Source organism: Daucus carota, chromosome 1 (genome assembly GCF_001625215.2).
Source record: "Daucus carota subsp. sativus chromosome 1, DH1 v3.0, whole genome shotgun sequence".
Taxonomy (NCBI): Eukaryota; Viridiplantae; Streptophyta; class Magnoliopsida; order Apiales; family Apiaceae; genus Daucus; species Daucus carota.
In genome coordinates this window covers 55,704,529-55,972,101 of record NC_030381.2, presented here as the reverse complement: position 1 = coordinate 55,972,101, position 267,573 = coordinate 55,704,529, and the positions used below count along the sequence as shown (strand labels likewise).

General features: G+C 34.3%; 36 protein-coding genes and 1 long non-coding RNA gene across 76 annotated transcripts; 24 read left to right on the top strand and 13 right to left on the bottom strand.

The window, feature by feature from the left end:
• Positions 1–1,823: 1,823 nt before the first annotated feature.
• Positions 1,824–4,090, top strand: LOC108210980 (uncharacterized). The gene is made up of 2 exons (XR_010288307.1): positions 1,824–2,439; positions 3,615–4,090. It is a non-coding gene; the product is annotated as an uncharacterized LOC108210980 (long non-coding RNA).
• Positions 4,091–12,564: 8,474 nt separating this feature from the next.
• Positions 12,565–18,347, bottom strand: LOC108205406 (protein PEP-RELATED DEVELOPMENT ARRESTED 1, chloroplastic). 2 transcript variants are annotated; one of them, XR_001803963.2, is made up of 10 exons: positions 17,990–18,347; positions 17,256–17,411; positions 17,065–17,133; positions 16,795–16,965; positions 14,689–14,832; positions 14,345–14,503; positions 14,200–14,265; positions 13,868–13,927; positions 13,421–13,549; positions 12,565–12,876 (listed from the first exon to the last, which is right to left on the bottom strand). XR_001803963.2 is itself a non-coding variant. In XM_017375351.2 (9 exons), exons 1-9 carry the CDS (start codon positions 18,311–18,313, stop codon positions 13,505–13,507), a joined length of 1,194 nt encoding a protein of 397 aa, XP_017230840.1. In that variant the 5' UTR covers positions 18,314–18,347; the 3' UTR covers positions 12,982–13,504. The 2 variants fall into 2 exon arrangements, 1 of the variants encoding a protein (XP_017230840.1); XM_017375351.2 differs by lacking the exon at positions 12,565–12,876 and having other exon boundaries at positions 12,982–13,549.
• A 486-nt stretch (positions 18,348–18,833) lies between these two features.
• On the top strand, positions 18,834–20,866 carry LOC108215098 (uncharacterized protein At5g48480). The gene is made up of 2 exons (XM_017387444.2): positions 18,834–19,213; positions 20,405–20,866. The coding sequence occupies exons 1-2, from the start codon at positions 18,942–18,944 to the stop codon at positions 20,634–20,636; spliced, it is 504 nt and encodes a 167-aa protein (XP_017242933.1). The 5' UTR covers positions 18,834–18,941; the 3' UTR covers positions 20,637–20,866.
• Positions 20,867–25,818: 4,952 nt separating this feature from the next.
• Positions 25,819–27,127, top strand: LOC108196824 (uncharacterized). 2 transcript variants are annotated; one of them, XM_017364283.2, is made up of 4 exons: positions 25,819–25,955; positions 26,040–26,264; positions 26,422–26,622; positions 26,832–27,127. In XM_017364283.2, exons 1-4 carry the CDS (start codon positions 25,947–25,949, stop codon positions 26,883–26,885), a joined length of 489 nt encoding a protein of 162 aa, XP_017219772.1. In that variant the 5' UTR covers positions 25,819–25,946; the 3' UTR covers positions 26,886–27,127. The 2 variants fall into 2 exon arrangements, with proteins under 2 accessions (XP_017219772.1, XP_017219764.1); XM_017364275.2 differs by having other exon boundaries at positions 26,419–26,622.
• A 1,821-nt stretch (positions 27,128–28,948) lies between these two features.
• Positions 28,949–32,812, top strand: LOC108204735 (uncharacterized). Its single transcript, XM_017374317.2, has 8 exons — positions 28,949–29,200; positions 30,061–30,217; positions 30,461–30,546; positions 30,746–30,858; positions 31,138–31,203; positions 31,642–31,751; positions 31,869–31,934; positions 32,081–32,812. The coding sequence occupies exons 1-8, from the start codon at positions 29,106–29,108 to the stop codon at positions 32,495–32,497; spliced, it is 1,110 nt and encodes a 369-aa protein (XP_017229806.1). The 5' UTR covers positions 28,949–29,105; the 3' UTR covers positions 32,498–32,812.
• Positions 32,813–33,560: 748 nt separating this feature from the next.
• Positions 33,561–36,435, top strand: LOC108204734 (asparagine--tRNA ligase, cytoplasmic 2). The gene is made up of 8 exons (XM_017374316.2): positions 33,561–34,189; positions 34,283–34,519; positions 34,622–35,212; positions 35,313–35,498; positions 35,590–35,654; positions 35,765–35,894; positions 35,978–36,036; positions 36,140–36,435. The coding sequence occupies exons 1-8, from the start codon at positions 33,743–33,745 to the stop codon at positions 36,321–36,323; spliced, it is 1,899 nt and encodes a 632-aa protein (XP_017229805.1). The 5' UTR covers positions 33,561–33,742; the 3' UTR covers positions 36,324–36,435.
• Positions 36,377–37,256, bottom strand: LOC108204736 (cysteine-rich repeat secretory protein 55). Its single transcript, XM_017374318.2, has one exon. The coding sequence runs from the start codon at positions 37,222–37,224 to the stop codon at positions 36,445–36,447; it is 780 nt and encodes a 259-aa protein (XP_017229807.1). The 5' UTR covers positions 37,225–37,256; the 3' UTR covers positions 36,377–36,444.
• Positions 37,257–39,181: 1,925 nt separating this feature from the next.
• Positions 39,182–41,057, top strand: LOC108204737 (ras-related protein RABA5b). Its single transcript, XM_017374319.2, has 2 exons — positions 39,182–39,667; positions 40,562–41,057. Exons 1-2 carry the CDS (start codon positions 39,337–39,339, stop codon positions 40,873–40,875), a joined length of 645 nt encoding a protein of 214 aa, XP_017229808.1. The 5' UTR covers positions 39,182–39,336; the 3' UTR covers positions 40,876–41,057.
• A 4,289-nt stretch (positions 41,058–45,346) lies between these two features.
• Positions 45,347–54,871, bottom strand: LOC108204471 (uncharacterized). 3 transcript variants are annotated; one of them, XM_064086212.1, is made up of 15 exons: positions 54,729–54,871; positions 54,288–54,557; positions 53,098–53,207; positions 52,598–52,660; positions 52,328–52,508; positions 52,086–52,190; positions 51,877–52,007; positions 51,203–51,782; positions 50,911–50,976; positions 50,662–50,738; positions 49,253–49,534; positions 47,487–47,829; positions 47,244–47,393; positions 46,317–46,850; positions 45,347–45,902 (listed from the first exon to the last, which is right to left on the bottom strand). In XM_064086212.1, the coding sequence occupies exons 2-15, from the start codon at positions 54,543–54,545 to the stop codon at positions 45,714–45,716; spliced, it is 3,069 nt and encodes a 1,022-aa protein (XP_063942282.1). In that variant the 5' UTR covers positions 54,546–54,557; positions 54,729–54,871; the 3' UTR covers positions 45,347–45,713. The 3 variants fall into 3 exon arrangements, with proteins under 3 accessions (XP_063942282.1, XP_017229421.1, XP_063942283.1); XM_017373932.2 differs by having other exon boundaries at positions 54,724–54,870; XM_064086213.1 differs by lacking the exons at positions 54,288–54,557; positions 54,729–54,871 and having other exon boundaries at positions 53,068–53,176.
• Positions 54,872–55,971: 1,100 nt separating this feature from the next.
• LOC108204344 (protein WHAT'S THIS FACTOR 1 homolog, chloroplastic) lies at positions 55,972–61,987 on the top strand. Of its 2 annotated transcripts, none has more exons than XM_017373729.2 (7): positions 55,972–56,116; positions 56,587–58,084; positions 58,279–58,351; positions 58,456–58,596; positions 58,699–58,776; positions 61,238–61,492; positions 61,611–61,987. In XM_017373729.2, exon 2 carries the CDS (start codon positions 56,717–56,719, stop codon positions 58,052–58,054), a length of 1,338 nt encoding a protein of 445 aa, XP_017229218.1. In that variant the 5' UTR covers positions 55,972–56,116; positions 56,587–56,716; the 3' UTR covers positions 58,055–58,084; positions 58,279–58,351; positions 58,456–58,596; positions 58,699–58,776; positions 61,238–61,492; positions 61,611–61,987. The 2 variants fall into 2 exon arrangements, with proteins under 2 accessions (XP_017229218.1, XP_063942281.1); XM_064086211.1 differs by lacking the exon at positions 55,972–56,116 and adding an exon at positions 56,156–56,278.
• A 1,531-nt stretch (positions 61,988–63,518) lies between these two features.
• On the top strand, positions 63,519–66,160 carry LOC108204345 (cytochrome b561 and DOMON domain-containing protein At3g25290). Its single transcript, XM_017373730.2, has 3 exons — positions 63,519–64,288; positions 65,042–65,296; positions 65,607–66,160. The coding sequence occupies exons 1-3, from the start codon at positions 63,683–63,685 to the stop codon at positions 65,916–65,918; spliced, it is 1,173 nt and encodes a 390-aa protein (XP_017229219.1). The 5' UTR covers positions 63,519–63,682; the 3' UTR covers positions 65,919–66,160.
• A 2,666-nt stretch (positions 66,161–68,826) lies between these two features.
• LOC108210323 (cytochrome b561 and DOMON domain-containing protein At4g12980) lies at positions 68,827–69,537 on the bottom strand. Its single transcript, XM_017381617.2, has one exon. The coding sequence runs from the start codon at positions 69,535–69,537 to the stop codon at positions 68,827–68,829; it is 711 nt and encodes a 236-aa protein (XP_017237106.1).
• A 3,029-nt stretch (positions 69,538–72,566) lies between these two features.
• Positions 72,567–77,249, top strand: LOC108210988 (adenylylsulfatase HINT3). Its single transcript, XM_017382463.2, has 7 exons — positions 72,567–72,881; positions 73,835–73,890; positions 74,489–74,546; positions 75,690–75,756; positions 76,455–76,510; positions 76,653–76,706; positions 76,800–77,249. Exons 1-7 carry the CDS (start codon positions 72,693–72,695, stop codon positions 76,947–76,949), a joined length of 630 nt encoding a protein of 209 aa, XP_017237952.1. The 5' UTR covers positions 72,567–72,692; the 3' UTR covers positions 76,950–77,249.
• An 867-nt stretch (positions 77,250–78,116) lies between these two features.
• Positions 78,117–83,082, top strand: LOC108205095 (E3 ubiquitin-protein ligase CHIP). The gene is made up of 8 exons (XM_017374886.2): positions 78,117–78,414; positions 78,558–78,625; positions 78,741–78,804; positions 80,071–80,142; positions 81,680–81,813; positions 82,022–82,175; positions 82,466–82,576; positions 82,651–83,082. The coding sequence occupies exons 1-8, from the start codon at positions 78,301–78,303 to the stop codon at positions 82,774–82,776; spliced, it is 843 nt and encodes a 280-aa protein (XP_017230375.1). The 5' UTR covers positions 78,117–78,300; the 3' UTR covers positions 82,777–83,082.
• Positions 83,083–83,980: 898 nt separating this feature from the next.
• On the bottom strand, positions 83,981–86,135 carry LOC108204899 (U-box domain-containing protein 9). The gene is made up of 2 exons (XM_017374575.2): positions 85,562–86,135; positions 83,981–85,313 (listed from the first exon to the last, which is right to left on the bottom strand). Exons 1-2 carry the CDS (start codon positions 85,859–85,861, stop codon positions 84,231–84,233), a joined length of 1,383 nt encoding a protein of 460 aa, XP_017230064.1. The 5' UTR covers positions 85,862–86,135; the 3' UTR covers positions 83,981–84,230.
• A 4,229-nt stretch (positions 86,136–90,364) lies between these two features.
• LOC108194185 (uncharacterized) lies at positions 90,365–91,938 on the top strand. Its single transcript, XM_017361105.2, has 2 exons — positions 90,365–90,541; positions 90,921–91,938. The coding sequence occupies exons 1-2, from the start codon at positions 90,539–90,541 to the stop codon at positions 91,764–91,766; spliced, it is 849 nt and encodes a 282-aa protein (XP_017216594.1). The 5' UTR covers positions 90,365–90,538; the 3' UTR covers positions 91,767–91,938.
• Positions 91,939–97,209: 5,271 nt separating this feature from the next.
• On the bottom strand, positions 97,210–102,527 carry LOC108204675 (importin subunit alpha-2-like). Of its 5 annotated transcripts, none has more exons than XM_017374229.2 (11): positions 102,405–102,527; positions 102,019–102,200; positions 100,351–100,459; positions 100,181–100,266; positions 99,944–100,087; positions 99,668–99,844; positions 99,381–99,547; positions 99,219–99,300; positions 98,094–98,222; positions 97,778–97,920; positions 97,210–97,663 (listed from the first exon to the last, which is right to left on the bottom strand). In XM_017374229.2, the coding sequence occupies exons 2-11, from the start codon at positions 102,151–102,153 to the stop codon at positions 97,291–97,293; spliced, it is 1,545 nt and encodes a 514-aa protein (XP_017229718.1). In that variant the 5' UTR covers positions 102,154–102,200; positions 102,405–102,527; the 3' UTR covers positions 97,210–97,290. The 5 variants fall into 5 exon arrangements, with proteins under 5 accessions (XP_017229718.1, XP_017229721.1, XP_017229719.1 ...); XM_017374232.2 differs by having other exon boundaries at positions 102,409–102,513; XM_017374230.2 differs by having other exon boundaries at positions 102,019–102,211; positions 102,405–102,509.
• Positions 102,528–105,833: 3,306 nt separating this feature from the next.
• On the top strand, positions 105,834–107,426 carry LOC108204676 (uncharacterized). The gene is made up of 3 exons (XM_017374238.2): positions 105,834–105,956; positions 106,396–106,600; positions 106,919–107,426. Exons 1-3 carry the CDS (start codon positions 105,954–105,956, stop codon positions 107,245–107,247), a joined length of 537 nt encoding a protein of 178 aa, XP_017229727.1. The 5' UTR covers positions 105,834–105,953; the 3' UTR covers positions 107,248–107,426.
• An 8,029-nt stretch (positions 107,427–115,455) lies between these two features.
• LOC108209306 (importin subunit alpha-2-like) lies at positions 115,456–119,459 on the bottom strand. 2 transcript variants are annotated; one of them, XM_064086209.1, is made up of 11 exons: positions 119,298–119,459; positions 118,948–119,105; positions 118,302–118,410; positions 118,130–118,215; positions 117,896–118,039; positions 117,612–117,788; positions 117,356–117,522; positions 117,194–117,275; positions 116,386–116,514; positions 116,037–116,179; positions 115,456–115,922 (listed from the first exon to the last, which is right to left on the bottom strand). In XM_064086209.1, the coding sequence occupies exons 2-11, from the start codon at positions 119,074–119,076 to the stop codon at positions 115,550–115,552; spliced, it is 1,539 nt and encodes a 512-aa protein (XP_063942279.1). In that variant the 5' UTR covers positions 119,077–119,105; positions 119,298–119,459; the 3' UTR covers positions 115,456–115,549. The 2 variants fall into 2 exon arrangements, with proteins under 2 accessions (XP_063942279.1, XP_063942280.1); XM_064086210.1 differs by having other exon boundaries at positions 117,612–117,725.
• A 627-nt stretch (positions 119,460–120,086) lies between these two features.
• LOC108204709 (protein ROOT HAIR DEFECTIVE 3-like) lies at positions 120,087–133,549 on the bottom strand. Of its 22 annotated transcripts, none has more exons than XR_010288299.1 (21): positions 133,381–133,549; positions 130,767–131,691; positions 130,180–130,288; positions 129,436–129,521; positions 129,052–129,137; positions 127,723–127,940; positions 127,510–127,607; positions 127,108–127,167; positions 126,911–127,024; positions 125,653–125,797; positions 125,247–125,380; positions 124,978–125,047; positions 124,708–124,822; positions 124,497–124,571; positions 124,367–124,429; positions 124,219–124,275; positions 123,431–123,539; positions 122,393–122,624; positions 121,696–121,838; positions 121,143–121,234; positions 120,087–120,902 (listed from the first exon to the last, which is right to left on the bottom strand). XR_010288299.1 is itself a non-coding variant. In XM_064086204.1 (20 exons), exons 13-17 carry the CDS (start codon positions 124,768–124,770, stop codon positions 122,514–122,516), a joined length of 369 nt encoding a protein of 122 aa, XP_063942274.1. In that variant the 5' UTR covers positions 124,771–124,773; positions 124,854–124,885; positions 124,978–125,047; positions 125,247–125,380; positions 125,653–125,797; positions 126,911–127,024; positions 127,510–127,607; positions 127,723–127,940; positions 129,052–129,137; positions 129,436–129,521; positions 130,180–130,288; positions 130,767–131,691; positions 133,381–133,549; the 3' UTR covers positions 120,087–120,902; positions 121,143–121,234; positions 121,696–121,838; positions 122,393–122,513. The 22 variants fall into 22 exon arrangements, 11 of the variants coding, with proteins under 11 accessions (XP_063942274.1, XP_063942277.1, XP_063942275.1 ...); XR_010288302.1 differs by having other exon boundaries at positions 127,510–127,601; XR_010288296.1 differs by lacking the exon at positions 127,108–127,167 and having other exon boundaries at positions 130,755–131,691.
• A 9,799-nt stretch (positions 133,550–143,348) lies between these two features.
• On the top strand, positions 143,349–145,948 carry LOC108204708 (transcription factor bHLH78). Its single transcript, XM_017374272.2, has 8 exons — positions 143,349–144,453; positions 144,536–144,748; positions 144,848–144,913; positions 145,018–145,086; positions 145,179–145,250; positions 145,330–145,509; positions 145,614–145,665; positions 145,754–145,948. Exons 1-8 carry the CDS (start codon positions 143,677–143,679, stop codon positions 145,789–145,791), a joined length of 1,467 nt encoding a protein of 488 aa, XP_017229761.1. The 5' UTR covers positions 143,349–143,676; the 3' UTR covers positions 145,792–145,948.
• A 3,770-nt stretch (positions 145,949–149,718) lies between these two features.
• Positions 149,719–152,926, top strand: LOC108225387 (probable xyloglucan glycosyltransferase 6). The gene is made up of 5 exons (XM_017400239.2): positions 149,719–150,589; positions 151,066–151,374; positions 151,452–151,742; positions 151,820–151,933; positions 152,018–152,926. Exons 1-5 carry the CDS (start codon positions 149,882–149,884, stop codon positions 152,648–152,650), a joined length of 2,055 nt encoding a protein of 684 aa, XP_017255728.1. The 5' UTR covers positions 149,719–149,881; the 3' UTR covers positions 152,651–152,926.
• A 420-nt stretch (positions 152,927–153,346) lies between these two features.
• Positions 153,347–154,790, bottom strand: LOC108225380 (70 kDa peptidyl-prolyl isomerase). The gene is made up of 5 exons (XM_017400228.2): positions 154,739–154,790; positions 154,251–154,279; positions 153,976–154,103; positions 153,736–153,856; positions 153,347–153,642 (listed from the first exon to the last, which is right to left on the bottom strand). The coding sequence occupies exons 1-5, from the start codon at positions 154,788–154,790 to the stop codon at positions 153,592–153,594; spliced, it is 381 nt and encodes a 126-aa protein (XP_017255717.1). The 3' UTR covers positions 153,347–153,591.
• Positions 154,791–168,689: 13,899 nt separating this feature from the next.
• On the bottom strand, positions 168,690–173,015 carry LOC108196442 (peptidyl-prolyl cis-trans isomerase FKBP62). Its single transcript, XM_017363734.2, has 13 exons — positions 172,595–173,015; positions 172,380–172,466; positions 171,154–171,414; positions 170,971–171,045; positions 170,803–170,883; positions 170,529–170,723; positions 170,344–170,433; positions 170,081–170,256; positions 169,819–169,941; positions 169,583–169,729; positions 169,319–169,446; positions 169,079–169,199; positions 168,690–168,985 (listed from the first exon to the last, which is right to left on the bottom strand). The coding sequence occupies exons 1-13, from the start codon at positions 172,794–172,796 to the stop codon at positions 168,935–168,937; spliced, it is 1,737 nt and encodes a 578-aa protein (XP_017219223.1). The 5' UTR covers positions 172,797–173,015; the 3' UTR covers positions 168,690–168,934.
• A 4,701-nt stretch (positions 173,016–177,716) lies between these two features.
• LOC108196448 (probable glucan endo-1,3-beta-glucosidase A6) lies at positions 177,717–180,791 on the top strand. Its single transcript, XM_017363747.2, has 3 exons — positions 177,717–177,915; positions 178,135–179,436; positions 180,304–180,791. Exons 1-3 carry the CDS (start codon positions 177,795–177,797, stop codon positions 180,339–180,341), a joined length of 1,461 nt encoding a protein of 486 aa, XP_017219236.1. The 5' UTR covers positions 177,717–177,794; the 3' UTR covers positions 180,342–180,791.
• Positions 180,792–183,981: 3,190 nt separating this feature from the next.
• LOC108196458 (UV-B-induced protein At3g17800, chloroplastic) lies at positions 183,982–187,055 on the top strand. Of its 3 annotated transcripts, XM_017363766.2 has the most exons (3): positions 184,366–184,530; positions 185,877–185,955; positions 186,080–187,055. In XM_017363766.2, the coding sequence occupies exons 1-3, from the start codon at positions 184,515–184,517 to the stop codon at positions 186,876–186,878; spliced, it is 894 nt and encodes a 297-aa protein (XP_017219255.1). In that variant the 5' UTR covers positions 184,366–184,514; the 3' UTR covers positions 186,879–187,055. The 3 variants fall into 3 exon arrangements, with proteins under 3 accessions (XP_017219247.1, XP_017219255.1, XP_063942267.1); XM_017363758.2 differs by lacking the exon at positions 185,877–185,955 and having other exon boundaries at positions 183,982–184,530; XM_064086197.1 differs by having other exon boundaries at positions 184,391–184,530; positions 185,807–187,055.
• Positions 187,056–187,729: 674 nt separating this feature from the next.
• LOC108196475 (quinone-oxidoreductase QR1, chloroplastic) lies at positions 187,730–189,922 on the top strand. Its single transcript, XM_017363777.2, has 4 exons — positions 187,730–188,011; positions 188,603–188,744; positions 188,883–188,974; positions 189,111–189,922. Exons 1-4 carry the CDS (start codon positions 187,967–187,969, stop codon positions 189,795–189,797), a joined length of 966 nt encoding a protein of 321 aa, XP_017219266.1. The 5' UTR covers positions 187,730–187,966; the 3' UTR covers positions 189,798–189,922.
• Positions 189,923–192,792: 2,870 nt separating this feature from the next.
• LOC108204529 (chloroplast envelope quinone oxidoreductase homolog) lies at positions 192,793–196,196 on the top strand. 2 transcript variants are annotated; one of them, XM_017374019.2, is made up of 5 exons: positions 192,793–192,988; positions 193,094–193,180; positions 194,242–194,383; positions 194,592–194,683; positions 195,363–196,196. In XM_017374019.2, exons 2-5 carry the CDS (start codon positions 193,106–193,108, stop codon positions 196,053–196,055), a joined length of 1,002 nt encoding a protein of 333 aa, XP_017229508.1. In that variant the 5' UTR covers positions 192,793–192,988; positions 193,094–193,105; the 3' UTR covers positions 196,056–196,196. The 2 variants fall into 2 exon arrangements, with proteins under 2 accessions (XP_017229508.1, XP_017229509.1); XM_017374020.2 differs by having other exon boundaries at positions 192,834–192,988; positions 193,071–193,180.
• Positions 196,197–196,561: 365 nt separating this feature from the next.
• LOC108210386 (chloroplast envelope quinone oxidoreductase homolog) lies at positions 196,562–199,031 on the top strand. The gene is made up of 4 exons (XM_017381647.2): positions 196,562–196,761; positions 197,317–197,458; positions 197,879–197,970; positions 198,217–199,031. Exons 1-4 carry the CDS (start codon positions 196,696–196,698, stop codon positions 198,907–198,909), a joined length of 993 nt encoding a protein of 330 aa, XP_017237136.1. The 5' UTR covers positions 196,562–196,695; the 3' UTR covers positions 198,910–199,031.
• Positions 199,032–202,092: 3,061 nt separating this feature from the next.
• On the top strand, positions 202,093–208,712 carry LOC108205218 (uncharacterized). The gene is made up of 4 exons (XM_017375078.2): positions 202,093–202,257; positions 202,977–203,410; positions 205,744–206,620; positions 206,956–208,712. Exons 2-4 carry the CDS (start codon positions 203,333–203,335, stop codon positions 208,008–208,010), a joined length of 2,010 nt encoding a protein of 669 aa, XP_017230567.1. The 5' UTR covers positions 202,093–202,257; positions 202,977–203,332; the 3' UTR covers positions 208,011–208,712.
• Positions 208,713–218,176: 9,464 nt separating this feature from the next.
• LOC108207752 (chaperone protein dnaJ 20, chloroplastic) lies at positions 218,177–219,369 on the top strand. The gene is made up of 2 exons (XM_017378186.2): positions 218,177–218,803; positions 219,044–219,369. Exons 1-2 carry the CDS (start codon positions 218,312–218,314, stop codon positions 219,179–219,181), a joined length of 630 nt encoding a protein of 209 aa, XP_017233675.1. The 5' UTR covers positions 218,177–218,311; the 3' UTR covers positions 219,182–219,369.
• Positions 219,370–232,473: 13,104 nt separating this feature from the next.
• LOC108204993 (GTP cyclohydrolase 1) lies at positions 232,474–238,345 on the top strand. Its single transcript, XM_017374727.2, has 3 exons — positions 232,474–232,621; positions 234,448–234,698; positions 236,805–238,345. Exons 1-3 carry the CDS (start codon positions 232,569–232,571, stop codon positions 237,956–237,958), a joined length of 1,458 nt encoding a protein of 485 aa, XP_017230216.2. The 5' UTR covers positions 232,474–232,568; the 3' UTR covers positions 237,959–238,345.
• A 160-nt stretch (positions 238,346–238,505) lies between these two features.
• LOC108201691 (galacturonosyltransferase 8) lies at positions 238,506–241,056 on the bottom strand. The gene is made up of 3 exons (XM_017370010.2): positions 240,763–241,056; positions 239,224–240,474; positions 238,506–239,066 (listed from the first exon to the last, which is right to left on the bottom strand). The coding sequence occupies exons 1-3, from the start codon at positions 240,907–240,909 to the stop codon at positions 238,791–238,793; spliced, it is 1,674 nt and encodes a 557-aa protein (XP_017225499.1). The 5' UTR covers positions 240,910–241,056; the 3' UTR covers positions 238,506–238,790.
• Positions 241,057–241,565: 509 nt separating this feature from the next.
• On the bottom strand, positions 241,566–242,759 carry LOC108225353 (uncharacterized). The gene has a single exon (XM_017400199.1). It carries the CDS (start codon positions 242,757–242,759, stop codon positions 241,566–241,568), a length of 1,194 nt encoding a protein of 397 aa, XP_017255688.1.
• A 2,900-nt stretch (positions 242,760–245,659) lies between these two features.
• LOC108204474 (dolichol-phosphate mannose synthase subunit 3-like) lies at positions 245,660–248,676 on the top strand. The gene is made up of 4 exons (XM_017373939.2): positions 245,660–245,777; positions 247,581–247,687; positions 247,815–247,922; positions 248,334–248,676. The coding sequence occupies exons 2-4, from the start codon at positions 247,586–247,588 to the stop codon at positions 248,391–248,393; spliced, it is 270 nt and encodes an 89-aa protein (XP_017229428.1). The 5' UTR covers positions 245,660–245,777; positions 247,581–247,585; the 3' UTR covers positions 248,394–248,676.
• A 518-nt stretch (positions 248,677–249,194) lies between these two features.
• LOC108225343 (hypothetical protein) lies at positions 249,195–256,725 on the top strand. Of its 4 annotated transcripts, none has more exons than XR_010288295.1 (4): positions 249,195–249,940; positions 250,995–252,402; positions 253,663–253,940; positions 256,341–256,725. XR_010288295.1 is itself a non-coding variant. In XM_064086196.1 (3 exons), the coding sequence occupies exons 1-2, from the start codon at positions 249,687–249,689 to the stop codon at positions 252,382–252,384; spliced, it is 1,644 nt and encodes a 547-aa protein (XP_063942266.1). In that variant the 5' UTR covers positions 249,195–249,686; the 3' UTR covers positions 252,385–252,402; positions 256,341–256,725. The 4 variants fall into 4 exon arrangements, 2 of the variants coding, with proteins under 2 accessions (XP_063942266.1, XP_017255678.2); XR_010288294.1 differs by having other exon boundaries at positions 253,618–253,940; XM_064086196.1 differs by lacking the exon at positions 253,663–253,940.
• Positions 256,726–257,206: 481 nt separating this feature from the next.
• LOC108205314 (membrane protein of ER body-like protein) lies at positions 257,207–265,453 on the bottom strand. 3 transcript variants are annotated; one of them, XM_064086195.1, is made up of 9 exons: positions 265,007–265,453; positions 264,696–264,773; positions 263,930–264,352; positions 263,710–263,835; positions 263,479–263,601; positions 263,103–263,393; positions 262,801–263,004; positions 262,669–262,730; positions 257,207–257,677 (listed from the first exon to the last, which is right to left on the bottom strand). In XM_064086195.1, the coding sequence occupies exons 1-9, from the start codon at positions 265,254–265,256 to the stop codon at positions 257,222–257,224; spliced, it is 2,013 nt and encodes a 670-aa protein (XP_063942265.1). In that variant the 5' UTR covers positions 265,257–265,453; the 3' UTR covers positions 257,207–257,221. The 3 variants fall into 3 exon arrangements, with proteins under 3 accessions (XP_063942265.1, XP_063942264.1, XP_017230718.1); XM_064086194.1 differs by lacking the exon at positions 257,207–257,677 and adding an exon at positions 261,997–262,565 and having other exon boundaries at positions 265,007–265,447; XM_017375229.2 differs by lacking the exons at positions 257,207–257,677; positions 264,696–264,773 and adding an exon at positions 261,997–262,565 and having other exon boundaries at positions 265,007–265,445.
• Positions 265,454–267,573: the final 2,120 nt, after the last annotated feature.

Below are 267,573 nucleotides of genomic sequence, written 5' to 3'. Positions count from 1 at the left end.
TTATTGTAATCAAGTCATTCATTTTCTCGTATGTATCATGCCAAAGTATTAAATTCTTTCTATCAAATTTTAATAAAATTTTGAGTTGAATATGTGAGGCCAACTTTTATTAGAATATATTTATAAATGTATTTTATATCAAAATTATTATAATGTGATTTAAATATTTTTCTAACTTATGGTTCTAGATTAAAATTGATAAACATAATTTGTTTTGAATTAAGAAAAGGAATCATAAACATGCAATAAGAAGGTAGAATCTGTTTTGGATTAAGAAAAAGTTTTTGTATTCGTTTCTCAAATAAATCCGGATTATTAATTTTAAAATGTATTATATAAAAATTGTGACGGTGCGATTTATATACATATATTTTTTGAGACAGATGATGCGATTTATATGATTCTACAAATAAAACTGGTGGCAAATATTTATTTTATATTAAAAAAAAATCATAAACACATGAAAAACATAATTTGTTTTGGATTCAGAAAAGAAATCATAAACATCCAAATAGCTATCAGTTACCTTATAGAAAAGAAGTTAATTTTGTTCTAATCTAATGGTGCTTATTTGTTCAATATACGATCCAACGGATGATAAGCTTTTAGACCATAGAACCATGCGACCAAATTATCTCCCTTACATGCAAGGCACGAGAACTTTTTAATTATTTATAAACTTTTTAAATATATTGTAAGCTCTGTTCTAAAAGTCGGTGATTAATCACGATTAATCACCGATTAATCCCTGTTCCGTAGCTTACCGAACTAATTAAATATCCGATTAATCACCGATCAATCCGATTAATCTCTGATCAATTTAATTAATCTCCGATTAATCCTTGTTTCGTGACTTCACCAATTAAGTCCGATTCCCGCTTTTTACAACACTGATTGTAAGTGGTGTGAAAGAATTTAATTATAAATAATAAATTAAAATTTTCATTTAAATAAAATTTGAAATTATGATTTGTTTGTAATTTAGAACTATTGTAAAAATATATAGGTTCTACTTGTTTCTGTAAAAAAAAACTGGTTATACATGTTGGATCATCCGATGATGCGGTGTAAAATACACCGTCACACTCATTAATGGCTTCAAGTAAACTATTATAATCAAGCCATTACTTTTCTCTTATGTATCATGCCAAAGTATTATATTTTTTCTATCAAATTTTAATATATATTGAGAAGAATATGTGACATCAACTTCCATTAGATTATATTTATAAATGTATTTTATATAAGAATTATTATAATATGATTTAAATTTGGCTTACTAATTTTAAAATATATTTGATAAAAATAATTTTGTGACAGTGCGATTTATATGATTCTACAATTAAAACTGGTAGGAAATATTTATTTTGAATTAAAATATCAGGCTTATTAATTTGAAAATATATTAGATAAAAATAATTTTGTGACGGTGCAATTTATATGATTCTACAATTAAAGCTGATAGAAAATATTTATCTTGGATTAAAAAAATCATAAACATGTGAAACACATAATTTGTTTTGGATTCAGAATAGAAATTATAAACATGCATATCAGTTGCCTTATAGAAATAGAAGTTAATTTTGTTCTAATCTAACGGTACTTATTTGTTCAATATACGATCCAACGGATAATAAGCTTTTGGACCATGTGACCATGCGACCAAATTATCTCCCTTACGCTTATTATATATAAGTATATAATATAATATAAATATATAATTTATACAAAAATTCGGCTCAACCCAGCGAGTGTCTGTCCAATTTATATTTACAATATAAATAAAATATTTAATAAAACGAAGTCCTGGTGTTAAAATTTATAAGCAGATACTTTGTTTTTTCCTTTTCTCCTCTCTGTCACTACACTCATCACTGCCTAGTCTTTCTCCTGCTTCAACTATCTACTCTACTCTTAAACCCTAATCCCAATTGAAGGGGAAAAAAACACACCATGAATTACCTTCATTTCTGCATTTTACTCCTCTCAGCTCTCTCATTCTCAACCCAATTACGCATTACACACTCCTTTGAATCAGTAACAATCTATGATCTTCTCAAAGCGTACAATTTACCCAGAGGCTTATTCCCCAAGGGCGTCAAAGACTTCAGCTTCGATGATTCTGGAAGTTTCCAGGTTTATCTAGACCAGCCCTGTAATTCTATGTACGAGAATGAATTACACTATGATCGAAACATTTCGGGGGTTTTGTCTCTGGGTCAAATTGATCAGCTTTCGGGTATTTCCGCTAAAGATTTGTTCTTGTGGTTCCAGGTCAAGGAAATTCGGGTCGATATTCCCAGTTCTGGCTTGATTTATTTTGATGTTGGTGTTGTTTCTAAGCAATTCTCTTTGTCTTCTTTCGAAACTCCTAAAGAGTGTTTGGCTGTTCAGTTTTCCGATTCTCGAGTAATTGTCCAACAACCTCCTGCTGCTAAGGTCTATGCTCATTGATTTTTGGATTTATCTAATTATATAAGTTGCAATGATCTTTGATTAAATGTATATCACTTGGCTTCTAAACTTCTTGGTTTGCAGTTTGTGTTGTTTTTAGTTAGAAATGTTTGATTATTGAAAAACGAATTTACTACTTTAGGCTGGTTTTTGTGTGTCAGGAAATTCATGGTCTTTCTGTTTAGTTGTCTGAGCTTCAGGGTTTGCGTTTACTATTGAATTTGAGGCCTCTCATCTTGCTATTGATGTTGTTAATGCAGTCAGTAATTGTATGTTATACATTGGAAATTGAAGGTTATATTATGTATTTGGACCTCCTACGTGATTTTATATGCGGCAAATTTGTTACTATCATGCCACTTCTTCATTTTTGTCGTATCTGCTTTGGGTGATAATGTGAAATAAGAAGATCAAGTACTTTGGAGCTTGAATTTTAGGCCTGTCGTCTTGCTATTGATGATGAATAATTTGAGAATGTCTCAATGCAGACAGTTATGGTATGTGATACATTACATTGAAGATTAAAAATTATATGTATACATATATATATATTCAGATATCAGACATGAGTTGATCTATGGCGCGGTTGATACGTTCATGCCCAAATTCATAAATGTGGTCGTATATTTGGGTAACCACTAACCAATGTGAAATAAGAGTCAAGTGATGACCTTGGAGCCTACTTTTATAATCTTTTTATTTGTTGTGATAAAGTAACCGATCGTTCTTCTTATTAGGTTAATATTTTTAAAATCTTTTGGTCTTTCCATGTAGGGCTTCCACACAGTGCTCATTATACAGTGATAATTTGCGGAAAAAAGTGAATCACGTATTGTTTTAGATGAAAGTTGGGAAATATGCAATAAATATGTAGCTTATTGCGCACGGGCTAAATTTAGTTCATTAAATAGCAATTGGCGGATGGCTGCGCTGAAAGAAATATAGACACGTGTTTGGTTTGTGTCTTCCCTTGTTTGAAAACCTAAATTACTATGCCCTTTATAAGAAATTATGAGCCATTTGAACTATCTACATTTTCAGTATGTATTTGCATAGGTGAATGCTGCACGTTGTCATGTTTATTACACAGCATATGTGCGACTAATTGATCATCATTAGAAGAAATTGAGCTGATGACTGATCTATCTATCTGTTTGCAGAGTTCAAAAGCAAATTTTGGATATCAACTTCGTCACAAAGATTTGGCAAGGGCCGTTTTCTAAGATGTCCAGAGTGGCAGTGAATTAAATTTTGAAACTGTTCAATCAAGACCATGGGTATTTCATTCCTTGTACATGCATCTTTAAAGAATTCTGGTAGCATGTGGTTCTCGTGTCTCATTAAAGTGTGTTGCTTGCGGATTTTGGTATATAGAATTAGGAGGCTGCAAGGCATCAAGCTAGTTCATGTTCCTTAGCGATTAGTGCTGAAATTTGCAGCAGTGTCTTTAGATAAAAATGTCTCCTCCAAAGGTTTAGAGGACATATAAATGGCGAGAAGGTTTTCTTTTGATGTTAAAATTTGTTAGAAGTATTTGTAACTATTTACTGTGAACAAGTCAAGTTTGCTTCTTTCTTTTGGTTGTTGTGTGAATGATAGTTTCTTTGGTTTTAAAAAATATACAGTAGTCTTTATATATGGGTGCAAAAACTGTTTACATGAATAGTCTAAATGAAAATAGCCCTTAGGGAAAAGTGCCAAGACTGTTTCTTCTCTGCTTGGTCATTTAGGTGTGGACGTGTGGTCATCTACCATGTAAATAAGCAAGCTTTGCTTGATACAGTATGGGTATGGTGCAGGGGAGGCTTTCTCTTATAGTATGCTTCCTTTAGTCATTGTCTTCTATTGAGATATATATCATATATATCCTACTAATGTCTACATTCTTAGCTATTGGGTGGTCAGAGATGTAATCCCTCCGAGGTGTCTTGCTAATTTCCTGCTTCCGGATGCATTTGGAGGGTTCATTGATAGTTGTTTTTGGGATACTTTAAATGAAACTTATTTCCACTGCCCTGCAGAGGGAATATAAATCAAGGTCTTGAAAACTGATATGAGAGGCACCCTGACACCTAGGAGGTGCCATTGTAAATATGTTAAGAATGGTGCATTGGTGCTTCATGTATATTATTTCGCTGCATTGGGATATCTCCTTTTGCAGAAGAGAAATGAAAAGAGGGGTGACCATTTGAGCTTACATTCCTAGCTGTGGGAGTGGGTAACTCAGGTGTGTACATTATGATTAAACATAAGACTAACATATAGACTGAGCATATGAGCTGGCAGGTTAGTTCTGTCTTGGGCCATTAATAGATTATTATTGGGGTACATATAATCCATGGACTATTCTTTCACATACCATCTTACCACCAATTGGCAATTGTAGCCTCAAGGCTAGTTCAAGGTGGGGGTTCAGATTAATGGGGCCGTGTAGGTGAGCTTAAAATAAGTGCTTCTTGCTTAAAGTAAAAAAGTGAAGTGGAAGTTAGAAGGTAGTTAAGACTATAAGTGGTTACAGTGTTTGGGAAAAAAGTAGAAGTCATGAAACAAAAGTCAGGAATCCTAGTTTTTTATAGGTGCTTCTCAACTTTTTACACAAACGGTACAAATAAGTGCTTCTAACTTAAAACTCCATAAGTGGGGCTTAAAAGCCCCACCCAAACACCCCCAATATATTCTTCTCAACTTTTCAAATAAATACAAAAGAATAATGTGGCAACGCAAGGAAGCCGAAATTCAAAAATCTCTGACTCTGAGTGAAGTTCACAACAGGCTGGTACAACTTTGAAAATAAGAGCTAAGGATAAAAAAAAATCCTCTGAGTGATTCTTTTCCTTTTTTTTTATCTCACTCAGTTGCGGTGAATTTCTCTTTCTCTCTCAAATGACACACCACTTGCTAACATCAACTATTTTTTTGTTACTATCTTTGCCTCTCAAAAGTCTTTAGTCAATATCATTGTTTTACACTCGAAGTCCCTTAAAAAAAGGGCTAATTTCAATCGTCATTTCCGTCAAAAATAACTATTTTTGACATTCGACAGTTAATGATCGAAAATAATTATTTTCAAACGGAACTGGGGTGGTCGAATATAAGTTAGTCCAATTTGAAATATTTTGGAAAATAGCTATTCTCGACCGCATATTTTGATCGGACTATTTCGACTAAATTCAAATGGTCGAAAATTCCTGCCTACAATTTTCACCTCAAATTTCAAACTTCATCAATTTTTTTTTTTAAATTTCACTTTTGGTCGAAAATATAAATTCGACCGTAATTTTAAATTCCCACAAAAGGTTTTAATTTCGATTTCCATAAAAAGATTTTCTACCGTATTTATTTTCGATCATAACCAATCGAAATTAGTTACTAACCGAAAATTACCGTCGAAATTAGCTGTGTTTTTTTATAGTAAGTGCCGCTGATATTTTACTACTATATATTTTACTGGGATTGACTATTGTTTTGTTCTAATTTCTTGTTTGGTTGGTATATTAGTTAGGGTTAAAAATGGGGCGGGTTCGGAGCGGGGACTTCACTTCTCAACCCCGCCTCATATATATTTTTCCTGCGATGTCCCTGCCCCATTCTCCGCGGGGATTTATTTTTAATCCTCATCCCCGCCCCATCGGGGATTTAATATAATTTCGTCCCGTCCCGCCCCGCTGTTATAATATTACATTTTAAATAATTACTTTAAAATTTAGTAATTTTTTCTTCAGAATTTAATAAAAATATACGAGACATGTATATTAAAAGCAAAAAACTAAATATAATAGAAATCAAATAGACATGTTATACATTGTAAAATTATAGTTTTGTGTATTATAAAATAATAATATTAAATATAATAAATATATTATATTAAATATAATAAATATATTATATTAAATATAATTATTTATTTATATTAAATATATGCGGGGCGGGGCGGGGAATCCCCGCGGGGATTCAACAAATACCATAGTTGCCCCGTATTTTGGCGGGGCGGGAAATCATTCCCCGTCACTATCCCATTCCCCATATTAGCGGGGCGGATCTGCCCCATTCGGGGCGGGTTTTAACCCTAATATTAGTGCACTACTCTCACTCTGTTACAGTTCAATTTAGCAACATGTTCATAGATTCGTAATGGTGTATTATGTTTGTTTGATTGAGTATTTTTATTAAGATTGTTTAGATGGAAATTCCTCTTTTATTGCGTATGATGCAAATCCGGTAATCGAATAATTCACAGGTCACAGTACCCCGAAAAATTTGGATTTTCAGCCTATATATCTTATATCATACAATTCCCATAACAAGCGGAAAAATTTGGATTTTTGGCTTATATATCAACCGACTAGTATTTTATCCACAGAAATAATTTTAAAAATAATACCCGCGGATGATGCATTTTTTGATTTTGACAATGTCTTAAGAATCTAATTTCAAATTTGACAAATATTAAGGGAGATGATTGAATCAGAAATAAAATATGTTATTATATTGTTTTAATTAAGGAAAAATGTCAAAATACAATTTAGTTTCGCACTTGCAATCATATTATTCATTTTTCTCATCAATCATAAACATTTCTTATATAAGTATTCTTTTCTTATTCCTCTTTACGCTTTTTTGACAAAAAAATTAGGCTCGATATTCATTCATCAGGGTCATTTAAGAAAATATAATTTTCTTCAGACGAACTTGTATTTTTTGTCAAAAAAGAATAGTGGAATAGGTATCATGGCAGATATAGTGAAATACGAATCACTAAATACTTATATCTCAAAACCGTACGAGAGAGGTAGCTCTTGAAAAACAAAAGTAAAAGAATAATCCGAAAGCAAACTTGTTGAGCAACGGGCGAGATAGATAGCAACGACGCGTTGTGTGTAATTGCCAGCGAACAAGCAAGCATATGCTTTCACACCAACCTAGCTAGGTCCTAGCTAGCTACAAACAAAACCACGGATACAGTGCTACTAGTGCAGTAGTTATGGAGACGAGTGACTACTTGTTGTTCAAAAAAGCAAAAACCAGATAACCTTGATATATAAATCAAAATTATGCACAAGTAGAGATAGATATGGAATCATCATATAGTATATATACAATAGGAAATTCCATTGTAATGAAAAATAAAACCCAAATTAGCTAGGGTAAACATTTCCCACAATAACGGCTTCACATTTTCTGCCCATATCGTTGATCGTAATTCATCGACTCCGAACACCGATCAATATACATATATACAACCTTCATAACAGTGTACTATTTGGAGATATATATGATTTTTACATTCATGATTAACTTGTTCCACCGGCGCCCTTGAATGAAGTATAATCAACAATATTTCATTAATAATAATAATAATATATTTATTATTACAGTCACGCTCCATTGGGGACTCATGTGTATCCACTTAATTAATTACGAGAAGAAGAAGATAAATAATAATATATATATATATACATAAATATGTTGGGTATATAGAATAAGTGTGGATGGAAGGAAGGAAGATGGATCAGGAGGAGGAGGAGTAAAGACGAAGAATATCGTTCATAACCTGAACCTGGGTAGTAAGGCACTTGATGTAATGGGCTGTTTCGTCCAGTAAGCTCCTGGTATCCAGATCTTCACCTCCGGGAACTATTTCCCTCAGCTCTCCTGTCCAGCATGTTTCATTTATGGAACATCTCCTTCTTCTTCTTCGCCTGCGAATCTTGGAAAGCATGGCCCGGCTCCATGCCCTTCTTCCCCCCACCGTAGCGGCCATGCACATATTAGCAGCATGTTTGATCTCAAGGGATCTTCTTCTTCTACTCGACCAGCTGGATGATGATCTGCCAGCTGTTATGCTGTTGACTTGTTTTAGGGTTCGGAGAAACCTGTAGGTGAACCTTCTTCTGATATTGGAGGAGGAGTTATTATAATTTCTAGGGTTTGAGGATGCTGGATTCATGGTGTGGCGTATAACCTAGCTAGCTAATTATGTGTGTATGTAGTTGTGGAGCAATATATACATATTTAGGGTTTCTGACACAAGAATAAAAGATTTTCTTCTGACACAAAGGGGGCCTTTAAACACTCCCAGGACAAAAGGGATTCACTGCACCTCTCTCCGTTTCTGACACAACATCTGTACATGCGTGTGTGTTTATTTATAATGTTTTTTCGTAATATCATACACTATAACATAGTTTAGCCATCACATAAAATGGGTTTTCCCCTCGTATTATGCGGAATATATTATTTAGAATAATTACCACAAGAAATGAAAGCGAATAATATTCTATAAAGATAAAATATGTGGTGAATAACAACTCAAATTATAGGATGAAGGGGTGTAAAAAGAAATAAAAATGAAAAAGAAAGAGGAGCTGCTAGAGAGGGATTAGATATGGGAGGTGGGAAAATGGTGGAGGGGCTTAAGCATCAAGCTCCTCTTTAATCATGTAGATAAGATAATTAAATAGTGGTTATGATAATTTCATATTAATAAATTATGGTAAGCAGTATGTATATATATGTTGGGATCTATCATTTTCAAGAAATGTGGATTTATAGGGTCTAGAAGTGGGGCTTGAAAGACCCAACCACCATATGATCGCACATGCTTCCGCTACCCACTTGCTTTATGTGGTGCTCCTATTTCTCCTTTTTTGTTTCTCCAAAAAAATAAGAATAATAGTCAAGTATTGCAATTAATTAATCTGGTCTTGTCAATAATTAATAATATTTTATTATAACATTTTTCAACCATAAATTAGAATTTATAAAATTTCTTTCCATAAATATTATAAGCTACATTTATACTAAAAAGTGTAATTTAATAATATAATGAACTTAGATAGCGGCAAGGCAAGGCAACAACAATCGTCTACATGAAACGAGTGCTGTGTGCAGGAGAATGACAATAAGTTGGAAGGGGTGTTTTGTTGTCTTAATATGGTTGATTGAAAGATGACAAGAGCTAGCTTAGCTAGCACTGGTGTTTGATTATATATAACAAATAGCAGTCGTTTTGGCCGGCTAGGTTATAAGGATTAATGTAGATATATTATTTATTGTTGTTTTTGTGTTCCATCTCTCTGGTATGCTATGTAGACAACAAGTAACAATTATATTATATATAGATGTATAATAATTGTATATATAAGTCACAGGCAACATTTTTAACACAACACAAAAAAAAAACAGACTGACTTCTTTCCGATGTGTTATTTACATTCCGCGTTGGAATGCTATAAAGTTTACATAATTTCTAAAGTTATTTTTTTCTATGTTAGATAGTATTACTTTACCCATCAAATCATAAATTTATAATTTAAATCATTGTCTTTTCATTCTAAAATATTAACTACGGAGTCTTTTCCTGCAACTAATAATTAATTATACACTAATATATATATGACATTTTTTTCCTTGATAAATATATATATATATATATATATATATATATATATATATATATGTATGTATGCATAGTCTTAAAATTATAAATATAAGTTTATATATAATACAATTTAGTGTAATAAAATATGTGTCTTGAATAGAGTACTCGTCAGCTAATAATAATAATCGAATATGACGGAACATATTATTTATAACTAGTATTTCATTTCACTAAACTCAACTTTTTTTTTTCATTTCACTAAACTCAACTTTTAACCATAATGCATACGATTCATAGAAAAAGTATGTATGGTGATATCACATTAACGGAATCCCACTTAAGAAGTTAATTGCGTTCTCTTAACGCGTAAATCTCCCCACTTTATTTCCATAATCTTTAATCTTATCTCTCGTCTCCGTGTTACTTTGTTTTGTTTTGCTTTATATATAGCCAACTTGCCCATAGTCGTCTTCTGTATTTTGGAATCAAGAATCGAGGAATAAATGTTTTCATTAAGTGGAATATTATCAATGTATGTTATCTTTTCAAGATTTAGGTCATATAAATGCGAATATGTTCGAGCAAGTTGAGCTTTATCATTACCCATGATTTTCAGGACCACGCAGTTAATTATCTGCGACCAACCTCTGGATTGGAAGTCCAGCCTAGATTTTCTATATTTAAACTTCCATAATTTAGGTTTATGTTTTTATATATTAATATTTAAACTAATTTTAAATATTCTCTGCCTCTTTTTTTCTTGCCGCTTATCAAAATCATTCTATTCAATTGTACGTCAAAACTAGTTCTTTAGGACATTAACAAATATAACATATAATTTATCAAATTAATTTAATATCATGAACAATCTTTTTTGTTAAAAAAATTTAAGAAAAGAGAGAAAATAGGGACCGAAGGAGTATTCAAATTATGAATTCAGAAATTATGTACAAGGCATGGATTGAATTTTATATAAATCCATCATCTGCTTTGGTTATCCATTTTGTGTGTATTGTCAGTTTTTTATCGGTCACATGAAAAGTACGAGAATTATACCTTTAATTTGTATGTATTGTTAGTTTTTTATCAATCTGAAAAGTAGGAGAAAAATAGTTTAATAAATATGAATAATATTTTTAATAACAAATATTATCTGCATACATAATATTCATGTCAGCGATTTATCTATATTTAATTATAACAACGGACGATTACTCCATTTTCCAATTAATTTGATTAATTATTTATTTTGACCGGTGCAAATTACATATGTGAAAATTGTTATATATATCTTATTAACCGTAAATGCATAATTAAAAACTACTGCAATTACCAGGGTTTTGCATTAAACCTAGTTGGCAACCACTCAAGTCACAGAGATGTCACTACGATTACCTGTGTAATCAAGCATTATCTTATTTAAGCATCAATAGTCTTGCCTCACCTAACATAATTATGAAGGGAGATTATTGGCAAAGTAATTAATCTGATGAATACACAGACATAGACCAACTAACAGCAAATAAAAGAAATAAATAAACTCGAAGATAATGCATGCATGTGAATGCGAATACTCTTCTGATACTGATTTGACATTGCATTTTCCTGAGGACTGATTGGCCTCTAGCTAGCTAGCTAGCTAGCTTCATACAGCAGTCCTAGAGTTTACCTAATCACAAATTTCATGTAATTAATCAATCAGTTTAGTGCCGTTAAATAAAATGCCACACATCTAGAGCACATGCTTGAGTTTCAGTACAAGTCGACCATGAGAACGACCCTACTAGGCTCTAGCTAATAACTGTGCAATTCTTGTCCTAATATATATGGTAATTTCAGGGCCACGTTGTTTTTTCTTTTCTTTTTTCATTTATATTATTATCCATTAATCCTAATAACGAAACAAAAGGTGGGTTAGTCAGCATTCGTATATGAATATGACAAGGTGGACAGGGATGATAATGTTTGCATAATTAGATAACTGAAAAGGAGAAGAAAGCAGAATGAATTAATTATTATATATGGATCAGGAAAACGCACGCCCGGGTTTGATTATTCCGCAACTTAATTGGTCTTCTTGGATAGAACATGGTAGGTCCTGTTTTGTCTATAAATTTGCATACAATCATATAATTAAGTTTCAACTATACTTTTAACCATCATGATTAATATTTTTTTTTAATTATTTCTTTTAGAAAGCAATCTTATAATCTTAAAAATCAACATCCTTTCGACCATCATGATCAATACATTTTCTTTAATTATTTCTTTTAGAAAGCAACCTATGATCTTGAAAATCAGAATCCGTTCTTAATAAAAAGGGACTTTTTTTTATGTTTTAAGAAAAATTGTATTTACCGGATAGTTGTAAATTTCAATTTAAATTAGGAAGACTCGGTCTCAGTAATAATCAAAATAGATCCCATATATATGATACTCCCTCCGTCCCATAATAAACGTCCTAATCTTTTTCCAGTTTTTTTCACGCATTTCCAAGCTTATAAAAAACATAATTATACATATTATTTTCTCGTATTTTTTGTTTTGTGTTAAAATTTGAACTTCCTATTTTTATACAAAACAAAAAACACGAAAAAATAATATCTAAAAGTATGTTTTTTATAAGTTTGGAAATGCGTGAAAAAAACTTGAAAAACATTAGGACGTTTATTATGGGAGAGAGCGGAGTACTTGATAGTATCTGGTAATGAACCAGTTAAAGCCGTGTCTTACGTGTCCAATCTGCTTATCATTATAACACAAAATTTTGACAACGTATGGGAGGTGAAAAAAATTACAAGATGGAAATCACATTATGAGCTTTTTGCATCTATATAAAAGGTAAATTCACTTCTGGGTGAACAGATAACAAAGCTGTGTGAATGGCAGCTTGCTCACCCTTCTGGGTCTGCTGAGGTGTACATTGAGTGGATGAAACAAGGTCTGTCGAAGTGCGAGTAGTATATATCTGCATCAATGGCAGCTTGCTTACTGTTCTGGGCTATCCACCGAGGAATCCATTGAGGGGATGATGATACAAGCTGTGTCAAAATGCGCAAGGAATTTTAATCGTTTCGTTTTCTTTCATGTTATTTTGTTTGGGTTGCGGTTGATTACAGAACTTTGAATAGTCACACACAATTGCATCTGTTGAAGATGAACCCTTGATTTCTTGTTACCCAGAGAAGAAAGATACCCACTAGGCCAAAATTACAAAGCTACAAATAAGGAATGCTCATTGGCAAGTTCCTCTTTAGATCCTTCATAACTAAATTTTTTGATAAGAATCAAGAACATCGATACTGAAATTATTAGTTTATTGAACTGTGAACTTGACTAAATCTAGAGAATTGAGATTTTAAACGCCATATACATGCAGAATCACAGCTCCCTGACCAAAACCCAGGCCTAGGTTTATCAAAGGGTATCTTAACATAAATTAGCAGGACAAAACTACTAATAGCCCCATTAAGACTATCACGATTTCTCACTCGTCTTGCGTCTATAAGTACATTCTTCGGTTGGGTTTTTAACGAGTGAGAGCATATATGCACTATAGATATTTAAGTTGGGTCTTGAAATTACCTATCTTGCTTACAAGTAATCCCATGATCAAGGACTGCGGTCAAAATTGTATGGGTAAATGGATGTAATGCCTGCCATGCATAGCTAGAAAGCTATTTCCTGAAGAACTTGAAGAGTATTCTGGTGAACCTGCACAAAAGTTCACATATTTTAGAGATGCTGAAACTTTCATTGTTATGAGCAGAACCAAGGTTTACAAAGATGAGAAAGAAGAAATAATCCTGTGCAGCCAAACTCTAAATACACAAATTTTCAGAAACCACAGGCTATATTCAAGGGACTGCAGTTGGAAAATTAAATCTGCAGGAGAAGATAATATTGGAAAACGAAGCAAGTATTCAAATAAATTATTAAAAACATGTTATCCCTGAAAACAAGACTTTTCGAAGTTCTCGTGTTGTGTTATATGTATTGCCCTTGTGTGTGCATAAAGACAAAAACGTTTACCCATTCAAGATGTTGTGCTGTGATACCAGGGACATTTCCTGCATATATACCACCTAGCACCTATATCAGACAAGAGAAGTATCAAAAGAGGATCAATTATACTCATGCATTATGTGTCTAAGATGCACTTTTAGGTTATAAATTATGTTAGTCAAAATCAATGTATAAATAATGCATAGATAAACATTGTGAAATTTAGGCAAGCTGCAAGCTCGTGCTTTAATAATGACCATGATGGAATTAAGTTAATGTTATTTGTTTATAAATTTTCTCTTTGACACATCTCCAGCGCAGGAGTTATTCCAATATCAGTTAATGGAGTTGTATGCTACCTTGGTTACGGTCTCCAAAAACATGCCTGGACGCACAGGCAATGGCTTCACCCCAGTAACAGTAGCCTGGATAATGTCAAGAGGGTCATGCACACAGAAAACTAGCACACTTTACTGGAAATATCATATCTATCTAATATCTCACCCTTCCAGCAATTCTACTTGAAACTCTTTTTCTATTTTTACTTGCTTCTTCATCATCAGATTCCTCTGCACCTTCATCTTTTCCTTGCATCACATTTTTGATCATCTCACGCACAGTTTTCCCAGGTTTCAGAGCAACAAGTTTAGTTAAAAAGTACACCTGTAGTTACATAATTAAAACCAATATTGGTAAGTAGAATAGCATGCATAATTGTCGAAATGAGAGAATTTTGAAGTCAACATATAAGGATTTCAGAAATAATTATGTGTGTCAACAAAATTAAACTAACCAGTAACCCCGCTGTACAAAAACTTTGGTGACTAAATATGCGGACAAATAAATACCTCTGGTTCAGGGAGTGTACTTAAACCACGGTCATTTCTCTCATCTAGTATTCCACCTCCCATCATATTACGGGCCTCTTCTCTTATCAAAACAAGTCTGGCAAGCAACTTCCGGTCAGGAACAACAGGCCGCGTTTCCATTGTCTGCAAAGATATGATCAGCTAGCAGAGATAATGCTTATTATGAAGTAAATGGGAGTGAGTTCGGGCAGGGGAGTTGTACTTAATAAGGAGAGAGAGACTAAGGTCTAACTAACTTGCACCTTATATTAACCACATGAAATCAGTATTCTAATTTCTAACCATTAGTTTCAGTACAAAAGTTATGCTTATACTCAGTGCCGAAGGCAGCAACTCGGATCAGCGTACTCCAAGATACAGACCCCCAAAAATAAACAAAAAAAAAAAGTTGCCAGGAGCAATTTGAACACTTGACCGCCTTGTAAAACAATCAGCATTAACTAGAGCCCGCTATCTTGTCTTGTACATGACATGAAAATTTAGTGTGGGCTTGAAAATTTTGTACATGAACACGAAAATTCACTAGGACAGTGAACACGAACAAAAGTACATAAAACATATAAAATTATTATATAAAGGAATACTGTTTGCATCATGAAATCAATATTATAATATTAAAAATGACGGATATTATAACTTATAAAAACTATAACACCAAAAGTGTATTAAAACCTTTAAAAAGTAATAATATAATATTGATAGTGGTGTGTTTATAATATTATAACATTTGGTTTTATCATTCATATATGACATGGAAACACGACACTTTCATTTGGTCTCGTGTATGGGTTTGACATTTCTTACATGAGACGATTGCCAGGTTTAGCTTTAACCAATTTGGGGTCTCAGCTCGGTGATACATAGTATAATGTATAATCAATATATCTAAAATTACAGGAGGTACTATAAACATTAATAATTTTGTTGTGTGTGGCATTTGAACCCTCTATACTAACTCATGATCAGCTCGGATATGAAGGGTTACTGACTATGTTCTACATAACTAATATAACTTCAAATTCCAGGGTATGCAAGACATTTCTTGGTTCTAACACAGAGCCTCCTGATTATACTAGCAAAAACATTTCAACATAGCGAGCTCTGCTAAAGTGAGAAGCAACATTACTTCAAGAAGAAGTTCAGTTTAATAATGCATCACATAAGCAAAGAAATTAGAAGACTTAATTTACATATCGGATACTTGCAATTGTACTTTACACTCTCAACTAATATCCTTGACATTTTAGGACAAATATACACTAGTCAAGTGATTCTGGAGTAGAACAAGTAGCAATTTATCAAGAATATGCTCCTACAAAGTTGGTCGATACTGAGCCTTTCGCTCTTTTTATATAAGTGAAATTTGTTTTCATTTATAAACTAAAATTATTCGCAAAAACATTGAACGAAACATTGCTAAGCAATTCTTCCTTCCAATCCTCTTCCATATTTCTCCTAATTTATTTGAAATCCATTTCTTTTAAATTATAAGAGGCCAAACTTGCTATCATGGTCGGATAACAGAAAATAATACAGGCAATACAAATCACTTGCGATAGGAGTATGATACAAATAGCGACTGGTAAACTCCCTTTAAGCTTCCACAGTCCATACTATTACTGTCTATGGTTGTAGAACAATGTATATATATTGATCATTAAATATTACCCATCCAATTTAGATTTATCATCATGTTAATGATATAGATTTTTGTATTAACATATAGAAGCAGCATCGAGGCCGAGAATTATAAATATCTAAGATATAATAATCCTCTCAAACATTTGCATTTTAGAGGTGAAGGCCTTTTCCTTCAGGAGAGTAAAACTTAAATGTATGGACTACATGAAGGATACTGCATGGTCTAGGAAGGATACATTTATATTCAAAGTGGTAACCAGTGCCTTCTAAATGTCTCTTTTGGCCAAAGATTGTTATCTTATGAAAAAACTAAAGGCAGCTGTGGAGACATCTTAAAATTAACCGTATGTTATCCACAATTCACAGATTACTATTTAAATGCTCTATGCATGATCAGGAATTCAGAGATATGCAAGCATGATGCCACTGAACTTAGGTTGATACCTCTAGTAAATCATCAGCCTGGTTAGCTATGTCGTTTAGGTTTGCTCCTGGAAGATGAACTTTTGTGCCATCCGCACTTTTAAAAGCACCACCACCTGCAGCAACTCGCCTAAGTAACTCACTTCTGCTATCTTTCTGAGGAGTTCTACACAAAAGTCCAATCACTTGAACCTGGATAATGAATAAGAGATATCTATTCAGCATGGAGGGCAAAGTTGATACACTTTCACAAACGATTATAATATTCATTTGGTTAAGGCATGTTCTTACATGTGGAGGGCATTTCTTTGTAAGATGTGACAAGACGGTTTCTTTAATCACCTCCAAAAGTGCCTTGCGCTGGAGCCATAATTTAAAGATGATGAGGCCATACATAGTTATGAAATTCAGTCAAAGAAATGCAAAACGTTGGAGCATTGGACAGGTAAGTAGTTGCTGTAAATATAGTCAAAACAAGATACCTTATCATCCTGGTCATTCTGAGCAGATTGTATCATGTAATCTAGGGCCATCATAAATCCTGACTCCATCTCATCAACTCTCTTCCCAATCACTCCTTGTGCAGCCAACTGCACGGCCATCTCCTCGGATGCTTCATCCATGTTATCGTCTTCCAACTGTATCAGTCCACAAATATGAAACAAACTCAGCCACCAAAATGTAAACAATATAAAGATATCCAAGACTATATAACATTCAGAGAATTACATTGTAAGAACTGACAAAGAAGAAGCAGGATAATACAGATCATTAATTGCACATCTGCATAAGTGGTACTCCAGAGAATGGTGGAGCTACAAACAACGTGTTTACCAATTAAGACAACCAAAGAGTGAGGGTACCTAGTTGACTAAAGAGTGAGGCTATCTAGTCTGAAACTTGGATTATTTGCCAATAAAGCATAGCTTCACTATCTCCAAATGTTAGAGTACTCGACTAAACCCAAAGAGTGTTGTGTGGTTTAGGAATTTAGCACAGGGTTTACAATGCTCATAGACCTCTCCAGCCTCGCTTGACAATTATTAAAATTGACAATTAACTAAAATTTATAAAATAATAAAACTAATATCACATTTCCACTTACTAACCCTGAAACAGGACTAAGATATCCTTAATAACAAGCATAGGTAGAGCGAGAGAGGGGGGGGGGGGGGGGGAGAGAAGGAGAGAGGGAGGGAGAGAGAGAGAGAGAGACCAGCTTCGCAATCTCTTCAAGAACAGAGGTGACTTGATCTCCACCTTTGAGGATAGCTTGATACTGAGCAGAAGAATCAACAGATGGCTCCTCTTTCCCCTGCTGCTTTCTTCTTGTGCTGTCTCTAGCATTCAATTCCTCTTGTGAATAACCTCCACCAACTTCATAACTGGCACTACACTTATTCACCTTCTGCCTGTTAGTTTGCTTATCAAACTTAATAAATGATGAATTTGAATAATCATACCACCGATTTGTCACTAAAGAAGCAGGGGGAAAATATACGGAGAATTTACAAGAGGGAGATAACATAGAAGACCCCATGGCAAGTGTCCCTCTGAGTTTTGTGACGTCTACCCGATAACACTCCAGGATATACACATGACTTGCCAAAGCCCAATAGTAAAAAGTCCTGGGCTCAACATTCATGGGCCTGTTCTGTTGATCCACACTTCCCCTGCCGTTACTGCATCAGTGCATCTAAAGTTTCTAAACTCGAAATTTTCCCGTATATTTCGACAAAAACTAATTATAAATACAGTCTCAAAATAAAAGAGTTAATATTTATATATGATATATAATAAAATTCGATAACTAATCTTCATAAATTGATAAATTTTATTTTATACCACATAATCCATTAATCACAAAATTAAAATTTCATTATTATTATTATACTCAAATATATGACGTAACTAAATAAATATCTAAAAAATCAGAAGAAGGGAAAAGAAATCGAAAACGAAGGGAGATTGAGTAAATACAATTGGGCGGAAAAGTCGGGAATACCAAATGTACCCTGAGAACCAAAACTGGGCCAAACGGTTCCGCTTCTCCGCAGGCTATAAATGCATACCCCCACCATTTTATCATCTCCGATTTCTCTCTCTGCTTTTACCATTTCTTCTTCTTCTTCACTGTCTCTCTCTCTCTCTCTTGATAACAGTTAGCTATGGCGGAAGAGGCGGTCAAGAACGGAGATGCTCACGACGTGAGCAAGACGGTGTCGTTCTCGGCATTTAAGCCTCAGATGTTTGTAGAGGAAGGGAAAGTAGGTGATGCCGTACACTTCTATAAGGCCGCGTTTGGTGCTCAGGAGGTTAATCACGTCACTCAGACCAAGAGGAAGGCTGATCAAGAGCTCCCACTCGTTGTCTCTGCTGAGCTCAAACTCGGTTCCACCATTTTTCTTGTCTCTGACCTCTCAGATCACTCATCTGCAATGTTAGCCTTCATCTCTCTCTCTCTCTCTCTCACTTTCACGCTCCCCCTCCCTCTCTCCCTCCTCTCTCTGTCTTTGATAGAAGTATATTTACTTATTCATGTTTTTGCTCGCATGATCTGTTGAATAGAAGAATATTTACAACTATTTGGGTATGTCTGCATCTTTTCTTCACCGTTCATATTATTTTTCATAATTGCTGGTATATAAGCTGTATGTTATAGGTCTTGTTTCTGAATTTTTCAAGTCCTACATTGATACATGCATATGAATGGTATAAAACTGCTTGAATAAAAATGGTGTAAATCATATATTAATGGTAGTTATTCTTTATTACAAACTTATAGAACTGGAAATCAGTTTCACTCCGGTTGATTCCTTGAAATCCTAGTAATTGGATGAATTTCTGGGTACTCATTTCAACATTTGGGTCCTCTTTAATCTCAACATGACTCGGTTTACCTCCAATTGCATTGCTGAGTTCTCTGTCAAGTCAACCAATTTATTTATTCCACTAATATTTTTGTTTTGGAAAATGTTAGGTATTTTTTTTACCAAATTCTGGTTGTAATGTTTGATTGGTTTTAACATTAATGGGACCCTCTATACACATAAGCAATCCATTTCAAATAAGCCATTTGTTTGTCACATTATTTGATAAAAAAATTGGAACAATTAGGATTGGATACTTAACATTACTTTGTGTATGTACCATTTTTGTCCAATTTGTCCATTGTAACTCATGTCACTTCTTACACTTAACACAAAATTTCAATTTCAATTCCTATAATAAATTAGAATTTAGATTCTAAATTTTTATATGATATAAATTTTAAAAGAATAATTATGTTTAGATGCTGTTTTTTTAAAACCTTAAAATTTGTGCAATGGAGTTATATGTTTTAAATTAGTAGTCCATTTCTGATTTTTTTTTAAAAATTGTTTTTATAGTCAAATTGACAAATATTTGTCAGGAACTTACAATTAATCTCTTATAATTATGAAAAATTAAAACATACATTTTTAAAGAGATTGCATATCTCAATCCACTGCATTGTTGTCAACAGTTTACTAGTATCATTTGTATATTTGTCCTAAATACAGTAAATAAGAGAAAGTAAATTATCAGCGTCATTGTTTATGTGAGCAATTTTGGAAATGAGGGTCTGATCGAGTGTGTAATATATGGTTAGGAACAAAACTGGGAGCAATGGACTATGGTTCCTCCTGGAGACGGATGACATTGAAGGCGCCATAGCCAATGCTGTCAAGGCCGGTGCTGTTTCCGAGGGTGAAATCGAAGAGGGTGAAGGGGCATCGCCAGTGGGGAAAGTCAAGGACCCGTATGGCGTGATCTGGGCCATAACCTCTCCAACAATTGTCAAGAAGATGAAGAAGAGCGAGGAGGAGGTGCAAGCAGCTTAAAGCCTCCTCCCTCAGATTTGAAGTTTTCTGTTTCTTAATATGCAATTTACTATAATGTCTCTCAGGACTGAGTAGATGATCATGATGGATAGTGTTTTGTTTGCCTGGTTTATGGGGAAGATTTAAGTAAGTTATTAGTACTCGTAATTTCAGTTTGATGACTGATTGACAGCAATGCAGGTGTATGACCTCTCCTCTTTTACTTTTGTTGCATCATTGCTTTATTTACAGTGTTTTAGTTGGCCTAACTGTGTCCTATTACCTTGTTTATTAGAGTATATAACAATCTGAATTTAGTGTTGACAAAATATGAATTGTATCAACTGCATGGATGTCCCAAGCCCAACATTCAAAGAATCACAGTCCTACTTTTCTTTTTTGAGTCGGCAGATGTCCAAATGAATTATAGGTCCATGGCCACATCGACCTCGCACATTCCATCCTCTAAATCTGTATAGCAGCACGAGCATACATAGAGGATGAGAGTCCACTTGGAAATTCCTCAAGAAATAGTAATTTGAAATCTAACTGGACGTTTTTGTGACATTTTACATACATAGAAATGTTGGTCACAAAGTCGTTGATACACCATTTGCCATCTATCTTTTTTTACCTGTCTCTTTTTTGTAAAAAAAAATTCATAATAAACTGTTTTTTAATATTTTGACGGCATTTTTAAAAAATAGTATATATTAAAAATACGAGTTAAGTTCTATGGAGTACATAAAATATTGGAGTATTGGAGTACAAATCATAATTTTTTAGTTTGATCCTATATAATATCTTTGATTATCCAAATTTTGATATAATCTATCATTTATAAGTTGTCTTGCACATAATTGTCAATTAATCATTAATATCTTTCAACTTTAACAAGTATTAAGATTATTGTTCTGCTTATTAGTCATATTGCAGAACATAGAGTCCTATAATTTATAAAAATAATTATTCTACCATTTGATCACGATGTTTATGTTGCAGAACATAATATGCAGGTTGTCAAATATTTACAAATATTATTGAACAAAAAAAATTGAAATTTAGATGATTAGATTACATTTTATCAAACTTTGTACTCCAATACTCCAATTTTTTTTGTACTCCATTGAACTTAACTATTAAAAATACCCTTAAATTACACTGATTCATACTCCCTCCGTCCCATTTAATTGTATACGTTTCTTTTCAACTGTTCGACACGCATTTCAATGCTCTTATAAAATATAGTTCCGTAACTTATTTTTGAGATTTTCTTTTTCTGAATAAAAATATAACATCCAAATTTTAATTCAGAAAAAAAAAATTTTAAAAATAAATTACACAACTATACTTTATAGGAGCATTAAAGTCCGTGCCGCGTCCCCGTCCCCCAATGTATACTACTCAGGGGGACGGAGGGAGTACTTGTTTATAAGTCTTCATCAAGTCTCTCAAAAGCAAACATGAATATCATGATTCATGATTCTAAGTCTTTATTTTATGCAGAAGTGTGGTATAAATGAATGAAAATCAGTGTCCACGGACAGGGTCACGTCGCGTATCATTTACTGCAATCACAGAATCAACGAGAGTGAAAATTTTAAATGCAGATAAAAACAATCAATGGAGTTACCCTGGTTTAACTAAATAAGCGTTGAGGGAAATCATGGCATTCACCAATCACCATTACCATCAATAAATAATTCTGTACCTGGCTCGGCGAATGGTACAACTTCATCAGAATTGTTTCATACAGGAGGACTATAGGAGTAATTGTTTCATGTGTTCATTACGTTTTCACCATAAATAGTTACACTTGTTATCAATAGGATTCCCAACAGCGGAGTAACTTGCTACTCCCTCCGTCCCATTTTAACTGCTTTTGACTTGGTGTTAAAAAAATCACATCTAAATATAATTATTCTTTATAAAATTTATATCAAATAAAAGTTTAGAAACTAAACTTTTATTTGATATAAGAATTGAATTTTTTTATTAAGCGTAGACATTGTCTTTTTACACCTCAATATACGTGTTAAAAAGTCAAACATCAATTAAAATGGGACAGAGGGAGTATTAAATTTTGAATTAGGCTTGTTATTAACTTGGACCGTGGTGATCAAATAAGTTTGGACACGGGAGTCCTAAATCTCACGGTAAGCAGAACATATCGATGAAGTAAAAATGATAAATAAAATTAATTTACAAAAGACTGTTAGAAAAATTGTGGTTAGGGGTTTGATCCTGGTAAATGACATACATATTTTGAATTCTATGTTAAAATGATGGAACTTGTTAATTACAAACCGCCTCAATGCAACTATATATTCACAAATGAAATTTTCTATTTCACTCTTCTTTAATCTTTTATACATGCACAAATGTTTAAAATTATTATAATAAAATAAAATTGGTATATAAATTAATGCGAAAATCTCACAATTCCGCATCTCTTTATTTTCACATTAAAATATCCTTGTCTGTTTTTACATCTATCAAATCCGTGCCTGATATGAAGTGGCGAATCTGGGGACTTTATATTTGGTCCCCTCGTATATCCACAAGTTCACAACTCAATCCCAAGTTCCGGCCTTTTAAACCCAATTATACAGTAAATCAAGTGTCCCAGTACAAGATTTGTCACTGTTAAAAGTGTTGAAAGCTACTGCTGTGCAAACACAAACCCTGGCTTATTATTAGTCAACTCACAAGATCTTGTTTTGTATGTGAGATGTAGAAAGGAACAGTTGTTTGGATGGAGCATGCAGCAGCAGACCAAATCCACAGTACGCTACAAAAACTGCACAGATGGTATTGCCTAAACCAACTCTTGACTTTTCACCCTTCCCATACTCTCATGCCCATTTCAACTTCTTTTGTCCTCGCAATTTACGAGGACGTTTGGTTGAGATTAAAATAAGTACTTTTTGTTTAAAGTAAAAAAGTTAAATAGAAGTTAAAAACAAGTTAAGACTTGTAAGTGATTAAAATGTTTGGGAAAGAAGTAGAAGTCAAGAAACAAAAACTAGTATTCTTTGCTTCTTGATTTTTTACACAAACGATACGAATAAATGTTTCTAGCTTTTAACTTATACTCCCTCCGTCCCAGCAGGAAGCTTACGTTCACTGTTTGCACGCATTTTGAGACTCTTATAAAGTATAGTTCATTAACGTTTTTTTAAATTATTTTTTTTCTGAATAAAAGTTTAAACGTCAAACTTTTTTTCAGGATTTTTTTCCAGAAAAAACACATTATAGAACTATATTTTATCGGAGTCTCAAAATGCGTGCCAAAAAATAACGTAAAGAACCTGGTGGGACGGAGGGAGTAACTCTAGAAGCCGCGCTTAAAAGCGCTGCCCAAACACCCCTGTGTATCTTAATGGGGTGCGAACGATTGATGAAGCCATTTTCAGTAGGGTTTTTAATTCTTGCATGATAATAATCATTATATTTCATGATAGATGTTAGAAGGACACGTTAGCTGCACAAGTCCAGTAATTTAACTTGTTTGACAAATAAAAACAGAGGCATATAGGCGGTAAAAGAATGTACACTCTTGTACAGAGTTGGACAAGGCACTGCAGAAGAGTTTTGTTGAATAAAGCCAGCAACCTTTTTAAGTAAAAACCACTACATCACACCACCCGCATCCCCCTCTTCTGTTTTCACTCTGTTTTGTTGAGCTACTAGTAATAGTGCGTGTCATCTCTGTCACGCCCCGGTGAGGATTTAGGATCCGATTTTGAGAGTATTAAACAATTTTCGAAAAACTCTTTTTTATTATTTAAATTTTGTGAGACATATCTATAATTTTATAAAATTTAGAATGATTAAAATATATAAAAACTAATAAATATAAGGAGAACATGAGTACCGCATGCCTCCTCCTAAATTCGTCTTTGATCACACTCTGGTAGTATATTTTAATGTGAATGTACATTTCTGCTTCACAAATCTATGAATTTTTTATATTTTTTTTTTTTGTTAAACCGGTGTTCAAGCCAGCTTGCGTGCACCTCAACTAATCCGATTAGGTTATTAGCACACTTATATCCCCGAGCATGATAGCCCGCTTACTTCTCAAGTGTCTAAGAATTGAACTCGTGATCTCAAGGAGCAAGTTTTAAGCGTCATTGTCCAACCATATGGGACACTAAGAGGAAATCATGAAATTTTAACTTCAACTAAAAACACGATATCAGATTCTAAGACGGTATAAGCAGCTAGCAACAGTGACCACTGTCGAACTGTTTATTTACTCCCATAGTCCCAACTCCCATGCACATAAAAGAGTTGATCTGGCTATTAGTTTGAAATGGGCCCCGTTTTTAGTAGTACTGTAACAAACAAGATGGGCCCCGCAGTAATAAAATGCGACATTGGATGTATTGTTGGTTTTAGATTAGATTGACATTCATTGCATCTGACATCAACTGTTTGACAATCTGTAAGCACATTTCAAACTTCAAACTCACCAGTCACCAGCACATCTCTTGTGCTTATTCAACCAGAGTGCGTAAGATTTGTTGCATTTTATAAATGGAGCATTCATTAACACTAGTCCTCCCATCACTGTTTAAAGAATAAGAATTCCATGGCTTTCTCTTTTTTTAAAATAAATTGTCAATTATTTTTCAAAATGATTATCATCATTTACATTTTTAATACGATTTTTCTATAAATGAATAATAATAAGTAATTAGATATGGAAAAGGTACATAAACTGTGAAATCTGTAGAATTATAATCCAAATTAAATGATTAGAACAATATAATAAAATATTATATTATTATAATATAATTTGTATACGTTTTTCATAATAAATATTGGATTCTTAAGGATATTAAGATAGGAAAAAGAGTGGGTTGCTGGATAATAATTTCTAAATCAAAATCTAATGGATTCTTCTCCAATGTATCTAACCATGCTCTCAAACTCACATTAACTTTCAGAAAATCTCCATTCATTTTCCCAAAATCTCCATTGATACTAGAGATTAGCTTAGAATTTTAAATAGAATCCATATTTGTAAATACATTGCTATAGACTTAATTCATAAGTAATTTATTCTGCATAGAGTTTATCTCCCATTTTGGTAGTTGTTGAGTTTTGTCCCTATATAATTAAACTTGAAACTTATCCAATCATATAGAATTATAATTTTACCTTTTACTCAAAAACTCTGATAAATTAAATATGTGTAGTTGCATAGTTGCAGTTGTTCTATAAAAGCCCCTCAATACAGAGAGGCACAATCACAATTTCACAGCCTCCTGAAAGGTCTATTTTCAATATTCATTCTCTCTGAGCTAACAACTACTGCAACACATGGATGCTGTAAGTTTATCTACATGTCCAAATACTCTTCAGTACTAGTATTTATGTGTGAAATTATTTATTTATTTTTGAAATATTTTGCAGGAAATGAAGAGGGGGAGTCAAGTGCCTGCATTCGGGAGCTGGGATTGTAACGATGAGGATCTAGAGTTCACTCAGTGTTTCGAAACAGCGGCGAGGACTACTTCAGGGGGGCTGCTTCGCTATAGCTACACCGGTGGTGAGTGTGATGATCTCTATCTCTCCGGGGACTTGTACCAGAACCATATCGTAACCCCGGCCATGATCATTGTTCCACGCCGCCACAAAGTAAGCGCCTTGTTTGGCTTCGCAACTTAATATTTGTTTCTGCGGCTTTGAAATATTGGTTTATACTGGAAAAAATGTTTGTTTTTTTTTGACAAACGAAAAAATGTTTTTTTTAAAATGCATGTAATGTAATGATATGATGATTGTTGAATAGCAGGAAAAGGGCGGATACAAAAATGTGAAACAGGGGAAGAAGGAGAAAGAGGAGTATGGTGGGTATCAAGTGAGAGAGGCAACAAGCCGTCAGGGACCACCACCACCGCCTGCCAGGAGAAACAAGGCACCACCACCACCTAAGCCGGTGGATGAGGACCTGTACAAAATTTCACCAGATCTCCTCTATGCCCGAACCAAAAAAGTAATAAATGATATCGATTATCAAAATCTCGTTGTGGAAAACCATGTATTAAATGTGTTGCATTTCCGACTGTAACTAAAAATGTCAGCCCTTGAATTTCGAGATACAGAGGCGCGGTGTCTGATGTTTTGCTTTAATATCACTGAATTTTATCATTATATATTATCCTGCTAATCATTCTTTATTAAACTGATCTCATTTGGTTGCAGAAGAGGGGATTTGGACTATTTTCATGCTGCATGAGCCCAAGTGGTGGCTTCTGAACAAGGATGGAGCAGAAAACAAAGCTAAGACCAGAAGATACATATACCTAATATAGTAGCGGTCATAGAGTAAATAGGTAGCTAGGAAGATGAAAGCAAAAGCTGTACCATTATAAAATGATGACGGATGATGATTAGTCATCATTTTGTAAAGGATGATGATATGTAAAATAAATAATAACTAGTGCTGTTGTTGATGTATGCTTTTGAATATCAAATCTTCTTCTGGCATTTCGTGTTTATGATTTCTCATGTCTTGTAACTTTCGAAGCCACAGTAGTAGAGTGGTATTTATGTGTTGGGGCGCCTGCTCTTCCTAAAGGCTTCTGGACAAAAGCAAACATGCATGTTTCTTGTTCATCACCATCCGTGCTCTCTCAGAGTTTCACTCACTCTTCATTTTCTATACACATTACACCCTTCTGTTGTTTTGCAGGCTGCAGCCATCTATTATTTGAATCATGAGATTTCAACCCGTGAGTGAGAGTGAAATTTATTCTCGGCGAACAGGTCCCAGATCTCACGAAAAATGGCACATTAAGGGTGGTTTTGTTCAAAAGGACCAAATACTCAAATACCCAAGTCGGTGAAACACTTTAGTAACAAACAAAGAATCAGTGTATCTACTTTGTTAAACAATGATTTAGCCTGATTACTATAGACAATCTTTTCTTTAATCTCATAAATTTTGTGAAACAATGATTTAGCCTGATACAGACTCTTTTCGATTATATATCGAATGATAATGATCATATATTTTCATGGATCTCAGCTCATTGATTGTCGGATGACTTTGAATAAAATTTAGGAAGATGTATTGAACTCTAATTTCAGAATTAATAATAATTAATATATTTTGATATATCCAAGTTATTTTGATTTTACAAGAGTCATGAGTCATTTTACGTCAAACATGTACACACGTACATTATTATATGGTTTTGAGCGTGGGCTATTCAGAATGGTTTAAGAGTGTAAGAGATAACAAAAATGTGTATGCTGTGTTGAATTTATGATAACACCATAGCAAATTATATATTGAATGTTACTTTTCCACGCATGGAGGGATGTTTATATTGTGTCAGGAATCATGGATCGTACTGTATACATATATTTCGCACAATATTTTATCAATTGTTAGCTTCTCTATTCTTCAGAATAAAGCATGCTCTGTATACATTTTACACTCCGCTCTAAGTGAAAATAAATTTATCATTTATAATATTTAAAAAAATTTCACAAATACATCATTTTAAAATAATCGCGGGTGAATATTATCAAAATTTTAAGAATAATTTAAATTGTAATTAAATAACATATTATTTTAGATACATTATCTAAAAACTGAATTGAATACTCTAGTTTTTAAAATATTTTTCTAATTCATATTAAATACATGATATTTATTTTTAAGAATCTGGATTAATGACAAATGATAATTTTAATAAAATAGAATATATAAGTGCAAATTAAATTAAACTCACTTATTAGTACCGGACACCGTCATGATTGCAAAAACCGAACACAGGATTTAATCGATGGAGGTGCCGATTAGAGATTAATTAGATTGAAAAGATTTATTAAGTTAGAAATAAGATGTTTTATAATATTAAAATTATATTTGATATATTAATTTAATTTATTAGCGACTCAACTAAAAAAATGTATATGATGACTAATCTAATATTAAAATTCGAATAGGAAGACACCTTACAGGATTAATCGATATTACTGGAGCGAATTGGGAACCATTTGTCTTGTATTAATAATAAATAATATTCCATCTATTTTAGCAGATTTTTTTTTGACACGTATTTTAAGATTTTTATAGAATATAATTTTTTAAATAATTTTTTATATAAAATTTTGATATTTAAATTTTCTGTAAAATAAGTTAACAATTATTTATAAAAATATTAAAATATGTGAAAACAGTGAAGTGAAGGTAAGTACAAAGTGGAGTAGCATTAACCAGTTGAAGTTGAAGGTTTGCAGAGCTGAAAGCCCAATCCAAGCAGCAGGTGGGTTGGCATTTTATTAACCAGCCCATTAAGGCCGAACTAAACACGTATCTATTGGGACACACGTGGAATATCTCGGGAGAGTCGGCGGTTTGTCTGTCTCGGGTTCCCCACAAAAACCCCATCGCTTTCCGTTACTCGCATTCCCGCCTTTTTGAACCTTCTTTTTTCAGCAGCAGAAGAAGAGACAGAGAAAGATATGTGCGGAAGAGCACGTTGCACACTTAGCGTAGATGATATTCCCAGGGCTTGTCATCTCAACTCTCGTCCACTTCGTTCAATCGACACCAATCGGTAACACCCGCTCATCTGCTTCTATCACTCCTCTACTTCTTATCTGCCTTTTCTTTTCCAATTTAACTCACCGCATACTCAATTACTTTGCTCCTTCACAAAATACTGCTGGGACGGAGCGCTCGGCGCATTTTTTTGGGACTCTCGTGAAATATACTTCTTCTGTGTTCTGTCCCAGCCATCTGTTTACATATGATTTGGGACCCATTGATTTTTAATGTATAAAAGGGGGAGATAGTGGAATAAAAGTAGCGTGGAAAGGGGGAAAAAATGGGCAAGTGGTAGAAACCATTGATTATAAAGAACCGGAAGAAAATGGTTGGGATAGAGGGACTCTGTAGTTTCATAAATTATTTTAATTTTTTTCCTACTGAATAAAAGTTTAATGTTTAAATTTTTGTAAAAAAGAAAATTTTAAAAATAAATTTTGAAAGTATACTTTGTGGGAGCCCCTAAAATGCTTGTCACAGAATGTGTGCCACCGGTAAAGAAACGAGAGGGATGGACGAAGTGTCGAAGTATAATTTAATAAATTTGTAAGATGATGATTATCCTGGAATGTAATTCATTTGTTTCTCGATTCGGTTCTCTAGCAAACATAAAATTAAGGGATTTCGATGTCAACTCAAACTGTACAATGATTGTCATTTTGTCTTTGATATTGTTTGTTGATTAATTTTTCAAATCAGTTATGCCCAAAATCTCCCTTTAGGCAGACAACTTGCATTGCTTAACAGGGTGACTGGTGTATGCACAAATTGATTTGCGCATCTATCTTTATCTTCATGTCATCATCAGCATTTGCATTTGAGTCCGAGTGCTCTGATCACTAATTTTTCATTTAAAATAAACTCTTTCAGGTACCGTCCTGCTTATAATGTGGCCCCTGGCTCGACCCTACCTGTTATTAGAAGGGACAACGGAACCAATAGTCAAGGAGTTGCTATTCACTGCATGAAATGGGGGCTTATACCCAGTTTCACAAACAAAGCTGAGAAACCTGATCACTACAAGATGGTAATTATGCTTATCATACACTTATATCCCCTTTAATTTGCCGCATCCCATATTTAACATTACCCCTTTAATTTAGTAATTACATCATACTTGACTCCGGTTCCTCTCACTGCACATATATTTATTCAATTTGTGTTAACTTCTGTGGATGTTTTAGTTTTTTTCTTGGATAGACAGTATTGTTATAATTTTAATAACTACCAGCTTCAAGCTGCCAGTATATTAATAAACATTTAATCACAGTTTAATGCTCGCTCTGAGTCTGTTACTGAGAAGGCCTCCTTTCGTCGTCTTGTTCCTGGCAGCAGGTGTCTTGTGACCGTAGAAGGGTATAAATTTCACAACTTATTTCTCTATTTTTTTTGTAGCCCAATGTAATAATTGAAATAACACGTGTAGGTGTTGTAAATGAAAAAATTTGGCTGTTGTTAATTGTTCTGTTAGAGGAGTAGACCTTTATTATCTGGTCAAGTATCCAGTGCTGGCTTTTCTTTTCTAACTATTTTATGAAATGCGCTCTCTTTATAGATTTTATGAGTGGAAGAAAGATGGGGCTAAAAAGCAACCTTATTACATTCATTTCAAGGATGGCCGACCTATGGTGTTTGCTGCCCTATATGATTCTTGGAAAAATGCGGAAGGTGAAGCGTTTGTATAGAATCACCTAGATGCTCAACATAATTACTGCTAGTTTAAAACTTTGTTTATCTTTTACTTGTTTGCAACTTCTCTATCTTCAGATGCGTTCGCGGCTTCGCGCTTTTTTTTTTTTTTTTGTAGAGCATGGAAGTTGCTAAGTTCTTCAATATGTTTTCACTTAGATTGTTATAAACAGATATCTTCATTTCTCTAACAATTATCTGTTATATTTTGCATGGCTATACACACGTGGATGATACATTAAGTTTTCTATTTTGCAGGAGAAGTTCTTTATACCTTCACAATTCTGACAACTTCTTCATCATCAGCTTTAGCCTGGCTGCATGGTTAGTCACTTCAAGTTTCAATTGTTTTTGCAGCTTACCAGTTCTATAAAGTTTTACTTTGATGAGACTTATGTAAATTTAAAAAGAAAGTATTGATTATTTAAGGCAACACAAAAGAAAACGAATGGCCGAAAGGGAAGTGCCCCAACTGTACCATTCAATGTGAAAAATGAGTGCCTGGGGTATATAATTATTCCAGTGGACTGTTGCTATGCCTGGCCTGGCCTCTGAGTTAATTGTTAAATGACAATGTATGTATTCTGCAAACAGAATTCTGGGTGTGCAGATGGCATTAGAAAATTGATTATGTAGGCCCTCTACAAAACTTCATTGATCTCTTTATGCTGTTACTGAAAGACTTGTAATGTGCTATCGTTGTAAGATGCATTTTGAATTTTTCTCTACTTCCTGTATTACTTACTAGGTATACTATTGCAGACAGGATGCCTGTTATTTTAGGTAAGACGGGATCTACTGAGGAGTGGCTGGATGGTTCCTCATCTTCCAAATTCAATACAGTCCTTAAACCATATGAAGAACCTGATCTGGTAAGAGCTTTTAGAAGATATCTCAGGGTGTTTGTTTGGTTGTTCAGTGCCATCAGCTGTCTAAATATGTTATATGGCACTAAATGGAGAAATTTAAATTTGACTCTGGACTTATAGATATGGTATCCAGTGACATCCGCAATGAATAAGCCTTCATATGACGGGCCAGAGTGCATTAAAGAGGTATGTTTAGATTATTTAATTATTGAGCTATAAGTCATTTATCTTAAATTATTAATATGTATTAATAATACTTGTAACGATTCTTTGGCTCAGTTTATTACATGGAAATATTGTTATTGCTTTATTCATTGATGACTAATTTGCAGATACAACTAAAGACTGATGAGATGAAGCCAATCTCAAGTTTTTTCTCAAAGAAAGTAAATAATAGCGAGGAATCTAAATCTCAGGTGACCAATGCTGGTAAGGCCTCCATGCATGCTACTCCAGCATTAAGCTTGAAAGTGGAGCCCGATACTGAAGGGAACACAGGCATTCAGCAACCTCTTGTAGATAAAAGTAAAGAAGATGTAAAATCTAATGTTGCTCAGGCTCAGCTAGCGAATGAGGATGCACATCAGTTCCAGCTCAAGCGAAATTATGAAGAGTACTCTGCTCAAGAAAAACCCTCCTTTGAAACTGACCATCCTCAGTCTACTCCAGCCAGAAAGAAAGGAAACCTTGGAGGTTCAGGTGCTGGTTCTGGACAGAAGTCGCTTTTTTCTTACTTCGGAAAAGGTTAATCATTTGCTCTGGTGATGCCAACGTATGTATATATACCTCCTCTTTTTGCCTAGCTCAGTTGAAAAATTAAGAACACAAATTCTCTTTTGGAAGGAGAATTCAGGAAAAAAGTCGCTTCAGCTGTCCAAGGGGTGAGAATATATAGAACTATCTGTTTCTTATCAGCCTTAAAATGTTTAGACATAGCAGATTGTGTACAAATGCTAACATTGAAGTGCTGTTGCTCTTAAAGCTTGTCTGTAACAACACTTTAAGCATGTTTGTTAAATTTCTGTTTCTTTTGAAGCTTAATATGACTGAGAAAATTTCTTACATGTCAGTGCTCCGTATGTTTAATTGTTTATAGGGGTCAGTGACCGAAAGCTGTTCTATTTCATATCCCAATTACAAACTGCGTCCTTGCTTGTTTGCTATTCCATTCTTTAAATTTGGTTTTTCTGGGTAATGTTACAGGAGTAGTTGGCCGGAGAAGTTATCTATTTGTTACCAATCTGCCAGAGATACTCAGCTTTTCAGCATATTGAATAAAGTGTATACGATGAAAATGCTAGAAGAAAGTCGGAAAAACCCCTGAATGATTTTACCTGTTTCACCTTAGTTCCTTACTTGAATGCTTAAATTACATTGGAAGTTTCATGTTGTTACCTGATTGTGTTATTCTTTTCCTGTTTCCACATTCTTTACACTAAATGCATAGGCTTATTCATGTGAAATTATGCCTGCCTTGTTGGAACAGTATCCATCTACAATACCTATGACAAATTCCTTGATGAACAAAAAGCAGGATATTATTAAGGGAATATATATTTCTTGTGATCATCAAGTCAGCCTATTTAATATATATAACTTCATCTAGTTATTTAAAAGACAATTTACGTGTTAACAACAATAAAAAATCGGAAACATCTTGAGATTTTAGAAAAACAAGTAATTTCACGATATGCATGGTACATTAAGCGGGCACATAGCTTTTTGAGTGTGGAAACTCCCGCGAATGCCAACCTTGTAAACAATACCAAACCCCTTGGTTTCTTACTTGCTCCTCTTCCTTTGTGTTAGCATTTGCCTCAGACCACCCCTTTTCTTCACCCTCAAACTTCCATTACACATGCATACACACTATAAGTATGACCTGAATTCCGATTACCAATCCCAAATTATACACTCAAACCGATTTTCATCGACTCAACTTATTTCATATCTTTAGTCTTGTGTGTTATTCATCATTTCTCTATCTCAAACAAATGGCCTCTGATCAGCAAGAGCATTTGGTTGATCAGCGTCAGCCAGAAGGGCAAGAACAACCGGCTGTCGCTAAAATGCCAGTGACTGCTCCTTCTAGATATTCCAGCAGAGTCATCTTGAAAACCATACTAAACCGTAATGATAATGGCCTTGGATTGGCTGGTGAAAGGCTTGTGATTGGAGGCTGGGTTAAGTCCTCTAAGGAACTCACAAAAGAAGAACCTGTTAAAACTTCAGATGCACTTGTGAATGCTGGGACTCCCACAGATTTTACATGTGCTGAAGTTATTCAATCACGCATACCATTTCTTCGGACAATCATCAAAGTCTTTGGAGGACAAGGTAATAATGTTCACGACAAGCTGCATCCCTTCATGGCTAAACTCCCACAACCTAAGATCGTATACCTGCAAATCAGCGATGGTTCATGTGTGCAAACTCTTCAGGTACATTCCAGATGTTTTGCTATCTATCTACTACAGTATACCAATTGTCTGTCGCTAAATTTATTGTTCGTTTTGTTTTTTTTGAAATTCTAGATTGTGGTGCACTCCTCTCTTGTCCCTCCAAGCCAGATAATGTTCACCGGAACGTGTGTACTAGTTGAAGGCATATTGCAGCAGTCATCTGTAAAGGGGAAACGTGTAATCGAGCTCAAAGCAGAGAGAATCTTACATGTAGGAACAGTTGATCATGCTAAGTACCCTTTATCAAGGAAGCGTATACCAGTGGATGAATTGAGGGATCATGCACACTTCAGAGCTAGAACAACCACGGTATACTGCAGTAATCTTGTTTTTCTGTGTACTGTGTCATACTGCAATTGCTTAACTCTCCCAAATGGTTTTCTTATTGAATTGTTAAATATTATTGTGAAGGTGGCATCCGTTATGAGAATTCGTAATGCACTGAGTCATGCAACTCGCACATTCTTCCACAACAATCGGTTCCTCAATGTTGAGGTGCCGATAATTACTGCAACAGATTCTGAAGGATCAAGTGAGAAGTTTTATGTGACAACCCTTTCGGGACATCAGACTAAGATGAAGAATCCCATTAGTATGGATGACGCAGCAAGTGTCACTCTTCGGTCTGTTAAGGCTTCTATTGCGGAGAAACATAGACAAGTTGAAGAACTCATGAGGACTGGTAGCAATAAGGAAGCTGTTGCTGCTGCACTTCAGGATATCCGCAAAACGGATGATTTGGCTCATCAATTAGAAGCCAGAGAAAGATTAAGGGCTGATCATGCTAATGCTAAGACCAATGAACCTAATGTTTCAAATGATTTCTTTCCTTGTGAAACTTATTCAACGGTGTCTGGCCGTCTTCATTTGGAGAGCTATGCATGTGCCCTAGGAAATGTTTACTCATTCGGCCCTAGATTTCGTGCAGAAAGATCAGAGTCTAAAAAGTCCTTACCCGAGATGTCAATGGTCGAGCTTGAAATGGCATTCTCACAATTAGAGGTACTCTGTTTATTAACATCTAGTGTCATTTGATGAAAATAATAACGTTAAATGATGAACTGGCCAATGACAGTTTCCAATTGATGTGTGAAACTTCCAGGATGCCGTGAATTGTGCTACTGACGTTCTGAAGTTTCTCTGTGCATGGGTTCTGGAACACTGTTCTGAAGATCTAATGTTTGTCTCGAAAAGACTGGACAGTACTATTCTGGACCGCCTTCAGTCCATAGCTGTAGGTTCATTCGAAAAAATTTCCTATGCAGAGGCTATTAATAATCTAAAGAAGGTAATATCTATTAGAGAATTATCGCTTAAATGTTACAGACATGCAACAGAATATTCTAATTAGCCACTATTTCTTTTACTGTTCCAATCAGGATACTGGAAGGAAATTTGATGTAAAGATTGACCATGGCATTCCCCTAAGTGAAGAGCTTCAATGGTAACTCAAAATGCACATTTGCGCTATACATATACATAATAGTAAACATTATGCACATTATGGCATTCCCCTAAGGTCAGATTTTAAGAACCTCTCCTGGTTATTGACAGTTATATAGCTGATGAGATCTACAAAAGACCAGTGATTATATACAATTACCCGAAAGAGCATAAGCCATTTTATGTGCGAGTGAATGATGACGGGAAAACAGCTGCAGCTTTTGATTTGATTGTACCAAAGGTAAGCTTTGAGCACATAGTTCTTGACAAGATTCAGCGTATACAGCTTCATCCGTTTCTGAATCAAGAATCAATTATCTGCAGGTCGGAACTCTGATCAGAGGTAGTCAAAACGAGGAGCGTTTCAATATGTTAGAGTCAAGGTAAGACGATATTTATTGTTAGTCATTTCACCTCATTTTATTTAACATCAATAGTAATTCTACGCATGATTTTGTAGCCTGATGATTTAGCGTTATATTTCAGGATCAAAGAGTTGAACTTACCGAAGAATCAGTATGAGTGGTACTTGGATCTTCGCAGGCATGGTACTGCCAGAACCTCCGGCTTCAGTCTTGTGTTCGACCTCCTAGTTCTACAGGCCACTGGCCTCAATGATGTCAGAGATGTCATTCCTTTTCCGCGGAGCTTTGGCAAAGCCTGCAACTGATGATCCTAATGTAATTATCCGCTTCAAGTCTATACTGTAAATACTGAATAAGATACTACTCAAGTGAAATAATATATAGAAGTTTCTCCAGAGCTACAATTACACTTATACATATCAGTTATCAAGGCCTAGAAACTTTTGATACATAATTTGACATGTTGGAATTCTGCGTTTCAAGAGGGAAGTAAAACGGATACTCCTCATAGCGGACAAAACAACTGCTATACAAAACCCGACACCCTTTCTTGTTGTCGCAGAAACCATCAAAATTAGTAAGAGCAGTGGTGAGGCACCGCGCACAACCCCTCTCTGGCAAGTCCCTGGTGCACTGCACCAGGGCATAAAGTGTCACAAATGTTGATATTTTCGACTCTGCCTTGCCAAGCCCTTTGTTACTAGGCACCAAGGCATCCGAATTCGTCTTGTTAAAAATTGAACTAAGCTTCTGCTTGAAATATTCGGGATCCTTAACATCCTCCACATTGGCATATAAAATCCCAACTGTATCCACCTCACCGCGAAAATCCCTCGTGTCATACCTTAGGAAGCAATAATCATACCATATCCTTGCATCCGCCTGGTTCGGACAAGCCTTACCGATCTTTTTGGCTGCGTCTTGCACGCAATCTGAGCAGTCTTTGCTGCTCACATCACCTCTGCATTGTGCTAAACCATAGACAGTGTTATCTCCTTTGCCGTAGGATAATGAGGCGAAGCCATTTCTAGCTGTGGTCTCAACTAGTTGAGCTAATAGGCTTTGCACATTGGCTGAAACCGTGGAGCTACTTATATTTTTGCTGTTATTGCAGAAATTTCCCACAGAATCAGCACTTTCTGAAGCTGTTCTGCTTGTACAGAGAAAAAGCAAGAAAACTATAGAGTAGAGCACATTCTTCTTCATCTTTTAGCTTTCATGCAGGCTGCTCCAACAACTGTGGTTATTTATTTATAGAAGAATTCATGTTAGACGGGGTTCTAAAAATCGTCAATTTGATGAATTAATTGTTGAATTAATTGATATTAATTTATAAATATGGGTTAATCGTTATATATTTTCTGAAACTAATTTTATATATTTTATAATTTAATTATCATGATATTATTTTAATATATTTGATAAACATTATGATCAAATATTTTAATTAATTCAAAATTGATATTATTAATTGTGGACGGTATTAAAGTTCGATTCTGTTTTTTTAAAAGAAGTGCGGATATTATTAATTGAAAAAGTAGACTTTTTGTAATGAAACAACAGAAGCACCACAGTCCATGAGCCCACAGGCCGATATAGTGGACTTACTTGTCCTCACGACCAAATCAAGAGGTTGACTTGAGTGGGTAGGACCCATAAAATTAGAAAATTAGCTTCTGGAAGCGAATAATATTCTCGTGCCCGTGACTATTCTCAATAGGGATGGACCTCGATCCCGATCCCGATCCGATCCCCGACCCGAACGGAAATTTTTCGGGGGTGGGGATCGGGGAAAGTATTATAAAAAATTCGGGGATCGGGGTGGGGTCGCGGATTGGTGTCTCCCCGCCCCGATCTCCGACCCCGATTGTGTATATATATAAATAATAATATATTTATATATATTATACTAAATATATTATTAAAAATAGTTAACTTTTATAATATAATTAAAATTAAAAAATGATCATTATTTTTATTGATTGATAATAAATATATTGTAATATAATATATTTTAAATTGTCATTTATTTATATTATAAATCAATTTTAATATGATTTGATATTGAAAATACAAAACAATATTATATTATTAATATATTAGGAGTTAGTAGTTTGTTTTTTATTAAAAATATATTATATATTATAAGGTTATTATTTTTTTATTAAAAATTAAAATTCCCCGAATCCCTGCGGGGATCCCCGTTCCCCGTTCGGAGTTCGGGGCGGGATCGGGGACGGATATTGAATTCGGGAATCGGGGTCGGGGATAGCACTCCCCGACCCCGAAGTGCCCCCGCGCCCGTCCCTAATTCTAAACTCTAAAGTTGAAAAATAGTAGTACTTATGAGTAGTTTTTTCTGGAGGACCAAAATAATTTATGTCGGCTCACGGGCTTAACTTTTGGGCCAGCCTAAATAGCTATTAGCCCATTCCCGAGGCAAAGGCCTTGGAGCCCTAGCTGTGCTACTGACAGTCTGACACGATATTCACGCCTTGCTTTTCTTTCCTTAAATTTCTGGTTTCATGTTTGGGACCTCAAATTAACATAATTAAAGTAATAGTAGTTGGCAACCATTAATTTATCAGCACCATAAAAAACTTTTAATATTTACCTACCAAAAATAAATCAAGAATAAATGGTAATAACGCCCCGTTCAGTGGGCTACGGTACATATTTCATCTCAAAACTCGAATCCGACTCGATATTATATTTTGGAATTTTAAAGTATTTTTTTTCATAATGAAATGTGAGGGTATTCGATCGGGATTGTTGGAGATCCATTGAAATTTGATAGTATTCAAATGCTGTTGGAGTTTTATTTGGATTTCATAAAATTATGAATTTTGTGACATTTTTCGGTATATTTTAAATTTTTTGAAATCCCACCAAAATCTATGAAATTTTGAAATATTGCGCTTAAATCCTGACATTTTATCACAAAATCAAAATCACATACAATTCATTAAAATTCATGACTAAAAACAATCAATTAAAATTCCAATCTAATATATCATAGTTGTGCGGTTGAACAAAATTCCGCAGTCCTGACATCTGGTGTAATAAATATTATATGTATGTCCAAGTTTTATTTTAATTTAAATAAATCCAGAAAGATACGAAATTATGATGATTTACATTAGAAAAATGGGCCTAAAAAGACATGCAGACATGTTATGAGTATGTAAAATAGGCCGGTAATTGCGCAGTTAGTCTCTGCAGCTGCAAAGAGAAACCTCCCCAAATCATTACATACTTATATAAACTTGTATATATACATTCCCCAATCCATCTTCACACTTCCCAACAAATCTCACAATGGATGAAACAGGGGAAGGAGAGGAGTATCTGTTCAAGATAGTGGTGATAGGGGACTCTGCTGTGGGCAAATCTAATTTGCTCTCGAGATTTGCCAGAGATGAGTTTGATCAGAACTCCAAGGCTACTATTGGGGTTGAGTTTCAGACCCAGGTTGTTCAAGTTGATGGCAAGGAAGTCAAGGCCCAAGTGTGGGATACTGCTGGCCAGGAGCGTTTTAGAGCGGTTACTTCTGCTTATTATAGAGGTGCTTTTGGTGCTCTTTTGGTTTATGATATTACGAGGAGACCCACTTTTGAGAGTATCAGACGATGGCTTGATGAGCTCAATAGTAATCTCTCTCTCTCTCTCTCTCTCTCTCTCTCTCTCTCTCTCTCTCTCTCTCTCCCTCTCTCTCTCTCACCCCCTCTCTCACCCTCCTTATTGTAGAGTTCTTAAAAAATTTTTCTATCAGCTATGCAATTTGATTCTCTGACATGGGTTTAGATTAGTTTCTATTGATTCTGCGCAAATTTGTTGATTGAAATTTCTATTGTTGGCTTTTTTAGAATTTTGGTGGAAGATGTCAATTAGTGGCCCCTAGTAGGTTACTTTTTCTATCTAGTGGATGTTGCATCTTCATTACTGTATGTCATTCATGTGATACTTGCTTACTTTCCAATGTAGTCTATCGGCCCAACATAGAACTGTCAATTTATGAATCAAGTTTTCTCGAGTGTAGTTTATCTTCTTAAAAGGGAAAAGAAGATTATTCAAGTTTCAAGTTCTGCAATGTTTAGTCGAAATCCGATGCAGTGGTATAACCGGTGATATTGCTAATGATAACCATGTTTAGAGTAAATAATCTTGTGCACATAGCCGAATACAAATGGGGAAATAGCACAACTGCAAACTTGAGTTGAGCATTGAAGTCTAATGAGTTATGTTAAAGTTATTACTATGTTTGCTACAAGCTCTTAAACGAGACAGCGTCTGTTAACATCAGAATTATTGAGTTTCTACCTCTCATTTAGCTAATCACAATGTCTGCTCCTTATGGTGTCTTTTTTATGGTTGCCTAAGGGTTAATAGTGCTCTTTGTAGTATTGAGTTCATAATTTGGACACTGTTCATACTTAATTCTGCCTGAGTAGATTTGGTGTCTTGTTTTTGGATCTACTTGATATGACAATTAATAACCTGCCTTGTGCCTGATTAACTCATATTTGTTGCATTAACCATACAGCTCATTGTGATACTACGGTGGCAAGAATGCTTGTTGGAAACAAGTGTGATTTGGAAGATATCAGAGATGTAAGTGTGGAGGAGGGTAAAACCTTAGCGGAGGAGGAAGGGCTGTTTTTCATTGAGACATCTGCATTAGATGCTACTAATGTTAACACTGCTTTTGAGATTGTTATTCGGGATATCTACAATAACATTAGCCGAAAAGTCCTAAACTCAGATTCCTACAAGGCTGAGTTATCTGTGAATCGAGTCACATTAGTTAACAATGGAGCTGGCTCAAAGCAGAGCTGGAGTGCCTGCTGTTCCAGATAATGAGTGATGAAGCAAATACATACCTGCTCTTAATTTGTTATCATTCGGCATTTGAAGTTGCTTGTTTGAGAGTCCTTTTCAAACATTTACGAATTAATTAATTTATTGTTTAGTTTCTTTTTGCATTTTCCTGTGGGAACAGTTTGACATGGATAATTAATATGAGAAAATAAGATACTAAATGTGTAGTTTGATGCCAATAACTGTGTAGCTCTGCATTTTATTAGTTGAACCAAATACGAGCGGCTTGCAAGTTGTTACGTGCAAGCCTTTGCATTATCATGACCGAAGCTTATTGCACATCCTTATATTATGATTCTGTGGGATATTGTGCGACATCTACAGCAATAGAATCATCGTGCTTTGCTTCGTCTGCACTTGATATGAGCAGAAGACTACCCACCTAATGCTAACCGGGCAACTATTACTCCATTCAATCTGTCCATTGTGTGCTCGTGGCCACATTTCCCATTTTCGTATCATTCATTGCGACCACCCTTCCTCCTGCTCTCTCGGTATCAAAACTCTTGTCCATATCCACTTTATATGGTAAATTAAGTATTAAATATGTTAATCCATTAAAAAAACAATACAATATATTGGTAAAGTATTAACTTCTTTAAAACGATTGAATAAAAAGTGAGGGAGTATTGGATATGCATATGATCGAATGGGCAAGCTGTATCTGCAGAAATTTGTTCAGCTGATCGTTTTCGGGCAGCATGTCAACGCAAACTAATACTTTGTTGCATCTACATGATACATTTTTAAACACAAGGCTGGAGGTAGGGGTGAGCAAGAATTCTCCAAACCGATCTAAACCGGCCGATCCAAACCGTCCAAACCGATTTTTACGGTTTATTAACGGTTTGGTTTGGTTACGGTTTGAAATTTAAAACACCGAATTTTTTTGGTTTGGTTTCGGTTTTTACCTCCAAACCGACCGATATAACCAAACCGAACCGAATATATATATATATATATATAATAAAATAATAATTTACATGTGTGAATAATAAATTGATAATAAAATTATATTCTACAAAATATGTGAAAAATAAAACATATAAAACTATTATTCATATTTTTTAAAGAATATTGATATACTAATTTGTATGTATTATATTTTTGTTTTTTTTTAAATAAAAGTATAAGATTACATTTTTATCATCTTTCTCCCTCTCCTTATATTTTACAAGCTCTTATAATTTAATATCTTTTTTATAATATAAATTAAAATCTAATATACAAATTCATATTATATTTCAAACTTTCAATTCTTGTTTTGCAATTTCAAGTTTAATTTTGTTGATGAATTTGTTATATTGATAATAAGCGGTTTTAACCGAAACCAATCTGAACCAAACCGTTTCAAACGGATTGGTTTGGTTCGGTTTTTTAACTTAACGGTTTGGTTTCGGATTGAGGTTTTGGAAAACCGATAATTATGGTTTGGTTCAGACCTCAAAACCGTCCAAACCGACCGATGCTCACCCCTAGCTGGAGGTGTAACCTAGCTACAAAATATCAGTTCTTGGATTCAATTTCCCCATGCTTTCACATATACAACTAGTTGAGAAGCCGCGCGTTGCGGCGGCCTATAAAAATTATATTAATGATTCAATATTAATATTTGTAGAATAAAAACAAACAGATAATGCTTGAATAATTTTTTCCTATATACAAAATGAATCATATAAAAATTAAAAACAACAAACATGTCCGATAAACAAAACAAATATTATAAAAAAATAACCAACAAACATACATCACTAGTTAATTTATTGATATCATCCATCAATATCATGTCAAGACTATATTCTTTTCCCGTGTTTGGATTTTGTCGACTCTTTTTTTAATACACAGCCTTCACTTATCGTTACAGAAGAACGACACCGCCGAGTTAGAAATCGAGTAAGAGAATTATCCCCAGAGAGAGGTAAGGTTGTGATATTGAGAGAGAGGAGGTTGTGTTTAGATGATTCAAAACCCTACGATCTATAAGGGTATTTATAGGTGCAGAGAGACTTGGGTGCTACTCTTTCCTATAATTAAATAATCTGAAACAAAATCATATTAAAACTTTCAAGCTACTATATTCCATAAATAATCTGATACAAATTCAGAGAGACTTGTGTGCTACTTTTTTTCAATATTAAATAATTTGAAACAAAATCATATTAAAACTTTCAGATTATTATATTCCATAAATAATCTGATACAAAATCAGAGAGACTTGTGTGCTACTCTTTCCCATAATTAAATAATCTGAAACAAAATCATATTAAAACTTTCAAGTTACTATATTACATAAATAACTAGTGAAAAAAGCCGCGCTTCGCGGCGGCGTGATAAATTTTGATATGAATCAGAATTACAATAGGATAAAAATTATTTTGAGTCATCTTTCCATTAAACATATCACAAATAAAAAATATTATAATTGATATAAAAATTTGTTTAAGTGATCATCCTGTCATACACAATCAATACTAATAATAAAATTAGTTCGAACCCCCCTCCCGTCAAAGACAATATTAATCCATAATTATTATTTTTATGATAAATTAAATATTATAATTTAGATCAAAATTAGTTTGAGCCGTTCTCTTGTCTAACACAATACTTATAACAAAACATTATAATTTAGATATTAGTTTGAGTCGTTTTACTGTCAAACACAATACTAATAAAAATTATTCTAATTATGACAAAATTAAAGATTATTTTGAATTGTGTAACAAAAAAATTATATTATAACATAGATAAAAAATTATTTTAGCGACTTTACCGTCAAACATAATACTAATAGAAAATTTATTATTATTTGGATAAAAATTAGTTTGGGCCGCCTCCCGTGCCCGTCAAACGAAATACTAATCAAGAACCATTTACATTATCATAAAATCAATATATGATACCTATTTTTTATATATTATTTTATTTGTTAATTATTTTTATATTTTGATTCCTATTTATTAATTAAAAATTATTATTCTTTTATAAAAAACAATTTAGCGACTTTCCCGTCAAACATAATACTAATAGAAAATTTATTATTATTTAGATAAAAATTAGTTTGGGCCGCTTCCCGTGCCCGTCAAACACAATACTAATCAAGACCCATTTACATTATCATAAAATTAATATATGATTCCTATTTTTTATATATTATTTTATTTGTTAATTATTTTTATTTTTTGATGCCTATATATTAGTTAAAAATTATTATTCTTTTATGGTTATAATTTTTGTTGCTATCAGTTTTTTTTAATGATTATTATCTTTACAATCCTTTATTTTCTATTCGAAATTTAAGAAAATTATAAGACTAAATCGATAATAACAATTGTACGTATTACCTTACAAATCTTAAATATAAATTGTATTTTATCTATGATTTTGTTAGTTTGAATAAATATAATCCTATTTCTATTAGGATTACTAAATAAGAAAATAATTGTCTCATCTTTAGAATTCAATAAGAAATACTAAATAAGAAAAGAATTGTATCATCCTTAGAATTCGATAAGAAAAGAGTTGTATTACTTTTAGAATTCTTGAACCTGATTTTTTGAATTATAGCTATATTTTCTCTCCGAAATTTAAGAAAAATCAGAAGACTGAATCGAACACGGCGTTATGAATTTTTTATAAATTTAGACAAAATATTGTTTTAGCTACTTTCCCGTCAAACATAATACTAATAAAAAAATATTATTATTTAGGTAAAAATTAATTTGGGCCGTCCTCCCCTTAAACACAATACTAATAAATAATCTTTTTTTATAAATTTTGATACGAAATAATATTATAATTCCATAAAAGTTATTTTCAGTCGTGTTCCCGTTAAACATATCTTCAATATATTATATATTATCGAAAATAAGAATTGTATATATTACTTTACATAACTTAAATATAAATTGTATTTTATCTATTATTATTAGTTTGAATAAATATAATCCTATTTCTTTTAGAATTACTAAATAAGAAAAGAATTGTATCATCGTTAGAATTCTATAAGAAATACTATTGTATCATCTTTAGAATTTAATAAGAAATACCAAATAAGAAAAGAACTGTATCATCTTTAGAATTCGATAAGAAAAGAGTTGTATTAATTTTAGAATTCTTGGACCTGATTTTTTGAATTATAATTATCTTTTCTCTCCGAAATTCAAGAAAATTCAGAAGACTGAATCGAACAATACTAGAGACGCGCGCATCCTCCTTTATATATATATATATATTGATGTGATACAAAATCAGAGAAACTTGTGTGCTACTCTTTCCAATAATTAAATAATCTGAAACAAAATCATATTAAAACTTTCAGGTTACTATATTCCATAAATAATCTGATACAAAATCATATTCTGAAACTTCCTTCTAATATACCCGAAACTAAAAAAGGTAGTTCTAATTTTTGATATTTTTCATCCAAAAATTCCAGAAAATTAGAAAAATAGAACAGAAAGATATGAGAGGCGCCACCTACACGCCCCTCGCTTCTTCTTTATATAAGTATATTGATAGTACAATACAGTGTCTTGCGACGTCTTCACAGAGATAATAAACTTTACCAAAATTGTACATATATATATACAGGATACTTAAAAAGAGTTGGAATACTCCACTCTATAGAAATCTAGAAGAATTAAATGAAAAAAAAAAATGGTAGATTACAACCTAAAAATACACTATCACTATTAGAAGTGGTTATAACTTGTGATTATAACCACACAGATTCAGCATTAGAGCTGACATAGTCCACGCCTGCATAGAAACTAGTTAAGATTAGAAGCAATTTCCCTCAAGGCTACGGAGCAAAAAGATCATGGTTTTCTCAAGGCAGATGCAGCACCCAGAGCAATAGCCATAACAATGCCAAGACCAGCACCAAGAGAACCCCCCACTGCTGCCGCAGTCAAAGAATTAGCCCTCGCCTGTGCTTCCCGAATTGCATCCGCAGCAACTGCATGTTCCCGGGCAGACTCCAACAAAAGTCTATCTCTAGCAAGTTCCTTCAATAGGTTTTAAAAAAATAATAAAAAATCGACCTTTGATTTCCAACAAATCAAACCAATTCCAGACAACAATGATAATAACTTAATAAGCACCTAAAAATGGCAGATTACTTTTGCATCAGTATCCCAACAAATTCATGAGTTTGGAAATCGGAAGTGTGAAGAAATGTCTTAAGTCTGAACCTCTTAGTTTGATGAGATGAGAGAGAATAATATTAATAACTGACACGTATATCACAACAACACTGCATCGACAGTTTGGCTTTTTTAAACAACAAATAATTTTATATTTTTAATTGAAAAAGGTTCTAAACTTGTTCAGCTTCTGGCCGAGCTATCTTTCATAGAATTTCATAACTTATGTCTTGTGCATAGAATTAACATGACTTCGATAGTATGCCTGACTCTTACCTGCAAAGCAGCTTCCTCGTGGTCCCGAAGAACACGTTTAACAATCCGACAAAGAGCGCTCACGCCCTCAACAGGAAGGCTGGCCGATTTCTTTTGAAAAGGCTTACGAACCAAATTTATTGGAGCAAAAATAAGATTCAGAGCAGCCAACTTGGCATCAGAATCTCTCTCAGTAGAAAGTCCGGACGGTGTAGTATTTGCAACACTGGGTACAACATATGAACATGAATTAATAATTTCAGTTCTACTGGGAGATGCTTGGTATGCTTGTAGGATAGCGTCCACTGCTGCTTTTTGCTGATGCGCATTTAAAGAAAATTTATTAGTTATTGCCAAAATCCAAGGGACTCCAAGTGCTTTGGCCTCATCTAGTAGAAGGGAGAGCGCCGGTTGTTCCTGTGCATTTGCATGACTGCATCGTGGAATTTGATGAGATAGATTATGCACAAGAACAATACAGTCTATTTTTTTACTAAGATCGCGAACTCCCAACCATAGCTTATCCCTGAAAGAAGAGACCTCCTTACTCAGATCCTGCATTACAAACAAAAAACAAAATTTTTAACTAATAAACAGGATTAATTTTAGAAATAAGGAAGAAAGAAAAGAAGTTAACTATTTGCCATTGCTAAAAATGTATGTGATATGGAGAGCATTCCAATTGTAGGAAGAATACAAATGGATGAAATTTATATAAAGAAAATTAAAGTAATAATACACACTTCCAATTTCGAAAATTTGCGATCGTTAAAGAATGCAGAGGTATAGACATTGATGAATCCCAAAGAAGGATTATATGAGAGACTTCTGCATAAAATGATACTGCAAAGCATGGAAGATACTTAAAGTAATTCGGGAGACATAGTAAAACACTATACGACAAACCAAACCATAGAGTATACATATAAGATATGATAATAAATGGACCTGCAGATTTATTCCTGCTGAATCTGAGTAGCACAGACCACCAGAAACACCTTCTTCAACAATTTCCGTATGTGCATCTTCAGCACGAGCAGCAGCGGGAAGCCTGCCCTTGGCCAGTATTGCCTTGAGAAGAGAAGTTTTACCAGCACCCTACACCACCACTAAGTTATGCCTTCTACACATAAATAATAAAAATATAAATCATTTAGGTCTAATAATTCATGAATCTATGAGCATGAATACCTCAAGACCAATGAGTTGCACCCTGCGAGTTCTAACATGGACCTCTTTAAAGATGGTTGAAAAATCAGTAGTACAAAAGACAACAACATCATCTAAACCTTGAGGGCAGATGATCTTCCCTAAATGAGATGCACGGATATTCTGGTCACTTCTTAGATTGGTAGAATTTGAATCAGCTGAAGAAAATTTTGATAATAATGAATCGATCAACCTCTGGTTCTTTGGAGGCCGTTTTAGAGGAGGCCCTACCAATATCCTTATGCTTTGTATATCTGGCTTCAGTTCATGATGATTAGTAGTACAAGTTGGTTCAGGAGGAAAAGATTCCACAGTGGTTGAGCACCTAAATAAGATAAGGAAAATATTGATGCATGACAGACAGAACAGTCATATGAACTGCAGTTGATAGAGTCAATGGTTTAACCTATGCAGCAGCTGAAGTATATATATGTAGTATGTATGAAAGTAAATAACTTGATTATTCTTATATGATTGTGCAGGAGTTATCAGCAGAGATGATAATTGGCATTTGAGGTAAATCATAATACAGGTTCTCGATCTAAACTGATAACATTAATCACCCCCAGCATAATTGTCTCATTAGCATGTTTGTAAAATGGTGAGTTAAGGCAAGCACACGAAGTTTTAAAACAATCAATTGACTAGCCGGTTTAATAGTCATCCGCTGGTTGACAAACCCAAAATAATACTCCCTATTAAAAAATTATTGAGCAAGTATACATGTATTTCATGGGTGTTTTATATAAAAAAAATATCCCGTTATTTCTTTAAATTAGCCTTACGTTTAAGCCTAGATATATTTTTTATACGACATATAATCTTGTTTCAACAGAAGTCTTTTTTTATAATTTATGTATATATACTATTTTAGATCATAGCTTAATAGTTCTTATTTTCATTAATCCTAACCCAGCCTATTAAACTAATCAAACTATTTCATATTATTTCAGAATCTATTAAGTCCATACTTGTATCACTTCAACCCGACCCAAAGGACAAACCGAAAAAGCACTAAAGAACTCTTATTCAGCTTTAATAGTATAGTATAGTTATATTTATATGTGAGATGGAATGAACTACAAAAAAAATAGTGAAAAAAAAATTGATTAATTAGATATGAGCTATTTTGTCTAATTCTTCCCTTTGCACTCCACTAATTGTCAAAATAAGATACACAACACGCCGATCATCTTTAGATAAAGTATCCATTACCATTTTAACATTAAACAATGGTTTGCAGCAATAATACATGAAAGAAAAGGTTATTCCATGTAAGTGTTTATTCAATAGTGACATACACTGACAAGTCTAGCATATAAGACAACATTAAACTGTCCAATCTTGAATAATTTGGTTACTTGTATTCATACTACAATCAAAAGATTTACAAGTCAATATCCATACTAACGTTTGAGGACCTTAGCACTATTATTTATATATATATATTTCTCTCGACTTCCAGTAGCTATCCAAGTCTATGGAATAAGTCAACACTCTCATCGAGGTGCAAGCTTTAATTCTGTATACACACACTCGTATTAGTGCTACATATTGATAATAAAGCAAGTAGCTTCAAAATAAGCCTATCCAACTATTAAAACCAATATGTTGAACAGAAAACAAGCGATTTATGAGGAAACAAGTCTTGTTCATTAATATCCTCATAGAAGTAACTTCCTGATTTCAATTAACCAATCAACTATATTGTTGATGAATTAATATTGAAAGGGGACAAGCAATAGTACCAGATACCATTCACTCGAGCTTGGACCAGCGAACAGAGATGCAACCTAATACCAGTAATATCAACTTTCAAAGCATCGGAATTCTTATCACCAGGAATACCATTCCATCCTAGAGGAGCAACAGAAGTTGCTGTGCGAATGACAGGAGACTCCACAATATGCCCAAGCTCAACACTACCAGCAACAGAACTACCTATCCATTTCTGTAGCTGAGGAAATTGCTGTAGCTGATCTATCCCCAGAAAAGTTGAAAAACTATCATTCATGCAAACATCAAAGATTCTGAAACCAGAAATCACCCATGACATTTAGAACTCGTGGCTAGATATGAATACTGAAAACAAAGATAGGGACCTCATAAAAGTACATGCAACATGCTATTACATTCACTGGCGATGAATAATAAATCAATTACTCAGGATTATAATACAATACAAACAAGACTAATACTTCGATAATGTTTGAAACTTGAGATACACTTCATGCCCCCCAAGTTACTTGGACCCAAAAATATTTTTTTGAATTATTACGAGATGAATGACTTGAACAAAGCTTCTGTGAGAAATTTGCCAATTAAAAAATGAACATCAGAGAAGATTTTAATGTAGTCATCTCGATCCATAGTTCCAAAAATATATAAAAAAAAAAAAAGCACATAAAATACCTGAAGACTATTAAAAGCATATAAGTGCAAGGAAAAAGGAATATGTGGCAAGCCATAACCGACCTTGGATATAGATCAGCTTATTAATTTTATCTAATTTTGTATGACAATACAACCATATAGGCGTTACCAACATGCATAACTGAAGGCATATATCAAATTTGGTAAATGTATTATAAACATTTTTTTATAATTAAAGAAGCAAAAAATTTATGATGTCTATAGACAAGGTTGACTATGTCTTGCCTCATGCCCTTTTCCTAGTTGTAGCAAGCTAAAACTCAAACGATAAAAGTACTTATACAAAAGGGTCATCTATCTAATTAAAAAAGATAGCACTGTACATATTAACAGAGGTGGTGATCTATGGGCCCCAGGGGTGTCTTGGCACCACTATGGATCGATTTTATACCATATGCTATTAAGTTTCTTCATGTTCAATTAACAACCACCAAATGTCTTCAGACATTAAAAGTGAAATATAGAGGATTATCATACTTTATAAAACTTACGAAGACCAACACCTGTTAGGATAATCAAACCGCAAACTAATATATAAGCAATTCAACCGAACAGGCAGACTAATTGGACGGGTACTGTGTATTAGAAGAGAATACTGCAAAAGTAAGATACTGCAGATCATTGAAAAAAGAACAAGACATCTGACTGCAACCCTGTAATTTTGCTTAGGTTATGTTGTTCCCTTGCAGTATACGTGACTAAAGAATTACTTGTACATACATACCTCTGAAATCTCGATCTGTATGATCTCATTGAATGTGACTGTAACCGTTCCCTTAATTCGGATATTACTGATTTAACCTGAGCATGTCTTTGCCAAAAGAAAGCAAACAATATTAGAGGTGTAAACCGTTGATATGCAGAGTAGCTTTAATGTAGTCAGAGTAACTAGTTTACTTATGAGAAAGCAGAATCACAATGACACATGCAAATAATAAAACTCTAAAGCGTAACAAAGCCAAAGAAAACAGACCGATGTCAACTTTGAATATTCTGCACCAGACAGTGCCTCCACCGACGAGCTCCCCAATAAGTAAAGCTGGTACAGTTAGATAGCATTTCAGTCTCACTGGTAAACACATTTATTTTTATAGATGAATTCCAAATTATTTATTTATAGTGACAGTATATATGCAGCGGAAGCTTTTCTCATTTCAAACTTCATTGTCACACATTCACATTGCTCTGGATAACCATAACTTGAATGTAAAAGCTCCTATATATAATTCAAGAAAAATAAAAAGACAGGCTTACAGAGTAACTACCTGTCCAAAAGGTACATATGAAGGCAGATATGGCACTCTACGCCATGTTCTAATATCCCCTCCAGCTCTATAATTTTTCCCAGATGACCTTTCAGTTTTACTTCCCTCTCTATTCTTTTCAGAAATGGGTGTCAGAGAAATTCCATCAGAATCTTCTTGGATCTCGAGAGATTGTGGTGCAGCCACCACATCTTCAATGGAAGATGCTCGAGAAGGATCAATAGAAAAGGACATTTCTGTAGGATCTTCGGATTTCTCTTTAAACCTATATATATGTCTTCTAACGGCCTCTATTGGTACAAGCTTTGAAAGTCTCCAAAAGGAGCTCTGCAGAGGGCCCATACCCAGTACTAACTGCTCTCCATTAGATTCTCTTAGTTTTTCTGGTTTTTTGCTATCCAATTTATCATCACTTTTTGGTAATAAAACAGAAGAGGTTTCATCATCACCATTAGCACGAACTGTAGGTGTTTGCGTATTGTAGTGATGAAAGTATGCAGGGGATAGTATACGGGGTACAAGATCTTCAGGAATGCAGTAAGTCTTAAAGTACTGTTGCCAATCTTTTCTGTTAACATAGCTGGACAAACAAAAAACGACAAAGTGGCATTAATATTTATAGTTTCATATCTGATTAAAGTGTATAATCCACAAAGATGGGATAGGGAATCTACTCTCGTAAGGCAGCATTTCCTACTGGAGGCTGGGAAAATGTGATACACTTGACCTGGACCTTCTCATATTCTTTTGTTGAAGAGGAAGCTGCAATGACCCTTAAAATAGCTAGTGTAGCCAAAACAGCAACCTGGACAGTGAAAAAATATTATTAAAAACATTCAAGTATTAAGAAATACAAAAGAAGAAGCAAACTAGTCTAACTTACAGCTCCACCGAGTGAATGCCCACAAAGCACAAGTTTTCTCTTTTTTTTCTGGGCCAGCCTATATAACTCCAGCGCCGGTATCCCTTTGGCACGAGCCATGAACCCCTAGGGAAATTCGTAACATTTTAGTTTTTGTATTTGCAGTACTGAGAATATTCTAATCACTAGTATCATTAAATACACAGACCATTCAGGACGTGTCATAGTTCGGAGATATTGAAAAAATTATGTTGTGCTATTACCCGATGAGCAGCTGGTTTAACAGAGGATTTTAGTTGCCTCACTCCGTGGATATTCGTATCAGCAGCATTTTTATTTTGATTATCCACCTCAACAGATTCAGAAGTTTTAGACCCATCATGATCTTCATCATCTTCATGAAATATGGCACCTTGAAGTATGTTTGCATCAACCATGACATCCCTTTATAAATAGAAACATAAAAAGGAAGAAAATATAGTGAGATTAGAGGACAAAAGAATGCTAAAATTTCTTTTACATTGCAAACTTACTTGTACTGCTTGGTTCCAATAAAAGAAGCATATAGTGTGTCCCCTGCCTCAGCCAATAAATACCTAGAGGTAGATGAACAGAAGTTCAATACAAGACAAGGAGTACAACTGTACTACTTTTAAACGCTGTGCACAGGAACATGCATAATAGCAAGCACGTTAAATCTCAGCAGCTTTAGATACAGTATCCTCGTCAACGAAGACATGGTGCTTTCCAGTATAACAACTCCCATTGAAATAATTGGCACATTCGATATTGTACTTCAAACCCAGTAGTATGAAAATATGTGAGAGAGTTTCTATATTTAATCGCCATGTTGCGTTATAGACTAACTATATTCGATTTTTTTAATTGAGAAAAATTTGAACTTGGTAATGCATGGACTAACTTGATGGGGGTGATATAAGCAGAAAAAACACATGTTGAAGTTTGACAAGTACTGACATTGAGTAGAAAATTAACTGAATACCTATACATGAGTTAATAATCAAGTAAACACCTGTGAGGAACATGATCTGAAGAAGGTTGAACACGCTCAATAGAAACAATTTGACTCCCAAAGTCGGCCTTGAATTTGTTCACAGATCGAAGCAGTTCAGTGTCAGGTCTCTATCAGGCAAAGAAAATATATTAGAGCAAATTTAACTTTGAACCAATCAATCTACTTTTAATATAAATGGATTCAGGCAAGCTAACACAAGCTACAAAATGGATTAAGATAAACACAAGCTCATCTTATTATATATATCCAATATATAATAATGCTACAGCAAATCAAACAGACCTAAATACCTAATATATCCCACTCATAGAGTATGGTCTAGGTTAGTCGCTACTCAGAAAACTAGATATGTTGCTTTGTGCAACGACCCCCAACTTCAACAATAAGTCCACCTCAACATCCTCAATTTCTTTGCTCTATCATCTCTTGGAACTCATATCTAAGAGTCTATATCCTCATCAGGGATTAAGGCTTTCATGCCTAACTTCATACCATGTCCTCCCTGTGCCCCAGGATTTGCCCAACTTCATACAATGTCCTCCCTGTGCCCCAGAATTTGCCTAGCTCCTCATGCCATCAACCAAGATCTCACATGTGTTGACATATGCTTCCTGGAAAACGTCTCCCAGACACAAGAAGCTCCTCTATTCCTATTTTCTCTGAAATACGTGTAGATAAATCCCTTTGCACATACCATTAAGTATCTCAATCCAAAATGGTTAGCCTAAAACTCTACCCCAACATCCTTAATACTCGAAATAAAAACCCATCTTTCTTTTTCAAAACAAAAGTATAAAATAGAATCAACAATACAATGCATCACGAAAAGACATTGCGCAAATCCTTATTTCTCATATCATTTATTCTCCCAAGTATCTTAGATTATAGGCTGGTATCCTGCATAATGCATACTGAACCACAATTTAAAATACAATGCAACACGAAAAGGCATTGCGCAAATCCTCATTTCTCATATCTAGAGCAAACTGGCATCATTTATATAAAATCCAGTTTCAATCTTCATCAAACCTAGATTCACACTTAAACAGTATAAACTTAAGCAATCATAACATGAAATCCCAATAAACACTCCCTATCAACATAAAACTCATAATTCAAATTCACACTACACTTAAACACATAAAAAAACCGACTTAAAAATTAATCACAAAGAGGTGAAAGGCGACCTTATAAACGCACTCGGAAAGCAGCAAGCAGCACAAAATATCCTGCAAATCCGAAAGCGAATCCGCCTTAACAGCGTGACACAATTTGACGAGCTGCCTCTTCCTCTTCTCAAACTCCTCCTTGATCCGCTTCCTCTGTTGCTGCCCATTGGTCCAGGGCCAATTGATCACAACCACAGGCCATTTCACGGCCCAGCTAATCTTCGTTCTTTGCTCTCTGATCCATGACTCAACTCGCTGGTGAAGACTCCAATCCATCTCTTTTCTAATCTGTTCAATCACACAACTCGTTCAATCACTCAGGAGTTCCAACTCCTATTAGTAATTCATTATTTTTATTATTATCTCCGTCGTGATTTTATATTTTATATATAGTACTTTAAAATACGCGAAAATCAAACCGATAACTAAAATCGAGACGGGGAGTAATGTAAACCTAACTTGGTCTGGTATGAATTGGAGTGCCGACAGTGACGATGAGATGATCCGCCCAATGAATGAGTTTGCGTGACATGTGTATGCTTACGAACAATCTGTATCTCTTTCACTGTGAATTCTGAAATCAATTGATTTACGTTATGTACCGGACCAAATATTTCTGAGTAATGAATATTTAATGAGGAATTGCTAAAAGTAACTTTTAAGTTTTCTGAAAATATATAAAATAAAGAAATTATTTAAAAAATACAGTAAAATCTCATTTGCAATTCCAATAATCGGAAAATTAATTATCAACCTCGGTTGTGACTTCGAAAAAATACTTACAAGTCAATTAAATCGTAATATCAATCACAAATTCGATCGTATTTTCAAAATAAATTTGAAATTATGAATACTTTTCTAAATTTTTTGAGTGTTATGATTAGCCTTGTCAAATCAAATTAATTGGATGGCGATGAAGAAATTTTATTTATATAAATATTCATTCACTGTGAATAGTATAAATAATATATTTTTGATAGAAAGGAGAAATATAAGTATTTTTGAAGAAGTTTTTTTTTCAAATATTTTAGAGGGATATTAATTGAAAATTGTCATCAAATGTAAAAATTATTTCAAAATATGTTCTTATTTTAGAAAAATATATATTATCATATAAAAATAATATTGCACATCTAGGACATAAGATAAATCAAGATCATCAATATTAATATTACATATCATTTTTTGCTCGAATACATTATAATTATCTATATAGGCACTTGCTCAAATGAGAACTTTCTTAAAACGAGAACCGTGAGAAATTTTCTAATTTATCAATATCTCATTCATTTAAAGGGCCCCGCCAGGGGCAACTTCACAAAAAATGTATATAATTAAGGTCTCCACCTAACTAGCCGAAAAAAATTAGAAAAATTAAAAAAAAATCACTGATGACGTGGTAGTGGACTTTTTTTTTTGAATTTTTTTTTTGACTAGTTAGGGAGAGACTAGTTTTATATACACTTTTTATATTGGGTACCCACTAGTTTGATGTTTAGATTAGCCAAAATTTGATAAATTAAAGAAGTTCTCACGATTCTGATTCTAACCTCTGTCTATATATCCAAAAAGAAAAGAAAGCAAACAAATTTAATATGATTGGATTGGGCCTTAAACAGATAATTTAGTTGTTACTACACATGCATCCCCATAATCGTTGGGCCATATCAATGCTTCATCGGGCCTATCTGTTTCAAGATCAACGTTATTGCCTTTGGTTCTGGCGAGTCGCTCATGAAACCATCCATTTTAACCAATAACAATTTTTACTTCAAATTTATTTCAAGTTCTCGACACAGTTACCTCAGCTCGAAATAACAAGCAGAAGCAGCCGTACTCCCTCCCTCGTGCGTGATCTCTCTCTCTCTCTCTCTCTCTCTCTCTCTCCCTCCCTCTCCCTCTCTGCCCCCCTCCCTCTCCCTCCCTCCCTGATAGTCACTTCTTTACTTGCATCATTTTGTGATGATTAGTATTTCTGCACTTTATTTCTCACTGTATCTTGTTTTACGGTATATATTGATTTACATCCATTATGATTTGTCAAGTATATAATTATCATTATATTATTATTCATGTTTAATGAATCTGATTTTAGTTTAGTTAATAATATCTGGTGAATTACAGTAATTTTAAGGTGTTGTCATATACCGCTATTCACTAGTGTGTTTATATGCTGTACTGTTATTCAAACAACTCTCGCTTCTTCAGTGACGAATTGTTATTTATTTTGTTTCAGATTCCGTAAGTATAACAATGCTTTTCTACATTACTGTAATTTTCACCGAAAGCAGTAATAACTATACTTAATTTTATGCAGGGAGTCTGCGACAGTTTATACTTTAAACTAGAAGGTCTTCGAAATTTCCAGCGAGTCATTCAGGCATTCAGACAAACAGTTGGTGACAAACACAGGCTTACTGTCTTCATCACTCTTGTATCAAAAAACCATGGTCACTAAACTGATAAAGATCCAGACTTTATCACTCATCAAAGCAAACAACAGCATTACAAGCACTCCCATTCCACATTTCTCATTTATTCGATCAATGACAACCAGCAAAAGGGTGCAAGACCGAAGTGAAAAAAAGCGAATACATGACCTGGAAATAGCCACAGAGAAGTGGAAAATCATTTCCAAAGTGTTGTTTTTGATTGAGACAATGAAACAGGAGCCTGAACAAGTTATTTCTGTAAGATCACTTGATCAGTATAGGAGACAGATTAATTTACCAAAGCCTCATAAGATATCGGATTTTCTTCGAAAATCTCCGAAACTGTTTGAGCTTTATAAGGATCAGCGGGGTGTTTTGTGGTGTGGATTAACGAGACAGGCAGAGGAATTGGTTGAAGAAGAGGAGAGGATTTTGGAAGTGACCAGTGAAAAGGCTGTGGAGTATGTTAGCAGATTGTTAATGATGTCCATCGATAAGCGTTTAAAGTTGGAAAAGATTGCTCATTTTAGGAGAGATTTGGGGCTGCCTTATGATTTTAGGAAGAACTGGGTTTATAAGTATCCAGATAATTTTAGGGTTGTGAAGGATGAGGATGAAGTTGAGTTCTTGGATTTGGTTTCTTGGAACCCTTGTTGGGCTATAACGGAATTGGAGAAAAATGTTTTGGGTTTATCTACATTGGATGAATCGGTTAAGGATCATGTACCAGGGTTGCTATCGCTTGCTTTTCCGATGAAATTTCCACCTAATTATAAAAAGATTTATAGGTATGGTGGACAGATTGATCATTTTCAGAAAAGGGTTTATTTGTCACCTTATGCTGATGCTAGGGAGCTTAAAGCTGGTTCACAGGAATTTGATAAGAGAGCCGTTGCAGTAATGCATGAGATGTTGAGTTTTATGAATGAGAAGAGACTGGTTACTGATCATCTTACTCATTTTAGAAGGGAGTTTGTGATGCCACAAAAGTTGATGAGGTTGTTGTTAAAGCATTTTGGAATTTTTTATGTTTCCGAGAGAGGGAAGAGATTCAGCGTGTTTTTGACTGAAGCTTATGAAGGTTCAGAGTTAATTGAGAAATGTCCTATGGCTATTTGGAAGGAAAAAGTACAGAAGCTTATTGGGTATAGAGGAAGGAAGAAGAAAATTGAAACTTTTGATGACTTGCCAGACATGGAAGATAGAGATTTGTTTGAGAGTGATTCTGAGGAAGATATTATCAGTATTGCACCTGTGCATGATGAGACGTTAAATGCTTATAATGATGCTTCACATTCTGATAATTCTGAGATGGAAATTGGTGATGTTTGCAGCGCTTACAAGGATACATAAATACATTTTTTACAGGATTTAAACTTTTTGGTATTAAAGATTTTCTTGACTTTAAAGCTTCCGAAAGTGTTTAGCCTTTTCACTTGATTTTAATGAAATTTTTAAGGAAATATCCTGTGAAGGGTCTGCTGTAGTTTCTATGTAACTGTGTCTATTATTAGAATAGTAACTTTAGTGTATAATATCTATTGATTTGAATATTAAGTTGCAACATACTGCTGCAGTCAAATTTCTGGGCTAGGACTCAGCCGGTCAAATGGGATACATGCTTAACGGCCTTGGGAAGCTAAGAACTCTGTAAGGAATATGTGAACTTCCTTTAAGAGTTAAAGTTATTGTCTTTAGTGAAACTTTTCTCTAATTCAGTTCTTTGTCTATTTATGATTGATTTTTCATGTCAGATATTTGAATGATAACAACCTATTATTGGCATTGTTGTGGACTCTCTGCTGGTGCTTCTTTTTTGTTGTTGTGTTTGTTTTCTGCACGATAAAGGGTAAAAAGAAGGAAACTAGTGTAGCAACTTGTATTTCTTGAAAAAGGTACTCTGCCTTTCTGATGGAGTGTAGATTTCTGATAAAATTGCAAAACTGGAAGAAATCTAAACTCTCTATGTTACATTTACTTCACATTGGGTTCTACAGGTATCATCAGCTCAAATGGTTGGTCATTTGGATATGGTGCTCCCGAATCTGCCCTATGTGGAGTATACATCGTAACAGGTGATGTATATAGCTTTGGAGCAGTGAAGTGAATTGCAATAGATTCTAATTCTATATGGATTGTTAAATAAAAATCTACAATTCTATAGAGAGTGTTAAATATAATCTTGTAGAGATTATGATAGAACTTTTCAAGAATTTCAATATCTCAATGATTATGATCTGATTTTAGTATCTATATATATTACACCTTCACCAACACTGCCTTATATTACACCTTTAAAATTTAAACCAATATATAGATTCTGTTATTTCATATGAAAATATACACGGGAAATAGGAAGGGTTACAGTGTAACACCCCAGTCCCACATCGAGGAGTGTGTGGACTTTAGTTCAGTTTATAAGCATAAGTACTACTACCAATTGCACCAACAAATCATGATCTTTTGGGGGCCTGTGGTGGGCTTGTGGATTACCCAAGTTGTTGCAGTTGGGCCAGTATATTTGGGCTTATTTTCGGATTCGGAATTCGGGACTTGACCCGATTTTCGAAAAAGACTCGGGATTTGACCCGGGTTGTTTCATATGGTATTCAGAGCAGGCTCTTGAAAGCTTGATTCTTCAAGTTGCCGGAGGTGGGAACACGAAGGCTGGTGGTATTATCCCGCAATGGACAGAGTTCCGGAGGCGGGGACACGAAGCCAGCCGGTATTATCCCACAATGGCTAGAGAGATTCGATCTGGGCCTATGGGCTATCCGTTTCGGCCTGACGAGGACGTCAGGAATTTAAGTGGGGGAGTTTCATATGGTATTCAGAGCAGGCTCTTGAAAGCTTGATTCTTCAAGTTGCCGGAGGTGGGAACACGAAGGCTGGTGGTATTATCCCGCAATGGACAGAGTTCCGGAGGCGGGGACACGAAGCCAGCCGGTATTATCCCACAATGGCTAGAGAGATTCGATCTGGGCCTATGGGCTATCCGTTTCGGCCTGACGAGGACGTCAGGAATTTAAGTGGGGGAGTTTGTAACACCCCAGTCCCACATCGAGGAGTGTGTGGACTTTAGTTCAGTTTATAAGCATAAGTACTACTACCAATTGCACCAACAAATCATGATCTTTTGGGGACCTGTGGTGGGCTTGTGGATTACCCAAGTTGTTGCAGTTGGGCCAGTATATTTGGGCTTATTTTCGGATTCGGAATTCGGGACTTGACCCGATTTTCGAAAAAGACTCGGGATTTGACCCGGGTTGTTTCATACAGTCATTAAGCTGGGGATTTAAAAGTCTTTACTGTTACATCCATTCTAGTAACTGAAGACCTATCAGCTGCTCAACAAAGATGTCATAAATTATCTCATTCCAGGATAATGACTCTATCTAACTTGCCTGGTGTGTTGTGTTTGGAGAGAAGGCCTGTTCTGATTTGTTACTGATTAACCAGTTGGTTGATTATTTGTTTTGTTATTTGATCATTTCAATTGCTTGATTATTTGTGCCCTTTTATGTGTTTGCGTTTATGGTTGCATTCCGTCAAATAGTTGGCATTATTTTCAGTATTTTATGATTCAAAAACAAAGTACATGAATTCTATATAATACTATATGCAAGTGAGTGTGAGTGTGTAAGTTATATTTAATATTTGAGAAAACTTGGATCTTGGATTTTTTTTTAATGTATAAAGAGTTTAAAGTTGAGATTTTTTATTGTTTGTGCAGAACAAGACAGCATAGCAACAATGTCTGAATTGTTCTACATCTCCACTTTTCTTCTTTCTATGGCTCTATAATTTTGATTTTTTTTCTAAAAGTTTGTCTTTTTTGTTGGTACTATGAGTATGGTCAATGAATTGAGAGAAGTGTTAAATTTTTTGTGGGATAAAGAATTTAAAGCTGAAATCTTTTCTGTATCTGCCAGACCAGATAGGCAGATAGCATAGCAACAATTTCTGAAGTCTGTGCTGCTCTACCCCTTCAGCTTCTTCTGATGGTCCACAACCTGAAAATTTGCATCTTCAACTTATCAATTTGTACTGTGCTCTGGGGAGTGTGGACAGTGCCACAGTGGTCAAGGAAATTAAATTTATTAGTAATATTTTAGGGATTCATATATAAATATATTATTTATATATTTCGGTATTATAGTCCAAAGAAATCAGAGAACTGATTCTAGAAATAAAGTTTTGTGTTTATTTACCAACTACGAATCGAAGAATTAGTTTCAGCTTAAGGCTTAGTTAAAAGTTTTTGTTTTAATGCCATTGTCGGGATTATTTTCGGAGCAAGAAGTAACTGAATAAACTGTTAATAATCTTTATGTTGTTATAAAGATATAAGTGATCGTGTATTTGTATCATCTAGTAGGATTTTATGAAATAGATAATTATTATCAAAGATTAGTTTTTACCAGATATTTGTGTTAGGTTTCTCAACTTGAACACTTTTTTAGCCTTTTCACACATCATATCCTGGAATAAAGTTATTTATAGGTATCTGAGAGACATCTCATTCTTTTGTTTCAGATTCATGGAGTTCTTAATGCTGTGAGTTGGGGTATATTATTTCCACTCGGAATCATCATTGCTAGGTATATGAGCGTTTTCCCATCAGCAGATCCTGCGTGGTTTTATCTTCATGTGTTCTGCCAGGTATCAGCTTATGCTGTTGGGGTTGCTGGTTGGGGAACAGGCCTGAAACTTGGGAGTCAATCTAAACGGGTCAAGTACAGCAGTCACCGAAATATTGGAATTGCACTCTTTGTCCTTGCAACAGTTCAGGTAAGAATTATTATTCTGTGTTGCACAGTTTTGATTTTTCTGTACTAATGGCACTCTGTATTTTACCATTCAAGGGATTCTGACCAAAATCATTCCACATATGTTTGTTTTAATGCAGCAATGACGTTTAAAACCTAGTGCATCCTAGTATTCTTTGCTTGATTGCTCCTTTTGCCGTTCTGCAGCTGTCCTGTATGTCCGTAGGTCAAAATTCTGTAAGCTACTTCACAGATCGTTAGCATACGAAAACTACTTAACATGCCCTCGCATATGTGTGTGTCAAGCAGGGGTGTGTACGGGTGGGTGAAACCGACCAACCCGATCAAAACCGAACATATTTCATCTGATTCAATCCGAAATTTTTTAACCTAATAAGTAATTGGATTGGAAAAGTATTAATCCGATTTAGTTAGGTTGGACATGGATTTAGGGTTTATAAACCGATCCAACTCAACCCGATGGAAAATATGAGAACGTAATAATTTATCCATCGCATCATATATTAGCCTAGTCCATTTAGTTTTATTGTATTTGTATGCTCCTTAACTATAATATATTAATTTTTGTTTGCTATTTAAATATATATGAGATTAAATTTATGAATAAGAATATGAGATTAAATTTAAAATCCTCAACTAATTGGATTGTTTAGGAGCACACAAACATAAATATTGTTTGTTTGTTAAATAAATGTATTTATGGCCTTAAATTTATCTATTTAAGTAGCAAACAAACATGAATGAGAATATGAAATTAAATTCATGAATATATTTGTTCATTATTTGTTATTACTTATTTTTTTAATTGAATTCAATTTTATGTCTTTGACAAGATTGTTAAAGTAATTTTTAGTGTAAAAAATTGGATGTTGAAGACCTATTTGACACCGAAGATTATGAACTATCTTTAATTTTTAAGATCTTGAGACTTTTCGTTCTAGTTATATATAATTTATTAATGGGTTAATTATCAAGTTGCTCACTGAAGTGAGCTTAATGTATCAAGTTGGTCACTGAACTTAAAACGGTATCAAGATGGTCACCGAAGTGGTCATAAATATCAAACAAGTACTTTGAAATATGAGTTCAAGCAGTAAACATATTATTTATAAAGTTTTACACATTATTTTTAAATGTTATCACAACCAACTAAAAGTTTATGACTTCTAGTATTTAAAATAATATATTTATATTTTATCAAGTTTATTTATTATTTATATTTTATTATATAGTTATATCTTTGTTTTAATTAAAAATAAATAATAAACAATCTTGATAAAATCTAATTTTTTTATCATAAATATTAGAAGTCATTACATTTTACTTGGTTTTGGTAACATTAAAAAATAATGTGTAAAACTTTATAAATAATATTTTTACTGCTTGAACTCATATTTCAAGGTACTTGTTTGATATTTATGGCCACTTCAGTGACCATCTTGATACCGTTTTGAGTTCAGTGACCAACTTGATACATTAAACCCACTTCAGTGACCAACTTGATAATTAACCCATTTATTAATCCAACTAAACCGAAATACTACAATTGGTTTGGGTTATAAATTTATACGATTTGGGTTGAGTTGAAATTCAGATTGGGTTAATAAATTCCGTCAAACCCGTTCAACCCGAAGGATGTACCCATCTCTCAGGCGCCACGATCTCTAAGAAAAAAGGGTTGAAATTGAATAAAGCAAGTCGCCCATCCATCAATTGATTTCCATAAAGTTGTAAAATTTACCATGTTTGCTCTCTGTTTTGACAACCCACACCTTGATGTCTTTATGGAAATTGGAAACCCACCAAATTCTTCTCAGCTTTACATATTTCACCCCCATTCACACCTTGCTTTCCCACATTACCCTACTTGTACGTACGTTCCCATCTTCGATACGGACCGCGATATTCAATTACTACCAATCAGCTAACGAATTTTATTTTGGCAAAATAAAACACCCAATTTTATATTCCAAAATTACAAGAAAAATAATATATACTGCTCCTATATAATACAGAACACTCGCAAACATTGTGCTTTAACTGGTCCTCGAACACCATTATCTTTCCAACATGCCTCCTACATAAAATATCATCATCATCGTCAAAAGAAGAAGACTCTCTTCAACTACACGCTTTTTTTACCCCCATCTCTCTCTCTCTCTCTCTCTCTCTCTCTCTCTCACTCCCATTCATGGCGCTTACACAGCTCTCCATTCTCCTGCTTTTCTCTCTCTCATTACTTTCGCCCTCACAATCACTCACCTGCACTTCCCAAAAATTCACCAACAACAAAATCTACCAGCACTGCAATGATCTCCCCCAGTTAAACTCCTACCTCCACTACACTTATGACGCTACCAAATCATCTCTCTCAATAGCCTTTGTTGCAACGCCGCCCAAGCCCGACGGCTGGGTGGCCTGGGCCATCAACCCAACAGCAACCGGAATGGTCGGCTCACAGGCTCTCATTGGCTTCAAGAACCCAGATGGGTCAGTGGCTGTCAAGACCTACAATATCACTTCTTATGGCCCAATTGCCGAGTCTAAGTTGAGCTTTGAGGTGACCCAGAAGAGCGGTGAGTTTTCTGATGGGGTTTTCAAGATTTTTGCCACGCTGGCGTTGCCGGAGATGGGGAAGCTGAATCAGGTGTGGCAGGTGGGGGCGTCGGTCACCGGAGGTGTGCCGGATAAGCATGACTTTCAGCCGGCGAATTTGAATTCTAAAGGGACCTTGGATTTGGCTAGTGGACAGAGCAGTGCAACTGGAGGTGGTGGTGATAGACACAGGAAAAAAAATGTAAGTCTTTTAAGCACTTTTTTGTATTTATGTTTTTTTCCAATCGAACCCAGAATTTGGAACGAAGGCGGGTAAGCCTGTTAAATCACCCTCCTATGTGTTTTCAGTATTTTATGATTCAAAAACAACTGAGTACAAGAATTCTATATAATATATGTCTATATGCAAGTGAGTTTGAGTGTTAGTTATATTTAATAGTAGTATTTGAGAAAACTTGGATCTTGGAATGGTTTTTAAATTTTAATGAATAAAGAGGTTAAAGTTGAGATTTTTTATTGTTTGTGCAGAACAAGACAGCATAGCAACAATGTCTGAATTGTTCTACATCTCCACTTTTCTTCTTTCTATGGCTCTATAATTTTGATTTTTTTTCTAAAAGTTTGTCTTTTTGTTGGTACTCTGAGTATGGTCAATGAATTGAGAGAAGTGTTGAAATTTTTGTGGGATAAAGAATTTAAAGCTGAAATCTTTTCTGTATCTGCCAGACCAGATAGGCAGATAGCATAGCAACAATTTCTGAAGTCTGTGCTGCTCTACCCCTTCAGCTTCTTCTGATGGTCCACAACCTGAAGATTTGTATTTGTATCATCTAGTAGGAATATTTGAAACAGATAATTATTATCAAAGATTAAGTTTTTACCAGATATTTGTGTTAGGTTTCTCATCTTGAACACTTTCTTAGCCTTTTGACACATCATATCCTAAGATAAATTTTTTATAGGATCTGAGAGACATCTCATTGTTTTGTTTCAGATTCATGGAGTTCTTAATGCTGTGAGTTGGGGTATATTATTTCCGCTCGGAATCATCATTGCTAGGTATATGAGCGTTTTCCCTTCAGCAGATCCTGCGTGGTTTTATCTTCATGTGTTCTGCCAGGTATCAGCTTATGCTGTTGGGGTTGCTGGTTGGGGAACAGGCCTCAAGCTTGGGAGTCAATCTAAGGGGGTCAAGTACAGCAGTCACCGAAATATTGGAATTGCACTCTTTGTCCTTGCAACAGTTCAGGTAAGCTATTCTTGTGTTCGTAATATGTAATCCTTCATAATATATGGCAAGTATAGCAATCCCCTTTTTTGTCATCCTACATGGTTCTGCTAGGATATCTATATAGCATTTGAAACTATTAATTGAGTGTCATCGAAATGGAAATGATGAGCGATGCATGATAAATTCTTGTTGATAATCAGAATCAAATTTTGATTGTTTATGATAAAAAAATTAATTTTGTATTTGTGTCTGTCTTTTTTATACTGGTATAAGAAGACTTTGTATATAAGTTCTTATGGCATCTCTCTTTTTTGACGTTTACCATTAGATATTTGCATTGTTTTTGAGACCGGAGAAGGACCACAAGTACAGACTTCACTGGAGAATCTACCACCATGGACTTGGTTATGCGATTGTCATCCTCAGTATCATTAATGTGTTCAAAGGTTTAGATATTTTGGACCCAGAAGAGAAGTGGAAACGAGCTTACATTGGTGTGATTATTGCCTTGGGTGTGATTGCTGTAATATTAGAGGCAATCACGTGGATTATGGTCTCAAAGAGGAAGTCGAGGAGCTCTACAAAACCTTACAATGGCGAGCACAATGGAGATGGTCGGCAACAACCGCTTTCACAGTGATGAAGTAATTTGTTGGCTGGGGACTGAGGTTCCTCGGAAGATATTGTTTGTGGTGCGTCCCTCTGATTGCTTTAAGATATTATTATGAATAGGTTGTTTGTGTGCTTCCCTTTATTTAAAAAATTTCACATTTTCTGTAAAAATAGTCTTTGATTATCCCTTTATATTGTACACATATTCAGTAGCCTTTACGAGTACATAACTTATTCCTCTTGAAGCTGTCAGCTTCATTCTTTATGGTATCCATCGGAGTTGTTAGAACTAATTACTTTCCTTATCATGAATGAATATCATCTGACAATCAGAATCTTGTAGTTACAACTAGCACCGGTACTTTTTCATGAGCCTCCTCTAAAGATGAAAAAAATCTAAAATCATCATCATTCCTGGGAAGAAAGAAGATTATGATATGTTGAGGTGTAGCCAGCTTTATTTTAAAGTATGTTGAGGTGCCCCATAGCATTGATTCAATGATAGACCATCCTCTAATCATACAATGTCATTCATAACAAGTTAAAATCTCCCCCTTTTTATTCTGATGCTTTTTAGGGTTCGGTTTATACTTCTACTTTGTTTGGTGATTTGTTGGCCCCAATGTTTGATACGTGGTCGAGGCTCGAGGTCCTCTGTTTTGCTTTTGGAGTTTCTTGCTTGTTATTTGTCTTAATCTTTGTTTGTATTCTCTGATTATACATCACTTTAGCTGCTCTCTGTTACAGTTATGCTAGTTTTCGTTTCTATATTATCAATCTGAATAGCTGTGCTTGACGACCATTAATCAATGTAGAAATGCTATTATAATGGAACGGGATGGATGAGAGATCGACATCCCCGTAACGCAAGGGAGGATTTGATTGAAAGATCCACAAGTAATTAAGTATAGTGTATTATGATTAATCAACACTAACAACGTCTTTATAATCTTAAGAAGACATGTCATGATGATGTCTGGATGACCAAACAAAAGGAATGGACCATGAATTGATTGAATTGGCAGCAGCTGTTATAATCAATGGACCACCCCCATCCCTAGCTGCATCATATACAAACAACTGTAATTTACATAATATAGAAACGGGAAAAAATGCTCCTTACCTTCTGGGATTTAACATGCAGCGTAAATTAATGACATGATGTTAATAAGATGCAAAAATAGTGCTTCCATATAATATTGTACTGTAGTTTTCTTCCTTTAATACTCTGCACTCACTCAGGTCCCTCTCTACTACAAACAAGTTTTGTATATTACCCAACCAAATTATATTATTATAGTATAGCATGTTGATATATTATTATAGTGGTAAATATAATACTATATCGAATCTGATATGTTATTTAATATTTTCAGAGTTGATTAGAATTTAAATTATCTAAAGGAGAAGTAAAGTGCTGTGTTCTTTTGATTGTGTTTGAAGTAGAAAGAGAGGAGTACGAAACTGGTAAGCATTTTTATGATTGACTTTTCCACCTAATCATCTTCTTTAAAAATAGTATAGGTTATAGGAAATCTTGTGTGAGCCGAGAATGAAACCCAAAATTCTGAAGAACGTCCTTAATGATGTTTTAAGTATGTGAATTAGCACTACTACGATATCCCTCACACTCGTTAACTAGGTTAATTGACTAAATTTGTGTAATGCATTTGGTCAGGATTAGGCAACTAGCAATTAGACGCAAATATACACTTTTTGGATCTACCGCGGTGGAGACACAATTAACATCATGATTCATGACATGAAATTCTATCCTTTTTCCTGCTGCTAGCCTATCCTTTGGTGTGAGCCCCGTGTATATCTCGACTACTTGAGCCCTTCACGTCCAGTTGCTCGTATAGTCATATTTCTTAGGAATGTCGATGATGACAGCAGATTCGACTGAATATCTAAATGCAATATCGTGCTAATAAAATCGAACCTGTTACTGTTAACAGCACTTGATTGGAACATGACAGTGCGAGACTTGCAGAGGGGGGTTAGAGAGTTATGGATGTAAGCGTAGAGAGGAGAGGCCGTGTGTGGTTTACAGTTGATGACAAAAATAAACTTTATTTTCGCAGAACTCTTTCTTTAAATCCAAACCAGAGACAAGTGGAGTTTAAGCTATCTGACAAACCGTCTGTAACCATCGTATTTTTTTTTCTTTCCCAAATTTTACTATGCCGAATATGTTGGTTTAGACTCTGCCTCAAGTTGCAATGGGGATGTAGCCTAGGCCTCGATACTCAGATTTTTGTTTATTTCTGGTGATTACTGATGTATCGAGTATAGAGTTGTACTATAATGGACATCCACCTGTCGTATAATCACACTTTCTAAAAGAGTCTGCGGATGAATCTGACACTGTAATGTAAACCACATTATCACCATACGACTGCTTGAAAGCACGAGGAGAGCTAGAGTCAGTCTTAGCAGCCCGATCCCATTGCTATCGTGTACTACTGAGAATGAAGATTCGTTGGCGTTTACAGTGATCAGGATTAGTGCCTAGAGTTGGAAGATCACTGTTATTTTTGCTGTTTGTGAAGTGCAAGTTAAAGACTGAACCGGGACTAAAGTAAGCAGTAGCAGCACGGTGATCAGGAGCGATAGCAGGATAGAAAGCGACATTAGTGTTTTTAATGCACAAAAGAAAATTAAGTGTAGGATGGGAGCGAGTGTGGCTGAGAACGTACGAAATCTAATACAAGAGATCTTGCGGAAACAGAGAGCTGAGATAACTAACTTTCTAGAAGAATTATTGTAGAAAATTGATAGCAGCTAATATTATACCAGATCAAGCTGATGGTCACAGTTTGGTAGCTAGGTGATTTAATACATTGAATACAAGTACTAGTACAATATATATGGTTCCATCAGTAAAATAACACAATGAAGAACCATACTACAATCACACACTTCTCAAACTCAAATTATAACGACAAAAATCCGAAAACAGAGAACAGAACTGCAAGATATAAACCAAATCTGATGCCACCGATTCTAGAACTCTCATTTTTATCCTCCTTTCCAGCCGAATCATCGTCGCTGCTGCTAGGACTAGGACTGGGACTAGCCGCACTGGTTTCATTTAGCTTCAGCTCTCCTTTCGAATTTAAGTTAACCGGATCAAACGCATGCTTAGCCGGCACCTCATCATCCACGGAAGCTCCCACTTGCCAGACCTGGTTGATCACAGTCGTATTCTCCGGTAATTCCCACGTGGCGAATATCCTCATGACACCGTCAGAATACTCTGCGGCGGTGTCAGACACGTCGAACGATAGCTTGGTCTGCACTATTTGGCCATAGGACACGAGATTGTATGGCTTGACAGTTATTTTGCCGTTGGATTTCTTGAAGGCGATGAGAGCTTGAGTGCCCACCATTCCCGTGCCATTCGGGTTGATCCCCCAGGCGATCCAGCCGTCGGGCTTTGCAGGCGGCGCGGAGAATACGACGGATAGAGTAGATTCATCGGCATCGTGGGTGTAGTGAAGGTAGGAGCCTAGAGTGGGAAGATCAGTGCAGTTTTTGTAGAGCTTGTTGTTTGTGAAGGTCTGTGAAGTACATTTTAGAGAATGTGTAGTGGAAGAAGATAATAGTATAATGAGTGAGAGCAAGAACAGCAGGCAGAGCTTCATTGCAGAGAGAGAGAACGCAGAGAGAAAACAAGTGAAGAATGATGAATAGATAATAATGTTATGATTGGTGTACAGAGAGATGCTAATACTATATAGGCGAAAAGAGATAAATGAGTAAGATAAAGAAATGAAATAAAACGTACATATACAGTGTCCACTACAAATAACGCGGGGACTCTGCCCTAAACTATTTCATCCCAAGTTATGGGGTAAAACTTTTTCGATACTGTTAGCTGAAAAATAAGTAAAATATTGTTTAGTAAATCTAAAAACTACTTTTCAAATAACAATTTTTAACTGAAAGCTGTTTTTAAAAAAACAGGTTCTCCTATATTTTTAGAAGAAACTGTTTTTCAGTTTTTACAGAAACTATTTATATGCTAAAATTATTATGAGAATGGATTTTGAAAGAGTCTGAGATTAAATGAATTCTGCAACTGAAAGGACATATGAGTGGGTGATTGACAAGCAAAAATATCTAAACCCACAAACCAAAACTTACTGGAAAAACAGAAGACACGCGAAATTGGCATGTGGACATGAGCATATAGCATGGGAAAGGTCCTTAATTTGACCACCACACCACTAGAATTAGGAGAGAAGAGCCCCTGCAAACTACACGACTCATGGGAAGTCGGTGATGCCTATATTATGTGTGAATGGCGTACACATTCCTTGTGTGAATTCATTCTTACCACTATACTGTTGCTCAGCGAAGTTAATTTATGACTACTAGTTATCTTTCAATTCACTTAGAGAAGGTGACAACAAGTTGGCTTCTTTGTTGCATCAACACTCAACTCCCTGTGAATTGCGGAATTTGACCGCTGTCATTGGGTCGACATTACTCTAAATGGATGAGATGAGACCCATCACGGTTTTCAATATGTAATATCATTAATTCCTCTTACAAATTTTATTTATTATAAGAACATAATATTAATTTTTAATTAAAATTAGTGTTATAAAAGACAAGAATTATACTTAATTAAGAAATTATACTTATTCGGTGAAGTCACGAAATAAAAATTAATGGAAGATTAATTAGATTGACATTACAGAGTTCCAGAACACTGTAACGAGAGCGAAACATGAGTTGTGATGCGATTAGTATTGAGGTGAGATGGGTGTGAAAGTCAACGTTAGCAGCGTTTTGTGGAATGTTACGAACCGATATATCTGTAAGTTGGACTAAATGCATTTTATGAGTCGGAGGATATGATATAAAATGTGAAAATTAAAAAAAGAGGCTTTGTGCATGTAACGTATTTAACGCATGCTCACTCTTTTCCTATTATTGCCTGCCCTATTATCATTCGTCTCTCGTAGGTAATTCCATTAAAAAAATTATTGAATGCTCTTTGCTGGAAGAAAATATATTAACAGCTTATATTTCTCTTCTTTTCTACTAAGATTTTCGATATGATTCTAAACTTATTTTTAATAATAAAATATTTGTTTTTTCGTTATTTTGCACTTTTTTTTCAATTCATATACTACAAAATAAAGGAGTGTAAATAACATTGTCGAAGTTGATATTCTTAAATTTACACCCACTTTATTAAGAATTTTATTTTTATCTTTAACAACCAATTAGGAGACTTTTTGAGATACTCTTACTCCCTGAATAATTAACAAATCATAATTACGCGGAATTGAGAATCGCGGAAGTGTAAACATGTGTGCACATAAAATACAAGTCTGGAGCAGAGAAGATGGATTTGAATGTTTCACTTGTGAATTCATGCATCGGGCGTATTTTCCCTTAATGTATGGCTGAATTCATGAACAGCTGCTTTAGTTTTGTGTCAACTTGACTCTATTCAAATATAAACACTAGACGAGAAGTCAGTATATGACATTAAAACCAAGACTTGCCTATATAAAATGCAGCTTCAAACAACAGCCATTGACTTGTACACTTTTTCAAGGTGAAGTAAATGCGACAAGATTCTTCAAACAGTTGATTCGAGCCGGATTCAGATCCAAGATTTTGCGGGTGTTCGTTAGATTTGGTTCAAACTATAATGTCACTTGGCTTTGACATTTTCGCATACACTAGTTTGGTGGGACTGGGATCCGCGTATGGCGTCATGGACTCATGGTCTCGTGCAAGCCCAAAATATGAGTTCGGGCTATGCACTAAAAGTTTGGGCCATGAACAAGAATAGGGCCGCGAAAGGTGTAAATATTTCATAACCAGTGATTATATTTGGGCCGTCACCTGTAACTCGAAAACAAGTTGTGATCTGTATAGTCCATATACGGGAGTGGTAAGGTCCATGATTTTGGATTCCCGTTGAACATGGGCTGGGCCAGAGTTAAAAACAATGCTCTTGCTGACGTGGCGTGACAAAGATAATCGGATAAGGCAAAATTCCGTTACAGAAAATAGAGTCGGAGACTCGGAGCTCACAGCTTGTGCATGATACAAATATTCGCCCTTAAATTTGGTCGTTAGTTCAAAGATTTTTCTATACCATTTCGTATATTTGTGAATAATTCGATGAAATTTAATTAATTTCATTAACCCCGACACCACATAAATGACAAATTAAAAGAATTTATAACCGCGAAATAACATAAATGACGAATTAAAAGTATTTATTTATTCCGGTCATATTAATTTATCCAAATTGAACTGAATTCGAAATAAATGGGATAAAGCATAGCAACAATTACAACTCCGAGGCATGTCGATATACGCCAAAACAAAACATATCCATGTGTCTCTCTACCTTGCAAATACCAACCCATCTCCACCAGGAATGGAGTCATCAACTAATCTACACCTATATTCAAATCGCTAAAATATATCAGAGATTTAGAAATAATCATGAAATATTATTTAAATCACCGGATTATTCAATCTTGCTCCTTTGATATGATTTAATAATTATATATATATCTAATTTTTTTTTTTTAGATTCCGAAATTTATATTTTAAATCAATATATTTTTTATCATCGGGAACGGTCCCGGACCGAAACTTTAATAAAAAAACATTTTGTAATAAACTATACTGAGCTCAAAGTATATCTCAGAAGCTATCAATCAAAGCAACGAAAATAGGCAACAAAAAGCATGGCCAAACACTTGGACACGACCCCTTGTTCTTACCTCTCCTCCTTGTGCTTCACTTGTTCTTGATAGCCATGGAAGCCCAACGACGCCTCTCTGTTCTCACTTGTCATTTACAACCACTCTCCTCTCCTAACTCCATCATTTCACTCGCAAATTCTCATTCTTCTTCTTCGGATGATAATGATATCAACAAAGATAATAACCCTTCTGCCTCTTGTGTTTTCTGCAAGATTATTTCAGGAGATTCCCCTGCTTTTAAGGTTAAACAAACCCCTCTAATCTTTTTTCTTGCTCATTATATATTCCATTAATTTGGGTTTTTTGTGTGTGTGTGTTTTTAGTGCTAAAATTGTAACTTTTTCCGTTTTGTGCTAGAAACTATTCTTAGTCTGTTGAAATGGGTTGGTTTTCTGTGTTTTGGTGCTAAAAATCACAACTTTCTGTTATTGATTATCTTGGGTTTTGTAATTTGTGGCCATTTTTTCTTGAAATGTTCTAAAGGCTAGTTTTAAGATACATATAATATATGAGCTGCTTATTATTTCTCCCCATTGTTATTCTGGTGAAGACTTGAAGATTTGTGAACCACTGTAGCTATTATAAAAATTAGGGATTCATTAAATTATTACTGTGGTTATTAGTGTTTAAATGAGAGTTTTATTCTTCGCATGCTATTGCTTCTTTTTAAAATTGGTATCTGGTTATTAGCTCCAATCTAGTGATGCTTTAGATTATTTTATTCTGGATACACAGAAGTATGACTTCACTTTGCTTTAGCCATTAAGCGAGTAATAATTGGATTGGTAAACTATTAGAGATAATGCAGTTATCAAAGGTTTTCCATATGTTTTTAGGTAGGATTACTTTCATCCAAGTGGTGATTTTGAAAGTCAGCTAGATCAGGATTTTGTATTTTTTATACATGTGTTAAACAGTTAATTGGCTTATGCAAAATAGAGTGTGAGACATAGCTCTTGCAACTAGTCGCCTCTCATTATCAATCTTTGATATTTGAAAGCTGATCATTACACACAAGATAAAGCACCAGCCAACTTTAGTACACGACATGATTTCTAGACTTTCGTTATTCCTCCTTTAAAAATTTCTTTGACATTCAAACACGTTGATATTAAAACCAAGTTTGCATCTGCTGTGATATTAATTATGCTCTTAATTTACCCCATCTTCTCTGATTCCTTCTTAAATTTGGCAGATTTATGAAGATGATACATGCCTCTGCATTTTGGATGTAAATCCACTCAGTCCTGGGTAAGGTATTATCATTTTGAATACAGATACTGATGTATTTTTTGGATGTAAAATTATTGGTCCCATTTGGCGGGCTTTCAGAATATAAAACTAACACCAGGAATTTATAATACCGTTACTTTAAAATCTCGACCCACGATTGTTTTTAATGATTCACATTTCCTTTCTGTTATATTATATGGAAATCCAGTTCAGTGGATGTTAATCTTCCACCTACTATTTTCTTTTCTTTAGTATTTATGCATGAATTTGCCAGGCTTGTGTTTCTGCCAAATTTGGAGTTTAAGTAATAGGCCATAAGGCTTCCATAAGTTTTTCTGTTGCTCCATTTCATTTAAGTGCTCAGCGATCGCATGACCATGTAGCAGATTATTATTTTTACAGGGCGGGGGGGGGGGGGGGGGGGGGGGGGGGGGGGGGGGTCCTTAATTGCTAAACTCATCAAGCAGGTGGTTTTAAATTAGAATTTTTGAAATTTGGGGAAGGGGCCAACCTTTTACAGTTTGAGTAATCGTTTTGTTTAGTTATGTTTATTTTTTGTATCTGAACTGTATTTTGATGATTACGTATGAACCTCTAACGGTCATGAATTTATCAGGCACTCTCTTATCATCCCAAAAGGTCATTTTTCTTGCCTGGAAGCAACTCCGCCATCTGTAAGTTTTATTACTAAACATGAATTTATAATTTGGAGTTTCCTACTTACACACGACAAAGGGTGTCTAATACCTCTTGCTGACCAACTGCCTTAGCTTGTTCATAACTGAAATAATTGTCCTTAGCAATTACTTAAAAGAAATAAATCTTTTGGCCACTTTATACAAGTTAGTTTTCGTTTCTCATACCAATGAGTAGCAGCTGATCATGGCTTACATGAGATTGCTATTGAGTATATTTGAGCATTCTCTGTCAATAATTCTATTAGATGTAGCTAGGGTTGTAATCTAATAGCGCAAAACCCTGTCAGGCTTGACCTCGAGCTTGGCTAAAGAGTTTGGGCTCAAGCTCAAACTCGACCAAACAATAAATATCTAAGCTCGGCTAGACAAAATATGGATATGTTTGAACTCGGCTCGGCTCAAATCAACTGTACTAAATATTGACAGAAGCTCGAATATGATAATTTCGGCTCAAGCTCAACTCAGTCATATATGTGAAATATATACAGTTGAACAATTATATACAAATGTATATATAAAATATAAAATAAAATAACAAATCAATTAGGCTTTCGAGCCGATTATTATGAAGCCCGAGCTAGGCTCAATAAGGTATTCAATTAGTTTGAGCTCAAGTTCGACTCTCTTATTGTTTAGTCGAATTCTACTAATATTTAATGAACTGAATATAAATTACTCATTTACCTGTGAATGTTGAATTGTTTACACTCCTATATTGGTTCTTATCTTGAGTTCGCTGATTTTACTGGATAAACTTACATTAATTTCAGTTATGCTTATATTTCTAAATTTCTAGTTGTCTTCACTGAATAAATCTCCTGGCAGTCCAGTTCTGTAGTGTAATTATGTATTATAAATTGGTAATATCTAGCTGTTCAGCACTGTTTTTCTTTTACAAAAGTACCTTTTTTCCGCAAACTGGTACTCAGCAGCTCAACTAATCTGGTTCACGCCGTATCCTGAGTTTATTGTCCATTATTCTGTTTTATGCCGTATAATAACCTGTTTTGCTTGTTTTCAATCCATTTACTTTGTCCGTGGAATATTTGCCTATTCACCAAACCAAGCAATGTCTTTCTGCATAATTGCCTCTTTTGATCACTCAATTTAATGGTGCAGGTAATAGGTGCTATGTGCTCAAAGGTACCAGTTATTAGCAATGCAGTCATGAAAGCAACTGGTTGTGGTATGCATCTGATTGTTTAATGATGTTCTGGTCTGTCAAGCTACTGTGTCATTTAAGATACCGTATCTCTTCTCTTCGGTTGTGGAAGAGAGAAAGCTCTGCATTTTACTAGCCCTAGTGAAGTGATACCAATTTATTTTGAATGGTTCGGTTATATGAAAATCGTCCTAGCTGTAGTTATGTTTTGTTATGTGTGAATAGTTGGATTATACATAATTCAGCATATTAAGTGGCCAAGTTTAAGCATAAAGCGTCCTTTTGTTAATTTTTTTTTTTTGTGGTCTAAATGTATTCTAATGCACTTAGCCGTCCAAAAGAAAAAGTCTTCATCTATTTAAGATTGACAACTTTAATGCCCCACATTGAAAACCTATCTCAAGGATGTAAAATACTCACCTAAGCACGATATTATTCTGTAATATAATTTTAGAATGAACAAGTTGAATTTATTTGTACTAAAAAATATTCATCATTATGATTCTTTTATATTTCTGAAAACTAAAGGGCAGCTACGACAATAAAAACCTCTTAAATCAGTTTATGCATGATATTGACCCTGCATTATGTTGGAACTTGGAATTATTTTACCTGTCTGGATTTCCTTATTTAGTCTAGGCATCTGACAGAATCTTATCTGCTTTAGAGATTATCAGATAATGACCTTTAAATTTATCTAATTAGAATCTCTCAATCTGCAGATTCATTTAATTTGCTGGTTAACAATGGTGCTGCTGCTGGTCAAGTTATATATCATGTAAGTTAATAAAAATCAGTCAGTTCATGTCGAAGTTGCTAATATTTTTTCCATTGGTCTCCTCTACTAAACATCAGTCTACTCTAGTGGAGTTTAATTCTGAAACTAATATTCTTGTCGTTTTGTAATATGGCATATTCAGACCCACATCCATATTATTCCTCGCAATGCACGAGATTGTTTATGGGCTTCTGAGGTAAGTGTTACATCTGTGTATACTTATTCTTTATGCAAACCGGGAAATAATTATAAATAGAAGTACTTTATGTCTTTATTATACATATTACAGAGTTTGCAAAGACGGCCCCTAAAGTGTAGTAAGGAAGCTTCAAATCTTGTGGAGTGCATCCGAAAGAAATTGTCATCCTTAGAAAGCTATAAAGCTGACAGAAGCGATCAAGGATCAACCAGTCTGATTGGAAACTTGCGGGAACATTGATCCCGCCTAATTGCATTAGAATGAACAAGTGCGTTGGTGAGGGCATATCCCAGCAATTCCATTCTTTTCACCCCTATTGTAAAACTTGTGTGAATGAGCTGTATATATTGTCAATCTGTTTACGATCTTGCTGTTCTGATTATCAAAGTTTCAGAAAATGTATTTTACATGTATTGATGAGGAAACTGGAGTGTACATGGTTTTGTCCGATCATGATTTGTTGGGGAGACTTGACTCATAAAATTTTACTAGCTTTGTTTGTTACTTTGGAGAATACTGCGAGTCAACTTTATTTTCTCATACAGTGTCCTCTCTCTTCTATGTTACTACTATATAGTACAGATACTGTTAAGACTTGATTAACATTCTTCTCTTTAAAATGATTAAATATTTTGGTGCGAGTAATATATTGGTTTTATCCCTCTTTTAACTCTAATTATCTGTATCCTACTTAATTTTATACTTTTGGTAAGTTTTTTCATCATTTTTTTCCCTTAGTAATTCGGTTTCTTGTATGTGTATAATTTGAGATCTACATTTTTGAAATTGAAAAATAATGATACAAAAGATAAGAGGAAAGAATAGTTTGAACCTGAAATACAAGGAGATGATTCTTGACAACTGATTTCTTATAACAAGTTTTTGGGCTATGCGGCCACCATATAGGACAAATCATGTTTGACCCTCTTATTTCATGCAAACGATTTATTCCGGAAAGAATATTATATTTATATATAAATTTTTAATATTAAATATGTAATACATGTTTAACATTTTTTATCATCAGAAATAAGTGATTTTATATTGAAAATAAAAAAACCAAACGATTATTGATCGTTGGAAAATCAATTTTTGATACTTCGTATGTCTTGTTCATTTCTGTACAATATATTTTCCAATAATAAATTAATCATTGGAAAATCAATTTTTGATACTACATTCATTACTCTCTTCCATCACACTCATTTTATGTATCAAATATTAATTAATCTCATCATTTTTATTTATGTTTCTTACTTTTCTTGTTAAATTATATTTTTTTTTTCCTGACACGAGAGAGCAGTATATTGGGTTTTCCGCGACAAAAATTGCAGAAAGATTTCTACCGAGTTGTTACGACGCGTCCCGAAATATAAAAGGTACAATATTCCGAGTTACGAATACATCACACACGTCTTGGTGTTGGGCGAAAAGTATACGAGTAGTGCAGTCTGAGGGAAATTTAAATGCTACATACAACAATTACCCAGAAAGTTCTGAAACTCGGAGGCCGGAGAGTCGTAGAAAAATAAACACACACAACACAAGATTCACTTAGTATTATACACACACTAGTCTTAACATAATCGAGATGGGGCACAGCGTGTCGACTACATCGGCCCAACGGGCCGAGAAGCTCCGTCAAGACGGCAATCTCTACTTCTCCAAGCTCAAATTCGCCGCCGCTATTGATGCCTATACTGAGGTTGCGTTGCGCTCCTTTTTATCTTGATCGACTCGTTCATTCTCTGTAATTATTTTTACTTATTAGTATATGCTGATTTAGTTCTTTTTAGTATAATTTGTTTGCCTTTTCTTTTAATATATATATATATTTGGGGGTTTCAGGCTATTACTCTGTGCCCTAATGTTCCTGTTTATTGGAGTAATCGTGCTCTTTGTCATCGCAAGCGCAAGTATGTTTGATGACTGCTTCCCCCTCCCTCGGATGATTACGCTAATTTTGATTTAATTCGTTGTCGATTTTCGTCATTTTATGGGTAATTATATGTATTTTCTATATTTTTACAGTGATTGGGACAAGGTCGAAGAGGATTGTAGGCGAGTTGTTCAGCTTGATCGTACTTCTGTCAAGGTCTGTATTACTTTTTCTTTTTTTTAATATCTCTATTTAAGTTGCCTGCATTCATATACATTGGGCATGTTTTTTCTACTTTTGGAGCGAGTGATTGTACATGATACTCGGACACTGGTGGTACTTGCACTGTTTCAATTCATAATTTTCTGTTCACAAATTGTAATCGGATAGGTGTTAAGAAACTACTTCGCAAGAACAAAATATTGATATTAAATAGCAGATAAAAAGTATTCAAGTTTAAATTTGATTTTGCAGATTTCAACATTACTAACCTCTATTCTTGTGTGTTTAGAAGATTATGCTGCACAATTAGTATATATGAAAACACACACACACACACCTGAATGCGGAATCCCCATAATTATCTCACTGTATTAGTTGAAACTCGTATGTGTATTTCCGGTTCAAAATCAATGGCAAGGCTATGCTAGTAATCAATCAATTTACCCTTCTTGCCTTTAATCTTAGTATCATCTATCGACCCATTTTGTTTATACGTTTTGCACTTCCTTTATATTTTGGTGGTGATGCCCTTGCTTCTTCACTAAATTAATCAACCTGCACTTATTGGAGCACCTAGAAGAGTTGATCTTTGTATACTAACTGGTCATGCCTACTTTTTTTTTTTTAAGTGAGACAATTTGTCATACATAAGACTCTAGAAAGTAGGGATTCTTCACTCACCCACCGCACCGCGCGCTCTATTCTTGGGGATTCATGGGTACGCGAGGGAATTCTTGTTAATTAATAATTGATTAATTAACCACTTTTCTTCTTTATAATGCAAAAATTATGTTATCAAATAATTATTATGTAAAGTGTCAAGGATAAGAAACTTATTTGATTATCGGGTTTAAATATAAATGTAACTCTTGAAATACATGCAGAATATATATTTTTAATATATTAATATTTGTCGCATCCCCACGCACCCGAATCCCCTTATTTTTAAGTTTGCCAAATTCCCCTATCCTCATACCGCGCACGCCCATACCCGCACTCAAGCTTCCTAACATAACAAATTACCATAGGAGTTGGTGTCTAAACTTCAATGCACACAGTATGTTTATGTGGGCCAATTAAGCTATCTATTTAAGAACAATAATATGACTGCTGTTTATTTAAAAAGGAAAAAAAAAAATTGTTCTTGGCTTTAATCAGTCAATTTACCCCTCTTGGCTGTAAGCATAATAATTTATCTGTAAATTTTGCCACTTTGCCTCGCTTCATTTAATCATCTCAGAGACATGCTGTCATGTGCAGGGTCATTATATGTTGGGTCTTGCATTACTACAGAAGAAAGAGTATGCAGAAGGGGTCAAGGAACTGGAAAAAGTACGATAATTTTCTTTTCTTTTTTGTCTGAATCATGTCTTCATCTCATACATATGGACCATTATATCTACAGATAACTGTGTTATGTGTATAAACCATAGTTACACGGATCGAGGATCGATCCGGTACGCGGTACGAGTTCGGGTACGTGGAACGTGAGTTTGGATGAATCGGGTACGAGGAGCCGTGAATCGGGTTCGCGGGTCGAAATAAGGATCCCGTCATATTTAAAAAAAAAATATTATATATTAAATTTATATTATCAAAAAGTTAGAAATTTTATTTATTTTATATTCTAAAATAATATTTATACTTATTAAGAATATTACTAGAATATCAATAAATAAATTACCATTTTACAAAGATATGATAATTAATCAAAACTAATATTTTTATAAGTATTATAATTTGAAATTAATTTAAACTGGATAAAGATCAACTCAAACAAAAATAGGTAAATTGATGATAGTGGATCACCGTCATAATAAGTTGACTTTAATAAATTCATTTTAGCAATAATTATGCTCATTAATTTTGTTTACTTTTATACAAATTAGTATAAAGATGGCAGTTACTAAATAATAAAAAATGAAAAATGAGTAATTTGTTGGTATAAATTTTGAGCATCTATCATGATCTTTTGAATAAGCCAGAGACGTCGAATAAAATACAATAATAATAAAAGTAAAACGAATAATACAGTATATATTACTCTCACTTCAGTACAACTAATGAGTCAATGATTAATAATTCATTATCACATCGGTATCTGCATCAGTATTCAGTGCGTCGTCTTCTCTTCCACTTCATCCTCTTCACACGCTTTCTTCTTTTTTTCCCCCAAACAGTCATATATACATGTGAAACAACCCATCATTCCTTTTCTTCCCTTTTTCTTCAGTTTTACAGCTGCCGGAACAAAACAGATGGGTTCGCCGGAAATGACGAACTGGAACGCGACCCATGGCGATCCGGATCGACTTCGACCCGTGTTCCGGTACGAACGATCCAGTTCACGGATCCATGGGTCGACCCGCGAACCGGGTAACTATGGTATAAACCTGTCTGTGTGTATGACACTCGCACATTATCATATTAGTGTGATCGCATATATAGCAAGTCTATATGTGATCATTTAAAGTTTTTCAGAGATGATATAGATTAGTCATTTGGTCTTGTATGTACAAGCTGAGGGATCAGTATAGAAGACATTTGGTGGCTTCACAATCTTATTACAGCAATGAATTTAGTTTTATTTCAAATAGTCTGCACTCTACTGAAATTTTATTATCCTTTCCAGGCTATTATAAGTGTGTTGATTCAAGCATGTTATCTGTTTCCTGAAGCTGTATTGTCCTCATTATAGCTTGGGAATAATAGAACTTCCTGAACCCTATATTCTCGTCATAATTATATTTCAAATAGTCTGCATTTAGCTGAAGTACTATATCAGTGTCCTTTTACCGGTCCAAAAGAAAGACTGCTAATTTTTCAGGAAGTATAATAAGGCAACTTTTTGGATCCGATTTGAATGTAGGCTCTGGATCTGGGCAGAGGTGCAGATCCTAAGGGATACATGGTTGAAGAAATATGGCAAGAGCTTGCCAAAGCAAGATACCTTGAGTGGGAGCAAGAATCTACCATGAGAGCATGGGAGCTACAAAACTTGAAGTATTTGCTTCTTTTTCTTCTATTTTCTCAATTTATTTAGGCAAGAGCTTAATCACAATTAGTGTGAAGGTCTTAATGCTTTGCACCTTTTCCGTCACAATGAGAGCTTTATGATTGTGATCTGGTGAAGTTGTTAATGCTTTCACCTATGATATTTCCTTTGTTTCTGTTGGATTGCTACCGAACTGTGTTTTTGTTTGCTACTCAGAGAAGCTTGTGAGACTGCTCTCAAGGAGAAACATGAGCGGGATCTTTCTAATACCGGAGGGCTTGTTAATCATTCTAATAGTGTCTATCCAGAGCAGCTAAAGGCTCTGAAGAATGTAATTGACAAAGCTATTGAAGATGACAACCAAACTGAGGTAAGCATTTGTTCATATTGTCCATCATTCTATTATGTATTTACAAATTTTACAAGTAAAGTTTTTGCAAGTCAAGAAACAGGGCCAGCTTCTATCATGTTTGTGCTGCAGGCCTTCTATTATATGTAACTAATTTAATCATTGAGGATAGATGTAAACAGAAATTTGCAATAACTCTTAGCGTTTTCGCTCCAGTTATTTTTGTCCAAGTCCCTTACCCACCCCCACCCCCCCTCCCCCACGGATTTAAGTGGCCTTTACTTATTAGTAGTTCTTATTGATGATTTCAGGTGCCGGACTATTTGTGCTGTAAAATTACACTCGACATCTATCGTGACCCTGTCATTACTCCTAGTGGAATCACCTATGAACGTTCAGCAATTTTTGAGCATCTCAACAAGGTATAAAAAAGTTTGTCATGTCTAATCTTTTTAAGGATTGCATGTTTTTAATAACCTGAATGACAATTGGTTAGGTGGGAAAATTTGATCCAATCACACGTGAATTGCTTAATCAGTCCCAGCTGGTTCCAAATCTGGCTGTAAAGGAAGCAGTAAATGCATTTTTGCGAAAAAATGGCTGGGCGTATAAGATGTACTGATTTTCAACAGGAATATATCACAACTGCTTTGCTTGGTGTTACTATCAGTGACAACTTTGTCCGTAGGTGATGTATAGTTTCATACTTCTGGTCAGGCATTGATGGCCAGTATCATGCTCGTGTGTACAGCTTTAAAGTCTCCGCTTTTCAAGCCCTCCTTTGTCCTGAATTATAAACTATTAACCGATCTTGGGTAGTTACAGCTGATAGTGAACTCTGCTTCAGTTAGCCACGGTGACAGAATTTTTGCTTGTAAATACAATAGATCTCATTAACTCTTATAGTATTCCAGCTTTCTGTTTTCAACCAGTCTACTGTGTGATTTCAGAATCTGAAAGTATTTCCTTTTCTTGGTGCTTGTGATTTACAAATACAACAAGCTGCATAGCTTATTCGAAAAATACGAAGCTGCATCAACTTACACAACCTAGTTGGTTTGATATTCATATTTCAACTAGAGGGTAGAATAATCAGGAATTGCACTGCACCAGCCACCAGCCACCATGCCTGCGTCGTCCAACATCTACGAGCTAATACAAGAACCATATTGATGGTGGCGAGATAATAATATAGTGATAGTGACAATCAGTAATAGAGCACTAGATAACAACGAATGGGGCGGCATTTCTAATAGAGCACATCAAGAAGGCAGCACCATTCACTACAATTCTAGTGTTCCGTTGCTAACATGATCCTAAGCCATGAAATTAAAACAAAAAGGCATGGCATATTGAATTAGACCACATGAAGATATCAGCACCATTCAATTAAAGAACAGCCTTTCTATTGCCTTCTCACCTTAATCCTAAGCCATTCACTGCCTTATCCCAATCCCCAACTGAATTATTCGAAATGGTAAAGGATTTGGCTTTATTTCCCGCAAGGGGGTTGATATCTAGCCAACAAAAGGTCCAAACCAGCGGGAATGGGTTGATTGTCACAAACAAACAAAGTGCCACCACCTTAAAAGCATGAATTTCAAAGTAATATCTAAAACATGAGAGCCATGTGGATTGTAGATACAGGAAGGTGTTGTGGACAGAACATAAGAGGCATTAATTACTCACTACACGAATAATTCATACTAAATTTTAAATGTTGCTTCCAGACAAATTTAAGAAACCCCACTTGCATTTTCAAAGTGAAGAAGTATCTAACAAGTTAGAGCCTACAGCAGAATTAGCACACATGAATATAGCATCTCTGAAACTAAAACTTTTGCAAAGTACTTATTTATATACAGAAGGGAGAATTGATCTTACAGATAATGTTCCATCCTTAAACATGGTTATTCACAGTGACTACAACTCAACAACCTGAAACTCAAACTCAAGAAAACATTATGTATTAAATTTAAGAGATGAGACTAACCGCAATATACCGTGGCGGAAATTGCGACTATAGAATGAGAAAAGATTTTAGAATTTACAGACTTCGTGTTTGGAAACTTCTGTTCATGCAGTATGGATGAGATTGACTGCTCTATTAAGTCTCTCAAGGATTCCGCTAGCCTTCCTCTTGGCCCTAGAGGTGCCATTATGAGCAACCTGAGAGATTGTACCATAAGTATTTTCTTCCTCTCTCATCTCCCTCCACTTGGTCCGGTCACTGAAACAGATAGTATGGAGGGTTGCAATGCAATTTTCTTTGTTGCGAGCACAAGAGCTCTCTCTAATTATACTGAGAAGGCACTGAACACCACCGAGCTCTCCCAATTCTTCAATAGCCATTTGATTAGTTGAAAGCATGGCAAGAATAGCTAATAACTCGTCAACATGCACTCTGTTCTTGATTTTTTCAAGGATTACTCTCACAGCACCACTCCTCACGGCCCTCATTTTGTTTTCATGAAGAATACAAAGGTTAAAAATAGCTGAAGCAACATCCTTCATAGCTAATGGGTGTCCATCTTCTAAAAGATCAACGAGAGGTTTTAGAGCACCAGATTTCCCAATGAGTTCTTTATTAGAGTCAAGAGCTGATAAAGTAAAGAGAGCAGCTGCTGCATTGCTCCTTGTTTGAACCGTTCCTGATCTTAATGCATCCAAAAGGAGTGGAATAACCATTGGTGTTTCCGCTACAAGCTTCTTGTTGTTGTCATGTATTGATAGATTCAGAACTGTAGTAATCAAATCCTCCTGGAGATCAGGGTGAACTTCATTTCTAGACTTGATTTGAGAAAGTGGATTAAGCAATTGAGGTATGGAATCAACTGATTCACCAAACAAAGCACGGAATGAAGGTGTCCGCTTAGTTAATAATCTCATTTCCTTTGCAGCTTCTTTCTGATCCAACAATGAGGAAGACATCTTCTCAAGCAAATACACGAAACGATGACGATCCGGCTCAGTTACTCCTTCTTCGGAGTATTGAAGGGTATCCGGCACCTCAACTCCATGGTTCTTACACCATTGCAATATCATATCTCTAATCAAGTGATTCGGTGTAAGTATAGTATGCGATAGAACTTGTTGGCTTTTCGGACATGTCCTATTCCCTGATTTTAACCATCTTTGTATAAATGGTCTATCATATGTCTGCACAAATTTATTCATTTCAGACCATAGATTAATTCACCACATACATGAACAAATGTCAATATATTCACAAGGAAAAAGCCCTAAAGAATACATTGCTACCAAAGAACATGCATAGAAACACAGACAACAATTTAAATTCATCACAGCAAACAAAATCACACAACTGCATAAATATTAAATACACCTAAACTAAAAACAAAACAAAAACTTAAATTACCAAAATAGATGTCAGTAAAAACACAAACCTGACCAGTAGAAACAATAACAGGATCAAACATAAGCTTCTTGGAAATAGGACAGCAAAACTCCTCAGGAAAACCCAAAGAATCACTTCCATCCTTCAATTTCAAACACAATGATGAGCCCTCCACTTTAAGTTGTTTCAAACAAGACAAAACCTCCTTAGCTCCATCAACATCTCCCAAGCTAAACAAAAGACCATCTTCATCAACAATAGACTTAACCAACCTCTGCAACTCCTTCTTCAGCTCTTTAGCCCTAGCAACCATGGCTGGATGAGTATCAAAGACCCCAGTTTTGGCCATAAAGATTATTAGTTGGTGGTCAAGATAATAATTAAACCAAATGGGCCACTCTAATTTTGGGTTGTTTCCAAGAAAAACTGAATCTTTTTGCTCATCTCTCTGATATAATTCATCAGTGGGGGTGGGTGGGGGCTTGTTTAGCTTTGGGGGGAAGAAGGGCTACGAGTGTGTGTGCTTATGAGTTAAGTATAACTTATAAGTGTGTGTTTTTGTGGAAGTGAAGTGTGGGGTCACACTGAGTGGTCCGTTGAGGACGCATCTATTGAATTTTATCGGCTGAATCTTCGATATACTACGCGTAAGGATGTATTTGTTACACCTGTCTCTCTCCTTTTCAAAAGTTGTAAAATCGCTTTTTAACAGGGCTGTAATTCGAGTCGAGTCGGGCGAGTTTCGAGCCGTGTCTGATTCGAGCCAAGTTTAATCGAGTCGAGCCGAGCCGGCTCGGTTAACTAATCGAGCCTAAATCTTTGCCCGAACTCGACTCGGTTAATTTCACGAGTCGAGTCGAGCCGGCTCGTTTAGCTAAACGAACCGGTTTTAACGAGTCGAGCGAGCCAGCTCGTATAATTTTACACTTAATCGAACCCAAACCTCTACCTGAACACGGCTCGTTTAATTTCACGAGTCGAGTCGAGCCGGCTCGTTTAATTAAACGAGCCAAAACCTTTGCCCCAACTCGGCTCGTTTAACGAGCCGAGCCGAGCCCACTTAAACGAGTTCAAGCCGGGCGAGCTCGCGAGCCGCCCGACTCGAATTACAGCTCTACTTTTTAACCTTGAAAGTTGAAACCACAGTTCTAGTCGAATATTTCCTCCCATTCTCGGAGTATATATGTTTGGAGTTATATTTGACATGTATTTTATATTTTCTACAAATTATTATTTTATAGATTAATTTATATTTTAATAAAAATATAATAGTTAGATTTTTATTCAAACTTAAAATCTAAAATGATTTATAAACTTTTATTTTGTAAAATTTTAAAATATTTATTAAATAATATATAAAAATTATATAAAAAAAATAAGGAGGAATTATTACTTTTCTGATAATAAACTCTAAGTTTTGTTATCAGAAATAATAAGTCTCGAGTTGAGCTGGTTGACGTAAGAAAAATCCTATATTAAACTACCTATGATATTCGTTTCCGTAGTCAACAATATGCATTTGCATGAAATTATTTGCTCTAAAAATCGAGAAGCATTTCTTGAAAAATATGAAAAGTTATAATATAAATTTTAATTATGTCTTGAGATAATTTCGGATATCATTATTTGTGGTATACACAGCCCACACTTGTAAAAGAAAGATGGCATGTGTTTGTGAATTCTAAGCAGCATGCATGTGTCTTGTCCATACAGGTTGCAGACTGTGGGTCAATTTGTCTTGCACAAACTTATTCATCATTTCATTCTCCTTTATAAATCGGAAAAAAACCACAAACCTTTTTACAAAGAGTCTCGGGTTCGATCTATTCAGAACTTCAGAAAAAAAATGTCTCAATCATGTAACGCTAATTACTTTCTTTGTTTATACTCCCTCCGTCCCCCTGAGTAGTATACATTGGGGGACGGGGACGCGGCACGGACTTTAATGCTCCTGTAAAGTGTAGTTGTGTAATTTATTTTTAAAATTTTCTTTTTCTGAATTAAAGTTTGGATGTTATATTTTTATTCAGAAAAAGAAAATCTCAAAAATAAGTTCCGTAACTATATTTTATAAGAGCATTGAAATGCGTGTCGAGCAGTTGAAAAGAAACGTATACAATTAAATGGGACAGAGGGAGTAGAGTTTTGTTAATGCTAACTAAAGAAGATGCTAATCAACTTTATGTTGCTCCTAATTATTTACCTTATCTGATAATTATTTTGAGCAAAAGGAGGATACAGAGAATAATTGTGAGGAGGATGAATCTTGACTCTTAATAACATTTGTACAACAAAATTTGACTGCTTTGTTGAAGTTAGTTGTCATCTCGTTATCAGTCACCAACTTATGTAGCAGTATCTGGACTGGCTGCGGCTGGTCTTTCTTCGTTTTAACCATTTTTAATTGAAGATAAAAACATAGGATTCGCGTGAGAATGGTGGTGTTGGCTTAATCGACTTAAAAGAATATAAATTATTGTACTTGAATTATTTAGGAGTACCACCTTCGAACGTGTATGTAGATGATTTACCTGCATGAATAATATAATGACAATAGTATACACATACTTTTATTCTAATTAAATAATATACGCATATTTGATGTTCATACTTTTATTCTAAATAATGTACACATATTTGATGTCATATAACATGTCATATTATATATTGTACCGATATTTCAAGACTTCGCGTATTTGGTTTGAATAACACGTATATAAATTCGAATATTTTCAAATAAATGATGAGAAAGTATCATATATAAATCTGAAAATTCACATGCCAGCGTGCATCTTTGCCTCCAACGAAACAGTAAGCATACTAGTTGAGAAACCCCGTGTTGTGACGGTCGATAAAGATTTTGCAGCAGACTGCTCGGGTCTGAATATGCTCTGGTCTAAAGACGTAAATAGTTTGTTGCTACTTGATCTACTTGAATCTGTAATAATGTAAAATTGCCGATTTCATATTTGTGAAGGACAATTTCACATTTTCAAATATATTTTAAAATTTTCGGTTTATAAATTCAGTTTTCGGTAATAACCGAAATTTAAATTTCAGTTCGATTATAAAACCGAATAAATTCGGTTCGATTTTTGGCAGAGGATTTTGATAAAATTCGGTTTAGGTTAACTAAAAAAAATTCGATTTCAGTTTCGGTTAACCGAATGCACACCCCTATGTACGATGAACAAAACAAATGTTATAAAAGAATAACCAACAAAAATACATATTCTTTTCCCCTCTTTCAATTCAGATAGTGATCTATAACAACCTTTGCTTGCAACAACCTTTATTTTTTTTAATACTATATAAATAGCTTTCAGTTATCGTTGGAGGAGAACGACACCACCGAATTAGAAATCAAGCAATAAAACTATCGCTACAGAGAGGTAGAGTTGTGATATTGAGGGAGAAAGTTGTGTTTAAATTATCCAAACCCCTACAATCTATTAGGTTATTTATAGGTGCAGAGAGACTTGTGTGGTACTCTTTTTTATAATTAAATAATCTGAAACAAAATCATATTAAAACTTTCAAACTACTGTATTCCATAAATAATCTGAAACAAAATCAGATTCTGAAACTTGCTTCTAATATACCCGAAACTAAAAAAGGTAGTTTGTTCCACTATTTCCTATAATTAAATAATCTGAAACAAAATCAGAATAAAACTTTCAAACTACTATATTACATAAATAATCTGAAACAAAATCAGATTCTGAAATTTGCTTCTAATATACCCGAAACTAAAAAAAGCAGTTCTAATTTTTGATATTTTTGATCCAAAAATTCCAGAAAATTAGAAAAATAAAACATAGTGATGTGAGAGCCGCCACCTACACGCCCCTCGCTTCTCCTTTATATAAGTATATTGACTAATATACCCGAAACTAAAAAAAGTAGTTCTAATTTTTGATATTTTTGATCCAAAAATTCCAGAAAATTAGAAAAATAAAACATAGTGATGTGAGAGGCGACACCTACACGCCTCTCGCTTCTCCTTTATATAAGTATATTGATTAAATCTTTGGATCATATAATACCGAATAGTTGTATTACATTATCAATTCGAGGCTCGAGCTAAAGATGGATTTTTAGTCAGTTTTATATGTTTGAAGTTGACTTTTGAATATCTGTATCATGATCTCAAGAAGTTCTTTGTTCCCTCTCAGAAAAGGCTTTGGGTCTCGAGTTCAATCTATTCAAAACTTCAAAAAAAATGTCTCAATCATGTATCGTTAATACTTTCTTTGTTGAGCTCAAAACAAATATCTCAATCACGTAACGTTAATTATTTTCTTTATTGAGTACGATTAGATAGCACAGTGATAAAGAGCTTTTACAGCCACATGTTTTGAGTTCGATTATAATTCATCTCGAAAATATTTGAGAAAAAATACTCACTTTGTAAGATTATAAGTCATATTAATAAAAAAAAAAAAAATTCTTTCTTTGTTTATTATAAAGTTTTGCAAATGCTAACTAAAGAAGATGCTAATCAACTTTATGGTGCTCCTAATTATTTACCTTATCTGAAAATTATTTGGGAGGAAATGCGAAAGTGCTTCTTTTGTGTTTTTTAAATTAGAAACGTTATTTTTTTGAGGGTGTTTAGGACTTGCATTTTATTGTGAAATTTTTAAAATTTTAATATGTAAAAAGGTTTATTAATAAAATTTCTTTTATTTTAATAATTAGATTTTTTAATTTATAAACAAAAATTATTCAAACCTTTCTGACAACTTATTTATAATCTCATTTTATATTTTAAATGAAAACTATTCTTTTGAACTAAGTCAAACGTTTGTATTTTAATAATCAAAGTTCGAAGGATTAGGAGAGTTACTTGCTTGAACTATCACACTTCTTGTCAATTTACATATATCCAACTTTCCTTTTACACTTAAAAAAGGGGGGAATTGGCCAGGTTTTTCGCGTACGGAACTAGTTTGGAGCCATCGGACATAAACAGAAAAATTAGGACACAAGCGGGGCGTTCTTCCTTGCCCAGTGATCATAATTCATGGTATGTTAGAGTAATCTTTAACTCCTATCTGATGTCTCTGATTAATTGTCTTACATTCTTGTCTCTGTTTTGTTTTAATTGTTGATATTGTATTTCATTAGATTATAGTCTATAGATATACACCATCGAAGAATCCTCTATTGTAAGCTTCTGATTAGATTTAAAAGCTAATGGTTAACCAACCTATTCACTTGGTTTTTTTCTACTACTCGAAATATTAAGTACAACAATTTTATGTCAAAAATATGACTAGGGTTCTTTCAAAATATATATATATAACTAGGGTGTGTTTGGTTGGTTCAAATGGAATCGGTTGTGTAGTGACCACATTATATTGTTTATGTAGTTTTTCATCTAAAGCTGATGTATCATATATCAGGAATTGGCAGAGGTGTACAGGGTACAATATCAAGGCCGTGATGATATCTTGCGAGGTATAATTGTGTGCAAGGATAGTGAAACTGGTTACCAATGCTTATTCAAGGATCAAGGCCTAGAAGATGAAGTCATCAACAACACACTGTTCATGTTAAATAATGACGACAATAATCCAGACTGTGCGCATCTTTGCCTCCAACGAAGCAGTAAGCAGACTTCACATGTACTAATTGATTATTTGGATCATATAATACCGAATAGTCGTATTACATCTTCAATTCGTGCCAAAGATGGATTTTTAGTCGGTTTTCATCTGTTTGATTCCGTGTATGAGAAGTTGACTTTTGAATATCCGTATGATGATCCCGACAAGTTTTCTTTCCCTCTCAGTAAAAGGTTTGTGTCAGAAGATGGATTTAGATATTTCAACATTCTTTATGCAATATTTAAGAATGCCGTGGAAGCATGTTTGAAGGTTACTTTAAACAATGGTGTTAATCCATTTGTTCTTTCTGGAGTTATAGCTGCTAGGACAAGCGTGATTGAACGCACTGCTTATTCAAGCCTCATCTTCTATGAAAAGTGTGGAATTTGCATAGAAGTGGGGAGCGGTGGTGACATAGTCATTCCCTTGTCGCGAGATATTGTAGCTGTGCCATTGGGGCATCAGCTAATTCTAGAATTCAACCTGAGTGGAAAAGATGATTATGACAAAAAAGATTTTGATAAGATAGTTGAACACTATCTAGCTTTCAATGCTATTGATGATGGGAAAAGTACCAAATCTATTAGTGGCAGCAAAGGTGAGCTAAAAGTGGAAGTCAGTTGGAGATCTATCTCCTATTGAAGCTGAAGCATAAGTACGGGGATGTACTAAATTAAACCAGTACTCATATTAGCCTTGCCTAGACTGGTCATAAATGATTTGGGTTGGACTACTGTATTTAGTTTAAAGCACATTTAGATCAAGTTTCCTGTTCCAGATCCCTTTATTATCATAAGATCTTTTTGAAAGAGTATTTGCTTCGTTTGTTCCTTTATCATTGTAAGAAATTGTTTTGAACTAGAGTTTTCTTTGTCAAGCAGGACATTTATATGTTGCAAGCTGGTAGACCCAGACCGCTACTCATTTTTTCATATCACGTCTCAGTTTCCTCATCTGGTTTCTAGCTATGCTGTAGTGTCCATGCTTTCTTGAGTTCCAATTGTAGGTTTTGTAAAGAGTCTCGTTTCGAGTCTGATGAGAAGTTTGGAAAAAGATGTCTCAATCATGTAATGTTAATTACACTACTTTCTTTGTTTATAAAGTTTTGTTAATGCTAACCAAAGAAGATGCTAATCAACTTTATGTTGTTCCTAATTATTTACCTTATCTGATAATTATATCCAGCCAAAGTGACGCATTCTAGGTTAAGGAACTCCACGGAGATTACTGCCATCACCGATCAAAGTTAATACGGAAAGCATTCTAGGTTCCGCAGAAGCATGTTAAATAGAAGTTACGCGATTGTTTTTTCTTCCCCAGCAGATATGGAGAGAGGTTAAGGAACAGATATGGAGAAGTGAGGACCAAAAGAGGGAGAGATGAAATGCCACCGGAAGAAGTCATATTCCTAACAGATCTGACGTGACTGCTCTAACTGGAATAATATACTCACGAAAACCCCTAGCTGCAGCATCAGAATAAAGCAAGCAATGCACGGGATGATAGAGCCAGTAGGCAGAGAGTGGATTGAGCCTAAGGTAAAATTAGTATTTTACTGTGGGTGGAAGAGGGAGGGAGGGAGTCGAGCATAAGCACGGAAAGAGATGATTACTGCGTCCGAGGAGGCTGACCCGAAAGTAGCTCCAAAGGGTAGGGTACTAATTTTATACTCAGGAGGGTTGGAGGCGAAAGGGTAGTCTTTATTCAGCCACAAAAAAAAAAAAGAAAGGGTAGTCTTTTTACACGGGATAAATTAGGGGTGATCGCGGTGCGGGCGGTCCGGTTTTTTGCTAAAACCGCGCATGTGGTTTGACTAAAAACTCAAACCGCAACCGCACCACGCTAGCACAAAAACCGCGTAAACCGCACCACAAAAATGCGGTGTGGTGCGGTGCGGTGCGGTTTGTGCGGTTTGTATGCTTAAGAATAAATATTTTTAGTTGAAGTTAGAAATAAAATTTAAATATACAATAATTAAAAACTTTGCATGTAATGAATTTATATGATATTTATCATTCCAGAGCTACAACAACTACTAAAATAACACAAGCAAAAATGTAAATATGATAATAAATACGAGTACTAACTACTAAGAGACATATTATAATAATATAATCATTTCATACAAATTTGGTATAATAATAATGCGAGATTGATAAAATAATAATTAACTATTATTTGAAGAGATTTAACAAACATATATAATATAATTATAAATAATATATATGTATAATAAATTTTATTTGACAATCACTAATATATATGTATATATAATAATATTGCGTTGCGGTGCGGTTTGGTTTGAACCGCACTACTAATATGTCAAACCGCAATCCACACCGCACCGCGCGGTTTGTGAAAAATTCAAACCGCAACCGCACCATGAAAATTAAAAACCGCGTTTTGTGGTGCGGTTTGGTGCGGTGCGGGCGGTTTATGCGGTGTGGGCGGTTTTTTGATCACTCCTAGGATAAATGTGCTCAGGTATATATACAAAGCAGGATTGCAGGGACAGGGTAGTCTTCTTACATAGAATAAATCTGCTCAGGATAAATAAATTGTTCTCGCATAATAATAGATACGATCAGGAACGAAAACGCGGCACACACTTTAATACTCCTGTAAAGCATAGTTCAACTTAACTTTAAGATTTTTTTATATATAAATATTGAACATTTTTTTGTCAGTGTCTACATACTCGTGGATGAGTTGTATATATCATAGATACAATAAGCCGCAACAGAGATTTCTTTCCGCCATCAAAGTTTATCATATAACCGAAAGATACGCAAGATATCTCCGGATATTTAGATAATAAGACTTTAAAGTCTGAATAAGATTACCCATGAAGTCTCTATCCAAGATCCTGAAAATCAAAACAATTAAGAGAAACATAAGAATAATAATTTAAGTAAAAAAAAGTATATTTTATGTGAAAAATTTATGTCTTTACAAAAAAACATAATATATTATTTAACAATAAGAACATTACAACTTATAAAGAATGTTAAACAATTATGTAAATTTATAATGTTCAACCAAAGCGATAACTTTAGTTAGATACACAAATACTAAAATAATCATAAATCATATTAATTTTTTCTTGCTAGAACAAATAACATTAACAAAGGATTTTATATTTTTTGTCAGAAAAATAAACAAAAGAATTAATCATACTCTTTATGAAAAAATATATGATATAAAAATATGTTACTAATTTTTATCCTCTAAATTACTGACATTAATATATATATATATATATATATATATATATATATATATATATATTAAAATAAATATTCCATAAAAAATAGATATAAGCTCACTTATTATATTTATGAAATTTTTTGATATGTATATGTATATACAAAAATTAAGTTAGAGCCAACAAGCGGTAAGTACAATGTAATACAATGAATAATACTATAAATAATTTTCAATAAAATAAACATTAAATTTATATTCACAAAAAATCTTAAAAATAAGTTATCGAACTATATTTTGTATAAGCATTAAAGTGCGTGTCGAGCAGTGAAAGTGATAAAAAAAATGTATGGAATTAAATCGGAGGGAATTCAACCCTGCCATACTCAATTACTCATCTCTCTGTAGAGATAAGAAAACGAACAATGGCATGGAGGCGCATACCAAAATTTACCATATGTCGACATCTTTATTCGCTGAAATTAGATCCTGTACAGGTAAACTGTATCTAAGTAGCTCCAGCCTCCCCAATCTGGGTGGAACTATACCTTTAAAATTACCAACAGCCAAGTCAAGGCACTTGAGATTAGTGAGATTCCCAAACTCTGCTGGGATTTCACCTTTAGGATCGTTCTATCCAAGGAAAATACTCTCCACTGAAGAAAGTTGCCCTTGCTCTGGAGGTATATTGCCAGAGGTCTTATTACCTGAAAAACCAAGAAACTTCAGTTTACCCATATTGAAAGAATCTGGAATAGAACCTTCCAAAAATTTCCTTTGTTGGAAAAGGAAATTGAGGGGAATGTGCAAGAAATATCTGAATTATATCTAGTTCTGAAGCTGACGTCTCAGAGATAACAAGTAGCTGCAGCCAACCAAGACAAACAAAAGAGGAACAAGAGAAAAACTCGGAAAAGGGGGCACCCTGAAGAAGATAGGAAATGAATAATAAGCATAAAGCAAATACTACAAACAGTAAAAGTATCGTACCTATCAAACACAAGAATCTAAATTTAAAGGTAAAGTACAACAATCTTAAGAACTCACCAGATCATATCCACTATGGCAATATATCAGAAGGGCCAACTGAACTTGAAAAACAATTTGCACACCCCGATCAGTGCAGCTGTTTTAGACTTCAAACCACCATCAGCGCTCTATCATTTGGTTACTCAATTTTTTTATGAAACGATTATGTATTAGTGAAGTGGGATTGCCTAGTATTACTCACCTCCATAAAGTAAAACATCCCAAATTCGAAGAGCCAAAGGGAATGGGAAAGATTACGAGAATACAGTAATAAACCACTGGCTTGCGTACACACTAGGGTTTATCAATTCCTGAGTAAAATGTTCTCCTAATTTTGGCATTTGCTGATGTACTAGTTCTTCAAATTGACGAAGGTATTGTTGCACAAAAGGCAATCCTGGCTACCCCAAAACCAGAAAACAAGAGTAATTTAGAAATTGAAATGGGAAATACAGTGGTAATTAATGATAATTAGAAGACTTGTTTTAGACAAGATATGTATTAAAAAAGAGGGAGAAACTAAGCAACCATAACATACAAATATCATCTGTTACGAGTTTCTCAAGATAAGCACACCTGTTGTAGCTTCCTAAGATCACTATCACATTGCTGTATGGCCAATTATCTATTAAGCAAAAGCATATATGGAACACCCTGGCTTGCGAAATACTAAAACTCCATTGACGTATACTAAAGAACACAATGAAGCGAAGCAAATTGATATTGCAACATATGAATTCTCATAATCTATAAATTTTGAGTCTGGTATATAATAAAGGGACATGGTCACATGCTATTTGCAACTGATGGACAAAGTAAATGAGACCAGCTCCCAAACTTGTGGATCAAATCACAGAATATAGAAACATCAAATATTCAAATCAATGTGTTCTGGAGCTGAAAGAATTACCAAATACAACCCTTCCATAGACGCATGAACAGGTCCTTTCAATAATGCAACCATAAGCCAGAATGCACCTTCGTCTCACATATAAAGAAGCAACAGACCAGCTAAGAAAAACCCATTCCCTATAACAAATAGAAGTTAGATGGTACCCTTCTTACTTTAGTGAGCAAAAAAGTCTCAAGTGCATTGTGGGGGGGGGGGGGGGGGGGGGGGGGGGGGGGTATGTATACACATCGAAAGCTTGTAAAGAGGGAGATAGGTTAGCAATAGCCAGGTTGGATATTAATGCATAATTTCACAGCAAAATACCCGGACAATTACTGAATCACTCTCAGCTGTCATTCTCAAAGGCTGGCCTGCTTAAAACATCATCAGACTTTATAGGTTAGCAATAGGCAGGTGCATACAATTTCACAGCATAATACTCGGACAATTACAGAATCACTCTCAGCTGTCATTCTCAAGGACTGACATGCTTATAACATCATCAGACTTTATTTCCAGCCACAAAAAACAAAACTTATCTACTTTCACTAATGGCACTGCTCTCAACTCTTCGTCACTCACAAACCTTTTTTTCCATACCACTACTTGATACGTAACCCAAAACCTCCAAAACAATTACAAAACAACAAATCACTAGACATAGTAGCTCATTTGCCAATGCTTATTTAAAATCACAATCTCTGAAATAATTATCAAAAGCATAATCACCACTCACAATACATATATTCTAATAAAATCTGAATTTCTATACACACTACACAACACAATCACATAACCTAATGATTCTCTCCGACCTAAAAGCTAAACACCCAAAGTAATCAGATCTATATAATATTGTTATATAGCAGTACTACGCAATCTCATTGAATTAACGAAAAATTAGGCAAAAAAATCTAACCAATGCAATATGATATAAGACAAGTGCTACACTCCATCAAATTGAAACAAAATATAATAATTAAATGATTGAATAGATTGATTTAGCAGCAGCATCAAATAAACAAGACTTCACTTTATCTCCTAACAAAATTTCATCGAACCATTATAATCTATAAACATGTTCGAACACCGCTGATCTTCAAACTTAAAGTTTAGAGCATAGTCGTCGGACATGAGGAACTCAGGAAATAAGGAATGCCCAGATACAGTCCACCCATCACTCTCATTGACGAACTCAGGTACAATAAAGGAATCCCTACGATCTATGCCTTCGACTATGCTTTCAAAAAACGAGTGCAACGTCACAGCATCAACTGGGTTCCCCTTCCAAGTGACTTCCGCTACTCTAATATTGAGTAAACCTTCTAAAGTAACCAAGACAAATAATCTATCACTGGAGAATGAATTTAACAGATCAGCCCAAATGATATTAGAGCAGCTATTCCTCAAGCATCTGTTAAGAAATTGGAATTGACACACATTATCTTTATATGAACATGAAAAAGATAATTGAAATTTATATTTTAATCTTTATAAAACATTGAAATAGTTCATAAAAAACACATACTCAATCTGATCAATACCAACACCACACATAGCATTAGAAATTGCCCAAGCCGCCTCCTTTCTTACATCATTCAAATTGCAATTGAGCATAATTTTGACAAGGGGGTCAATTAACTTGCCTTCTGGGACACCATCAATTATAGCCTAGAAAAGGATTTATGGATATTAGATATTTACACCCATATCTAAAATGATACTAGAAGCGTAAATGGGACGATAAGTGGGTGAGCTAGAATTTTAAAGATACTTGGTAAAAAAAGTGAATTCATGATATAGTGTAAACTTCAATGGAGTAAATTAATCAATTCCAAACTCACCCGTATATGTTTTTCTTTTCTTGCGGTAATGTTTGAGAGTATCCAACAAGTTTGTTTCACAATGTACAAATCATCTTCCTCTAACAAGACTAACAAGATGAGCAGTGCACCGTCCTCCTTGATTATAATCTAGAAAAAATGAAACATAATAAATAAATTTGAGAAGATCAAATATGAAAAACTCGATCGACAAACATGTGCTATGAGGTATCGGGCTAGTAATCAGACAGTGTCTAAATAATCTAAATATAAAAGAAAAAGTAAGTTAAACTCTATTGTAATCACTTATGTGAAAATGTTATCTAATTTCATGGTCATCCTTCCACGATCATATCATATCATAGAAACAACAACGTAATTTCGAGAAAATAAAATACTATTACAAAATACAGTTCTCTCCAAAAGATAGTAGCTTATTCACCAATGCATCTATTCAGAATCACAATTTCAAAATAAATACGAAAACAGTCACCACTTGCAATACATATATTCTATTAAAGTCAAACTTTTGTACACAAATAAAATCAAATCTTTCTACACAACACGATCACGTAATCTAACTTACACGATTCTCCCCAACACAAAAGCTAAAGACACATACTCCCTCCGTCCCCTTGAATAATATACATATGAAATGGGCACCGAGACTAAGAAAAGTGTATAAAGTAGTATGAAATAATGGGAAAGAGAAAGAAAAGTGTGTATAGTGGTGGGACCCATTAATTTTTAATATATAAAAGAGTAATAGGGGAGTAAAAAGTAGTGTGAAAAGGAAAGAAAAGTGAGAAAGTGGTGGGACCCATTAACTAATTTAGGAAAGTTTTGAAATGTATAGAATTGAGTGGGACATCCCAGAAAGGAAAGTGTATAGAATTAAATGGGACGGAGGGAGTAGTATTTTCAATGTTGCCTTATAAATTCATGAAAACGGTATAATTAAAATATGTGGATTTTTTAGTAGCGCAACTTATGAAAGAGTTATTTCTAATTTTATGTTATTCAACTTGATTAATGAAATGTAACACCATACCAACGAATGCCAACACGATATTGATATAAGAATACATATAAATGGAGCTCCTAATATGTGTCTTTGACTTGAAACTTTTAATGACACCACCATACCTCAATAACATCATCACTACCCCATTTCACAACACTTCCCATTGCATGAAGTGCCGAGAGGATCATAACACGTTCTTCATCACTGAAACATCAACATTAAGAAATAGTTGACATCCAACCTATCCACATAAAACTGTAAAGTGACATGAATAATTTACTTACTTCATGACATCAACAAGACGAGTTATGAGACATTCAAGGTATTTATCTTCAACTATCATCTCTCCCCTTCCGTCGCACAAAAATGCAAGTCCCCAACTTCCAGATGTCAGTAACATCAATATATTAGACTCAATAAGCTTCATCAAAGCCGGAAGGGCCAACTTCAACTGAAAATGTATTATAAATAGTTATAACAAAATGGACATGAATGTAAAGTTAGATACAAGGATTGACAGACATGCATAAAAAATTAGATACAAGGAATGACCAACATACAGACATACAACCTTTTCAGGAGAAATTTTTGGATGTTTCTCACAAGCAACTAGCAAAGTCTCAGAGGCGGCATGTAACACATTAAAACTAGTAGAATCCTCAATAATCAAAGATGCCACTGGGGATAAAATTTCTTCAACTTCATATTTTGAAATTACAGGAACAAGAGAGCGCAATAACCAAAGAGCCTACATGATAAACAAAATCTCTAAATAAATGTTTTGTGGCTCCAACATATTGACATTGACAGAATAAATAGAAAATATTGTTTCTACTTAAAAGATTACCTTCACCTGCACCAAATAAACTCCAAAGCATATAAGTCTCGAAACAATTGGAATTATACGTTCTATTATAACAGCAAGATCCTTAACATCCTTTCTGCAGAGGAAAAAGGTAACTACTGGTTCAAAGATGGTGGCAGCGTGTACCTGTCGAGGCATACAAAGATGTTACACAGGTTACGTAGAAATGAAACAAAATAACAACATTCGAAATAAACACAACGCATTAACACAACAAACCTGGAGGTTTGAATATTGTTCACACTTAAGCAACTCAACAAGGAGTTCAAGAAACTCCACATCAAGAAAAAGAGCCAGTCTCGGATCTGTTTGTGAAAAAAAATCAAGTGAAAAAAATCTATTTGCAATGTACTGCCAACCAACACATAAAAAAGTAAAAATTCTTATACCTTCTGTAATCATTTTTCTTAACTCGTCAGTGCACTTTTCAATCTTCTCCATCTGGCCATTATGGAATCCATCCTTGATTTCACGAATTAAGTGAATGAATGTGTGTCTCTACAATATCAATATTAGCCTTGAGATCAAATAAAATAAGGGGGATTTGTTATAAAAAAAAAAAAGAGCCAAAAACTATAAACATAACATGTTATTTATTTTCAAATTTCCTATCTTTGGTTGGTGAATCCAGAGGGAAGTTGCGTGAAGTAAAATCTACCTCTATCGGCTTGGGAATCATTAACTAAGGTAGTAGATGGGAGCCTTCAAACAGGGCAAAAATGATAACTTAAGTTAAATTGCATATGCATGGGGCGCCAGTGGCGGAACCAGAGGGGGGCTAGGGGATGCTAGAGCCCCCCCCTAACCTGGAAAAAACAGTGTATATTTTTTTCCAGCCCCCGCTGAATTAGTGGTGTCAATATAATTTTTTTTAGCCCCGCTGAATTATAAATATTATAGAGAGGGACTTATTGTAAAAAAAAAAAGAGAGAAGGCACTTAGTCTAAAGAGAGTCTAATTAACATATATATTCAAACACATGCATTCAGAGCAACTCCAACAAACTCCTTAACTTTTCTCTAAAAATAATATAAACAATCAACTCTTCACCATTTAGGAAGTAAAATTACACGATATCTCCAACAATATTCCCTACATACGCTCCCTATCTATATCTGTTATTAAAATATGTATACCTACAAACTGTATCATGCATGTTGAGTACTTTGTACATGAGAAAAATAATAAAAAATATAGTTAAGAGGGAGAGTGTGCTCCTCATTGTTGAGGAAGCAAACAGAGCTCCTAAGTTTTTGAAGGGGTGCTAGGAGCTTGTTGGAGTTCATTTCATCTCTATATTCTTCAAATTTTGGCTAAAGAGACCATATGAAAAAGCTTTTGGACATGCTTTCATAAGTCATATGCACACATTGACTTATTTGAAGGAAACCGTTTTACGAAGGAAACATACATAGGGAGACATAGAGCTATGGTAACCGTTTCCTAAGAGATGGATAACCGTTTTACAGAAGGAAACATAGAGCTACCATTTTGTATTGGCTCTTTGGTTCCTAGGAATTAATTTTTCAAGTTTCAATAACTCAAAACTGGTCTGCCTTTACACAATTTTATCCAAAGGATTTCTCTTTACTAGACATGGAGTTGTTATCAAATCAGTTAGGCAATTTTATCTGTGATGTGAGAACAGATGAAGATTAATCTGGACTTCAAAGTATAGGAAATCTTTCTGTCATGATGGTTAAGACACGCAGACAGACACACAGCTTATCCCTTAGTTTATCTTCTGGTTGAGTTCAGCCCCCCTAACACTTAATCCTGGTTCCGCCACTGTGGGGCGCAAACAAGGATGAATAAAACAAATGTGATGTTTGCAGTTGGAGCCTTGAGTGGGCTGAAATTACAACCCTACACCTATCATGGTCTTTTCAAAATAGTTGTGATATAGCAAAGCTTTTCCTCGCCCTCCCCGCCTAATATCCAAAATGAGTATATCCAATGAATCGATGTTAAACAACAAGCTAATCTCTCTCTTCTCGCTCTAACAACTAAGAGGCAAAGAAAAAGAGTCAATTAAAACATTAATTCAAAAACCTAACCTTTCTTTTGACAGAGAATTCAAGTAATTGGGCGATGGCAGGGGGATCATCAGAGGATTTCGGAATATAATTTCGGAGAATATCAGGCCGATTCCTTGTTATCCTCATAGATGAATATGATTCCTTTTCTTCCATTCCATCGTCCCACCAAATCGAGGATCAGGGTAGGATTAAAGGTAGAGCTGTAAACAAACTGCACTGTTTTAGTAATACAGAGTTATAAGTTTGTAAATAATAATGTGTATTATTATTATGTATGTGTCTTGATTAGGAGATGGGGGATGCTGGGGAGAATCAGAGGATGCTGGAAACAAAACGAACCCTGAATAAAATTAAGTTGTAACTTGTAGTTATACCTACGTATATCACAGAGAAGAACAACTTACATACTCAATAAACCCTAAAACAAGGAGAGAAGAAGGCCTGGGTCTGCGTTGAGAATGATCAGTCGGTGAGTTTTTGTTTGCGTTAAAAATTTTGTCCAAGTCGTTTATGCTTCTAACTAAAAACAAAATATATATATCGCTGAGCGGCGTCGGCTATGGCTAATCGTAAGACATTTTGCTTTGGCTATAATTTAAAAATAGTATGTTATTAATATTTTGGATTGTTAAAATAGAATATATTAGTTTAATAGGATAATAAATGATGTGCAATTTTACTACAGATTTCTTACAAATATGTAGAGGTTCGACAAATTTAGTCATCCATAGAAGGTTGGTTAAAATTATAAACAACACTGAGTATGGTTCGAGTTGAGTTTTTCGAGATGGAGGAAGGATGATTTAACAGAGATTTGGGCGGCTCGAAGTAGGGGGTTGGAGCGTTGCCGGAATAGCGGCCGCTCCTCCGCGTTTTGAAGCTGAGTCGAGGTAGAGAAAGAAGTATGAAAAGTGTTGAAGGATGTTGAAGCAACGACCAAGATGGGGCTGGTGAGGATGGAGGTAGAAATTGTGTTCGGAGACGGATGTAAAGAAAGGCTTTCCTGAGACGGATGTAAAGAAGGGCTTTCCTGGGCTTAAGCCCGGGGAAGTTTTTCTTAAAAAAGTTTAGTAGTTATATATATTATGTGATTTGTGTGTTAAGTAAGCCCAAACCCACTATCAACTAAGTCCAAAATCAATATAATCAAGTAGATCCAGAAAATAGAATAGAGAATGCTGATTAACTGGGTGCAGTTTTCATTTTTTTCCGATTCCTAGCATGAATGAAAGTAGATTTTTCTTCGTTATTCACTTGTCAAGCCCACCCCAACCCAAATTTCTGGTTCCGTCCCTGATTGTGTTGTTCAGTGGCGGTGCCACACTGGGGCCTGGGGGACACGTGCCCCCACAGGTTTCCCTTTGTGGGCCCCACATATTAGTAATACTTGTATGTTTTGTTATTTGTGTCCCGGATAAATTATTAAATCTCTCCATGAAATCATCTCAGTTTTGGTCTATTTCAGTTCTAGCAGTAGTTTCAGCATAACCATGCTTCTCTAGGATTTGTATGTCTAAATCAGTTGTGGTCGCAAGTTGGTTTTTAAATAAGATTTGAAGGGTAGGATGTTTCTGTTTGTTCCAATTTGTAGTAGTTGCTATTCGAATTTGTAAAATTAATTAAATAACATATTTTGAGAATAATCGAAAAATTAAAAGTGCCCCCCTTGAATATTTTTTCTGGCTCCGCCACTGGTGTTGTTAAAGAAATAATGGAGATGATGATTATGGAATGGGCGGGGCGGCATAGAGGTGGTGGTGGTTATGGAGGACGCGATGAGGAAGGTGGTGGTAGTGGCGGATGTGGAGGTGGGAATGTGGTTGTTTAAGAATTTTGTGGTATTTGCTTTAGAATTTAGTGATATTCCGGCTTGGTTTTTAGTTTGTAGAATAAGAAGGTTTCTGTTGGAGTAAGACTATATATATACACACACACATTAAAATATATTTATTTATTTAAAAATATATTTATATCGTATACATTCGTGTATTTTCACATATATAAAATGAAAAATTATATCCAACACTAAATTTATCGTGTATTTTGATTTTCGTACATTTTTATGTGTTTATCAAAAAATAAAATACATTAGTTTTTCGTGTTATGTTCGTATCGTGTTTTCGTGTGATGTACTGAGTTGTCCCGTCTATTTTAAACCAACACATCAGCTTTGAAACAATTTTCAAACGTTGAAAAAACAACTTCAAAATGTGTTCCAAGAGAGGGATAAAATATTATTGCAACACTGTGCGAAAATGACTTCTACTATGAGCAACATTGCGAGTCGAACGTTTCCGGGGTGCCTGTATCAATCTTACAAAGGATTAAATAAATAATTTATGATTCAAAATTGTTAATGTAACATGTTAGGAAAAATACTAAATATCCAAAAAAATATTTCCAGATCTATGTGACAACGTGCGAGCGGTTCAATTTACAGTAATAATAATGAGATTTCCTGTATGCATATTAACCACCTAACAAAAATAATTATGTGTTTGATGCGTTATTTGACAAAAAAATATATTGTTAGCAGGATTTGGGATACTTAATACTACTCATAAATTAGAAATAAAACTAGCAATTTACCCGTGCTAGGTACCGAACAGTTATTTTTAAATAAAAGTAATTTTGTTAATATATAAATTCAAGTATAGATTTTTTTGTCATAAAATTCAAATATAGATGACATCATGTATACAACTTTGTTACACATATATAGGTATACATTTTCCAAAAAATAATATTATTTTATGAATTATCTGATTTAATCAACTATAAATACTCCTCTTATAATATTAAATGAAATATAGAGTAAATCATATTTCTTTTCAATCAAATATTACAAAAATATCGACTATCGGTTCGTGTATCACCAAACACAATCCATGCTCCTAATTTCGAAATTCAAAATTTGAACAAAATCTAATTTCATCCTGATTTCTAAATTTACAACTATGTCGATTTTGTATTAGTTTGCTTTTGGATCCTCATTTGAGTGGAAAATAAAGATCCCTCCAAGAATTTGCGAAAATCCTCAATATTTTAAAATTACTTAAAATATATAAGAATATATTTTGAAATTAATTATTTAATCACTCGATACAAATCAATATTTAATAATAATTTATTAAAAAATAAATATAAAATCATTATTATTAAATCATATTGCAATATGAAATAATAAAATCTAAGAAACGAATAATAAAAATACATTTGATATTATATATAATAATTTATGTATTTATTTTTTATAGTATTCATGGTGCTTGGGGAGGCAGATAAAGAATGGAACGAGAGCGGGACGACGAATTTTAGTATCACCTCTTTTAATAAATTATATTAAAGTAAATATGAAACATTGTTATTATTTAATTATATAATTATATAAAGTTCTAATTAGATAATAATTTAGAGATGATCTCTGATTGTTCCTAAAATAATTTTTATTTTCTGATTGGTTGACTGGTGTGGTAAGAGAATGGAACGAGAGCGGGACAACGAATTTCAGTATCACCTCTTTTATTTGATTTAGGAACAAAACCGTATTCTAATTATAAAACTCACTTATATATTATTATTAACAAACTCTTATTTTATTTGATTTAGAACGTAAAAGAAATATTATATATAAAATCTACTTCTATTTAGTTTTAAAACTTAAGAAGAATAGAACAAAACCTAATCTTGTGTAATCTTGTTTAATTTAAAACATGAAAATATATATTCCATTTATGTAAATATATATATAATTATTTATTTATATTTTGAAATCATATTTTTTTTTTTAGTATTATAACTGTTCATATTTATTGATCTGAAATCATCTTTTAACTGGGCACGGGCCTCCTGACCAAAAAGGGGAATTGACCAGTGTGTTCGCTTTGGGAAGGAGCCATCCACAAACAGCAAAATTAGGGCACAAGCGGGACGTTCTTTCTCGCCCAGTGATAATGGTATGTTATAATCCTCAACTCCTATTTGATGTCTCTGATTAATTGACTTAGATTGCTATCTCTATTTTGTTTTAATTGTTTATATTGTATTTCATTATATTATAGATATACACCATCGATGAACATGAGGCCCCTTAATCTAAGCCACTGATTAGATTTATAAGCTTGTTATATTGTATTTCATTAGGTTATATAGATATACACCATCAAAGAACATGAGATCCCCTATTGTTAGCTACTGATAAGATTCAAAAGCTAATGGTTAACGTTAAACCAACCTATGCACTTGTTTTTTATCTTCTACTCAAAAAATATCAAGTATTTATATGAAAAATATAATTAGGGTCTGTTTGGTTCAAGTGGAATCAGTTGTGTAGTGACCACACTGTATTATTTATGTAGTTTTTCATCTAAAGCTGATGTATGTATCATATATCAGGAATTGGCAGAGGTGTACAGGGTACAATATCAAGGCCGTGATGATATCTTGCGAGGTATAATTGTGTGCAAGGATAGTGAAACTGGTTACCAATGCTTATTCAAGGATCAAGGCCTAGAAGATGAAGTCATCAACAACACACTGCTCATGTTAAATAATGACGACAATAACCCAGACTGTGCGCATCTTTGCCTCCAACAAAGGAGTAAGCAGACTTCACATGTACCAATTAAATCTTTGGATCATATAATACCGAATAGTTGTATTACATCATCAATTCGTGCCAAAGATGGATTTTTAGTCGGTTTTTATCTGTTTGATTTCACGTATGAGAAGTTGACTTTTGAATATCCGTATCACGATCCCGAGAAGTTTTCTGTCCCTCTCAGAAAAAGCTTTGTGTCAGAAGATGGATTTAGACATTTTAACATTCTGTATGCAATATTTAATAATGCGGTGGAAGCATGTTTGAAGGTTACGTTAACCAATTGTGTTAATCCATTTGTTCTTTGCGGAGTTATAGCTGCTAGGACAAGCGCGATTGAACGTCCTGCTTATTCAAGTATCATCTTCAATGAAGAGTGTGGAATTTTCATAGAGTTGGGGAGCGGCGGTGACATAGTAATTCCTTTGCTGAGAGATATTGTAGCTGTGCCATTGGGACATCAGCTAATTCTAGAAATCAACCTGAGTGGAAAAGATAATGATGGCAAAAAAGATTCTGATAAGATGGTTGAAGACTATCTAGTTTTCGATGCTATTGATGATGGGAAAAGTACCAAATCTATTAGCGGCAGCAAAGGTGAGCTCAGAGTGGAAGTCAGTTGGAGATCTAGGGAGAAATCCCATTGAAGCTGAAGCGCAAGTATGGGGATGTACTATATTTATTAGCCAATGTTTGTTATATCAGCCTTGTCTGACTGGGCATAAATGCTTTTGAGTTGGGCTATTTAATTTGAAGTACATTTAGAAGATACAATTGTATTCTGTGCAATCTATTTCACTTGAAATGTAGTAAATTTTTACATCAAGTTTCTTGTTTCATGTTCCAGCACCCTTTATCATCATAAGATTTTTTTTTTTTTTTTTGTTTTTACATCAAGTTTCCTGTTCCAGCACCCTTTATCATCAGAAGGATTTTTTTTTTTGAAATAGAATTTGCTTCGTTTGTTCCTTTATCATTGTAAGAATTTTTTTGGAACTAGAGTTGTCATTGTTAAACAGGATATTGATATGTTGCAAGCTGGATCACGCAGACTGCTACTCATTTGTTCATATCATGTCTGAGTTTCCCATTATTATCATCAGGGTTCTAGCTATGCTGTAGTATCCCTACTTTCTTCAGTTCCAATTGAAGGTTTTGTGATTATGAGTATTATGAAAAAAAATTGGAAGAGCAAGTTTTTTTGTAGTGTCATACTATCTGGTTTAGATATCTGTGTTTCTGACAGGCTCTGTCGTCAGGATTTTCGTCTGTAATGAGATGTTGATATCGCTGCTAATCTTTTCAAATCCGATCAATGAATTTTATGATTATTAATTACTTCTTAACCTCAGAGCATCATTTTTATGATTAGTAATTACTCCTTAACCTCAGAGCATCATGTTATCATGTAAATCAATATTGTCCGTTGTCAGATAGTGTAAGCGGAGTGAGTGAGAAGGTAGTCTTACCCCTACGATATAGAGACCCTAACATTATGCATTTGCCTCTTTTTGCTGTCAACAGATGCATCTCTACAATTTCTCTCTGGAACTGAAACTGCATCAGTCCCTTGTCTCTGTCTGATGATATTTTCTCTGTACTTGGAGTTGCATTATGGTTCTATCTGGTATCGAAATACTCTCTTCTCTTTTTCTATTATACTATTTGTGTATCAAATTTATGTTCTTGTCCAAAGTTTGTTAATTATAGTAAATTTCCCCACAGGTGAACATCATTTAAGGAATCAGGTATTATTAAGTGCCTTTTTTGAAGTATAGACACGCTAATTATCAAAAAAGTATGCGTAAAATTGAATTTTAATGCCAGTTTGATAATTGTTCAACAATGCTGTTACTTGCCTTGATATAAACATCCCCTTAATTGTTTGGGAGTGATCATGTTGTAAACTTAAAGAAATCAGATGTGGCTTCTCTAGACAGATAATATTGTGAAATAGTTGCGCTGGTAGCTGCAGGATCAAAATGATGATTTTGATCACCACTGGGTCTAGAGTTAAGAATTTCTTTTCGTAAGAAGCATTAGTAGTGATTTTGCAGCGGTCGATGGGATCCAACTTAGTGGTAGCTCTTTCGACACTGTAGCCTAAACATGTGCAGTTTGATTAATCAAGTTATCATCATAGCAGGAAAATGAGCGATGAAGATCCAACTTCACTATATCAGATTCTGAGAAGACGGGCTATTACAATTAAGTATTAACTGGGAAGAGAACAAGGCAACTGGTTGTGGTGGTCACATGAAACTTGGAGCATGTATTCTCTGGTTTCATTAATTAAGGGAGTGGCAACAGATAAGCGTGCATAAACTACTAAATGAAATTGAATTCAAACCAAAAGAGATGTTTGTATCGACTTAACCATGTACTGCGGACATAACACACGTGATATTAAAAACTTGATAAAGGCAGCATTACAATCCAAACATTATATTGTCTCATATCACACATGACGACAAATATTTCAGTTAAACAGACTAGAAGCTTCCCCAAATCCCAACTGCATGGCCATCGTTGCTCTTAGCCCAAGCTTGTTCAGCTCGGCTCAAATGAAATTTCGAGTCATAACAGTCTTAAGTTTGCCTTTCTTCAGTAGGTTGACAAGATGCTCTAGATTCTTACCTTTGCAGCCTACCAGAGAGGGAATCACCAGCTTCTTAGAGAAAGTGAGCTTTTTCAGGGCGAAATTAGCAAAGGTTCCGGCACCAGGGGTCAAAACCACAACCTTACCAGTTTGACTATAACTTCTAAAGCTAGCAAGCAGAAAATAAAGTTTACAAGAGGGCCAACAGGAAACTTGAGAATCAAGGAGGGACAACTTATCCATCAAGTATAGATTTATCAGAAGATAGCCTTCCCGCTGAATATATCTTCGAACAATCCGCTTTTCGCTGCTTTTGGAATAACACAATGTCAAACTGGCCCTTACTAGGTGTGTCGAAACTTGCAAGTAGCCAACATATATTGTTCAGTACATAGTAAACGGCACCTGCTAAGTGATGAAGAACGCACAATGCTTAGTAAGTAATCTCAAAACAGGTTTCACATAAGAGGATGACACTACTGGACAGTAACAAACAAACAATCATATATTTTCAGCATGCTATTTCCAACTGAAGGACAAAGTAAAGGGACATAATTTTTAAGAATATATAAAAAGATTTGAAACTACTAGGAAATTAGACCAGCTACCAAACTTGTGGATCACATTACAGAACATAGTGTTATTAAAAATTCAAATCAATGTCTTCTGGAGCTGAAAGAATTACCAAATATAACCCTTCCATAGGGGCATGAAGAGCTCCTTTTAGTAATGCAACCATCAGCCAAATGCATTTTCCTCTCACATACAAAGAAGCAACAGACCAGCTAAAAAACCCCATTCCCTATAACAAATAAATTTTAGATGGTACATATTTTCACAAAGGCAAACTAATATGTAATTTAACAAATAACCTGCACATATCCAACATCTGTCATAGACTGAGTTTGCCTTTAACATGTTGTAAAGGGACCTCTGCTAGGACCATGTTTTTGCTGGAAAAAAACATGTGAGGGGAACATGCGAGAAATATTGTGAATTATATCTAGTTCTGAAGCTGACACCTCATCAATAACAAGTTGCTGACACCAACCACGAGACTAAATAGAAACAAGAGAAACACTCAAGATAGGGGGCACTTTGAAGAAAATAGGGAACGAAGAATAAGCATAAAGCAAAAAACTACAAACAGAAATAGTACATTAACTATCAAAAACTTTAATATCCAGGCAACCAGCGGAGATCGGGTGAGCACCAAAGACGATGTATAAAAAAGCAAGATGGTATCAACACCATATACTAAACAGTAAAAAAAAAAACTCGTACATCTGATCAGTTCCATACATAGGTATCCATCCACGTCCAATTAATTATACCAACCAAACAGCCAGAGAGAATTAGTTTTCCATCTAAACACAATTTTAAAGGTAAAGGGACCTCACCTGAAAGTTATCATCAAACCTGATATGATAAAACCAAAATATTAATTCAATTGCTTGTAACAGGTAAGAAGCTAGTCCTTAACTGCCAGACCTAGAGGAAGACATGGACAGGTCTCGTGCTAGGACTCAGCTCTCATGCTACTACTAGTCCAACTTTTAGGATTCTATGGAAACACAAATGCAGAGCATATATGGAACATTCACTGGCTTGCGAAATACTAGAACTCCATTTACGTATACTAAACAACACAAAGAAGCGAAGCAAATTGATATCGCCACATATGAATTCTCATAATCTATAAATTTCGAGTCTGGTATATAATAAAGGGACATGGTCACATGCTATTTGCAACTGATGGACAAAGTGAAGGAACATATGTTTTAATATATATATATATAGGGTCATAGGGAGTTGATCAAATACAAACCAAGCTCAGCCTAAAAACTAAAAAGATCACTAATTATTTGAATATAATCACTAAACAAACTCAACCCCTCACTGCAATCAGTCACCCACCCCCTGCAACTAGCCATCCTGACACTGTAATCACCACCTGCCACCCACCGCCGCCCCAACCCCAACCCCACCCCTCTTATTTTCTCCCGCTGCTTCTTCTAATTTTCTTTCTCCAAAATCTCAGAACCACAAACTCTTAACTACTGAATGGAAAAGTCATGATCGTCAGGATAACGGCTAGATTAGCCGTCCAATTTGCCGGAGCTCCGCCTCGAGATTTGCATCTGACATATATATGCTGATAATCAGTATAAATGAGGTGCCGTGATGGTGATTGAGATGGTGATGATGCTGTGGTGTTAAGATGATGGTGGCAAAAACTGAGGCGATAAGATTCTGGTAGCATAGGTGTGGTAGCTTGTAATGTTAATGATATATACAATGATATATTGATAGGTTTTAGTGATCAATGTCGTATAAATTGGTGATTTTTGCAGCATATATTAGTGATGTTTGCGATATGATATAGTGATTGGTGGCTGAATCTGGGAATTATATCTCAGAGTTAATGGTGGTAATCGAAAATCAGCTGGGTGGAGATAGAGCAATATTCAGTGATTACAGAGGAAATGTGTCCGGTAACTCTAACGTATGTATATGTTGTATGTATATGTTTATTAATTGTATTTGAACCTGCTCTGCTGGGCCTTTGCATGTTTTATGTTATTTACTGATAAATAGTTTTATTAGAGTTCAAAGCACAACACACTGTTGCCTTGTCACTTAAAATAAAAAAGGATTAAAATGTCTTACAGAGTTGAACTTAACAAAAGGAATTCTATATTTTTTCAATTGGAGGTTAAGTTGATAGAGAGATTCCTTCAGCGTTGTAGATTGATGTGTTGCTGTGACAAACAAAATTATGTTATATTACTAATAATAAACAAAATTTATACTGCCTCTGTCCCAGTCAATTTTATACCGCTTTCTTTTTGCGATGTCCCATCATTTCTATACATTCCAAGAATAGTAACTTTTGATAATATAAAACACTATTACGTCTACTACTTTTTTCCGCTATCTTCCTCTTATAATAATATAAACACTATTAAACCCACTAATTTCCCCCACAATCTCAAATCTATAATTAAATATAAATGGGTCCACCACTTTACTCATTTATTCTCTAACTTTACTCATTTTTTACATATTTTCTTGGTCTCCGTGTACAAATCATTTGTATATAAATGACCGGGACGGAGGGAGTATAATTTTTATGAATTCTATTCATTAAAATTTTTAAATTCATTTTTGTAGAATAGACTATGATATGTGAATGTGAATATTATTAAATATTAAAATGTATGACTTATTAAAATTACATATTATCTTTCAACTACAGATATAATATAACTTTTAGAAATAAAACTATTCGATATAAAACTACTTAAATATTAATGTAATTATGAGCAAGAGTAGATATATAAATGAGAAACTGTTAGGAAATGAGACCATCTCTCAAGCTTGTGGATCAAATTACAGAATATAGTAACATCAAATATTCAAATCAATGTGTTCTGGAGCTGAAATAATTACCAAAATACAACCTTTTCATAGGGGCATGAACAACTCCTTTGAGTAATGCAACCATCAGCCAAAATACATCTTCTTCTCACATATATGGAAGTAACAAACCAGCTAAGAAAACCCCATTCCCTATAACAAATAAAATTTGAGACAGTACACATTTTAGTTTAGCAAGCAAAAATAGAATTACACAGCATAGTACTCGGAAATTACCTAATCACTATCAGCTGTCATTCTCATAAGCTGACCTGCTTATAACATCATCAGACAATCGGACTTAAGACTATGATTTTATAAATAAAGCAACTTCATCTCCATTTTTCACCTTTTCTACTCTATATCTTTATACCATTACTTCATTTTATAAATAAAGCAATTTTTGCTTTATCTTCAAGTTCAACTTCATATATATAGTAGGATAGTGCATGACTTTATATATAGAGATAGAGTAATGGATGATTGGAAATTGATTACTCTATTTATAAAGTTAAAAGTGAAGAAATATGAAGTTTAGAGTGATGGTTGGAGATGCCCTAATTTCCGCCTACATAAATCCAAACCTATCTACTTACACTAATGGCATTGGTCTCAACTCTTCGTCATTCAGAAACCTTTTTTTCATACCACTACTTGATACGTGACCCAAAACCTCCACAACAATTACAAACAACTTACTAGACATAGTCACAATCGCTGAAATCAATATCCTTTATTAATAAGCGAAACTACTTTTCGGTGGAACATCGGTACCAAAAGTATCAAAATTTGGTCACTTTCATATTGATTAGGATTTTATAGTCATTGTTATATTATTATTAAAAGACTTTTATATTCAATAGAATTTTATTATTGAAGACTTCAATATTCATTAGGATAGTGAAAGACTTCTATATTGATTAGAATTTTATTATTAAAAAGTTTAATATTGATTAGGACAATGTAATATAAATATTTTATTTAATAACAACAATCATTATAGAATTATGAAAAGATTTTTATATTATTAGGATTTTATACTTATTATTATACATTTTTAGGATTTTATAATTATTATTATACAATTATGAAAAGACTTCTATATTGATTCGGATTTTATTAATAAAAATTTCAATATTGGTTAAAATTATTATACTACTATAAAAACACTTCTATGGTGTTTAGGATTTTGTAATCTAACATTTATTTAATTCGCACAGTTAAATCACTAACAATTTAACTTATGAAACAGTTCTATAAAATTCATATAAAAAATTGGCTATCATCATATTAATTTTTATTTAACAATTATTACTATTATAAAAAAATTCAATAATTGACAGGATTTTGTATTATAACAATATTTTACTAATAAAAATATGTTACCGACAAAATTATTTGTTTTAATTTTTTAAAACTCAAATAATTTAATATACATAACAACTCTATAAATCTTTTATCATGCCTCAGATTTTAAATAAATAAGGAGTTCATTGATATTAATATAATATCCTATCAATAAATAATAATGTCAACGAAATTATTCGTTTTAAATTTTAAAACTCATACAATTTAATTTACGAAATAAATTTATAAAACTTCTATCGTATTTCAGAATCAAAATAAATAAGATTCAATATTGATACCAAAGTACCAAAAAAATTGGTCATATATTTTTTAATAAAAATAATTATTATCATTCAATATTTTTTAGAAGATTGCGATAAAGACGAATAAGACGGTGGTAACACTGACTTGATGGAAACTTAAAAAAAAAATAATAATTTGTTGTCCATATTGCAACATATAATAAAAGAACCAAAACTCTAGACATACGTCAAATATTCGTTTTAATTTTCAAAACTCATACACTTTAATTTACGAAACAAATTTATAAAACTTCTATCGTATTTCAGAACTAAAATAAACAAGATTCAATATTGATACCAATTTAAATAGGTATAATAAAAATATAATAATGTAATTAAAAAAGACATTATTCTTCCAATAAATAACAAATTTTAAAATTTTATTTAAACCGTGCTTGGCACGTGCTATCAACTAGTAATTAACAAAAGCATAATCACCACTTGCAATACATATATTCTACTAAACTCCAAATTTCTATACACACTACACAAAACGATCACATAACCTAACTAATGTGGTTCTCTCCGACCTAAAAGGTAAACACGCAAAGAAATCAGGTCTATATAGTATTGTTATATAGCAGTTATATACAATCTTATTGAATCAACGAAAATTGGGCGAAAAGCTCAATGTTGTTTAACCAATGCAATATGGTATAAGACAAGTGCTACACTCCAACAAATGAAATTATTATCAAACAAATTCTAATCAAATTGAAACAAAATAAAACAAGACTTCACTTTGTCCATTCACAATCTAGAAAAATTTCATCGAACCATTATTATCTAGAGATATGTTCGAACACCGCTGATCTTCAAACATAAAGTGTAGAGTATAGTCGTTGGGCATGAGGAACTCAAGATATGAGGAATGAGTCCACCCATCACTGTTAATGACGACCCTGGGTACAATAAAGGAATCCCTACAATCTATGCCTTCGAGTATGCCTTCAAAAATCGAGTGCAACGTAACACCATCAACTGGATACCCCTTCCAAGTGACTTCCGCTACTCTGATATTGGCTAAACCTTCTAAAGTAACGAAGACCTAAAAGCTAAACACCCAAAGAAATCAGATCTATATAATATTGTTATATAGCAGTACTACGCAATCTTATTGAATTAACAAAAAATTAGGCAAAAAATCTAACCAATGCAATATGATATAAGACAAGTGCTACACTCCATCAAATTGAAACAAATTATAATAATTAAATGATTGAATAGATTGATTTAGCAGCAGCATCAAATAAACAAGACTTCACTTTATCCATTCACAACCTAACAAAATTCCATCGAACCATTATAATCTATAAACATGTTCGAACACCGCTGATCTTCAAACTTAAAGTTTAGAGCATAGTCGTTGGACATGAGGAATTCAGGAATTAAGGAATGCCCAGATACAGTCCACCCATCACTCTCATTGAAGAACTCAGATACAATAAAGGAATCCCTATGATCTATGCCTTCGAGTATGCTTTCAAAAAACGAGTGCAACGTCACAGCATCAACTGGGTTCCCCATCCAAGTGACTTCCGCTACTCTAATATTGAGTAAACCTTCTAAAGTAACCAAGACAAATAATCTATCACTGGAGAATGAATTCAACAGATCAGCCCAAATGATATTAGAGCAGCTATTCCTCAAGCATCTGTTAAGAAATTGGAATTGACACACATTATCTTTATATGAACATGAAAAAGATAATTGAAATTGATATTTTAATCTTTATAAAACATTGAAATAGTTCATAAAAAACACATACTCAATCTGATCAATACCAACACCACACATAGCATTAGAAATTGCCCAAGCCGCCTCCTTTCTTACATCATTCAAATTGCAATTAAGCATAATTTTGACAAGGGGGTCAATTAACTTGCCTTCTGGGACACCATCAATTATAGCCTAGAAAAGCATTTATGGATATTAGATATTAACACCCATATCTAAAATGATACTAGAAGACATAAATGGGACAATAAGTGGGGAAGCTAAAATTTTAAAGATATTTTGGTAAAAAAAGTGAATTCATGATATAATGTAAACTTCAATCAACTTCCATGCAAATAGAATTGTTTGCATCTTCATGGAGTAATCAATTCCAAACTCACCCGTATATGTTTTTCTTTTCTTGCAGTAATGTTTGAAAGTATCCAACAAGTTTGTTTCACAATGTACAAATCATCTTCTTCTAACAAGACTAAAAAGATGAGCAGTGCACCGTCCTCCTTGATTATAATCTAGAAAAAAGAGAACATAATAAATAAATTTGAGAAGATTAAATATAAAAAACTCGATCGATAAACATGTGCTGTGAAGTATCAGGCTAGTAATCAGACAGTGTCTAAATAATCTAAATATAAAAGAAAAAGTAAGTTAAATAAATCTTTTATGTGAAAATTTTATCTAACATGATCATATCATAGAAACAACAATGTAATTTGGAGAAGATAAAATACTATTACAAAATATAGTTCTCTACAAAAGATAGTAGCTTATTCGCCAAAGCTTCTATTCAAAATCACGATTTCAAAATAAATAAAACATAACTCACCACTTGCAATACATATATTCTAACACAATCAAACTTTTGTACACAAATAAAATCAAATCTTTCTACACAACACGATCACGTAATCTAACTTACATGATTCTCCCCAACCTAAAAGCTAAAGACACATAGTACTTTCAATGTTTCCTTATAAATTCATGAAAACGGGTTTTTAAAATATGTTGATTTTTTAGTAGCGCAACTTATCCAAGAGTTATTACTTATTTCTAATTTTATGTTATTTAACTTGATCAATGAAATGTAACACCATACCAACGAATGCCAATACGAATATTGATATATGAACACATATAAATGGAGCTCCTAATATGTGTCTTGACTTGAAACTTATGATTACACCACCATACCTCAATAACGTCATCACTACCCCATTTCACAACACTTCCCATTGCATGAAGTGCCGAGAGGATCATAACACGTTCTTCAGCACTGAACCATCAACATTAGGAATTAGTTGACATCCAATCTATCCACATAAAACTGTAAAGTGACATGACTAATTTACTTACTTCATGAGATCAACAAGACGAGTTATGAGACATTCAAGGTATTTATCTTCAACTATCATCTCTCCCCGTCCATCGCACAAAAATGCAAGTCCCCAACTTCCAGATGTCAGTAACATCAATATATTAGACTCGATAAGCTTCATCAAAGCCGGAAGGGTCAACTTCAACTGAAAATGTATTATAAATAATCATAAGAAAATGGACATGAATGTAAAATTAGATACAAGGATTGACTAACATAAGACAGACATATAACCTTTTCAGGAGAAATATTTGGATGTTCCTCACAAACAACTAGCAAAGTCGCAGAGGCGGCATGTAACACATTAAAACTAGTAGAATCCTCAATAATCAAAGATGTCACTGGGGATAAAATTTCTTCAACTTCATATTTTGAAATTACAGAAACAAGAGTGCGCAATAACCAAAGAGCCTACATGTTAGACAAAATAACAAAATAATTGTTTTGTGGCTCCAACATATTCACATTAACAAAATAAGCAAAAAAAAAAAAAAAACTCTTTCTTCTTAAAAGATTACCTCCACCCGCACCAGATAAACTCCAAAGCATATAAGTCTGACAACAATTGGAATTATATGTTCAATCATAACAACGAGATCCTTAACATCCTTCCTGGTGAGGGAAAAGGTAACTACCGGTTTAAAGATGGTGGCAGCGTGTACCTGTCGAGGAATACAAAGATATTACACATGTTGTGCAGAAATGAAACAAAATAACATTGAAAATAAACACAACCCATTAACACAACAAACCTGGAGGTCTGAATATTGTTCACACTTAAGCAACTCAGCGAGGAGTTGAAGGAAATTCACATCAAGATATTGAGTCAGCCTCGGATCTGTTTGCGAAAAAGAATCAAGTGAAAAAAAAATATATTTCCAATGTATTGTCAACCAACACATGAAAAAGTAGAGATTCTTATACCTTCTCTAATCATTTTTCCCAACTCGTTTGTGCACTTTCCAATCTTCTCCATCTGGCCATTATGGAATCCCTTCTTGATTTTACGAATTAAGTGACGAAATGTGTCTTTCTGCAATATCAATATTAGCCTTGAGAGCAAATAAAATAAGGGGGATTGTGTTATATAGAAAAGAGAGTCCAAAACTATATATAAGTTATAACATAACATTTTATTTATTTTAAAATTCCTTGTCTTTGGTTGATGAATCCAAAAGGGAAGTTGCATGTAGTGGTATCTATCTCTATCAGCTCATGAATCATTAAGTAAGGTAGTAGATGGACCCGTGAGAAAATGATAACTTAAGTTAAATTGCATATGCATAGGGCTCAAACAACTCGAGCTGATAAAAACAAATGTGATGTTTGCAGTTGAAGTCTTAAGTTGGTTCAAATTACAACCCTAAACCTATCATTTTCTTTTCAAAATAGTTGTCATTATAGCAAAGCTTTCCCCCGCGCCGCCTGATCATCCAAAATTAGTATATCCAAATACAATGAATCAATGTTAAACAAGCAACTAATCTCTCTCTAACAACTAAGAGGCAAAGAAAAACAGTCGATTAAAACACTGCTTCAGGATCTACAGTACACTAGGAAAAAACGTTACCTTTCTCTTGACAGAGAATTCAAGTAGTTGGGCGATGGCGGGAGGATCAGCATAGAAATTGGGATTATATCTGTGGAGCATATCAGGCCGATTCCTTGTTATCCTCAGAGATGGATTCCATTCCATCATCCCACCAAATCGAGAGTAAACAAACCGAACTGTTTCGACATACAGAGATTATAAGTTTGTAATTAATTAGAAAGTAGAGCTATAAACAAACCGAACTGTTTAGTGATACAGAGATTATAAGTTAGTAATTAATTATGTAGGTGTCTTGATTAGGAGATGAGGAGGGAGATAGAGATGCTGATGCTGATGCTGATGCTGATGCTGGAGGAGAAGGATTGTACCTTGTCTCTGTGGCGATAATCAGTCTGCGGGAGGAGTCTGGATGGTAAAAACCGTTCGCTGTGACGGAAAGCTTAGGCTACTTTTTATAAATCTATAGACTACCCCAAGTAGAGCGGACAGGATGAGGAAGGTACGACATACGGTAACTCTTTTGTAATTCTATATTCCCAACTCCCAAGCAATGAGTAATTCTAGATAGGACCGTCCATTTCGGTTTGGGCCGGGTCTGCGGTCACCGATAAAAAAATTTACCTAATCGAACTTAGACCCGAATTACTCGGAGCATCATATTTATTATTAAATATTAAATATCTTTTTAAATAATAAATAAATATCATTTTAATTCAAATAAATTAAATAAACTTTTTATATGAGTTGTAGAGATGATATATATTTTTATCATCAATTTTTAAGTAATTTTTTATTATTAATAGTAATTCTTTTACTAATTATATATTATTTTTTTTCATTTTTCATTTATAAGGAATTTTTAATTAACTACATGATAAATTTTCATTTATTTTGGAGTAGAAGACAATACTGTTAAGAAGATTAATGCTTATTTGTATAATTGTTTGTTGTTTGAATTTCACTTTGCCTTTATAAATTATACATCTATTTATAAGTATTTTGTTAATTTAAATTGATAGTAGTTTTATTTTATTTATTTATTAAATAATTATAAATTATATTTTAAAAAATAATGATGTAATTTTTACGTTGTAGTACATCACAAATATTTTAATTTTTAAAACTGTTAATGTTTTATTTTTCGGGTAATATAGAGATGAAAAAAAAAATTATCATTTGTTTCAGCAGTGTATAGCTTAATTCGCATGTACGTACTCTAAAGAAAAGAAACGGTTCTTTGTCATGGACAACTCTATGCACATAGTTTCTACAGGAAAAACAATCTAAGATCTTAAATTTTACCAGTAGCATGGCCATCGATGCTCTTAGCCCAAGCATCTCCAACTTTGCTTAATGGATAATTAGAGTCTACCACTGTTTTAACCTTCCCTTCCTTCACCAACTTAACAAGGTGAGCCAGGTTTCCCGTTTTGGGATTAAAACTAAAGGCACTATCTGCTTCCCAGAGAATGTGAGTTTCCCACTTACTAATTTCCATGTGGTATCAGGACCTGGCATAATATCAATTACCCTTCCCCTGGGGCTCAACTGAGGCTCAAAACTAGACCATGGAATACCTGCTGCGCAGTGGATTACAGCATCATATTTCTAGCCTGAGGGATTTTTTAGAGCTGCTCCATCTGGCGCTGGGTGGTCAAGAACCTAATCAGCACCCATACTCTTCACTAGACTAATGTTACAGGGGCACCACAAGTGGCCGTCACGTGTGTGTTCCCAAGCTTTGCAAGTTGCACTGCATACAAGCCTACACCTCCTAAAGCAGCAGTAATAAGTATATCTGATCACTGACCACTTGCATCAAGCTTAACTCCGGCAGATTGGGTGAGAGTCTGGTGAGCAGTAAGACCTACTACAGGTAAGCCAGCACCTTTAGCAGCTGATACTTCAGATGGCCTAGAAACTGTTAACTTTTCATTGTCCACAGCATACTAAGCTAACCCACCACCACTTCCCTACAATTAAATACCACCAAACCATAGAAAGAGTAGGCATGTCAGCTAAACCATCGATGCATATTTTTCTCTTCAACATTGGACTTGTTATACACATAATTATAACTTGGGTAGACTACTAATCACACAAACAACTGCTAAATGTGATCTTTTCATAACCAATAGTTGGCTTTCATTGTGCAGCTAATAGACTATTGCGCACATAAACTCAAAAGAAAGCTATCAGAAAATGAAACTTACAAAGATGCAAAGCATTGCCACGAATTTGTCACCTGCTTTTAAGTGTTTTACTTCGCTTCCGGTCTCAACCACCTCTACTGCTACATCAGCTACTGTTGTTCCAAACAAACAATTAAGTCTCAAGTCAAACAGAGATAGCCGATTTTCAACTCCTCAAGTACCCGAAGGTATAAGAAGATATACAATAAGAAACAAAAGCCGCTATAGAATAACACATCACACTCTTGATAAAAAAGCAAATAACGAAAGACTGGGAAATAGTCTGTCAAATTGTAAAGAGCCTTTCCCTCAACAAATTTCTTTTTGATCATCGTTGGTATTGAAGCTGATGAAAGAACATCACAAGCTATTACTACATAATTTATCATTCAATAATCATACATATTAAACAAGCGGTACGAACTACAAAAATAGCTGGAGATTAAGCAAAATATTGTGCAAAACTTCAATCATATGAAAACTGTTGCGCTTTTTGGCAAGGAAGCTGGAAGGAACATATAGCATCCAACAAAGGATGATCCACAATAGGCAGTCTATATTTCATCAAACTTACACGGTATTTTAGGAATTCGGAGTGGTAAAAAAGGGCGCAGCATCCCTTTCTGCATCTACCAATCAAATGGATTAATTCTTGCTGCTTTCACCTTTAGCAACACTTCATCTTTCTTTGGCACAGCAGAAAGGAATCTAAACATGCTGAAAATCCCCAACAACCAACAGATTCAAAAACTCGAAAACTACCTACTTAAATCTAAAAAAAATCCCACAAAATATGAAAATTTCAAACATCAGTCAACCTAAAGACTCAAAATTATCAACAAACTATAGCACATTAAAAAAGATTTGACCTTTAAATTTTATTCAATACCCTGTTCAAACATAAATATGACAGCAGATTTGAATGGCCCATTTCAGTACTGTTAAAATAATGCTATGAATTTTAAATTAGATTTATTTAATAATTGGTTGATGTTTACCAAATTTTTTAGTTAAATTAAATTAGGATTAGATTTGAATTAGTTTTGAATAGGACCATTGTGTTTTAGGAAGATGGGCTGTTTCAGTTATGCTCCTGGCTTAGATAAAGCCCATGACTTATGTAAAGCCCATGCAGATGATTATAATAATACATATGATCTCACGTTATATCCTTCTTCTCTTCTCTATTATACTTATAGACACATAGAAATAAACCTACAAGTAGTCAAGTACAAACTAAAACTGAGCTAATCAACCAGCAAGAACTAGACCTTTTTTAACAATGACCAATTGTAAAGCATAGTGACCCACACCTCCTGACGCAGCAGTTACAGGGACATAAGCCTTTGGTCCACTTCTGTCCATCTTCAGTCCTACAGTTTCAGTAAGAGCCTAGAGAGCTGTAAGACAAGCAATAGGTAAAGCAGCAGCTGAATTTTCAGGTGGCCTTGCAACAGTCAAAGTTTCTTTTTCCACAGCATACTCGGCTTGTCCACCAGCACCCTGTCGAATCATTCTGAACAATTAACGAAATATGATATGATAAAGTACAAGGAAAGGATCTAATATATTTCAGGTTGCTTTACCAAGTACGGTTATTGTTTAATTCAAAATTGAAAGGTAGCAGGATCCAGAAAAAGCCCTATATATATCATAATGGCAGATCACTTTTAATGGCAGATTATTGAGTTTTACCCAGTTGTATATTTGCAACAGCTAGCTAATAATACATGTGTCTTGTTTTTTAAATGCAGATGAATCCGTGAAACAGCCATGGATTGATGAAGAGGAGTTGCAGCTAGCTAGTGGTGACGTTAACAGTTTTTTTCAGTAAGTGTAACAGCTAACAGTGTGATGTAAAACACTAAACTTATGGTCTATGTCTACTGTAATATTTTTTGCAGAATACTTTGATGGGTGTATTAATCTTTTTAATTATGGATATTAATCGTTATTAATTTATAAATGTTGGATCTCATATCTTCTATTTATGTATTCTTTTATTTATGTAGCAAGGCTTTTTTATAAAGTTCGGTTTAAAGGACAAGTTCGGTTCGGTTTTCAAAAATATAAACTTCGGTTTTCGGTTATTTCGGTTCGGTTCGGTTTGGTTTTTGACCGAACCGACCGTTTGCTCAGCCCTAAAGTCTACCATTATTATAACCTTCCCTTCCTTCACCAACTTAACAAGGTGAGCTATGTTTCCCTTTTAGGATTAAAACTAAAGGCACTATCTGCTTCCCAGAGAATGTGAGTTTCCCACTTACTAATTTCCATGTGGTATCAGGACCTGGCATAATATCAATTACCTTCCCCTGGGGCTCAACTGAGGCTCAAAAGTAGACCATGGAATACCTGCTGCGCAGTGGATTACAGCATCATATTTCTAGCCTGAGGGACTTTTTAGAGCTGCTCCATCTGGCGTCGGGTAGTCAAATTTTTAAATTTTCATAAAAAAACAGGATGATAAAAATTAAATTAAATCAACAAATGATCCATGCATAACTATATGTGCTAATGAATGGTAGAGATAATTTCTTCCATATTGTCAAATGCATATTAGCCTTGTGCATAGTAGACAATTTTGTACATAGCTGGAAATATCTTGGATAAAAATTATGTGCTATGGATAATATCTGGGGGTTCTCCTTACGATTTCATTATCAGCAAATCTATTTCGTGGTAGCTCGGTCCCCCCATTATTCTTTTACCGTCAAAGTTCCAGTCTAAACTCATTCTGCTACCCAGTCCTTTTGGTTTTTGGTTGTATGCCCACTTATCTGGATAAACTTTATTTGATGGTTGACTTCATATATATAAAAAGATAACATTATTTATGATCTCTTTTATTATATTTCTACGTAGATCAGTAGATGTTGCGTATATATTAAGAATCTGGTTACTACAATAAGCAGCTGAATAGCTAATAACGAAGAACCATGAACACATGTTGCTTAGCTAACTGCAAGTTTGCTGTATTTTCTTCCATAAAAGCACAATAACAGAAGAAAAATAAATTTTAGCATCCTCTGTCATGCAATACTGTCAACTGTCCCCTCAAATGAAAATACAGATGAATATTTGAATTCCAAAGTACCTGATCTACAAATGGATCTTCCTTCTCTTCGTAACTAGAAAAACCCACAAATTCAACCTACAAAATTTAACCAAACACTAATGACTAATGAAAAAGTAAATTGTTATCTTATTTAATATTTTATATTGAAAGGTGTTAGGGTACTGACATTTACAAACTCACATAGTAAGGTTTCCTTGTGGGCTTGTTGCTTGGGAACAGAATCGCATATCTGCAATAAAGGAATGATTAGAAATTTGACATAAACAATAATCTGAAATATGAAAATTCAGACACACCTTAACTTCTGTATATCTTCCCTTAAAACAGGAGCCAAATTTTCCAGAAGCTTCAAGCATTGAAACATTAAAACTCTGTGATAAGCAGTCAGCTCATAATGTATTTTTAACACAATAGTTTCACATGCAGTGTGCAATTACTGAATATAGAAAACTTGAATATAACTAATAATACTGGACATAACAAATATTATAAAGAGAGGACACTCACCCGTGTCTTATCACGTATGACAAACATTAAAGTTGTTGTACGAGGACTGACTAATTGCATCATGAACTGTAAATGGTCATCATAAGTTATGTTGAACCTTTTATGCATTTGCAACCTACAATTAGAGCTTTTAACATTATTTTCACCTAAAATACAGTCTTCAATGTCATCACACCACCTAAGTCAAAGGATATATAATATATATATATATTAGTATTTACTGACTGATGTCATACAGAAATGTGTGCTAAAAATTAGGACCAAACATACATATTTATCAGCACAATATCTGAAACACAAGGGCAAAGAGAGTACTCTTCTTTTCAAATGCAGTATCATCCTGTAAAAAAAGGTTCAGGGAGTTGAGGAAGTAACAGCAAATAAAATTATGTTTCTTCTATCTCCATAACTCAAAAAAATTAGTAGCATGTATAGTACAGGGATTCTGGTCAATTATGATTGTCATAAACGAAATGGATCCATGTAAATACAGAGGTATCGTTTCAAAATATTAGTTCAAATAAGACATCACATACTACCTCTCCCTGTTCTCTTCCATCCGTAGCCTCCATATCCATTGTGATGGTACAAGGCTCAATTCCAGCACAATTTCCCATCCATATGCTTTCGTAGTTTGGGACCTGTTATTAATACCGTGAGATCCTGTGTGTACCTGTTGGGTTTCAAACGTCATCCAACAAAAAAGTTATTATGCATACCTCCCTCTATAGGCATCCATCTCCGTAAAATTAGAATGAAACAGATGATTGAGTAGTGTACTTTTTCCAAAAAAAAAAAAATTACAGGAAAATCGCGGCACGCATGACTCTAAGTGATATCTAGTTGTTTCAGGAATCAAAAAGAAAATGGCATGAAACCTATACTCTAGGCACCTCAAAAATAGTAGGTGCATATCATTGCTACTTATCAAAATACGATACATACCACTACTTTGTGGGCCCATGATAGATACTACTGCATATGAAAGTCCGCCCTTGGACAACTTGTTTCATAAAATTTTCAAGCCCCAAAACATTAGAAGTGCCAACGCCTTCTATCAGATGAGTACAGCATCATTCACCGCCTTGACCTGAAGAAAAAAAGAAGACAATATTACATTCATGTTATCCAAGCAATGGACCTCGAGTCTATCATTCCCTGGAAGTCGCTCTCAAAGACCATCCATCATATAAGGACATATTAAGTTCCAATCAAACAAGCTCCAATCAAGTACAATTAAGCTCCAATAGGGATTTTGACATGGTGAAGATCCCAATTCCCAAATCTGTCCCACATAAACTTTCTTCACCCACCCCTACCCCCACATGTTCCCTCGGGGATTTATTAACCACTATTTTTGTTACCAATTAACCCCACCCTCAATGCAGTGTAGTTAGAAAAGAGCATCTGGGGATAGATCCAGTCATTAAGTTATAAAAGGATTGAAGACCATATCACCAAACAGGCAGCCTGCAAACTTTTAAGCAGAAAAAGAGGGAGAAACTAGGCAACCATAACATACATATATGATGTGTTACGAGTTTCTCAAGATAATTATAAGCACACCTGTTGTAGCTTCCTAAGATCACTATCACATGGTTGTATGGCCCTTTATCTATTAAGCAAAGCATATATGGAAGTTGGAACATTCCCAGACTTTCAAAATACTAGAACTCCATTGACGTATACTAAACAACACAATGAAGCAAAGCAAATTGATATCACGACGTATGAATTCTCATCATCTATAAATTTTGAGTCTGGTACATTAAAAAAGATTTAACCTTTAAATTTTATTCAATACCCCGTTTAAACATAAATATAACAGCAGATTTGAATGGCCCTTTTAAGTACTGTTAAAATAATGCTATTTTAAATTAGATTTATTTAATAATTGGTTGATGTTTACCAAATTTTTTAGTTAAATTAAATTAGGATTAGATTTGAATTAGTTTTGGATAGTACCAGTGTTTGTTAGGAAGATGGGCTATTTCAGTTATGCTCCTGGCTTATATAAAGCCCATGCAGATGATTATAATAATATATATGATCTCACGTTATATTCTTCTTCTCTTCTCTTCTCTATTATACTTATAGACACATAGAAATAAGCCTACAAGTACAAACTAAAACTGAGCTAATCAATCAGCAAGAACTAGACTTTTTTTAACAATGACCAATTGTAAAGCATAGTGACCCACACCTCCTGACGCAGCTGTAAGACAAGCAACAGGTAAAGCAGCAGCTGAATTTTCAGGTGGCCTTGCAACAGTCAAAGTTTCTTTTGCCACAGCTACTCGGCTTGTCCACCAGCACCCTGTCGAATTATTATGAATAATTAACGAAATATGATATGATAAAGTACAAGGACAGGATCTAATATATTTCAGGTTTCTTTACCAAGTACATTATCGTTTAATTTTCCTCAAAATTGAAAGGTAGCAGGATCCAAGAAAAGCCCTAGACATAACAAAATGGCAGATTACTTTTAAGAGATCACAAGCTTCAAACCATCAACCTCTCAAAGCAAAAAATTGAAGTCAAATCATTGGACCAACAAAATTTTTATTCATACTACACTCTTCCCTAGATAATAATATCTTTATTCAAAAAAGGAATCATAATTCTAAATGCTTGTGACTGTAGTTTTAGAATGTGTAAAATAATTGATTGCCTACTAATATAACAAGGTTAGACATTTTTTAAGATTTATAAAACACAATCAGGCTATAGACACCAATAGAAGATGACACCACAATAAGCAAAGAAGCAACATAATATGGCAACATCATTAAAGCATACCACATTGCTAAGCTTAGCAACAACTTTATCACCAGCTTTCAATTTTGCGACTTCCGGTCCAACCTCAACTACCTCTCCTGCTATATCAGTAACTGTTCCTACATAAATTATAGGCAGTAATTATGACATTCACAAGATAAATAGGTATATACAAAAAACTGCTTCGATATGAACTATGAAGAGAAAAAAGATGACGGTGAATGCAAGTTATACTTTAATAAAGATTTGTGCAATGGCAGGACAAGACGAAGGGGGAAGATATAGCGCACACACAAGCAGTTCAACTTATGAGGAAAGAAAGGAAAGTTGCAGGACTGTCTGGACGTAACATTCCACTCTGTATCTTGCAATCAATTTGATTTACTGTTGATACCTCCACTTTGTATTAAAACCTCATCTTTAATTGGAATAGGAACAGGGGCTTCAACATGCTGAATAATACAACAAAAAATAAAATATTAAAATGGTTGTGATAGCACACAAGTTAATCTGATCTCTGTGTAATGTATCCCAAATACTATGGGTAAATCAGAGTACCAAAACAAACATAACTCCCGCTCTATGAGCAGGGTCACCTTGGCTATACTTGGGAAAAGTAGAGACAAAATTACAACAGACTACTATGAATCATAGCTATTTGACTTAATCGATCAATTTAGTTATGACTAATATACTATATGGCAACATAACATATGGATAGTCATAGTGTTTCCTTGTTAATGATATGAAAGGCCATTGTGTTATAAAGGAAAGTCATAATCTGCTAATCTTATTACAGTTCCACTTGTACAAGGAGATGACCTGTTAAGACTGTTTCAACAAATTGGTAAAAGAAATGTTTTTGACAGTTTGGCAAAATATATAGCAGTCCATCCAGAAACTAATTGCCTTCAGTACACAGGCTTAAAATAATTGCAAATCAGTCAGCAAGTAAACAATCTCACATATTTAGCGATGATCGTGCTAGTGACAGTCCAGCAGCATCAACAATGCAAGTGAATGATATTACTACTTGTATGGGTTACTGGATCGGGTTGAATACAAACCATGGTTGACTAATATACGGATTACTGGATCGGGTTGGCTAATCTACGGGTTACTGGATCTGGTTGAATACAAACTACAGTTGACTAACTGACAAAGCATAGATCTTTCAACAAAAAAATAACTGTTCAAAGTCGAGGTAATTTTGATCGCCGTCCCTTCCATAATACAACATCCCTCAAATCACACTCTGATAAATAGCCAGACACAAAGATAACCTTGGGCCAAACTGATATCAGTTTATAGATGTTACTAGATCATCCAAAACAAATTGTACGAGTGAATCAAATCCCAAAAACTTCAATTACTTACACATCAATTTTTATTTTATTTTTAAAAAAAGGAGTCTTAAAACTGATCTGGGCTCAGATGTGCTGAATCAAAAAAGCATCACAAATTCATAAAATCATAAACAAACCCTGTTCTTATAACTACCAGTAGACTAAAAAAAATAAAAATATCCAAGAAATTCAAAACAAAAAAAAAGAAAAAAGAAACCTTTTGAGCAGAAGCACCACCACCATAAGTACCATACCAAACAGCCTTCATTAACTTAGCAGCAGAAGTAGCCATATTTCATATCTCTGAAAAAATATATGAAAAATAGATCTGATCTGAGCTCTTATATGATTTTTACTTTACTGAAATTCGACTAACAAGCTTATAAGCATGCATGTGTTAACAAAATGAATAAAAAGTTTGCACTATCTTCTTGGTCATGCAACAGCTTAGGGGGGATTGTTAATTTTTACATGAAAACGAAATAAATGCCAGCTAAAAAAAAATTCATAATCATAAACAAACCCTGTTCTTATAACTACCAGTAGACTAAAAAAAATCAAGAATATCCAAGAAATTCAAAACAAAAAAGAAAAAAGAAACCTTTTGAGCAGAAGCACCACCACCATAAGTATCATACCAAACAGCCTTCATTAACTAAGCAGCAGAAGTAGCCATTTTTCATATCTCTGAAAAAAATATGAAAAATAGATCTGATCTGAGCTCTTATATGATTTTTACTTTACTGAAAGTCGACTAACAAGCTTATAAGCATGCATGTGTTAACAAAATGAAAAAAAAAAAAAAAAATGTTTGCACTATCTTCTTGGTCATGTAACAGCTTAGGGGGGATTGTTATTTTTTACATGAAAACAAACTAAATGCCAGCTTTAAGCATGAAAGAATCTTATTCTTGTGAAAGCCAGGATTTTGTATTGATTCCCTCCTGAATGATAGATCCATTTGGACTAGCTTCTAAAGCTAGCAAGCAGATAAAGTTACAACCAGGGCAACAGGAAACTTGAGAATCGAGTAGGGGAAAGTCATTGATCATATATAGATGAATCAGAAGATAGTAATCCTGCGGAATATATCTTCGAACAATCCGCTTTCACTGCTTTTGGAATAACACAATGTCAAGCTGGCCTTTAGTAGGTATGTCGCAACTTAAAAATAGCCTAAGATATAGTGTTTAGTATAAGCAACGTACTTGGTAGATCAACATTCAGTTAACGAAACTCACTAAGTGATCAAGATATATAAAACACAGTCAAGCTAGATACAATAGAAGATGACTCCACAGTAAGCAAAGAAGTAACATAATATGGCAACATCATTAAAGCATACCACATCCCAAAGCATACCACATCCCAAAGCTTTGCAACAACTTTGTCACTAGTTTTGAATTTTGTGATTTCCAATTTGAGCTCAACTACCTCTCCTGCTATATCAGTAACTGTTCCAACAAAGATCACTGGCAATCATTATAACATCCACAACATAGATAGGTTCACCCAAAGCTGCTTCACTATGAAGAGAATAAAAGATCAGGTGAATGAAACATATAACTTAATCAAAGATATGTGCGATGGCAGGACAAGATGAAGCGGGAAGATACAACAAATAAACAACGCAGTTTAACTAATGAGGAATGAGATGAAATTTGCAGGGTAGGATTGGAAGTAGCATCCGATTTTGTATTTTGCAATCAATTGGGTTTATTATTGATGCCTCTACTTTAATTATAACCGCATCCAATTGATGCCTAGCAAGGTATTTAAAGTTGGTATGTATTAGATTCAAAGTATCCAAAACTATACTACATCAAGCTGGTATGTATTACATTCAGGTTATCATCACAATTTCGGAAGCTTTGAAAATAAATTCCGGCAAAAAGTGCAAAAATTTGTCTTGAAACATACCTTAAATCATACCTTAAATGCTTTACATCATTATCCGGCTTCCCTTCTCCTTCTTCGCCATCCCCTTTCTACTTTTTTTTCATAATAATTCTCATATGTCCAATAAATTCTTGCTCCTCCTCATTAAACTCAATTATGCTCCCATCCTTACCGATCTTTCCAACACAAGATAACAAACTGTGTGCTCGCTCCGAATTATGACCCCACATATTCTCCATTTCAACCAACGTTCTACTAAGAAAACCACCAGAAAAATGTAGACGTAACACTTCCTGAAATATCCTATCATCTTTAATTGACTCGGAAAAGGTATGAATAATTGCCATGGCCGCTTTGCTAGTATTCTTTTTGTAATCTTTACCCGGGGCAAATGGCTTCCGAAATGCATAAAAAGCATGTAATAGTGCACGTTGACCTACCTGAATAGTGTGTCTGTCACCTCCTTCAGATTCAAGACACATATAACCTGAATCCAATCCACACTCCTGAGCTGTGGAAAGGTGAAATTCTACCCCTGAGCTAGATCTGTGGGTTATGATTGCTACTGGTTGTGGCTGCTTCGACTTCTGCCTTCTTTTATCATTTCTCTTTACAGTCTTACGGTCTAATTTATCATTATCAATATCATCATCCTCTTGTACTTTAAACCATTTTTTATAGTCATTAAATATAATCATTTTGTCTTGTTTACCCCATGCGATGTAATAACCATTTTTGTGGCAAAAAACCAAATGAATAGGCTCACTACCTTCCTTGTCCACAAACTGAAAGCTATTAATCTTAGTTTCATCGACATCAGGGAGAACTCTAACTTCATAATCTTCGTGTACTTTCTCTCCCCATGCATTCCTAGTACCCACGATAAAATTTTCCAGCATCTCAGATGTGCTATCTTCAATAACAAACAAATCAATATCCACCATGATCTACCTAAAACCTGAAACAAAAAATAGAATTAACATGAAAAATAATTAAGATTCTACGGGATTAGTTTGTACACATATAATAAATACATAAGACAATACTTATATTCCACAAACAACATACAATATGCATATGCATATAACATGAACATGATGAACAATGAAGTAAATTATAACTAGTGCAATTATATTCTTGGTCTATAACATATAGATTTTTCAAAAATTTGCTCTAATCACATACCAAAATGGTATACATATTAAACAGCTAAGCATTTAATTTCAGACTAAATGAAAATTTTCATTGAATGACTTGATTGATGAGTGAAATATATATATATATATATATATATATATATATATATATATATATATAATTGTAGCTAGTGTTCTATGACCATGTAAATATTATTTTATGTTAACTTACACGACATACTCAATCCGGAGCTAAAAGACCTAAAAAATTCCTTTAAATATGACCAAGCATATACAAAAGTACAATTGGAACTAAACAAGCATTAGACAAGCACGAACGCACTAAACATGTGGCGATAGATTGCCACTATGTACGTGACAAGGTGAACTCTGGTAATGTGGTTACACGGCATGTTCCCTCTCTTGCTCAGGTGGCGGATATTTTTGCAAAACAGTTAACTGCTAAACAGCACAACTATCTACTACACAAGCTTGGTGTTACTCCTGCATACCACACCAAGCTTGAGGGGGAGTAATGACAGAGTGTCAGAGTGTTGAAGTGACAGCGTGTTTAGACAGTTGTGCAGTAACGCAATGAGATGGTGTTAAGTTGTTAAAGTGTCAAGGTGTTTGGCTCACAGAGAGCTATGTTAAGCTTAGGGGTAGTAAGGTCTTTTCACTATATGCAAGTTGTTAGTTAGAGCATCTCCAAGAGGCTCTTCATTTAGGCTCCTAACTTGAGATTTGAGGAGGGAGAGGAAAAATGTTGCTCCAAGAGATTCTTAGTGGCTCTTTAAATCACTAATAACCTCTTGTTTCTCTCTCCTCTCTCCTCAAAGTTAAGAGCCACCACATTGCTCCCAACTTATTTTTTCATAATAAAAAAATTCTTCCTTCCCATTAACCTCCATCTTTTCCTCTTTTTTGTTATAGTGAAGCCCAATATATGAATAAAATATGAAATAGAGAAAAGATGTAGAGAGTATTGTTGTAGTTTACACTCTTAACTTTGTCTTAAATTGCTAAGAGCCACATTTTTTATATTACATTTAGGAGCCAACAAGGAGGCTCTTGGAGATGCTCTTAGTTAGTTGTCTGTAAGGCCATGCGCCTATATATAGTCTAAACAATGTATCATTTTGATTTTTGAGATTGAATGAAATATTCTAGAGATACAGAGTTTGTGCATTTTCCATATCAAGTTCAATCACTTTATTGTTTTCTTTAGGAAGAGTCAAAATCTCCATATCATGTAAAAATATGAACTGAAGTACTATACTACTATTAAGTTTACATGAATCACCTGAGCTTGAACATGGTGAAATGTTACATAGAAATGTAAACTTATAGAAATGTAAACTTAGAGAGTAAGCTAACAAACTAGAGAGAGTAATAAATACCCGCATTGTAGTATATCAGCTAGTGACACTCCAAATTAATTGAGAAAATTACGAGATAGATACATAATAGCACATATGGAAGAGAGAGGGGAAGGAGAGGGAGGGAGAGACCTGAAGAAAACGCCGACGAGGAAGATCGGAGCCGGAGCTGCGGAGCAATTCGGAAATGAGAATCTTTCGAGCGAGTTTGCGCTGCGGAGCAATTCGGAAATGGGAATCTTTGGAGCGAGTTTGCTACCTGAAAGGGGGGAAAACAAAAAATGCCTATTTAAAATATAAACAGTTGTCGCGGATGGGGTAGCAAAATTTACTCTTTGTTTGCATTTGCAAATATATATAAGAACTTTTCGTAGAATAAAAATTTAGTTATTTTAAAATTAAATAATAGTTCATTAAAAATTAATTTGACTTAAAAATTACGTACAATAATTTGGAATATTAATTAAAAACTTAATTTATACAAAAAATTTAATATTATTATATATGTTTCAAGGAAAAATTTATTTGATATGAATAATTAAATAGAGAACTCTTTTTAATAAGAAAATAATTATATATTGTTTAACTTTAATATATATCTTGAATTCATGAGAATAATTATGAATTAAAAATAAAAAGAAAATAATCTCAAATTTAAAGTGAAAAATAAAGGTATTAATTGAAATTAAAAACGAAGTTGTGGAATGCCGGTTTGGGTAAGAGGGGAGTGCACTAATCCTTGGAAAATCCCAGCATTGTTCCATTTCGGCTATTAAATACTCATAATATTTCATTGCTAGTCACAGTTTGAAGATTGTTTATTCATCCAATACTGTGTAATAAGTCCCTTTATATACTAGCTTATAACCACGAAATCTTTTTAACTATTTTATAAAATTTAATTTTTAATGATAAAAGTTATTATTGACCTCCTCCATTCCTAAATACTTTTCATGTTTCTTTTTATTACGTTTGTCAATGCACACTTTTGATCATTAATATTTTTAATTTCATATTAATATTAAATATAAAAATCTCACCGTATTAAAAGTACTCATAAATACAAATCTAACAATATCACCAATGATTATATTTGGTCTCATTGATTAGACATAAATTAATAATTTATCAAATGTCATGAACAGTTCCGACATATCAAACAAGGGAAGTACTTAAGCATGGAAGGAATAATAATAATAATATAAGTTTTAACTAAATAGAGTTAAAATATAGAATTTACTTTTTAATCAAAACTATTTGTGCAGTATTAAGTTTTTACCCAGTATTTTTCATCCTACTTTATTTTTGATTTTTGGCTTTGTGTTTATTTAGTGACATTGTTGTGTTTTTCGCGACACAAAGTGCATCAATAGAAGATGCTTCTGTCTTTTTATCATCGTCTATTATGAAATCGTATACTTATTTTATTCTTCTGACACATTCATAATTTAATAGTATATATTTACAAAATTTTATATAATGATTTTTACAAAGGAAAGAAAAAGTTGGTGAGTCTAATCAAGGTCCTTGTCAGCTTTATACTTGTGAGATTTTGACGTGCAGTGGATGTTGAAAATTCTGCTCTTGATAATATTTGTGGTTGATGTATTTGTATATGAGGCTTTTGTGTGCTATCAACTTCAATTGTGACTTTTTCATTTCCTTCTCTTAAATTTTGTGTTGATATATATTTGTACAGTAGGATTATATATATATGACGCCGATTATTATTTTTATAAATGTGTTTTATTTTATAATTATGATATCTGGTCAAATTTATTTATTTATTCTATAAATTTATATAATTATAGAATTGAAATTAGTAGCCGTAATTTATTTTGGATCAAGAAAAGATATTTATAAACATGTAAGTCGAAGGCATAATTCTTTTTGGATAAAAAAAATATATTTGTGTTTATTTCTCATATACGGTGCAACACTTGTCACACGGCTGAACTTTAGTCTATAATCACCGTTATGAACTGAACACAATCTTCAGTGCAGTTTTTTTTAGGTTAATATTTTTCTATTTTTACAGCTTAACCATGTAGGTCTTTCTCCTGTATGTGCCGGTCAAGCAATAATTCTTTTTATCAAATTTAAACATCTTTTAAATTTTTTGATTAAAATAATTTTGTGATATTAATTATTTATTATTTCCTTTATGAATTTTTTTGATTAAATTGATTTTGTGGTGTTAACTATTTTGTTATACATGGGATTAAATTTGACTTATTAATTTTAGTATGTGCATGATAATATTTTTGTTTAGTGTGTTATTTAAGAAAATGCATTAGATAAATAATTTAAATTATATATCGATGCCAATATAATTTTAATAACTATTTATATATCAAACGAATTATGAAGATGAACTTATATTTTTTTTAAAATATTAATAATAATATATCACAGTAAGCCCAACAAAAGCCTATTTTCTCTCTCCTGAACACTGAACAGAAACATATATTGGCTTGCTAAACATTCTGTCCTGGATGGTTGGGCCAGCACCCAGCATTGTCTACACTGCCTTTGTGGCATTCTTAATACAAATCCAGAGGATCCATTTTGTCCTTAGCTCAAGTGAGTCTTTAAGCATTTTTAAGTGAGTATCGGGAGCCACCCTGGAAAAACAAGAAAGCCCAACAAAAGCCTGGTTTCCTCACTCTCATGGAGAGAAACATATCTAGGGCTTGCTATAACATACATTCTGTCTTGGATGGTTGGGCTTGGGCCAGCATTTTATACAAGGCCATTGTCACATTTTAGCTCAAGGCTTTACAATGTTATTCCAGCCCATTTCAACCCACCACATCAGCTATCAAACAAATTTCAAAAGTTGCTGGCAAAAAAAGTTTAAAATGAGTTCTAGGAGAGGGAAAACCGGAAAACAATATTATAACACTTTGCGATGAAAATGACTTCTAAGTTCTAATTTGAGCAAAAGAGGCATTATAAAGATCTTGCTATATAACTTTGAATACTACAAGTAAATATCTGCAATTTCAAGCGAAGGACTCGGCACATCACAATATATGTTTAGAGAGTCGGGCCAGTCAAAAATATGATAAAGAGATGCATTTAGACTAGGAACGAAGAAATTTGGCATAAATATAACTAAAACACGCCTGCCTAGTGCCTATACACTATTTATATATTGATGAGTGAAATCTTTACTTGCTTACAATTTGATCCAGTGGTTATAGCCGATGACTTTTTTCTCACTTATATTACTTTTTTATTCCTCTACACATTGTTTCATCACCCTCTGGTTTTACGGTTTTACCTCCTTAAAACCGCCATTTCCCTTTTTTAATATGCAAAAATAAATATTAACATTCAAATAATTATCTACGCTTCTAAACAACTCCCTCTCATAAAAATCGTCATTTTATTTCATTCTATAAAATAAAATTCTAGTTACATATTTTTGTCTTTAAAGGTTTAAGTTAAAAGTTTAAATTATATAATTAAAATATCTAAAGATTATGTTAAAAGTTAACACCTATATATTAAAATAATTGCGGTCACTTGACGCCAACCTTAAGGCAGTTCAATTTTTCATTTCATCATTTGTAGTCTAGCTACATTAATATTTTAAAGCTACCCATCTGTACACTTCCTTTGTCCTGCGGTGGAAGTTAAAACCGTATTTAATATAATTTAAATTAATTAATTCCGTCCGTCAATTACCTGTAAATTTATTAAATAAAGATGAGCAAAAGACAGAACACCCCATCAGCACAACCTACAAAAACTGAAATAATTAAAGCAAAGTAGTGGAGTTGTATTTGTTCTGTGTTCCCTTTCCGACTCTGTGCATCTGTCTTATGAAGGTGTACAATGATTCTCTCTGCATTCTTTTTTATTAAAAAAACATTAATTTAAATAAATTAAAAATCCGTACGATTATTCTAATGCTTCATTTATGATGCTTGTTCTGCTACTTACGAGACAAGGAACAGACCAAATCAGAACATAAGCCCGTTTTATCTCTACTAATAAGTTGCATACACGTACGTACACGACAAGTCACGCCATAAATTTTTTTACGAACAGTACTGTTGATTTACAACTAATTTTCTCTGTAAACTTGAGTGATTGCTTCACCTGATTAATCTCTCCACGTTATATATTGATGCATCTATTTGTTTACGTGACGCGTGATGTTTCAATCTATTGGAACTTAAACTTGCTCTATATTTCTCGTAGAATTCTGACCATGTATTCCTGCTTTTTGAAGAAAACAAAATGCAGCAAGTTTATTTTCACTGTGCACAGAGTCCTTTACATTGACTCCTGAATTCCTAATTCCCGAAATAACAAACTCAATTTTTTAACACGTGTTTGAATTTGCTTAGTAAATATACTTGTAAAAAAAAATCTTTGTCTTTGATGCAACAAACATAAACGAAAATATAAGATTTATATTTTCATAAAAACAGTATTTAAAAGAGTATTTACAATATACCAAGCTTATCAAAAAGACATGAAAAAGAAGGAGCTCACGGGCACGCGAACACATCAACACATGCTGAATACCAAATTTCACGTATTTAATTCATTTTTTGTTCCTATTTATTAATAATGGTGGAATATAGAAAAACTCCAACCATCAAAATAAGTTAAATGTATCAAATTTAGCGCTTATCATGTGCCATGTGCCAAGGAGTAAATACATTCATTGTTCTTGCTTATTAATAATGATGGAATATTGAAAAACTCCAACCATTAAAATAAGTTGTTTTTTTTGAAGCAAACCATCAAAATAAGTTAAAAATAAGTTAAATGTATCAATTTAGCGTTTATCAACGAGCACACACTAGACAAACCCTTATACATTAAATATTAAACCGCTGAGCACGATTGAATAGCACAAGTGGTGGATTTATCCTCTGTTGTCTTGGGTTCGACTCTGGCTCATCTGAAAAGTATGAGAAGAGATACTAATTTGTAAGGCATATAATAAGCCTGCATTATCAAAAAAAAGTAAAAAAATATTAAATCGCTTGCATATTGAAAGTTCACATAAAATTTTGGTTTGAACAATATGATAATAATATAGATAATAATATAACTATAATATAAAGAAAAAATATTACAATATTTCTAATAACTTTGGCCATTTATTAAATACTGAACATTATATTCATCAATTAAATTTGATTCACTTTTCGAGATTTTGGCTGTCTAGAGCACTGTATTCATCCTACTCCTGCTTTATTACGAAACTGGCAAGGCGCGCAGTAAGCTTTACGTACTATCTATGTCATCTGCTAAAATATAAAAATATATATTCTGATTTATTCATCTAGTGTACTCTGTTACGTATATCTGTGACCATCACACCGACATTCTGAATTATAGTTTTCGTGTAGAAAATTTATTTATAACACTCTGAACTGATTCAAGAAAATTCTAATAATAAACTAAGATAAACAGGACATAAAGATCCTCATTTTCTGATATTGATGATCAGGAAATCATTTTGACTGCGATATTTCGTTTGTTTTTATCCGTGTTAATAAATGTATTTAAGCGAGTTAGCGTGGTCAGAGACTGAGAATTGATGTAGACGGTGGTTAAAAGTCGGATCATATTGTCAAAATCCATGCATGCACACGCACATTCTTAATTTAGTACTAGCGGTTTCTTGTATCTCTTTCTTTAACATCGTCACCTACGCTCCATGCATTTTTGTTTTTTTATTTAAATTTGTTATGAACTTTACAATTTTGCTAAATCTAAATGAAATAATAATAACCATTTAACTCTTTTCAGAAGAAGAAGAAGAAGAAAGACAATTAATCCCTCTTATTTTCAAATACTTAACGTTTGATTTTTTGACACACAATTCTAAGAGTTTTGATTGCATATTTAAAATTATTATTTTCACAAATTTTTTTTGAATAAAAATATAAATCTTATACTTCAATTCATAAAAAAAATTAATATAAACTCTAGCTATACAGTCAATGCACCTAAAAATATGAGCACAAAAGTCAAATGTAAAGTATTTGAAAACAAAAGAGTATATAAAAATATATTTTTTGACGAAAGGGAGTATATAAATTTAAAATCATATAAATGGGTAACATTTGAAGTCATATCTGATTGAATACTTATTTTTGACCTTTAAAATCAAGTGAATATAATTTTATATATTTATTCTATCTTTTTTTTTGAACGAAATTTATCTTTTCTTAACAATATAATTTTATATTAGACTGATATATCTACACTCCAACGTTTTGTCACCTCTCCAACATCATTCCTAGCTAGCCAAAAGCCAAAGGCACTGCACATTATGCATCGATACACTTTTGGTCCAAGATTTATCAGATCAGTTACCCATGCTGCTGGTAATATTAACGATGGTGCTTTGAATTTATGTAGTGTGCTTTTAAAGAATGGTGACAAAATGTGATCCAATCATTACGTGTCCGTCTGCAATATGTTTATATCCACCACTTATCTACACACTGATGATAGCTTAACATCGACCCTCCTCGAACCTTTTAGACAAGAATCTTTTAAAGGGCACCGATATCTTCATTCTGCAAATGGGGCCTAAAAATAAAAGAACAAAGAGAGTGTGAGCAGAAAAGCCGGTATCGGATCACTTCAGACCGGAGATTGTTATTTCCGTCCCCAATCCTGAATCCAAAATTAGTCTGAAATTATTAGTTTTTTTTTTGTCCCGGTCTGAAAAATTATTAGTTTGAGAATATTTTTCTCAAGAAAATTACCTTTCTCTCAACAGAGCGGAGCTCATGATGACAACAATAAACTAATAGTTGCATTTTTTTTCTCATAAAAAATAATCCACTAAAATAAAAAGAAACTCCTTATAAAAAAATTATATTATCATTTTTAATATTAGTGAAATATCATCGATTTCTATAGAGAAATAGAAAAAAAAATGTGTGAATTGATAGTTATAATGCGGACATTATTAAATTAAAGTTTAAGCAACAACACTAGACAGCAATTTAATCGATACGAAATCTTTTGACAGAATTAAAATAATACAAATGTACATCATATTGATATGAAACTGTACGCGTTTTAATATGCCGATCAATTACATCTAAGCTTTTCTCCTTATGGATTATGGCCATTGATTACCTAGGTTTAGTACTCGTGCTTTTATAAAACCAACACTGAAACATATAATTAGCATATATAATAATCAACTTATTGACTCGTTTGTAATAATGTTTAATTAGTATTACAAATAGCTAGCGATGTGCCAGAGCCAAAATCCAATTATTGAAGTTGGTTAGATAAATCATCTAGCCAGATTATCTCTTAACCATCACCTAATCATCATGATTAATTGCTTATCAAGATTTATCGTATCATGAACTGCAGAAACTAACCGATACTCATCAAGATATCAGATTCGAACCAGCAACGGTAGCATCTGATGACTTGATGTTCACATATTACCAACCGAATCAAATCATATATCGATTCAGAAGCGTTAAATTTTTTCGATACGGAGGGCCAAGAAAAAGAATGTCCAGATCGAGTCGAGTTGATGTTTTGGTAGAAAGGCGAATGAATAATTGAGAAATATTTAAATTAATTGTTTTGTTTATCTTGTGTGACCCATGTTGATCTTATTCCATGAATCTAAAACCAACTAGCTTATCATTAGTCAACATGAATCATCATCAACTTGCCATGAATCTGCAGATCAAATCAGGTTTTGCGAGGCATGCATGCATGGAGAAACGCAGTTAAAAAATGGGTTTGTCACAGATTATGAGGCTCTGTAAGCGTGTTTCTGGGAACTCTGTGATTGCAGTTAATTTAGTTGGTAGAATTCTTTGTCCATAAGTAACTGATTCATATTCATTAGTAGAATCAAGACAGTGTTGACAATCTTATTAATCTCATTGACAAATAATCAAGATCAGTGGAGTAGAACGATAAAAGCGATGGTCATTGTTTTACGGGATTGCGAGCTTATATGAGTAATTTTTGAGGGAGTGTCGAACCCAAAATATCAGGAGTAACTATTCCCTCGGTGTGTTGTATACATTGAGGAACGGGAATGTGACACATATTTTAACATTTTTTTTCGTAAAATATATAAATTTTGGAATCTTTTTGTGAATAAAATTTATAGCCCGTTTGGGAACGAGGATTTCATTTGAAATTCTGGATTTGATCAAATAACGTGTTTAGAAATTTGGATCTCATTTGAAATTCATACATTTAAATATTAATATAAATTGAGAATTTGAAATGACAACTCAAATCCTATCATCTGAAATGAAATGCATGTTTCCAAACGGCAGCTTAACAAATTTTTATTTAGAAAAAATATTAAAAATAAGTTATAAAATTATATTTTATATAAGTATTAAAATACGTCCGAACAATGAAAAAATGGATATGAATGGGATAGAAAGAATAATTGATTTAAATATAAAATCACTTGGTGCAGCTTCTTGGAATGGGTTATTATTTTGATTTAGCATTAGTAAGAAGTTTTCAAGATTAAAAAGTTGAGCAGCTGCATGAATATAAGCACCGGCTATTTATTTTCATTCTTCACGGTAGTTATGTGAACCCGACCAAACCCGGTTCAGCCGGATTACTGAGATTTTTTATGCAACGATTGACTTGTCTTAAACTCCTTAATTAACTAATTATACACGTTAACCATTTTCCTCTTATATTAATATATAAGTATTGAGAATGTAATTAATGTTTTTATACAAAATAGGTTTTTGTTCACCTTCAAAGTCAAGACTGAAAGCAAAGGGGAGTGAAACTGCTGCTTAAACTTCAATTTTTAATTATCTAAATTAATTAAGGAGTATAAAAGAAGAAATGATCAGCTAATTAGTAATTACCACTCCATTGAGTAAGTAAAATAATTACTAACTAATAATAGTCTTTGATTTATAAAGGAAAAAAATAATATACAATTATTCAAATAAAATATAATTATATATTCTGAGTTTAAATTATCGAATATTATAATTCTCATCCAAGAAGATAACATACATAAATATACAACAATACCGAATTGTGTTTTGCTTGCTAGAAGATTCCTTAATTATCTTTAAAACAGTACCTAATACATGTTACTCACATTATAGAAGATGATGTCGAACACCATTTCAAAAATATAAGTTCCCACTTTTAGTAAATAAAATCAGGTAAAAACACGAATAAAAGAGTGATTAAAGTAGGTGGTAACATGATTATCACTTTTTTAGTGTCGAGTGACTTTAATTTAGAAAAGAAGGTAAAAGAAAGGGGATATAAAGTCAAATTAACGAGGGGATTAAAGCCAAAAATGCAGAAAAAGACATCGAATTCCAGATCGTAAACAGCTCGGCAATTCGTGTTATTTTTTTCCAAGGACATGACAGGGGAGGAGGACTCTGTATTTGTAACAACAGTATTATATTTGAACGACTTTGTTCGTAAGCTTTGACGTCCAAGGCCCGGCATTTCGATTGCCTTTCCTTCCTTTCTCTCCGTACTTTTTTATTCAAAATTTCTGTATCACCGCTCGAATTATTACCCATTACCTCCGAATATAGTCAGTTTTGCGGAGAAAACTAAGATCCCGTCTTTGAATATATATTGATTCATAAATGTTTGGATATAATTCTACCAAATGATTAATATAATTATATTTGAGTATTTTTTTTCCCATGGAAAACGACACCTTCTTAAAATGGAAATATATATAACACTATCCTGATTTGGTGCGGTATGAAATGACTTATCATCATGAAATCGACAAAGATATTTTTTTATCATAACAGTTTTGGGTAAGAAAGGATTCGGACTCGATCTAAATGCACTTGTAATCATGAAATCGACTCCAAAAAAAAAGAAGGCTCTTCACTTTTGGACCAGCTATGGGCGAGGAAGGATTCGAACCCAACAACATGGTTCGTGCCTATGCTCATATAAGATGTATTATTGATTAGTAGGTATTGCGTGTGGATGTTTGTGTGAGGGAGGGAGAAGATGAAAATAATTGAAAAAAGCAAAGTTAAAAAAGTCAAAGAAACCTTCATCTTATTCTGGCCTATATAACTTGATAATTCCCAATCCATAAGCTCCCCCTTTCTCCCCTGCATCTCTCTCTGCTTTACTTTGCAACAATCTCACCTGCATTTTCCCTCACCTCAATCATTCTGAGCCCACATTTCATAATTTTCATTCATTATATCTCACATTTCAATTCACTCCTCATTACCATCAGATCACCTACTCATACTTGCATCTTACTCAACCTTGTTAATTACCTCCACACGTGTGTCTGTGTTTATGTAGATCAAGAAACTCAAATTCTGCTCAAACTGAAACTCATTGCTGGAAATTCTCATCTGGGGTCTCATAATTTAGCAGTTCTTGAAATACCCTGTTGTCAAAATCACATCTTTGGACATGGAGAAGGAGTACTATTTCAATGCTGAGATTTCACCACAATTCAACTTCCAGCCTTTTGGCAATGCCTTCCAAGCCAATCCTGGTTTTGAGGACCCAATGGAACAGTGTTCGCAATACGAAACAGCTCTGAGCTCAATGGTCTCATCACCCACAGCTTCCAATTCTGTCACTGATCATTTTGCAGTCAGGGAATTGTTTGGAAAGCTTGGAAGTATTAACAATGCTGGTGATATTTCACCTGAGTTCATACAAAGGTCTAGTTACATCAACAGTCCGAACACGTCGTGTTACAATACACCTATAGATTCTCCACCTGAACTACAAGTGCCAATGATGAATCAACTCATAGGCAATCCAATGCCTATGAATTCTGCTCTGCCTGCTCTTCCAACTGATCCAGGGTTCGCGGAGAGGGCTGCTAAGTTTTCGTGCTTTGGGAGCCGTAGTTTGAACGGCAGAACAAGCGCACTTGGGATAAACAATGCTGAATTTCAATTCAGGCGTAGTAGACACCTTATGGGAAGCGAAAATTTGCCAAGAGTTTCGAGTAGTCCTTCTCTTAATGCAGATGGATCTCCAATGGTGAACAAGAATTATGTTCAAAGCCAGATGAATTTGAGGTCTGACAATGGCTCTAACGAGGAATCTTCGGTTTCTGAACAAATCCCAGCTCAGGATATTGAGTTACCAGCTCCTGTTGAGTTAAATTCAAGAAAGAGAAAAGGATTCCCAAGAGGAAAAGCCAAGGAAGCTGCTCTACTTAAGTCTACAAAGGTTTGTTCATATATTATTCTCTCATAAAAAAATAAATTATTGAGTTTTTTTATTGAACTTGATGGGGGAATTAATAATTTAGGTAGCAGAAGGTGAAGAGAATTCAAATGTTATGAAGAGATCGAAGATGACAAGTGAAAATGTTAATGGTGGGGTTAAAAAAGAAGAAGAAACAAATATAGCTACAGAAGAGGATAAGAAACAGGATAACAAACCTCCAGAGCCACCGAAGGATTATATTCATGTCAGAGCAAGAAGAGGTCAAGCCACTGACAGTCATAGTTTAGCAGAAAGAGTAAGCAGCCCTACCAAAACTCGATTTACATTTACTGCGAAAAATTTAATCTTTTTATGGCAATGGTAGTAATTAATCTGGATTTCGACTTCTGATCAGGTTAGAAGAGAGAAGATTAGTGAAAGAATGAAGCTTCTTCAAGATCTTGTGCCAGGTTGCAATAAGGTATAATTCCACAAGGACTCAAACTTTGCACATTTTTTGTCGAATAAACATTTTTTAGGCCATGACTAATATGGGATGCATCGCGAATTGGTTGATGAAATTAGGTGACCGGAAAAGCAGTGATGCTTGATGAAATTATAAATTATGTACAGTCATTACAGCGCCAGGTCGAGGTAAATATACTTGTGAATAACCGATCAGCAACCCGATGTCAATTCTGAAATTGATCTTTGATTCCTTATTGAGATTATAATTTTGCTTGCAGTTCCTTTCGATGAAATTGTCCACAGTCAACTCAAACCAGAATGTTAACATTGTTAATCTTCTCCCCAAGGATGTAAGTATATAAAACTCCAAGAACTAGCCTGTTTTAACTCCTAACTTTACCAATTTTCTAATAAAATTATAATCTGCAGATGTTTCAGCCAAATGGGAGTATATTGAATCAAATGTACCCAGTGGAGTCTTCTGCCTCAGCTTATCATGGTCAGCAAACCTCACAACTACACCATGATAAACCACTGCAGCCACTAGATGCCACATTGTGCCGCAACCTTGGCATTCAATTAGAAGGATTTGGTGAAGGCCTTCCTCAGGTAAATAATCGCCAAATTTTAAAAAAACCTACACTTAAATCCGGAAAAATAAAATGCATACACTACAATCTTTTTCCCTAACCATGGCTTATCTTCGCGTCCAGTTCCCTGCGTTCTCTGAGGATGATCTACAAAGCATCGTTCAAACAGGATTTGGTAAGAAAGATTAATTCCACAAATTCGAGTACTCGTATCATAATTTTCACTCTGCCAGGGCCTTATTCATGATTTTTATTCAATGCAGCTCCAAACCAGACATCCCACATGAATATTGAGCTTTGATCATACTTTAATGGTCCTGAAATCAAAGTCCAAGGGGAGAGAAGGCTTCTCTGTATATAATAAGAAGAGATTGTTCATTAGATTATAATGTAGGGATTCTTTTCCAATTAGTTATCAAACAAGTTGTAATTTTAGTAATTGATATTGTCTTTCTACATTTTCTTGGTGAGTTCATTTAACTTTCTCATCTGTATCTGCTGTATGATCCTATACACATACAGCTGCAAGATAAATTTGTAACTACTAGTATATAATAAGAATCCTTAGATTATTGCAAAAAGACACTGTTCCTTCTGAATTCAGAATAATGTTCCATCAATTTGACAAGATCCTCACAATCTTTCACCATAATGGTGAATATAATTGTTAGTTGTGTGTATTTTTAGTAAAGCTTAAGAGGTCACGGAATAGTATTCACGGACCATGACCTGAGAACGACATAGAATGAACCTTAAATCTTAATCGCTGGGCTATCTCATCACGCATGTCATTAGTTGTGTGTTAACCAGCTGTATCAGGACTCAGTGGGATCCATTGCTCTGTAAAAAAGTCTAACTTGTATGATTAAGACTCACATTAGTTTGAGAGCTGGAGTCAACCTTCCTTAATTTCTGCCACATTTTCTGCTTGTAACTGTTAAAAACTAAACTTAAATGAGAGATATGTGATAGGCTGATTACTGATAGCACTGTTTTCTTGTTCATTGGATGGATTAACAAGACACAGAAGCTTCTGTTGCTTTTTACTGTGTGCAGCAATTAAAAAGTAAATAAAAAACTCATCTTTTAGAAGCACTCATAAAGGTTTAAACTTTATTCTATCTGTTTTACCAATGAGATTGCTTCAATATTACTATCAAGTTTTCTGCTGCTAAAAGTATACTCCTGTTATAAAGTGATAGTCATGTTTTCTTGGCATAGGTATTTTAATATGTATTAGCTGGATAGTTCTGCTAATTATTTTTTGAATTAAAATTTAAATAATTCGCAAAGCTATATGATGAATACATTTTGAAAAATGCGCAAAATATTAAAAATGAACAATTATTTTGAAATGGAACGAGTAATATTAGCGATAAACAAGAACGATAATAAGAATCCCAGGTTGGCAATTAGTGACATTATGTCCAGACACAATGAATGTGAGAGAGGATTAATCTAATCATTCTACCGAATTAAATAATAAAGTGTGCAGAAAAAGGTTAATGTAGTGGAGCTCAGCTAAGTAAAGACTAAAGATACCCTTAATGATGGATTAAACAAATAATGAGGGGCGGTTAGTAAAAATCAAATTTTAGGATGAATTGTCTTATTATAATTAAATAAACCCTTCTATTATTGATCTACTAATTAGTTTGATATAATTGACAAAAGATTCTTTGAAAATGATATATTTGTACGAAAGAGCAAAATAGAGTAATGTTATTGTGACAGTATTGTCCCCCTGTATATTTTAAATCTGACCAATCATATACTGCAAGGTGTCACAGAGATGAAATTCTAAATTTTAAATTTGAAACTTATTTCTGTTGATAAATTAGTCATCTCTGGATCATGGCTTTTTATATTGTCTTTTACTAGGAACATGATGGTAACTTGCAGAAATGATCTTGAGAGAAAATGTATTTTTATGGGAAAATCCTTATCCAAGATTCTCAGTCAATCATCAGTTGTCAATGATGAAAATAACTTGTTTACTGCAATTTGAGCCTGCCACAGAACCTTGTTTAATCACAACTTACTGTCCTGGAGAAATCATTTTTAACTTCTTTTTGATTACCTTAATTTGTTGACTTTGTCTTGAATCAAGAAGAATGTATGCCCTGCAACATTGTTCTACTTCTACAGTACATTTTTAGGTGAAAAGATCGTGTTCGGGTGATTTTTTCGGGTTGTGCAGAAGTATGTCATGACATGTATGCGTGAGTGTTTAAATTATCGGTAAGTAGTGAAACCGAAATTTGTGATCATGGAGGACAGTAATGATAACGCATTGTCCCTACGATGATGGTGAAGTGATTCTTTACATGCAAAGTGGTGAGGGGAAAAAACAGAGGAAATGAAAAAGACGGGAGATATTTAGATAATTCCATTACCGCCGACTCGCTTTTGTTTGTCTTCTCAAGAAAGTAAAAATGGGAGAAATGAATTTTATACAAAATTCAGGACTAAGTTGTAAAATTGTCAACTTTTGTTACTGAGTGTGTATAATATTTGCAGAAAGGAATCTGTGAATGTGTGAGCATGCTGTCTCTATGAAGCTAGTTGTAGTGGGGGAATATACAGGTCATTCCTCATTATCGAATCCGAAGTCATGCCCTTTCGACTGAAAGAAAGACTCCAAATTCTGCCAACCACTAGAACGGAGATTAAAGGCCTTCGTAAAAGAGGGTATAGCTTAGCGGATAATAAATGATCTCGATAACAAGAGATTGATGGTTCAGAAAAATAGAAAAATAATGTTAGTTAACATGGACAAATAATTTGAAACGAAACGGGTATATTTTACGGATAATTGTGATGTGTGTAATGCAGATGCATAAATGGCGAGTTGTTTGCTTTAACGTTAGTTGCATTGAGCATGAGTTATTACTTTCATAACTTGTAACAAATGCCTGAAATGTCCGTGCAAAAACAGGAATGATGGCGAGATATGATCCCTTTTTTTAATTTAAGGCTAATAACGAAGCCTTGAATACGAATTTTTAAGCCTCTTAACTCTGGATGGGACGATGCGATCTTGGTCATGGACGAGAATAGTTGCACGGTTGAAAAGCAGTTGGCCGAGATGCTTTCATTGTTAGAAGATCCATAGTCTATCAATATATGTAACCTACCTTTTGAAAATAGTTTTAATGGGAGAATTACTGAAAATAATTTGTCGGCACTGATTTTTATGTTATTCGAAGTTAGAACCACTGCAATAGCAATCTCGCACTACTTGCACAATAAACAATCGTTAATATTCACTCATTCGGCTCTGTTTCATAATGGTTCAGTTTTATGATCACGAATTTAACGGGCTGAACCTAGTGAACCAGACTTTAATAAGAAGACTTTGTTATAGTTGTCGTTACTCCTGTAAAGATTGTATTTCACAAACTTTACAAAGATAGAAAACGAGTTGAAATATCAAAAATCAAAATCATATGAGCTAATCGTCTTGATCAGTTACAATCAGTGACGGAACTAAGATCGAACTGGCCAACGCTCCGGCCTCGCGCGAATTATAAAATTCAGTTGAAAAAATAAAATTCCAACTATAGATAAAAACTAATTTAAAAACCCATTTATGAGAAAATTACCGGTATTAGATTTCAGCCGGAGCTGTATAGGAAGAAGATTTGGGTTTGTAGTTAGTTGCTGGTTTGTATTGGATATAGCAAATGAGAGGAGAAGCCCAAAATGCAAGTGTGAAGATGAATAACAGACTACAGAGATGAGAGATTATTTACACATCCAACAAATTGACCAATGGTATCTAGCCAAAGGGTCTCCCTTTGGTTAGATATACTTTCTGTTTTCTTTTATTTATCATCTTATTTTGACTAATTATTTTATTTATCTTTTATAGACTATATCATCTATTGAAAAACTATTTTATTTTGATAATTAAATTTATTATTTTCCTATTGTTAATGAATCGTATTGTTTCAGGGATGAGGTGGAAGTAACGTGGATTTGGAGTTTGGGATATTTTATTTCGGACATTAAGTTTTATTGTCTAAACTTCCGGAGACATTTTCATGTTTTTCGGTTAGATAATAAGCTTTTTGAATGAAAGAAACTCCTCGGAGTATTGGCGTATTATCGATACGAGCAAGTGAATTTCTGTAAAAAAAAAAAACAATTGACCATTCCATACAAAGCAGGCCTTGTCCAAGCCCAATTACCATAAGTCCATAGCTAATTCAACATCCCATGCATGCAAAACTATTTACATTACACAACAGTAGTGTTCACATATTGAAACTAACCAACAATCTCCCCTGCTCTTTCTTCTTCCCCAAACTCCGGATCATAATCCCACATGATCACACTCTCATTTCATTAAACTCGACATCATTATCCGGGCATGCGACATCGACGACATGTCTAGGCCTCCCAACCAAGAATTTCAAGAATGGTGGAACAGCCAGAGGGAAGAGGAGCTCTTACTCTCAGACAAGCCTCAAAAACCTCGTCCTCATTTAACCGTGGAGATTCCTCCAACTCCCACAGCTGATCATTTCATCGAAAAGGGCCGGCCTCGAACAATCCGCCAATTATCTCATGTCTTTCTCTTAAAATTCCAGCAATTAGTCAGTTTTTTTACAAATCCCAACAATGCCTTTAATTCCTTCTATAACACTGCAAGGCGCCGCTTCAATACCCCCGAGACCACTTTTCTCTACGCAAGGCCTTATGAATTTCGCCTTTACCGTGTCATTAAAGTGTTTTTTGTTATTGTAGTTTTGTTGTTAGTGTTTGAGCTTTTAGCCTACTTGAAAGGCTGGCATTTTAGTCCTCCTTCTGTAGAGTCATGGGAGATTCAGGATTTTGTTGAGCTTTTTTACGCCTACTGGCTTCATATCAGGGCGAATTACTTGGCACCCCCTCTGCAACAATTAACCAATGTCTGCATTGTTATGTTTCTAGTGCAGTCATTTGATCGCCTTATTCTAGTGTTGGGCTTTGTCTGGATTAAGATCTGGAGGATCAAACCGGTGGCAGAGATGGAGTATAAACATGGACTGGACGAGAATGTGGAGGCTTATCCAATGGTGTTGGTGCAAATACCTATGTGCAATGAGCGCGAGGTAACAAATTGTAGTTTCTTACTAAGGCACAAAAAATTGTTTTTGGAATGAGTTGGGGCTGAGGCTTAAGTTGGTTTTGTTTATAAAAGTAAAATGTTTCATCTGTGACTTCATAATTTGTAACTAGCAGGACTTGTTTATGTTTGAAATATAGCATAAGATACATTTTCAGTCTTCCTCACCTTAAGGTTTTAGATAAACTAGTTCTTACATGGTATCAGCCAGGTTGGGATTTCAAGTGAGGGGGAGTGTTGAAATATAGCATAAAATCCATTTGTGTCTTCCTAAGATACCTTGAGGTTTTAGATGAAGGGTTCTGAACAGTTACTAAATTCTACTAGTCATGAATTCAGAATTTGTTATAATTTCCAAAAGGAGCACGAATTGCTGCTTTTTCAGATTGCAGTTCTATTTGCATAGTTTTAGGCCCCTCTTACGTCGATCTTAATGATCCTCCTGCTCGGTTCTCATTACAGGTTTACCACCAATCAATTGCATCAGTATGTGTTCAAGACTGGCCAAGGGAAAGAATGCTTGTCCAGGTCTTGGATGATTCTGACGATATGGATGTTCAAGATCTTATCAAGGAAGAAGTGTTGAAATGGCAGCATAGGGGTGTAAACATATTGTACAGGCATCGCCTTGTCCGCACTGGCTACAAATCAGGGAATCTCAGATCAGCAATGAGTTGTGATTATGTGAAAGATTATGAATTTGTAGCACTTTTTGATGCAGATTTTCAACCGCCACCAGATTTCTTAAAGAAAACCCTTCCATATTTCAAGGTAAGCTTAAACGGTTTTTGACTGCTCATCAAGAATTACTTTCTGCAATTTTTACTTATTTTTTCTGAATTGTGAAGGGAAATGATGACCTGGGACTGGTGCAGACAAGGTGGACATTTGTGAACAGGGATGAAAATCTGCTCACAAGATTGCAGTACATAAATTTGTCATTTCATTTTGAAGTAGAACAACAAGTGAATGGAGTTTTCATCAACTTCTTTGGTTTCAATGGAACCGCTGGAGTATGGAGAATCAAGGCCCTCGAGGATTGTGGTGGCTGGATGGATCGAACAACAGTGGAAGACATGGATGTTGCTGTTCGTGCTCACCTTTGTGGATGGAAGTTCATTTTCCTCAACGACGTTAAGGTTGGCTTATCAAAACTTCTGACAATTGTCACATTTCTGTTTAGAACATAGTGAACTTGACATCATTAACTTTGCAGTGTCCCTGTGAACTTCCTGAGTCCTATGAGGCATACATGAAGCAGCAATATCGCTGGCACTCAGGACCAATGCAGTTGTTTCGTTTGTGCTTTCTTGATGTAATCCGCTCTAAGGTTGGTTAAATTCCTTACAGGATATCTCAATTTTAACTATGAATACTTTTTATTGATTGATACTGTCTTGATTTTATGTTACAGGTAAGTTTATTCAAGAAAATCAACCTGATATTCACATTCTTTCTCCTGCGGAAACTGATCCTACCATTTTACTCATTCACTCTCTTCTGCATTATTCTTCCTCTGACAATGTTCCTCCCAGAAGCTGAATTACCAGCTTGGGTAGTCTGTTATATCCCCGGACTCGTGTCTATCCTCAACATTCTCCCAGCGCCACACTCATTTCCATTCATAGTTCCCTACCTTCTGTTTGAAAACACCATGTCTGTAACAAAATTCACTGCAATGATATCAGGGTTGTTCCAGTTAGGGAGTTCCTATGAATGGATAGTCACTAAAAAACTGGGCAGATCCTCGGAAACAGATTTGGTTTCCTTTGCAGAATCGCAAGAACAAGCTGAAAGTCCTGGTCTGCATAAGTCATCCTCTGAATCAGATATCACGGAGCTAACAAAACTAGAACTTGCCAAGAAAACACAAAGGAAAAAGAATCATATATACCGAAAGGAACTCACTCTCGCGTTCATTCTACTGGCTGCATCTGCCAGAAGCTTGTTGTCTGCTCAAGGCATTCATTTCTACTTCCTTCTCTTCCAAGGCTTCACTTTCTTAGCTGTTGGTCTTGATTTGATTGGACAGCAGCAGGTAAGTTAATGATCTGTTAATCCACCACCACAACTAAAGCGCTTGTTTTCCAGTTGGAGGATATCACGGCTTCAGCCACATTATACTGCTATCCTCATCTCAAGGTCTAGAACATCGGTGAACAAGAAACAGCAAAGAGAAGAAGAGCCTGATTGTCTGATACTCTCATCAGCTAACACCACTGTATAAATCAATTTGCTGCTAATCACAAATATTTGTATTGAATCCTGGGTCGAGGTCGTTGAGGAAATCCTCCACCAATCCTCTAATCTTTATGGAAATTTTAACGGGGAAGTTGTTCGAGTTGCTTTCAAATTTTGTAATATGTTGTTTAACTTCAAAAAACCTTGTACTCTGTCGCAACCTCTTCTTTTTAAGTCACGTATTTCCTTAATTTTATCTTATATTTTACTATAAATAATTGTAAACAATCTTTTTATCTCCCTATTTTATATTATCCTTTAATAGTGAAAAAAAACTAAACAAAATATATTCTCAAATACTGGGACATAATTTTTATTATATATAAATCTTAAACTAGAATATTTTACACCTTGTATCGTGGAAGCACAAATTTATTGTTTGCAGTGTAGTTACTGCTTCCGTGGAAGGTGGAACAAGAACCTCCCATGACAATATATACAAAACTAATGTCCACTACGAACTTGCACACTATTGCAAGCGCAAAGATACGCAAGAACCAGATCAAGGGAAGACACGAAATTATCTATTAGAAATTGAGGAACAAAATGTCTATTAGAATCATAGGTGCAACCAAATCAAAACCACAGAAATTCTGTTACAACTTCCTTTTCAGGCTTTATGCATTCAGAAAATAGCTAGTCTACTGTCCATGTCTGAGGACACAACAAAGAAATGACAAGAGTAATAACCATTAAAACTAGGGCAAAGACACTCATCATATCACAGAACTTTATTCTAACGGCCATTTATGCCTTGCTGTCCACGCTCATCGGCTCTTCTTCTTTGGGAGCTGTTTTCTGCAGAAACCAGAATTACAAACCATTACACTAGTTACAAAACCAGCTGATTCGTGTTAAACAAAAGAATAAAAGATCCCGGTAGAAGCTTACTTCAGTGTCAAAAGGCTCCAGCTTGTTCAGTTTGGCAAACATATTTCCGTAGAACTGGGCATCCTTTTTATTGATTTCTTTAACCTTCTCCTTCAGTACCTTGTACTCAAGTTTCACATCCCTACAAACACCAAAATACACACAAAATCACTACAAAAAATCTTCTAAGAAAATAGATATTATGTATTCTTTCACGGCTCAAGTGATTTTCAACAAGTGCTTTTCAAGAATTTAACCAACCTATTTGCAGGATCAATTTCTAGTGCTTTCTTGATATCAAACTCTGCCAGGTCTAGATCGACAAGGTTGATATAAGCTTGAGCCCTCCTGTAGAGTGCCTTCACATTCTTGCTGTCGATTTCCAAAACCTGCATATACACACATAATGTACAAAGGGTTTCTTAAAACATAACTAGAACATAATCAAAGGTGAATACAATCAATATATTCTGCCAAATACATATGATCTTCAATGAATTAGAGTTGGTATGGGGTTAAAAATATTGAAGTTGAACCTTGGTACAAAGTTTCTCTATTTTGTAACCTTGGTACCAATTAAATTATGCAAGTTGGGCCAAAATTTCCTAACTAGATTCGAGATCAAAAATCTATTGATGTTCTTGATATTTCTAACAGCCAAATTTCAGAAAGATTTAAATCTCTCTTCCAACAATATTAGAGGCAAGATTTCTTCCAAACATTTTTATGCTCAAGACATAGATTTGAGTTCAAATTATTTTGAAGGGCCACTACCACTAATTCCTGAAGATTGTGTAAGAATAAATTCATCTCAGAACAAGTTTTCAGGAACACTCCTTTCCTTGTCTAATTCCTGAAGGTTTCTTGATTTCTCACATAACCAATTGTCTGGTGCACTTCCTGATGATTGGACGCATGTTAAAGGTCTGCGTCAATAGGGCAACTAGTTTCTCTTAATTCACAGATTTTGAGGAACAATATGCTCTACGGTGAGTTTCCTGCATCTCTGACAAACTGCAGCTACCTTGAGTTTGTAGATTTTGCGTTGAATAAGCTATCGGGAAAACTGCCACCATGGATAGGGGAAGGCCTCCCACAGTTGTATGCTCTGATTTTAAAATCTAATAGATTTTCCGGAAGCATACCTTATGAAATATGTCGTCTATCCAATCTTTATTTCCTAGACTTGTCCATATGAAATATGGACTTATTCCTCCATATTTTATGAAATTATGACTTATGACTTATGAAATATGAAATTATTTCATATTAAATTATGAAATTATGAAGCATACCTTATGACTTATGAAATATGAAATTATTAAAGCATGGAGGAATTATTCCTCCATGCTTTAATAATTTGACTGCAATGATCCTGAAAGGAACTGAAGTTGATGAGCATATCTATTCTTATGAAGATCCAGAGTTATTAAGTCCAGATTCAATTTATGATAGTTACACTGTTGATGTTTCGGCAAGATGAAAAGGGCAGGAGCTTTCTTATGGAAGAAATTTTGCATATCTGAAGATGATCTATCTGTCAACCAGTCAACTTACTGGAAAAATTCCCAGATGGATAGGCAGACTTCAAGAACTCAGGGGATTGAACTTGTCAAGAAACAGGTTTTACGGGCATGTTCCACTTGAAATTGGCCAACTGAAAGTTTTAGAATTCATAGACTTGTCCACAAATTTTTCAGGTGAAATTCCTCAAAGCATGTCTGGACTAAATTTTCTTGCATATTTAGATCTCTCGGACAATAACTTCTCAGGAAGAATACCATCTGGTACTCAACTCCAGGGATTTGATATTTCCACGTATGAGGGGAACGCTGGACTCTGTGGTAAACCACTCACAAACATTGGTCCTGGAGATGAACCAGTTGATCACATCCCGCCTTCATTCCCTGAGTATGAAGCTGATACTTTAATAGCAAGTATTACACATCCAAGCATGACTGGTACTAATCAGATCAATCAAATATACATATCCAAGTGCAATCTGAACTCAATATTGTTTGATTCCGGGTTTTTCTCTGAATATAGTTATTACTACTTATTTCTATACTTATCTTTCTGCTAAATTGGCTAACAATATATGAAGTCACGATGTGTCAACTCAAAAAAAGCAGCACAACCTGGATCTATCTGGCAGTTGGTGCATACTTCTAAGTTCTAAGACTGTTCTTCCTGGTAAAACTAAGTCTCATACATTCAAAGGATACAAGACAGAGCACACAAGTCCAGTATACAACACAACACTTGTTTTGTGGGCTCGGTTTACTGTTTTAGAGAAAACCACACCGTTCGCGGCAAATATTGTCCACGGAATATATGATGTTAATTGTGATGCAATGGTATGAGATGATACTAAATGTCAAAATCTGCAACGAAAATTCAGGAAAACGTAAATTTTACCAACTGTCAACTTTTGTCTATTCAAAGTAGCAGAAATGATCTAACGTTTACAACTTACCTGTAGTGCGTGCCATTCTTTTAATCAAAATTACAGTCTTCATAAATCAGAAGGCATAAATGATAGATTTTCTTATGAAATTCAAAATTGACTGAAAGCAGAAACAGAGTAAAACTCAATTAAGAATCACCACATCGACATGACCACTGGTTAATTGAATTCGTTTTGCAAGCCATGCTGAATGCCTCGCACTAGCCATTTGATATTTAGTACCAGAAGTACTAAGTTCTGGCGGTAGTCCAAAATATCCAGTTTGACGAGTATCAAAAATGAACCTCCGGAGCATAGGAGCATATTGAATGAGACAAATTGCAAGCTCGGCAGCAGATGCAGATCCAGCAAATCCAGCATACTCTACAGTCTTAAGGTGCTGATGCAGACACATTACATTTTTTTGAGCATACTCCGAGAGCCATTGCATCTGAGTAGCAAATGCATTCATCTGTAAATCAACATAAATTCAAGTCATATCTGCCTGTCATGCCAACTTCAAGGGAAAAGTGCAACATTCAAACAAGTTCAAGAGTAAAACACAAAAACTGATGCTAACAGAAGGTGCTAAAGTACAGGGGATTCGAATTCACAGGTTCCAAGGAATCCAGAGAATACTTGTAAGAGGAGCCTAGGGTATAGACGGCTTAAAACAAATATTGAAAAAAATTCAATTGAATATCATACGCGATGTATTAACTGAGAATTGAGAGAATCTAATCAGTAAATAGCAACAATAATTATCATATTTAAAATTGTATATGAAAGGTGCTTCCAACCTTCAACTTGAATGTATGCAACAAAGGACACGCCTCTATCAAGGAGGTTGACATATTAAGGCTATGATCCGGAGAGCCAAGCCCAACTACAATCTCCAATTGCTTAACATTAACAAAAATCGGAAATCCAGTAACTGCAGGGTATACCTACAAAATAAAAATGGATCAAAAGCATCAAGGTTGTTCACAGACACAAGTAATCTTGTCTGAGCAAGAAAATTATCATGCAACTAACCAATTAGCAACACATACACTACAGCATGCAGCGAACTAACCTTGCACCACTCAATGGACAGTTTTTCAAGCTGCGAAGAAAAGCTACATAAGGTATCCAAGTGAGGAAAATATGACCCTCCAAAAGTAGCATCCACAAGCGATGGAATACTATGATACTCCACATCAACTTCATTATCATTAACTACAATGGAAGTAAGATTTGGAGCAGATAGATGAAGCGTTTTAATGTTGAGTAACTTTAAGCAGCAAACAAACTCCACATGTTTGACTGTAAGGGACGAGACCATGAGTCTTTGGTGGTGTTTGGAAGAGGCAGCGTCATCTGGACTGGCCCTGCAGCCATGAACAGACAGACGTTGAAGATTGAGACAATTAGTTAAAACCCACTGAAGCAGAGGTCCTTTTATACTCACTGATTCCAAGTAAAGAGTTTTAAGTGTAGTATTGAGGATCAAGGCAGGATCACTGGTAAATATGTTTAGGAAATTGATATTTGGATAAGCAACGTATCCAAATACAAGAACCAAATTGCGAACCTCTTTACCAAAGGCAAAATTGATCCAGTTCTGAAAATAAACAGCATAAGAACTATGGAGGGGAAAACATATCCGGAAGGTATTGAGATATGGAGCTCGATTTGCCCTTATAACCCGGTTAACCCAATCAACAAAAACCCTGTCAGCAAATATATACATATCAGAAAGCATCCGACAGTCTTTTAGAGTGGCAGCAGTTACCGGATCACTGAAATCTAGATCCATGAGGTTAGTCCACACATGAGTCCACCTCTTGGAAAGAAGGCTGGTTCTTCCCACTATTTTCATATCATTGACTAAAGATAGCATGTAGATGAGCACATCATCCGGTAACTTGCTTATTAAATCAACAGTACCATCATCATCACTAGTAGTATTCTCCAAACCCCGATTTAATTCATTTAAATAAAATTGAAAGGACCTTTTCTTCTCCATGGCGGTCTCATGTTGTTGACACATATCTTGGAGACGTGCCCAAACATCCATTGCACAAGTCGATGATTTCTGAGTCAGTAATCTTGCAAGTAAATAAGGAGAGATGGTGGCATATATCCATGCAACAACAACAGCATCTTGAATTATCATGTCATAATCAGTACTAACATTAGGCGGGGTACCAAAACTTGGATCAATCCGATGGAGAAGATTATGATCCCTAGCAGTATCACGAAAAAGACTAGACCAACAAGTGAATTGGATTCTGTAAAGATCAAGAACCACATTCTTAAATCTTGACACACATGACTCTACCAATTTTTCTTTTATATCCACCTGACTATTACTCATCAACCTTCTCTTCTTCGGGACATGTTGTTGACACATATCGCGTAAACATGCCCATGCATCCATGGCTGTAGTACAATTTCTAGTGAGCAACCTAGCAAGCAAACAAGGAGAGATGGTGGCATAAATCCACGTGAGAACGAGGGCGTCTTGACTGACGTCATCACGTTTACTGAGTATGATGATAGCAGTAGAGAGTATTGGACCAGGAACAGAAGGATCAATATGATGGAGAAGATTATGAGTTCGAGCAGTGTCACGAAAAAGAATGGACCAACAAGTATATTGGACTTTGTCGAGATCAAGAACGAGATTTTTGAACATTGGCATACATGATTCTACCACAATGTGTTGGATGTAGTGAGAATTCGAAGTGTATGTGTTGGCTGATCTGCTCGAAGACATGAATGATACTGGTTATCTAGGGTTAGCTCTCTGTGTTACTCGATGAACCCCAGAGTAATTGGTAAATTTATGCCTTCCCAAAAATATTGACAAGAAGAACAAATATTATAATTTAAAACTTCCTGCCCCATAATTTCGAATAAATTTTAGATGTTTAAGAAAATTAGAAAAATAGAAATTGCTAATATTATAATTTGAAAACTAGTGAATAAAGCCGCGCTCGCGTTATAAATTTTGATACGAATTAATATTATAATAGCATAAAAATTATTTTGAGTCCTCTTCCCATCAAATATACCAATAATAAAAAAATATTATAATTAGTATAAAAATTTGTTTAAGTGGTCATCCTGTCAAACACAATACTAATAATAAAATTAGTTCGAACTGCCCTCCCGTCAAACAAAATATTAATCCATAATTATTATTTTTATGATAAAATTAAATATTATAATTTAGATCAAAATTAGTCTGAGCCGCTTTCTTGTCAAACACAATACTAATAACAAAACATTATAATTTAGATATTAGTTTGAGTCGCCTTACTTCAAACACAATACTAATAAAACTTATTCTAATTATGATAAAATTAACGATTATAATTGGATAAAAATTATTTTGAATAGTTGTCCCGTTTTAACAAAAAATTCCTAATGGTACCATTGTAGAATTGGCTTTTCCAAATGGTACCAATGACTATTTTGGGCTTCCAAGTGGTAACACCCAACTTTTGACTTCATCCAGCACATACCACTCTGTTAATCAAACGTTAATCAAGCTGTTAAGTAGTAACTAAAATCATATTTCCCTCCAAAATACTGTTACCAGCAAGCTAATACAATATCCAAAACAACCAACAAGTCTGAATCAATAATGAACTACAGAAGTTTCACAAATGTTCCAAAATATGTTCTAACAATTTAAAGCATTAAAACCATAATAAAACAGGTCTGATTTAAGGCTGGGATTGAGATGGTGGACATTGAGACATGTTGATTTCAGTGGACTGTGATGTGTTGCCCTCTTTAGTCTGATCTGAAGCTTTCTTTTTCAGAGCTGCAGCTGCTTTCCCTGCCTTGGATTGATCCCTAATTCTTGGATGTCTAACCACTATTGGTCCACTCCCTGCTGCCTTCTTTTCTTTTGCAGTCAAACCTTTCAAACATTTTCATTAAATCCTTATCTGACTCTAACTTGTGATGCTTCATCATATATGCATAATCAAATGTTGGATAAGCATAATCTAACCTCAACCTCTGTTTTTTCCCTAACTCTTCATACTCAACAATAATGTCCAGCAGTGAGGTTTTATCTACATCAACCTTAACCTCTACCTCAGTACCCATCCAGTGAAAAATTAATACTTTTTCCATCTGCACATATTAAACCCAATGCACCCAATGCATTATGAGTATTATACAATCATATTACACCCAATGCACCAGTTAACAGTTATGAGTATTATACATATCAATGTATACATAAACACATATTCACAGATAAACTCGCACATATACACAGATAAACCCTTAAACAATGAATTAAGCCGCGAAAGATATATATGTATCGATTATATAGAGTAATTGAAGGTGAAATGCATACCCTATACTTTGATGAGTGTTGAATTAAGTAGCGAGTGGCTGTATTGTTCTCTATCTCGATCAATCCCCTCCGTGCAGCAGAACCCTAATCCTGTGTGTGTGTTTGATTCTGTGACATTAAACCCTCGTACCCGACTAATGACCCAAATAGCTGTTTTTTTACTTTTAATTCATTTTATTTTAATTACTTTTTTTAATTAAATCATAATGGATTAACGTTTTATTAACGTTAACTAAACGGAGTGGTATGTGCTGGATGAAGTCAAAAGTTGGGTGTTACCACTTGGAAGCCCAAAATAGTCATTGGTACCATTTGGAAAAGCCAATTCCACAATGGTACCATTAGGAATTTCCCAAAAAATATTTTAACATAAATAAAAAATTATTTTAGCCACTTTCTCATCAAACATAATATTAATAGAAAATTTATAATTATTTCGATAAAAATTAGTTTGGGCCGCCTGCCGTGCCCGTCAAACACAATACTAATCATGAATCATTTATATTAGCATAAAATGTATATATGATTCCTATTTTATATATCCTATTTTATTTGTTAACTATTTTTATTTTATGATTCCTATTTATTAGTTAAAAATTATCATTCTTTTATGTTTCTAACTTTTAGTCTATGAGTTTTTCTTAATGATTATTATCTATACAATCTTTTATTTTCAATTCAAAATTTAAGAAAATTATAAGACTAAACCGAAAATAAAAATAGTACGTATTATCTTACAAATCTTAAATATAAATTGTATTTTATCTATGATTGTTTGTTTAAATAAATATAATCCTCTTCCGGTTAGGATTCCTAAATAAGAAAAGAATCGTATTATCCTTGGAATCCAAAACGAAAAGAATTAAATTACCTTTTGGAATCTTTGAACCTGATTTTTTAAATTATAATTATATTTTCTATCCAAAATTTAAGAAAATTATAAGACTAAATCGAAAATAAAAATTGTATGTACATATTACAGTACAAATCTTAAATATAATTTTTAGCCACTTTTTTGTCAAAAATAATACTAATAAAAAAATTATTATTGTTTAGATAAAAATTGGTTTGGACCGCCTCCCGTGCCCATCAAACACAATAATAATCAAGAATCATTTACATTATCATAAAATCAATATATGATTTCTATTTTATATATTCTATTTTATTTGTTATTTATTTTTATTTTATGATTCCTATTTATTAGTTAAAAATTATTATTATTTATGTTTCTAACTTTTTCGCTATGAGTGTTTTTTACTGATTATTATCTTTACAATCCTTACCAACCTTAAATATAAATTGTATTTTATCTATGATTGTTAATTTAAATATATATAATCCTATTCCTTTTAGGATTCTTAAATCAGAAAAGAATTTTATTACCTTTAGAATCCAAAAAGAAAAGAATTGTATTAACTTTTGGAATATTTGAACCTGATTTTTTAAATTATAATTATATTTTCTATTCAAAATTTAAAAAAAATTATAAGACCAAATCAAAAATAAAAATTGTACGTACATATTACCTTACAAATCTTAAATATAATTTTTAGCCACTTTCCCGTCAAACATAATACTAATAAAAAATTATTATTATTTAGATAAAAATTAGTTTGGACCGCCTCCCGTGCCCATCAAACACAATACTAATGAAGAATAATTTACATTATCATAAAATCAATAGATGATTTCTATTTTATATATCATATTTATTTGTTAATTATTGTTGCCGAGAGTAAATATAGACACATAATATGTTAAAACGATTTGAGTTCAAAGTTCCTTACACGACTTCTAAAGATTTAAAGATTTGATGAGAATTTTCATCTTTAGAATTTAATAAGAGATACTAAATAAGAAAAGAATTGTATCATCTTTAGAATTCAATAAGAAAATAGTTGTATTACTTTTAGAATTCTTGAACCTGATTTTTTGAATTATAACTATATTTTCTATCCGAATTTAAGAAAAATCAGAAGACTGAATCGAACAATTTGAGAGACGCCCGCATTCTCCTTTATATATATATATATATATATATATATATATATATATATATATATATATATATATATATATATATATATATATATATATATATATATATATATATATATATATATATATATTAATTGTTAATTATTGTTGCCGAGAGCCCGAGAGTAAATATAGACACATAAGAGCAAGTCCAAGAGTGTCCTATATTGATGTCCTAAATCAAAATATAAGGCATGTGAAGCAAATCAATGCTCCAACAATGTCCTAGTGGTGCCTTAGAGCAAGTCCAATAGGTGTGCTAAATCAAGTCTTAAATCTAAAAATAGGGAATATGGGATAAAATTGCACTCCAACACTATGCTAGTGATGTGCTAAATCACTAGCACAAGCTTCCCCTTCCCTATTTTTAGAATATGCTAGCCACTCCTAAACTATTTTTATCATTAAAATATTCATTTCTCTCTCTTCTCCACATCATTTCCCTCCCTCCTCCCCACCAAAGTTGTTTAAATTTAATATTATTATAATAATAGGGAATGAATATAGGGAGTACTATTGGAGCTCATGTGCTAAATCTTGTGCTAAATCACTAAGACATATTATTTTATAATATTTTTAGGGAACCACTTAGCATAGTGTTGGACTTGCTCTTAAAACACTAGGACATGTAACAATTGTCTTATTTTTGAGGCACCAATATGCATGCCTTATTCAATAAAAAAATAGTTTTCTACCATTCCACTACATCTCTCTCCTCTCTCCTTTTCATTTCTCTCCAATAACAATTTAAATATATTAATATTTTAATAATAAGGCACAATAATGAGGCATGTTGTTGGAGTTGATATATGAAGATGATGTCCTAAATCACTAGGACACATTATTTTATTATATTTATAAGGCATTTGCTAGGACATTATTGGACTTGCTCTAATATGTTAAAACGATTTGAGTTCGCAGTTCCTTACACGACTTCTAAAGATTTAAAGATTTGATGAGAATTTTCATCTTTAGAATTTAATAAGAGATACTAAATAAGAAAAGAATTGTATCATCCTTAAATTCAATAAGAAAATAGTTGTATTACTTTTAAAATTCTTGTCTTTAGAATTTAATAAAAGATACCAAATAAGAAAAGAACTGTATCATCTTTAGAATTAAATAAGAAAAGAATTGTATTACTTTTAGAATTCTTGGACCTGATTTTTTGAATTATAATTATATTTTCTCTCCGAAATTCAAGAAAATTTAGAAGACTGGATCGAACGATCCTAGAGACGCTCGCATTCTCCTTTATATATATATATATTGATTGATGTCCAAATATTATAATTTAAAAATCTTTCCAATAATTTCAAATAGATTTCAGAAGTTTCAAAAAATTAGAAAAATAAAACTTACCAGTATTATAATTTGAAACTGCCTCCCAATAATTTTTGAAACCAAAAAAATGTATTTTTGAAATTCCAATACTGAAAAAGGCAATTTTAAAACTTTCTTTCAATATATTCAAAATTAAAAAGTTTATATATATATATATATACATATATATATACATAATTCAAAAATTCTAGAAAATGAGCAAAAATAGATACGCCCCTAGGTCTTCTTTGCAGCTTTGAAACTTTTTTTCAATATATTCAAAATTAAAAAAAGTAATTTATATTTTTATATTTATAATTCAATATTTTCTAAAAATTAGAAAAAATAGAACAAAACTATTTGACTTAGTTTTAAAATTATTTATAAAATTTACGATATGTTTAAATTTAATAAAACCGACCTAATTAACTTGGGTTACGAATTTACTCGCCACCCATCCAACCTTACCCGTGGGCACCCATACCGTCCAGCAAGATCGGTGACACAACGCCCGTCCTTATCAATTTTGTGTGTGTATTGCGAAAGCAACTCAGGATTACAATAATTATTATAAATTAAAGTGATTTAAGGCTGAGCATAGCAAAATCCTTTTTGACACGAAATATCCATGTATCTCTGACTCATATTTATGAGATGAAAAAAATGCATATGAAAACATGTTAAGAGCATCTCCAATGGGGGTGCCAAGAGAGGCGCCAAAATGTCATGTGACATGATATGGCATAACAATCTTTTTGGCTACCACTGGAGTGATAGGGGTGTCAAACAAAGTTGCCAATTTTTGGCACCCTTTAGCACCCTCCCAAAATAGGAAAAATTCATTTTTCGTCATGAAAGCCTATAATATCCTATCTAATTTTAGATAAACAAAATTATAGTATTTTTGACAACTTTGATTGCCAACCATTGCAGTGAATATTGATAAGAGTGGTGCCAAAAGTAACTTAAAAGAAAGAGAAAATAAAATATTGATATTTTTGATGAATAAGCATGTTTAGCAACTTTGGTTGGCACCTCATATTGGAGATGCTCTAATATATATATATGTGTGTATCATTTTGTGTGTATATATATAGGGTAGCACTCTATACCATACTTTTTTAAATGGAGCTATGTAGCACATCATTATATATATAGGGATAGGATTAAATATAAACTTTTTTAAGTTACAAATTTACAAACTTTTTTTTATTCTTTCATCGTGTTAATCCTTAGTTATCGAAAGTATCCATGTTGAAAATTATTCAAAAAACATCACAATTTTTAAAAATAACGCATAAATAAATCGTGATTTCAACACATTTATAACTGGGGTTCAACATCGGGTGTAGAACACTGATTATCATTGTGTTGAATATATCTATAAAGATGCTTAAATTATACTTCTGGGGTTTGGTAGGGTCTAGAAACATAAATATCAGTTATATATAACTTAGTTCGTACATTGAAAAATCAGTTTATGTACTTCTCCAACACAATTTTAGTCGATGTTCAACAAAATATGTTAAAAAATTGTGAACTCAAATTATATATGTGTTGAACGTATAAAGTTTGTAAGTTTGTAAGTTTGTACCAGAACCCACCCCTATATATATATAGAGGATGGGATCAAATAAAAACTTTTTTAAGTTACAAACTTACAAACTTTTTTTTTATTTTCCCATCGTGTTAGACCTTAGTTATGTAGATAATCGATGTTGAAAATTCTTGAAAAAACATCATAATTTTTTAAAAAAACGCATAAATAAATCGGATTTTCAACACATTTGTAGCTGGGATTCAACATCGGGTGTTGAACACTAATTATCATTGTGTTGAATATATCTGTAAAGATGCTTAAACTATACATATGGGGTTTAGGTAGGGTCTAATACATAAATATTAGTTATATAATACGTTTAACTTAGTTTTTACGTTGAAAAATTAGTTTATGTACTTCTCCAACACAATTTTAATCGATGTTCAACAATATATATTTAAACAATGTTGAACTCAAATTATATATGTGTTGAACATATAAAGTTTGTAAGTTTGTAAATTTGTATCAGAACCCACCCCATATAAATATACATAATACATATTTCTACTATATTTTTTATAAAATATAATTACTAATTTTGATTATTAAACCGAAAAGAAGTTGTACAATTTTTTTATTCCAAAAGTAATTTAAAATTATGCAATATCTCAACATGATTCTATAACAGAATAATAATCATCCAAAATTATTATGTTGTAGAATCAGCTCCGAAAATATACTTTTTCATCAAATTTTAAGTGTTAAATTACTTAAAATAAATATATTTTTTAGTATTTTATATTAGAATTACGTTTTATATGTATTATATGATAGAGTTTATAATAAAATTGATGATTTATAATGATGTATTATGTACTCCATATGTTTGAGTTGCTTTTAAATTTTGTAATCTGTTGTTTGAGTTTGACTTCAAAAAAACTTGTACTCGGTCACAACCTCTTCTTTTTAAGTCACGTATTTTCTTATTTTATCTTATATTTTACTATAAATAATTGTAAACAATCTATTTATCTCCCTATTTTATATTATCCTTTAATAGTGAAAAAAAAAACTAAATAAAATATATTCTCAAATACTGGGACATAATTTTTTATTGGGTCTTTTCATAGTGTGCTCATGAACACTAACAATTACCTTTCTTTGAGGTAAACGATTATTACTAGTCATGAACTTTTTGTTGAGGTAAACGATTTTTACCAGTCATGATTTTTGTGCATATGCAAGAGTTATGATCATGAACGAGGTTTTGACCAATAAAAATCCTCCACTTCAACAAAAAGTGATTGTTAGCCCATAAATACACACCAGAAAACCCATTTTGTATTATATTTAAATCAATATATATATATATAAAGGAGGATGCGGGCGTCTCTAGAATTGCTCGATTCAGTCTTTTGATTTTTCTTAAATTTCGGATAGAAATTATAATTATAATTCAAAAAATCAAGTTCAAGAATTCTAAAGATAATACAATTCTCTTTTTATTGGATTCTCATGATAGTACTTTAGAATCTAGAAAAAGAATTCTGAAAATCAGGTTCAAGTATTATAAAGACAAAAGGACTGTGATAATAATATTATTCTTTTAAAAAAATAACTATTTAAGAGACGCATAATCTTAAATCTTTCGTTATATTCACTATTTATTTTTATCCAAGTGCCAACTGCAAGCACGAGGAATTTTCTTGCTATTTCGCACATTGGCATGCACCGAGGAAGTAAAAATATTCAAAGTGCTGCCTTGAGTTTCATACTTTCATCCCAAGTGATGATCGCATAAAATTCTCATGATAAGCTCCGGTTTCAGCTGCAACACCAGAATTAATTATATTCATGTTTGCATTTTTCTTCTGTCCAGCAGCATCATTCGAACAAAATGGTTGGATTCAATCTTACAATTTTCTTAAAATTCGAATAGAAAATAAAATTATAATCTAAAATCAGGTTCAAGTACTGTATAGATAAAAGGATTGCAAAGATAGTACAATTCTTTTACTTATTTAGGAATTATAAACGATTAGAATTCTTCAAAATAATTTTTATCCAATTATAATCACTAATTTTATTATAATTAAAATAATTTTTATATTTATTTAAACTAACAATCATAGATAAAATATAGTTTATATTTAAAATTTGTAAGATAATACGTACAATTATTATTTTCAATTTAGTGTTATAATTTCCTTAAATTTCGAGTATAAAATTAAGGATTGTAAAGATAATAATCATTAAAAAAACTAATAGCAAAAAAAATTAGAACCATAAAATAATAATAATTTTTAACTAATAAATAGGAATAATAAAATGATAATAATTAATAAAATAAAATAGAATATATAAAATAGGAATCATATATTGATTTTATGATAATGTAAATGATTCTTGATTAGTATTGTGTTTGACGGCACGGAAGGCGGCTCAAACTAATTTTTATTTAAATAACAATAATTTTTCTATCAGTTTATGTTTGACGGGAAAGTGGCTAAAATAATTTTTTATCTATGTTATAATATATATTTTATAAAACGGGACCACGGTTTAAATTAATTTTTATCCAATTATAATTTTTAAGTTTATCATAATTAGAATAATTTTTATTAGTATTGTGATTGAGAGTAAGGAGACTCAAACTAATATCTAAATTATAATGTTTTGTTATTAGCATTGTGTTTGACAAGTGAGCGGCTCAAACTAATTTTTATCTATATTATTATATTTAATTTTATCATAATTATAATAATTATTAATTAATATTGTCTTTGATAGGAGGGCGGTCAAACAGTTTTTTTATTAGTATTGTGTTTGACATGAGGGCCACTTAAACAAATTTTTATATTAATTATAATATTTTTTATTACTGATATGTTTAACGGGAACACGACTCAAAACAAAATTTATAAAAAAGATTATTTATTAGTATTGTGGTTGAGGGGAGGCGACAAAAATTAATTTTTATCTAAATAATAATAAATATTCTATTAGTATTATGTTTGAAGGGAAAGTAGCTAAAACAATTTTTTGTCTAAATTTATAAAAAAATTATGACGCCGCTGCGAAGCGCGGCTTTTTTCACTAGTTTTAAACTAGAATATTTTACATATCGTGCAAGCACAAGTATTGTTTGCAGAGTGAAGTTACTGCTTCCGGGGAACAAGAACCTCCCACCACAATACATACAAAACTAATGTCCACTAAAAACTTGCACACTATTGCAAGCGCAAAGAAAAGCAAGAACCAGATCAAGGGAAGACACGAAATTATCTATTAGAAATTGAGGAACAAAATGTCTATTACAATCATAGGTGCAACCAAATCAAAACCACAGAAATTCTGTTACAACTTCCTTTTCAGGCTTTATGCATTCAGAAAATAGCTAGTCTACTGTCCATGTCTGAGGACACAACAAAGAAATGACAAGAGTAATAACCATTAAAACTAGGGCAAAGACACTCATCATATCACAGAACTTTATTCTAACGGCCATTTATGCCTTGCTGTCCACGCTCATCGGCTCTTCTTCTTTGGGAGCTGTTTTCTGCAGAAACCAGAATTACAAACCATTACACTAGTTACAAAACCAGCTGATTCGTGTTAAACAAAAGAATAAAAGATCCCGGTAGAAGCTTACTTCAGTGTCAAAAGGCTCCAGCTTGTTCAGTTTGGCAAACATATTTCCGTAGAACTGGGCATCCTTTTTATTGATTTCTTTAACCTTCTCCTTCAGTACCTTGTACTCAAGTTTCACATCCCTACAAACACCAAAATACACACAAAATCACTACAAATAATCTTCTGAGAAAATAGATATTATGTATTCTTTCAAGGCTCAAGTGATTTTCAACAAGTGCTTTTCAAGAATTTAACCAACCTATTTGCAGGATCAATTTCTAGTGCTTTCTTGATATCAAACTCTGCCAGGTCTAGATCGACAAGGTTGATATAAGCTTGAGCCCTCCTGTAGAGTGCCTTCACATTCTTGCTGTCGATTTCCAAAACCTGCATACACACACATAATGTACAAAGGGTTTGTTAGAACATAATCAAAGGTGAATACAATCAATATATGCTGCCAAATACGTATGATCTTCAATGAATTAGAGTTGGTATGGGGTTAAAAATATTGAAGTTGAACCTTGGTACAAAGTTTCTCTGCTTGCTTGTAATCCTTCAATTTTAGTTTGCAAGCTGCATTGTTGAGATTGCAAGACACTTTCAATGCCTTGGCCTTCTTTTTCTCCTCTTCTCCAAATGAAGTGTCATACTCAATGGACTTGGCAGCCTGCATCAAATTAAATGATGATGAAACCTTAATTAATATGGACTATGTGATAATATTTCCTAGTCAGGTAAACAAGTTGCAAGTTTAACCTTCTCATATCTCTTTGAGGCCATTGCATATTTACCCGCCTTGAACCATGCATTACCCTCTTCCTTCTTTCTACCAGCAGCCTCAATCTTCTCCTCGCTGTTCATGTCCCAGGATTCCTTCTCCTAAAAATATAATATTGTAATTTGGCAGATATATATATATACACATACACCACATGATGTGTGAAAAATACAAACCACACACAACCCAAACACAACATCTATAGAGGATATATTATATGATAGGCAAATTTGAAATTACCTTGACAAAAGATACAAGCTCGATTTCATAGTAAAGAGTTGAGTTAGGCGGAATCATGGCCAGCTCCTGCTGTGATCCAGATGAACCAAATGCACATTCAGGAGCAATTGTTAGTAGAGCTACTTCTCCCTTCTTCATTGCCATCACCGCTTTATCAAGCCCTTCTATAACTTTTTCTGCTCATAAAATACCTCAAGATAGTGAGAAACAGGTATTGACAAACCAGCTAAAACCCAAACCAGGACTAAGATCAGGTTTAGCACCTTCGTCGGTCTGGAATTCGAAAGGCTCTTCATCATCGTGACCCTTCTTTAAAAACACGGTACCATCTTGTAGCTTTCCAATCAATTTAACTATGATAAATAAACAATGAATTTTCAGTAATAGAAGAAAAAAATTATCAGCTGCGATTAAGCATCATAATTCATACTAGAGGCACAAAACCTACCTTTGACAACAGCTCCTTCATTGGGCTTCTCATAACCCTCTCCTTCCTTTAAAATCTTCTTAATAATTTTCTTGTTATCACCAACATAGGAAACAGTCTTCCAGGATACTAGCTCAAGTGTGATCTGCAATGAGGCATTTGGCGGAACTGCAGCAGCATCACCAGATGCTGGCTTACCTTTCTCTCCAAATCCATCTGAAATAGAAATAACACAAAATAAGAGAAAGGACCCTCCTCATAACAAATTAATCAAATGATCCACAGAGCTACTTACATTGTGGTTTAGCAGTAAGGAGGACCTTTTCTCCTTTCTTCATAGTTTTTACTGCTTTAGCCAAAGCAGGACATAGATGACCTATAACAGTTGCACATTAGAACTGCTACATATATATACACACTAGTGACTTCATTAGACAATTATTAAACAGGAAAGAAAATATACCATCTTGGACAGTGAACTCTACAGCATCAGCCTTTGCAATGACAGTCCCGTCCTCAAGCTTAACCTCGTAGTTGACTGCAACATAAACCAATAATGTACATTATCAACTCTGATTAAACTGCTAACTCATGCATTTACACTTTGTCAGCAACAATTATTGTCAGGAAAACATTAGTAATATACCTAGCACCTCATCAAGATCCTTAGGATTTTCCCACTTTTCACCCTCCTTGATGATTTTCTTGAATAATCCACCATCTTTGCAGATGTCCTTAACACTTGTCCATGAGAGGAGTTCAACATCGAACTGCAGAGTGGCATTAGGCGGAATGGTTGGTGGAGAACCCGACTCGCCATATGCTAGTTCAGCAGGAATGGTAAAAAGAGCATTTTCACCTTTCTTCATTGTCTTGATACCAAGATCCCATCCCTTGATAACTTGACCTATTTTCACAAACGAAAACCAAACAATCAAGTAAATCACACAGAAACAACTTCAAAAGAAATTCAACTGCAAAATATGCACAATAGATGAGCTGATACCAAATATTACTCTATATTCCAAATCACTATGAGGAAGGATAACATCATAAACTTCAGATCACGGTATCATAAATGGGCCATAAAACCAACATCATGTCAACACTAGTGAAACCTTCTTAATTAGTAAGATGTCTGTACAGCCACTTTAAATTTATAAATCTAATTTAATGATTACTATAAAATATATTTGGTTATTAAAACTACCAATATGCAAATACTAATTTGAAAACCATAAATTATTATACTCTTCTGTGATTATCAACCGATGCATTCAAATAACTCACTTTCAGTTACACTACAAACCTATGCTCGAAGCATACCATAGTGAAATATATTAATACAACAATTCAACAGAGCGGCAATATAAAGCTGACGTACCAGTCCCATCATCTATCAATTTATCACAAGCATATCCAAATCCCTCCCAAACACCGAAAATACAATTTGATATTTAAAATGCAATCACAACTTGATATTTTAAAAGCAAGTGTAAGCAATCACTACTTCATATTTCAAAAGCAAGTGTACAAAATCACTCCCAACCCCATCATCTTATCAAATTAAAGCTACTTAATATTTAAAAATCATTGTACAGTCGCTCCCAATTCCATCATTTATCAATTTATGGCTATATATCAATTTAATTTTTAAAACACAATCACACTTTAATATTCAATATGTCATCACAATCCAGCATTTAAAACGCAATCATCTAACAACATTCGATTAAATAACATATAAACAAACAAAATTTACCACAAAACACAAACATTTAATAAACGGAAAGCACATTTCATAAACCGGAAGCCAGACATTCCATCAAAAACAACTGAAATCAAAAAAAATGCAGAAGTCGAAAACCAGACCTTGTCCAAGAGTAAATTTGAACGGCTCCCCCCTATCGCGGCTCGAATCAAACTTTGTCCCATCCAGCAAAGTCCCCGTATAATGAACTACACAAACAAAACAACAAAAAATCAAAAATCAAAATGCAACACTACCATCATAAATTATAAACAAAATGCACAAGTTAATTATAATCTTAAATAATCAATTAAGATTAATAGAAATGAAACAATACCTTGAACTTCATCACCAGGATCAGGAGAGTCAAAGCCTTGACCCTCTTTAATCAGCTTCTTCTTCAACCCCTCAGTCCCGATCTCCGTCTCATCGCCTTCTTTCATGAACGACACCGCCTCCTCTTCGCCGTCGTCCATGAAACCGTCGTCCTCGGCGCCGTTCATTCCCTCCGGCATCTCGAAATCCTCGTCCATGTTCATTAGGTTGAATTGAGCTTGCTTAAGAGAGTAATTGAAGATTAGCGGATGATTAAGTGATGAATCTGATGGGGCGTTGGTGATTGGGGGTTTATAGGGGAGTGAGGACTAGGCTCAATTCTAGATGCTTCTAAATCGGGTGAAATGCAGAAGGTTCTGGACTGTTGGAGGGTCTGGATTGTTTCCTTTTTCGTGTATCCAACGGCTCTTATTTCATGCCTCTCATAACCAAGAGTATTTGTCAAAATATTATACTCGAAAAAATACAATAACATTTACTATATGATTAAAACTAATATTATGTACTTTCAAAAAAAAACTAATATTATGGATATCATGTTTTTAATTGCTGTCCTGTATAAGATATTATTGAAGAGAATAACATAAAAAATTAAGAATAATGATGAAAAAAGAAAAATTTATGAACATAAATGATTAGATATGAGTTGATATAATATTCCCTCCGTCTCAATATACATGTTCTTTTTTTGACTAGTCAAATTGACTACACTTTTGTTAAAATTTATATATATTATATAATTGAAAAACATATTGTAAAAAATATCATCGAAAGGTAAATCTAATCTATTTTAATATATAACTTTCTATTTTCTAAAATAATAAATAAATATTTTTTAATAATTGATAAAAAAATTAGTCAACTTGACTTCTCGAAAAACAAGAGAGCCATGTAAATTTAAACGAAAGGAGTATCAATTGTGATATCGTAAAAAAAAGTGATAAAGAACTTTCCTTTTCAAAGCACCTAAAATGAATCTCTATCAATTTATCTTGTTGAAATAGTACATTTTAATACTTGAACTAGAGGCCTCGCGGTAAATTTTCACATCTACGATCCAATTAATTGAAAAAAATTTCTTTCCCACAGCGATTCATCCTTCTCGAATGGAGCAAATAACTCTTCATTATATTCCGCTCTTTAAATGTCTTTACTTTTCAATCTTTTTTATCATGGCAAGTCTTTGCGAAAGAACTCCAATAAAATGAAGAAAAAAGTTGTTGTTTCAAATGTCCTAAATTTTGATCCAGGACATTGATTTATGACACTGTTGTACTTGCTCTTACGGATCTTTCAAAATACTCCCTCCATCCCAAATTAGATGGCTCCGTTGACTTTTGGCACACAATTTAAGGTTCATTGACCGCATAGATACATGACTTATTTTTAAAATTTTATTTTTGCAAATAAAAATTAAAATATGAAATTTTCATTTATAAAAGAAAAAATAAAAAAATAAATTTCGGAAATAGACGGTCAATGCACCTAAAGTTACGTGACCAAAGTCAACGGGGACATCTAATTTGGGACGGAGGTAGTATCATATAAGTCTTTGTGAGATAAACTATCGAAATCTGTACAAAAACATATAAATATATTAAATATATAACACTGATATCCCAGAAAGATCAGCATAACTAAGGATCTTGATATCAAGATACTCAACGAGATTTATTTTTTTAAGACAAATAATTAGATTTATTTATTGAAAAACTTGTAAACACTAGAGGACAGGAGAGTGAAAAAGACTTAACTAGTGAGATGGATGAAAATCTGGAAAAGAGGAAGTGACGATTAGAATCTTAGTTACGGGAAACACTCCTCAAACAGAATTTTAAAATGATATTTCATAAATGACAGAGTACACTAGTGTAATTTTAAGCGTTGCGCAGATATCCAAGAACAATCTTGATAAATGGACTGTTTGGCTGAGTTTAAAATAAGTGATTTTTACTTAAAGTAAAGAAGTGAAGTGAAAGTGAGAAGCAAGGTAAAACTTATAGTAATTGATTAAAGTGTTTGAGAAATAAGTAGAAATCGTGAAACAAAAGCTAACATTTTTAACTTTTTATAAATGTTTCTTGACTTTTTACACGAACGGTATAAATAAGTACTTCTACTTATAAATTCAGATTTTAAATTTATAAGCCCAGCCAAACAGGACCTAGATGTGTCGTGAGCAACAAGCCCTTTGGATAGGGTATCTGGATCAAATTTATATGTTGTTGATTATCATCATGGGCTTCATCGGCCATAGCCCGTCTAAATGGATGATGCTTATATATGAAAAATTAAACCACACGAGTACACGGCTATAGTTCGCATAGATCACAGTTCACCCTTAGAATAAATGATGTGTAATCTTTCTATAGATTTTTTGGAGACATGTATATATTCGATAAATATAATCATTCATAAAAAATTGAATATAATCACAGATATGAGATTAGTGTGGTTGGAGTTTCGGTTTTTAAAGAAGTTGATCATAATTTTTATTTATGATACGTCAATGAAACTTGTAGTCAAGAGCTATTTATGGGCGGAGATGTTCCGAGAAAGTTGATTGCTAGCATACTCTCCTCGCTCCAAATGATATGTCCATTTTAACATCTGTACATATGTTAAGTTATGCCGATCATTTGATGGGAAATATTATAATTTAACTTTTATTGCAAAAAAAAATGATATTTTTTGTTTTTTTCCATATTAAGGAAAAAATTATTTTATAAAACCACGAGAGTTAATAATAATTTTAATATAGTAAGATGTCCGTTGTAACTTGTAAACTCATATCGTGCTTATTATATATTTCTGGCCTTCTGGGGTCGACATACATCACCACTCACCAACGATTTTTCCCTAGATTCCCTCCCTCAACGGAACGTCGATATTAGCAACGTTCCCATTGTTCCACTTTTCCTAATTTAATACTCACGCAACAGAGTTTATTACGCTTAATCTAGTTACTAATTAATGCATGCATCTTCTTTTATACGGAGAGAGTAGAGACAGCCACCCCTAGCTCCTAACAAACTTTTTTTGTTTTTCGGTTTGTCTAGTGTGTGCCCATGGGCACATGCTAAGCGCGGAAATTTTTGTATTTGGGAGGTTTTGATTGGTGTGGTTGGTGTATTTGCAGAGGGGTCCACCATTATTAAGAGATAGGAGCCAATCAAAATGATCTAGGTACAAAATTTTCCGCGCTTAGCATGTGCCATGGGCACACCATAGAAAAACCGTTTGTTTTTTTACTTAATACAAGTCCTCACAAACTTCGATCGATTTGATAACCATATCAAATAATTATGAATTTTATTTTTCATGTAATAAAAGTTTATTTTGGATAAACAAGACTGACAAACGTGATGCTTAATAGATCAAGCACACATATTATAAATTAAATAATGATAATTTTATCCAATTTCATACGTTTATCTACATAATTTTTAAATTATATTAATTATATTGAACGGGATGAAATCTTACTTTAAACAGGTAATAAATTATAATTTTAAGATCTGAAAAATTAAATCACTTATACTATTCCTCCCTCCGTCCCTCCCATTTCTTTACATTTTCCTTTTTGGATGTCCCATCCAATTCTTTACATTTCAAAACTTACCCAAAATAGTCAATGAGTCCCACCACTTCTTCACTTTCTTTCCTTTTTACACTACTTTTATTCCACTATCTTTTTTCTATACATTAAAAATCAATGGGTCCCGTCACTTTACCCACTTTTCTTTCTATTTTTCACAACTTTATATATACTACTCCCTCCGTCCCCTTTTACATGTCCTTTTTGAAAAAAAAAATTGTCCCAAATTACTTGTCCACTTCTCTTTTCAAAGCAACTTTTTGTATGTTTTTTCAAAATGTAACAACTTCCAATGTTTGACTAGCATATATATATACACAACTCTATCTAATTCATTACATTTATTAAGGATATGTATGAAAACAAGATCTCCACCTAACATTTTCTTAAGATGCGTTATTTTTTCAAAAGGGACAAGTAAAAAGGGACGGAGGGAGTAGCATTTAACCCGTGCGAAGCACGGGCGGGTATATAGTTCGTAATTTAGTATTTATAATTTAAATTTTAACTTCATTTTATTAGTATTTTAGTATTAATGGATTGAATTTTAGTTAAATTATATTATTCATCAACTGACTATATTTTCTCCTGATTACCTAAAAATGGACAAACCCTAATAAATAAATAAATAATATATATATATATATATATATATATATATATATATATAGTACACGTAGATTTAAAAATCAGAAAATTAGAAATTTCTAATCTTTTTCAAACATAGCCGATCGTGTAAAGTAATCTAATCAATCGAATTTCAACGTAATTTTGTAATCTTCGTTTTTTTTGACAATAATAACTTTTAAGATTAGAGTTAGAAAGGGTTATGTAATGGTTATATTGAAATAGAATACGTTAAAGTTAAAAAGAGTTATACGAAGATTCTTGTTAAAAAAAAATATTCAAAATTGTATATTTATAATTTTATTTATAACATCATTATAATTTTTAATGAAATATTATATGATAATGTATTGTTAAGAGTGTTTTTAGTATTTGAAACTGTTTATAATACTAATAGACTCCACATTTGTAGACTTGTAGTACCAAAAGGAGAGTACCAAACCAAAAAATATAATTAAAACCTTGGACTACAAATTATACTCATGTTGGCTTATTATAGTATAGTATAGATTTCTTAATTTCCGTACCCAATCCAAACGATAAGAAGTACCCAACTCAAACGATAAGAAATAGGAGGGACACTTTATATATATTTTTTAATTTCCGTACCCAACCCAAATGATAAGAAGTACCCAACCCAAACGATAAGAAATAGGAGAGACGGAGTGAGTACTATTTTTACTAGTCCCACTCCCAACAGACTTTTTCCCTTGGCGATATTAAAACTTTAATTATTACCCGACTGGGTCCTACATATTATAAATCACAGATACATATTTCCTCAACGTAATCATCCTTTAAATGAACAAAAATCTCGATAAAGTTAGAAGAAACAGGACTAGCACATCTGAGGAAGCTTCATTTGGCTGGATCCCCCATCACTCGTCAACGCGAAGGTTTATAACTTTATATAACACAAAACGACCTGACTCCTCGTCGTATCAACCACATAATCACCATCATTGTATCCTATTAAATGCTTCCTTTCATTCACTTGTATATCAGTCTCTGCAGAAAATCTAACATTTCATTCTCAAATCCAATGGGAATGGCTGTTTGCACCATTCTCTTACTCTCTCTCCTGGCTTCTATCTCCAGTAAGCATCTCTCTCCCTCTCTCTCTCCCTCCCCCCCTCTCTCCCCCTCCCCCTCCCTACCTCTCTCTCTCTCGCTCTCTCTCCCCCTCTCGCTCTCGCTCCCCCCCCTCTCCCTCTCCGTCTCCCCCACCCCCTCTCTCTCTCTCTCTCACACACACACACACACTCTCTCTCTCTCTGTTCACTGATGGTAATTTGTTTGTTGTTTCTGTTAAACAGGCGCAGAATTTGAGGCAAAGCTGGGAGTGAACTACGGGCAGCTGGGCAACAACTTACCAACACCAAAAAGATCAGTTGAGTTAATCAAATCATTAAAAGCCAAACGTGTCAAAATCTACGATGCCACTCCAAGCATCCTCAAAGCTTTACAAAACACAGACATTCAAGTCTCAATCATGCTCCCAAACCAACTCATTTCCAATTTCTCATCCAACCAAACCCTCTCAGACCAATGGGTCTACTCCAACGTCAAACCCTTTTACCCACAGACCAAGATCCGCTACCTTCTTGTCGGAAACGAGATTCTCTCCGACCAGTCTATTAAGCCCACCTGGTTTAACCTCGTACCCGCAATGCGAAAGATCAGGTACTCCCTTAAACGTTATAGTTTACATAAGATTAAGGTCGGAACTTCCATGGCAATGGATGTTCTAGAATCTTCGTTTCCGCCTTCGAATGGGACTTTCCGGGCTGACATTGCGAAGCCGGTGGTGAAACCTATGTTACAGTTCTTGAACAAGACGAAATCTTTTTTGTTTCTTGATGTTTATACTTATTTCCCTTGGTCTGCTCAGCCTGACAATATTGATCTTAATTATGCATTGTTAGCGGCCACTAATTTTACTTATTTGGACCCTGTTTCGGGTTTAACTTATACGAATCTGCTTGACCAAATGATGGATGCCATCATTTTTGCTATGAAAAAAATGGGGTATCCGGATATTCGTTTATTTATTGCGGAAACTGGTTGGCCTAATGGTTGTGATATTGATCAAATTGGTGGGAATATTTACAATGCGGCTACTTATAATCGTAATGTGGCCAAGAAGTTTAATGCTAAACCGGCAATTGGGACACCAGCTAGACCGGGAGTCGTGTTACCTGGGTTTATTTTTGCTTTGTACAATGAAAATCTAAAGGGAGGTCCGGGGACAGAGCGGCATTTTGGGTTGCTATACCCAAATGGAACGAATATATATGATATTGACTTGTCCGGGAAGAAGCCATTGTCTGAGTACAAACCACTTCCAAAGCCTCTCAACAATGCGAAGTACAAGGGAAAGTTATGGTGCTTGGTGAAGAAAGGAGCCAACTTGACGGATGTGTCTGCGGCTTTGGGTTATGCTTGTGGCCAGGGAAATGGAACATGTGATCCGATTCAAGCTGGTGGAAAGTGTTTCAAACCTAATACATTGATCGGGCATGCTGGCTATGCTTTTAGTTCGTATTGGGCTCAGTTCAAGAAGGTGGGAGGGACTTGTAATTTTAACGGGGTTGCAGCCGCTTCTGCCAAAGATCCAAGTAAGTACTCCAAAATACCTTATATTGTATAGTCTAGTTCAATGCTGCATTTATTAGTGTTACAATTCTGATGATTGTGCTTATAGCTAAAGAAAAACTCTTGTTAGTACATATGTTTAGGTTTATAACTTAGTAGCATTACAATTCAAGTGTCTGTTTTTAAAGCTCAGATTACAGGCTTTTGGAGTTGCATACTTGCTTTAGTTAGATTCTTTTCTTTTAAATCTCGAACCTTAGTGACTGCAAACTTTTTGATAGGTGACTGGTAGGTCATAAAGTATATATGGTGTCGGGTTACTCTCTATTCGGATAGTCTTCAATTGAAATTGAATTGAAATGTGACTATTGTATCAAGATTTCTAGAGTCTGAGTTTTTTAGTTTAGGGTGACACTTTGGGAATGTGACATGATTGGAATGCATAGAGATAGATAATATTTGCTTTTCATAAAATTTGTGGAAGGGCACTAAAGATTTGAGCAAAAGACAATATATGCTCTTTCTTTACAAGAATTTGGTGTGTGCATGTGTGTGTCTCTTAGCACATGGTGCCATAAAAAGAGCACCTGTTTATAATTATTCCATTAAAGTCACTATGTGTGTGTGTGTGGGGGGGGGGGGGGGGGGGGGTCCTTTGTCTGCATTTATTTTGTGTGTGTGTGGGGAGGGGGGCTCTCGAACTTGTGTCGGACATTGTGTTTTCCAGTCCTTTTTTATATTTCGTATATTAGTATACACGTAGTTGCAGTTTCCTCAACTCCACGATGAATGCTATACTTGAACTTGTGTCATATATTGTGTTTTCCAGTCGTTTTTACATTTCATATAAATGTAGTTGCAGTTTCCTTATTCTTTAATGAATGTTGCAGGTTACGGATCATGCAAATTCCCAAGTGTTATGCTCTAAAATGGCGGTGCTTAGAATGTTAGATGGTGAACAACTAAAAATAAACCACCTATGTGACCATTATTTTTTTCAAGGAATATCTGACTTTGGATGCCATTTTCCAGCTGCTGGCAAAAGGTATAAAGATGGAAACTTCACCTTTCTTAACCTCTCCCTTTTATGACATTTCCAAGCTCCTTCTGTGCAAGCTTAACGTTCACTTTTCAGTATTCACCCAGATAGATTTGGTTTGTAGGATTGAGATAGGCATTCAAATCGCTTTGTTAATTTTACCTTTCTTCTGGACCATCAATATTCATATCTGAAGCAGTTGGTAATTATTTTTCCCAATATGTGAAGAATCACATTTAAATTAGGACATTTTATATTATTTTTGTAAGCTGTGGTAAGTTCTTTGTTTAAAGACTCAGAATGTTGGTGACTTTAATATATCTTAATACCGTTGTGTGAGATTTGTGTAGCGACTTTTGCAACGGCTATATATGTTGTTGGACAATCATTGAACAGCTTGGTACCTTTCTCTTGTATACTGTACTTATTTATTTTCACTATTATGATAGCTATGGGACAGGAGCACTTAAAATTTGGATCGAGAAGTAGTTTTTTTTTCCCGATCCTGATCCGATTTCAATTTTTTTTTCTTTTACCATATTAGCCTTTGATATCATTTTGAATCACAACAAATGAGATAATAATAAATAAGATGGTTAATATTAAAAAACTGTTAATGGATGTTAATAATGTTAAATTAAGAGATTATTCTTTTTGAAACATCCATGAGAAGAGAAAGGCCCTTACTGGTACGTGTGATTTTAAATGGAAGGCAGCTATACTTAATAATGGGCTAGAATTGAAAGAGGAAGGCCCAAGACGCGAGGATCATAGTTAAAACTTAGAAGCTGTAGCCAGCCCAGTTGAGAACTTCAATCACATCAAAAGTTTAAAAAAGGAAACACTATTTAATCCGTTCGTTTTTTCATAATCTTTTATCCCTCTTAATTCTTAACTTTTAAAATAATGTAAAAATATCAATTATATTCTTACATATTATTTTTAACCAATCTATTAATTAAAAATTAAGAATCTTATTTTTCTCACTATTTCATTAATATATATTAATTAATTTCTTTTTCCAATCCCAATATAAGAAATCGGAACAACTTATAGAAATGTTGCCTGGTGGCTGATGGTACTGTCCCGAAATGCCACCGGCGTGACTTATATAATAGTAACCTGGATGCTCACTGTCCAACCAACCCAAAGGATAAAATTGACATTTAAACCACCAAGAGCCTCATTTCAGGTATCAGAGCATCTCCAAGAGCCTCCTTGTTGGCTCCTAAATATAATATAAAAAATGTGATTCTTAGTAATTTAGGACAAAGTTAAGAGTGTAAACTCCAACAATATTCTCTACATCTCTTCTCTATTTCATATTTTATTCATATATAGGACTCCATTATAACAAAAGAGAGGGAAAGATGGAGGTTGATTAGAGGGAAGGATTTTTTTATTGTGAAAAAATAAGTTAGGAGCCATGTGGTGGCTCTTAACTTTGAGGAGAGAGGAGAAAGAAACAAGAGGCTCTTAAGATTTAAGAGCCACTTAAGAGTCTCTTGGAGCAACATTTTGCTTCTCCCTCCTCAAATCTCAAGTTAGGAGCCTAAATGAAGAGTCTCTTGGAGATGCTCTCAGGTAATATTATTATCAGAAATATGATGTAATTGGTAACCTGAATTATTTTAGCTTATCTTTAAAAATAATACTATATTTTACAAAACCATGATGCGATGTCCCTGTCACTAGTAATATTTTAGTCAATTATTTCGTCTTTTGACAACAGATTGTACCATTTCTTCTAGAATCAGGGTCTTCGTTCTTATCCTAGTATCCTACATCCCACCCATAATTTTCAACTCCTATCCTCCAACAAATTTTCTTAGCACAATAATTTTATTTTTCGTTCATTTAAACTTAAAATTTCTAAATCATTTTAATTGAGTATATACATCTCATGAGTTTATTTTGTGGGTCACATGTTCCATTACTCACAAAACCAACTTTTCCCTTCATTACGCAAAGTAGTACAAATTACGTACGTAATTAGTAAAGCTAGACCGTAAAGCACGCCCTCAATTCTTGCACGATATATGCACACTCTGTAAATACCGTTTTTATGGTGTGTCCACGTAGTCATATACACATACTCCCTCTGTTTTTTAATATATGATGTTTGACTTTTTGGCACACACTTTTAAGTGCTTTGACCGGATAGTTAAAAGTATTATTTTTGAATTTTTCTTTTTCTGAATAAAAATATACAATCAAAATTTTAATTCACAAAAAAAATCAATCAAAAATAATGTTTTTTACTATCCGGTCAACCCACCTAAAGTTACGTGCCCAAGTCAAAAGTGTCATATAAAAAAAAACAGAGGGAGTAATAATCACGGATTTCTATAAATTTGATGGAGTACATTTTTATTGATCATCTAATCATAAATGTGGATGACTTTTCTGAATTTCACCAATTAAAATTCATCAAACTCATCAAATTTAATACTACCTCCATCCCAAAATTTTGGGCACGCACTTTAAAGTCCATTGATTGAATAGCTACATTATTTTTTTTTGAAATTTTATTTTTACAAATAAAAATTTAAATATGAAATTTTCATTCACAAAAGAAAAATTTTAAAAATAAATTTCAGAACTATACGGTCAATGCATCTTAAGTTACGTATCCAAAGTCAACGAGATCATCTAATCTGGTATTTATCAAGTGCCCTTGGGCACACACTAAAAAAAACGCTTTTAGATGTCATCAAATTTGTAATTCTAATTTTTATGAGTATTCAGACCTAAAAAGTTCCGAATATTTAGCAAATATATATATATATATATATATATATATATATATATATTTCAAAAACGGTGTCAGAGATCCGAACAGTTATGAATAACATATTATCGATTTTTTGATGTGTGTGGATAAACATTCTTTTATATTTAATTATGACATAATCAATCAAAAAATAGAAATTATATATCTTTAATTACATATCACGCACCCTATCTATTTTATTTCGTGTTATTTTTTATGCATGCTTAAAATGAAAATAATGTTTTTGTATATAATTAAAATTTTAAACTTTTACATAAATAAAATTTATGATATACGAACCTCTTTTTCCCAAGAGAGACGGACATTTTAAATACAGAAGAACGACACAGATGCAATACAAGGTGCCGGTATGTGCGCAGTGATAAGATAAGAAGAGAAACAGTTAGGTACATATAACGTTGCAAGCATGTACGTTTATAATAAGAGAGAAGTGGCCTTATCATCAAAAACCAAACACACAAATGCCTAAACTATTCTCAAAGATAAAGTGGACCACTGGTTGTTTAATCTGTTTGTCCAATTAGATTCTTTTACATCATGATACGTATTTTGAGATTTTTACAAAATAAAATTTCGTAATTTTTTTAAATAAAAATTTGATGTTTAATTTTTTTTAAAAAAAACTTAAAAACATCATGAAAGTCTCAAAATATTTGTAAATAGTATACTTAAACGGAGCAATATTCATACACAACTTGTCCTGTACTACAACATCATTGGTTTTCTCAACCGCCAGCCCACAGTTCCAAACCTTATCTATAATCTCTCCTCTCTCCCCAATCTCTCCCATCTCTCTCCCTCTCTCTCTCAATTATTATCGGACACTCACTACTCTATCTTTATATACACACCTGTACAAACAAAACCCCTCAAACCCTTCTCTCAACAACAATTTCACAAATCAGAACACCCCCTTGTAGAAATTTCATTAATTTCAATATTTTCTTGATAATTGATGGACTGCTGCATCTCATACAACAAGATCTCCGCCTTCACTTCATCTTTCTCGTCTTTCTCCACCGGCCCAGTTGTGTTTCCGGGTAATCGGAGGAGGGTCATAGTTGCTGCAACAAGTAGCGACAGTCACTGTGATTTCGGCAGCTTGAATACCCCATTGGAGCTTAGGTCTCCAAGCGGGAAGCTCTTGTCAAGAGTGCTGCAGAATGACCGCAAGAACTTTCACCATGCAGTGGCTGGGCAGCTGGAGCTCTTGGTTTCTGAGCGTGATGAGGCTCTGGCTAGGTTCAGGCTGAGTCTTGGATCTTCTGATGCTTCTCTCCACAGGTTTCTTGACTCACTTCACATATAAAGATTGAAGTTTTTTACATAATACTATCCTTATAGTATTTGCTATTGTGTAATTATTTGATGTCATCTTGATTCTTTGTCTAATGTGCATATCTGTTGATCATTTACTTTTCCCCCAATTTGTGATGAAATTTGGATATATATGTATATGTTGTGCAATTGGTCCTGGATGCTAGGAGGTGCTCATAGGAAACAGAGAGGTTCCTTTTCGTATGGAGTAGTTTGTTTTAAGTTTTTTTGTTTACCTTGTTCATTCTTGTCGATACTGAAAATTTAGGAGAACGGAAGAGAATGTAAAAATTGTGATATTAGTATTTCGTAACAATTTTTCAGAGATTAGTAGTTGACTTTGCGGAAATCAGCTAAATTGGGGTAGGGGTGGGTGGATATTGTAAAGGTTACATCTTTTTCTTTTGGAGGTAACTAACTGAAGAGGAAATTCGGAACTCATGCTTTTCATGTTTGTATTGTAATTTATGAATGTCCCTTCCACTATGTATATGGTTGTTTACCATTACACTATTCTCCAAGCAGATTTTCATTTTGAGGCTACATTTGTCACTCAACTACTTCCTGAGAGCATAGGACCTGTAAGCTTCTGTCAGTTAAAATATCAAATGGCCTTTTGCCCTGTTATTGTAGCCTATTTAGCATGATTATAAGTAATAAATACCGAAATCATTATATTTCATTAGGGCTTTCCATTGGAACACTGTTTAACTAGGCCAATTAGCGTTTAGAAGTCCTGCACGAGAACAAAAATCATAACAGTAATTAGTCGGAACAAATGGGCAAGTGCTAGTTTCCGTTTAAACAATTAAAAACTCTTGGTAACAAATGAGGATATACTGATAACTTTATCTGCCTTGCGTTTGCGCCTTCTTTACTTTAGGTTGCAGCCCGTGCCGGTATTTTAACACCAAGTCTTTATGCTAGTTAAGGTCTTGTATAATGTTCAATACCTATTTAGAAAAATCCTTAACCTTACAGATCTTGTCAATGTACGAGAATATGTCTATTCTAAGAGTCAAGTTTGTGTTACCATGCAAACTTGTCCCCACCTACGCTGTATATGTAAATTGTTACTTATTATACAACTAACTGGTACACGATAATGCCTAGGATATCTTCTAATAGACCAGTGAGAATAGTAATCTCTTCCCCTCCAGCTTGTATATTATTCCCCTGGAACTTTGTGATTGTATAGTGTATATGCTCATGTGCAGATTCTTGCACTATTGGGCCTTTGTAGGTACAGATATTGGTGACAAATTATGTAAGCTATGATGTTAATGTGGATGCTCTTTCTGGTACGGATACAGATATCAGATGGGCATGTAGTTGCACGAGTGGCAACTTTTTGACAAAATATTATAATCATGGACAAAGTGGTGGTGATAGGTAAATGAACATGGTAGGAATTGACTATCTCATGCTTGGAATTGTTCGACCTGTGGAAACTTTTTTGTTGAAACAAGTCCATGTTTTGTATGGCTTTGCTAATTAAAACAAGTCTGAATTCCAGGAGGATTGCTGAAATGAAAGAGCAGGAGTCCCAAACGGCAATTGAAGATGTTATGTATATGTTAATCTCTTATAAGTTTTCTGAGATCAGAGTTCATTTGGTTCCAAGGCTTTCACAATGCATATATAACGGCAGACTTGAAATTTATCCCTCAAAGGACTGGGAGCTAGAGTCTATTCACAGCTTGGAGGTTTTGGAGATGATAAAGGAACATCTGGGCGCTGTTATTGGCTGGAGAGCAGACTCGAACGTCACAAACAATTGGGCAACAACTAATATATCAAAGCTCCGTCTCTGCCGAGTTTATGCTGCGTCAATCTTGTATGGCTACTTCCTGAAGTCTGCTTCTATGAGGCATCGCCTTGAACTGAGCCTGACTGATCTCAACTATGACCTTCGACCCAATACTGGCTCCCGTCTATCCCTCTCAGATTTTTGGTCATATGGCTTAAATCTTGCCTTTGGTCGAGTTCAGAACAAACATGTAACCACTGTGGGTGAAGCATCATGTAACCAGGTAAAGAAAAATGAGAAATTAAGTTCCTATGTTATGGGGTTTGATCCTGAAGTGCTCCAGATGTGCGCCAAACCAAAATCAAAGGAGGCTATGAATCTTATAGAAAAGCATAGCTGTGCGCTCTTTGGTGACGAGAAGTCGGGCCTGGTAGAATCCGATGAGGTGATATCCACGTCTCTGGCAAGCCAGAAGAGATTTGTCCTGGAGGCTGTAGCTTTTGGTTCATTTCTCTGGGACAGTGAGGAGTATGTAGATAGTGCATATAAGCTTAAACAAAACTAATTAGAGGGACGAAGAAGTTCATGGCTGGTTGAATACTGTATATATTCTCGTGCTTTCGGAAGAAAGCTGTTTTTGTTCAATGCTATGAAAGATAGAAGCATATAGCAATAAGTATAACTCTTTTTACTTTGAATGTAATGAAAGCCTGGATGGTAATATATATTCTCCTTCCATTGATGCATGCTGCTTTCTGTTATGTAGAGCTGTATAAGTTTGAATTCAGAAAACTTGAATATGAAAGTGTTAAAACATTTAGCTATCAAACTACACATTCAGTACAATTTATTGGCACCGTAGACGGTTTAGTGAACAATTTCGGGGGCGCGGAAAGTATGCTGCAACAATAATCGTGGAGGACCGCGGGGAACCTCAGCAGTACAATAATAGTCTATCAAATGCCCTCGTCTATATTATCTTATCAACCGAAAGCTGCATATATTGGTAACAATAATCACAACTTTAATAATGTGATGCTTTATTAATTTAATCAACCCTACCGAACTAAGATATGGATTATAGTATTTGGTAGTTGGACTTGGTGCAATACTCATACTATTATACAGGCACTAGCTTTGTACAAATCACCTGCCTCCACCAAAATCATATTTTACTGTCCCACATTTCTTCTCTGATTACCAATAGTGATGTAGAAGATGGGTTAGGAATAATATCGCCAAAAGAAAGCAGATCATTGCTTAAAATATACAGGAACCTTCTTTATTTTATTCTAGAAGCATAATTTAGCCCACCCTTTGTTCTTGATGACCGCGTACGCGTGTGAACTTTTCACTTAAAACGTTTCTACAGTGTTACCCTCGTGTGATTTATCGGAGCTATCAAGCAGATTTTCGAAAAATATCTTTATAATTTTAACGCGGTGCGTGTGTAATTGCTGAGGTGGGAGCATAATAATACTAGAAATTCACCCTGTTTATAACCCCCACTAGTCTCTGCAATTTTCCATCCAGTCCACTCCAAGTAGACCTCTGTTTTCAACCATTATCTTGTTTCTTGATCCTGCTATTTCTCTGTTCTCTGCTTATACTTTTCTCTACACATACATAACCTTCATTAGTAATACTATAGTTATGGAAGCTGTTCAGTACTTCAAGTATGGACATGATGATCTCAAGGTAATGCTTTTTCTTAATCTTGCAAGTGTTTATGTTTCTATGTTGTTAGATCTTTAAGGGTTCTTCCTGGTTTTAGTCTTGTAGTTTAGTGTTTACCTTTAGCCTAATGGCCTAATGCTAGTGTTTATTCTTAAGTTATGGCTTAATACAGTATCTAGAAAAGGCTGGATCTTTCAGTATGATTGTACTATGACATTCATGTTTATAATTATGTCATTAACAATAGACTAAGAGGATGCTGTAGTAGAATTGTCCGAGACTCGAGTGGATCATGATCGTTATTAATTGCATATATGATATACCTTTGTCAGTTGTGGATAACAGTATAATTCTGATTACTTCTACTAAGATTATAAGGTCTTTTTGGAGAGTTGTTCTGAGTTTAGAAGAGGTCTGTTTCGCAAGATTGCTATGGAGGTCTGATTGTATAGTTGCACGAGTGAGAGAGTGAATGGGAGTTTCTAACTTATAAGATCCATAAAGAGAGTTTGGTCATCTAACAGGTGATTATTTTGAAGATCGGGAACTATTAGATATACTCTATGTTAATTGTAATATAGCTTAACTTGTTGATTTCTTGCGGCTTTGCAGCATGTTGAAGTTCCAATTCCATCTCCAAAGAAAGATGAGATATTGATTAAAGTGGAAGCAGTTGGTATCAATCCTATTGATTTTAAGATCCAGCACGGCTTCCTGCGCCCTATTGCTCCAAAGAAATTCCCTCATATTCCTGGTAAGTTGTAGTATATTTGCCGCTGCTGCTTATTTATCTGTTTTTATCTTTTGTGTGATGACCGTTAAATTAAGCATACGTCAATTTTAGATTTTGAGTAATGTTAAGCTTTGTATGTGTTTTTTGCTATTTTGCCAGGTTCTGATATCGCAGGTGAAGTTGTGGATGTTGGATTTACAGTTACAAAATTCAAGAAAGGCGACAAAGTTGTCGCCATGCTTGGCACCACGGTATAGAATACTCTTATATCTCCTTTTTAGTTCTAACAAGTACTATTTATATTGAGGAATGGATTAAGCGAGAAACATTTCAGTTGGTACTATTACGTTTGCTCATTATTTCTTGTTCATTATGATATTGAAACAGACTGGAGGTGGATTAGCCGAGTATGCAGTAGCAAAGCAAGAAGTGACCGTTCTGAGGCCACTTGAACTATCAGCAGGTGAATGTGCCGCGTTAGGCACTCCAGGGCTAACCGCTTACCAATGCCTCATCACAGCGGGAGTAGTTCTGAAAAAAGACGGCCCCCCTATGAACATACTAATCACTGCAGCTTCAGGCGGTGTTGGTCACTACGCAGTTCAGCTCGCAAAGCTAGGAAACACTCATGTCACTGTCACATGTGGCTCTCGCAACATTGATTTTGTGAAAAGCCTAGGCGCTGATGTGGCCCTGGACTACAGAACTCCGGATGGCAAGGCCTTGGTTGGACCATCAGCACGAAGATACGATGCTGTAGTGCATTGCACCTCAGGCATCAGCTGGTCGACGTTTGAAAACGTGTTAACATCTAATGGGATCGTCGTAGACATCACCCCTAGCCCCAAGTCCATAACAACCTCTGTCGTGAAGAAGCTCTCTTGCTCTAAAAAAACACTGCATCCTCTGTTTGTTTCGCATAAAGCGGAGGACTTGCAGTATCTTATTAACTTGATGTTAGAAGGGAAGCTGAAGACTGTGGTAGATTCCAAGTATAATTTCAGCAAGACTCAAGAGGCTTGGGCTAAGAGCATGGAGGGACATGCTGTTGGGAAGATCATTGTGGAAATGTGAAATCACTCGAGTTTGTTTGAGTAGGCACTTTGAAATTATGTCGTTTGTAAACTGATGAAATATCTGATTAGTCAATTAATCATCTGATTAATCTTCAATCAATTTTTATTTTCTGTTTTTATTAATTAAGTTCAATTTTCGATTTTAACAATAATAATTTTTAAGTGCTATGATCGTATATTTTAAATCCAAAGGTGCTCTATTCTCGCAAAGAATAGTCGCCTGGTTTTACATGGTAATGGCAAATTCATCATTAGATGAAACGGTTTTTCTATGGTGTGCCCATGGGCACATGCTAAGCGCGGAAAATTTTGTGCTTGGATCATTTTGATTGGCTCATATCTAATGATAATGGTGGATCCCCCTGCAAATACACCAACCAAACCAATCAAAATCTCCCAAAATACAAAAATTTCCGCACTTAGCATGTGCCATGATCACACACTAGCCAAACCGTAGATGAAATGTCACATTTCATTGGTGAGTCTTCATACTATGATAATAGTCATAGTCCAAGATCTATGAATTATTCAAGTCTGACCCATTACAAATTAAATAATGTCAGGTCAGTCGCAAACTCTTAATAAAAAATTGATCAATAATATGTAATAAACTAATAATTTATTACTATAGTCAATATAATGTAATTTCAAATATGTCAAATAAAATAATATGTTGATGTTAGTTTTAGTCGGTATGGTAAAAAACGAGAATCAGACTATATCAATTGAGTCATAGAATAAGGATTAATTGGAAATTAATTGAATTGTTCGGAAATTAATCAAATTGATCGGCAACTAATCGGACATTTAATCAATTTGACGAGTTATAAAATAGAGATTAATCGATAATTAATCACCAATTTTTAGAACGAAAGTTTTATTACAAGATAGCCGGTTCGGGAAACTTTTCATCTCGCAAACGAAGTTGACAAGTGGTTGGAAAAATGGGGTAGTATAATACAGATGTGTATATATAAAACTCTATCTTTGCCTATCAATTTTTTGCGACTTTTCTTATTATTTGATATTATTTTAAACTGTATAATATAAATAATTCTGCAATTTATTTTTAATTTTCAATTTATAAATATTCAAATATTAAATTTTTATTTAAAATGATTTAAAAAAATTATACTATGTAGAAAATTTAAAATACGTGTCAAAAGACTCAAAACCTCGTCTAAAAAATAAACTTCTTTGATGATAAAAGGAGTATTTGTCTATTTGATTAGGAGGGTTCTGACATTGAATATTAATTTATTTAAATAATTTAGTATAATTTATATGACAGTGAAAAGATTTAATTTATATAATTACATCGGGCGTGTGAATTTATTCTAGTTCTTTCAAAGACATAATCTGATATTCCAGCAACCACATACATATACATAGTTATGTTTTATATTTACTTGCTGTAGAGGATGTCGCGTGGCGACCTTCATGTTAATTAAATCTGAGGGGCAGTATTGTGAAAAGTGCAAATCGGTTTTAAGTGGCACGAGAATTTTCTGGCGCTTAACCGGTAAAGCGAACGCTTAAGCGGAATTTTAAGCGGGTCAATAAGCGGATTAATTAAATATAATTAAATATTTAGTTACAATATTAATATATTTAAAAATAATATTATGTTGCGTTAAGAATATGCATTTTTAATATTTTTAATAAAATATATATATTTTTAAATTTTATACTATAATCATAGTTATATTATTAAAAAATTATTATTTTAATTTTTTTATAAAAAAGTTAGCCAGTCAACATCATTTTGACCATTTAATTACCGCTTAATCCGCTTAATTGTCCGTTTAATTTTCAAAAATGCTTAATCTCCTGCTTAATACAAAATCGAAACGCTTTAAAGCCGATTCCGCTTAGGCGGCCGCTTAATGCGCTTTTTACAACATTGGGGGAGAGATAAGGGTAAGAGAAGAGATGAGGGGAGATAAATAATAAGGAAATGAAAAATTGAATGAGAGAAGATAATATATTTGAAAATAAGATTTAAAAGGTAGTATATTTGAATGATTTTAAAGAGCGTGGTATATCTATAAATAAAATTTGAAAAGCAGGATAAATGGTAGATACTCTTGTTTTTATTGCCAACAAGCTTGCAGTTGCAGTAATTTGGGTATCACCGAATCAGCCTTGAAATAGCAGGTCGGGGTCTACTGCCTTCTCTAGAATGTGACTATGTGAGCGTGAAATTATGAACATACAGCGTGTGTTTTCCCGTATAAAATGATTACTAATTTGCATTATTGCGGTTAGTCATGCAACAGTCTAACGTAGATTGTATTTAAATAATAGATGCTGAATCATTGATGAGGTGAGCTCCGAATACATCTAAATCAAAATAATTGCACTTATTTTTTGCACACGCCAACGGACACATGTCCTGGTATCATAATAAAAATTATTCGATAATTTAATTTTAAATTTTTAATATAGAAATATAAGATAAGATCACTCATTGAAAAACCAACTTTTATAATAATTTTTTTGATACAATAATTTTATTAACAGAATATATGTTGTTACTGTAATAATCTAATAATTTGATTATTCAGCACAACACACATTTTTAATTTATAAATAGTGACAACGGATGATATCATATCACAATAAATTATTGTATTTGAAAATGAAAATCTATCACATATAATATTACGTGTACAATTTTTTGGATTCCATAAAATTACTTATATTATTTTATGGTAGTCATAATTGTTAATTATTTCTGAAAATAAATAAATAAATATATTAAACGACTAAAGTATAATATATCGCAAAAAAAATATTCACAACGATTAAGAATTCGAATACATATAATTATTTACCAGCGAATTTTCTCCCGTAACAAGGTATGATGGTTAATTTTTTTAGGGATTGCCGTGTCTGCCAATCGAAAAAAGCTCCATGTATAATTTTTATTTTCCGGAAAATAAATCTGAATAATTTTTTTAAAAATAATCCAAAATGTCGGTTTCACACAGCCCCGCAGACATAGGCGACCAAGTCAACACAAACACATGATATGAACGTGAAAATCTAGGACCAAAAGTATAAAAAACTCCCTGTAATAACTCCGTCTAAACATCTCTCTATTTAGGCGGGCGTTAACGTGGTACAAATACACGGCAATAACAAGTCAACACAAAGAAGAAGCTCGAAGAAACATCCAAATCTCTGGTATTATATAAACCCACTACGTTCATCGTATTAAGACTCAGTTCAAATATCAAGCTTGTTAGTCAACTTTTAAAGAATTCAGATCTGTTTTCATATTTTTCTCAGAGATTTCTAGCTATGGCCACTTCTGCTGCTAAGTTAATGAAGGCTGTTTGGTATGATACCTATGGTGGTGGCGGTGCTGCTCTAAAGGTTGCTCCTTGTTTCATTTTCTTGGATTTTCTTGATTTTTTTTGTATTGTATTGCTAATTTGAAAAAGAGGGCTGTTTTTTAATTTTATGAATTTGTGATGCTTTTTTGATTGACCCAATATAATCCCATATTAGTTTAAGGTCTTTCTTTTTTTGGGAAAGAAATTAATCTTTTTTGTTTGTGTAGTTGTCTGTGTAAGTGATTGATGTTTTGTGGATTTGATTTGCTTGTTATATGATTTGTTTGTTCATATCTGTTGGATGATCTAGTAAAATAGTTTATAAATTGATATCAGTTTGGCCCTAGGTGATCTTTCTATGAGGATTTATCTATGGAGAGATCAAGATTGCCTTGACTTTGATTTATTATTTTTTGTTGAAAGATCTATGCCTCATTCAAACACGATCTAGTGATCCGGATGTTGGTCAACCCTAGTGAGTATTCAACCGGATCCAGTAACCTGTATATATTAGTCAACCATAGTTTGTATTCAACCGGATCCAGCAACCCCTATATCTTATGAGTGTAACACTGTGTACTTGCCTTGTTGATGCTGCTGGACTGTCACTATCACGATAATTGATAAATGATGAGATTGTATTATACCTCCCTGATGCTATACAATTATTACAATCATGTGTACTGAACGCAGTTGATCTCTGGATGGACTGCTATTGATTTGCCGAAGTGTCAAAAATATGTCTTACGAATTTTTTGAAACGTTCTTAACAAGTTATCTCCTTGTACTAATATAATTATTACATTATGATGTTCGTTTATACAACCATCCATATTTTATTTGCCATATATTATATCAGTCATATCTAAATAGAGCGATTTAGTCAGACTAACTATGACCCTCAATAAACTGTTGTAATTTTGGCCCTACATTTCCCAAGTATAGGTGAGGTGTCCCTGCTCATTGAGTGGGAGACAGTGGGTATATTTGTTTTGGTACTCTGGTTTACTCATAACGTCTGGGATACATTACACAGAGATAAGATTAACTGATGGGCTATAACAACCATTTTAATATTTTATTTTTTGTTGTATAATTCAGCATGTTGAAGTCCCAGTTCCTACTCCTTTGAAAGATGAGGTTCTGATCAAAGTTGAGGCATCAACAATAAATCCAATTGATTGCAAAATACAGAGTGGGCTGTTACGTCCAGTTTTACCCCGCAAATTTCCTTTCATTCCTCGTAAGTTAAACTGTGTTGTTTGTTTGTTGTATCTACGCTCTTCTTGTCCTGCCACTACACATATGTTTAGCGGAGTATAAATTGCCTTCACTTGATCTATCTTTCCGCTGCTTGTCATCTTTATCCTCTTCAAATTGAAGCAGTTTTTGGACGAACCTATTTATGTTGTGAACATTATAGTGATTGCCTATAATTTTTGTTGGAACAGTCACTGATATAGCAGGAGAGGTAGTTGAGCTTGGATCGGAAGTCACAAAATTCAAAGCTGGTGATAAAGTTGTTGCTAAGCTTGGCGATACGGTATGCTTTAATAATGTTGTCATATTATGTTGCTTCTTTGCTTATTGTGGCTTCATCTTCTATTGGTGTCTAGCCTGACTGGGTATTATATCTTTAAAAATATCTGATCTTGTTTTAGTAGTAGGCGATTAATTAATTTACTCATTTTAGCATTTCATATGTCGTCATTTGTCAAGTTGTTTGTATAGAGCATCCATATTGTTGCAGATATTGTGGTTTCATATATCACACCTGTTTCTTCGGTCTTTCTAAAAATTTATACTAATAGAAAAAGACCTAAATTATAAATATCCATATTTTAACCAGTGCGAAAATCAAGATTTTGAACATGAGCTCCAAGATTTGAAACTACAGCCGCTAGTATTTAGCATTAAGAATCATTCTGTGAAATTACGGTATTCTACTTGGGGAAGAAGCCGGTATGAATAAAAATTTAGTTGGTCCCTAATGATTTGACGTCACTGTTTTGGGCTTGAGAGGTTGATGGCCCGAAACATGCAAGTGCCTCTTACGAGTGATCAAGCAACATGTCTTGGACTTTTCCTGGATCTGCTGCCTTTAAATTTTAAGGAAAACTAATTAAAACTCTAATTTGTAAAGCAACCTGATATATATTGTTTCCTTGTACTTCTACTTTAATTATAGTGTATTTTGTTAATTATGCATAATGATTTAACAGGCTGGTGGTGGACAAGCTGAGTATGCTGTGGCAAAGGGAAATTTGACTGTTGCAAGGCCACCTGAAGTATCAGCTGCAGAAGCTGCTGCTTTACCTATTGCTGGTCTTACAGCTCTCCAGGCTCTTACTGAAACTGTAGGACTGAAGCTCGACAAAAGTGGACCAGAGGCTAATGTCCTTGTAACAGCTGCATCAGGAGGTGTAGGTCACTATGCTGTACAACTGGCAAAGTTGGGTAACATCCATGTAACTGCAACTTGTGGAGCTCGCAACTTTGATTTCGTCAAGAGCCTAGGTGCGGATGAGGTTATCGACTACAGGACCCCAGAGGGAGCAGCTCTCATAAGCCCTTCAGGCAAGAAATACGATGCTGTTATCAATTGCACCACAGGTATTCCTTTCACTACATTCGAGCCTCAGTTGAAGGACCACGGTAAGGTTGTGGACTTGACCCCTGGTGCTGGGACCTTCGCTAATTTTGCCCTGAAGAAGCTCACTTTCTCCAAGAAGCAGGTGATTCCTTTTCTCGTAAGCTGCAAAGGCGAGAATCTTGAGTATCTTGTCAACCTCCTGAAAGAAGGCAAACTCAAGACTGTCATCGACTCGAAATTTCCATTGAGCCAAGCTGATCAAGCTTGGGCTAAGAGCATTGATGGCCATGCCGTCGGGAAAATCATCATCGAGCATTGTTAAGTTTGGGAAAGCTTCTACATCTATTTGGCTGAACATTTGTCTTCCTGTATTCCTGCTTTATAGGATGTTCTGTGAGATGATACTTTAAAATGTTTGGATTGTAATTCTGCCTTTATTAACTTTTCAATATCTTCCGTGTTCTCTCCGCAGTACATTGTTACTTTGTTAAGTCGGTTAGAAATTTTATTTGAATAAATTAGTTTTAAACGGTCTCATAAATCAAAAATTTTACATGTACACAGGCATGTCCATTCTGTATGAGGAGAAAGGTGTGTTTACCTCTCACCCTCATTCGACGCGCGTTAAATGAGATTTATTGACGACCAACCTTAAACGGGTCATATTGAATATATTTATTTGCTTAATAATATTTATTGGTTTAAAACATAAAACACCACCATTCTATTGTAAAAATATTTAAAAAAATATATAAATTTATAACCGTTCATCATAGAATTGATCGGTTTTTATGATCCGAATAAATTACTTTAAAAAAGCCCACACAAGTCGGCTACAAAACATTTCCTAAGCCAACGGTTACGCAGCGACACTCTGCGCGTACGCAAAAAAACGTACACATAGGTGTCTTGTTTTCATTCATAAACTTGTTGGAACCATATAAACATCTCTTCCGGTGATTATGGCTGAAAAGATCATCAAGGCCATTCAGTACTTCTCTTACGGCGGTGGCCCTTCTGCTCTAAAGGTACTTCTCATCATTTTCTTGCCATTTTCTTGTTTATTTAGTTCCTTATTATCACTCTCTTTTCATTTTTTTCATAATTAATTGTGGGTTTAGTGTAGTTCTCAATAATATTGACTCTAATTATGATGAACATTTTGTGGTCATTGTTGTTAAAGTTTACTTCTTGCTGACTGATTAGCTCAGGTTTTTATAATGAGCGTATCTGCTCTGATTAACATCGGGGTGAGGGAGAATCGAACCCAGAACCGGGGAAAATAGGCAATAAGTTTTTACCTAGACTATCCCATCAGCTAGATTAGCTCAGTTATAGTTTGTACTGAAATGGGCCATTGAATATGTGCTGTTATATTTATGTTTAGATGGGGTCTTGAATTAAAGGTCAAATCTTTTTGAATGCGCCATAGTTATATTAAATATTGATGGTTTTAAGTGATTAGGCTGACTAATGTTTGAAATTTCCTTATATATTGTGTATTCTGGTTCTGTGGGATTTTGTTTGGACTTAAATGGGTGGTTTTCGGGTTTCTGAATTCTCTTTGTTATGGGTTTTTTTAGCATGTTGAGATTCCTGTTCCTGTGCCAAAGAAAGATGAAGTGCTACTCAGGGTGAAAGCAACAAGCATTAATCCATTTGATTGGAAGATGCAGAAAGGGATGCTACGCCCTTTTTTGCCACTCCGATTTCCTAAAGTACCATGTAAGTTTGATAAAATGTAGACCACCTATTCCGGATTTCCGGTTCTTATTTTTGTTATATGTTCCTTCCACCCTAAAAAATGTAACAGCTTTTATATGATTGAAGTTTTGCACAACATTTTGCTTAAACTGCATCTATGAATGTCGTGCCCTTTGTCTTGTATGTATGATTACTGAATGATAAATCATGTAGTACTGGCTCGTGACACGTTTATCAGCATTAATACCTGCTACTTACAATTTGACAGGCTATAACCTGACCTTTCATTTTTTGCTTTTTTCTTGAGAGTGTGATGCATGATTCTACAGCGGTGTTTGTTTCTGAATTGTATATTTTTCTTATACCTTCGGGTACTTGTGGAGTCGAAAATTGGCTTCCTCTGTTTTACTTTAGTCCTGATTGTTTTTTGTGGAACAACAGTATCCGATGTAGCAGGGGAGGTGGTTGAGACCGGACCTGAAGTAAAAAACTTAAAAGCAGGTGACAAAGTTGTGGCAATGCTTAGCATCTTTGTAAGTGTCATTTCCTGATAGCTTTCACTTTTGAGTTTATATGCACAATAATCTATTATTTACTATATGAAAGCCAATTATTGGTTATGGAAAGATCCCATCCAGCAGTTGTTGGTGTGATTATTCTTACCAATGAACACTTGCTACTATGTTCATATCAATTCCAATGTGAAAAGACAAAAATTGTATACATGGTTTAGCTGACATGGTCGCGTCTCTGTATTGTTTTGTGGGATTTAATTGTAGGGAAGTGGTGGTGGATTAGCTGAGTATGCTGTGGCGAGTGAAAAGTTAACAGTTTCTAGGCCACCTGAAGTATCAGCTGCTGATGGTGCTGGCTTACCTGTAGCAGGTCTTACTGCTCATCAGGCTCTTACCCAATCTGCTGGAGTTAAGCTTGATGCTAGTGGTCCTCGATCAAATATTCTCATTACTGCTGCTTCAGGAGGTGTTGGCTTGTATGCTGTTCAACTTGCAAAGCTTGGAAACACACATGTGACAGCCACTTGTGGCGCCCGTAATATCAAGCTGGTGAAGAGTCTGGGTGCTGATGAGGTTCTTGACTACAAGACGCCAGATGGAGCAGCTCTAAAAAGCCCGTCAGGCCAGAAATATGATGCTGTTATCCACTGCGCATCAGGCATTCCGTGGTCCACTTTCGAGCCTCAGTTGAGCTCTAAGGGGAAGGTAATTGATATTACGCCAGGTTCTGATACCATGTGGAGATTCTTAAGTGGGAAAATTACATTCTCTGGGAAGCGGATAGTGCCTTTAGTTTTAATTCCCAAAGGCGAAAACCTGGCTTACCTTGTCAAGTTGGTAAAGGAAGGGAAGCTTAAAACAGTGGTAGACTCTAAATATCCATTAAGCAAAGCTAAAGATGCTTGGGCTAAGAGCATCGATGGCCATGCTACTGGTAAAATAATTGTGGAGCCCTGAAGAAATTAAGATCTTAGATGATTTTTCTGTATAGACTATGCGCGTAGAGTTGTCATGGGTAAAGAACCTTTTTTTCCTGGGCTATACATTGCTGAAAACATATGGTTGTTTGTTTGTTACTGTCCCGTAGTGTCATCCTGTTATGTGAAACCTGTTTCGAGATTACTTACTATGTTCATTGTGCGTTCTTCATCACTTAGCAGGTTCCGTTTACTAAATGATAATCTATCAAGTGTGGTGCATGTACTAAACAATATATGCGCTGCTTGCAAGTTTCAGACACACCTAGTAAGGGCCAGTTTGACATTGTGTAATTCCAAAAGCAGCGAAAGCCGGATTGTTCGAAGATATATTCAGCCGGATGGCTATCTTCTGATACATCTATAGTTGATGAATAAGTTTTCCCTTCTTGATTCTAAAGTTTCCTGTTGGCCCCCTTGTAACTTTACTTTCTGCTTGATAGCTTTAGAAGCTCTAGTCAAACTGGATCTTTCATCCAGGAAGGAATCAATGCAAAATCATGGCATTCACAAGAACAAGATTCTTTCATGTTTAAAGTTGCCATTCCTTTTAGAGCATCTCCAATAGCCTCTTTATAATGGCTCTTAAATTGAAATTTGAAGAAGATGGTAGTTTTTGTTGCTCCAATAGGCTCCTAGTTAGGCCTGTAAATGGATCGGATATCCGATCCGACCCGATCCGATCCGTGGTTAAATAAATGGATATGGATCCTTATTAAAAAATCTGATCTGCTAATAATCCGATCCGATAATAATCCGGTCCGATAAAGAATGGATATGGATATGGTCAAATCCGATCTGTTAACGATCCGATCCGATTCATGCTTAACAATATTATATATTTTATATTATATTGTATTATAATATAATATATTATTATTAATATATTACATACAAAATAAAAATTTCTAAAGATACAAGACAAAACCCTAAATCATATTTTCTTATAATCGATGAGCCGCTCCTAATTCTTGACATGGCTCTCACTCTTGTTATCCGGTTAATCTAATAATCACTCTTTTTTTATGTAGAGTGAGTATAAACACATGAGCTAACTCTTCCACTTAAAATCTTCTCAATCACCTGGTTCCGTATTTAAGACATATTTATCGATTTTAATCCTTATTAATAGAGGAGCAAATTATAATTTGCTTCCTCCAAAGTATTAAGCAACTTATTTATTATTTTTTTATTTACTTGATAAATTCTGTGTTGAAGTTTTTATCGGAACAACCAACAAAGTTTTTATTAAATACTGCTTTATTAGTTTTTTTACCTATTACGCTAAAGTTTATGAATTAATATAGCTAGAAAATATCTATTTTTTTGTATGGAAGTTAAAACATTGTTCACGGTGAAAATATATTTCATAATTTTTAGTGAATCGGGGCTCCGATCCGATTATCCATGATCCGAGTGGACCGGATATGGATTGACTTGTAAAATATCCAGACTCCTGATCCGATCCGATCCGAATCCGATAAATTTAAATGGATTAGGATATGGATTTAGCTAGATCCGATCCAAATCCGATCCGTTTACAGGCCCACTCCTAGTCACTCTTAAATTTCCTAAATTTCTCTTCTCTCTCCTCAATTGTAAGAGCTACTAGTCACTCTTAGAGCATCTCCAAGAGCCTCCTTGTTGGCTCCTAAATATAATATAAAAAATGTGGCTTTTAGTAATTTAGGACAAAGTTAAGAGTGTAAACTCCAACAATACTCTCTACATCTCTTCTCTATTTCATATTTTATTCATATATTGGGCTCCACTATAACAAAAGAGAGGGAAAGATGGAGGTGAATTGGAGGGGAGAATTTTTTTATTGTGAAAAAATAAGTTAGGAGCCATGTGGTGGCTCTTAACTTTGAGGAGAGAGGAGAGAGAAACAAGAGGCTCTTAGTGATTTAAGAGCCACTTAAGAGTCTCTTGGAGCAACATTTTTTCTCTCCCTCCTCGAATCTCAAGTCAGGAGCCTAAATGAAGAGCCTCTTGGAGATGCTCTTAACTAATATTTTATAATAAATGTGTAAGGAAACATTCTCTCTCCATCCACTTTTTTTTGTACTTTTATGCACATGACTTGCTTTTAATAAGAGTATAAAACAAAATGAGGAGTGAATATAAGAAGTCTTATTGGAGTTGAACCCACATTAAATCATTAAGAACTAATATTTTATATTATATTTAGGAGTGAGTTAAGAGACTACTGGAGATGCTCTTGTTATTAATGTAAAAAATAACATCTTAAAAACAGGTTCATGTTTGCGTAGTACAATGTCATTCAGAAAGAGCAGAAGTGCTATTACCATGAGAAGTCCTGGTCCCCATATTCTGGGTCAGTTTCCTTGGAGCCAATTTTAACAACTCCAACAAAACTTACCAAACTCTTGTACTTGAAACTTGAAAGTGCTCTCAATGTTGTACAAGAGTACACAATACTCCTACTATGTGGTCCGATAATTCAGGGTCATTTTTCTTGGTTAAAAAAAAATTATCGGTAAACTGACATGAACAAATGATATATCTCGAGAAAATATATATATTTATTATTTAAATTACTTATTAGTGTATATTTTTTCTTTTTCTTTTTTACGAAAGGAAAATGCATTCAAATAGCAAAATCAAAAGAGATAGGTTCCAACAAACACGGACAAGACGTGTAAAACTTAAAAGAATTAGCTAAGCAAGGCATTTTAGCGATTTTGAGCTATCTTGTTAGCATTTCTCCGAACAAAACAAATCATTATAAAATTTAATGTCGCTATACTCATTCGATATATCAACATATATAATTATATATCGTGAATGTTTTAACAACTTTTCAATGTGAAGCAAGACAATATGACAATAGCGGAGCATCTTCGACATTAATCAGTCAAATATATTTAATATTAATCAGATATTAGATCGAGTTCGATATTAATCCGTCATACATATTTAACATTAATCAGACATTAAATCGAGCGGATTTGATACGGATTTTTATAATATTAATCCATAATATTGACGTAGGCTATTTGCAAATTACTCTTACATTGGTTTTGTCTTAAACACAAGTAAACTAGGTATTGTGGACTAATCCGTTTATTAAAACCATTGATTATCAAAAAAAATCTCTCTTTTAACCCCCGTTATAAATACAACGCATGCTCCACTTTGTCTTAACACTCTTCTTTCCTTTTGGTGTTCTCTGAGAGAGAGAGGGGGGAGAGCGAGAGAGAGAAGAGGGCGGCCTCCTCGGAGGAGAAAATTAAGAAAACCCCATGTCAAGATTTCACAAATCCGATGATCTAAAATTACAAATAATCACTGTTTAGACAGAGAGGTACAAACAAAAGAAACTGAGATATGTGTATATATGTGTGTGTCTTTATATACATCTTGTTTTCTTTGTTTGATCTCCTCGTTTGCAATGTATACTTAATGTCTGAGGTCTTGTGATAGAATTTTGTAATTTTGATTTTCTTGATTAAAGTTTTGATTTTTACCCAATTCACTCAAACCCCTTTGAGGCTATCACAAGTGTTCAATCAGTTCATTACAGCTGTTTGATTTCTGGGTTTTTTCGTTTTTCTTATTAAATTATTTTTATCATCTGTTGGATTGAAAAATCGAGTTCTTTCTTGAAGTTTTTTTTTTTTTTTTTTGGCTAAATGGGAAGATTGTGTATCTAATGAACCTTGTCTTTGATTCTTGAATTGCTAGGGTTTTGATGATCAGAACACTAGACATAGAGATGAATTGTGGGCATTGGTTTATTTGTGTGTTGTATAACTGTATAAGCCCATGGAGTCTGTTCAATCTGGTGTGATTAGTTCTTGGGATATATATATAGTGAGGATGCAGTATGGTACTATGAGTCTATGATTGAGTTGTTCATCGATTTTGTTTGAACATTGCACGATGATAGATTAGGGTTTAGGTTTTAGGATTCTTAAGCTGGTTGAACATAACTTTTTTGCATTTCAATGCGATAGTTTACCTATGCTGTATCACATATATATTCAGGGAATAGTCCTGATGATGATTTTTGATGATGGACAGGTTCTGTCACCGTATTGGTCAAGTACGGTTTGCAGGGGATCACTTTTGGGTAGGCGTCTTCAATTGCCAACAGATCTTTTGGACTTGTGTGTTCAGGTTGAACTTGTGTTGGGGCAGTTTGTTTAACTTTTTCCTTTGAAGCATTAGAAGAATTTAGTTGATTCCATTTGAAAATCTGGTATTTGGGTAACTTGGGACGATCGTTGAACTATTTGCAAACTGGAGATGAGTGAAGGACATGGTTAACACAATAGGGAGTTGTTTCTGGTCAGTTCTAAGTTCTGAACATCGTGATCAGGAATTAAGTGAAGGTTTCATAGTAGTAGAGTGGTTTCAGTCGGCCTGGTTTACGTGCAATGTCTCGCTGCTTTCCATTCCCTCCTCCGGGGTATGAGAGAAAGCCTAGACCAGATGATGAGAATTTGCTAGAGAAGGTTAGACTTAAATTTTGTATCCTTTCTAATGTCTCTGTCAAATTATGTTTATTTGTTCTATATCCATTTATGTTGCATATTGCAAGTAATTAGGATCATAGCATCCCCAATCAGGTTGTAGGAGCTTCACAGTTCAGAAACACTTTTGGAATACAGAGATAAGGAACTGTGTGGATGATATCAATTTTATCACTAAACTAAAAGAATAGGTTTATGTCAGATTATATTTTTTTCTATACTTCTAGTCTATATAGACAAGATTCAGACCAAGAAACTCTCAAAGCTAGAAAATCAAATTTGTAAGGCGTCAGTAATCACTGTTACATCTTGGGCTTCACCATGCATTTATGCCCCCCTAGGCCCCTATCATGTAATACTCACTAGCAAGATGTAGAGAACATGCCGACATCATATTAGGATGTCCAGGTGTCAATTTTCAGTTTTGTCAAGTTAAAGAACGTACTTTGTAATAATCATAGAATATTTGGAACTTAGCAGATGGAGATCTTCAATCATCTATATTCGATTATTCGGCTTTCTCATGTACCATATACGACAAATTGATGTGCATTTAATAGAGATACACAAACCGACATCTTGTTACAGGATTTTGACGCATTTAGCGCTTATGCGTTATAAATTTATTGATCATTTCTGACGTGTATTTGCTGTTACACCATTCTAATATCAGGCATTAGTCTTAACTTGTTGATTTAGGCTGAAGATCTTAGGGAGCTTTATTTGTTGATTTATTAAAATATTAATAAATGTTTACATGCTTATAAAATTTCCTGCAACACATGGCACCATCTGATTACTCTTTTAAATGCTACATTGACCAGAAATGGTACCTGCTCTCGGCTTTAACCTAAATAACCAAGTTGGTCTGCTGATATGGTGGGTGTTGGGGATGTTTTTCTATAATGTATGTGGTTAATTCAAAATTAGGGTTGGTTAATATCCTTATATAAGTTTGCTTTCCCCGTTTGCTTCGCTCTTTTCTATTTTTGTAAAATTACTCTTGAGATGTAGTGGCCCTACATGCCCATCGTGTACTTAGTTCAAGCTGCTCCTCTCGACTCAGATATATCCTCTTCTACACTTTTGGTTGCCTAGTTAGTAGTTTCATTTAGTTTGATGAAGTCGTCTTGTTTGTTGAACACAGTACAACTGTCAACCTATCTTGTAATAAGATACATATACACTGACATGAAGCGCCTAGTTCAGCTGCTCAGCTTACAAACTCATTAATTCACAAGAAATCCACAGCAATTAATACTGGTTTGCTACTATTGTATGCTGGAAATATATGGTAGTACGGCTGCCATTAGATTACAGTTGGATCCATTGATCTTTAAGGGTCTCTTTATCTATGTTACTCGGACTCGGCTAGAAGTATCCGACATGGATACATGTCCATGGGTCGGACTCAGTAATATTATAAAAAATTTACATGTTTTTGGTCTAAAATAAGCGTCATAGTCCAAGTGTCGAGTGTCCAACACGGATACTTCGAGGCAAAATGAAGAGTCTGAGTAACATTGCTTTTTATATATTTGACTGGTTTGAGGAGTTATTTCTACCAGTTCTCTTTGATTTTATATAAAATAGCATCTTGTATATCAGTGCTGTATTGTCTGTCATTCCATTGTACAGATGGGTCGCACTTTAACAAATAATGGCCCTCTGCACTAAATTGTGTTTTCTATTTTATCCTGAAATGAACGCGCAGTTCTCGTAGCTTTATTTAAATTTAAATGTTTATGTGAAAGTCTTCTCCTTTGTACACCTGACTCAAAATCAAATATTCAAAATGGCCTTGTCGAACTGTCTTCTGCTGTTAAATAGGTAACATGGAGATTGTTACAGTTTATAAGATATATGAAGCTTCGTAACATACAAGTGTATTGGTGTATCATCACTTTATGTCTGGCTGCCTTTATTAGCTCCTATAGGCCTTCTACCACTTTATAAGATATATGAAGCTTCGTAACATACAAGTTTTTCAACATGTGATATGTCATTGTTGGACCCTGATTGTCTATGTAATGTGTAAGCCTAATTGACATAAACACTGAAAACTGATGTTCTTGCATTTTCATCGGAAATGAATAGATGTTTTTGCTCCGAAAAGTCTCAGAGATGTTATGCTGGACGTAAGCAGATTGCCTATAGCAAATATAAAAGTTGATTTATAAAGCTTAACACTTGTCTAAATAGAGAGCTCGACTGTTTTATCACTTTATAGTTGATTGTTAATGTTACTATGATGGTGGCATTATTTTCGTCTCATTATGTAATATTTTCATTTTTTGTCTGAAATATAATTTCAGGAAAAGCGGAAGGAGAGAAAGCATAAGAAGGAAAAGAAAGATAAGAACAAGAAAGATAGGAAGGAAAAGAAAGACAAAGAGGGTAAGCAAAAGAAGGAGAAGGAGAATAGTGAAGACAAGCATAGGGAAAGGAAAGACAGAAAGGAAAGGCACAAACACAAGAAAGATAAGAAAAAGGAAAAAGAAAAGAAGAGGGCTTCTGAAGATAAAATTTCTACAGGGCCACCAGAATGTAGCACCGTCGACAATCCTGGTTCTGGCTGCACACAAAGTGATGAGACTAGTGACATTAAATTTTTGGTGGAACTGGGTAAGAGAACTAGAGATGATGAAAAAGCTACAGAGAATCTTATGGTTAAGAAAATTAATCTCACTGGTAAAATTTGTTCTGAATATCCGGAAAAGATGCGTGTGGGCAAGAATGGGAATTCTGATGGTAATGCAATGCTCACAGAGAAAAGAACAAATGATACGCAATATCATGGGCAAAGTAACAACAATGATGCGAGATGTACTGAAAATGGTATTGTTCAAAAAATTGTTTTGGGTCAGCAAAGAAAGGTTGAGGGAGTGGCTGGATTGGTTGGCAACAATGTTGAGAAGAGAATGGTACACAACAAGATTGATGAGCATATAGGTTCTAAAAGTAGAGGAGGTAGAAGTAATGAAAAAGATCGTGATGGAAAAATAAAGTCGGGCGCAGCAAGGAATAGTGAGAAGGAACCAAACAAGGAGCAGTTGCTAGTAGCTAGAGAAAAGAGTGGACAGGCAGCCTGCAATAATAGTAATACTGGAATATCACCTCTTCCAAACGAGGGCAACAAGAATTTCAACCTCGGAAAGAGGAAGGAACTGAGAATAAATAAATTTCTGCATGGTGAGTAATTTTATTGACACAGCTTTGTTTTGAGTACAAACAAGATGACTTAATTGATATTTATATCTTTATGATATATTAGCATGCTATTGAATAGAACTTTATTATGACTTCACTGTATGTTCCCTGTGGCCATGTCGCGCCATTTAACTATAATTGTAAACTTTGTAGAATGCCTTTCTTCTTTTTTTATTAAAGTTTAAATAGCATTCTTGGAGCTCTTTACGCCGACTAAAACATACGGGGATTAGAGAAGTAGTTTTTGAAATTGGATTTAGATTTAAATTTTCCTGCCTGTGTTTTATATGTGGCTCTTTCTTCTATCTTTGTTTCAGATGATGAGATTCGGCCTTCTAAGTTGCAAAGACCTCTCTCTTGTGCCAAAGAAGCTGTAGAAGATGGAAATTATTTGAAACTTTCAAAGGCCTTAACCAAATCAGTGCCAGAGTTGGCAGGGATGGTCAATAACCATAAATTGAATAGTAAGCAACCATCCTCCCACCGGACAACAGAGGATAGATCTAAATCTAAGGCAACCTCTTCTGCTATCCAGTTTGCCTCTCTGGGGCAACAGACAGGTGATAATCACAAGGTGGATAATAGTCTTGCATCCTCTCATTACACTTTGGAAAATGGAAGGACATTAGAAACATTAAAAGCTGCTTCCCTGTCTGCCTCTGAATGCTTCAGAAGTAGCATTAACCACAAAGTGGATGATAAAGTGGGGTCGGCTCGTCCAGTCCTTGAAAATGGAGTAGTTCACAAAGCTGCTACCCTCACAGCACTAAAAGAACATGAGGCGATTGGTCACTCAAAGGTTGATAATAAAGTGAATAATAATGTTCCATTGTCTCATTCTACTTCAATCAATGGAAGGATATTAGAAACATCAAAAGCTGGTTCCCTGCCAGCTTCTGAATGCTACAGAAGTAGCATTAAGCCCAAGGTGGATGCCAAAGTAGGTGTGGCTCATCCAGTCCTGGAAAATGGAGTAGTTCACGGAGCTGCTACCCCCACAGCAGTTGGAGGACATGAGTCAATTGATCATTCAAGGTTTGATAGCAAGGAACACAAACCTAATGGCTTGGTAAAGGATAAAAGGGCAAATGGTTCCTCAACAAGGCCATCATCTTCTACAGCTAAGCAGATTGTTGGAGAATATCCAAAACCTCCCCATCCTGATTCCAAGTATCTGAGTAAGATACTTGCTATTCCCAGTATTGAGTGGTCAGGTTTCGAAGAACAAGAATGGCTTTTGGGCAGCAATAGTGAAAGTACCAAAGAAAATCCCAGTTCTTCTCAGTTGAAGGAGTCAAAGCAGGTGTGGGACAAAGCTCTTCAGTTAGAATCTGCTGATATCACTGCCCTGCCCTATGTCATTCCGTACTAGTTGATATTACTTCTCCTTCTGTTCATTTTCTGGAAGTTACGAAGAGTAGGCCAAGGAAAAACAAAACATTCATCTGGGCATTTCCTTTACATTGTTATACCAGGATCATCATTTCTTCGATGTTACAAAAATAGCTTGCGTGTATCTTGTGTAAACCCTTCTTATTCTTCCTGGTGGAATCGTGACATATGGACACTGGATATCTACATGCTACTCGACAAAGGCTTGTTCCATCAATTCCCACATTTGTGCTGGGACTTCAGTTAGTGAAGTGTTTTCAAATGTAGATTTGTTGTCCTTGTGGAGTTCTGAGGGTGGAGTAAAACATGGAGAGCAGTAACTAGACCAAAGAATCATCTGTCGACTGGCACCAGTCAGGATTAGGAAACTTGATGAATGCTGCAAACCGCAAGGTCTCAAGTGATCTAGAAATTATCATCTTTGTAACGGGTTAGTATATAGTGTTGTACGTGGAGGAGATGGTCTCTACCGCACCATGATCTTCCATTTTTGAGGGGTAAGTTATAGATGTAATGTGCATGGAATGTGCAATAGAATTATAGAAGAGAATAGAAAAGAGGCAGCCTTGTTTTAGCAAACACACCTCTCCTCTCCATCTGGGAATCAGGAATTTGAAATTTTATAATGTGGAGAAAAATATTACAAGTTATATCTCAACTTAATTTTTTTTGTTGGACAATATTTTGTTAATGATTTCTTTTTGATGAAATATAGAAAGTATGCAATCTCTCGAGTCCTCAATGTCAGGTAAGTACATATGATCCTTAATCTTTACCAAATTTGTTTGAAAGATAATTTGCAGGGAGGGGAGTACAATAAGAATAAATTAATAAGGATAGGAGAGTACGAGAGTATAACAAAAATAGGAGAGTATAGAAAAAATTGACGAAGATAGTAGGAGAAAGATTATCAAAAGAGTGGAGGAGTCGTTTGGTTCACGGAGTGGTATGGGGTTGGAAATATCATGTGTTTGGTTGAGTGATGGAATGAATAATATATTGAATTTAAATATTTTTAAATTATTATTTTTTATTGATGAAAAATAATTTTATAATTTTATTTTATCTAATTTTGAGTTGTTCGATTTAATTTTGTGTCAAGCATTTGATGTAATTGTATATAATATAAAAATATTTTTGATTTCTCATACCCATGTTCCATACTCACCTCCCCCCTAAGGTATCAAAAACCCATACCTTGGGGGTTTGAGGTATGGGTTTGGACGAATAAATTTTACAACCAAACATCAGGTATGGGTTTGGTTCTGGTTTGGAATGAACCAAACCCATACCTGATACTTGAAAAGGCCGAACCAAACGATCCTGAGTGAGTTTAAACTTGCATCATTTGTTTATCGTCGATCTGGCTACGGTCACACAATAAACATAAAATGTGATAAATTCCTTTTCATTGGTTTATACTCTTAATCATGAATCACCACCAATTTGTGAGCTGGTCCCTAACGATTATCAAAGATTTTGTTTTAATAAAATTATTTGTTTGTTAAAAAACTTGTTTAATATCTTTTTTTTTTGACAGATTGTACACTTGCTCGTATCGATAATCGCCAAATACTCCGAGGAGTTTCTTTCATTCAAAAAAACTTATGATACATTCAAAAACAATTATCTTGAAACAACTCAGGACCGAAGATGTGTTTTTATAAAAGATAGGCCGCAGAAATTTGAGTTTTTATTATTCATTTTCTTACGAGAATTGTCACAAACAAATCTTATTAAGAATATTATTTAATATTTATAAATGATAGAAATATTCTCAAATAGTTATCAAATTTTGGTAACATCACATTTTTACTCGTATTTTACTTTTAAACGGCACCGCTAAATCTAGCCTTAACAGGGCGGAATGAGTAAAAATAGTATTATTGTTAAGGATCCCAATATAAACAATAATTTATAAAAAAGAATCACAAATACTTTTTAATATAATAATCATCATCTTTTTAATTATTACAAAAACGATATTAAGATGTTTAAATTTTATAAAAGTATTCAACACTCGACCTAATTGTATAATTGCAATAACTACTAATACTATTACCAATTAATAATACCAACTATTTTAAATTTTAGTAAATGGCGATCTACTCAAACCCGAGTACCTGAAACGAACTCTAGATATCATGATAAAGTAAGAAATGATATGAATTAGAAATTTTATTATAATCAACTTGTACTTAATTTATCGATATTTAAATAACAGTAAACACAATTTATTACTCCCTTCATCCCAAATTAGATGAGCTTTTTGGGGAAAAAATTTATTCCAAAATAGTTGAGCTTTTCCCTTTTCAATGCATATTTATCAATCATCTTCCATCCTTACCCTCTTTAATTTATCATTTCAATGTACTGCTAGCTAATACTCCCTTCGTCTCTAAATACTTTTCCTGTTTGTACTTTTCACGTTTGCCAACACACACTTTTGATCGTTAATATTTTTCATTTCGTAGTAGCATTAAATATAAAAATTTCACCGTATTAAAGAACTCGTGAATACGAATCTAACAAGATCACTCATGATTATATTTAGTTTTATAGATTAGATGTAAATTAGTAATTTGTCTTATGTTATGAACAGTACCGACATTACAAACAGGAAAAGAAAAAAGAAACGGAGGGAGTACTTATACAATAAAAAGTCAACACAATAAATATGGGTAAAGATGGAAAAAGAAACAAACATTAAATACTTCTTAATATGTGTGAAATAAGCAAAAGGCTAATCTAAATTTGAATGTAGGGAGTATTACAAACAAATCAATATACTTATATAAAGGAGAAGCGAGGGGCGTCTAGGTGGCGCCTCTCACATCGCTCCGTTCTATTTTTCTAATTTTCTGAAATTTCTGGATGAAAAATATCAAAAATTAGAACTACCTTTTTTAGTTTCGGGTATATTAGAAGCAAGTTTCAGAATCTGATTTTGTTTCAGATTATTTATGGAATATAGTAGCTTGAAAGTTTTAATCTGATTTTGTTTCGGATTATTTAATTATGGGAAATATAGATTATTTATGGAATACAGTAACTTGAAAATTTTATTCTGATTTTGTTCAGATTATTTAATTATGGAAAAGAGTAGCAAACAAGTCTCTCTGCACCTATAAATACCCGTATAGATCGTAGGGTTTTGGATCATCTAAACACAACCTCCTCTCTCAATACCACAAACCTACCTCTTTCTGGTGATAGTTCTCTTACTCGATCTCGATTTTTAAAGGAGAAGCGAGGGGGCGTGTAGGTGGCGCCTCTCACATCGCTCCGTTCTATTTTTCTAATTTTCTGAAATTTTTGGATAAAAAATATCAAAAATTAGAATTATCTTTCTCTTGCTCGATTCTTCTGCAACGATAAGTGAAGGCTGTTTATACAGTATTAAAAAAAACAAAGATTGTTGCAAACAAAGGTAGTTATAGACCGTTATATCGAAGTCCACAAATCCAAACACGGAAAAGAATATAGTCTTGACATGATATTGATGGTTGATATCAACAAAATAAACTATTAGTGATGTATGTTTGTTGGTTATTCTTTTATAATATATGTTTTGTTCATCAGACATGTTTGTTGTCGTTAATTTTTATATAATTTACTTTGTATACAGGAAAAAATTATTCATGCATTATCTGTTTGCTCCGTTCAAGCAACTTTTAAGAGGGTAGTTATAGACCGCTATCTCACAAATTTAAGTTAGATGTTTTTGTGCACAATCAATCAAAAAAATTGGAGGAAGGTGACAATGCAAGAACATGATTACTTTTCAAAAAAAATAATTAAGATTCGTCATGCTTTAAATAGTTAATTACGTGTATAAATTTATTTTCATTTTTTCACCATGAACTATAGTCCAATTTTGCAATTTTATATATTAGTATTGGTATTATATCAAGATTTTTATAATATAAATTTATTTTATCGTACAAATATTAACTTTGAAATATTAATATACTTTTTATAGACAGCCAAAAAATATTTTATTCTATAAATATTAATATTGAATCATTAATATAATTTTTATAGGCCGCCGCAACGCGCGGCTTCTCAACTAGTTGATATAATAATATAATTTCATATAATTTTATATTAATATAATAATATTGTATATGCTAATATATTTTATGTAATATTTATAATATTTATTTGTTGGGGTGTGCATCATCTCCAAACTTGAAACATTGAATGTTATAATTATGTCATCTCTGGCAAGTACATGTTTTGATGCAATGGTAAGCTCGATGTGTGTCTCATAGTGGTGAATGGTTAATACTGGACCCAATGAAAACATTCTGTTCGGCAGATGAATGACTGTGCGCAGCATGTTGGGGACTATCGGCGATTGCTACTCGAATCTCTGTTAAATATATTGCGAGTTGCGACTACCCGTCTGTTAAATAAAATTAATTACATTTTTTATTTATAAAACAATAATAAATTGAAATTATGCGTGAACAACTCTGTCACTCTTATAAACTTGTTTGACTCCGCAAAATTTGCAGGAAATTGTCGTCAAAGATAACTCCTGACATCTTTCCTTGCATCATTTTAGTACTTGTCATCACAAAATTAAGAAAAACAACTAGGTAAAACAACAGTAACCTTAATATATTTTCACACTTTAGAAGTTTCTTGGGCAAAACAAATGTAAGAAAGTTAAACGTAATTGTCATCCGAAAAGAAAATATGTACGTCTTGCGTCTACACCCAGATGGCTGGCTGAGGCTGAGCTTTCATTTGGAAGAAGCTTCTTATTTCTTGCATGTGGGCCAGCCTGCTCTGTGGGTTTCTAGATTCTTGCTGCTCTTTTGTCAAAATTATAGAAGTCGAAAGTCAAAGTAGATAATTGGGGTGATTCAATTTTATAATCTTGTGAACTTTTTTGTCAAAACTTTACCGACTATAATTGCTCGCTCAAGGACGTACGTGTCCAAATTGCCCTCGAGTCCTGCACAACACTTACTCTTGCAGTGAAATATATGAAAACGAGAGGTTATACAAATCGGAAATCATTTCTAGTTGATTGGCCGAGTACTTATCTCGTCTCCGTTTTTAAATACTCCTTCGGTTAAGATAATAGCCTTTTAATTTTTTTCACATATTTTTAAGAGTTTTGACTGTACACTTAAAAATATTATTATTTTTAAAGTAAAAATGTGTGAATAAAAATCTGACATTAATAATTTCATGCACAAAAAAAAATTAAAAAATAATATTTATAAATATATGATCAAAACTCTTAAAAGTACGTGAAAAAAAATCAAACGACTATTACATCCTAACAAGGGAGTTTTCATTTTAAATACTCAACCTAATTATTCCTATTTCTGAGTATTTGACAGAATCTAGCTGATATAACACGGATAAAACTGGAAGACACAAACACGAAAGCTGTGATTTGATACAGGCCTACGACACTACTGGAGCTGGGTTTTGTAGAAAACAGAACGAGATGAGAGCGAGTTGAAAAGAAAAGAAAACGATATGATTCTGATCCAAAGTGAGCGGTAACGTTTCTTTTCAATTGATATCGATATTCTCAGAAACTTCAAAGTAAAAGTATAAAACAGCAATTTCAAGGCCAATATCAATTCCTGGGCGAATAAACCAACTAAAATGTAATATAAACTTTCACTCCTTTTCTTCGCAAATAATAATTTTCCATTTATCACCCGTCCCTTATTTCAAATATATCTCTCTCATAATTTTTACCAGATGTCAAAAATTCGAAACTTATCAAACTCAGAACGAACGAGTTTTTAACGAGTGAGGTCACTTAATTAATCATTGAAATACAATCTTTTATTAAAATTCGGATATATGAGTTCCACCTCAGAAGCCTTCTTATCCATTAGACGACCCATGATCAAGCCCTTACCTTATAAAGAATAGATATATAATTCTATAATGAATGCATGAATCCTTTTTATGGGAAGATGTTTGTTGGAAGAAGATAAGTATGTAGCCAAAGCCAGGAGGAGGCATGCAAGTTGCTATTGCTGGCTTGCTTTGCTACCCATGCATGTTTTTGTTGCATTGCATGAAACAAACACAATGCACTCACGTTTCAATTATTATAATTCAACGGATCCACCAACTTGAGTGTACGGAATAAATTAGTCATGCAATTTCTGAATTATTAGAGTATATATACTAGTTGTTGGCATATATCGAAATTTTAGGTTTTGTAATTTTATTCATATTTTATTTTCAAATATTAATATAATCTCTCCATGTGAGTCGGGCTGATCATTTCAAATAATTAATAAAAATGTTTCTAAATAATTTATAAAAAATTAGTTTTGCAAATTTTACATTCAGAAAAGTATATCAATTTCGGGTTCGGTCAACCTAAGATATGGGTGACCCGGGAGTATAAATATTGCGCTGAAATTCACGGTTTGATTTCATAATAATATTCGATTCGAGTTTTCTATTCAAAAATCAGAAGTAGTAAATCAAATTTACATGCAATATGAAAACTTTTCTTTATATGCAGTAATCTCTTGTTTTCTAGTCAGAACGGGGCAGTATTTATATTCTATAAACCACAAAGTTTTCTTTTACTATTATGAAGTCGACTTGTAATGTGATTCTTTAGGATATTTTACTGTACTATTCATTAAAGTTCCAGGGTTTACAATATTCCTCTTGTTTTTCTCGTTCAATTTTCTCCATCTTTGATTTTTGGTGCTCAACACAAACAATAATTGCAACTTGCAAGGAATAGTCGGCTTCAGAATAAAAAAAAGATGCATCCGGTAATGTAAAAGCTCATAACTAGAATAAAGTTCATGCCGAACTACTTCAATATCTATTTAATTATTTGTTTATTTATCGGTTCCTATCACATCTTAGATAATCACAATATCTCATAATCTAAAGGTCTATTGTTTGGGTTAGAGGTAAATAATCAAATGATTCGTCCTTGGTGATTATAGTGTATATATGGTCAGTTTTAGGTATTTTTCAAGCTATTATGATACAATATGTTATTTGATATTTGGATGTTAAAATTTCAAATAATTAGCAATTTTTTTTAAAATATACTATTATATTTTTAGTTTATTATTTCATCTAGATTTTTAAATTATTTTATAATTTGAAAGTACTCTAACATACCGATATCTTCCCTCCGTCCTAGGGCTGCTCATGGGTTGTCCAACCCGTTAAAACCAACCCAACCCAACCTTGAACTGGGCCGACTAACCCGACCCATTCCAAACCGTGGGTTAATTGGGTTGATTTTTGGTTGAGCCGTTTATAATGGGTTCGGTCGAAATATAACTTTTAAAAACCTTAAACCAACCCAACCCGATCAAAATACATCTTTAACATTCTGATAGAATATTTTTGGTTGCTCAAGGAACTATATTTACTTATTTGATAATAGAATGTGCAGTGAGTGCAGTGCAATGTGCAGAGACAATTAGAAATAAAGCTTTGTAGTGCAGATCGAACGACTCACATTGCTAGTTCTTATGATTATATATCACGGCGGAAACAATATTTTTAAAAGTTATTACTGTATTAAGATTCAGCTGTCCATCTTAGTATGGAGAGAATATCTGCACTCTAAGCGCACCTGATATTTTGTATCGGTGCAGTGTCCTATGTTATTTCTAATTATACACAACAAAATGATGCAAAATATATTTTAGATTATGTTTATCTTGCAAAATTTTCAACCCAATCAACCCTACCCTAACCAACCCAACCCGTCATACAATTAATAGGGTTGGGTTTTTAATTCTTTTTATGATTAATGGGTTAAATTTTTGTAACCCGTACTAAATGGGTTGGGTCGCTTGAATCGCCGAAACCGACCCAACCCAGCCCATGTGCAGCCCTACTCCGTCCCCTCCAATTCTTATCGTTTGGAATGGGGTGTTCGGCACGCATTTTAAGACTCATATAAAATATAGTTCTATAACTTATTTTTATAATTTTCTTTTTCTGAATAAAAATTTAAACATTAGATTTTTATTCAGAAAAAGAAAATTTTAAAAATAAGTTATGAAACTATATCTTGTATGAGCGTTAAAATACGTGCCGAGCCCTCCATTCTAAATGATAAAAATTGGAGGGGACGGAAGGAGTCATATTTAACTAATAAATTTATAATAACTGCACAGAATATCGACATGAGAGATTGATACAGACTTTGAAAACTGTAAACCAGCAAAAAAAGATGAAAACAGCAGCAGCAAACAAACCCACATGCTGTCACATGGTACTCACAGTACTACTAATATGTACTGTCCTGGATTTTGGCACAAACGGACAAGTTTCTGCAGACAAGCAGTGAAAGAATCGAAAAATCCACACCGTCCCATGCATTCGTATATTTTATTACTCATGCTTTTCATTTCTCTCTTTTTCTGGGTCAAATCCATGTTGCATGTCAACCTAATTTGCTTAATGTCGAAGTCATTTTTACATATTTGAACTTGTATCTGAAACATACATTTCATTATTGAAACAATAACACGTAAAACAAAAAGGATATTTATCCCATTCGTAAAAATGATTGTTATGCTATTTCATACTCCCTCTGTTTCTTAGTTGTTTACGTTCACTGTTTACATGCATTTTGAGACGCATTTTGAGACTGCTATAAGGTATAGTTGTAGAATTTTTTCCTAAATTTTTTTTTTAATAAAAATTTAAGTATCAAATTTTTATTCAAAAATGTCAGTGTCTATATATTTGAATTATTATTATTCTATCCATTTATTCTCGAAGATCATATCAACTTACCTTGAACAGGACTACAGGAGTAGGTATATATTGAAGTAGTATGCTGCCATGTTTTTGTTGCAGTTCATGAAAGAAAGACTTATGCTTGCTGGCTAAGTAAAAATTCACAAATTTGCATATATAATAGATTCATATTTTATGATCTTTCAAAATAGCAGAAAATGATATTTTTAATATAAATAAATAATGAGAAATATATATCCTGAAAATATTCAAAATTCTAAACACTGGCTATTTGCAAAAAAAAAAATATGGTGTAAAGATTCAAATATGGTACCAAGAGTCCAAGATACACAGTAAGGTTGAATTAGTCTTGATCTCAAGAATATTTTACTAAATTGTTTGATAGGCTCGATGGTCAAATAACTCTTCCCTCGTTTTTTAGCTACTCCACTTCCCATCTTCTTTACTTCTTTACGGTTTCAACAATCTAATTCTGGGAAGGAATGTTTTGCTTGTTAGACCGAGAGTACAAAAAAAGTCTCCGTCCCCGTAATGTAAATAGAAAATTCAATTCAAGCGGAAGTACTTAAATATAAATAGAAGGGTGACAAAATCGAATATCTATTTTTTTGTAGCCCTGTAGGAAAAAGACGGGAAACCTAATACCATGTTCGCTTGAACGAAATTAAATGATTTTTATTTCAGTTCATTAAAATTAATTATTATTATTATTATTATTATTATTATTATTATTATTATTATTATTATTATTATTATTATACTGGTTACCTAACTTGACTAAATTTGAATTTTAAAGACAAATATTGAAGAACTATAGTGTTGGTTGACAAAGTTTAACTATATATATATATATATATATATATTTAAACAAATTTTAAAATTAATAATTATTTAAATTAATTGTTTATTTGTAACTACACATGACAAATTTTTGATCAAATATTTCATATATATTATTCCAATCCATTAACAATCATACTATTACTATTAGAAGATTTGTAAATCTCTAATTTATTTTAATTGATTCAAAATTAAATCTCTATGTTTTAGCCAAAAATATTTAATTTCCAAATAGACCTAATATTAATATAAATGTACCCTCAATTATATTTAATTTATTTTCACCAAAATATCCTAAAACTTTCTTAAATCCTGGTAACTATCCATGTGACTTTAAGACGGATCAGCTCCCTGTTTTGAGTATTCCCAATTACCGCGGTTTCAGCGAAAATTAAAATACAGTGCACCTGGGGCCACCCTAGAAGATGAGTCATACAATAAGTGTTTGTGCATTGGATTAGTGTCAAAAAACACATTCCACCGCGTAGACATCGCATGTAAAACAAAATCTACAACTCCAAGGAAAATCTCATAAAAAAGAAGAAAAAATTCTCAAATTTAGCTGCTGCACTCCACCTCTATATAAACAAACAAGCCATTTCCATACCACAATATCCATTACATTCTCCCTCAACTCAACATTTACAAACACTCACCAAAAAATAGAAAACAGAAAAACAAGTGACAAAACCAAGAAAAATGAACTCTCCAGTCATGTCTTTCCAAGACTCATCTCCAATCCACTACAGTCTCTCCCCATCTTTCACTCCTTCCCCAAAAAGATCAAATCTTGAGCCATGTAGCTTCATTTCTTTGGACACCCACCTCAAAAATCCAGCCTTTTCTGTGAAAAGACCATCTGGATCAAGAAAATCAAGAACCATGGCTGCCATGAGCAGCAACATGTGTGCTCCACCTCAAGCAACCGAGAGCTTTTACGAGCTCTTGGGCATTTCAGAGAGTGGATCACTCTCTGATATCAAGAAAGCTTATAAGCAGCTGGCGAGAAAGTATCATCCTGATGTCTCTCCAGCTGACAGGATTGAGGAGTACACTCAGAGGTTCATTCTTGTGCAAGAAGCTTATGAGACTTTGTCTGATCCTCAAACCAGAGCTTTGTATGATAGAGATATGTCCAAGGGGTTCCACTTCAATTTTTCTGCTAGAGGAAGAGGTGCTGCTTATGGACAGGTACACAACATAATCTTATGTTCCATTTTTTGCTCGTTTACTAATTTACGAAATATTAGAATATAATGATCCCGGTAAAAAGTCCTTTCCTTGATTACTCGAGGTGAGGACTAATAACCTAACATGGACCCTGATAAAAAAAATTATCCGAAATTTGGAGTCAAGATTTTAGGAAAATTGATAACTTATCGCGTCATAAACCAATGTAAGTGTATGAACATATGATTTTGATGTGAACAGGGATCAGATGTGGGAGGAGAGTGGAAGAACATGTGGGAGTCGCAGCTAACAAAGCTTAAACACAAGAGCGTGTACAGTGATGGGTCGAGACAGTCGTGGGGAGCGAAAATGCGCAGTCAAAACAGAGAATCATGTTAAAACAGAGTACTCTGTTTTCGTGTCTTTGTTATCTAGTTCGAGTAGTATTTAGATTAGATAAAACAGGGGACATGCCCTTCAACCTCGTCAACTGAGCACTTTCATAATTTCCTTGTATGTATATACGCTCACCTTTTAAATATATCATTACTATCAAAAGTACTCGCACTTGTGAATGTTTTATTCAATTTTCGGGTATGGATATTTCACTTTTTGTTTATAAATAAGCCCAATTGTACATGCAAGACAATGCAGGGTCAAGTCTCGATTGAACTTGATAAATTCTGACATGTCGAAAGTTGTAATCGCTTAAAATAAAATTGATAAAGTAAAGAATATTTATAATTTTAATCATGGAGAGAAATTTTGATATCAATTCCTTTTAAGTATTAATTAATTTGTTTGAAAAACGAAGACTTATAATTTTAAAACATAAAAGAAGACAGCCGGCTCATAGAAATCGAGTCTCAATGTTTGAATTAACAATTGTATCATATGAAGTGGAAACCTTAATCCAAGGGGAGAGTAAATCATTTTCTATGTTTTTGTTAACACATCCATTCTCATTAGAGTGACGCCTTTGTTAAGATATTCATTCTCAACTTTCATTTTTATTACGATCCAATCACCTCTCGCATAAATGATAAAACTAAATATAACTGAGGGTAAAGATGTATGAAATATAACTGAGGGCAAAGACGTACGATAGAAGAAGTGTATCATACACGATCTAAACCCTGACCCAATCCACAAATGATTTATCGAGACGAAACTCAAAGGTGATCGGAAAATCACCCTGTTGACTTGAAACTTAAATTTCATTTTCAAAAATTTTAATATTCAGTTTTATTCAATTTTAAGTAATTTTAACACGATCCAAAATCGACTCAATTGCTAAGATGTATGTTGTCCTATATCAATTTCAACTCATTATTCTCTCCAATTGCTCATGATTCATGAATTATAATTTATATTTACACTATTTAAGCGACAGAACTCGAACCGAAATCACTCAATAGATATAAGTCCGTCTTGAAGCATGATTTGTCGATGAATGAAATTAAAGAACTTCATCGAAATTCTTCCTTCAAATCAAGTCTTTTTATTATGGTCACGCGAAATAATCATGGCAGTAGGAACTTGAAATGGATCCAAAGATTCGAAATTATAAAATGGAGTAGGTGTAGAGAAAGAGAGGGGTGAAGGTTAAGAAATTTGTGAAGATCGTGTCGGTAGAAAAGAGAAATACAAGACGAAGGTATCACCATTATGGGGTAAGCGACTTTTACATGTGTCCAACTTTACCCGTACCTTTGTTGGGACCTCTATGACTTACTCAATTCCATAATTTAGCTTTAATCGAAGGAACTTAATCATATATATAGCCCACTTATATTGTCGAGAAGCCAGGTCCCCTGTCACCATTTTAAGTATTTATCAGCTTTAATCCACTAATCTTCAATTTAATAGTAGTTTTTTGTCCTTTTCAATTTTTTACGAATATTTTCACTATTTGATAAACACAAGTTTCAACACACACACATATATATATTATAATTTCAGAGAGTACTTATATTTAAAACTTTTTGATAATAATTTAAATAATAATAAGGAACTAAAAAAATTTATAAAATTATACTTTATAAAAGTATTACAATACTAGAGCATCTTCAAAGTTGTTGCCTATAATGGTTGGTTAAATTGTACATGTAAGATATTATGTAAAATTTGCTGAACTTGTAAAACATTTTGTTTCGATAATATTGTTTATACTAGTTAGCTATAATTTAAAAATAATATGTTATTAATATTTTAAATTATTATAATAAATTTATCATCTTAATATGATATGCTAACTAAGCATTTAGTTACGGGTTTTTTCATGGTTGGATATACTCCTAGAAAAGTACTCGGTAATGTCCCCGCTAAAATTTTAAAAATCTACCCATCTTATGAGCTTAGCAACACAAACAAGTTGAGTGAGCTATAGACTAATCATAAATAAACCTGTATTTGGGTGGTGGAATGTACAAATGATCTTATCCAGTGAAACGGGTGGGGTGGCTGTTGCATGTAATGCATGGCCAGCTGACCAGCTGGATCATGTTTGTCAGCATGCTTATCCGAACATATGATTCATATCTTGTCAAGTCAGACGATTTCAGACTGAATTGAATAGACTGAAATATTGTTAAAATATTTTGGACAGGACTGAATCGAATTATATATAGACCAGATCGAATCGAATTAAATTATTTCGATTCGTTCTGGTCTAGATTCTTGAAAATTGCGAGAATTGTACTTGAAAATACTAAAATAGTAATAAATAATTTTTGAGTGAACATGATTATAAACATATAAAAAATTCGAAAAATCCCCAGATCTATATATAATATTAAATCAATAATATATCAATCAACATCAATTTTACGAATATATATATTGATAAAAATAAATTTACATATTTGAAACCGATACAATATGTGAATTATTTGACAAATAAGTTGATGGGAGAATATTACAGCAATATTGCATTTATCAAAAGTTTACTATATAAATAATAATAATAATAATAATAATAATAATAATAATAATAAATATTACATATAATTATAAATAAATAATGTATATAATTTGGTCTAGTTTGTTGGGGGCGAATTTTTCATTGGAACCGAATCATAAATTAATTCGGTCTGAATACATCAAAATTTCAAAAATTATTAAAGCAAATCAGATCCGAATTTGTATCTTCGATTTTCAGTTTCGATTTCATTTTCCTGATGGAAACTGAGAAGATATATTATATACTTATATATAATAAGCGTAAGGGAGATAATTTGGTCGCATGGTCCTGTGGTCCAAAAGCTTATCATCCGTTGGATCGTATATTGAACAAATAAGCACCGTTTAATTAGAACAAAATTAAATTCTGTTCTATAAGGAAACTGACATCTACTTGCATGTTTATAATTCCTTTTCTGAATTCAAAACAAATTCTGTCTTTCATGTGTTTTTGGTTTTTTTAATTCAAAATAAATATTTCCTACAAATTTTAATTGTGGAATCGTATAAATCACACCGTCACAAGATTATTTTTATCCATAGGATCGTATATTGAACAAATAAGCACCGTTGGATTAGAACAAAATTAACTTTTGTTCCATAAGACAACTGATATCTACTTGCATGTTTATAAATCCTTTTCTGAATCCAAAACAAATTCAGTATTTCACGTGTTTATGATTTTTTTTGATCCAAAATAAATATTTTCTACCAATTTTAATTGTAGAATCATATAAATCGCACAGTCACAAAATTATTTTTACCTAATATATTTCAAGATTAATAAGCCTGATTTATGTGAGGAACAAATACAAAAAAAAAATTCTTAATCCAAAACAAATTCTACCATCTTATTGCACGTTTATGATTCATCTTCTTCATTCAAAACCAATTGTGTTCATCAATTTTAGCCTCGAACCATAAAAATTTTTAAAAAAATATTTAAATGACATTATAATAATTCTAATATAAAATACATTTATAAATATAATCTAATAGGAGTTGGTTTAAAATTTGATAGAAAGAATTTAATACTTTGGCATGATATATACAATTTTAATTTATTATTTATAAATTAATTTTTTCACACCATTTAAAATATATTTAAAAAGTTTATAAATAATTAAAAAGCTCCCGTGCATGTCCTATGTTCCAAAAGCTTATCATCCGTTGGATCGTATATTGAACAAATAAGCACCGTTAGATTAGAACAAAATTAAATTCTGTTCTAAAAGGAAACTGACATTTACTTGCATGTTTATAATTCCTTTTCTGAATCCAAAACAAATTCTTTCTTTCATGTGTTTTTGGTTTTTTTTAATCCAAAATAAATATTTTCTACCAATTTTATTTGTAGAATCATATAAATCGAATCGTCACAAAATTATTTTTATCTAATTATATACTTATATATAATAAGCGTAAGGGAGATAATTTGGTCGCATGGTCCTCTGATCCAAAAGTTTATCATCCGTTGGATCTTATATTGAACAAATAAGCACCGTTAGATTGGAACAAAATTAAATTCTGTTCTAGAAGGCAGCTGATATCTACTTGCATGTTTATAATTCCTTTTCTGAATCCAAAACAAATTCTGTCTTTCACATGTATATGTTTTTTTTTAATCTTAAATAAATATTTCCTACCAGTTTTATTCGTAGAATCATATAAATCTCACCGTCACAAATTTTTTATAATATATTTTAAAATTAATAAGCCGGATTTATGTGAGGAACAAATACAAAAACTTTTTCTTAATCCAAAATAGATTCTACCTTCTTATTGCATATTTATGATGCCTTTTCTTAATTCAAAATAAATTATGTTTATCAATTTTAATTTAGAACCATATAAATTTTTTGAAAAATATTTAAATCACATTATAATAATTTTAATATAAAATACATTTATTAATATAATCTAATAGGAGTTAGCATAACGTATTCCACTCAAAATATATTAAAATTTGATAGATAGAATTTAATACTTTGGCATGATACATACGAGAAAAGGAATTGCTTGATTAAAATAATTTATTTGAAACCATTAATGGTTGTGATGATGTATTTACCAAAGTTCTAACTTACAAACAAATCATAATTTCGAATTTTATTTTATTGAAAATTTTAATTTATTATTTATAAATTAAATTTTTTCACACCATTTAAAATATATTTAAAAAGTTTATAAATAATTAAAAAGCTCCCAAGGCACGGGCTATAAGCTAGTAAACATAAAATTAGTAACATCAGAAATATTTTTGCAAAGCCTACGAGGTCTAAGCCCACTGGGCCTAACAAATAGAACAAACCATTGAATCAATGAAACCCAGATTGGAATAAAATTCGAGCGAGACACAGGGCTAGGTTATCCAATTACCTTCTCTGTATTTAGGATCTGGTTATATGTAAGTTGCATAATTTTGTTAGTGAAATCAAGTGATCTGGTTATGTGAGTTTTAGTCTTACCCATTCCCCGATAGATTTAGCCTCACCCATTCGCCCGGCGGGTATATTTTTTGTTACAGCGATGATGTTTATGTTATGACAGTGTCAAAAAATAGGCTTGTCAACGGAGGGGAAACATGAACATGGTTAGTTTGCTTAAACTGTCAACTTGTCATCAGTAAGACTGTAATAGTATGCATGCATGCTCAATCCATCAGGTGAAAACTGTTGGAAATTTGTCATTTTGAGCACCAATTTGAGTGAGGCTCGGCTACGTGCTCGTGGCGGGTTATGCTTGGATTATGTTCTCCTCCGAGAGAGCTTTCCAATGCATGTTTATTCACTCAAAACGACTAAGGAATGGATGAGTTGTGATGATCCAAAGTTGCTTCCTTGGTAGTGGAAAATTAGAAAAGAGAGCAAGTATCCCACATAGAAAAGAATATGGGCCTTTAATGGGTTTATATAGTAGAACACTCTTGTAGTGTTTAACTTGTGTTAGTGTGTTATGCTCCACCACCTACGTGCGCGCAGGGGGGGGTGCAAATTGTGGGATTTCGAGGGGAGTTTCGTGGCTTCGCAAGCCTCGGGCTTTTCCGCGTGTGCGACCTGCGGACACGAATGCAGCAAAATTTGGGCCCGAAGAATTACGGACTAGTTTTGCTGAATTTAATTTTCCACTGGGCTTGGGCTCAATTAAATTGACAGAAATTAATTCCGATTTGATTTCGGATTAATTGTTTGGTTTAAATTAATTCGATTTGATTTCGGATTTAATTTATAACCGTGTGAATTAATTAACGCGTTTTAATTAATTACAAAGCGTAGCGCACAAGTCTTGCATTGCCTATATATATTCATTATAGCTTAGGGTTTGCATTCACGAAAACATACAGCCTCTCTCGCACCCAAAACCCTAGCCGCGTCGGTGATAGTTTCAGACCTTGTTCTTGTTCGTCGAAGGTGCTTGCTGCATCGATCAATCCGTTTTATCCTGGGAGGCGATCGTTCATCACACACGGTGAGGGCGAAATACGCTTTAAGGAGACAGTTACGCACTGGACTCGGATTTTCGTTCATATATCCTTCGCTTTGTTTTGTCTCCTTACTTTTGCTGTTTTGTCACACACACAAACGCACGTATTATTTTGTTGGTTTTTCACAGATTGTTTAACAATCTTAAAGCGTATTTGTATTCTGTTTTACATCTGTGGTTGATCTGATTTGGTTTGTTTGCGTGTTGATTCACAGTATAATGGAGAATGTTAACAATGCTATCCCCACGAGCGGTACGGCTGTTGATCCCAACGCACTGGTTAATCCAGATGGGGGTCAGACGCAGCAGTCACAGGCTAACCCCGACGCACTGGTTAATCCAGATGGGGGTGTGCCTTCTGGTTCTGGACCTACGCCTGCGGGCTCTGGTTCTGGACCTACACCTGCGGGTTTCGGCTTCGGGACTACGCCTCCGGGCTACGGTTCTGGGACTACGCCTCCGGGCTATGGTCCTGCGGGACAGATGACCTTTGGTCAGTTCAGTGTTCCACTTACACACTGTCCGGCAGGACATATTCCTCAGCCGAATGGGACTGCTGTGCATACAGCGCCTGTTGCGCCTGTTGCGCCCTTTGCGGCAGCTGTGCCTCATGTGCCTACTTCTCACGCTGAAAGGCCAGAAAAGTTCAACGGAACGAACTTCAAACAGTGGCAGCAGAAGATGTTGTTCTACCTGACCACACTGAATTTGTCTCGCTATCTGAGAGAAGAGACACCAATGCTCACTGCTGAGAGCGATGCGCAGGCGGTATTTGCCGTTGATGCATGGAAGCACACCGACTATATCTGTCGGAACTATGTGCTTAATGGTCTGACTGGCCCGCTGTATGATGTGTACAGTTCGAAGATAACATCTAAGGACTTATGGGAATCACTTGACCGTAAGTATAAAACCGAAGATGCCGGTGCCAAGAAGTGGATTGTTGGACGCTTTCTTGACTACAAGATGGTGGATTCCAAGACTGTTGACAGTCAGGTGCAAGAGTTGCAGCTGATTATTCATGAGATGCATGCCGAGCGGATGGGTCTCACAGAATCTTTCCAAGTTGCTGCTGTAATAGAAAAGCTGCCTCCTGGATGGAAAGATTTCCAGAACTACCTTAAGCATAAGCGAAAGGAGATGACTATGGAGGATCTGATTGTTAGACTTCGCATTGAAGAAAATAACAGGGGATCTGGAAAGAAGCATATTGCCGGTGAAAAGGCAAATATGGTGGAGCATGCTCAAAGCTCCAAGTCCAAGAAGACCAGTTCCGGGAAAGGGGCTAAACTGGCACCCAAAGGAGGAGTTTCGAAGCCTTCGAAGTTCCAAGGAAAGTGCTTCAACTGTGACAAAGTTGGTCATAGGTCTGCTGACTGTAGGAAGCCTAAGAAGACCAAGAAGAAAGAAGCAAACATGGTTGATAATATCTCCAAGGAGATAGGTGATATAGACCTCTGTGCTACGGTCTCTGAGGTGAACCTGGTTGGATCTAATCCGCGAGAATGGTGGATTGATACAGGAGCATCTAGGCATATTTGCTCCGACAAGGCGACTTTCTCTAGCCTTGTAGCTTCTGATGCTGGTGAGAAGCTTTACATGGGAAACTCTGCGACTTCTACCATTGAAGGGGAAGGCACGGTGATTCTGAAGATGACCTCTGGGAAGAAACTGACTTTGAAGAATGTACTTTATGTGCCTGATATTCGCAAGAACCTTGTGTCCGGTTCTTTGTTGAGTAAACATGGCTTTCGCATTGTAATAGAGTCAGATAAAGTTGTTTTGTCTAAGAGTGGTATGTTTGTAGGCAAGGGCTATGCTAGTGATGGGCTGTTTAAGCTCAATGTAATGTCCGTTAAGGAAAATAATGAAATGAAGAATTCTTCTGCTTACTTGCTTGAGTCTCCTAATTTATGGCATGCTAGATTAGGACATGTGAATTATGACACTTTACGAAGATTAAGTGCAAAAGAATACATACCAAAATTAACTATCGATTCAAAACATAAGTGTGAAACTTGTGTTGAGGCAAAATTAACGAGATCATCTTTTAAACGTGTGGAAAGAAACACCAAGGTGCTGGACCTAATACATAGCGATATATGTGATTTAAAATTCGCTCCAACAAGAGGAGGAAATAAGTATTTTATTACATTCATAGATGATTGTACAAAATACTGCTATGTATATTTGCTGAAAAGCAAAGATGAAGCTATAGATAAATTTAAAATCTATAAGGAAGAAGTCGAGAGACAACAAACTGAGAAAATCAAAAGGATTCGTAGCGATCGTGGAGGTGAATATGTTGAACCGTTTGGGGAATTCTGTTCACAACATGGTATAATCCACGAGGTCACTGCACCATACTCCCCTCAGTCAAATGGAGTGGCTGAGAGGAAGAATCGCACTCTCAAAGAGATGATGAATGCGATGTTGTTAAGCTCTGGACTTCCGCAATCGATGTGGGGGGAAGCCATCTTAAGCGCAAATAATATTTTAAATATTACTATGCGCAAGAATAAGGATGTGAGTCCTTATGAAATGTGGGAGAAAAAAGAAACCGAGCTACAAACACCTAAAAGTGTGGGGGTGCCTTGCTAAGGTACTGATCCCTACACCTAAGAAGGTGAAGATTGGTCCAAAAACCGTGGATTGTATCTTCATCGGATATCCTCCACGTAGTACAGCATATCGGTTTCTTGTGTATGACTCTAAGATTCCTGAGATTCAAAAGAATACGATCATGGAATCAAGAAATGCCTCATTCTTTGAGACTACGTTTCCTTGTAATCCAAGAAACGAGCACCCTACGACATCTAAACGAACTCATGAATCTGGAGATGATGAAAATGAGAATGATGAAAGTGAAGATGAAAATGTGGGGGTTGTGAGGAGGAGCAAAAGACAACGAACGGAGAAATCCTTTGGGTCTGACTTTATGACCTATTTGCTCGAAGAAGGTGATCCGAAAACCTATAAGGAAGCGGTCACCTCACCTGATGGACCTATGTGGAAAGAGGCCATCAAAAGCGAAATTGATTCTATCCTACAGAATCACACTTGGGAGTTAGTGGACTTGCCACCTGGTTGTAAAGCACTAGGCAGCAAATGGGTTTTCAAAAAGAAATTGAAACCTGACGGAACCATTGATAAGTATAAGGCCAGACTTGTAATCAAAGGATACAAGCAGCAGAAAGGCCTTGATTATTTTGATACGTATTCTCCTGTGACGAGAATCACGTCCATAAGGATGATGTTTGCAATCGCTGCGATGCGAAACTTAACAGTGCATCAGATGGATGTGAAAACAGCTTTTCTAAATGGGGATATAGATGAGGAAATCTATATGGAACAACCGGAAGGGTTTGTTGTCCCTGGGCAAGGAAGGAAAGTATGTAAATTGGTGAAATCACTATATGGCTTGAAGCAAGCGCCTATGAAATGGCATGAGAAATTTGATGAGGTCGTGTTAGCACACAACTTCAAGATCAACGAATGTGATAGCTGTGCCTATTACAAGGACGACGAGAACGGTTATGTCATGATAACATTGTATGTGGATGATCTACTTATTGCCGGAAGCAATGATAAAGTGATCAAATCCACAAAGGACATGTTAAAATCAAGATTTGACATGAAAGACATGGGACTGGCAAATGTAATTCTAGGAATCCAAATTTCTAGAACATCAGAGGGTCTCGCACTAAGTCAACCTCATTATGTTGACAAGATCCTTGAAAGGTTTCTTAAGGATGATACTGAGAAAGCTAGAACACCTGTGGATATGACTCTACATCTATCCAAGAATAAAGGTGTGGGGGTCTCTCAGTTGGAATACTCTAGGATTATTGGAAGTCTGATGTACCTAATGAGTTGTACAAGACCAGACATTGCGTACTCAATTAGCAAGTTGAGTAGGTTCACGAGTAATCCTGGAGATGATCACTGGAAAGCGATCATAAGGGTACTAAGGTACCTAAGGGGAACTCGAGACTATGGATTGCACTATGGGAGATACCCAGCAGTATTAGAAGGATATACTGACGCAAACTGGATATCTAGCAAGAAGGCACTAAAGTCTACGAGTGGCTACGTGTTTACACTAGCTGGAGCAGCAGTATCATGGAAATCCTCCAAGCAAACGGTTATAACTCACTCCACAATGGAAGCTGAGTTTGTGGCTTTAGATAAATGCGCTGAAGAGGCTGAATATCTACGCCAATTTCTGGAGGATATTCCAAGATGGCCAAGGCCTGTGACTGCAATAGGGATACACTGTGATAGTCAATCCGCTATTGGCAGAGCACAGAGCACAATGTATAATGGAAAGTCCCGTCATATACGACGACGACATAGTTCCATTAGACAATTAATCTCAACCGGAATTATCACTATTGACTATATACCGTCAAAGGATAATATTGCGGATCCGCTAACCAAAGGGTTACCAAGAGAAGTGGTTGAGAAATCATCGAGAGGAATGGGTCTTAAGCCTATAGCTTAACGGCATCATGGTGGACACCCAACCATTGCTGACTGGAGATCCCAAGAACTTGGTTCAATGGGACAACTAAATCATGATGACCTAATCACTGTGGGGGTAACCCCTGGCCTGTTCCTATGATGAAGAAACAGTGAGACCCGTAAGGTACGAGGTTAAGCCTTGAGCTTTTAATGATCTTTGGTGAATACATGGAGTGGTACACGCATGGAATTCAGTTGAGTAAACGCGGGTTACTCTAGAAGATAAAGATCACCTATGTAGGAGAGAAGTGGGGCCGCTTCAAAGGAGAATTGCGAGGCACAATTCTTTAGAAACTCCCGCAGAACCAGGACGATGTTCCATGGCCAAAATGGACATACTCATGAGAACTGAACAAGTCAGAAAGGATATAGTGATAAGTATATCATCGTTTACACAAACGGTTGAACAGTTCAAGGACAAGCTCGTCCACTGTCTACCAGTAAAGTCGGTGTGCTTATTCGAGCGAAGGTTCAAGGAGCATTCTCTACCTATCGTATGCTATATCTGATCGCAGAAACTATCACCAAAAGTCAAACCCCGTGTCTGTCTGTCTGGTGTGTGCTACTGAAAATCATCAATCTCACCCATGTGGGGGATTGTTGGAAATTTGTCATTTTGAGCACCAATTTGAGTGAGGCTCGGCTACGTGCTCGTGGCGGGTTATGCTTGGATTATGTTCTCCTCCGAGAGAGCTTTCCAATGCATGTTTATTCACTCAAAACGACTAAGGAATGGATGAGTTGTGATGATCCAAAGTTGCTTCCTTGGTAGTGGAAAATTAGAAAAGAGAGCAAGTATCCCACATAGAAAAGAATATGGGCCTTTAATGGGTTTATATAGTAGAACACTCTTGTAGTGTTTAACTTGTGTTAGTGTGTTATGCTCCACCACCTACGTGCGCGCAGGGGGGGGTGCAAATTGTGGGATTTCGAGGGGAGTTTCGTGGCTTCGCAAGCCTCGGGCTTTTCCGCGTGTGCGACCTGCGGACACGAATGCAGCAAAATTTGGGCCCGAAGAATTACGGACTAGTTTTGCTGAATTTAATTTTCCACTGGGCTTGGGCTCAATTAAATTGACAGAAATTAATTCCGATTTGATTTCGGATTAATTGTTTGGTTTAAATTAATTCGATTTGATTTCGGATTTAATTTATAACCGTGTGAATTAATTAACGCGTTTTAATTAATTACAAAGCGTAGCGCACAAGTCTTGCATTGCCTATATATATTCATTATAGCTTAGGGTTTGCATTCACGAAAACATACAGCCTCTCTCGCACCCAAAACCCTAGCCGCGTCGGTGATAGTTTCAGACCTTGTTCTTGTTCGTCGAAGGTGCTTGCTGCATCGATCAATCCGTTTTATCCTGGGAGGCGATCGTTCATCACACACGGTGAGGGCGAAATACGCTTTAAGGAGACAGTTACGCACTGGACTCGGATTTTCGTTCATATATCCTTCGCTTTGTTTTGTCTCCTTACTTTTGCTGTTTTGTCACACACACAAACGCACGTATTATTTTGTTGGTTTTTCACAGATTGTTTAACAATAACGCATACTGCAAACTAGAACAAAGAAGACAAGTGTCAGAAATTCCAAATGTGTGTTTGGTGAGTACTAATTTTGTTCATGTCACTGAAATTCAAAAGAAGTAGACTATCACACCATAACATTCTACCAAACGCAGAGTAGTAGTGTAAAGAATGAGAAAAGCTACTACCACCTACCGCTTGTTAAATAACGAAACGAGTCAAACTCACATGTTGGTTTCGACACTATCATTGTCACTTCTTGTGTAAAGGAACCTCTAAAAATTGGTATACCGTAGTTGGCCTCATGTGGCTATTGTTGATTGTCCTCTCTTACCATTCTCAAATTCCAATCATACGAAGAGATTTGCGGAATGTTTTGTCGAATTTCGAAAGCCGTCTAATAAGGATTTTCAATTATTCTCATTTTAGTTTACAAATCAGTAATTGACTGATAAATTTATGATAATATTAGTACAAATAAATTAATTCCGACTTACAAGTTCGAAGAAGTGTACACCTACGCTAAATTATGAGTTTATTATAAAAATAATATTCGGTTGTGTTCTAAAAATTATATTAAACATCCATCTAAATGTCATCTATGCGAAATCAATTAATAAAATTTTTAATTTTGTATATGAAAGAATAAGTAATAGTTTTTGAGGATTAAGAGACTGATCTTAGCCTCCTATATTCAAACACAAAAAGAAAAAATATTAACTAAACTCTCACTTTGAAATATTAATATGTATAATAATAGGATTATAGTAAAACTAAAAGTTAAAAACATTTATTATATAATTTTATTGATTAAATTATCTAAAACCACAAAGGAAAAAGGCTTGGACAAACTCATAATTAAAAAAAGATACGAATATAATATAATTTTTAAAGAATAGGGAAAATAAAATAAAACTTATGTTAAACAAAACATTAAAAAATCTACACCAAAGAGATAATGAGACCTCTTTGGTTAAATATCTAAAAAAATAATATAAAATAAAATATAAATTTCATCGTAAAATAACTAACTGATATCTCAATAAATATTTAAAATATAAATAAGAAAAAATAATTGAAATAGCATAAATACATATTACTTGCTATACTAGTATTACAAAACATAAATACATAATTGAAAAAATATTTTATTAGTATTGGTGACTTAGTTAGCATAAATACATATTACTTGCTATATCAGAGATTTAGCATATGAAATTTTTCTTCAAAAAGCATATGAAATTTCAGTAGTTCAGTTTTTAGTAGTCGTCAACGGCCCTAATCGAATGTCTGATTCGAGGAGTTTTGAATGCTGTAGCCATGAATCGAATCCATCAAGGTATAGAATCAAGAAATCTAATTTCTTAGAGATAGGTTCACATCTTTGAAAAGTTGCTTGGTAGTATTTTTGTATCAAGTTTGTCTGTGCCACACACCTGTTTGATAAAATGTACCCAGTTCTTAGTATCTGATACTCCCTCTGTCCCATCCAATTCTTATCATTTGAATTGGAGTGCTTGGCACGCATTTTAAGGCTCATAAAAAATATAGCTTCATAACTTATTTTTAAAATTTTCTTTTTCTGAATAAAAATTTAAACATTAAACTTTTATTCAAAAAAAGAAAATTTTAAAAATAAGTTGCAGAACTATATTTTTCATGAGTCTTAAAATGCGTGTCGAACACTCCCCTCCAAACGATAAGAATTGGAGGGGACGGAGGGAGTACATTGTATTTCATGTTTTCAAACTGTTTGATGACTAAGCTTGTAGATATTGCACCTGTTTGAGTTGTTTTCAATTCTGATTTTTAGGTAAAATTTCGGTTTTAAAATCCGGTTTTCGGTAATAACCGATTTCGATTTGGTTTTAAAATCGAATTAATTTCGGTTCGATTTTTGGTAGCGATTTTTCTGCTATTTCGGTCTCGGTTAACCGAAATAAAATTCAGTTCGGTTCGTTTTAACTGAATGCTCACCATAAGACACTTAGCGCGGTGTATTCGATTGGGATTTTAGTGGATTGTTTTTAGTCCATGAATTTTAATGGATTGTATGTGATTTTGATTTTGTGCGGATTCTTGATAAAATGTCGCAGAGTTGATAGGACTTAAACACAATGTTTCAAAATCCCATTGATTTTGATGGGATTTCAAAAAACTCAAAATAAACCGAAGAATGTCACAAAATCCATCATTTTATTAAATCCAAAAAAATCCATCAGCATTTGAATATCATCAGATTTTAATGGATTTTAAACAATCCCAATTGAATATCATCAGATTTTAAAGCATAATTTAAAATCCCAATTGAATACTTGTAGCATAGTTTAAAATCCCAATTGAATACCTCAAGATTTTAATGGATTTCAAACAATTCTAATCGAATACTCTCATTTTATGAATGAAAAAAAAAGCTTTAAAATCTCAATCCAATGGACTATAAAAATTCAAAGGCCAGACTTTTTTATTTTTCTGCCCTATGATTTTTTTTAATTCTATTTTCTCTTTTTTCTCTCAAAAAAGGAGGAATCTAACAAAAAAGGATGATGGATAATTAGGGTATGGAGTTGGTGAATAACCACCAATAAAATCTGTGTAGTGTCAACCACGGTGGGTGGCTCCTCCTCCTCCAACCCCAATTGAGTTTGACCCTGTAGGGCCTCTTTATCATCTCCCTCAAGTGGCTCTTTCTGTCATCATTTCTCATCACCACCACCAAAAATCTTTATTTTACACCCTTTTTATTTTTTCATTATCATAAATAGTTAAAAATTGTATTATATATACACACACAGCCGCCTATAATGCACCTGCTCAGATCTTGCAGCAATCCTTTCTAAATCTCTCCACACATTCCAAGATAAAAGCCCTTCATAATATCCCAACCCCATAATACAAATTTGCATTATTTTGATTTTTTTCCAGATATGTGCTCTAAAGTTTCAATCTTTCATTGTTTTCTCGAGTAAAAACACAATCTTTCAGGTTTTCTTGCAGATATTTATCATAAAGTTTCGATCTTTGATTGTTTTCTTGAGCAAAAACATAATCTTTTTGGTTTCTATTGAGATAATTGAGTGAAAGATCTGTTTTTTGACATCTTGGCTAGCTAGGGTTCTTTTGTAGGTGCCAAGATTGTGTTTTATATATTGATATTTTTTTTAGAGGTGTGGGGATTGGTAGCTCTTTTGGGTGCGCAATGGGTGCTTTAGTTGATGGGCATTTTGATGAGGAGCTAGAGAATGGATTGGTTCTTGGGGTTTCTTGTGAGCCAGGAATTGAAAATGAACCAGAGACCAAGGTAATTCAAGATGCTGTCAAAGTGTTGTTGCTTGGTCTAGGTGAGGATATTAATCGAGAAGGTCTGCGAAAGACCCCCTTTCGTGTTGCCAAGGCTCTTCGAGAAGGAACAAGAGGTGCTGAATTCTTTATCTTCTTATAATTTTGCGCTACTGCTGATTCTTGCTTATAAAATGTTCTGTACCTTATGTACTATTACTATAATACTATTCAGACTGATTAATTTGTGAAAATTGTTGGTGCATTTCGCGTAGTTTCTTGTCATCTTTTGTTTGGTGATACTACCTTTTGTCAATAGAATTGTCCAGAGACTAACTTTTGTTCCGTCACTTACTGAAATTTGTCATGTTGCCTAAAACAAAATTTGAAAATCTATGGAGAGTATAATTGCTTCTCTCATATTTGCTTTTAATAGACTAGCCACTGTATCATAGATGCAAGTGCTAGGAATTTGATGTGTCCGATTTGTGCTCTTTCCCTGAATGTAGTGTATCAAGTGTTTTGTGCATGTGAATGTAGATAAGGTGAAGAAGATCTTCTTCTATTTTTACGAAGGTGGCATAAGTGTGATGTACTACTGGTTCTATTGTAAAGTTAAATTTTCACGATGATGTGTTACTTGTCATATCAAACCTTTTTTTTTTGAAACGTCCGTTCTTGCATTACTAAATCAAATCACCATACAGTACATGATTTAAGAAAGCAGGAGACGTGACATGCCACTCTCCAAGATCAGACATATAATGTGCGGTTTGAGCTAACAAATGAGCCACAGAATTCGCAGATCTAAAAACAAACTTAACTAGCACATGTTTGAGCCACAAACTTTTTTGTCCACAGGAGAGCTTCCCTCAAGCTTATTGCTTCTGCTTCTTTTGCAGACCAATTATATTAAACTTTTATTTAATAATTACGCATATATAAAAAAATCAGAATTTTCATGAAGTTGATTCAAAATGTTTTATCACAAGTCAATGCAGGAAAACAATTGCTGCTTTTATCACACTGTTTCAATATTTTGTCCACTTATTCTTCTTGAAGCACATCATTTTTGGTGCATTGGTGTGGAAAGACTTTATAAGCACTTGAAATTCTTGTTTCTTTCGTTTTCAAGACAACTTAATGCACCATTTGGGCTGTGTAAATGCATTACACCATAAAATTTTAAAATTATTTGGACCTCAAAATGCACTCACAAAATTGCACTTTCTTAGTCAAGTTGTCAATATTAGCTGTTTCCCTTTACTGGCTAAGTACTGTTATTAAACTAGATCTCTTATTCTTAGCAAAAAAAAAATAGATCTCTTTTCTGATTTTGTGTAATTGACCTGAAGGTAGAAAGCTTTGTAGAAAGGTCTTGTCATATGTTATTCACTCACACAACCACTATCTAGCACATTTTAATATTTCTGCCTTGGCCGGAAGAAATTTGGACAAGCAAGTGACAGCTTGTTTGTGCTAGAATAATTTACTGTGCACTGAATTGCATAAATTTAACATTTATAATGTGCTAGATTAATTTACTGTGCACTGAATTGAACTTTTCACCTAGTTGATTATGACATGAATTTAACAGTTAAAAATGGTGCAGATAGAAAAAACTAGGATACTAGATAAGGTAAATGCTTGATGCACATCATCATGAAATCACTGCTTTAGTTGTCAAATGTTATGAACATTCATATTCTTCCCATCAAGGCATGCTACTTCATTGACAGCCTTGATTAGAAAGATTTTCCAAATTTATTAAGAAGACAGATGCAAAGTGTGTTTGGTTTCGCTGTCTGATTAAGCAATTCGTGAGTCTTGATTATAAAATCTGATCGTAGTCCTTCCAATTAAATGATTGAGTAGCTTAATCATCAGTCTTGTTAACCCCTGCTGTCAACGGAACTCTTCTAACAACAGGCCCACTAGAACTGTAGACCGAATTACGTTCCTATACTTTGGGGCATATGAAGGGATAAATCCTAGATGGGTTTGGTTGGTGTCATATCACACCTGAAATTTGATTTTCTTGGGACATTTTATGCTAGTGTCAACTTTTTTCATGTTATGCACTTGTTCCCTGCGTAGTTGGAAAAATCCAGATCTATTATGTTCATCTTAATGGTAGACCTCTTAGGAGGGGAATAATTGCATGTCTAATTTGCACCTAGTTTATTATAGTCATGCTTGAAATATTATTAATTTTTCAAAACCTTTCTCTCTCTTTGCTACAGGTTACAAGCTAAAAGTCAAGGATATAGTTCAAAGTGCTTTATTTCCTGAAGCAGGCTTGGACAATGGGGTTGGTCATGCTGGTGGAGTGGGTGGGCTTGTTATAGTTCGAGATCTTGACCTCTTCACATACTGCGAGTTATGTTTGCTGCCATTCCAGGTCAAGTGCCACGTCGGTTATGTCCCATCTGGACAACGAGTTGTAGGCCTAAGCAAACTCTCTAGAGTTGCTGATGTTTTTGCAAAAAGGCTCCAAGATCCACAACGATTGGCAGATGAAGTATGTTCAGCTCTGCAGAATGGAATTATGCCAACAGGTGTTGCGGTCGTTCTCCAATGTTCGCATATTCACTTCCCAAATTTCGCGTCAGCATTTCTCAACTCAAATCACCAGGGATGGTTCAAGACAGTGGTTACTTCTGGTTCAGGGGTTTTTGAAAATGAAAAGGACATTATTTGGGGTGAGTTTCTGAGTCTCTTAAAATTCAGAGGAATAGATATAGATGCCTGTTCGAGAGTATCTGGTGATGGTTGCTGGTGTCCATCTCAGAATATCTCCACAGTGGAACCAGCAGATTCAGAAATGGTTACTGCTGTAACTTCCATCATTCAGTCTCTGGGGGAAGACCCTTTAAGAAAAGAACTTCTGGGAACTCCTACCCGTTTTGTGAGATGGCTGATGAACTTCCGAAACACAGATTTCAAGATGAAGCTAAATGGGATTGATCGCTATAGAATGAGTCCTTTTGAATCCAATGGTGATGTTGAAGATTCTATACAATCTGAGTTAAACTTGTCACTCTGGTCCCAATGTGAACACCATTTACTTCCATTTCATGGTGTTGTGCACATTGGTTATTTTGGTTCTGAGATTGATGTGATTGGAAAATCCCTTTTCCAGTCTATAGTACATTTCCATGGTTTCAAGCTTCAAGTGCAGGAAAGGCTCACCAGGCAGATTGCTGAAACTGTTTCGTTGTTGGTGGGAAAAGATGTAATGGTAGTGGTAGAGTGTAACCACACTTGTATGATATCTAGAGGGATTGAGAAGTTTGGTAGTAGTACAGCTACAATGGCCGTCTTGGGTCGCTTTTCAACAGAACCTGCTGCAAGGGCAAAATTTTTGCAGAGCATACCTCCAACCACTGGAGAATGATATGAACATTTACACACTGATGAAATTTTATACATATTTAAAAAGAGTCTGAACTACAGCTGTTTGACTGGCTGCTGTTCCGCCACCGATGGCATGCCTTCATAAGCAGAGGAGCAGCAGCAGCATATTATTCAAAGAAGCTCGGTATTGCCAGCAACTTCATTGAAATTTTGTAATGCTCTGTTGAATCGAGTAATTGCCTTTTCTTTCGCACTCTGCTTATAGTCTGTAGAACGAAGATATGTTTCGCCACAGAAATATTTGAGTTAGTTGTTAAAGGTTATCGGTTTCATATCATACATAGCTTATGGCACGAGTGTAGCCCACTGCTCATGGCAATTTTCATTTCTGTAACATTCTTGGTAGATGATGTCTTGATCTTGTTGATTTATTTGTTCCTGCAGTATCTTTTAATCTTATTTCTTTTATAAACATTATGGTTGTCTATTTAGATGAGGGGGAAGACCCGGGTGCTTTTCCTTTCTAGTTTTAAAGATATCTGAAAATTTTCTTCCTTAGCCAACCTATAGAAGTAGATTAAACATGCTTCACAAACTTTCCTGTATATATGAACTAGTAAACATTAATATCAACAAATTTTCTGGCGATAACCATCCTTCGTTAAGAAAACAGTCGTAAGTACAGATAACATTAAGAGCAATAACAGAGAAGATTACTGTGCTGTCATTGACAAAAAATTCTACAACACTAAATATGAGCACTAACTTTAAGTGTAGCCGTGTAAGGGGACTATGAGCACCAAAAACCAGATGATCGCAGTAGGATCAGCATTGGGAGATCCTCTGGCCTTGGACTTTAAAGTTTTAAACATTCAAAGACCGAAATTGCAGGACTGGATGAACTCATTATCATAATCAACATACTTTGTCCAGATTGAGCGAAACTGATTCATGGCTATATCAAGCCATGGTTTCATGTTCCCGTTGAAGTGAACCACAGCAGCATTTCGAATCTCATCCATGTTAATGCTTGGATTATACCCAAGCCCTAATACATGCCAAGATTTATCCAGAGGCTTTGTTGTGGAATAGAATGTGATCAGACCTGGGGGCAATGTCCCTAGTTTCCACAGGGTCCGGTTCTCATTCTGCACAGAAACATGAACCTAAATCAGTCTCTGTACGTGGGATAAAGAATTAAAAAAGAAAAAGTAGCACATAACGTAGTAAGCCAGCAATGCAATAATCAATTGATAAAAAGATTATAACTGAATCCATAACGTTAAAAAACAGCAACCATATTACCAGATTCTGCCAGTAGTGGTACTGCTCAGTGCACTTCTCTTTCCTCCAAGCATCCAAATCAAAGAAATTCATCCCATAAGCCCATGCACATGCCTTAGGACTGAAATTTTTTTTGATCAGTGGATGAGAGAAATTCATGTACTGGGCATACCGATGGAATGACCCGAAGCACGTCTCAACAGCTCCATTCACCTTCCCATCCATATCTATCTTCCAAAGCCCAGTTAAATCCTTTTGAACAATAATGTCATCATCCAAAAACAAAATCCTGTGCAACTTTGGGTATAATTCAGGCAAATAAAACCTGATATGATTCAATATAGACAAATATTTTGGGTTCCTAAACTTCATATTAGTTGTGTCTTTGGTTGCATTCTCAAGTTTGGCCTCAAAATAGAACTGCTGCAGATTTGCTGATTCAAGCTGGCGAAGAACTGGAACATAAGAAGAGTTCAAGAACTTGTAATCTTCCACTGCCTTGACCTCAACATGAGCACCATTATAATTCCTCATCTTAAACATAACTTGCATTGCCCCGAGATTCATTTTATCAGTAACAACATGGAAAACATGCTGACTAGGATCTTTCGTGTTCTTTACTGCTGAATTCACCACCACTGAAGCTGCAATCACATTATCCGAGAAAATAGCATAGTGATACAGGTTCGGATCTTCTACCACAGGAGGAGTCTCCTTCCCTTCATCAGAATACTTATCCGGATTTGCAATTCTCTCTTCCATCAGCCTCATCGTGACACAATGCAAGCTTTTCGGTATCGATTTCGCAGCAATCAAACTCGAAAAAGCCCCTTGCTTTTTCGCCTTCGTCAACTGCTCATTCTGCGCAAAAATCGTATCTTTCAACTTCTGAATCTTGAGTTGATTATCAAAAGACTCTTTCGCCTCCGTAATCACTTGTCTCGTAACCTTAATCCTTTCCTTCACCTCCTTCTCAAACTGCCTCAGCATGGACTCGTCAATCAAACTAGACTTCGAGCTATGCAGTGCTAGATAAGCAGGCCTGGTAACCAAATCCGTATAATTACGAGCAAGATCCGCAAAAATTCTAACTAGTTTCGAGTTCTCAAGCTTAAGTTTCCTCGCATAAGACGCGTAAGCTAGAACAAGAGACCGGTGATCATCGGCTTGTTTACGGATTTGATCAAGTTTAGGCTTTAAAGGATCCGACTTTAACGCTAATACTGATCTATGAATTAATTGAACTTCTCCATACGTATCATAGCCAATGCCCTAATCATACATACACATATTTGCACTCAATACATTTTTAAACAAAATTACAAAGTTAATTATGCAATTAATAACAAAGAAGCCTAATTCAGTAACATAAACTTCTGCCATAAATGATAAAATGTATATATATGTAGTTCAATTAGTAATGCAAATATGCAATGTGTTTCAGAAAGAGAAAGAGAGAGAGAGAGGGAGGGAGGGAGGGAGAGAGAGAGAGAGAGGAGAGGGAGGGAGAGGGCGAGGGAGAGAGAGAATGCAATGTGTTTGAGAGAGAGAGAGACTTACGAGAGGGAGATCAGGGAGAGAGGAAGACGGGGAAGAGGAGAGAGTAATGAAGAGTATAGCAGCGATGGAGAAGGCGAGAATGAGGAGTTTGACGGCGGCGAATTTGGTCGGAGAGCGAGTGGATCGAACCGGCGTCTTGTTAGCCATATTTCCGAAAATGCGTTAAATTAAACCAGTGTTGAGTGATTTCGTCATTTGAAACCGGAATATCAACAACCGGAAAATTAGTTATCTCAAATTTTAAAACTTTCGGAAGATTTTATATTTTTTAGAACTCGGACGATTATTATTATAGTGAAATATTATGCGCCGGTAATGGTGGTGAGAGTGGGACCCAATTGTTTATTTAACAAACTTTTTCAACACTTCACGCGGGTTTGTTGACAGAGCCGACTCTTCCCGATTTCATATATTTGTATTCGATTTTACTCTTTTTTTTCGCCATTTTAATCGTTTTTAACTTTTTACACAGATGTTAAAAATTCATATCTAAATAGCATAATTTTCAATAAATTTTATATCAAATAAAAGTTTAGAATCTAGATTTTTATGTATTATTAAAAAAAATTATTTTTTATTAAATGTAGATATTATTTTTTTTACACTTTAATACACATACGTGTCAAAAAATCAAATATCAGTTAAAATGAGACATAAAAAGTATAAAAAATTATAAATATTCTGAACAAATTTTAAATTCTGATTATTAATTAATCCGACATTCGGAAAGAAAAAACATAAGTAATATATTTATACACTAGACTAACACGGATTTAAGGCGACAACAGCAATAGACAACGAATTCAAGGTTTCTCCTTTTTGTCATGCCTCTTAACATTATGCAACCAACCGATCCCTTTAAGGGCCTTGGTAATTTTAACAATGTTACTCCTTCCCATTCCCATATTCATCTTCCTTGCAGAGAATTTGAACGCTTGCAAACAGCAAAGATGCCCGTTCGTCATCTCGATTTCATCATCGTCTTCATCTGCATTGCAATTATAGTCGAGATCATAAGTTTTTTTCTTCGTGTTCTTGTTTTTTACATCTTTTCGTGTAGGCTTGGTCGAATCGGACTCATATGTCTCCCAAAGCGAGTCCATTCCTTCGCCTCCTCCCACCACATTAGAATGTCGCTCCTCGAATAATTTGCACGCTAACGTTCTCTTCCATTCCTTTTCCTTTCTCATGGACCCGTAGCTCGCGAGATTTGAACCCTCGTGGTCGAAACTCAGAGCACGCCGTTCATTTGTAACGGCTTTTTTGACAATTTTGTTGTACGAGTCTATCCGCGATTTTACAGTACCTGCGTGTTCTTTTGCGACGTTTATACAGTCGATGTTAATATCCACAGCCTCGGATTCTTGCTCCACGTCAAAAACTTTATTGAAAATCGCGGCTTGACAATCAACTTCTTTTTCCAAAGTGGAATGCAACATTTCTTTCTTTTCCTCAATCAATGGGAATTCAGTAGCCTCGGCTAAGTATAACGTACTTGACCGAGTCTCGGAGCCTGGACTGAGAGCAAGAATGTGATGAACATCTTCGAGACAGTATTTTTCTTCGCACTCAGGCTCGGATACTTCAGCTTCTGAGCTTTCCACTAGATCAGAACCAGACGTCTCGGTCTCATGACTCTCATCCAACAAAAACACGATTTTATACACTTCAAGCTCCTCGAAATCCTGAAAATCCTCGGCACATTTTGAGCTCAATACGTCGAAAACTGCAGAGAATGCCGAGAGCAGAAAACTGCTGCCAGGCTGAAACAACTTAGGCGTAAAATTATCTAAAATGAGAGCCAAGAGAACCAGAGAGATTGTAACGAAAAGAGGAGAAAGAAACGACACTAGTTTGTAAAGATACGGTGAGAAGAAAACGAAGTATGACAAGTAAAGAGGGTGACAGAAAACGAAAGAAAACAACAGAATAAAATCAGTGCAAACGACGCGATAAATCTGTGAAATGCAGCTTCTTGACAAACACAGCTCAGCCATCTTCAATTTTCGTACTGACAAAAATTTTCTTCTCGAGAACAAGATGATCAAGACTTTTTGTTTGGGCTTAGGAGAGAAAATGCGGTATGATTTGCGGGAGAAAGTGGCGTGAATAAAGGACTGTGAAAGAGAAGACTGATTAACTACTTGATCAACAGTGACAACAAAAGGAGCAGATTATAATTACCTCAAGAAAGTTCTCTTGTTGTATAACTACCTTGTGTTTTGCCATTTAGCTCAACTTTATTCTATATACCTCTCTAATCACAACGACAAGCCATGTTAATAAAGCACCTCTCAACAAATTGTTTTAGTGAATGTAATGATTCTATTTCTTCAGAGTCCAGACCATACATCAGCATAAAACGAGCCTCCATCCTAAAAATCGAAATTTATTAATTTCGTCCAACTACCTCGGAGAAAATATTAAGTAGCACTAAATGGAAAACATATTTCGATGTCAGGACACCGAAATTTGGTCATCATTCCGCACATTTTTAAAATATAAAACATTTATTACCATTATTCTCGTACTAAAAACTGTTCTCACTTAAATCACACTTTACATATATATACACAACAGGTAATTTTAACTAATATTGCAACTTAAAACATGAACTTACTTGAGTAACAACAATTTTGAGCATTGTTCTCGCGTTAAAATCTGTTTATATAAACCGAGACGATACTATAGCCTAATAATATTTTGTTGATGTAACGCGGAAGGTACATAAGATGACAAAGCCACGGAGAGATAAAAATGGAGAAGGTACTGCAATGGTGAATGGTAGATGAAGGTGCCGTGCGGAAGCTCTCACATGGGGAACCACTCGAGTGCTGGATATCATCCATTCACCCCCACCCTCTGTCTTGTCTCTCGGCTTTAAACTTAGAACTTGGACCCCCTGTCTGGTTTTGTTACTCTTCCACTTTTTACTTTAAATTATTACTGGGCTGCTCTCAGCTCTGTACTTTCTACAGAAGAATTAAAAACAATCAACAAGCAGTTGTGTGAATTACAAGGGATTGTTTTTTAATCTTGGGCATAGTTTAAACTGTCAATAATCAATCCTTCTATTCTCGTATGTGGTGACGAAGCCAGAAAATTTGTTGTCATTTTTCCGTTATAGTGGGAACTTTGGTCTTTATTGGTCTCTGTGTAGCCCCGTCACGGTTTTTTGTAAGAATACAATATGATCATGGTAAGGTCTCTTTATAACCTCGCGAGTATCAGAGCTAAACACGTTTTAGTAGAATTTGTCACTCAACACGTCTATGAATGGATCCTGAGAATCATGCTTACAATTTAAGGAATGGTTTGATACTACCTTAGATTTGTTTTATTAAAATTTGGAAATGACATTGTTCGAATTGTCGGTCTGATATGATAGGATCCCCACCTCAATAAACAAGAATAAACAAGTCAATCTTTTCCTGTATGATCTTCTAAGAAGCCGGTGGAAACACTCTGTTTTATTACCGTATAAAATACACTCTGAGGGAGACAATTCATGCTAATTATGAACTCGTTGAAAATTGGCATTGCTGATAGTTCATCAAACCGTCGACACAAGAACATGCAACAGGCAGGTGATCGTGCGGGCATTAAGTGTTCATGTGAAAAAAAACATAGCTTCACAATAAAGAGCATCTCCAATGGGAGGTGCTAACTAAGATTGCTTAAAATGACACATCATCAAAACTACTATTATTTTATCTTCTCTCTCTTTATTTGTACTTTTGGCAACTCTTATATAAAAATTTGCTCCAATGGTTGGCAACCAAAGTTGCCACATAAATTGTACAATATAAAACAAATATAAGTATAAAAAAATAGGAAATTATATGCTTTAGGGTTATATACACACTTCTTTCGACTTCAGAAGGGTGCCAAAAGTTGGTAACTTTACTTGGCACCCCTTCCACTCCAATGAAGAGCCAATAAGAGTGCCATGCCACATGGCATTTTGACACTCTTTTTGGCACTTGGAGTTGCTCTAAGAATCTTGCAGTGTCATCTTTTATCAGACCTTGTTTTTTGACACCCCTTGGAGTTGCTTTAATAATCTTGCAGTATCATCTTTTACGAGACCTTGTGTTTTTGTTTTTGTAACTCAAACAGACTCAACTAGGCTCAATGCTCAGACCAACTACTGTAGTTTACTTTTTCTTCGATAAACTACTGTAGTTGGTGTAAAGTTTAAACCTAATCTGTCCAAACAAAACCAATATAGTGGAAAGATATATAGTGGTGAAGATGAAATAATTAAAAGTTCGAAAAGAATTATTAATTAATTTCCCAAATACTGCTAATATTTTGGCGACAACAATTTAAAACTAATTTCTCAAATACTGCCAATATTTTGGCAGACAACAATTTAAAACTTCTCAAACGTTATTGATATTTATTGCTATAATTTTTTTTATTTCCGTTCAATATGACATGACTTCAATTTTTTCTTTTTCTACCTGAACGGAGAAGAACTAAGCAAGAAATTTTACATGGGTCTTCTAAGTAAATCTCACTTGCTGCACGAAGTTATGATCTATCGATATTCAAAATTTCACTAAATTTACAATTTTTTTATTTAATGTCGACCAAACAAATTAATTATACATTAATTTTTAGATATTTCAAATTTTCTGCGTATTTAACCGTCAACCAAACAATTATATATTCTACTAACATATTTAATTTAAATCAAACTTATTTCCATGAAAAAAGTCAAACTTATATTATTTATAAGTAAATTATTATACAATTTTTTTTTTGAAAGCAATTATTATACAATTTTGATTAAATATTGGAAATAATACTCGCATAATAATAATAATATCATAGTGCGCGGGGGCAATATTGGGCTGGACCGGTTCTATATAGCATTGCTTTTAGGCTTTCACTAGATCTAGCTAGGAGCCCACAATTTAGCGGAGTTAACCACCTCATCTCAAACTTCACCAAACCCTAATTCTACTCTCTCTCGCTCCCCCTCTCCCCCTCCCTCCTTTCTCTCTGTGGTAAGTTTTGATATCTTTAAACTGTGAAGTAAACTGAACATTCTAATTTGAATGTCATGTTGTTTAATTGCTTTTTTACTTCATATTCAATTTGTTTTGCTTATATACATACACGATGTTTTGCTTGATAGCATCTGTTCTGTGTTCGCTGAATAAATTTAAGCTTGTTCGCATCTACTTAAATTGCTCTCTTTTCACGTTTTGTAATTAGTTTGCGATTAATTCTGTTTCCGATATCTATGTTTGTTGTACTCGATATTCACAACTGTAAGAGGGTTGATAGGTTGTTTTAGGTTATCTTGCGGTGTATTTGCGCAAATTAAAAATGAAATTGCTGATTTACGAGTAAGCGGGTCATATGATGTTTGGGAAATTGCATGGGCTTTGAGCCCCCTTACTGTTTGTAAAGGGGAAATGAGAATATCTACACGACTCCCTTCTGATGACATAGATTTACTTTTTAAATTTTAATACGGATAAAGTTGTTAACTGTCTGTTTAGACTTATAAGTTATAAGAGCGTCTACAAAAAAAAAAAAACTTTCTTGATGATCTGGCTACTTGCCTCATTAATCGAATTTCCTTTTATTGTTAGTATTTTTGAGCTTTACAAGAATTTATGAGTATTATATTGATTACTGCTTTCTTTGAATAACCATTTTCTATAACATGTCAATTTAATCCATTTCATGTCGTATATGTCTTTTAATACTTTATTTTTCTAGAAGAAATGAAAGGAAGCGATGATTGCCATATGATGTTTGGGACATTGCGCAAGGGCTTTGAGTCTTCCTTTAGATTGTAAAGGGGCAATGAGAATATCTTTATTAACATCCCTTCTGATGGAATGACAGATGTTGTTTTGGTGTATTAGAACATATGAACAGCAAAAACATTATTCTTGATGACTTAACTATATGACCATGGCCTGCTCTATATTTTTAATAGTAATTGTTATGGTGTTTAATATCTGTTCTAGTTTTATACAGAGTTGATGGTTTTCTGAAATCTACCTTTTTGAGATGTAATGTGTTTTATTCATCTATATGTGTTTTAATTTATTATTCAAAAGAAAACACACAGAATAATTAACTGTCATATGATGTTTGGGACATTGCGCAAGGGTTTTGATTGCCTTAATTAGGGAGAATGAGAATACTTATAGTAAAAACCTTCTGATGACATAATTTGTTGTATTTACTAGTTACTACTTGCTTATTTGAATGTGTTCTCACATTAGAGCAGTTAAATCTAGATTCTTAATCAACTGTTCAACATGAGTATTGAGTTGTCATTCGAAGCTGTTGTGTTTTTGTGTCCAATCTACAACTTATTGAAAATCTTAAAAAGTGGAAATTCACACCTTTCCCCAACCCGCAAAGATATAAAGAACTACTTTCACGGGCATTTGGATACCATAACTAGAATGCAACAGTTTGGTGGATCAAGGAGAATATTTACTAGTTACATAGATAAATTACTCACAGATTCAATGTGAAGTTCATGTACTGAAGCAACCGAATTTGGTTACAGTGTTGAGTTTTTGTATTTAATATTGATATTTGTATGCTGTACTGGGCATGTAATCACCCATCCTGCTGAAATTATTTATACATTTTATTATGGAGTGTAAATTTTCATGGTTCATGTATACTTTAGGACGTCATTATCATTTATTCTGCTCCTCTCATTGAGTATGGTAGTACACCCATTGACAGAGATTGGGAATGGGACCAATGGGTATCCTTAAATTTTAGTTTATTAAAAAATATGTAAGTTACAACAAGGTTCTTTTCGATGGCAGATACAATGAAGCATATTGTGAAAATTATGTCATTTTTGGTGTTGATGTCTGCTGTCTGGGTAGGATTATTGCAGGCCTCAATTGTTCCACAGAGTTATACTTGGTTGGTGAGCTAACAGCTTGATGTATTTTAATGGCCTGTATATGTAGTTCGGATCCTTGATATATCTTTGCTTGTTTTGTCCTATCCGGACATGGCTTACCAATTTACAATGGCTTGTGTCACTTTTCCAGCTCCCATTATACTCTATAGTGTCACTAGGCTGCTATGGGCTATTGATGGTTGGAGTCGGTCTAATGCAGTTTCCAACTTGTCCTCAAGAGTCCCTCTTGTTACAGAAGGTATCTTGCCATACATTTATCAGCACATTAACCATATGAAATTAGACCAGATGAACCACCGTAGCTTATTACACCTCGTTTTGCATCATGATCTCTAAGCCAAGATTGATGTGTAGACTAAGTTATCAAATGAATTTATGTTTATTTTTTCTCTAGCTTGTGCATATTAATTTTCATAATATTCACATGGATTGCGAATGCAAACTAATAAAAGATTATGTGGAGTCATGGTCAACTTTTGTGCATCTGAAACTGAAAGCAAAGCCCATACTTTGGTGATTGCAGTATATATTATTGATGATTGTCTATCATGGTCAACTTTTGTTTAGAAAAAATCAAAGCCCATAAGGTGCTGATTGCTTATATTATTTGCTTACATACGGAGTTGCCTAATAACTGTTTCTTGTTTAGGACATAATTGAGGCCAAAGAATTCCTGAAGCAACGAGGAGTAGATGTGGGTTCTGATTAACGAGGATTGCTAGCATTCTTTCGGAAGCAACAAAGTTCACAACTTAATGACAGATTATAGTGATTTCAACTTCTAAGTACCTTGTTTTCTCCCACAGCCAGAATTCACATAGTAGTTGAGGAATTGTGATTGACTTGTATCAAAATGGGTCTCGTTGTTCTTGAAGTTGCTTACTTCTGACATTTATGTGTAAGTATGCTATACAAAGAAGAGGATTCACCAAAGAAGAGGATTTTTACTGTATATGGTTTCACCTTACAGAAATGGAACTGTTTGATATTAATCTGGTCACTCTTTTTTTTTTACCTGTTTGTCGAATATGAATAATCTTTTTTACCATAGAGTATGAATTAAAAATAATAATGCAGACACAAATTCACGAGATTATACACTTGTGATTCTGCAATTTTTGGCTGTAATGAAAGTCTTTCACACATTTTTTAAGTAACAATAATTGCAGACTAGCACGCAGTATGCAGCTTTTTATTAAATGAATTACAGATTATTCCACATTGCAAAAGTTTAAAATTTTGACTCTTTTCCGACACATTTATCTAATAATTTTATTTATTATTTTCTCTGTCTCGGATCAGTAATTTTATTTATTTTAAATTAATAATTCGTTTTTTGCCCCTCAAATTAGTTTTCTGTCTCTGTATTCACTGGGTTGGAGGGATGCGAGGATCAATTGTGATAAAATTATGCTTCATCAAATTATGATAGAATTATTCTTGTGGGGAAAGTAGTACTTGTGCAGAAGGTGACTTGACTTTCCCACAAATAAAATTAAAGAAAAGTTTGATCACTTAAATTTTTGTTTTACTTATCTGTTTTTCAAGTTCAAAAGTAAACCAAGTCACTCATGACTCACTGCATCAAATTTAAACAGACAGTCCCTGCAAATTTCCCTGTATTTTGGATTTAAAGTTCTCATCTTTCTACTCTTTCAGTCACTTGAAACAAACATACCTCATCTCTCTCTCTCTCTCTCTCTCTCTCTCTCTCTCTCTCTCTCTCTCTCTCCTGCATCACAACAGAGTCTCTCTCTGTTAGAGTGCATTACATCTCTCTCTCTCCCTCTCTCTCCTCTTTCTGTTACATTACATATAGACACAAACTGCATTACATCACAGTCAGAGAGTACACACATCAAAAAAGCAGCTAAATCAAGAAACACACAAGAACAAGCAAAGCACATGAAGTCATGAATTTATCAATTACTATTACCCATTTCTTCTTTTACTATTTTTGTATTGATCTGTAACCCTAACACCCAACTCAACAAATAATGCAATGGGGGTCTTAGGTGAAACATGGTGTTTCTGCAATGGTGGAGGCAAATCTGAAAGAATGAAAGCTTCCATTTTTTCCGGCAAAGCTCCGGCCTTGGCAAGAATTGCTCTTGGTGGCTCATTGTTTGGCACCGGTTTCTTGATTCACCGCAATTTGCTTCTTACAACTCATGCCAATCTTCCTTCTGTTTCCGCAGCCGAGTCGTCGGAGATCCGGCTGCAAAATGGTGTGGGAGCTTGCCTTTTTCCTCATAGGTGTGGCTCTTTTTCTTGATTAGTATAATTTTCAAAATTAATTGAGTTAGCAAGATTCGGTTAATTATCGAAAATTGCTCAACTTTTGATCTTTATGGATTGAACTTGATGGTAAGGCCTTTGTTTTTAATTGATTAATATAATTTAGTTAGTTTGGTTTTAAAATAGAAAAAGTTGGTAAATTTTATATTTATGGATTGAACTTGTTGGTGTGAACTTTGCTTTTTCTTTATAAATTAAATTTGCTAATTTGATATTTTTAGTTTGGTTTTTATTAGCAAAAGGTGCTATAGTTTTGATCTTTATGCGTGAAGGGGACTAATGCATAGGCTGTATACTTGTGTTCTATGGTTTCGATCTGACATAGTTTGCATGAGTTAATACAATTTACTACAAGTGTGAAAAACAAGAGTTGAAATGTCACTTTCTTGAAGTTATTGTCCTTTTCCTTTTGTCTTCTTAATAGATACATGTGCAGTTTTTCCTCCATCTAAGTTTAAATGATCAAAGGTTACACTCTTTGGCAAAAAGGGTGCTCATTTTTCCCCGGGTACAAATACGAATATGACAGACAAGGATAACGCAGTTTGCTGCTTGGACCTAAAATCACCCGACCTTCTGAGAAATCAACTTGCTTAGATTTTATGCAACTGCAGTCTCTACCCTAAGAAATACTTAGAACACCGCTAAGAATAGATGGAATTTCCAGCTCATGCATTAATGCTTCCTAGCTATGTTATTAGAACTTTTTAGGAGAAGTGGACATATGTATAAAACAGTAGCTCTCTACCTTCCCTAGTTCTCTCAATGACAAATGTTGAGTGAACTTGAAATCGTCATAAGTTTTGTTTGTGCAGTGACTGGTATTTGTATTTCACCAACTCCTTCATTGACCTTGAACTCAGCTAATAACTCAAATTAAACTCCACTCATGCATTCTTATTTCACAGTGCTGCATGTATGGATAATTTGTAGTAAGGATTTGCTTTCTGAAGTATCTAATTCTGCTTTTTACTTTCACAAGAGTTTTATTAATTGTTTTGATAATGTGCAGATTCTTCATCACAAGCTCAGTTCTTGATCTAACAATAGTTGGTCTGGATGTGATGGACGGGGACTCAAGTGTGCAGGTTCCTCATCCTCAGTACTTAAAGACCTGCTCTAAACTTAATTTGGATCTTGGTAGTGTTGTTTACATACTAGGTTATGCTGAGAAAAACGAGTTGACGGTCGGGGAAGGAAAAGTGGTCATAGCCACAGACAATCTAATAAAGCTGACCACTGATGGAGTAACATGGAGCCCTGGATCAGCTGGGTATGATGTGCATGGCAATATTGCTTTCATGGTCTGTGATCCCATGAAACTAGCCACATCTCCAAACACAAAGTCCACTTCAACATCATCCTCATCTTCATCGTGGAAGAGGGATCCTCTTATGCAATTTGGTATACCGATTCCCATTATCTGTGATTGGTTGAATCAACATTGGGAGGGAAATCTTGATGAACTCACTAGACCAAAACCACCAGTGATTCGCTTGATGTCTGCTGGCCCGAAAAGTGAACAATCATGTGCGTCGTTCACAAAGCGACAGGTTTTTAAGTCAACAGAAGATGAAGATAATGGAACTCCAACATTATCAACCCTCAAAACCAAAGATATTCCTGGACCAAGCTCTTCCCATGTGGCAAAAGCACATGAAGAAGACACACCAAACGCCGAATCACAGACTGTTCCTCATTTACAAGGAATCCCAACTCCAGAAATTTACGAATCACCTAAGTTAACTTCAGCTCCATTTAGAAAGAATGAAAGTGCCCTAATCCAGCTCTTAGATATTAATTTTCCACCAAGGATCATTAAACCTGCAGTCTTGCATCAGCCTGCTCGAAAGCTGCATTCCAAATTAGGTGAGAATTTTGTTAAGGCAATTCCCTCGCGACATGATGTCAGAGAGGAGCATTCGAGGGATCAAAGACATGATACTGTCGCAGATGCCGAGATTGCATCAACTGGTTCTGTAAATGCCTCCGGGAGTGGGGTCGAATCTAGTTCCTATCCTGTTGAGGTTTCAGATGTTCCCGACGGGTACAGCAGCGAAGGCGAGATTACTATGTATTCTGCTGAAACAGCTGAAAGTCATAATTATCCAAGCCCTAGAGAGGTAAAATTTCAGCAAGTAGGAAGGAGCCAAAGCTGTGTAAATTACAGTAGATGGGGATCTGTGCAGAGGAATCCGATTGCTCGAAGGACCTCACTAGAAAAACAAAGAAGTTTTCTGCAGGGTAGAAAAGTTTACTCACAAGGGGCTACTTCTCAGAAGAGTAATGACTACTTTAGCCCAACTGTCTCCTCCATAATGAAGAAACGGAACAACTTGGAGCAGCAGCCAACCAGGCCCCAACAAAGTGCAGTTCATTCATCTGCTAAATGGGCATTCTGATCGGTCCAAATCAGAAAGGTTCATCCTACATTTTCTAGTCCTTTTTTTTTTTGCAGGATGCATATTTTTTTTATTTTAGTACTAATATGCTTATACTGTAATCTCAATCTGTTGTGACCATATGCGAAGAGCAATATAAAGATTAAAAGATATTTAGCAAAGATCTTCTTGCATTTTTTCAATGTTATGTACTTCGTCGGCTGTAAAGTTATATTGAGGCAGTAGTATGTGCTTAATATTATTTTACAAAACACAGGCTTAAAGCTTTTGATCTCATTGTTTTGATTATGAATATTAGCATCAACCTTGGCCATTTTGCCTTAGGGTTGACCAAGCTATCAGTCCTAGCTTTCACCTTAACATAGATTTTAAAAAAACGTTTGTACTTCTGCAGCTGTATTTGCACCTACAATAATACATACCAAATTGCCCCTTCAAAATTATTGAGACAAACAGAGAAGTAAAATAATACGTCGCATCCTTTTTTCTTTATGACATATGACCTTTAAAAAGTAGAGTTTGAGGCTTATACTTTTTCTGAAAATTAACTTCTACGCTGTCCACATTTAGATTAGAAAGAAGATTTGTCTGCAGCAATATTTAAATATATGATTAGTTCTTTTATTTGTAGTAAAGCAAGGGGGGTTAGCGGGTAAGCAAATGTACATGATGAAGCTTGTAGTTACTTTTTTTTTTTTCGATATATCGTACAGTGTTTACTTAAGCTATTGCAGCAATATTGGTATATATAATATTCTTGTTTAAAGAACCATAAATTATGTTTTGGGTTCTTATTATAAATAAATAAATAATTTAAGAAACTGTGTGACTCATGCCAGATCTTTGTTGCTATATACCTGTACCAATAGATCTGCACTGAGATACATATCTGAATCAAGGGGAGCTATTCTAATTAAGGCGTACTGTTTTTCCTGTAAGTTGGAGGTATTGCTGAAGACCCCAATCAAATAATAAAACAGCAAGTTTAGCTGTCTTTAAGTTTCCAACACAATGCATGTCATTTTTCATTTTTTAATTAATTATTAATTATAATGTTCAAGTTTCTAGATTTAACTAGAGGCTTAGAAAACTTTAAGTGCGAGTATAAGATTGCAAGACAACTAACAAACGAGAATCATTTGATACTGCATAATTAGATCATTTAGTCATATTTCTAGTAGAAATGCATATAGCAGGTCTATACATTATTTTTCACATTGGCTATACTCCCAGATGGATCAATGTAATGGTCCATCTACGGTTCTACATCAACTTCAGGAATATTTGCAAGGCCAAAAGCATATTTTTTTTCCAAGAGACCAACAATACTCTTCAGCTTAGCAATTTCCGCAAGAGGACTTATCCCCAAGAGAGGTGGAAATGGTTTCAACCATCCATGTGCAAGCCACCATACTTTAAGCCACCACAAAGGGGGTGGTGGTAACAAGCCCTTGCTTCTATTCATAATCTCGTCCTTCTTCATCGGAATGTCCCGCGCACCTTCAGCGATCCCGAGGTTCGCCACCAGAAAGATGACCATCACGAACAAACACTTGGTAATTTTCTCCATCGTAGTATTATATGCCAGAGCTTTATAACTTTCTTGCCTCTCGCTATATATATGTATTTTATTGAATAATCTTGCATGATACTTGGGTCTGAGACTCCCTCATTTTATAGTGCAACTTGAGTGTCTAATATGACCATGTTTTAGTCAATTTAGCTAGTCTTCATTAATGGAAACTGGTAATTGATGCAAGAGGTAGTTCCAACTTCCAGTTGAATTTTTAGGGTGCATTTAATTCCCCAATATTCCACAACTGCAATTTCTGAAAATGTATTTGTTATATAGGTGGTTGATAGGTTTTTGTTGTACTCCCCATGATACTTGATATGTATATATTTAGAAAATTCTTGTTATTCGTTGGAACCCATGTAGATTTTTATAGTTAGTTTAGTTGCGTAGACTTGAGCAATGGTTATCAGTATGCCTGGCATTAAATGAAAGGCTAATTTGGAGTGCATCGCATATCTAATTTCTACTTGCTACTTGTCTGTTGGGCTTGCTAAAAAGTCAGACTTGGTAGTAATTATTATCCAATTCAGTTTAAACTTTCTGTTTTAGTAGTATAGTTTTCTTTGCTTTTAGTTTATAGTGTTCCTGTGTGAGCTTGCATTTAATTTTCCTATATATTGGACTGATGCAATTCTATCACAAGTATTAGACAGAGGATACATAAACATGTCCTTCGCTGATATTTAGCTCGTAACATTTATTATAATTTCATATGAATGCCATGCCCATGCAGCAGTAATCTATTAATTGTTGGCTGAAATTTAAGATATTCAGAATAGTCTAGTGATGCTTTACTTATTGGGTAGTCTTGTAATACTTATAACTGATAATAAAAGCATTAGTGATTTAAAAACCTAGCTTAGAGTTACTGAATTTAACTTGGGAAAATTGTGGAGGCAAAAACCCTAGGGGTGTTGAAAACTCGAGATAGTAGAAGTGTAGAACATGTCTACCACTTTGGCAGAGGGCATAGAGTGATTCTATCAAGATATATAAGTGGTTGTTTGGTTACATACAGGTATCTGCTTCCTATAGGAAGTTATACTTCCTTGATATACTAAGTTCTTGGGAATTAGAAAAAATTGTTTGGTGAATATATAAGGAGTTAAATTAATGGAAGTGCAAGTAACAACGGGGAGGTAAGTAAGTAACTTCCCATGTTTTGTGGGTATTCACACTTCCATGGAAGTTACACTTCCTTTCTTTTTGTCAAACAAACAAAAACAATCTTAGTTTTACATATTTCCTGAGAATCTGAACTTCCTCTATATTTACATTTCAACCAAACGACCTCTTAGACCTATAAAACACCAACAGTAGTGTAGTTGTGTCGTGTGTGATAATTATTTTAAGAACTCGAGATAAAACTATGTGATAGAAACATTTTGGGGGGGGGGGGGGGGGGCAACATTGCAAACTACAAAGAAGAAGAGCCAGTAAATATGATTTCAAGGCGTATGTTATGTAGTGCACTTCAATAAGTGCTGTTTATATGTAGTATCTATCTACATAGCCCACTTAACTGTACTTGTCATCTTCGTGTCAAGAGATAAAGGATGTACTAGAGCAGTAAAGCTCCCTCGAACCAGCCATTTTTTTTTTTAATCAGGTCTCCTACTGCGTAAGCAGTTGATGCCATAATTCCAGTGCTGTATACATTATGGTCGTAATAGACAGTATGTATGAGTCCAGAAATGAGTCATAATGTACTCCTTGTTAATTTGTAGAATGCATAGCCAAGAGGCTGCTGCAACTGCTACGAGTGTGTGGGTTATATATGTAATATGTATCTAAATTATCTTATCAAATGCAAAGCCATAAGTTGCTGGAGGTATTGGGCCAGAGACTTGGATCTATAAAACTGAGAAGGTTGCATGTATTAGGAATTTTCCTTCCTCCCCCAATTGCTCTTGGTATTTGTTAGAAGTCTCTTCACCTTGATCATATTTCAAGTCTCCAAGCTGTAAAAATACCAAACTTTTAGTTCTACAAAAGAGTGGAACAGATGTCAACTACAGTATCTTTAGTATTTGATGAACTAATTTTGTTTCACGAAAACAAAATGAAATGTACTTTTACGAAAAAGTAGTTTTTACTTGCATTATGGATGATGATGCAAACTCTGACAATAAGATATTCCAGTCTATTAGTTATAACATCAAAAACTACACCTTGCAAGAAAGAACTTTACCCTGTATTATAGTCAAGTTGATCTTTTTATAAGCAAATGTGCCAAGTACCAAAAGACTTGCCTAGTTGCATGTAGTAGCTCCACATGCAGGTGCCTGAAAAACAATAATTAGGCTCGGGTATGAAGCTCATTATTTCTTGCACAATACTATAGAATCTAGAGCCTTATGTTGTTGGTTTCATTTTGCAGGTCATTTGAAGCTCCCAGTTTACCTGAACCAGTGCATTCCCTGCATAATGATGCTAGTGGTGGTACTCTTACTCTTCAGTACAAATTTTCAAGATTGCTTTCGACATTTCCTGTCTCCGATGATTTGGGTGCCTGAGGTTAGAAGATCCAGAATATTTCCACATTGGCTTGCCATTGTCTTCTGGTATGTGAGGCAGAGGCACCATCGTGCCGCTCAAGTAAAATTTATAGGTGTACTCAGGCCAATGCACTGCTGCAGCGAGATTACTTTATAATCTGCTGTGTATATTTTGTTGGCACTAGAAAGATAAGAGTACTTGCAGTTGCTCCATACTTTATACACAAAATTATTTCATAAACTTCACGTAAACTTTTATTTGTCGAGAAATTTTACAATGCTTATATTTTTTAATAATTATTTCCATTATTATTGAATGAGAATGTCAATTCCAAAGCACTGTTTTGGTAATCAGTTAATGAACACTAATCAAACAAGGGTCCGGTCCTGACACACAAATGCTAATAGCCTATGTTTAGCAGAAAAAAGCGCCGGCAGCTTAACCCTGAGTTTTTGATGTATATATGGGGTGCTCCAGTATCTTTTAGCGGAAAATTACCTCATTGTTGGGTTTTTCATGTCCAATGTTTTTCTTACCGCCGGATGTATGCTATTATTCGTATGTTGTGGACCAGCTTTTCTATCAAACAATAGCATGCCGAACTGTAGAAGAACATCAAGCAGACATGCTTTGGCAGAGATGCAATGAACCATAATTGTAACAATCAGTCTAAAATAAGTTGTGAAATGTAATCATCTCATACACATAAAGCAAATAAACAGAGACAGACTCTGTTGGCACTTAAATTCTATCAGACCATCTTCAGTAGGATGCCCGGGAAACTGGATTTCTCGAGCTCACGCCAGGAAGAGACAGAGGGAATCCTGGAGTTTTCTCGACCCGACTGTAGTTCTCTATGAGTTTGTTGATTTGATCTCCTACCCCATAAGCGACACCTGATCCCATAAGGGCGATACAGACGTAGTACATTATAGTTTTAATGTACATGCTCAACTTATCCGACTTCATTGTATATGCCTTGCAAGATCCTAATATGATGATGCACAACAAAGCGGCTATTGCAACTGCCCCCAGCGTGAGATTCTTATCATTCATCTTCTCAAACGCATATCCATACGTTGCAGGAGGTATTAGGCCAAATACCAGGAACGACAGCACAGCAAATGTTGCATGTAGTAGGAAATTTTCTTTCTTGCCCAGTTTTTCTTGGTATTTGTTGAATGCCCCTTCACTTTGATCACTTTTTAAGTCCCAAAGCTGCAAACAGAAATGTGGTTACAAGAGTTTAACAGAAATAAAGTGTTGTCTAGTTTAAGTCAGTTAAACATACATGATGACCAAAGATGATAAGTCCACTTATCAGATTTGCGAGCCCAATGGTCAGAAGATTAACTACAGTTGAAGGTAAAATGTTTAAGCAGGAGGCAATGTAGAACTGTAGTTTGAGGCCAAGAATACCTTTCCAAATCACTAACTAATAGATGAGCCCTATTACCAAACAACTTACGCGTTGTAGTTCCAGATGCAGCTGCAGAAGTAACGATACTTAGGCTTGTAATGAATTCCATCAAACCTCCATAGACTATGCTTTTCACAATCTCCAGTGACTTGGAATCTCCAGTTCCCGTCAATCTAGTTGGTATTTCTCCACGAGGTTCGTGTATGATGCCAGGTATGGCTCCCGATTCTTCACCCACAATAGTGCCATCTCCTGCATTATAATGCCATTATGCTAATAGTAACAGCCTAGACACATTGGAACATGTGAATCTTATAGTACATACCATTTTGATCTGGTAGAGCTACATTTTGGTCTACTTGTACATTTGGTACGTGCTCCCCTAGATCAATAATAACGTCGACTGGTGACGTGGATAGTGGAGGTTGAGGATAGGCACTACCAATTTGATCTGGTAGAGCTACATTTGGTGTTCTGTCAAGATTCTGATCTCCACCCTGTGCATGGGCATATTCTGTACACAGATAGAGAGTAAAGTTATTTAGGTCTTATTTATAACTCGAATACAAAAGTTGGAGACAGACATTGCATTTTACATTACCTTGATTAGTTATAGTATTCCCAACAGCTTGTGCAGAAACATCAGACGATTGTTCTAGAGGTTTCTGTGCACTCTTTTTCTCTGGTTTATTTCCAAATATCTGAAACAAGCTAAAGCAATCTCCTGCATAATCAAACAAGCTAATCATTTTTGGCGTTTAATCAACTTTTTTTTAGCCCTTGACGCTGCAAGGAAGCAAACAAAACAATGGTTCTTTAGACAGAGTTTTCACCTTCTTTGTCAATAACCATATCTCCATCATTTCCGGTAAAACCAGATGCTAAAAGATTTGTTTGTTGAGGAATTTCTTCACTATCCTCTCCTCCATTTTCCAGAAGCCTGATCCAACTGAAACAATTTCCTGGTTCATAGTTATATTAGCTAAATTAGGCCCAAGATTAATCCGATGAAACTACCATAACAAAAGGTATCGTAATATAACATCATGTAGCTGAATGTTTACCTGAAGGAACAAATACACTGCAGCATGATAAGCATCCGAGAAGGTCAACAGGCTCAGGCTGTGGAGGAGCAGCAGATAGTCCCTTTTTCGTTCTCCTTTTACGGAGAACAACTTTGGTTATGACAGCATTACAATTAGGACAGTGCATAGTATGTGTATCCAGCCTCTTGATCTCCCTCTCAAACTCTAACTCAATAACATCCTCATCATTGTCACTTTCTTCTATTAGATCCTCCAGTTTTACATGCTTTGATTTCACTTTGGCAGAAGGGATTTCAGGCTTAATTTCTTGTTCATGAGATATCTCAGATGAAATTTCATCTTCCCTTGAAACACCTTGCTTCACATCCGACTCTGCAGCTCCATTGTTTGTCTTGGTAAGAGACCACTCATCATTTGAATCTGTATATACAAGATTTGTGTTAAAAATACCTATGCGTAATTATTAGAAGCCATTAACATGTGACATTTTAAGCCTAGCAAAATGACAGTGCACACAATCTTGTGCTCTCCCTTTAGTCCTTCACACCACTACACCAGCACATTCCGAAAAAGGATGCAAGAATTCTTGTGTTTTCTCTTTACACCAACCCCTTGTGAACTACTCAGAAAAAGATGTCCATTTATGAAAACAAAGTCTTGATAACTATAATGTGTTGCATACTGCACTTCTTTAAAGTTTGAAAGCAGACAATTTAGATTCTGACCTCTAAAGTTAGTGAAGGAATGTCGATGAATTTGATTAAATTTAGGATGATTCCCCATTCCAAAAGTCCAGACACAGTTTCGGCATTTCCAAATTCCTTCATATTCAGACATAAAACTTTGTTCAACTCACTGCTACTTATCTCATCACCTTTTTACATGCAATTAACTAAAGATAATTCACTGGTTTCTTAGCAGCAAACATGTCTAAAATATGAGATTCACAGAACAGGATTACCTGAACCCTCATCAAAGTAAACGCTTTTTCCGAAATTTTCTGCCTCAGCTTTTGTAAAGTGATGTGCATTGCCCTTATTAGTCTTCTTAATGTCCATACCAGCACCAACAACATTATCATCACTAGTACTCTGGTGATCAAGGCCCTGAAGCCCCTGGTCTTTCGGCACCACCACCTCGGGCCGCTGTGGCTGAATTAGAATCTCTCCTACCGCCACCATGTCCCCATCGCTGAATTCCATCACTTGCACCTCTCAAAAAAAAAATTCAGTAATATTAACTTCTTGAAAGTATGTAATGTGACCACCTGCTCCTTGGTTTTGTTTTATATTTAGTGGGCTGCAGCAGCTACCATGCAGCACATAGTATAAACATTAATTACTAAATTCTTATTAATAATTTAATGCGACTACAAGGGGCAAAGTCACACGTGAGCTAAACGACAATATTAGAGGAGTTACACAAACACTAAACAACAATATTGACAGAGTTACACACGAGTCACGCCTGAGCTAAACAACAATATTAGTGGAGTTACACAAGTACTAAACAACAATATTGACAGAGTTACACGATACATGTGATATAAAAGCTAAACAACAATATTGGATGAATTACGTAGAACTCGTGAGGTCCCTCTACTATTATAATTACTTAATAGTTGAAAATATTACACATAAATACTTGATACATCATAAATTATTTGAGCCCGGCCCCGCATTAAAGTAAAAACACTAAAAAAAATATTTTAATTATAAATTTTACTTTTAATCTCGTCCATCGTCGTATGAAATTTCTGGTTCCACGACCACAATTAACCAAATACTTAAATATGCAGTTTCATGATTTTTAGTTTCATATCCTTCCTTATCCCATAAAATGTTAGCCATAATAGTTGCAGAACCTAGCTACAGTAATATTCTTTTTATCAGCTTGCTCGATCCGAGCTGCCTAATTGCCATATGCAGAACCAGAGGATCATCAGTTTAGGTTCTCTAGCTATACCAATTATATCTGGTTTATTTCCAGTCTCCTCCTTGCTCGAAAAAATTCACAATCTTCACTTTCTGAGTACATATTTTGAGCCTTTGTAGCAGAAAATTGAACAAGACCAATGAGCTTGACAGTCACCATATTTCTATCTAACTAGAACTAATTTTCAAAACTTTTATTTCTTGGAAATTCTCCAGTCAGTCTTTTGTCCAGTCCGAAAATTCAGATCAAACTAAAACAGTTAACAGATGTTTCAGAACCGCGAAAATGTAACAGCTTCTCTTTTTTCTTTTTCTTTTTCCTGATTCTGAGTCACCAGAAGTGTGCTTGCAGCAATCCGTAAAATCTGCAGAATTCAACTGCTAATATTATACAGAAAATAATATTTTTTTAAACATGACAACTTGATAAGCAAACACTGAAATGCTTGGCATCAGATGCCGTAAGAGATTTCTTCGTTTTTTAACCTCTGACATGTTGAATTTTATATCAGGCTCAGGTCGTGTGAGATTATAGGTAACTTGATAATATAATTAAATCTTAGTTAAGTCAATCTTCAATATCTTGTTCCCATCAACTAAAAATCCTATCAATCTTAGTTTATTCGAGTTTCATATCTTGCTGACATGAGGACCGCACATTTGTCAAACTGGGCACAGGCTATTCGAGTTCGACTTACAAAATACTTCGAATTCAGTCTGACAGTAATTGAGTTGAGCTCGTCGTGGTGCTCGTGAACCTAATTAAGCTTAATTTATTTTAATCGTTTATATATTTCAAATTTATATTTATACGAGTCGAACTTAAAATCAACCGATTGCATCCAAACTTTTTCTAAAATTTTAAAATTGATCCAAGCTTTCCAACAGAGTCTGGGATTGTCAAATTTTTCGTCGAACCCAACTTCGAGCTTAAAAAGTTATACCTCCGTGGAGCTCGAGCTCGGATTCGGTTCAAATTATTTAGTCGAGCTCATACTCGAGTATTACATGTTTTTACGACTCGGCTCGACTCGTTTATTGACCGCACCAGCGATAATATTCAGAAAACCTGTTAACGCGCATGCTTTGACAGTGATTTTTTTTTTTTTTTAATTATATGCTTTGACAGAGATTGAATGAACAGTCATCATAACAATCAGTCAAAAAACAGTTGTGAAATGTCTTCATTTCATACACATAATACAAAGCAAACAAACTCTGTTGAACTCAAAATCTCCACAACATCTTCAGTAGGATGTCCAGGGAACTCGATTAATTCTCGAGCTCGCGCCAGGAAGAGACAGAGGGAATGCTGAAGTCTTCTCGAACCAACCATAATTCTCCATGAGTTTGTTGATCAGATCTCCTGCCTCATAAGAAATCCCCGATACCATAAGCGCGATACAGACATAGTACATTATAGTTTTAATGTACATGCTCAACTTTTCCGACTTCATAATATATGCCTTGCAAGACGCCAATATGATGATGCATAACAAAGAGGCTATCGCGACTGCCCCTAGCGTGAGATTCTGATCGTTCATCTGTTCAAATGCATAGCCATATGTCGCGGGAGGAATTAGGCCAAATACGAGGAATGATAACACTGCAAATGTTGCGTGTAGTAGGAAATTTTCTTTTTTGCCAAGTTGTTCTTGATATTTGTTGGATGCCCCTTCACATTGATCGCTTTTCAAGTCCCACAGCTGAGCAAACAGAATTTGTGTCAAAAGAATTGCAAACGAAATGCGGTAGATTTTGAATGTTGGTTCAAATAAAGTGTTGTTGAACCTGAGTGGTTATACTTACATTATGACCGATGATGATAAGTCCACCGATCAGATTTGCAAGCCCGATAGTCAGAAGATTCACTGAAATTGAAGGTAAGCTATGTAAGCAGAAGGCAATGTAGAAATGTGGTACTATGCAAAGAAAACTTACGCATTGTAGCTCCAGATGCAGCTGCAGAAGTAACAATACTTAGGCTTGTAATGAATTCCATTAAGCCTCCATAGACTATACTTTTCACAATCTCCAGTGACTTGGAATCTCCAGTTCCTGTCAATCTAGTTGGTATTTCTCCACGAGATTCTTGTATTATGCCTGGTAAGGATTGCGGTTCTTCACCCACACTAGTGCCATTTCCTGCATCATAATGCCAATTTTAACAGCCTAGACTCTTTGAAACATGCGAATCTTATAGAATCTTGTATCAAGTTCTTAAGCATGTCTTTGGTACATACCTTGAGGAACACTAGCGACGTGCTCTCCTACATCAATAGTGCAGTCTGCTGGCGACGTGGATAGTGGAGGTTTAGGATATCCAGGATGTGTTCCAATTTTATGGTTTGAAGTGGACATGCCATCTCCATTTTGGTTAACTGAGGCGCCACCGTTTTGGTTAACCATGGAACTTCCATTTGGAACCGGTCGAACTACATTTTGGTTAACCATGGCACTTCCATTTGGAACTGGTTGAACTACATTTGGTATTCCTTCAAGATTTTGATCTTTATCCTGTGCGTGGCCATCTCCTGTACACATGTACAGAGCAAAATTTATATGGCCTTTTCCGTAACTCAGAGACAAAAGTTGGGCAAACATTACATTTTACATTACCTTGATTAGTTATTGGATTCCCAACAGCAAGTGCAGAATCATAAGAGGACTGCTCTGGAGGTTTCTGTGTGCTCTTTTTCTCTGGTTTATTTCCAAATATCCGAAACAAACTAAAGCAATCTCCTGCATAATCAAACAAGCCAATCACTTTTAATGTCTAAGTTTTTAGCCCTTCATGCTGCAAGGACTAAGGAGTCAAACAAAACAATAAACTGTGGACAAAGTTTTCACCTTCTTTGTCGATCACCATATTTCCATCATTTCCAGTTGAACCAGATTGTAAAATATTTGTTTGTTGAGGAACTTCACTATCCTCCCCTCCATTTGCCAGAAGCCTGATCCAACTGAAACAATTTCCTGGTTCATAGATGTAATATCAAGATCAGGTCCAAAATTATGATGCTCCTACTATTATAACAGTTGATATAATATCTTGTAGCTGAATGTTTACCTGAAGGAACGAATACACTGCAGCATGACAAGCACCCGAGAAGGTCAACAGGTTCAGGCTGTGGAGGAGTAGCAGATAGTCCCTTTTTGGTTCTTTTTTTACGAAGAACAACTTTGGTTATGACAGCATTACAATTAGGACAGTGCATAGTATGTGTATCCCGCCTCTTGATCTCCCTCTCGAATTCCAATTCTATAACATCCTCATCATCGTCACTTTCTTCAATCAGGTTCTCAAGTTTTACATGCTTTGATTTCACTTTGGCAGAAGGAATTTCAGGTTTAATTTCTGGTTCATGAGATGTCTCAGGTAAAATTTCGTTGTCCTCTGAATAACCTTGAATAGGATCCGAAATCTTTTGCTTCACATCTGACTCTGCAACTCCATTCTTTTCCTTGTGAAGAGACAGTTCATCGGCTGAATCTGTATAAACAAGATCATTTTAAAATCTTAACAAAATCCGGCTTCCTTGTTCTCGAATCTTACAATAGAAAAGGCATATAATTGTATTAAATCAATTTAATTATTACGAGCTATTAACATGTAACACATCTTTAAGCAAAGTGAAACTGCACATCCTAAATAATGCCTTAAATTATGTTTCTTTCAAAGACTAGCAGGTTTTGGCAAACCCTTACCATCATACTCCACCTAAATCTCGAATCTTGACACCTCATCGACAAACAAAACGGGGTATCTACTAGGCTACAATGTGTTGCATATTGCACATATATAAATTCGGAAATCAGACAAGTTAGACTCTGACCTCTAAAATCAGACAAGTTAAACCTACGACGATTTCCCATTCCATAAGTCCAAACGCAGTGTCGACATTTCCAAAATCCTTCATACACACACATAAAACTTGTTCAACTCATAGGCCATAGCCAATCACCTCATCACCTTTTACATGCAACTATAGATAACTCTACTCGTTCCTAATCATACATTTACATAACAAACATGTGAATAAGACTAATTAAATTCCGAACCAGTAACCTACTATTCGAATCATGTCAAAGATAAGACGACAACGTGAGTGTGTTTAATTATCAAAAAATCAGAAACCGGAAGTACCTGAACCCTCATCAAAGTAAACACTTTTTCCAAAATTTTCTGCCTCAGCTTTCATAACATGATGTCCATTGCCATTGCTAGCCTTCTTAATGTCCATACCATCACCACCATCACTATCATCACTACTACTACTCCGGTGATCCTGATCAAGACCCTGAAGCCCGGGGTCTCTCGGCACCACCACCTCGCGCCGCTGCGGCTGAATCAGCATCTCTCCGACCGCCACCATGTCCCCCTCAGTGGAATCCATAACTTCTTGCAAGTATATAACGTGACCACCACCACCTACTCAAACTGGTTATTTAGTGCAAGAGTCTTCTGCAGCAGCATGCTATATATAGCACTACATTTATTGCGAAACTTTAAATAATCTTTTATAAAAATTTAACATGATGTAGTTACAACAACCATGAGAATTAATCTAAATATGAATACCTCTACCAAATAATTAAATACAGTGTCATAAATTTCTGGTTTCGCACCTTATCCTGTACTATAATAATGTGACCATGATTTTTGGTGATAAGAATCACGTGTCTAGTATCACAAAATAGTCAAATAAGCTCAAATTGTTACTGCAACAATACAAAAATGTGGTACTGCACTGTAGTGTTGTCTGAATTCTTATCTTCTAGAAACTCATCAAATCTTTATCAGAACGCTTGAAAATAGCGAGTTATTGTTGTGAAATACTATGTTTTAAACATATATCCATAAATAAGAATATGTATTCTTTACATGATTATAATAAATTGTTGAAGAATATGATCTATAATTAATGGACTAGTATAATTATAATGATATAGGGAATGTTTATTAGAAAATATGTTTATTACTTAAAAATATAAGTTAATTGTAAATGAGAAGCGATTTTATATTATGTGTTTGAATAAAATTTTTGATAATCAATTATACTAAAATTCTGCTATAATATTTAGGAATAGGAAATAGAAGATGGATGTGGTAACATAATATTTTCTTTATAAATAAGGTTTTAGTATGACATGTACGATGATATGCAAATGACAGCTATTTTAGGATCGAATATTGGTAGATGTGTATGTGGGGAAATTATATTGAGTAATAAAAATCCTTAATCTCTCATGTGTACATATTAAAAATTAAGAATTATAAATATTGAGCATAATAATAATATTATATTATATTATTTATATATGAGAGACTCAGACTCTGGTTAAAAATATCATATTAGGGTGTTCATAAATCATACTCCCTCCGTCCCACCCAATTCTTTACATTGGATTTGGGCACGGAGGTTAAGAAACATATATAAGCACGGAGGTTAAGAAACATATATAAAGTAGTAGAAAAGAGAAAGAAAAGTGGGTGAAGTGGTGGGACCCACTGATTTTTAATATATAAAAGAGAGATAGTGGAATAAAAGTAGTGTGAAAAGGAAGAAAAATTGGGAAAGTGGTGGGACTCATTAACTATTTTAGGAAAGTTTTGTAATGTAAAGAAATGGGTGGGACGGTCAAATAAGGAAACTGTAAAGAATCTGGTGGGACGGAGGGAGTATTAGGGTGTTCATAAATCATAACTACTGGTGGCAGGCAAATATGAAAAGGACGAAAAGTGAGAACATTGCTTTATATAATTTTTTTTTTTTTTTGAGAAAGAACATTGCTTTATAGTTAAGTCACTGTCATCGTATCACATGGGGCCATGACTTGAAGTCTTGAACTAACCCCATTCAAATTATTTTAGTCAAATATCTTTTATTAATGTGTTACTAAAATATATTTAGTTTAGCCCATTAATTTTTTGATAAATTTCTAAGAGTTATTAATATAAAATTTCATTCATGATTACATAGTTTTTGATGACGTGAATCAATTAGATTATGATCTTCATCTATTTTTTTTGACAAATGCAAGAAAATTTCATTAACTTGAATATAATACAGTCGGGACAAACCCCCAACTGTCGATACAACCAGGTGGTAAAACAAATAACATGCTAAAAACAATTAGATGATTTGTTTCCTGATCGTTTAACAGATAGAATTCAAAAATTCTTGAAGCAAAAAACGAAATCAAAGACATCCTAAGCGATCCAAATTGCACCAAAATCTCTGGAAACAGTAACATCGCAATTGACCATATCACATAAAAACTATTGTTAGCCCAATGTTCAGAAACACCAATCGCATAAATCGAGATTGGAGAAGTGGCACCACAGCTATCTACATGCCGGATACCAGCTATAGACTTGCCGAAGGCACCCCAGCTATCTACATGCCGGATACCAGCTATAGACATGCCGAAAGTGTAAACCCGTCTATGATGAACAATCTTTGTTTGTGAAAGGTGAGCTCTTGCAATAATTACCACCGTCCCAGATTCGATACAATTTTTGTAGATCACCAAAAATATCAAGAAACTCGTTTTCAAAAATGTGTTTATTAAACAAATCAAAAGTTACTATGTTTTATACTTAGTCTAAATTTAAATATTTAGAAAGAGAATTTTGTTTGTAATCTTTGGTTTTCATTTTCAGCAACAACTTAAATTTATTCAAATTTAAATAACAAGGAATTTCAAAAA

Coding starts and splice junctions, on each gene's coding strand:
- LOC108210386 (XM_017381647.2), top strand. CDS start 196,696: ATGGCTGAAAAGATCATCAAGGCCATTCAGTACTTCTCTTACGGCGGT. Junction 196,762..197,316: donor GTGGCCCTTCTGCTCTAAAG/GTACTTCTCATC, acceptor GGGTTTTTTTAG/CATGTTGAGATTCCTGTTCC. Junction 197,459..197,878: donor CCGATTTCCTAAAGTACCAT/GTAAGTTTGATA, acceptor GTGGAACAACAG/TATCCGATGTAGCAGGGGAG.
- LOC108204737 (XM_017374319.2), top strand. CDS start 39,337: ATGGATGAAACAGGGGAAGGAGAGGAGTATCTGTTCAAGATAGTGGTG. Junction 39,668..40,561: donor ATGGCTTGATGAGCTCAATA/GTAATCTCTCTC, acceptor TTAACCATACAG/CTCATTGTGATACTACGGTG.
- LOC108210323 (XM_017381617.2), bottom strand. CDS start 69,537: ATGAAGCTCTGCCTGCTGTTCTTGCTCTCACTCATTATACTATTATCT.
- LOC108204345 (XM_017373730.2), top strand. CDS start 63,683: ATGGCGCTTACACAGCTCTCCATTCTCCTGCTTTTCTCTCTCTCATTA. Junction 64,289..65,041: donor ATAGACACAGGAAAAAAAAT/GTAAGTCTTTTA, acceptor GTTTTGTTTCAG/ATTCATGGAGTTCTTAATGC. Junction 65,297..65,606: donor TTGTCCTTGCAACAGTTCAG/GTAAGCTATTCT, acceptor GTTTACCATTAG/ATATTTGCATTGTTTTTGAG.
- LOC108225387 (XM_017400239.2), top strand. CDS start 149,882: ATGTCTAGGCCTCCCAACCAAGAATTTCAAGAATGGTGGAACAGCCAG. Junction 150,590..151,065: donor CTATGTGCAATGAGCGCGAG/GTAACAAATTGT, acceptor TTCTCATTACAG/GTTTACCACCAATCAATTGC. Junction 151,934..152,017: donor TTGATGTAATCCGCTCTAAG/GTTGGTTAAATT, acceptor TTTATGTTACAG/GTAAGTTTATTCAAGAAAAT.
- LOC108215098 (XM_017387444.2), top strand. CDS start 18,942: ATGGCGGAAGAGGCGGTCAAGAACGGAGATGCTCACGACGTGAGCAAG. Junction 19,214..20,404: donor TCAGATCACTCATCTGCAAT/GTTAGCCTTCAT, acceptor ATATATGGTTAG/GAACAAAACTGGGAGCAATG.
- LOC108210988 (XM_017382463.2), top strand. CDS start 72,693: ATGGAAGCCCAACGACGCCTCTCTGTTCTCACTTGTCATTTACAACCA. Junction 73,891..74,488: donor GTAAATCCACTCAGTCCTGG/GTAAGGTATTAT, acceptor TGAATTTATCAG/GCACTCTCTTATCATCCCAA. Junction 76,707..76,799: donor ATTGTTTATGGGCTTCTGAG/GTAAGTGTTACA, acceptor TACATATTACAG/AGTTTGCAAAGACGGCCCCT.
- LOC108204676 (XM_017374238.2), top strand. Junction 106,601..106,918: donor TCTTTGCCTCCAACAAAGGA/GTAAGCAGACTT, acceptor GCGGAGTTATAG/CTGCTAGGACAAGCGCGATT.
- LOC108196824 (XM_017364275.2), top strand. Junction 26,265..26,418: donor TTGTTCCACGCCGCCACAAA/GTAAGCGCCTTG, acceptor ATTGTTGAATAG/CAGGAAAAGGGCGGATACAA. Junction 26,623..26,831: donor TCTATGCCCGAACCAAAAAA/GTAATAAATGAT, acceptor ATTTGGTTGCAG/AAGAGGGGATTTGGACTATT.
- LOC108204735 (XM_017374317.2), top strand. CDS start 29,106: ATGTGCGGAAGAGCACGTTGCACACTTAGCGTAGATGATATTCCCAGG. Junction 30,218..30,460: donor AACCTGATCACTACAAGATG/GTAATTATGCTT, acceptor ATTTAATCACAG/TTTAATGCTCGCTCTGAGTC. Junction 30,859..31,137: donor TTCTTGGAAAAATGCGGAAG/GTGAAGCGTTTG, acceptor TCTATTTTGCAG/GAGAAGTTCTTTATACCTTC.
- LOC108201691 (XM_017370010.2), bottom strand. CDS start 240,909: ATGGCTAACAAGACGCCGGTTCGATCCACTCGCTCTCCGACCAAATTC. Junction 240,475..240,762: donor CTCTCCCTGATCTCCCTCTC/GTAAGTCTCTCT, acceptor ATGTATGATTAG/GGCATTGGCTATGATACGTA. Junction 239,067..239,223: donor ACCACTACTGGCAGAATCTG/GTAATATGGTTG, acceptor GTTTCTGTGCAG/AATGAGAACCGGACCCTGTG.
- LOC108205095 (XM_017374886.2), top strand. CDS start 78,301: ATGGGGCACAGCGTGTCGACTACATCGGCCCAACGGGCCGAGAAGCTC. Junction 80,143..81,679: donor GGGTCAAGGAACTGGAAAAA/GTACGATAATTT, acceptor ATTTGAATGTAG/GCTCTGGATCTGGGCAGAGG. Junction 82,577..82,650: donor TTTTTGAGCATCTCAACAAG/GTATAAAAAAGT, acceptor ACAATTGGTTAG/GTGGGAAAATTTGATCCAAT.
- LOC108207752 (XM_017378186.2), top strand. CDS start 218,312: ATGAACTCTCCAGTCATGTCTTTCCAAGACTCATCTCCAATCCACTAC. Junction 218,804..219,043: donor GAGGTGCTGCTTATGGACAG/GTACACAACATA, acceptor TGATGTGAACAG/GGATCAGATGTGGGAGGAGA.
- LOC108205218 (XM_017375078.2), top strand. CDS start 203,333: ATGTCTCGCTGCTTTCCATTCCCTCCTCCGGGGTATGAGAGAAAGCCT. Junction 203,411..205,743: donor ATGAGAATTTGCTAGAGAAG/GTTAGACTTAAA, acceptor ATATAATTTCAG/GAAAAGCGGAAGGAGAGAAA. Junction 206,621..206,955: donor AATAAATAAATTTCTGCATG/GTGAGTAATTTT, acceptor TCTTTGTTTCAG/ATGATGAGATTCGGCCTTCT.
- LOC108204899 (XM_017374575.2), bottom strand. CDS start 85,861: ATGGCCAAAACTGGGGTCTTTGATACTCATCCAGCCATGGTTGCTAGG. Junction 85,314..85,561: donor TTATTGTTTCTACTGGTCAG/GTTTGTGTTTTT, acceptor AAATTTGTGCAG/ACATATGATAGACCATTTAT.
- LOC108204993 (XM_017374727.2), top strand. CDS start 232,569: ATGTCTGATTCGAGGAGTTTTGAATGCTGTAGCCATGAATCGAATCCA. Junction 232,622..234,447: donor CATGAATCGAATCCATCAAG/GTATAGAATCAA, acceptor TATTTTTTTTAG/AGGTGTGGGGATTGGTAGCT. Junction 234,699..236,804: donor TCTTCGAGAAGGAACAAGAG/GTGCTGAATTCT, acceptor TCTTTGCTACAG/GTTACAAGCTAAAAGTCAAG.
- LOC108225343 (XM_064086196.1), top strand. CDS start 249,687: ATGGGGGTCTTAGGTGAAACATGGTGTTTCTGCAATGGTGGAGGCAAA. Junction 249,941..250,994: donor GCTTGCCTTTTTCCTCATAG/GTGTGGCTCTTT, acceptor GATAATGTGCAG/ATTCTTCATCACAAGCTCAG.
- LOC108204709 (XM_064086198.1), bottom strand. Junction 124,276..124,366: donor TACTATGTGAGTTTGTAAAT/GTCAGTACCCTA, acceptor TAAATTTTGTAG/GTTGAATTTGTGGGTTTTTC. Junction 122,625..124,218: donor AAGATCCATTTGTAGATCAG/GTACTTTGGAAT, acceptor ATGATTCGACAG/GGTGCTGGTGGACAAGCCGA.
- LOC108205406 (XM_017375351.2), bottom strand. CDS start 18,313: ATGGGGTCTTCTATGTTATCTCCCTCTTGTAAATTCTCCGTATATTTT. Junction 17,412..17,989: donor TTGAAGAGATTGCGAAGCTG/GTCTCTCTCTCT, acceptor GGACTGATACAG/TTGGAAGACGATAACATGGA. Junction 17,134..17,255: donor AGAATGACCAGGATGATAAG/GTATCTTGTTTT, acceptor TTATGGCTCCAG/CGCAAGGCACTTTTGGAGGT.
- LOC108204474 (XM_017373939.2), top strand. CDS start 247,586: ATGAAGCATATTGTGAAAATTATGTCATTTTTGGTGTTGATGTCTGCT. Junction 247,688..247,814: donor CACAGAGTTATACTTGGTTG/GTGAGCTAACAG, acceptor TCACTTTTCCAG/CTCCCATTATACTCTATAGT. Junction 247,923..248,333: donor AGTCCCTCTTGTTACAGAAG/GTATCTTGCCAT, acceptor TTTCTTGTTTAG/GACATAATTGAGGCCAAAGA.
- LOC108196458 (XM_017363758.2), top strand. CDS start 184,202: ATGGACTGCTGCATCTCATACAACAAGATCTCCGCCTTCACTTCATCT. Junction 184,531..186,079: donor TCTGATGCTTCTCTCCACAG/GTTTCTTGACTC, acceptor TCTGAATTCCAG/GAGGATTGCTGAAATGAAAG.
- LOC108204471 (XM_064086212.1), bottom strand. CDS start 54,545: ATGGATTGGAGTCTTCACCAGCGAGTTGAGTCATGGATCAGAGAGCAA. Junction 52,661..53,097: donor TCAGATCATGTTCCTCACAG/GTGTTTACTTGA, acceptor ATCTACCTCTAG/GTATTTATTGGCTGAGGCAG. Junction 49,535..50,661: donor TACAGATCGAGATTTCAGAG/GTATGTATGTAC, acceptor TTCTGGTTTCAG/AATCTTTGATGTTTGCATGA.
- LOC108196475 (XM_017363777.2), top strand. CDS start 187,967: ATGGAAGCTGTTCAGTACTTCAAGTATGGACATGATGATCTCAAG. Junction 188,012..188,602: donor ATGGACATGATGATCTCAAG/GTAATGCTTTTT, acceptor GCGGCTTTGCAG/CATGTTGAAGTTCCAATTCC. Junction 188,975..189,110: donor TCGCCATGCTTGGCACCACG/GTATAGAATACT, acceptor ATATTGAAACAG/ACTGGAGGTGGATTAGCCGA.
- LOC108225353 (XM_017400199.1), bottom strand. CDS start 242,759: ATGGCTGAGCTGTGTTTGTCAAGAAGCTGCATTTCACAGATTTATCGC.
- LOC108225380 (XM_017400228.2), bottom strand. CDS start 154,790: ATGGTGGCAGTTTTCCCGATAGCTTATTCAACGCAAAATCTACAAACT. Junction 154,280..154,738: donor GCAAAATCTACAAACTCAAG/GTAGCTGCAGTT, acceptor ATTGGTACCAAG/GTTACAAAATAGAGAAACTT. Junction 153,857..153,975: donor GAAATTGATCCTGCAAATAG/GTTGGTTAAATT, acceptor TGGTGTTTGTAG/GGATGTGAAACTTGAGTACA.
- LOC108205314 (XM_064086194.1), bottom strand. CDS start 265,256: ATGGATTCCACTGAGGGGGACATGGTGGCGGTCGGAGAGATGCTGATT. Junction 264,774..265,006: donor TTACTTTGATGAGGGTTCAG/GTACTTCCGGTT, acceptor GTGTGTATGAAG/GATTTTGGAAATGTCGACAC. Junction 263,836..263,929: donor CAGTGTATTCGTTCCTTCAG/GTAAACATTCAG, acceptor TCTATGAACCAG/GAAATTGTTTCAGTTGGATC.
- LOC108204736 (XM_017374318.2), bottom strand. CDS start 37,224: ATGAAGAAGAATGTGCTCTACTCTATAGTTTTCTTGCTTTTTCTCTGT.
- LOC108204708 (XM_017374272.2), top strand. CDS start 143,677: ATGGAGAAGGAGTACTATTTCAATGCTGAGATTTCACCACAATTCAAC. Junction 144,454..144,535: donor CTCTACTTAAGTCTACAAAG/GTTTGTTCATAT, acceptor TTAATAATTTAG/GTAGCAGAAGGTGAAGAGAA. Junction 145,666..145,753: donor CATCGTTCAAACAGGATTTG/GTAAGAAAGATT, acceptor TATTCAATGCAG/CTCCAAACCAGACATCCCAC.
- LOC108204675 (XM_017374229.2), bottom strand. CDS start 102,153: ATGGAAGAAAAGGAATCATATTCATCTATGAGGATAACAAGGAATCGG. Junction 99,301..99,380: donor CGTCTTGTTGATGTCATGAA/GTAAGTAAATTA, acceptor TTGATGTTTCAG/TGATGAAGAACGTGTTATGA. Junction 98,223..99,218: donor GTAGTGATGATGTTATTGAG/GTATGGTGGTGT, acceptor CATTTTTTCTAG/ATTATAATCAAGGAGGACGG.
- LOC108204734 (XM_017374316.2), top strand. CDS start 33,743: ATGGCCTCTGATCAGCAAGAGCATTTGGTTGATCAGCGTCAGCCAGAA. Junction 35,213..35,312: donor TGGCATTCTCACAATTAGAG/GTACTCTGTTTA, acceptor TGAAACTTCCAG/GATGCCGTGAATTGTGCTAC. Junction 36,037..36,139: donor TTCAATATGTTAGAGTCAAG/GTAAGACGATAT, acceptor GTTATATTTCAG/GATCAAAGAGTTGAACTTAC.
- LOC108204344 (XM_017373729.2), top strand. CDS start 56,717: ATGGTCACTAAACTGATAAAGATCCAGACTTTATCACTCATCAAAGCA.
- LOC108204529 (XM_017374019.2), top strand. CDS start 193,106: ATGGCCACTTCTGCTGCTAAGTTAATGAAGGCTGTTTGGTATGATACC. Junction 193,181..194,241: donor GTGGCGGTGCTGCTCTAAAG/GTTGCTCCTTGT, acceptor TGTATAATTCAG/CATGTTGAAGTCCCAGTTCC. Junction 194,384..194,591: donor CAAATTTCCTTTCATTCCTC/GTAAGTTAAACT, acceptor TTGTTGGAACAG/TCACTGATATAGCAGGAGAG.
- LOC108196442 (XM_017363734.2), bottom strand. CDS start 172,796: ATGAACATGGACGAGGATTTCGAGATGCCGGAGGGAATGAACGGCGCC. Junction 170,724..170,802: donor CCTTACTGCTAAACCACAAT/GTAAGTAGCTCT, acceptor TTTCTATTTCAG/ATGGATTTGGAGAGAAAGGT. Junction 169,942..170,080: donor AGCTTGTATCTTTTGTCAAG/GTAATTTCAAAT, acceptor TTATATTTTTAG/GAGAAGGAATCCTGGGACAT.
- LOC108209306 (XM_064086209.1), bottom strand. CDS start 119,076: ATGATGGAATGGAATCCATCTCTGAGGATAACAAGGAATCGGCCTGAT. Junction 118,040..118,129: donor AACAATATTCAGACCTCCAG/GTTTGTTGTGTT, acceptor ATTCCTCGACAG/GTACACGCTGCCACCATCTT. Junction 116,180..116,385: donor GAAAAGAAAAACATATACGG/GTGAGTTTGGAA, acceptor ATGCTTTTCTAG/GCTATAATTGATGGTGTCCC.
- LOC108196448 (XM_017363747.2), top strand. CDS start 177,795: ATGCTTCCTTTCATTCACTTGTATATCAGTCTCTGCAGAAAATCTAAC. Junction 177,916..178,134: donor TCTCCTGGCTTCTATCTCCA/GTAAGCATCTCT, acceptor TCTGTTAAACAG/GCGCAGAATTTGAGGCAAAG. Junction 179,437..180,303: donor CGCTTCTGCCAAAGATCCAA/GTAAGTACTCCA, acceptor TGAATGTTGCAG/GTTACGGATCATGCAAATTC.